General features: G+C 41.4%; 1 protein-coding gene across 1 annotated transcript; it reads left to right on the top strand.

Annotated features, from left to right (window-relative positions):
• The first annotated feature begins 110339 nt into the window (after positions 1-110339).
• TOX3 (TOX high mobility group box family member 3) lies at positions 110340-218122 on the top strand. The gene is made up of 7 exons (XM_032611779.1): positions 110340-110555; positions 185478-185543; positions 190076-190330; positions 205687-205956; positions 210048-210275; positions 211947-212027; positions 216178-218122. Exons 1-7 carry the CDS (start codon positions 110469-110471, stop codon positions 216883-216885), a joined length of 1695 nt encoding a protein of 564 aa, XP_032467670.1. The 5' UTR covers positions 110340-110468; the 3' UTR covers positions 216886-218122.
• Positions 218123-288358: the final 70236 nt, after the last annotated feature.

The raw sequence follows: 288358 nt of genomic DNA, 5'->3' as shown, positions 1-288358 counted from the left end.
CAATCTGACACTTCAGTAGTTTTTCCTCATCTTTCAGATTTAAAAGAGAAAACACATTTTACAGCCCTGGTTGGTAGCCTAGCCCCTTTGAAAAAGTACTGTCAGCATCACACTGCAAAACCAAAGTTCTTCTATTACCCTGCACAAATTAACTTCATATTAGTCTTTGCACAGGGCCACCACATAAGCCCAGACTCCTTTAGTCATTGGCCCCAAGCCAGTCTCCCACTAAACAGAACCATTATTGGGCCTGTTTATAACAGTGCCATTAAAAATGAAGAGCTGTCAAGAATCCCTTAGAATGATATTGGAAACTGTAATCACAAAGATTTTTTTTTAATGACTGGATGGTTTTTAAAAAGGCAATGAAACACTGTTAAGGAATTATAATGTAATAAATCAATCGTGGTCCCTCTGACTCGACTACGCTGTCTTCATATTTATTGCAGTATATGGAAAACCACACTTAATTCTTTCCTACATTCCCCACCCCTGACCCTGGCCAAACTTAAGGAGGCATCTTAGTAGAGCATATTTATATTTTAAGAGACCTATATTTGCTTTCGGTATTATTTTTTAATTTAGTTTTTATTTTATATTGGAGTCTAGTTGATTTACATGTTGCGTTAGTCTTAGGTGTACAGCAAAGTGGTTCAGTTATATATATAATATGTCCATTCTTTTTCAGATTCTTTTCCCACATAGGTTACTACAGAATATTGAGTAGGTCCTTGCTGATTTTCTATTTTACATATAGTAGTGTGTATACGTTAATCCCAAACTCCCACCAAATCTACACTTCAAAGTATTTACTGGAACATGGGCTCTTTTAAATTTTATTTTCAGAGTTTCTTCTTTTGAGGGGATGGTTTTAGTTAGGGTTCCTTGACTGTAGGCAACAGAAGCTGACTCCAATTAACTGAAGAAGAGGAAATTTATTGGAAGGATATCAGGAGCTCGCAGAATTGTTGAGAGCCTTGAGTTTGAAGGAGAATGGGCAGGAGCCAGGGCAACTCTGAAGGGCTGGAAAATAGGACTTAGAGTAAGTCTCTTGTAGCAGAAGAGTGTGGCCAGAGTGCTGCCACCACCTCCAACCGTGAAAGTACCTCTCCCTTTATTTCACTCTCTCCAAGGACAGGACATCTGACTAACTGAGCTTAAGCCATGTCTCTGTTCCCTGGCTGTACTGAGGAGGAGACAGAAAAGGTAATCTCTTCAGACTTTCCATAGTGGGGAACGGACACCCGATTTGCTGTGCCATCCAGGTGACACACAATGGAAGAAGTAATTTCCCGAAAGGAAATCATTAAGCTGTTCGAAAGTGATATTCATTGGGATAATGCCAGCTGCTATAACAGGTAATATTCCTACTTCTGTTCGTTGGCTTAACACAGTAAAAGTTTATTTCTCCATTACATAAGAGTCCACTTTAGTTTTCCTAATTGGATTTTTCTTTTTTAAGGTATTTTATTGAAGTATGATTGACATTTAAAAAGCTGTACATATTTAATGTATACAACTCGACTTTGGACATAATATACACCCATGAAGACATCACTACCATCAACATCATAAACATATCCATCACCTCCCAAAGTTTCCTCTTCCTCTTATTATTATTATTAGTAGTAGTAGTAGTAGTAAATACACAACATAAGATCTACCCTCTTAGCAGCTCTGAAGTGTACAACACAGAATCATTAACTATAATCATTAATCATTAACTATAACCATAATCATTGACTGTATAGTAAATCTACAGAACTTATTTTCCTTGCATTACTGAACTATGTGTCCTTTAACCATCACCTCTCTATTTCTCCCTCCTCCTAGTCTCTGGTAACCACTATTCCACTCTCTGCTTCTATGAGTTCAACTTTTTCAGATTCCTCATATAAGTGAGATCATACGGTATTTATCTTTCTGTGTTTGGCTTATTTCACTTAGCATAACACCCTCTAGGTTTATCCATGTTATTGTAAATGACAGGATTTCCTTTTTTAAGGCTGAATGATATTCCTTTGTATGTCTATACCACATTTTCTTTATCCATTCATCCATCAACAAACACCTGGGTTGTTTCCAACTTTTTTTTTCTTCCCAGTTTTATTGAGAAACAATTGACATACATCACTGAATAAGTTTAAAGTGTATAACACGATGATCTGATTTACATATATTGTGTAATGATTATCGTAATAGGTTCAAATAACATCATCTCACACAGGTACAATATAAAGAAAAGAAAGAAGAAAAGAGAAAAAAAGAAAAAATAATTTATCCTTGTGATGAGAACTCTTAGGATTTACTTTCTTAACAACTTTCCTGTGTAGCATACAGCAGTGTTAACTATAGTCACTATGTTGTACATTTACAGCCCTAGTACTTATTTATCTCATAACTGGAAGTTTGTACCTTTTGACCACATTCCTCCACTTCCCCCTTCCCCAGCACTTCAAATATGGTAACCACATGTTTTATCTCTTTTTCTATGAGGGTTTTTTTTTTTTTTTAGATTCCACATGTAAGTGTCTGACTTATTTCACTTAGCATGATGCCTTCAAGGTCCATCCATGTTGCTGCATATAGTAGGATTTCCTCATTTTTAAAAGATCGAATAATATTCCATTGTATAAATGTATACAACTTCTTTATCCATTTATCCATCAGTGAACACTTAGTTTCTATGTCTTAGCTATGACAAATAATACTGCAATGAACATGAGGGTGCAGATATCTTTTTGAGTTAGTGCTTTCATTTCCTTTGGATATATTTCCAGAAGTGGAATTGCTGGATCATATGGTAGTTCTATTTTTAATTTTTTGAGGAATCACCATTTGCTGTTTGCCATAGTGACTATGCCAATTTAAAATCCCATCAGCAGTTCATAAAGGGTTCCCTTTTTTCCCACAGCCACACCAACATCTGTTATCTCTTGTCTTTTTATCATGGCCATTCTAACAGCACTAGGTGATATTTAATTTATTTTATTTTATTTTAATTTATTTTTGGCCATGTTGGGTCTTTGTTGCTGTGCGTGGGCTTTCTCCAGTTGTGGCCAGCGGGGGCTACTCTTTGTTGCGATGCGTGGGCTTCTCATTGTGGTGGCTTCTCTTGTTGAGCTCTACGCGTGCAGGCTTCAGTATTTGTGGCACGTGGGCTCAGTAGTTGTGGCTCATGGGCTCTAGAGCACAAGCTCAGTAGTTGCAGTGCATGGGTTTAGTTGCTCCGCAGCATGTGGAATCTTCCTGGACCAGGGATGGAACCCGTGTCCCCTGCATTGGCAGGTGGATTCTTAACCACTGCTCCACCAGGGAAGCCCCCTCATTGTGGTTTTAGTTTATATTTCTTTAATGATTAGTGATGTTGAGCATTTTTTCATGTACCTGTTGGCCTTTCAAACATCTTTAGAAATTTTGGATGGTAACCCCTTATCAGATAAGGGGCTGCAAATATTTTTTAGTTTGATGTTTGTCAAGTTGTCCCACTAGTTTACTTTTTATTTTGTTGCTTGTGTTTTAGGTGTCATATCCAAAAAAAAAAAAAAAAAAATCATTTCCAAGACCCATGTGAAAGAGCTTTATTCCTATGTTTTCTTCTAGAAGTTTCATGGTTTCAGGTCTTACATTTACTTCTTTAATCCAGTTTGAGTTATGTGAGTGGTGTAAGATAGGGGTCCAGTTTCATTCTTTTACATGTGAATATCCAATTATTCTGGCACCACTTATTGAAGAGACTTGTCTTTTCTCCACTGGGTATTCCTGGCTCCCTTGTCAAATATTATTTGGTCACATATGCTTGGGTTTATTTCCAGGCATTTGGATTCTGTTCTATTGGTCTACTTGTCTATGTTTATTCTAGTACCATACTGTATTGATTACCACAGCTTTATAGTATAGGTTGAAATCAGGGAATGTGATGTATCCTGTTTTGTTCCTTTTTCTCAGGATTTCTTTGACTATTTGGTGTCTCTGTGGTTCCATGTAAATTTTAGGAGTGTTTTTTCTACTTCTGTAAAAACTGCATTGGATTTTTGATAGGGATTTCACAGAATCTATAGATGGCTTTTGGTACTATTGACATTCAACAATATTAATTCTTCCAATCCCTAGACATGGGATACCTTTCCATTTATTTATGTCTTCTCCAATATCTTTCATTGTTAGTGTATACAAATGCTAATGATTTTTGTATATGAAGTTTCTATCTTGCTACTTTACTCAATTCATTGATTAGATCTCACAGTTTTCTTGTTGAGTCTTTAGGATTTTCTATGTAGGAAATCATGTCATCTGCAAATAGAGACAATTTTACTTCTTCCTTTACAATTCTGACAACTTTTATTTCTTTTTCTTGCCTGATTGCTCTAGCTAGGACTTCCAGTACTATGCTGAATGGGAGGGCTGAGAGTAGGCACACTTGTCTTGTTCCTGATCTTAGAGGAAAATCTTTCAACCTCTCACCTTTGAGTATGATGTTATTTATGGGCTTGTCATATATAGTCTTTATTATGTTGACATACGTTCCTTTTATGCCTAATTTGTTAACAGTTTTATGTTTTGTTTTTTTTTTTTGGCAGTACGCGGGCCTCTCACTGTGGCCTCTCCCGTTGTGGAGCACAGGTTCTGGACGCACAAGCTCAGTGGCCACGGCTCATGGGCCCAGCTGCTCCGCGGCATGTGGGATCCTCCCGGACCGGGGCACGAACCAGTGTCCCCTGCATCGGCAGGCGGACTGTCAACCACTGTGCCACCAGGGAAGCCCATGTTAATAGTTTTTAATCATGAATTGATGCTAACTTTTGTCAAATGCTTTTTCTGTATCTATTAAGATGATCACATGATTCTTTTCTTTCACTCTATTAATACGATGTATTACACTGATTGATTTGTGTATGTTGAACCATCCTTGCAACTCAGGGATAAATCCCACTTGATCATGGTGAATGATCCTTTTAATGTGCTGCTGAATTCAGTTTGTTAGTATTTTATTGAGAATTTTTGCATCTATATTCAACAGGGATACAGGCCTGTAGTTTCCTTTTTAAGCAGTGTCCTTTTCTGGTATTGGGATCAGGATAATGCTAGTTAGCCTTGTCAAAAGAGCTTGGGAGTGTTCCCTCTGCTTTGAATTTTTGGAAGAGTTTGAGAAGGATTGGTGTTAATTCTTTAAATATTTGGTAAAATTCACCAGTGAAGCCATCTGGTCCTGGGCTTTTCTTCATTAGGAGATTTTTGATACTGATGCAATCTCCTTACTAGTAATTGGTCTATTCAGATTTTCTATTCTTCCTGATTCAGTCTTGGTAACCTGTAAGTTTCTAAGAATTTTTCCATTCCTTCTAGGTTGTTCAGTTTGTTGGTATATAGTTGTTCATAATGGTCTCTTATGATCCTCTATATTTCTGTGGTATCAGATGTAATGTCTTCTATTTTGTTTATAATGAATGATATCTCTGTGGTGTCTAGAGGAGTTTGCATGTATGCATTCTTCAGGGGAGCATGGTGCACTGGCCACAAGGTGAGTGGACAGTGGGAACTGCTGGGAGCATGAATTGGCTAGCTGTGGGAGTTCCCTAGCTGGTTAGTAGGGCCTATGGTCAGTTGTTGAGATCCACATTCTGGTTGCTCTGAACCATCACCTCTTTTCTCTGTTCCTAGTTGTCCCCGGACTACTCAGCCATGCGAATCCCCTTAATGTTCTGGGTAGGGCAAGAGAGAAATAGGCCTCTTGGGCATGTTCTGCAAGGCTGGGGAAGCCAGGTGCTCACTTCACTCTCACTTTCCCTGGTGGGAGAAATTGTGGACCTGGAGGGTCTCTTTGGCTCTTTCCCCCCATCTTGGGAGAGGAACAACAAGGGTAAAGTGAAACTGGTCTTAACTGCTTCAATGCATCTATTCTTGGATTTTTTGCTACATCAAGGTGCTGGAACCTCTTAGCTATACTCCTGGACTCCCATAAAGGTATTCTTCTTCACAGATGATCGTTAAAATCAATGTTTCTGTTGGGGTATGAGGGCTAGAATCTCCTATTTGGCCATCTGATTTATATCCTCTGGTTGTTCCTAACTGGGAGGCTCACTTCTAAGGAGAGATTCAGGGATCTAGGTTCCTTCCATCTTGTAGCCCTGCATCTTCAATATGTGGTCCCTAAACTCTGTAGGTGTTTCTATATTTCAGAGAAAAAGAGTATGGAAGATTGCCCTACCCCTTTTTAATGGGCCACATCTGGGAGTAGTGGACATCATTTCTGCTCAGATTCCATTGGCTAGAAGTCAGTCTTATGGTCCCACTGAATTTCTAAGGGGAGTTGGAAAATATAAATCCCAGCAGGGTAATTACTTCCCAGAAGTGCTCTGCACCATGGAAGGAAAGCATAAACCTTTGCAGGATAGAGAGAAGCCTTTGCCATGGAAGGGGAAATGAGGGACAGCCTCCTCCAATAGATAAAGATCCACTCTTGAGTTTGGGCAGGTGTTAGATTTCTTTAATTTGAGCATGACTGATTGCAGAAGTGAGACTTTTTCTATTTTTGCCACTATACCTTTTCCCCCCATAATTGGTTTCTGATCTAAAAGTTCCTAGTGAGACTGGAAAGGTATTGCTATCCCAATTTTGCACCTGGGAAATTTGAGAATTAAGGAAAATAAGAGCTTGCATTTAGCGCTTTTTGACTCCTCAGAAAATGATCCTTTCACTGCACAACCTTGTATCCATTGTATGTTGACATCTTGTTGTTTCCTTGAGCAAAACAGGAAGTTCCATACTAGCATTGGAACCAAAACTAAACCCTGTTCTCCACTCTGATGGAAAAGGTTGCTGTGTACTTTTCATATCTTAAAGTAAAACAAACCCTCCCTCATTTTCCTCTCCACTTAGACCCAATTTAACCCAACTGCCCAAATCAATTCTCTGTTTGGGCTTGTTTCACAGGTTTATTTTTTCCCAGAGATGAAAGTTTCTTACAACAACCCCAAGTATTTTAAAACAAAGATCTTAGTTGTTATGCAAACACAGTCTCATTTCCACAAAAAAGCATTTCAAAAAAGAAAAATAAATGCACATTTCAAATTGTCAGTTAAGGAAATGGAAAAAAATGAAAAAGAATGTAAACCTACCAGGGAAAAGATGCAATATAATGCCAAGCTCCCTGAAGAGTTTTTCCGTGTCATTAAGGTAAGTCAAAGTGACTGGCTTAGGAACAGGAATTTTTTGACAATTTTAGAAGTGTGTGTATGCGAGTGTATAATATAATATAATATAATAATATATATAATTTAAACCAATGCAGTATATTGGTTAAAAGAGTAGGCTGGCATCAGTAAACACAGCTTTACCACCTTAATTTCTTGTTTCTGTATCATGGGTCTGTAGCATTAAATTCACATTAAATACACTTTTAAGCAAAGTAATAAGCTAGAGATGTAATTCTGGTCAATGCTGTGTCATTTCATGGTGGGGTGGGGAAGGTCATTCATCTTGAGGCTACATTGTACTAGAGTGGATTCTGCCTTAGGTTTAAGGTTGGAAGAGCTGGGTTCAAGCCAGAGCTTTGCTTGGGACTGTGGGCACTGATCTTCCCATGTGCTCTTGAACCCCTCTAGTGAATTTTTCAAGTTAGTTATTGTATTCTTTGCTCCCTAATTTCTGTTTGGTACTTTCTTTTTTGCAGTACGCGGGCCTCTCACTCTTGTGGCCTCTCCCGTTGCGGAGCAACAGGCTCCGGACGCGCAGGCTCAGCGGCCATGGCTCACGGGCGCAGCCGCTCCGCGGCATGTGGGATCTTCCCGGACCGGGGCACAAACCCGTGTCCCCTGCATCGGCAGGCGGACTCTCAACCACTGTGCCACCAGGGAAGCCCTGTTTGGTACTTTCTTATATTTCTATTTCTTTGTTGAAATTCTCACTTTGCTCATGTATTGTTTCTGGTGAGCATCTTTATTATGGTTATTTTGAATTCTCTTTCAAGTAAATCATCTAACTACATTTCATTAGGAGGATTTATCTTGTTTTTTATTTGGAACATATTTCCCTGCTTCTTCATTTTCTTTGACTCTCTGTGTTGGTGTCTGTGTCCTAGACAACAAACAGCCATCCCTGTATGACAGCAGATTCTGGGGTCTTCTCTAAATTTGGTGCTAGTCTAATCTGTTTCTTCGTTCTTAGCTGCCCCCAGACATCTGGAGTATACTAGATCTTGTCAGCTCTCCAAGACAAATGAGACTAAAGCCCATTCCTCAGGCAGCCCCCAGAAAAGTTGGATCATTAGATGCTCTTTTCACCTCTTTATCTCCCCAAGAAGAAGCTGGGGTCTGGAGTTACTCACCTATTTGCACCATGCTTAACCAGGGAAGAGGCTATGGTAACTAGTTGTGTTCTAGTACCATATCTGTTCTCACTGGCCCCCAGGTGGCTAGATTATTCTGGGCTCTGTCAACACCTCAAGAGAGGCTTGATGGAAGCAAGTCCTCTGAGTAGCCCCTGGAAAAGTTGGGGGTGTTGGATGTGTCTACCTCTTTCCCTCCCCAGGGAGAAGCTGAGAACTGAAGAGTTTTCTCTCAATACTGTAACACTGGGCTGGAGGTAAGGATTATGGCCAGAGGGCGTCTTGAATTTCCCTACCAGCCTCTATGTGGATAGTTTCATGCCCTCCCAGGGTGCAGGAGCCTCCAACTGACTTCTGGATTTCTCACAAGGGAATTTGGCTGTAAATTGCTATTGACTTGGTGTGTGTGTAGTGGGGAGGAGGGTCCAGGGCTTCTTAGTCCCCTGTCACCCCTCCTTTCATTAAATGAAGGGGTTAAAAGAGATGATTTTGGCAGCCCCTTCCAGTTACAAACTATGGAAAAGCAAGTATACTGTCCTTCCAAATCATAACTTTCCACATAAACTTACATCTCTCTTCATTTCCTCTTGCCATGAGTCTTCCTATTAACTCAATGATATCAGGTGGACTATCATTGACGTTAGTGCAGCAACAAATTGATGCACCTCATTAGATTTGCTTGGCCCCACCTGCCCATCTGGTCCAAGAACCTCATCATGAGAAGGGATCTCCAGCACGACCTGTATGGTTTCTCACTCTCCGAAAGAAGGAACAGACGTGAAGCATCTGTTCAGATCCACAGAACTTCAGCATACAGTGGGGTCTCCTGCATTGCTTACCTCAACTTGTCACTATAGAGAAAAAGAAGTAGAGATGTCTCAGCCACCACCATCCCCTTATCTCTTAATGTTGGTGACCTCATGCTCCCCTGAGAATGAAGCTGCCTTTCAGCGTGGCCTCCATCGTGCTCACTCTAGTAGATGCAGTGCCCAGGTCTAACCAGATGGGACCCACAGCGTCCAAAGATGCAGCCCAAACCAGAAGGGTTGATGAGTTTGTGAAGCAAACTCCATCCAATGAGAGAAAAAGGATAGCAGAGAATCTGTAGATAAATTCCTCATCCTTCCTTCTTCCAATAGATAGTTCCGAGTTGCAATGATTTCATCGTTTCTCCAGGGATGTCCGTCATGACCGAGAAATTGTGTTTCTTTTGAGGCTGTGGCCAGCTCAGTGATGCACCCACTTGTATTTGCTTCTCCTTCATCACTGCCTTGCATCTTTTTTCCTTCACTCTTGATGTCCTGGTATTGTACATTCTCATAAAGCCCTGGTGGGCAAACTTTGCCTCAGGCTGTGCTCTAAGGAACTGTGCTAAGACAACATCTTTCCACAGCATTTCCCCCAATACCGGACAATCAGCACTTGGATTTGGGAGATTATTTTAGGGTCCGCCACAGATACAACACTGAATCCTTTGATGAGAAAGTTCCTTCTTTATCAATTTGCTTTCAGTCCTTTTAATTACCCCATGGAGAAAATTTCTATTTGGAGTGACTTTTCTTAAATAACTCTCTCCCCAATTCAATACATTCCCTCTCAGCAGAGACCAGATTGAAGGCACAAAATCTTCAGCAGAAATTGTAATCACATCATTTCATATCCAGTGTATTTATTCTGTTTAGTTTCTCTTTATGGTAAATGACACTCATTTTCCAATTACACTAGTGATATACATTTCCCTTTTAAATAAAACGAACAGAAGAAGTCGATTAAAAGTAAATAAGCAGATAAAACAAGGAGGTGATCTGAGATAGAGGAGAAGCACACACATGGTACATAGCACAGGGATGTGGCCCAGATGATGAAAATGGAACATGGTCAGCTGAAATTTGGGGAACTGCCTGTAGCAAAGGCTTTTGCTTGGTACTGTGGGGGCAACGAAAACCTGTCTCAACCTCAATTTCAAAATCCTCTTTGTTCCTTGTTAGCATTTCCCTGAGATCCTTTTATGCTCTATGGCCCCCTTCTTCCCCAGGGTATAGAGGTCTCCTAGTCTTCAGGTGGATTTTGGCAACTGTGTTTGATTCAGTGCAGCAATAAGATTCCTACTTCCTGCTGTCTATAACTAAAGGCACTGACATGAATAACAAGAAGGCCAAAGAAAAAAGAACCCCCCATATCCACCCATGAGACCCATCCTTTCATCCCCCCAACCACAGTGAGGTCTCTAAACCTGGTCTGGTTGCTGCTGTGACCCCAGCCTTATCATCTTTCGGCTCAAACTGCAAGAGCTTCTGGAGGCCACTCATCATCTTCTTTCCAGTTTAATACACCTAGTCTTGGCACCAAAGAATGCCATTATGTTCCCATAATCTCCATTGCCCCCCATTGTTTGAAATGGCGATGGTATACCTATTACCTATATAACTATACTATACCTATCTAACTTCAAGATCGCCTTTCTGGGGCTTCCCTGGTGGCGCAGTGGTTGGGAGTCGGCCTGCCGATGCAGGGGACGCGGGTTCGTGCCCTGGTCCGGGAAGATCCCACATGCCGCGGAGCGGCTGGGGCCGTGAACCATGGCCGCTGAGCCTGTGCGTCCGGAGCCTGTGCTCCGCAACGGGAGAGGCCACAACAGTGAGAGGCCCGCGTACCGCCAAAAAAATAAAAAAGATTGCCTTCCTGCCAGCTTGCTTCTACTACTCCCTTCCTGTCTAGAAATTCTTGCTGTTTCCACGGAATTCTTCCCTCCCTCCTTTGTAGCTTAGCTGCTGTAGCTCATCTTCACTGCCTGCCATTTCTTGTTTCTTTCTCTTCCCTCCCTCTCCCATTACAGGCTTCTATCACTTGGTTTTCTTCTTTTATGTTCTCTGGGCCTCCTTTCAGGCTTACTTACTGAAAACGCAGCGTTTAAATGTCACCCTTCTTCCATAATTCATGGAGAGAAGTTTCTCAAGGTTTAGGAAATGCCATTGCAAGACACCAAGTCCCCTCTCTAGAACCCATCACCCTCTTCTCCTGGCACTCATACATTGAACCAGAAACAGAGTTCCTCTTTGCAATTTGGTATTCATTTCTAGGACAAAGGGCCCAGGAGCACAGGACCTTTACCCTCAAGTAATTCTCTCTATGTCAGAACCAGGAGAGGTCTCTGGTCAGGATGGCAGTGCAGTCTCGTTTTCTGCTCCTGTGCTCTCAGAACTGAGGCCTCCCTAGATCCGAGGTCCAGCCAGGTCTCAACACAGAAGGAGTTAAGGTGATCCACAGTGGGGATGCCCAGCTAAGACACACAGGCCTTGTTCCTTCATTTGGAGGAGGTTCCCAGGAGAGTCCTGAGGACATACAGCACCCATCCTGTGCCCCCGTCTCCCAACCTCCTTTTGTGAAAAATAAGTCAAGAGAGAAAAGAAAGGAAAGGAAAAGAGAGAAAAGAAGGGAAGCAGGAAGGGAGGGTGGGAGGGGAAGAAAGAACAGAAAAAGTAAAGGAGGCTTTGAGCTTGGTGCTGAGTATGTGAAAGGCAGGTCTTGGATCTAACGTGAACAAAGTAGAGCTCTGTCTCTACCCCCACTGCCTCTAGGGATTGAGGGAACATGGCATCAAGTTCTACCCTAAACTCAAGCGGAAATGACCTTGGTGGAAATTTGCTGAGGCCTCTGTGGAAATTAGAACAGCAACCTTGAACTCCAGGTTTGGAAAGAATCAAGACTTCCTGTCCTGGGAGGGGCTCCTCAAAGAGATGAGGGCAAGAGTTGGGGACAACGCCCCCTCTCCTCCATACTTATACACCCAGCAGTCTCAAAGGAATGGAGCTATTTTTCTGTATCTCCTTGTGATGCAGCCCTAGCCCCACCACCTCCTGGAAGCCTTCCTGGATTACTATCCTGTCTTTCTGTTAGGGACATTGCCTTGTTTTCCTTCCCTTCTTGTTTTTCAACCCTGACCTCCAAATGGTGTCTCACAGAGATGCACATAGGAGGTGCTCAGTAATTACTATTTGTTGAGTGAATAAGTGAGTGATGTACTGTGGTCCAGGTAGGAAAGAATGCAGGAATCTTTGGAATTCTGAATCCATTTCCAGCTGCACCATTAATTTATCTGTATGGCTCTGGGCAAGTCTCTCCAATTCTCTGACCCAGAGTTTTCTCATGTGTAAAATGGGGATAATAATACCTACCTTCCAAAGAACGTCAACATTTACAGGTTGTGGTAGGCAGAATTATGTCTCCCCCCACAAAGATGTCTACATTCTAACCACTGGAACTTGTGAATATATTATGTTATACAACGAAGGGGAATCAAACCTGCAGATGGAATTAAGGATGTTAATCAACTGATCTTAAAATAAGGAGATTATCCTGGATTATCTGGATGGGCCCAATGTAATCATAAGGGTCTTTAATAATGGAAGAGGGATGCAGACGTAAACCAAAGAGATGGTGCTGAAAGAAATACTCAGCCTCAGGTCGCAGGCTTTGGAGATGGAGGAAGAGGCTAAGAGCTCGGGAATGCAGGCAACCACTAGAAACTGTAACAAGCAAGGAAATGGATTCTCCTTCCCCTAGAGCACCCAGAAGGAACACAACCTTGTGGATGTCTTGCTTTTAAGCCAGCGAGACCCATTTCAGATTGCCGATCTCCAGCACTGTAAGAGAATATGTTGCTTTAAGCCACTGTGTGGTAATTTGTTACAGCAGCAAGAGGAAACTAATGCACAGGTGTTGTGTGTAAAGTCCCTGGCACACAGTGGGTACTTTAATGGTTGACATCAGAGAATGACTGACTGAATGAATGAATATTAGTGTTTCCCACTAGACTATCAGGAAAGTGAGGTTAGTATTTCTTCTCTTATATACCACCCAGCATCTAACAGAGTATTGCTCACACACCAACGCTCAAAAAGACTTCTAGACTCAGCCTGAATTTCACCTTTGGGGATTGAGCTATGCCAGAAGAAGAGACGGGATAGAGACTCAGCATAGAAGAGGATGTAGGAGCTTATAAAAGGCAAACTGACTTCTTGCCTGAAGTGTCAGGGCGGTGAGTGCAGGTTACCTCCAAGAACACATAACACAGAAGCCAGGTTTTAACGCCACCTTGCTGGGAGGCTCCAGGCGAAGATGCTGGAGAAGATGGGAGAGAGGACTCTTGACTCATCTCCAAGACACAGAAGAGGCTGTTTCTCTGGATGAGAGATGCTATTCATCGGGGGAAATGTTCAAGCCCGTTTCTATTTACAACTGTTTGCTGAGGCGTGAGGCTGAATTCACCCAGGGTATCCAAAGAACCAAGCCCTGGTGCAGGCAAAGACAGGGAAGGCCATTGCAGAGCCGGATTTGGCAAATTTCCTTCACGCACTTGGGCTCTCCTGGAAGTGCAGTTTCCAAACAGGATATCTTGCTTATAGGGACCCTGCTGATCGATTATCAGTCTGACGCTGCTGCAAATCACTGAATGTCTTCCTGCCTTTAAAAGAAAGGAAAAAATTTGGTTTCAGTTATGAAAGCACAGGGTAAGAAACCCAGAGGTCACTTTCTCTTTCTTTCGAGCTCTCTCTCACTCTCTTAAATAAGAAGAAAGGCTATATTTTTCCGTGGATTAAGTCCAACACAGAGAAGAGTGTCACTGTGAAAACAATAGAATATATCTCCACTGATATAGCTTGACACTGGGACAAGTGCCTGAATTGTTGCCATAGCAATAAATGTGTCGGACTTATGCATGCGTTTTCTACTATAGGATTTTGATTAATGGCATTGACTAAATGGTGTAAAGGGGGAGAGACCATGCAGAAGGCCCGAGGAGAGAGAGCCAGGCTGCAGAGGGTCTGCCACAGCCCACTACAGTTGGGTGGCAAGTGGAGTTGACCAGAAACCAGTTAAACGGGAGTTGAATCTCTTCAATGGAGCAGCATCTGCATGGCCGGCCGCAGCGCCTTGTAGCAGGGGTCTGAGAGCGGGAGGGGAGGAGGCATGACAGCGAAGCCAGAGCTCCATCCGGGCCAGAGAGCTAATGACATCTCACTTCCACTGAGTACTTCCTATGTGCCTGTGTCCTTGAGATTTTATGTGTCTCCGTTTATTAATTCCTTACATGAACTCTATGAGGCAGCTATTTTTTTTTTCTGATAAAGAAACTGAGGCACAGAGAAGTTAATTAACTTGCAAAAGTCACACAGCTAGTAAGTGGCAGAATTGGGATTCAGACCCTCAGGCTGTCTGGCTTTGGACGCTGAGCTTTACTACTGCATTGTGCTTTGCTCCAGGAACAGGTACCATCCTCCTGATTTTGCCTATCAATACTGGCAATGAGCGTGGAAGAGGGGGGATGGCGGGGGAGAGAGGGGATGTCTCAGTGAAAGACATCCCCACCTCTGGAAAATCAAGGCAAAGTCCTCAGAGCTCTCTGCAGGAAGGGGGCACATCTTACTCGTTGCTAACCTCATAGGTACCAGTAAGTGGCCTTTGGCGTGCTACCCATCAGTATGTACTGAGCACTTCACATTCACCAAAAGACAGGGTGGGACAATTGAATGAGGCCTGGAAGCCAGAAAGGTTTGACTCCTGACAGTGTCAATGTGACCTCAGACTGCTCACGGGATCTCTCCAGGCCTCCGTTTCCTCATCTGTGAAATGCATATAATACAAGTAGCACCTCGTCTGTGGTTGTAAGGATTCAATGAGAGGGTGTATTGTAAACACTGAACAGAGTGATTGGCATACTCACTCAACTAACTCCTCAAATTAAGTTAATTTTTCAAAAGACTCATTTTTCTAACTTGCCTGGTATTCAGAAAACCCTTTCTGTTTTCAGATTTGTTCTTGCCTTTAGGTCAGACAAGTTTTCTACTGTCATTTTCCTTGACTTTTGCTTCTGCTCCTCTTATTCTTTCCTCTTTGATATATTTTTTTTGACTTGTAAACTGGGTCTCCTGCATATGCCTGCCCACTTTCCTTCCCTCCTTTTTTCATTTCTAAGGTCTATTGTCCTTTGACATCAGGCTGCAATAATCAAGTTTGTCTTCCACCTCACTCATTTGATATTTTTCTTCAGTATTCATTCTATTGTACACTCCTCTGAAATGGCTCCTACTTTTAAATTATTCCTTTATGACAATCTAGTCTAATTCTACAGATGCAATGTTATATTAAATATTTTTGAAATCACTATTCAGAATTCTTTTAATTTTTTTTTTTTCAGTTTTCAGCAATAAATCTATGTGAGAAAGGCTGTTTCTCCAAGGAGTCCCTCTTCTGCTGGACCACGGTGTTATTGGTCTGAGTCATTCATTCATTCACTCAAGAGTTATTGAGTGTCTACTATATACCTATATCATTCATCACATCAGATGGTCATAGGAAAGGAAAATATAGCAGGGTGTTGGGGAACTGAGTGTGGCAGGGGTAGCTATTGTTTATAGCATTGTCAGGGAAGGCCTCTCCACAAAGACAATATTTGAGCAGAGTCCTGAAGAAATTAAGGGAGCAAGAGATGTGGCTATCTAGGGGAAGAACATTCTAGCAGAAGGAATAGCCAGTGCAAAGGCTCTATTCCATTTGCAGAAACAAGCCTGTTTTCTGTAGAAGACAGCTTAAGTGGGAAACTCCACAGAGATGGCTGTCACCAGGGTACCTCTTTCTGCCTCAAGCCTAGCCTATGCCATAGGATAATTTTTGTAGGGTTTTCTCTAATTCCCAGAAATAGAGGGTTTTTTTCCCAAAGGAGGGGAAATTTTGAGTTGGTCCATGGTGTCTCCATCAATAAGATGCTGCTTGCATTCTAGCAGAAATACTTTGAGTTTTGAGAGGTGGCTGACACTTATCCTAGTTTCAGGGATTGCTGATGAAGGCTTGTAAGGAATGAGGTACCCCATACTCCACTGCAGGAGACTAAGGATAACAAATATATACCACAAGTGCCCAGATCCCATGGCAGGTAGCACTTGTTGATCATGGTGCTCTTTCTTGCTGAGATTAGATGCCACTTCAGAATCCTTCTTAACACTCCAAGTTAGTCATAATAGCACCCAAAATGAAACCTTTTGATCATCTTTTATGATGGTTTCTGATAATATACATATAAATGGAATTTTTGTATTAGGTCAAACCATATGAAATTGCTATTAGGTAACTTTTTTTTAAAAATGACAATTTCATGTGGTTCAATCTAGTCCATTGAATTAAATACAGCTCTGTTCAGTGGACGTTTGTTGAGAAATCTTTTGCTAAGCAAAGATTTCTTGTTCTCTGTGAACACTTCAACCTGAATATACCTGCAACTTTTCATACATTAAACATTCTTAAAGCGGGACCCAGCTGTATTGATTAATATCCTAACACAACTACCTTGGAACCAGCTTCATTCCCAGCCTTTGTCTAATTTTTTTTCACCTTCTGGGACGATGAGGTGGCTGAACCTAACATAAAGAGCCCCCCAAAGACATGCCAATAAGCCATCATTTTCCCTCTAACCTCTATGTGGTAGCTTGTGTTATTGTTCTCATTCATTCACTCCCTCCCTGTAAGAGGTTTATAGTTTCCTCATGCATTGCCAACTTGCAGTGCTTCCCTGTGAGAGACGTGTACTTCCTTCCCCCTTGACTTCAGACTTGGTCAGGTTACTTGTTTTGGCCAATGGAATGTGATGTACGGTACTTTAGGCAGAAGCTTTCAAAGACACTGCATGATTCAGTCATGGTGCTTCTTTTCCTTCTGCTATGAGTCCTAGATATCTGGTTTGGAAGACACATGGAGCAGAAGTGTTAAGCCTCAGCTTTGCTGTAGCAACATATAGAGTGAGTGAGAAATAAACCTTTGAAAGCCACTGAAATGTTGGGGGTTGTTTGTTATTGTAGCTGTACCTGGCCAAGGCTGACTAATACACTTTGTCAGCATTAAATACCATGTTAAGAAATAACTTTCCCAGGGCTTGCCCAGAGTTAGTGTCATGTAGCTATAGAGCTTTTGGTTTACATAAGCTGTTGGTATCAATGGTGTGGAGGGTGTAAGACCATCCAACCTTTCTAGACACAACCTATGATAGATGTGCCAGAAACTTTGGAAGAATGTGTCCAAACCACATGATCATAGGTGTTTTGTGGAAAAAAAAAGAGACTTGGACTTCAAATATGTTTGGAAACACTGGGTTAAATGAAGTTAAACAGGATTCTTTCCAGCAAGACTTCTCAGAGTTTTTAATATGCTGAGGTACATTGTGAGTCTCCTAGGGAAGAGGGTGATACAGAATTCACTGTTTTCCAAAGTTGTTTGATAATGGGATTTCTTTTTCATAGACTATTACATGGGCTTAACGCTCTGCAAAAAAACTCAGCAAATGCTGCCTTTGGTGGCAACAGAATTTGCATATTTCTCCGAAATTTCCCATCTCTTCCAGCCATCGATCTATTTCACTGTTTGTCTTCACTCTCGCCTTTGTTTTGTCTTGTCTTCTTTTGTGACCTGCTCCTCCATCTCCTTTCATCATTCTACCTTTGCTTCCTATTTCTCCTTCTTCCCGTCCTCCTTCTCTTCTTTCTTCTTTCCTCTCCCATCCCCTTCCAACCCCCATTGTCTCCTCTTCTCCTCCCCTCTCCTGTTCACTCTCTTCACCCTCTTTTTCTCACTCTCTCTGGCTTTTCAAGAAGCCCAGAGAGTTTTCTCTGACTGGATGACCCAGGAGAATGTCTTCCTTGATTGTCAAGTACCATTCCTGAAAATAAAGCCAGCGATGGCGCTGCCTGCTCTTCCCAGGTGTGGTGTTAATTTTAAAGCAATGGGCTTTAACACTGCATCAGCCTCCTTAAGGAGAGATCCTTTGTTCTAGACTCAGACAAAGCAGCCCAGTCGGCCTTAAAAGAGAAAAAAAAAAGCTGTTTCATTTTATATTGGAAAAATACAATGTGACATCTGGAGAACAAATTGTTCAGTCAGCCAGAAATACGCCTTGTAAAAATTGCTTAGGTTTCTGTAACAAGATTATTTACTGAGAGTGTTCACCTATAATACAGCACACTTCTGAAATGGACCTTTTATGAAACACATCAAGAACTGTAGAAATGTATTCAGTGCATTAATCTACAACACTGCACACTCTACCACACTTTCAGAGTAGATTTCAAAACTCAGACCATCTAATGAGATAGAAGTTATTCTTGTCCTATATTCATTCTGGTCATGTTCTATACGGAGCCCTTGGGATATTTAACATAATGCAGTAAGTTTTTCAACACACACAGACACTCCCTCTCACACACAATCATACACACTGTTACATACGCTCTCACACACAAACAAAATATATGACTCTTCAGACAAGTATCCAGTTTAGAATGCAGTAAGCCCATATTTCAACAGCCTGTGTGCAAGGCAAGGGCTGGCTATTTTAGAAACCAGAACTTTATAAATATTTAAAGATCCTGATTTAATTCCGATGAGAGATCTCTCAGGTGCTGTCAGTTACTTTCCATGACTCCTTCATTTCTGATCAGGGGGTGACAGTTTGGAGAGCAATCTCCTGGCAATTTGAGGAGCTGCCTCAGTTAGAACCTGGCAGCTGGGACCGGGCCTGAGGGGGCTGAAGCAGTTGGATCGTGGAGAAGTGGGTCAGGTGGGGCAGGCAGGGAAAAGCATGCCCTACGCTTGCCTGCTTTGCTGGCCTTGACTTTTCTTTGCCACTCTGACTACAGAAATGGGTTCTTCCAGCTGGGCGGCTCCACGTGAGGTGGTCCAAACCCTTCTGCCTCAAGGTCAAGTCGACTGCTCCATTGGTTCAATGGATATTTGCTCTAGAACATACAGAGCAGAGAGGAGACTTGCAGGATGGTTCCTCCACCAACCCAGTGGATGGTTCCTCCACCAACCCAATGGATGGTTCCTCCACCAACCCAATGAAAGGCCCAGGCTCTCAAATTTCACCTTGGCCTGGAGAGTTTAGCGTGTTGCTGGGAGAGCTAACTTGGCCAGAATGGAAATTCAGGAGAGGAGAAAAAGAGCGTGCTAGAATTCTCTCTCCAGTGCCAAAGATCAACTCATCTCTCAGCCGTCACTGCCCGTCCTCTCGGCATCTCCACACAGCAAAGTCTGCGTGAAAGTGAAGGCAGAGCTGGTGGAAGTTGTGCATTATCTACATCCTGGAGGATGGAGTTCTGGAAGACCTGCCAAGCTCTGCATTCGGAGGGTCTCTCCTCTCAGAGACTGGAGCTCTGGAAGAAGCCTGCAAGAGGGCCTGGCTGTTCTTCGTATAGAGCAAGCAAGCCCCTTTGTTTCACTGCTTCTCATTTACTTGGATGAATTTCAGACCTCTCTTCTGGCTCTCAGGCTCTCTCTCTCCTGCCCTTCTGATTTGGCAAAGAATGAAGAATGACATTTTTCTACTGTCTCTGCTCAGTTTTCTTGGACTTTTTTTTTAAAAAATGGGTTTCACAGTTTTCAACTCCAAACTCTCTGTTACAGAGAGTTATATCATAGTTTCTTGTTGAAGAGGACAAAGGCTTAACTGCATGGGAACTAACATGCAAATTAAAAGTAAAAACATTCTTCCAAAAATCTGAAGAGGTCAAAAAAAAAAAAAAATCCGTATTTTTTTAAACATCCAGATTTCATTAAGATATTTTGATGGAAAGAGCTAGAAAATCTTGGGAACCAATTGGACAGGCTAGATCTCAGTTGGCATATATGTAAAATGAAGTTATGGTCTTCACTGGCCTTATATTGTTTGCTTATGATGAAATATGGTCTTAGCCCATTAAGTTACATGCATAATTGAAGCTAGAAATCAAGTACGGGGATAGATTTGAGATCAATTTCTATTCTAATAACAAAAATAAAAACATATTTATTCTCCCAAAAAATGGGCTTTAGCATTTTTCAGTTTTGTTTTCTTCTAAGTCTCACACTCTGGGGATCTACCAGTCTCCTTGAGGAATCTTCTTCTACTCACAGGCTCCATTCCTTTCATGGGAATGTTGTCTTTCTTCTTGATGGTCCCACCCAAGACACATGTCCTCCCTGAAGCCTCCCATAACCCTTTGGTTCACACCAATCTTTCCCTCCTTATCCTCTCGGGCAATCTATGGAACCATGTAGTTTAACACTCAATCACACATGGCCTTGCCTTGCTTCACCCCCTTGCCTTCCCCTGTACGTTAAGTGGAGGCACGGGGGGATGGACAGACCAATGCACTAAGGTAAGTAAACAAGGGGCTCTCATCTCCACAGCATCATGTCTTCATCATGTGAACATCGGGCAAGCATCTCAACCATTTGAAACCTCAGTTTCCTTGTGTATCAAATGGAGGTGTTACGTTGCTTGTCACATAAAAAAGTTGTAATACTAACTGTAATAGTAAGTGAACTAATGAAGCAAAAATACTTCATAAACTGAAAATCCTGGAACATTTAAGGAGTATCAATAATATTGAACTTCTTGTCTTCCATTTGCTTCTAACCTTCCCACATCGGCTAGAAGAGTGTTGAACACACAGTAGGAAACCAACAAACATTGATTGCATAATGTCTCTTTTTGCCACAGGGTAACCTTTACAGGTTCCAGCTTCTGGAAGGTCTACTACAAAGCACGAAGCAAGACTTAATGAGGATGAAAATGATTTGCGGGCCCTGTCTGTTCTTTACACAAGGATTTGAAAAGCTAAGTTTAGATTCTTCTCTACAATTTTCTAGGAAGCTGGCTTGAGAGTTTTGTTGTAGAGGATTTTCTGGGAAGATGATGGCGGAAGCCTGAAAGTTTAGCACACACTGTGAGATGATGTTTTTCCTTCTTTCAGGAACAGAATACTAACAAATTAGGATCATTATTTAATAGGTCAGAGGTCACTATATTATTTCCTGTAAAATAGATTCATGCTTATACTAAGGGAAAGAGAGAAATACCTATGCTCTTGGTGAGAGCCCATTTGATTAAGAATTTGGTTAGCTTGCTCCTTGGTATTTCTCCGCAGATAAACTTTCCCTTGAATTCTGAAGACGGTGATAGACTTGACTGAGGACCAGAATGAGAACACTCTTTTCTTTTGTCGCACTAGTGGCCTGGGGGTGGAGGGGGACTTGGTTTTAGCCCTGAGGCTCCGAGCCACTCAGATACTTGAAGAATTCACCTTCAGGTTGAGGCTGAAAGGAATGTGTGCATATGATTTGGCTATTAAGATAGTGGGTAAGATCAACTATTCTTCAATAAAAAAATAAAAATGAATAAAGAAAAAGATAGTGAGTAAAGAGCAGGTGAATCCTTTTGGTCAGCCTCTCCTTCTAGGAGTTCTACAATCTCTATCTCACAGTGATGGAATAAAAACTAAGTGTGGACTGTTCCAAATAGGGGAGACAGCGTCAGGATTTACAGCACCCAACAGAGATCCTGGGTTCTGCACCCTGACTGAAGCAACCCTGTCCCTCTTCCCCTGTTCCAATGGACACGTATCTAAATATCAAACTGGTGTGGGGAGAGCTGCAGGCTCCAAACTGAGGCCCCGTCCATCAAAAGCACTCTATTCTCCTTCAAATGCTGTTTGGAGGGGATTGAGGAAACCATATCTCAGTGTGCACCTCATTCACTGATGAAAATTTCCCTTTAAAGGCATTTTAAAGGCATTTTAAAGGCATTCATCTAAAGGCTTGTCGGTTCAAGATTTTGTGAGAAAACTGTGGAATAAATGGAAATAAGTAAGATATGATCCTCTTCGCGATAACTCTCTATCTGCTGGGGGAGCCAGAGCTGTACAGAGGCAATGATGGCACTAGACTATTGTTACGTGTTGTAATACACGTGCAAGAATTCATTGAAAGAGCCGGGAGGAAGCCATCTGTGTGGGCTGAGGGAGTAAAGCAAGCTCCTTGGAGGAGGAAGACAATCTAGCAAGGGCTATCCGTGGGGATCAAACCAATATCTTCAGTCACTACACTCTCGCTTCACAAGGCTTCAGCACCAGGTTGATCAAAGAGGGCTTTGAGGAGTATTTGACATGCCATGTTGGAGAAAAGGTCCTAGAAATCATGTTCAGTCTTTAGATACGGGACTTGGTTCAGCACTATTGGCCTTTGAGATTTTTCTCATCTCCTTCTGTATATCTTTTTGGTCTTTATGATTCTTGTTGGCCACTAGCGTGCGGGGGCTCTGATCTAGGTACTGTCAAAACTATTTGAGTTTCAAGTAACATAAGCCAACTCAAGAGCGCTCCAGCAAAAAAAAAATGAATTTGCTAAAAATGTGAATGCCTTATGAAACCCAAGTGGAGGAATATAGTTGAGTCTCAGAACAGAATTGCTATCAGAAACTGGAAAAGCTGCTAGGGATCCAGGCATATCTCCCCCACTCTCATTTCTGCTTCTCTCTGAGCATCTTTTTTCATTCTTCTCTTTATATATCTGTTCATACTGCTTCTCAGTCCATATAAAAAAGAGACGGCTGCCCCAGATGTCAAGTTTTTAATGTGTCTGTCATATTCTATCATTCACATGAATTAACTGGTTATCTCTGAATTCCTATTTCACATTCCATGTAAAGAGAACCTATTTATTATTTTTTTTCAGGTTTTATTTTTAATTTTATTGAAGTGTAGTTGATTTACAATATTGTATTAATTTCTGCTGTATAGCAAAGGGATTCAATTATACATATATATATTATACACATATATATACATATATGTGTATAATATATATATATTTTTTCATATTCTTTTCCATTATGGTTTAATCACAGGATATTGACTATAGTTCCCTGTGCTATACAGTAGGACCTTATTGTTTTTCCATCCTATATATATCATACTTTGCATCTGCTAATCCCAAACTCCCAATCCTTCCTTTCCCCACCTCCCCTGCCCCTTGGCAACCACAAGTCTATTCTCTATGTCTGTGAGTCTGTTTCTTTTTCGTAGATATGTTCATCTGTGTCACATTTTAGATTCCACATATAAGTGATATCATATGGTATTTGTCTTTGTCTTTCTGACTTATTTCACTTAGTATGATAATCTCTAGGTCCATCCATGTTCCTGCAAATGGCATTATTTCATTCTTTTTTATGATCGAGTAGTATTCCATTGTATATACATACCACATCTTCTTTATCCATTCAACTCTCAATGGACATTTAGGTGTTTCCATTTTTGGCTATTGTAAACACTGCTGCTATGAACATAGGGGTGCATGTATCTTTTCGAATTATAGTTTTGTCTAGGCGAACCTGTTTAAACTAACTTGAGCCATGTGTCTCCCTTCGGTCCAGTTAAGCGTCTAACACCCATTTCTAACTGCAGTGGGTGTTGGGTTCCCAACACATTCAAGCTATTCTCTGACAGCAGCTGGGTGTCCCACAATTCAACCCAGTTCTGACACTATTTACCTGGAGAGAGCATCAGATCCCACAGGCTCAGGGCTCAGTCCCACAAGACTGACCTCCACTTCAGATGCCAATCTCAAGCCCAGGTTGTTACCTGTGCTGCATGGCCGACTGGCTATAGGTTGTAGGTCCCAGTGACCTCCTCCTTGGGTTATAGGTTAAGGGCTCAGTGCTATGAGACTGCCCCCCTCCTTCAGACCACAAGTCCAGGTAGTCGCCTAGGCTTCTGACCAGCTGACTACAAATCGAAGGTTCCCACGATCTCCTCTTTGGATTTGATTAATTTGCAGGAGTGGCTCACAGAACTCAGAGAAACATTTTACTTACTAGATTACTGGTTTATTATTACCATTATCATTATTTTTAGCAAGGAATGGAAATATCTGGAAAGTTTCGTTTAATATGATCATAAAATGAGTTATCATTTTGTGTTGCTTGATATATTGTTTCTTGATATATAAGTGCTCCTTTACAGCAGAGAGATACCTGTGCCTGGAGCCTCTTGCGGAGCCCCCAGCCCAGGGTCAGGAAGGGTGGACATCTCTTCCTGGGATGCACAGAGACTAAGGCGGTGGGTGGGGACGGCAAAGCGCCCAAGGCCTTGCCCTTACAGTGATGTGGTAGCCATTCGTCCCCCCGATGGTCTCCAGGGAGTCCTCCAAGTACTGGCTGTCCTCCTGTAGGATGAGGGGCCTCAGCCCCAGCTGCTGGAACTCATGGCTGTCCGCATAGAGCTGCCGCATGTGGACGGCGAGCGCGTGGCCTGAGGTCCTTTGCGGTACTGGCGCCCCACGGTGGCCGACTGCTGGATCTTCTGCGAGGAGGGCTGGGTGCGCGGGGTCAGCCCGGAGGCCGCCAGCAGCTCAGGGTCCCGGGTCTCGGAGCGCCCTCACTGGTGGTCTGGGCTCTCCGCGACATCTGCGCGCAGCAGGCCAGGCCAGGTGCCCCCAGCGCGCGCTCACACAGGGAGTAAGGTGCCCGCTTCGGGCTCCCGGGGTCCCTTAAGGTACTTTCCTGGAAGAGCCAGTCACTTCTCGTGAAGGTACAGGTGGTGGAGGGTGTCGAGGCCCCCTTCCAATATTGCTCTGCCCCGAAAACCCAGGGTGGACTCCGCCTAGAGAATCTGGGAAACTCCAGCCGAGCGGGGAACCGGGATCACCAGGCAGCTGCCTCTGCAGGCCCCACTCGACTCGGACACGGAGCCTGCCTCGAGGCCTCTGGAACTTTCCACAGACAGACTCGGGCTGGAGAAATGCCGAGGTCCTGGGCTCTTCAGGCCCACCAGGTACAAGGGGTCATCCTGGAGGTGGGAGACAGAGGCAGTGTCACAGATGGGACCTGAGATGGGGTCGTTGCCAGGCCAGCCTGACATTGTAGGTGGACAGGATTGGTCCCAGCCTTGTGCTGCAGGGGTCACGTGTCGGGGGGCTGGTGGACGCTTTGCACCATCAGTGAAGTGCAGGATTTCCTTCCTACGGAAGGCAGTCGGGGATCCAGGTATGCATGCTATTTTAACTGACCTCAGCGCTTCACTTCCTTTGTTTCTTACTTGCTCAGCAATCTGTGGGCGGTGCGCTCAGGCAGGGACAGCATCAGTGTTCAGACGAAGTCTCTCTGTCGCCTTCTCCTAGGCTTTCTTTTCTTTTTAAAAATTTTATATTGGAGTAGAGTTGATTTACAATGTTGTGTTAGTTTCCGGTGTACAGCAAAGTGATTCAGTTATACATAGATTACTGGTTTATTATAAAAGAATATAACTCAGGAACAGCCAGATGGAAGAGATACATGAGGCAAGGTATGGGGAAAGGGGGCGGAGCTCCCATGCCCTCTCCAGGACTGCCACCGTCCTTGAATCTCCACCCGTCCATCCACCTGGAAGCTCTCTAAACCTAGTCCTTTTGGGTTTCATGGAGGTTCCATTCTATAGGCACGGTTGATTAAATCATTGACCATTGGTGTTTGACCTCAAACTCCAGCCCCTCTCCTCTCCCCAGAAGTCGGAGGTGGGGCTGAAAATTCCAACCCTCTAATCACAAAGTTGGTTCTCCTGGCAACCAGCCCCCATCCTTAGGTATGGTCCAACAGTCACCTCATTAACATAACAAGAGACACCTTTATTGCTCTTAGCAGCAGAAATTCCAAGGGTTTTAGGAGCTCTGTGACAGAAATGGGGATGAAAACCAAATATACATTTGACTCTTGAAGTACTCAGGGCTTATGGGTGCCAATCCCTGTGGAGTCAAAAATCTGAGAGTACAGCTCTCTCTGCCTCAGAAACAAAGGAATTGTTAAATGACTTACCCAAGGACAGGAAGTTGAAACAGTTTGGATAGAATCAGGACTCAATTTTGATTCCACCTATTTTGACCTCTAATTGAACACAAACTCTTCTCCACATTTAGTTAAAGACATGTAAAATGAAAATACAGGCATTATATGTATCGGAAAAAAATATCACATATAATTAGACCCACGCTGTTCAAACCAATGTCGTTCAAGGGTCAACTGTGTATTTCTTTTAACAAATCACAATATCACACCGATCGCCTTTGTCCATAGGCTGGGTCAAAGAGTATAAACGCAACTGTCAGTGTCCCATTCCTGTGATAGAAAGAAATTCTTTAAAAAAGAAGTATTGCTCAGACACTGGGCAGATCACTCCCTCCCACCTCATCTCTAAAAAGTACATACGATCTATCCCTTTCCAAGTGCCTTTGCTGCAGGAGAATCACAAATGACCAGGTTAGGGAAAGCTCGTGTATAGGGAGAAATCAGAAAAAAGAGCATTACTAACTTTAGATGCCATCCTTCAGAATAACAGTGATGTGAACCTAATCTTTGTGAACTCAAGCTTTGGCCATATCAAGGTTGTATTTCTGAATATTCCTACCGTGCATACAATAACTTCATTTTCCACCAGGTACATCATTCTGCCTTACAGATGTGTATATGATGCTCCCAAACAAGGCAGGGTCATGAAGGCCCTAGCAAGTCCAAACTCTTTGGTCTGAAACACAAGCCCTTTTAGACTCTCAAGGCCTTTGCTCCTTCTCCAGTCTCAACTATGATCGCTCCTGATCTTGCAATTTATGTTGCAGACATTTAGGACTGCATGTAATTCCTGAAACAATGCATACTGTTTGTGACTCCATGCCTCTGGACATCCTATTCCCTCTTTCTGGAACCTCCTTCTCATCGCCTGTCCATATCACAAACTCCTAATCACCTGTTAAAGCTGATTCAAATATATTCCCCTCCAGGAAGCTCTCCTTGAGACTTACACACACACACACACACACACACACACACACACACACACACCACTGAATGGGATGACAAAGTGGCCGAACCCAGCACAAAGTGGCACTCTGAGGCTGGGGGCCTCCATGCAAAGCGCCACCTCTAACCCTTCACCTTTTCTTCATTCATGAATTAGTCACATATACTAGATGTGACCTTAAACTCCTTAGGACCGCTTTGTTTTATTTATCTTCGTGTTTATTCCCCTGTAAACACCTCTTTGGACAGGAAAGTAGTGTAGCTTGGAGATTAAGCACAAAAACTCTGGACAGATGGACCCATCTTTGTTCAAATCGTAGCTTTTCCAACTCTTAGCTGTAACCCTGTGCAAGGTATCTCAATCTCTAAGTCTGTGTTCACACCTATAAAATAGGAATAATCTTAAGACTTACCTGTAAGGGTTATAATGCGGCGATTTAATGAGATAATATGCGTAATCTAGAAAGCCTTCAACAAATGTTAGATATTATTATAAAAAATCTTCTGAACAGAATTTCTCTGTGGTTTGATGACTTGGAAGGGACTCTATTTCAACAACGACAACAAATCTTGTGTGCCTTGGGGATCCTTCCTAAAAACAATGATAAACCATTGTCCATTAGATGGGCTAAAGTGCTGGTTACCAAGAGGTTCTGGTCAATAAATTCAGTTTCATATCCTGTGTGCTTTTTAGCTTTGATTCATTTTCCCTTTTCCTAGATGGGTAAGAATTGGAAATACAGGCTGAGCTTTGATTTTGCACCTAGGGATTCTCTTCCACAGCCACGAGACTACTGGGATGAAATGTCCTTCCAGAGCTCTCTCATCCTTCTCCCTGCTTACCAGCCAAGCCTGTGTTCAATTCATCCCAGAAAAATGTCCAACTTGAAACATCAGAGGAGTTTCTGTAAAGTTCTAGAACTCAGACCTTCTCAACCAGAACTCCAGGGGGAATAACCTCTTATTCTGCAAGAGAAATCAGAGACTGGGGGGAAAGAGCAAAGGAAAAGAAAAAAAAATCTCTCTCTCTCTCTCTCTCTTATACATACAAACCCTGCTCTGTATGTGAGCTATAGGATTTTTGAATTTATAAGAAAATACAGCTTTTTGTTAAGTCTGCTGGGGACAGCGCTTCTTTCTGGATCTCACTGGAGGGTGATCCATCTTGAAGTGTGCCCACATCCTCAAAGGCACAAGGACCAAAGGTTTGGAGCATCTCTGCACACTCACCCACCTTGGCATGCTTTCTCCAGGCCACTTATATACTGGCTCATTGTTTCGTCCATTCTTTCATCTCTTTTTCTCTCTGTATTTCTCCCCTCTCCCCTCTCCTGTCTCTTCCTCCTCCTCCTACTTCTCTCTCCCCCGCCATCATTGGAGGAGGCTATACATTCCTGGTCATAATTCTGTTCTCGACACTAAAAGATGGGACCCATTTCCACCTCCACAAAATCAGCCGCAGGACTGTGTTCATCACGCCTGAGCACAGCTTTTGTGGGCAGACACACGCCCGGAGGGATTCTAGCCCCCGAACACTGCCCGGCAGCCTCTTGCCTCGCGCTACAGAATGCGGATAATGTTGTCCCATCCAGAAAAGCCTGCACTTCCAGAGCTGCTGCTTTTGGGCCCCAGCCAAGCTCCTCTTTGAGCTGTTTATTTTGAAACCATTTCTTGTTGGATTCTGCAACAATCAGTCTCAAAATTTTAAAAACATAAAAATAAATGGCCTGATCGCCACACACTGATTAACTGGCCCGGGAACGTGATAGATCTCTGGCATGATGCAAATAACCATTTAAAATCTGCTGCCACGTTTCTAAATATTAACATTAGGATTAAAAAGAAATGTCTCCTACCCCAAATAAAAGAACATGAGGTTTAGGGCTGAAGGGAGTTGATTCTGACATTGGTCATGATGTTTTTAAAAAAATATTTCAATTTGGAGAAAACGAGATAGGGGATAACTGGGTACCGAAGAGAGTTGGGGTTTTTTCTTTCTCTTTTTCTTTCTTTCTTCCTTTCTCTTTTTTTGAGAGGGGGTTGGGTCTGAAGCCGTGCATGTCAGAGAATTTACCCAGGAGGATGGCAAACCTGTGGCAGAGTCAATTTAGTTACAAGATCAAAATCTCTTGACTCACAGGAGACCGTGTTAAAATGTTGGGAACAGCTACAGATCTTTAAAAATCATGCTTCTGCAGCAAAACCAGATTCTGAATTGCTTTACAGGCTCTTCAGTTATAAAGCCCCTTTCAATCTGGCAGTTTTGGGTCCAAGCCGTCAGGATGTTTAGGAAGCTGTGAAACCAAGGCATTGAATTTATGCAACCCGCCTCCCCCGACCTCCGCCCCAAATCCCAGCCCCGACCTAGGTCAGGTCCAGTTGCTAGAAGGACAAGAAGAAAAAGCAAAGTCCCAGACTAGGGCTGATTTCCAGGTGTTTGTGGAATGATGGGTTGCAGGACTAGGAAGCCACTCTCTGATGCTAGCTTGCTAATATGAATAACAAACGTGTTAACATCAGCTACTGGGCACGCACTATATGCTACGCATTGTGCCAAATATTTATGGGCAGGGATCAGCAAACTATGGCCCATGGACCGTGTCCATTCCATTGCTTCTTTTTGTATAGCCGCTGAGTTCGGAATGGTTTTGACATTTTTTAAATGGTTAAAAGCAATCAGGGCTTCCCTGGTGGCACAGTGGTTGAGAGTCCGCCTGCCGATGCAGGGGACACGGGTTCGTGCCCCAGTCTGGGAAGATCCCACGTGCCGCGGAGCGGCTGGGCCCATGAGCCATGGCCACTGAGCCTGCGCATCCGGAGCCTGTGCTCCGCAACAGGAGAGGCCACAGTGGTGAGAGGCCCGCGTACCGCAAAAAAAAAAAAAAAAAAAAAAAAAAAAAGATCCAAGGACGAACATCTATTTCATTGCAAAGCCACTCATGCTCTGCCATCCCCTGCCTAACTTCACTCCACGCCACCCTCTTCTTGCCTTTTGCCTGTAAGCCACCCTCATTTTCTTTCAGGTTTACTTCAGAGTTCTTGCCTATGAGGTTCCCATGAAGAAGTACACTCTTCATGTACCTGGCTCCTTTACATCTCTCAGATGAGGTGACCTTAACAAAAAATAGGTCCTGCCCTCTCACAAAGACATCTCCAAATAGCAGTATTTATTTCTTGCTCAAGCAAAAGTGTGTGCAGACATTAAAGGCTGGTAGGCAGCTCCATAATCATGAAGGACCAGGCTCCTTCTTCAACATGCCTTCTGTCTTGGAGTCCAAAAACATTGCTTTAGCTCCTGCCATCACATATGACTTCCAGTCAGCCAGAAGGAGGAAGAGAAAGTAGAACAGCTTGTCTCTTTTGCTCACCTTGCATTGGCCAGGATTTGGTCAGATGGCCACAGCTAGCTGCAAGGGAGTTTGGGGCAACTAATCTTTTTTCTAGAAGGCTTTATGCCCAGCTAAAAAGTAGAGAGTTCTGGTGATGAGTGAGAAGGGGGGAATGGGTGTGAAAAGACTACTACCATAGAACCTTGTACTTTTCCTTCTCCAACTTGTAGTTAGATCTTTATTTGTTAGTATTTTTGAATGTCTTTTTCTCTCACTAGGCTAAAACTAAGACCTTCTGACCTGTTTCTGCTATGTCCCCAGCGCTGAGCAGAGAGCCTGGCCTGTTGTTGCTAGTTGCTCAGTATTTTTTGAATGGATGACAAGCAGAGTCAGGCATGGAACTCAGGACGCCAAGCTCTTAGCCAGTTTCCCCAGCTCTAAGCCAAGGTGTAGGTAGAGGTCACCTTATCCTTGTTAAGCTACAAGATAAGAGAATTCCAGGCAGAGACTATACAGGTGGGTGATCTATTCCTGACCCTCTGGGTAAAGTTATATTGTCTGATCAATGATTGCCCACCTGATGAGAAAGACACCCAGTGAGAATGTGATATGATGAACACATGCATAGGTCAACAGCAAAGGCTTAGCTCAGTAGCAAGAGGGCTGGTCTCCTGTGTGCAGCCCTCTGCCCAAGTCATGCTTAGCGGTGTCATTTCATGAGCCCCAGATAAGAGGGATGTCACCATGGGTCCATTATTTGAGCACAGTTAGCACCAAGCCTCATACTCTTGAGTGAGATCTCTACTAGCCAAGATCATTTTTATAGCTTTCTCATAGAGAAATATCTTTTGTAGTCACTTAGATTTTTCATTTTGCAGAGTGCTAAGTAGAGACATCATTTCTCAACTGCCTACTATGTGCCTGGAACATCCAGTCTCTGGAACGTACACCGTCAGTCAAAGCACTCAACTGCTATGAGAGATTGTCAGTATAACCAGTGGAAGAAACAATGTTCTGCGTTCACCAAACCATTTCTTTTTCCTCTTGAGCTCGCAGGAAGGTTACATTTCTTGTCTCCTCTTTGATGGGAGGGCGGGTGGCAGGGAAGGGTATGTAATCAGATCTGGTCAGTGGAATGTGGGCAGAAACAACATATGCTATCTCCAGGCCAGGCTCCTTCTTTTCTTCTGTCTTCCCCTTCCGTGTTGTGGTGGCCGTGTGTGAAGATGGTCAAGCTACAATATGGAAGAAGCCTATGCCCCTTAATCCTTGAGTCTCTGTGTGTGACATCCCAGGAGCACCTCTTCAGATTCCCCTGTACGTTATTCAAGTCATGCTCTGATTACCAGCTCGCCAAAGGTTCAAGCCTGCAAGTCTTATTTACACCGAAGCTTCATTGTTGATGGTGAATATATAGATAATTCTAAAGTGTGGAGGTGTGAAGCCTCCACTGGGTAAAATTTTTTGCTTGTTTATTTGTTTTTCCAGTTTTATTGAGAAATAATTGTCTACATCATTGTATAAGTTTGAGGCATACAGTGTGATGATTTGACTTCCATATACTACTGTAGAATGAGTATCACAATAGGTCCAGCTAACATCCATCATTTCATACAGATACAATATAAAGAAAAGAAAAGAGAAAAACTAAATAATAAAAAAACGAAATAATTTTTCTCCTTGTGATGAGAACTCTTAAGGTTAACCCTCTTAACAACGTTTCTATATATTACACAGCATTCATGTTGTACATTACATCCCTAGTACTTATTTATCTTATAACTGAATATTTGTACCTTTTGACCACCTTCTGCAAATTTCCCCTCCCCCACCCCTTCATCTCTGGTAACCAAATGTCTGATCTCTTTTTCTGAGTTTGTGTTTTTTTTGTTTGTGGTTTTTAGATTCCACATGTAAGTGAGATCCTACATTATTTGTCTTTCTCTCTCTGACTTATTTCACTCAGCATAAGGCCTTCAATGCCCACCTATGTTGTTGCAAACGAGAGGATTGTCTCATTTTTTATAGCTGAATAATATTCCATTTGTGTGTGTGTGTGTGTGTATATATATATATATATATATATATATCCAGCTTCTTTATCCATTTATCCTTTGATGGACACTTGGGTTGTTTCTACTTCTTGGCTATGGTAAATAATGCTGCTATGAACGTGGCAGAACAGGTATCTTTTCGAGTTGGTGTTTTCATTTCCTTTGGATATAGTCCCAGAAGTGGAATTGCTGGATTATATGGTAGTTATACTTCTTTTTCTTGAGGCTCTTCCATACTGTTTTCCTTAGTGACTGTACCAATTTACAATCCCACCAACAGTGCACAAGGGTTCCCTTTTTTCCATATCCGCACCAGCATTTGTTATCTCTTTGGATGAGGACCATTCTAACAGGTGTGAGGTGATATCTCATTGTGGTTTGAGCATCTTTTCATGCACCTGTTGTCCTTTCATATATCTTCTTTGCAAAATGTCTGTTTAGGTTCTCGGAGTAAACTTTTGATCCATGGGGGTGGGAGCCAGTGGATAAATGCTTCACCCTTTTTCTATCAGATACATAGTTATAAGGCCCATTTCATGCACTTTCTCAGAGTCTGTGGCATCACACACCCCATCATTCTCAGTGGCCAACAACTTGGTGAGGCGTCCTTGTATTCACTCTTCCTTCTAACCTGCTTCACACTCGTTCTCACTCCTGCTGCCTGGTATCATGCTCCCCAATAAAGTGCAGGCACATAAATCCTTTCCCCAGGCTCTGCTTTCTGTGGGACCCCATTTAAGACACCCAGCTGCATGGAGAGCTTTCTGGGAGAGCCACTCAACCAGGAACATCAATGTCGAATTTCGTGTGAACAAGAAGTAAATTGTGATTGTAGTAAGCTATTGAAACTGGGTTTGTTTATGACAGCAGCTAACGCTAATTACCCTCACTAACATGTTACTCTCTTTTTACAGATCTGAGGACTGAGTTCAAGGACGTGAAATAACTTTCTGTTAGTCACACAGTTTGTGTTAGGTTCAACCAAGGTTCACATAACTTGCACTGACACGCTTCTGTAGAAGTTTTGCTTAGCACTGAACGTGTTTGATTTGCTCTGCAGAGTTCTGTTTATTTCCTATATGTGTGGTGGTGATTTAAGCACTTGAAGCTGGCCAAGAGTGGTGTTTCCTGAATTTCTCTTGGTCAAGTGCTAACGAGGTCTTTGGGTGCCAGACTGTTCCTCCAGAAATCTCCAAATGAAGCTTTCCCCGAGGATGCTCCCCACTATGTAAAAGGTTTTAACAATGAAAGGGAAGAGCAACTTGAAAAAAACCCGACTCTGGGCTCTGAACAGTTTTTTGGTTCAAGAATTAAACCATAAGATCCAGCAATCCCACTTCGGGGAAAACCATAATTTGAAAAGATTCATGCACTCCAATGTTCATTGCAGCACTATTTACAATAGCCAAGACATGGAAGCAACCTAAATGTCCATTGACAAAGGAATGGATAAAGAAGATGTGATACATATATACAACGAAATATTGCTCAGCCATTAAAAAGAATGAAATAATGCCACTTGCAGCAACATGGATAGACCTAGAGATTGTCATACTGAGTGAAGTAAGCCAGAGAGAGAAAGAGAAATATCATATGATATCCATTATATGCAGAATCTAAAAAGAAATTATACAAATGAACTTCTTTACAAAACAGAAACAGACTCACAGACTTACAGAACGAACTTGTGGTTACCAGGGGAGAAGCATGGCAGGAAGGGATTGTTAGGGAGTTTGGGATTAACATGTACACACTGCTATATTTAAAATGGATAACCGACAAGGACCTACTGTATAGTGCAGGGAACTCTGCTCTATGTTATGTGGCAGCCTGGATGGGAGGAGAGTTTGGAGGGAGAATAGAAACATGTGTAGGTATGGCTAACCCCTTTGCTGTACACCTGAAACTATCACAACATTGTTAATCAGCTATACTCCAATATAAAATAAAGAGTTTAAAAAAAAAGAAGTACCAAATTTCACTTAACTAATTACCCATAGGTAGGCATTCTAGATTGTTTCAATTTGATTTGTTGTTATAAAAATTACTGTAATGAACATTCTTGAATATATATCTTTACATACTCATGCTGTTATTTCTGTGAAATAGAAGCCTGGAAATAGAATTATTAGGTCACATCTAACATTTTAATAGATACTGTTAATTTTCCATCCAAAATATTGTACCAATATTTAGGTAGAGTCTGGATCTGCTCTATTCTCTTTACCCTCTCCTGCACTTAATGTTCTCAAGGTCGTTTTTTTCCCCCATTTTATAAAGTGAAAATAATATCTCATTGTTGCTTTTACGCATTTCTTTAGCGTGTGGCAAGGCTGAGCATCATTTCACGTTTGTTGACTGAATGTGTTTCTTCTGTGAATGGCTGCTCATATCACGTATCACTTGTCTATTGTGTTTTTTGGTTGTTGTTATTTCTTCTCATTAATTACTATTGAACCCCTACTGTTGTGAACCTGTCAGATAGATTGCCCTCATGGAGCTTCCAGTCCAGCAGGGAAGAGAGACCTTGAACAAAGGTAAAAAGAAGCAAATGCAGCCTATGAAAATGTTGTATCCGGTTCTGTGGGAGCACCTAACAGTCTTGGGTGGGATGAGCAGGGAAGGCTTCCAGGTCGATGAGCTATTGAATAGTAGGAGGAATTGGCCACGTGAAGGCAGACAAGGGGATTAAATTCGAGGATAAGGAAGAGGCAAGCATGAAGGCAATTAGGAGCCTCTGGTCTGGCTTTATTACTTACTTACATATCTATAGAAATATAACCGCTTGTATCCACAGACTGATGAGACCAGGTGATATTGATTGTAATGTAATCGGTCCTTTATATTATTAATAACAGTAATAATAATAGCTAACATTATTGATCACTTAGTATGCTCCAGATAATTCTTTGAGTACCTTATATGTATTATCTCATCTAATTCTACACTAGATACTATTTTATTATTCCCATTTACTGATGAGGAAACTGAGGCGCAGCCAGGAAGTAGTGAAGCCTGTTGTTTGCACCTGTGTAGTAAGTGCTCCCTGTGTCAGGAAATTTCTATTTCTGTTGTGTTCCCCTTAGTATCCACTTTAAGAACAGGGGCGTCATTGCGCTTCCATCACATCATTGCTGTGTCATGTTGGGACCAGGACTCTGAGCATTAGATTCTTCTTCTGTAAAACAAAAATAAGGATGATAATGATACTTAGCATTGCTAGATCACTTTGGTAAGTAGGATTATATTTCAGTTAAAAAAAATTAACCTTATAATCACAAAGTGTTATTTCTCACTCATGCTCCATTGTGAGTTGTCTTGGAGCTCTGCTCCACATCTCCTTTCTCCAGGACTTCAGCTCTCAGGGGCTCCATCGTGGCGTGGGCTTCTGCTGTCCCTGTAGCAGGGGATGGGTGCACCATAGCGTCTCGCACTAGCAGCCATTCGGCAGTGATGCATATTCTTCCACTTTCATTTCATCGGCCGAAGGTGGACATGTGGGCACACCTGAGGTCCAGCATAGGAAAAGGCAGTCCTTCCACGTGTGTGGAGGAAGAGGACCGAGACCACTGGTGAACTACCATAATCCACGTGCCAACTCGGTTCTGCATTTTACTGTAACAACTCTGCGTAGTAATTATGATTGCTGTGCCCATTTTAAAGATGAGGAAATTGAGGCCCAGAAAGGTTGAGTAACCTGCCCAACGTCACTTGGGTAGTAAGTGGGAAAGCCAAGTTGCAATCCCATCAGTCAGTGCCCAGATCCCATACTCTTAAGCCACCCTCCACGTTTACCTTACAGGGTTATTGTGAGAACAATAGATAGGAAGAGATTTGAAAAATGTAAATTACCATAAGGAGATCTGCACTGTTGGTGTTGCTACTGCTGCTTCCTCAATGTGCAGGTCTCAGGAAGTCCTTAGGTGAGGAAATTGATTTGATTCAGCCCCCACCAGTGGCCTCCTCCCTCTCCACTCCCCAGCCACAAAGACATAGATTTTTCAGAAGGTGTTGCTGTCTTTATCATGAATGAGTCCCACGTGAACAACCCTGCACACAATCTTTTTCCAGTCCGGGTCCCATTAACCTAAAAATCTCAGGCAAGTACGGTGATTAGAATGAATAAACATCAGTCACCAGAGGGCCAGCTCTGTGAATAAGTCAGGTAGCACAACGTAAAGTGGGATGACACGTCGTAAATTAATGTGGTTAAAATGCATACTTGATAGTGATCCCAAGGAAGGCTATTTACCATCAGCACTTGACGCGACAGGAGCAGTGTGGAAGCCAAAGCAATTTGCATCGCATGGAAATACTCAGGTTTGCCACTGCTGACAAATTATCAGACACTTTGGCTGTCCTCCACGCGCAGTGCTGTTTAATGTTTACCTAAAAAGCAATGGGGCAGGGATGTGCTCTGTGTGCCTTGCAAATGGGGAATGATAGAGGTCAGTAGTGATGCACAAAGCAAAGCAAAGGAAATCTATTTCAGTAGCCATTCCCCTCCCTGGGCTAACACACCTGGCTTTTATCCTCTCTGGAATTTGATGGGACCATTCCATCCCGGAACTGGGTGAAAAGAGACACACAGTCAAGACATCAGCAGTCATCTGCACTCTCTATCCCAGCCTCCCTGTCCTGGTCTGTGTCCTCCAGTGAGCAGCCTCCATTTTTTTTGGTGCTAAGATTTCTTTATCCCTAATCAGACAGCTAAGGAATGGTACCTTCCATTGGTGCGAGTCTTGGGTAAAAATTATGTGTCTCTTTCTAAAAATATCCAGCCCAGAGCCCCAGGGTCCTCACCTCACCTTGAATGCCTTGGGTGCCACATAGAGAATAACACATAGCATCATTGCCCTTCTCTCCTTCATCAAAAGCTAACATTCCCCTGTGCCTTATTCTTAATGTTCTAATGATGTGTACATAGCGTATCTACACTATAGGCACTTTTATCTTAGGAGAATTCAACTAGAAAGCAGGCAACCAAAAGGAGGAGGAAAAGAAAAGATGTAAAGAATGCTGAAGACTTCATCGGAGGTTGAGAAGGGGAAGGAGAGTCTGATGGTCTCAGTACCTGCTGACCTCTCAATAACCTGAATGGCTCTCTACACCGAATGCAAGGGTTAGGTTTACAGATATGCAGTTTTCGTGGAACATGGCCCTTGACTTCTTCTTAAGGGGGTGTGAGGATAGTAACTTGCTTTTCATCCTAAAAGGTAGAACCTATACCCACTGTAATGGGGGAATACAATAATAAGTTAATAGCATTGAAGCTCGTTCTTTAAACTGAACTTTCAGTAGATTTTGCACCTTTGGGGAGTTGTACCAGGAAGGACAGAGGATTGCTATGTCTGGTACTCCTTTTCTCTCATGCCAAAAAATGTCTTGTAGTCTAGAATAGGGCAGACCGTTGCTTAATTTTCATTTGGTTGAGAACAGGATTTCTCAAACTTGAGTCATAGGTAGACTCTTTTTAGAGGAAAGTAATCTTCATAGATCCCAATGAGAGCATAAAGTATTTTTATTAAAGGTTAATATATATGTTGGGTGCTTTTTTTTTTTTTTTTTTTTTTGCGGTACACGGGCCTCTCACTGTTGTGGCCTCTCCCGTTGCCGAGCACAGGCTCCGGACGCACAGGCCCAGCCACTCCACGCCATGTGGGATCTTCCCGGACCGGGGCACGAACCCGTGTCCTCTGCATCGGCAGGCGGACTCTCAACCACTGCGCCACCAGGGAAGCCCAAAGGTTAATATATATGAATGTAAAATCAAATACAATCTCCTTGTGCTTATTGTTTTAGTCAGTTGTGAAGCCAAAACAAATTCGATATTAAATATAAACATCATTGCAGATTCAAACTAAAACTATTCAATAAATAGGATGGAACATGTTGTTTGGCCGAAATGGATTCCCATCTTTGAATACGGTTGTCATACTTTGGGCTTTTGTGCAGGCTCTCCTGGGGTAGGAGACCTAAGCTACCAACAATACTATCTGTCTTCTCTTTCTCATCTCTTGGCTTGAATTTACCGTCTCATATGAAAATGTATGCACTGAGTTCTCCTGTATTCTTTTCTACAGAGAGAAAAGGTAGTAAGTAGTACTTGGAGCCTGCATGATGGTCAATAAAAAATGCAAAGGTCTTTTCTGAAATAGTGTGGTTGAACTCCATTAGAAGGTGGCCATCCAAATGATCCACAGTCTGTTCCTATTGATTACTTTTCGCTTGTCATTGAGGTTGCATGTGACAATGAAAATTTTTTTGGAGAGAATAATGTGTGTGGACACTCAGGGGCTGTGGACTCTGGTGTGAGCACAGTGTTCTAGATGAATTCTCCTAACAACCTTTCCATTTCTCTTGCCAATCTTCTCCCTTTGCCCTGTGCACCAGCAGAGCATAGTCAATTTAGCAGATCCAGTTGGACACTCTGGAGACCTGGCCTCTAGCTCTGGTTGTAGCCCTAGCTGTCTCTGATTCTGGCCAAGTCTCCTCCGAGGTTTCTATCAGCCCAAAATAAGCCACCATCATCTCCTGCCCCAACTGAAAAGGCATCTCAACCAGCCAATCTGCTTCCACTCTTGGACCCCTTCCCCATTCATTCTTCACCCTGCCACAGACGGTGATCTTCTTAAATTGTAAATTAATCATGTCACTTCCTTGTTTAACACCCTTCCACTGGGGTTCCAATTTTACTTAAAATAAAACCCATGATGACCAACCAAGCTGTGTGTGACCCAGCTTCAACCTAAATCTCAAGCTCTATCCCCACCTCACTTCCTCTCCTTCCCCATGATCCAGGCCCTGAGTTTCACTTTTGTTCTTCAAACTGCCCCAACCCTTCTCTACATCAGGCTTTTGAATGGGCTTTTTCTCTACCTGGAACACTCTTGCTGCTGTTTCCACCAGTCAACTCTTCTCTCTCTGTTTTCTTATAATCCTTTAGATCTCAGCGTAAATCCCTAATTTTCAGGTAGACCATCTCTGATTACCCCTAAACATCGCTCTCTGTCTCCATCTTTTGTTAAACTTCATCACACCGCGATGTAGTTGTGTGATGTGGGTGGACTTTCCTCTTGGGGTCTGTCTTCCTCCCCTGGGAGGGCAGAGTCCCTGTCTGCCCTGTTTATCGTGCTGTCCCACACACCTAGGACAGTGCTGGCATAGAGTAGATGCTAAATTGTTTAATTAATATTGGGGAAGGAATGAAGTCTTTCCACTGGGCTCATTTTCTTGGTTTCATTTTCCTTAGCTGTAAAGTGGAGCTAACAACACCTGCTTTATTAGACATCCTCCACTTAACACAGAAAAGCTGCTTGCTAAGTACCAGGGACACGCATTATCTTGAAAACATTCAAGGGGTCTTGAGGAGGGTCAAGTGCTGGACGCTTGGTGTCAGGGGCTGGGTAGAGGGTGTGTGACTTGGGACTGACTCACTCTGCCCCTCCAGAGCTCTGCCCTTCGGGCACCACCAGCCCAGCACCCCAGGGGCCTTCTCTTCCCCACTCCTGTTGGCCTGGCTGCCCTTGATTCAGAACAGAGTGTACTTTAGGTGTGCTCATTGAATGACCATGGTCATGTACTTAGGAAACTCTGAGGTCTTTCTACCGTCTTCCCACTCTGCACCTTATTTAACATAGCTTCTTGCGTACCCTCTTCCCACTTCCATTCTGGAGATCCTGATAGAGCGAATGTAGCTTGGGGTCCTCAGTGCAGCCATTCAGTGAACACGGAATGAGCACCTGCTACCTTCTGAGCAGTGTTCTAGGTGTTTCTAAGCCATTGAGCACTTTGTTTCTGCTGCCTCTGAGACAACTCAGTTCTTGTTTTTTTTTTTTTTTTTTTTTTTTTTTTTTTTTTGCAGTATGCGGGCCAGACGTGCAGGCTCAGCGGCCAAGGCTCACGGGCCCAGCCGCTCCGTGACATGTGGGATCTTCCCGGACCGGGGCACGAACCTGTGTCCCCTGCATCGGCAGGCGGACTCAGTTCTTGTTTTTTTAATTGAAGTATAGGTGATGTACAACATTGTGTTAGTTTCAGGGGTACAGCAAAGTGATTGATTTTTTTGGCAGATTATATTGCATTATAGGTTATTACATGATATTGGATATAATTCCCTGTGCTATACAGTAAATCCTAGTTGCTCCTCTATTTTATGTATAGTAGTTTTTATCTGTTAATCCCATACCCCTAATTTCTTCCTCTACCCCCCTTCCTTGGTAACCATAAATTTGTTTTCTATATGAGACAATGCAGTTCTGGCCCTCACATAGGCTTGGGGTGTGGTGTGCTAGTTGTTTTTTTCTGAAGCACATGTCCCTTACAGGACGCTGGGGCACAGTGACCACATGGGGAGGTACAGGGAACGTTGGAGGAGGACTTAGGAGCCTCGCCTTCTTACCTCATTCTACATTAACCATATGACATTGGGTGGGTCTCTTTACCTTGCTGAATCAAGGGCTTTCGCTCAGGTAAAACAGGGCTATCAATTCCTGCTCCACCTACTTTTTTGGGTTCTTTTCAGACTTGAATAAGGTAATGAGTAATTATAAGGGAGCTTAGATGAATATTATGAGCAAAATGAAAATATAATGGACTCAATGGCTGTACAATGCTAAGCAGAGGGAAAGATAAAGAAACTAATGTTGATTATGTATTTCCTGGGTGCCTGTGCTGAACACTGAGTGTACAACGCCCGAACCCTCCCCCAAACCATTTTATGAAGAGGAAACTAGGACCAAGAATGTTTAGGTCACTTGTTCACGATTGTGCAGGCAGTAAGCAAAGAAGTCAGTTTTCACACCAGATCTGGGTGGCTTTTAAGGCTAAGATTCTCATTTCTCCAGGGAGTTCAGAATAACCAAACACCGTGTGCCATTCTAGATTACATTCCAGAGTACGTTATAGAGTACATTCCAGAGTACCATTCAGCCCCTAGTTAAATGTTTCCGTGTGTTCATTGTCTGATTTCTTTGAGGTCTTGACCCTGAGGACAGGTAGGATGGACCCAAGGTCAGAGCATCTCTCCACTGGTAACATTAGATCTTCAATCTTCCCTCAGTCCAACTGGAAGTACCCTTCTAGAAGTCCCAGATTTGCAGGCAACGGGGAAATGTCTTGAAAAATCAGTTTCAGGCAATACAAGTTCCTCCAAGTCACTATTGTGGGCTGTCAGCCTTCCAGTTCCAGGAATGCCTCCCTCTCTGCTGGAAACTCCATCACACTGACAGCTGCTTTCTGAATTCTGAGAAGGGCTCCCCATTCCACTGGTAATGGAATAATAGGGTCGCGGCTGCATCCAGAGAGATGAAGCCTGTAGCAATTTGGTAACAGCTAACACCCCAAATACCCCGAGCCTCATCTGTATTCATTCTCCCCTGGTGCCGTGGATGGCTCCCATGGACTCGAGTTTATCTCAGCCTCAAAGCTAATAGAGTTAAACCAGCTGGTCAATTTAAACAGGAGCAGAACCAGTGAGATGTTACTGTATTCTGAGACGGTGCTAATAAACTTTAATAGATTTCAGCTAACAATTTGGTATAAATTAGACATTGCACTGCAGCTGAGGTAATAACTTTTGGCACTAAATAACAGAAAATCAAGCTCTGAGATGTGCTTCAAAATCACCTTCATTGAGCCTCCGAGATTCGGGCAGATTTCACTATTGATTACCGCTTACTCTTCTCCAAGCTTTAAGAAAACAGCAAACTGCTCCAAAACGCACCCCCAAAGGAGCTCAGACTTTTTCTCCCGCTGGCTCAATAGCTCAGTTACATGAAGGACTTTGGAACCAAAATGGGAGACATGATGGCTGGAGGGCCTCTAACAGGTGAGTCAGGAATGCCGTGGTTAGATGATTCTTTCAAGGGCACACAAACGCATGTTCATACTTTTCTGGAATCTTCCAGAATGTTCATCGGCTGAATTCATTTCAATTCAATTCTGTTGAATACTAGAATTTGTAGTTAGCAAGCTCTGTAGTTAGCTTGAGTTAGGCACTAGAGTCAATTGGGTGTCTCGACACGGCATTAGGAGAATTTGTTCAGGTCCTGGCTATGGCACTAATTATCCGTGTGACCTTGAGTGAGTCATTTAACCTCAGTTCCCTTACCTGCCTTAAAGGGTTGTTGTGAGGTGGAAGGAAATGTGGGAATCCTTGTGAAAGTGTGTTGTAGGCTGGGAAGTGCTATCAAACATAAGTTGTGAAATTCAAGAGGCCACACGACCTTATGCTGGGATTCTGAAGTTCAGGGATGTCGTCATGAGCTTTGGAAGTGGCCAGAAGTTCCCTTGTTACAGACACATTGGTCCCTACCCACAGGTCCTAGCACCCATCCTGCTCTCCCCCTCCGCTCTGCATGTGTGGGACCTTCATAGCCTTGGGACCACACCCAGGGTCAGCACAGTAACTTGTGTGGGTCTTCACGGGGGTCAAGAGATTTCTCCAATTGCTATTGAAGTCATTGTTATTGAAACATTTACCGTATGTCTTTGCATCCAAGACATGAATTTTTTCCCCCCGTAATGTAACATCTCTGGGTTGGGATGTGCCTCTCAGTCATTGTCTGGCCAGAGTTTCATTAGCAGCATCTTCTTCTTTCTTAGAGGCACACAATAACGATGCATCTTGCAATCGAGGTCATCTTAGATGTGATGGATTATGGGATCGTGTGCCTGTTACAAACCAGGTTCTACTCTGGGTGCTGCAGAGAGTGGGGCCCAAGGCAATCCGTTCCCTCTCTCGACGTATTCACATCCTGCCGCAGTGGAGTGGGGCAAGCCAAATAGGCAAGGAATTGCATACAGTATAGTGTTTTGAAATGACTCAACAGAAAAAAATGATAAAGAATGCCAAGAGGCTTGGGTTACTGTAGTGTGGATGGTCCATGAAAGCCTCTCTGAGGAAGAAAAGCTGAGTGCAAGAAGAGAGGTTACATGGTAAGATCTGGGACAAAAGATTTCCAGGGTGAGGACAGCAAGATGGACCCTGAAATGAGAATGAGATTAGTGGGACACCGGTGACATAATCCTTCCAGGCATAATTATCTCAATATGTTCAAATGAGGATAGTTATATATGTTTCCTGTCCTTCCTTGATTTTTTTCCCCAAACCTCCAACTTGACCATAATCAGACTATATTAGTTTCCCAGGGCTGCTGTATCAAAATACCACAAACTTGGATGGCTTAACCAAGAAAAATTTGTTCTCTCCACAGTTCTAAGGGCCAAAGTCTGAAAGCAAGGCACTGATGGAGCCACACTCTCTCTGAAGAATCTAGGTGAAAGTATGTCCATGCCTTCCTCTTAACTTCTGGTGTTTGCCAGCAATCCTTGGCATTCTTTGGCTCGAAGACATATCACTCTAATCTTTGCCTCCATAAGCACATGACATTCTCCTTGTGTGTCTGTGTCTTTTTTCTTCTCATAAGGATACCAGTTATATTGGATGAGGGCCCACCCCAAGTCAGTATGACCTCATCCTAACCAGATTACATGTCCATTTCCAAATAAGATCGTAGTCACAGGTACTGAGGGTGAGGATTTCAACATATCTTTTGGGGGGACGCATTTCAACTCATAGCAGAGGCACTGATGACATATCTCAGGGAAATTTCTTAAGGGAGGTCTAGTACTACTTTGATAACACGGGGACCACACCCTCCTACCACCAGACAGATCTTCCATATTTTGCCTACTTAGGACAAAAGCCATGACCCCATCTTCAGCATGAAAGACTCCAATGCCTGGCTTCCCTATGGACATTTTCTTATTTCTCTTTTAGCCTAAGTGATTTTGAAGCTTTATTTTGGTGGAAGCAGGTTACTACCATCGATGTCTCTAAACTGAATCATTGACTTACAATGAATGTTACTACCGTTGGAGGGCATGGGTGGCAGCAGTAGCAAACTGAGAAGTTTCAAATTACTTAGTAACTGCTTGTCTTCAGTAGTATTGGCATATAAATAGGTAGTTAGTTCCTCAGTCTACTCCCTTTACTATCTACGGCTACCTTTGAAAGTCATCATAAAGTAATAATAGTGAACATTTATTGAGTGTGTACCATGTGTTATGCATTATGCCCCACAGTTTAAGTGGATTGGAAGCCCATTTAATTCTCGTAATAACCCCAGGAGGGAGGTACAATTATTATCCTCCCTTTACTTAGGAGAACACGAAGGTTAGGAGAGCTTATGTGCCTCACACAGGGTCACAAGGCTGGTGAGTGCTAGAGACGAGATTCCCACCTAGAAGGCCTGGATCTAAAGTCCATGGATGCAACCACCCTGCTCCTTCTCTTCAACAGGGCAGCCCCCTCATTTTATACCAGAAGTGGGAAGTGGCACCCCCAAGGTCCCACAACTAAGAGATACCAGAATGGGAAGAAGAGCCTCGATTCTTCTGATTCCCAGGCCAGTGCTTGCTCTTCTCTCCCTTGCTTTCTCAAGGCTTTGTCAACATCCACAGCCCAGTGAAATGTTCCAGCTTGGCATCCGACCCTCATCCACAGGAGAAGGACTCAGTCCATGAGAAGGTCTATTCAGCAAAGACTTGCCCAGCGGTATTGATCCTGCACTGGGGGTCTCAGCCTCTGGGAAGCCCAGACTTTCCTCGGGGTATTGTGGACACAGAAGTGCCCAAAATTGTTATCATAGATTTAATCATTGCCCCGAAGCCAAGTCTTCTCTGTCCCAGCTGACCACTGGGGGACAGAGACTAAAGCTAGGAATACTTTTCTGGGCCACTTTTCTGAAATCAAAAGACTAGATTCTGAATGGGAAATCAGTATCACCTCCTGTGCCACATCCCCTCAAAGCTGTCAGTTGCCTTGAATGTTGTCTCACAAAAGATTCTGAGCCTGAGCACCCTGGTCCCAGTCTGGGGAAGGGAACTGGGTAGCTGGGGATCCGGGGTGGGAGGGAGATTTCTCAAGTATATATACTTCTGTGTTTTCCCTCTGTGAATGTACTGGAGAATACATTTTAAAAGATCTGAAGCCCTACCTTGGGATCATGAGAAAATACTAAATACGTTGTAATCAATTCGTGGGGTCTCCCATGACACAAGATAAGGCAGTGTCTGCACATGAGCTGTGCATTTCTTATGTCTGGACACTAGTCATGATTTCCATATCTTGTACCTCGTGAAGATAGAGCTTCTTATTTCCCAGGGAGAAGATCCTACAGCAGTTGCCAATGTTTTGCACGTTTCCCATTCTTCCTCAAAAACCCATCATGGCTACCTGAGTGTCGTAAGTGGGTTTTCGCAATTTCTCAGCTATAAGAGGAAAAGTATAGACAAACCCGTGGGGATCTTCTTTGTGTCCAACCTCACCCCTCCCTTCATTGAGAATAGGAGTTGGCATCATTTTGCCCCCTGGGGGCATCCTTCCCTGTGCTCCCTGGAGCCACCCCTTTCTCTCTCCCGCAGGAATTAGATAACGGTGGTGGAGGCCCCTGCCCAGTGTTTGGGATCTCAGCCTCTATTAGATTTTTCAAACAGAAGAGGAGCCCAGGCGTGGAGACTCAGGGGGAGCCTCTTTTGATGCTCCTGCCTGGGAAAACTGCCCTCAACAAACACATTTGTTGCTCACACATTATCTGTTGGCTATCTACCCACGTGCCCATCTGTTGAAATGGCAGTGTGCCCCAAAGCCAGCTCCATTAAACCTAGGTGCCAATCACTCACGAGCCGGCTGCAGGAGGCTTCACCCTCTGGGGACCCTTCTCCGCCCCCCCCCTTGAGAACACTGAGACCCCCCCACCCCCCTACCCCAGCATGCTTCTGACTTTCTCACCTGGTACCTGGCTGGATGTATAGTCCCCTTTGGAGAGCTCAGCTCGGGATGAGAAAGGCTCGTTCTCTGGAGGACAAGGTTCTGTGTAAGCCGAGACTCCGTGCTGCGGAAGGGGAGAGGCGGTGACATTGAGATGTGTGTATGAGTTGGGTGGGATCCTGCCTGCCTGCCCTGGGGGCACAGGGGAGCATTCATGTAGAATAGTTAGAACTACATCCTTTCCACTGAATCTCATATGTGTGTGAGTGAGTGTGTGTGTGTGTGTGTGTGTGTGTGTGTGTGTGTGTGTTGCAGGAGGACTAAATTCATCCACAATGTAATACGTCAAATGTCTTTATTCCCTTCTTTTGTTCCAAAATGGGTTTGAAGGGACAGATGACATGTTAGGTATCTGTGCAACCTGCTAACGACGGCACGTTCTCATCTCCTGGGATACATTTAGGGCCCAAAAGTGTACCTGGCAGGGACGAGGAAGTTGATTAACTATGGCTTGTGGCTGACATGATGTCAGGCACACAGTAGACACTCAGGCAAAATTGTTGGATGACTGAATGAATAACAGAGGTCCCCTCGCAGCGTAGTTGTGTGAAATGTGATGATGTATTGGTTTACATTAACTTTTGAGCACCTTCTATATGCCGGGCACCACTCTAGGCTACTGGGAGTTAGTGGCAAGCAAGATAGACAAGATCCTGGCTCCCATAGAGCTTATCTTCCATCAGGAAATAGACAAAAACAAACAAACAAATGCACAATGAAAGCTGCAGAGCTCAATTACTTTAGATCTCTTTCTTTTGCTCCTATGGAAAGTAGCAAAAAGGAGGAGACTTGCAAGCGCATATATGATCAGGCTCTTTCACCTGTATTTGCTGGGTGGTTTCCAAAGAACTTCCCCCTCCATGGACACATACTCATATATATAAATATACACATGAACACAGACACACACCATCTTCTTGGACTTGTAATGCTCCTGAAATATACATTATTTTTTCTTGTAAAATCTGCAAGAGACAGATACATGTGATCTTACTGAGAATATAGTCAAGAATCCAGAGAGATCTTAGTTTGTTTGGAGCCATTGTCGGGTCATGGTCCCTCAGATCAGAACATCTGGGCATTTCTTTTTTTTTTTTAATTAAAAATATTTTATAAATATAATTTTTAAAAGTTACTTTCCATTTTCAGTTATTACAAAATATTGACTATATTCCCTGTATTGTACAGTACATCCCTTAGCCTATCTTACACCTAATAGTTTGTGTCTCCCACTCCCCCAGCCCCATATTGCCCCTCCGCCATGCCGGTAACCACTAGTTTGTTCTCTATATCTGTGAGTCTGCTTCTTTTCGTTGTTGTTGTTATATTCACTAGTTTGTTTATTTTTTAGATTCCACATATAAGTGATATCAGACACTATTTGGCTTTCTCTGTCTGACTTATTTCACTTAGCATATTTCTCTGCAGTTCCAAAACCTGTGTCTGGCTGCATCTGGGGAAGGATCATGGCTCCTAGGTCACGTCCCCTGTGTATCTATCCTAGAAAGCTACAGACCTGGAGGATGAGGGTATGTGAAAGATGGAGAGATTCCTAAATAGGAGGTGGGTTGTACTCTACTTTCTCTAAGATCTAATCTGCCTTAGAGATTCTGTGATTCCTGGAATATTCCAAAGCTCTGACCTCCTTGGGCTGGTTAGGTGCTCAGGAATGGAAGGGTGGTGGGACCTATGGCTTTTCCATATGGTCGAAGTCATTTGGATGTCAGAGAGAATACCACCTCCAGTTGAGAGACTGCACGCAGGAAAACTTAATCTTTTATGAGATTAAGACTGAGTCTCCTCTCTAGCGTATTTGGACCACTCCGACATGTCTAATATGCAAGTTACTCACGAGTTGCCCATTAGAGTGTTGTCATGGTGACCATCTCCAATTATGACCAGCAGGATTAAGAAGACAGTGTCTGTGAAGCTCTCCAAGGCTGGTGAGTGAGTACCTATGGGAGAGAGAGGAGGATCTGGGATCAGTCCTGCCTCTAGTGTGCTGAGATGGAAGCAGATGGCGAGCCCCAGGCAGTCTGCTATGTGAACGGTGGCAGGGACCATCTGCTCCCTGAAGACAGGGATCTGGCCAGTCTCATCCATCACTATTTCATCAGCACCTACATCAATGCTGGTACAAAGTGGGTACTCAATAATATTGGAGAAATGAATAAATGAAGGAACGGTTGCAACTTTTTTCTTCCTCCAAATGAAGTAAATGTGGTAGAAGTATAACTGGTGCTGGTACCCTTAGTGCAGAGAAATTGGTCATGTTGGTAGTGGTGATGGGGAGAGGAGAGTTATTATTAGACTAAGAGATAACGCACTTCCTTGGTTCTGGTTGCAAAAGCCCAGCATAAATTGAATGGTCAAAGATAAAAAATAATCATCACCAGTGTGTTGAGAGTGTCGATAAACAGACTTCTTGCAAGTTTTGTAGAAGCATACTTTGGTACTACCTCTCTGGAGAAGGATGTTGGCCAAAAGTTTCGAAAGTTTTAAATATGTTCAATAGTTTAGCTGCAGGCAGGTAAACTGGTGTACATAAAGTCATTTAGGAATTTATCCTAAAGAGATATCTGAGGATAAACATAGATGTTTAACTACCAGGGTGTTCATCAATGCCTTGTTTAACATAGTGAAATATTGGAAAGAGCTTAAACATTCTACAATAGTAAGTTGTGAGTAAACTGTGGTCTTTTCCTTTCCTGCTGCCATTTAAATGGTGCTGTAGACATATATTTGTCAACACAGAAGGTTGTGTATTCATGAGGATTAGGTTAGGCTCAGGTAACAGAGAAGAAAAAAGGTGTTGCTTTAGTGTCTTATGTGAAAGTTTAGAGCTGTGATGGGGCTCCTCGGTCTTCTAGAATTGAGCTTCTAGATTGTTGCTCTGTCAGGAATGGTAAAAACCCATACCACTGAGTAGCCATCAGAGAGTGGTAAAAAGCACATGGCTTTCCTCTGCACTGTTCCTTCTTTGTAAAGATGTCCTTATTCTTCTCGACAAAGTTTGGAGCTTTCTTGTTTGTGTGGCTTGCGTGAACTTAGGCAGGGCTGATGAAGACTCTAGACAATGGGGTTGGGAATATGGGACTCCAGATGGTCATGACTCTGTCTCCCTGATTAAGCTGCTTTTAATTTTTGTTGGCTCTTTCACTTCCATGATACTCTAAATTAATAAACAAAGTTAGGAGAAACATTGTTTTTTCACCTTTGATGCTACAATAATAAAAGGCATTTGTGGAGGGTAAATCAGGTTTCTTTTAGTCTTTTCCAGCATAGCCCCACATGTAATTGTGTTGGGTGATCTCTGAGACACCAAGAAGCGTTTGTAAAGATTTTCTTTACAAGCCCATATTTGTGGGCTTCTATGAAAAGGAGGCAGCATTTGTTCATTAGGATGGACCCTGAAGCACGGAAAACTTCACCAGCCTTACTGGAACACTCGATTCAATCAAATTAGATAGGAGAGCATCACTTCAATTCCAGCATCGCAAGCCCATAGCCCCAGACCAAAATAACTGGCACTAAGTGTTGACTGGGATTGCTTCTGGGAGGCAATAGATTTCTGGGAATCTGGGTGAGGTCTGAGAATTAGGGGGTTCCAAAGGAACCCTGAAGTCAGTGGTGAAATGGTGACATGTTCATGGCAGGCAGAGCCCTGATTTCCTGGGTAGGAAAGAGATAGACACAGCATCGGTCCTGATTGGGGAGCAGTGTATCAGCTTATACATTTCCCCCAGTTTTATTGAGATACTATTAACATAACAGAATTTTAGTTATTTAAGGTGTATAATGTAATGATTTGATATACGTATATATTGCAAAATGATTACCACAGTAAGTTTAGTTAACCTCCATCACCTCACATACAACTTTTTTTTCTTGGGATGTGAACTTTTAAGATCCACTCCCTTAGCAACTTTCAAATATTCAGTACAGTATCATTAACTATAGTCATCATGCTGTACACTATATCCCCAGGACTCATTTGTCTTATAACTGGAAGTTTGTTTTTGACCACCTTCACCCATTTCTCCTACCCCCACCCCCTGCCCCTACCAAGCATCAATCTGTTTTCAGTTTATATATTTTTGATAGCATCTTCCATTTTACTGATGTTTCGTAGGTCCCTTAAATGTGCATTTTCACCAGAGGCATTTAAAACTAAAATGGAGAGAAGTCAATGGTGAGAGTGCTTTACTCTATGAGGGGCTCATTGGATTGCAGGAAATGGCAACAAACTTGAGTGAGTTTCTGTACAAGGAAACTTTTGTGAAAGAATCAGAGGTATCCTATAAGCTCCCAAGTAAGAAGTATGACTAGGGGAAAAAAAGTCTGGGATCAGGAATTGTAAAGCTTTCAGGGGTCTGGTAAGCTTGACTGACCAGGTGTCTCTGATTTCTGGTGGGAGTACAAGGTTCAAGATGGCTTCTACAGATACAAAATACTATATATAAAATAGAGAAACAACAAGGTCCTACTGTATAGCACAGGGAACTATATTCAGTGTCCTGTAATAAATCATAGTGGAAAAGAATATGTATACATATATATATATATATATATATATATATATATATATATATATAACTGAATCACTTTGCTGTACAGCAGAAACTAACACAACATTGTAAATCAACTACACTTCAATTAAAAAAAGAAAAAAACAAAGATGGCTACTACAAAATGGCTGCCCTGGCCACCTCCAAGTCTACATAATCCTACAGTTTCATCATCCAAAATTAACTGATACTGTTTCTTCATGTTCCAAAAATCTGATAAAATAGAATGTGATTGGTTCACCTTAGGTTATATGTTTATTCATTGTCCAGTCAGCTGTGGTTGAGGGGTAAGACAGAGTCTTTGAGAAAATATAAAGGGCAGATCTTCTAAGAAGGAATATGGAGCAGGTAGAAATGATTGGCAGAGAAATGATTTGCATCTCTAATATATTGATATTAAACCCAGAAGGAGAAGAAAAAGTGTTGAGCTCAAAGGCTAGAGGGTAGATTCCTGGGAGAAAGGAATGCATGCTGTGTTTTTCCTTCTTGTGGCTTCTCCATTTACTTCTCTACCATTTTTCTAATTACTACCAGCAGAGCAATCAATACAAGGTTATCAACAATATGGACAAGTTAATTAAGATGAGCAAATTAATCAGGTAATTAAGTGGCCTTCCCTGAGAAGGTGAGCCTGTTGAGGTGTTAGTGACATTAGGTCACATCAGATTGTCTTTATGCAGACTCTTAGGAATCATGGTAACTGTGGATCACGTCAGACAGAACTAAAAGTTTATCCTATTCATGGATGGGCACACGATTTCTCGTGGTCTTATCCATAATAAGTCCATATTCTAATACACTCCTAGAGCCTTGGTCTCATTCTCACTGTATGAGCCCTTTGTTTCAGTGGCAGACATGGGTAGTTAATAACCCAATACTTATTCTTTCCTTTTACTCAATAAACAAAACTCCAATCTATTCCTGGTGGCCCTGCTTAAAGACGACATTTTCCAACCTCCCTGGTAGCTAGAAAGCAGCCAATGAGATTAAGTGGAAATCATTGAGTGGTTCTTCTGGGGTTCATTGAAGAGGCTGACCTAGCTGGGAGATATACTCTTTGTATTTCTGTTATTATATTTTTCAGTCTATAATTTCCTTTTGGTTCTTTTTTAAAAACACTTCTATCTCTTTGCTGAGATTTTTTATTTTTTCATTTGTTTCAGGAGAACTGTGGTTGACTGTTGGGGCATTTTTGTGATGGCTGCCGCAAAGTCCTTGTCAGACGATCCAGCATCTGATTCATCTCAGTCCTGGTGTCAGTTGATTATCTCTTCTCATTCAGATTGTGATTCTCCTGGTTCTTGGTATGGTGGTTTTCAATTGTATCCTGGACATTTGGGCTATCATTGGTAGGAGACTGTGGGTCCTATTTAAATCTCTTATTTTAGCAAGTGAACTAGGCTCAGTCCCTGGCATGCTTTCGTGGGCTGGTGAGAGGGGGAGCTGATATGAGTCTAGGATGAACATGTCCAATGGCCGTTTAATTTTCAGAGCCTTTGTGGTATGATTTTGGTCAGCTTGGTACTGCTGGGGCTCCCATTGGCCTCTAGTAGAGCCTCCTTAGGGGATAGAGGGGTTTCCCCAGGCCAGCAGAAGAGTGGCACTTGGTGGGGTAGGAGAGTCTCAAATCTTCAAGACAAAGAGGGTTTCTGGGCTGGGCTGCTTCTTGAGGCTGGATATCTCTCAGTGGTGCTGGGAAGTTTCTGGCCCTGTGAGGAAGGGGAACACTTCTTCCAACTGCTCATTTTGGGGGGCGGAAAGTTAGAAGAAACCTGATTCTGCTGATTGAAACCCACCATACCAGCTTTAGATAAAATATCTCTGTTCTTAAGTAAGAGGAAAAAGGTGCTATCATATTTTAGCCACTGTTATTTGTATTGTCTGTAATATGCTACAGAACTTAATCTTAATTGACATAGTATCTAAAGGAGGGAAGGACTGAACTAGTAGTCCCCAAAGTTGGCTAACCACTGGACTGAACAGTCTGACAACCCCAATCCTGTAACTTATTCTCTCCTCCTTGGCCACAGGCATCCTCTCCTCTACACCAGAAAACACCTTCTTGGGTGAAGGGACAGAATGACTGTTTTGAAAGAGCTTAGAGGCTGATAAGCTTGAGCCTGAATCCCAGTTTCATCACTTACTAGACTCATGACCTCATGCAGTTACTTCAGTTACAGCTATAAAACAGTGATGAAATGACAGTGATTCAAATCTGTGTTGTAAAGATTAAAAAATACGATGCATATAAGGCAGCTAGTCTGATAGTTATTTTATCATCATCACCATTACCATTATCTTCTAACCATAGCAAACATTAAGAGTAATTTTATGAGATGAGTCGCATAAAATAATGCATATACTATACACCTGAAGCTAACCCAACATTGTTAATGAACTATGCTCCAATATAAAATAGAATTTTTTAAAGTACTACATATGAATAATCAGAGACAACGTTTTCAGAGCACTTACTATGAGCCAGGCAATGGGTTACTGTGTTCCCTCATTTAATCCCATACAAACCAGTAAGGTGATTATTGTAACTATAACCATCATTCTCCTTAGGTAAGTTGAAGAGACCGAGGCTCAAGAGCTGAGAACGTCGAGTAACTCAAGGACAAGAGTTGGAGCTGAGACATGATCCTGGGTCGGTCCAACTTCAGAGTGAAAGCTTTTATCAAGTAGAGTATAGAACAGGAAGAGGTATCTTAGAAGTTGGGATAGTATCCATCGAGCTCTTATTCTGTGCCAGTTCACATATACAAAGATGGACAAAACATGGCCATGCCCTCAAGGGGCTTCCTGTGTGATTGCAGGGGATAGACATGTAAAGAAATATGCACCCTAAAAACTTTGCATTGTGTGAGATATGTGTGCTTGGGTTTCATGTGGGGCAAGCAGCAGAAAGCAGGCACTTCTAGAGGAGCAGAGGGATGAATTAGCCCTACAGCTCAGAAAGCCCAATTCTGCATTTCCTGAAAGGTCTAGTTTTTAATAGAATTTTGAAGGATCTCTGTTTTCTAGTTCTGCTTTTGGGAAAGCAGCATGACAGCACTTAACAAATCATACCTTTAAAAAAATGTGATGGTTGTGAACAAAGGAACTGTTTGCTGTCAGTTTAAAGCCAGAAAGTACTAGAATGTGCTTCAGGAGACATGGTACTTCCCTTCCTAGAGGTCAGAAGAAGCACCAGGACAGGTTATGCTTTGCTTTTGTTTTTGTTGTGGCTTCCCTGACACCTCATTTGCCTTTTCTGCTAGCAGCTTCCACCAGTAGGCGCCAGTTGGTTGGATTAATGAGGAAAAGCCCACGTGGAAAAAGAGATAGAAATCAAGTAAGAAAACCAGAGGCTCAGCTGAGATCGAAAAGCAGATGCTCTTGAATTCACATGAGGTACCACTGGTCATTTCTTTTTCTCAGAAGCCAAATAAATTAAAAACCTCTGCTCTTTGAAAAATACCAGAAAGAAAGTATAAAGAAGAGACACAGAGAAGAACTAAACAGACATTTTTCCAAGGAGGAAATGCAGATGGCCAACAGGTGCATGGAAAGATGCTCAACATTGCTAATCACCAGGGAAGTACAAATCAAAACCACAATGAGATATCACCTTACCCCTGTCAGAATGGCTATCATCAAAAAGACCACAAATAACAAATGTTGTCAAGGATGTGGAGAAAAGGGAACACTCGTACACTGTTTGTGGGAATGTAAATTGGTGCAGCCACTGTGGAAAACAGTATGGAGGTTCCTCAAAAAAACTAAATTTAGAACTACAGTAGGATCCAGCAATTCCATGCCTGGGTATATATCCAAAAAAACCCAAAACCACTAATTCAAAAAGATACATGCACCCCAATGTTCATAGCAGCATTATTTACAATTGCCAAGATATGGATGCAACCTAAGTGTCCATCAACAACAGATGAATGGATAAAGATGTGGCGCATATATACACACACACACACACACACACACACACACACACACACACACACATATATGTATATTACTCAGCCATGAAAAAGAACAAAATTTTGCCATTTGCAGCAACATGGATGGACTTGGAAGACATTACACAGAGTGAAATAAGTCAGAAAGAGAAAGAAAAACACTGTATGATATCACTTGCATGTGGCACCTAAAAAATACAATGAACTAGTGAATATAACAACAACAAAAAAAGAAGCAGACTCACAGATATAGAGAAAAACTAGTGGTTACCAGTGGGGGGGAAGGGAGGGGCAATATAGGGGCCGGGGAGTGGGAGGTACAAACTACTGGGTGTAAGATAGGCTACAAGGATGTACTGTACAATACAGGGAATATAGTTAATATTTTGTAATAACTGTAAATTAATGTAACCTTTAAAAAGTGTATTAAAAAAAATTTTAATGTAAAAAGGGAGAAAAAAAAAAAAGAAAGAAAAGCCACAGCCTGGGAGAAAATATTGCCATACATGTAACTGACAAAGACTTGTATCTAGAATATATAAAGAACTCCTAGTAAAGGACAAATTACCCAAGAGAAAATGGACAAAAGGTTTGAACAGAAAGTTCACAAAATAACATATACAAATGACCAATAAGCACATAAAAAATGCTCACATTCTTAGTCATTAGGAAAATGTAAGAACTACAATGACACACACTGCATGTCCACTAGAATGGCTAACATTGAGAGACAGGCATGGACATATATACACTACCAAATGTAAGGTAGATAGCTAGTGGGAAGCAGCCGCATAGCACAGGGAGATCAGCTCGGTGCTTTGTGACCACCTAGAGGGGCGGGATAGGGAGGGTGGGAGGGAGGGAGACGCAAGAGGGAGGGGATATGGGGATATATGTATACGTATAGCTGATTCACTTTCTTATAAAGCAGAAACTAACACACCATTGTAAAGCAATTATACTCCAATAAAGATGTAAAAAATAAATTTTAAAAAAGACTGGGAAACCAAGTTTGGGGAAGGATGTGGAGCAACCAGAATTTTCATACATTGCTGGCAGGGCTGTAAAATGGTATAACCACCTTGGAAGCCAGCTTGGTAGTTTCTTAAAGTTAACCATTCCCTTCCCTTATGATCCAGCTATTCTGCTTATGAATATTTACGTGAGATAAATGAAAACATATGTCTATGAAAAAAACTTGCTCAAGAATTTCACAGTAGCTTTATTCATAATAGTTCAAAACTGGAAACAGCCTAAATGTCCATTATCTGGTGAATGAATAAACAAAAATGTGGTATCGCCAAACAATGAAATACTACTCAACAGTAAAAAGGAATCATCAAGTGGTTAAATAATCTACCGATCTCAAGATAACACACAACAAGAAGGATGGATCTCAAAAACATCCAGGCTGAATCTGAGCCACAGAAATCAGGCACATATACTGTACAATTCCATCATATGAAACAAACAAACAAAATCATAGTGACTTTATTAGTTTGCTAGGGCTGCCATACAAATACTACGGACCGGGTGGCTTAAACAACAGAAATTTATTTTCTCATGATTCTAGGAACTAGAAGTCCAAGTTCAAAGTGCCGGCAGAGTTGGTATCTTCTGAAGGCCTCTCTCCTTGACTTGTAGTTGGCTGTCTTCTCCCTGTGTCCCCATGCTCTTCCCTCTGTGCACGTCTGTGTCCTAATCTCCTCTTCTTAAAATGACAACAGTCATATTGGAGTAGGACTCACCCATGTGACCTCATTTTAGCTTAATTACCTCTTTAAAAAGTCTTATGTCCAAATACAGTCACATTCTCAGGTACTGAAGGTTAGGACTTCAACATATAAATTTTGGGAAGGACACAATTTAGCTCATAACAGTGACAGAAAGTTGCTTTGAAGCCAGAGGTGAGAAGGAGTTTGGCTACAAAGGGGCATGAAGAAACTTTTTAGGGTAGTAGAAATTATATGATTATTCTATAATTTAATTGTTCTGTATCTTAATTTGCTGGTGATATGAAGCACATACATTTGTCAAAACTCACTGAAATGAATACTTAAAAATGAGTGCATTTTACTGTATGTAAATTATACTTTTATACAATTGATTTAAAATCAAAAGCTTCACAATATTTTCAGAATTTTTGGTAATAAAAGTAATACTTGTTCACTATAGAACACTTAATTATAAAAATTAGCAAAAACAAACTATATGCATAATTGTACCACTGTCATAATTTTTTGTACATCATTAAGATATATTCATATTACATATTTGTACATGCATATCTTTTAATGGCAAGATGCAATACATGGGTTTTTTTTTTTCTATCTCCTTTTTGTCCCCCCCAGTAATATAGTACAAGCACCATTCACTGTCATTGAATTTTATTCTATTACATCATTTTGAATAATTTTATAAATTGTGGACCATCATTTAATTAGCTGGTCTCAATTGTTTGACACTTAGGTCATTTGTAATATTTCTTTTCTTATCATAAGCAAAGCCGTACATTCTCATAGTTAAATCTGTGCACAAATCTCTAATTATTTTCTTAAGATGCATTCTAAAAGTAGAATTTCTGCGTCAAAGTTTAGACAAATTTTAAGGCTTTTGATAACTATATTTCATACATATATAATTGTTATGCATATCATGTCTAATTGAGGAAATCTGAACTATGACAAAGGGGGTATTTAGAAATATATTTGCCAATGGAGAGGAGGAAAATGGTATGTCATTGCTGTTTTAGTTTGCATTTCTTTGGTTGCTTTCACCAACCTATTCTTCCTATCTCGGCTGTGATGCGATTGGACCCAGAAGTTTAACGCGACGAAGTTCAAAGGATGGAGTGGGAGCGAAGATGGATGACTTCTGATTCTCTAAGTCCCCCCATGCCAGGGTCAACCGGCTAATATTGGCCCTGACACAAAACAGATCCCTAGGCAAAGGGATTTTCTGAAGTAGATCCCTAGTTTAATTACAGCCCTGGCCAGTGGGTAGAAAAAAATATCTCTGTGCCCAACAATTCTGGTTCAATTTTAGGCAGTTAACACCTACAGAAAGTGAACTAATTCACATTCAAGGGATGTGAGCTATTAGGGCCAACACCCATTCTGTTACCATCTCCTTCACAAGCTCAGAAATCTATTAACACTTTGATCCAATTACTGAGCTCTCCCTTGGGGAATCATCATCAACAACAATAACAAAAAGAAAAATGTTGAGGGCTTCCCTGGTGGCGCAGTGGTTGAGAGTCCGCCTGCCATTGCAGGGGACACGGGTTCGTGCCCTGGTCCGGGAAGATCCCACATGCCGTGGAGCGGCTGGGCCCGTGAGCCATGGTAGCTGAGTCTGTGCGTCCGGAGCCTGTGTTCCACAATGGGAGAGGCCACAGCAGTGAGAGGCCCGCGTGCCGCAAAAAAAAAAAAAAAAGGAAAAGAAAAACGTCGATATGCAAAGAGGACCACTATTTCTACCATCTCCTTCTAAAACGAAGGGAGAATGAGACCAAATAAATGCTTTGTAGTAATTATGGAAAAACAAAGCGCTTCCTGTTGGTAGAGGGGCAAATTTTTCTTTTCTACAACATTCTGAGCTCTGGCTCATGCCCCTGACTTTTGCTCGACTTCCCTGATGAGGGAGAAAGTCTGTTCGTCCTTCAGTCTTAAAAAAAACCTTGAGACTGGAATGTTCCATAAAGGCAGAGCTGTTGGTGCCGGTAAAAGAACAATGTTGTGTATTGTGAACAGGGGAATTGATGAGGTCAGACCCACCCCAGGGACATGAAAATATATATTTATATAAGAGGCAGTAAAATTTGTCTGCAATTAAGTTTTACCCCAACCCTCAAATCTGTTGTTTGGTTTTAAGCAGATGTTGAAAAGGTTTATCCTGGATTCTGTCTTTATTGATAGGATGTCTTTTGATCTGCAGCCAAATAAAAAATCTGGTTGTTATTTTGGATTTGGAAATTTCCTTTAAATAAACATATTAGTTAAGTATGTAAATCTGCTTATCATCACCTTGGGCATATTGCCAGAGTGGGAAACATCTGGGGCCTAGTGTCAGCCGACTTATTAATTCACACTTAGAGTATGTTTCACCCAGGTTATTGCTGAATAATATTATCTTGATTGCTTAAGTCAGCTGTCTCTTGACAACAGTTTGTTACGAGTTTGTGGTTTAAATTTTGACTCATGAGAAATCCACCATCTAAGGTCTGTCTGGGCCTAGGGATTTGGGCTTCCAGCCCCCTTCAGGATTGATTTCGAAAATTAATTGTTAACGTCTTGGATTATGAACGGTGGCGATCTGTGTTATTTATCTGAACTGGCCAGCATGTAATTCCGGGAAGGGATTATATGACCTCCTCCTGATAAGCACGGAAGTGGGGTCATTAATACAACTTTTTGCCATAAACCTCTCTCCACTTTATGGAAGAGCCTCTCCCTCCAATTAAGATGATACTCAGTTGACTTCAACCTTTAAGTCTAGAGTGAATCATTTTGGCCTGGCCGATGATGGATGGCCGCAGCCTGGTGTTCTCACTAATACAGGTAATAGAGAGTAAAAATCTAGGGAGTCTTCTGCCCCTCACATTCTTATAGGCAAGGAAACCAGCACCAAGGGATCAATGTGTTTGGAGGGCACCCAATGAATGAAGACTTTGTGCTCAACAGAGAAAACGGTGCTAGCCGTTGGTCGATGGAGCAGCTGGAACCCATGTTCCAAGGCCCAGGAGACATAAATCATGGGAAAGAGGAACTTCAGAGAAGCTGTGTTTATGTGGGTCTTCTTACAACACATCTGCAGGACTTTGTTGGCATAACAGCTAAGGTAAGTAGCACTAGCTGCTATAACAAAGACCCCTAATTGCCACAACAGAAGAGAATGGAAGTGTATTCCTAGTTCACATATCTGTGCAATGTGAGTTCCCGGGGTGGGAATGGGAACTCTGCTCCACAAATCATTCATGGATCAGGCTCTTTCCATCTAGTGGCCTGGCATCCCTAGGACTTTGGAGATCTCCATCAGGCTGGAAGGTGAGAGAAATGAGAGCATGGAGGGAGATTTTATAAGCCAGGCCGGGAAGTGGTCCTTGTCCAGAACCCAGTCACATAGTTGCATCTAACTATAAGGTAAGCCAGAAAATATAGTCGAGCCATGAGCCCAGGGGGGAAACATTTGATGCACACTTAGTTTTGCAATAGGCATCTTGGCTATAATAATAACAGCAACAAAAATAATAGTAATAATAGCTAACATTTTCATTTAACATGTGCCGAGCCCTGAGCTAAATGCCTTGTGTGTGTGACCTTATTTAATGTTATTCCCATTTTATAGATGAGTAAGCTGAGGCTCAGGGGGCTGAAGTAATTTCCTTAGAGTCACATGACTTGTAAATAGTGTGGCTGAGATCCAAACCCAGCATACGTCTGACTTTAGGTCATGTGATCTCAGTTTTTCTATTCTCTGCCTTCACATTTTCAAATTCCTCTGGCTGGTGTTGGGCCAACCCTCCCCTCCCACCCCGTTTTTTGTCTTGGGCTTAAATAGTGCCCACTACTGACTGAGACGTACAAACTTAGCATCTTCATTAAATCCCCTGTCATTTCCATAAATACACAGTAAACCCCAGGAGGGGAAAGACACTGTTGGATTTTTAGCCATAACCAACACATAGTCCATACTCTGGGATGAGAAATGGGAAGGCCGGTACCATAGATGTTTTTGTCCCAAATAGCACTTCGGTTATAATTTTCTCCTTTGCAAGCAGTGAAGTTTTTTTTTGCTCGTTTGTTTTGGCGGCGCTGTGCAGCTTGTGGGATCTTAGTTCCCTGACCAGAGGTTGAACCCATGCCCCCTGCAGTGGAAGTACGGAGTCTTAACCACTGGACCACCAGAGAAGTCCCTTAACAAACATTTAAATGACCCCTCAAGCCCGTAATGATTCTAAGAATATGGGCCACTTAATTTTTTTGTTTTATCCCAAACTTATGCCTTCTGGGTAAGTAATGTCTTCTTCTATGACCGCTTATACTCTCTTTACCCCCAGTCTTAGCACTTGTCCTTCAGGACCAGCTTAAGTCCTTCCCTCTTTACCTACCTCACCCCTGCTCCCTCTTTCCTTTCCCCAAGCTCCCTCCCTCTCTCCATCCTTCCTCCCACCCTCCTCTTCCATCCTCCCCTCCATCTTTCTCTTCCTCAGTCTCTATCTTCTTTTCATTTAATAAATATCTTCTAAGCACCTACTTGGTACAAGACATACGATAGTAACAAAGAGAGTCAAGAATTCTCCCTTCAAGGGGCTTATGTTTAGTTTTCCACAACGAATTAAAATTTAAATTTCTGTAAAGATGGACACTTAGGTTGCTTCCATATCTTGGCAATTGTAAACAATGCTGCATTGAACTTTGGGGTGCATGTATCTTTTTGAATTTTTTTTAAATTTCTTTTGGATATGTGACCAGTAGTGGAATTGTTGGAACATATGGTAGTTCTATTTTTAGGTTTTTGAAAAATCTCCATACTGTTTTCCACAGTGGCTGCACCAACTTACATTCTCACCAACAATGTACAAAGGTTTCCATTTCTCTGCATCCTTGCCAACATTTGGTATTTGTGTTCTTTTTGGTGATAACCATTCTGACAAGTGTGAGGTGATATCTCCTTGTGGTTTTGATAAAGAGGATGTGGTATATAAATACAATGGAATACTGCTCAGCCATAAAAAGAAGGAAATTTTGCCATTTGCAACTACATGGATGGACTTGGAGAATATTATGCTAAGTGAAATAAGCCAGACAGAGAAAGACAAATACTGTAATATATGGACTCTAAAAAATAAAACGAACTAGTGAATATAAAAAAGAAAAAGAACTGGACTCATAGATATAGAGAACAAATTAGTGGTTACTGGGGGGGAGGGACAACATGGGAGTAGGCAGTTAAGAGGTACAAGCTATTATGCATGAAATAAATTAGAAGGCTCTATTGTACAACATGGGGAATATAGCCAATATTCTATAATAGCTATAAATGGAGTATAACCCTTAAAAATTGTGAATTACTATATTTTACACCTGCAACTTACATAATATTGTACATCAACTATACTTAAATTGAAAAAAAAACAACTGTGACAGAACATTAATATTTACCATTAAAAAATAATTAAAAAATAAATTTCTGTAAGGATTTTTTCATGTGAAGAGAGGTGAGAATCACAAAGTAGCTTTATAATATGGGTGTGAGGAAATTCCACTAAGCTCTCCAGCAAAGTGACTTGTTCCCAGACACCAAGTATGAGGATTCAAATCCAAACCATACACAAAATATAAACTGCTACATGTCTTGGAACATTTGGGACTTCTCTGCGATAATTGAACCCAAGAATTTTAAATCCATGAATGCCTGGGAATTACTGCAGTGGCGACAAAACACAGCCCAAATGCTGTCCCTCTCCCTTTCTAAGCGTACGGCAGGCATTGCTAATTGACCTCAGCATTCTTTGCCACTGAACTCAGATGCAACCTCAGAAACTTTCTCAACACAATGCTGTAGTCAGCCCCTACTAATCAATTAGAATTGACATAGGAATGAACTTATTTGCCACCCTTAGAATGCTGTCTACACAACAAAAGACCTCAACTAGCCAAAGCAATCTTGAGAAAGAAAAACGGAGCTGGAGGAATCAGGCTCCCTGACTTCAGACTATACAACAAAGCTACAGTATGGGGCTTCCCTGGTGGCGCAGTGGTTGAGAGTCCACCTGCCGACGCAGGGGACACAGGTTCGAGCCCCAGTCTGGGAAGATCCACATGTGGTGAAGCGGCTAGGCCCGTGAGCCATGGCCGCTGAGTCTGCGCGTCCGGAGCCTGCGCTCCACAACGGAAGAGGTCACAACAGTGAGAGGTCTGTGTACTGCAAAAAAAAAAAAGCTACAGTAATCAAGACAGTATGGTACTGGCACAAAAACAGAAATATAGATCAATGGAAAAGGATAGAAAGCCCAGAGATAAACCCACACACATATGGTCACCTTATCTTTGATAAAGGAGACAAGAATATACAGTGGAGAAAAGACAGTCTCTTCAATAAGTGGTGCTGGGCTAACTGGACAGCTGCATGTAAAAGAATGAAATTAGAACACTCCCTAACACCATACACAAAAATAAACTCAAAATGGATTAAAGACCTAAATGTAAGACCAGGCACCATCAAACTCCTAGAGGAAAACATAGGCAGAACACTCTATGACATAAATCACAGCAAGATACTTTTTGACCTACCTCCTAGAGAAATGGAAATAACAACAAAAATAAACAAATGGGACCTAATGAAACTTAAAAGCTTTTGCACAGCAAAGGAAACCATAAACAAGATGAAAAGACAGCCCTCAGAATGGGAGAAAATATTTGCAAATGAAGCAACTGACAAAAGATTAATCTCCAAAACATACAAGCAACTCATGCAGCTCAATATCAAAAAAACAAACAACCTAATCCAGAAATGGGCAGAAGACCTAAACAGACATTTCTCCAAAGAAGAGATACAGATTCCCAACAGACACATGAAAGAATGCTCAACATTATTAATCATTAGAGAAATGCAAATCAAAACTACAATGAGGTATCACCTCACAGCAGTCAGAATGGCCATCATCAAAAAATCTACAAACAATAAATGTTGAAGAGTGTGTGGAGAAAAGGGAACCCTCTTGCACTGTTGGTGGGAATGTAAATTGATTCAGCCACTATGGAGAACAGTATGGAGGTTCCTTAAAAAACTAAAAATAGAACTACCATACGACCCAGCAATCCCACTAACTGGGCATATACCCTGAGAAAACCATAATTCAAAAAGAGTCATGTACCACAATGTGCATTGCAGCTCTATTTGCAATAGCCAGGACGTGGAAGCAACATAAGTGTCCATCGACAGATGAATAGGTAAAAAAAAGTGTGGCACATATATACAATGGAATATTGCTCAGCCATAAAAAGGAACGAAATTGAGTTATTTGTAGTGAGGTGGATGGACCTAGAGACACTCATACAGAGTGAAGTAAGTCAGAAAGAGAAAAACAAATACCATATGCTAACACATATATATGGAATCTCAAAAAAAAAAAAAAAAAAAAGAAAGAAAATGATCGGAAGAACCTAGGGGCAAGATGGGAATAAAGATGCAGACCTACTAGAGAATGGACTTGAGGATACGGGGAGGGGGAAGGGTAAGCTGTGACAAAGTGAGAGAGTGGCATGGACATATATACACTACCAAACATAAAATAGATAGCTAGTGGGAAGCAGCTGCATAGCACAGGGAGATCAGTTCGGTGCTTTGTGACCACCTAGAGGGGTGGGATAGGGAGGGAGGGAGGGAGGGAGGGAGATGCAAGAGGGAAGAGATATGGGGACATATGTATGTGTATAACTGACTCACTTTGTTATAAAGCAGAAACTGACACACGATTGTAAAGCAATTATACTCTAATAAAGATGTTTTAAAAAAATGAACACACAAAGGTATTTAACATACTTTTCTCTGGGGCATGTTTTTTTGTGAACAAAGCAACATATTTTTGAAGTAAAAAGTAATAATACAGATCCACCAGAGGGCAGACAGCAGAAGCAAGAAGAACTACAGTCCTGTAGCCTGTGGAACAAAAACCACATTCACAGAAAGATAGACAAGATGAAAAGGCAGAGGGCTATGTACCAGATGAAGGAACAAGATAAAACCCCAGAGAAACAACTAAATGAAGTGCAGCTAGGAAACATTCCAGGAAAAGAATTCAGAATAATGATAGTGAAGATGATCCAGGACCTCGGAAAAAGAATGGAGGCAAAGATCGAGAAGATGCAAGAAATGTTTAACAAAGACCTAGAAGAATTAAAGAACAAACACCTAGAAGAATTAAAGAATAAACAAACAGAGATGAACTATACAATAACTGAAATGAAAAATACACTCGAAGGAAGCAATAGCAGAATAACTGAGGCAGAAGAACGGATAAGTGACCTGGAAGACAGAATGGTGGAACTTACTGCCACAGAACAGAATGAAGAAAAAAGAATGAAAAGAAGTGAAGACAGCCTGAGAGACCTCTGGGACAACATTAAACACAACAACATTCGCATTATATGGGTCCCAGAAGGAGAAGAGAGAGAGAAAGGACTCAAGAAAATATTCGAAGAGATTATAGTCGAAAACTTCCCTAACGTGGGAAGGGAAATAGCCACCCAAGTCCAGGAAGCACAGAGAGTCCCAGGCAGGATAAACCCAAGGAGAAACACACCAAGACATATAGAAATCAAACTGAAAAATATTAAAGACAAAGAAAAATTACTGAAAGCAACAAGGGAAAAACAACGAATAACATACAAGGGAACTCCCATAAGGTTAACAGCTGATTTCTCAGCAGAAACTACAAGGCAGAAGGGAGTGGCATGATATATTTAAAGTGATAAAAGGGAAGAAACTACAACCAAGATTACTCTACCCGGCAAGGACCTCATTCAGATTTAACAGAGAAGTCAAAAGCTTTACAGACAAGCAAAAGCTAAGAGAATTCAGCACCACCAAAGCAGCTCTACAACAAATGCTAAAGGAACTTCTCTAACTGGGAAACACAAGAGAAGAAAAGGACCTACAAAAACAAACCCCAAACAATTAAGAAGATGGTAATAGGAACATACATATCGATAATTACCTTAAAAGTGAGTGGATTAAATGCTCCAACCAAAAGACACAGGCTTGCTGAATGGATACAAAAACAAGACCCATATATATGCTGTCTACAAAAGACCCACTTCAGATCTAGGGACACATACAGACTGAAAGTGAGGGGATGGAAAAAGATAGTCCATGCAAATGGAAATCAAAAGAAAGCTGGAGTAGCAATATTCATATCAGATAAAATAGACTTTGAAATAAAGTATGTTACAAGAGACAAGGAAGGACATGACATAATGATCAAGGGATCTATCCAAGAAGAAGATATAACAATTATAAATATATATTCACCCAACATAGGATCACCTCAATACATAAGGCAACTGCTAACAGCTATAAAAGAGGAAATTGACAGTAACACAATAGTAGTGTGGGACTTTAACACCTCACTTACACCAATGGACAGATCATCCAAACAGAAAATTAATAAGGAAACACAAGCTTTAAATGACACAATAGACCAGATAGATTTAATTGGTATTTATAGGACATTCCATCCAAAACCAGCAGATACATTTTCTTCTCAAGTGCACATGGAACATTCTCCAGGATAGATCACATCTTGGGTCACAAACCAAGCCTCAGTAAATTTAAGAAAATTGAAATCATATCAAGCATCTTTTCTGACCACAACGCTATGAGATTAGAAATCAATTACAGGGGAAAAAATGTAAAAAACACAAACACATGGAGGCTAAACAATACATTAGTAAACAACCAAGAGATCACTGAAGAAGTCAAAGACGAAATAAAAAAATACCTAGAGAGAGATGACAACGAAAACACAATGATCCAAAATCTTTCGGATGCAGCAAAAGCAGTTCTAAGAGGGGAGTTTATACCAATACAAGCCTACCTCAAGAAACAAGAAAAATCTCAAATAAAGAGTCTATCCTTACACCTAAAGGAACTAGAGAAAGAAGAACAAACAAAACTCAAAGTTAGTAGAAGGAAAGAAATCATGAAGATCAGAGCAGAAATAATTGAAATAGAAACAAAGAAAACAATAGCAAAGATCAATAAAACTAAAAGCTGGTTCTTTGAGAAGATAAACAAAATTGATAAACCATTAGCCAGACTCATAAAGAAAAAGAGGGAGAGGACTCAAATCAATAAAATTAGAAATCAAAAAGGAGAAGTTACAACAGACACTGCAGAAATACAAAGTGTCCTAAGAGACTACTACAAGTAACTCTATGCCAATTAAATGGGCAACCAGGAAGAAATGGACAGATTCTTAGAAAGGTATAACCTTCCAAGACAGAACCAGGAAGAAATAAAAAATATGAACAGACCAATCACAAGCACTGAAATTGAAATTCTGATTAAAAATCTTGAAACAAACAAAAGTCCAGGACCAGATGGCTTCACAGGTGAATTCTATCAAATATTTAGAGAAGAGGTAACACCCATCCTTCTCAAACTTTTCCAAAAAATTGCAGAGGAAGGAACACTTCCAAACTCATTCTATGAGACCACCATCACCCTGATACCAAAACAAGACAAAGATACTACAAAAAAAGAAAATTACACACCAATATCACTGATGAATATAGATGCAAAAACCCTCAACAAAATATGAGCAAACAGAATCCAACAACACATTAAAAGGATCATACACCATGATCGAGTGGGATTTATCTCAGAGATGCAAGGATTCTTCAATATATGCAAATCAATCAATGTGATACACCATATTAACATGCTGAACAATAAAAACCATATGATCATCTCAACAGATGCAGAAAAATCTTTTGACAAAATTCAATACCCATTTATGATAAAAACTCTGTAGAAAGTGGGCATAGAGGGAAACTACCTCAACATAATAAAGGCCATATACGACAAACCCACAGCAAACATCATTCTCAGTGGTGAAAAACTGAAAGCATTTCCTCTAAGATCAGGAACAAGACAAGGATGTCCACTCTCGCGACTATTATTCAACAAAGTTTTGGAAGTCCTAGCCACAGCACTCAGAAGAAAAAGAAAACAAAGGAATATAAATTGGAAAAGAAGAAGTAAAACTGTTACTGTTTGCAGATGACATGATACTTATACATGAAGAATCCTAAAGATGCCACCAGAAAACTACTAGAGGTGATCAGTGAACTTGGCCAAGTTGCAGGATACAAAATTAATGCACAGAAATCTCTTGCATTCCTACACACTAATGATGAAAAATCTGAAAGAGAAATTAAGGAAACATTCCCACTGCAACAGAAACGATAAAATACCTAGGAATAAACCTACCTAGGGAGACAAAAGACCTGTATGCAGAAAACTATAAGACACTGAAGAAAGAAATTAAAGATGAAACAAACAGATGGAAACATATACTATGTTCTTGGATTGGAAGAATCAATATCATGAAAACGACTATACTACCCAAAGCAATCTACGGATTCAATGCAATCCCTATCAAATTACCAATGGCATTTTTTACAGAACTAGAACAAAAACTCTTAAAATTTGTATGGAGACACAAAAGACCCCGAATAGCCAAGCAGTCTTGAGGGAAAAAAATGTAGCTGGAGGAATCAGACTCCCTGACTTCAGACTATACTACGAAGCTACAGTAATCAAGACAATATGGTCCTGGCACAAAAACAGAAATATAGATCGATGGAACAGGATGGAAATACCAGAGATAAACCCACGCACCTATGGTCAACTAATCTATGACAAAGGAGGCAAGAGTATACACTGGAGAAAAGACAGTCTCTTCAATAAGTGGTGCTGGGAAAACTGGACAGCTACATGTAAAAGAATGAAATTACACCATACACAAAAATAAGGATTCTTCAATATATGCAAATCATACACAAAAATAAACTCAAAAATGGATTAGAGACTAAATGTAGGACCGGAAACTATAAAACTCTTAGAGGAAAACATAGGAAGAACACTTTTTGACATAAATCACAGCAAGATCTTTTTTGATCCACCTCCTTGAGTAATGGAAATAAAAACAAAAATAAACAAATGGGACCTAATGAAACTTAAAAGCTTTTTCAAAGCAAAGGAAACTACAAACAAGACTAAAAGACAACCCTCAGAATGGGAGAAAATATTTGCAAACGAATAAACGGACAAAGGATTCATCTCCAAAATATATAAACAGCTCATGCAGCTCAATATTAAAAAAACAGACAACCCAATCCAAAAATGAGCCGAAGACCTAAATAGACATTTCTCCAAAGAAGACATACAGATGGCCAAGAAGCACATGAAAAGCTGCTCAACATCACTAATTATTAGAGAAATGCAAATCAAAACTACAATGAGGTATCACCTCACACCAGTTATAATGGGCATTATCAGAAAATCTGCAAACAACAAATGCTGGAGAGGGTGTGGAGAAAAGGGATTCTTCTTGCACTGTTGGTGGGAATGTAAATTGATACAGCCACTATGGAGAACAGTATGGAGGTTCCTTATAAAACTAAAAATAGAATTACCATATGACCCAGCAATCTCACTACTGGGCATAGACAAAGAGAAAACCATAATTCAAAAAGACACCTGCACACCAATGTTCATTGCAGCACTATTTACAATAGCCAGGACATGGAAACAACCTAAATGCCCATCGACAGATGAATGGATAAAGAAGATGTGTTACATGTACACAATGCAATATTACTCAGCCATAAAAAGGAATGAAATTGGATCATTTGTAGAAACATGGATAGACCTAGAGACTCTTATACAGAGTGAAGTAAGTCAGAAAGAGAAAAACAGATATCATATATTAATGGATATATGTGGAACCTAGAAAAATGGTACAGATGAACCGGTTTGCAGGGCAGAAATAGAGACACTGATGTAGAGAACAAACGTATGGACACAAAGGGGGGAAAGTGGCAGGGGTGGTGGTGGTGGTGTGATGAATTGGGAGATTGGGATTGATATATATACTCTAGTATGTATAAAATGGATAACTAATAAGAACCTGCTGTATAAAAAGATAAATAAAATAAAATTCAAAAATTCCAAAAAAAAAGTAATAATACAAAATTGCTAATTGGGATAAAAGAAGAAGCAAGATCAAGAAAGGAATCAAGAAGGAGATAGCACATAGAGTAGATATTTGTTGTGACCAAGGCACCCTACTGGGGTTGTGGCATGGAGTGTCCAGCGGCAAGAAGCTAGGATGGCAGGTCACTCAGCCCAGCACTGTTCATGTCCTGATAGCCATAGTTTACTGAATGTGGAAAGCGCCAGAATAGAGATGAGAAATAAGCATCACTAAACGTAGGTCTCTTGCCATCACGCCATTCCTATTGCCAGAACAGACCAGCTCTCCTCCTCCCCACACCCCACTCCATTTGCATCTTTGTCCATGTGGCCCTAATGGAGAAGAGGGGGCCGTGAGCCATCGGTTAGCACGGCTCATGGACTTGGTTAAACAGAGCTCTTCCTGCTCTCCAGAGAGGGGCTGGAATGAGAGATGAAGTTTCTGCCAGGGCAACAGGAGATGGAGTTAGTGGGCAAAAATCTATTATCAAGGGCTTCCCTGGTGGCGCAGTGGTTGAGAGTCCGTCTGCCAATGCAGGGGACACGGGTTCGTGCCCCGGTCCGGGAAGATCCTACATGCCGCGGAGCGGCTGGGCCCGTGAGCCATGGCCGCTGAGCCTGCGCGTCCAGAGCCTGTGCTCCGCAATGGGAGAGGCCACAACAGTGAGAGGCCCGCGTACCGCAAAAAAAAAAAAAAAAAAATCTATTATCAAGGTGCTTTTAGTAGCCTGAGAGCAAGGATGCCCCGTAGCCAAGGTAAAGATTCTCATTTTTACCATGTTCACTTATATGTGTGTTTGTGAGAACATCTATGCTGTCGTGGACCTGGCTTTCCAGGGTGATTTCAAGGACACCTGCTCTCTCAATAAACGTGCTCAGACAAGAACAGAGAAAAAACAAGTGATGTGCTAAGGTAGGAACAGGTGAAGGTAGGAACAGTCCACCCAGGGTCCAGGCAATGAAGGGTGCATAGTCTGTAGAGAATTTAAAACAATGATAAAACTGACTAACAGTTGTTTTGCTTTTCATTGTCACCATACTCCAGCAATTCTAAACGGCTGTCCCCATCCCTAATGCTGTGCCTTGAACAGCACCTTTGGAGCCTGCAGGGACCATCGGGGTAGTTAAGCCCCATGGTTGAGGTTGGTTTCCTGTCCCACTTTTCCACACTGCCCACTCCTGTCCTCACCCATTACCAGCCCTTTGGGATGTGAAGATTCATGAGGCACAAACTCCAAAGACTAAGTAAGGACACATTTGTTGTAAAGACAATTAATATTTTGTTTTATTAAATCATTATCGAATGGTTGTTTTCTTGGAATAAGGGGAAGCCTTTATAGGGAAGAGACTGAAGAGATGGGGGAGGGTCAATCATGTAGGGTCATATGACTATGATATGGAGTTTGCACTTTATAATTCAATAAAGGGGGCGAGTGATGAGAATTAAAGCTCTTCACTGCTTTTCCCACCCCCCCACCACCACCCTGCTTATCTCCCTAATTTGCATTATTGCTTCTTTTGCTTTGTCACTTTTCTGTTTCTAGTTTCAACTGACTATTCTCCATCACATGTCCGTTTCCCTGTCTCCTGAGAGTTTACCTATCCCACCTCCACTCTGATCAGTGATTTACCTTCTGAATTTCTTCTCACTGGCATCCAGTTTCCCAATGTGGTGTTCTCTCTAGTCTGTATACTTGCAATCTGTTGAGGAAGGAAAATCTGAATGGCTCTGGACCTCCTTATGGTCATTGGCAATTGTCAGACACATCAGTTGCTTAGGTTGGAAGAGATCAATCAGATGAACGTATATCTTCCTTTTCTCATGAATGAAATTTATTACCTTGGACTTTTCTTTGAGCCTTTTGGAAAAAAAAAGATGAGCCTATAAGTGAGGAGGATTGAGAAGGAAGGAAAGGAGCTGTTGAGGCCTGAGAGAGTTTAGAGAGAAGGGTGAATGTGAGCCAGTGATTCCCTTGCCTGACCTCTGGGCTGAGAGAAGTTATCTCTGTCTTCAGAGTGTATTTCTCTTTTCAGTCTTCAACAAGACCTTCTTTCTTCTGACCTTTGGCTGTGGATTTGAGAAAAAAACAACCATTTAAGAACTTAAAATGTAAACTAACTTAGGGTGGAGAAAGTCTGGTTATCCTCTGACTGAAGAAAAAAAATAATGGTATTTTTTTTTTCTCTCTCCCCTGCTCCCACACATACACTCGCAATTTGTCAACAGTTGGTGAGAACTTGCTGCTAGATTCCACCCTGACATAGGTCAGGCGGATTCTATCTTTTACTAGGGTGGAATATGATACCTACGGAGTCCTTGCTTTAGTTTCTTTCTTTTTTAAAACAAAGGAAAATTATAGGAAAAATGCAGCAAGTTATAGCAATGAATGGCTGAAGTCCTAGAGGAGAGGAAGGGCAGGTGGATCGGGGCTTCTTGTCTAAAAAGAGTACCTGCCTTTTATTTTAGAAAGAAAAAGATGACACTTAACTTCAGGTTTCTATAAGAAGGAGGGTAGAATTGAGCCCTGGATTTGGGGGGATTCCCTTGAGGAAGATGGCTCAGTGGTGTTCCTTAGATATTCAAGCTTACCTGTTTTCACCTATTGTGATGGTTGGAGAAGCCCCTTATATCTTCCAAATTCCTGTTGAGGAGTTAGGCCCAGGAAAGTATGATCCCTGTAGAGATTACTTTGGAGATTCAAGAGCAAATATATCCAAATGTGATTTGAGGACCTGCCAAATATTATGTAATCATTAAGAATTTCTTGATCAATCACTCACCCATGGATCCCAATGAGACAAACCTTGGATCCAGATCAGAGATAGGATCCCCATCAGGATGGGGAATGAAGACACACCTTCATTATATTAGGATTCTTTTCATTTCAAGTGACATAAAACTTGATCCTAACTGGCTCAAACAAAAAGATAAATTATTGGTTCATATAAGTGCAAAATTGTGGGGTGTCGTTGTGTGTTTGAGTTAGTTATTGATGAGTAATAGATCCCCTCAACATATAGTAGCTTAAAACAGCTATTTATTTAGCTCAAAACCTGTGGATCAGCAGTGTAAGCTGGGCTCAGTTGGAAGGTTCTGCTGCTCTCCACTGGCTTCCCTCATTCATCTGCAGTTAGCAGTGGATGGGGTAGGTAGCACTGCTTCTGGCAGTTGGCTAGGATGCTTGGCTCTCCTCTACCTCATCTCTCCTCCTTCAGCAGGCTAGCCCAGGCTTTACTGCATCCTGACCAGATTCTAAGGGAAAGAGTAAGTGCAGACCATGACCTCCACTGTCATTGCACTGGCCAAAGCAAGTCACAAGACCAGTTCGTATTTATGGGGTAGGAAATTCTCCGTCTCTTAATGTTCTCAGTGAGAGAATCTACAGACACATTCCAAAGGGTTTGGACGCAGGGAAGTGTAAAAACTTCTTTACTTTTTTCTCCAATTGATCTCCTTAAGGTTGGCTTTAGGCAAGGCTATACCGGAGGCTTGAACAATGTCATCATTCTACTCTGTTGACTTCAGCCTCCAGCTCCACACATTGGCACAATGGCTGCAGCAGTTCCAGCCCTCACATTCAAGTCTAGTGGGAAAGGACAGCCCGTCTGATTGCTTACTGCTTTCAGTCTCATTGGCTAACTGGGTCTTGTGTGCCTATAACTAAATCAATCTTTATGGCCAGGTGATGCAGTACATTGATCAGCCCAGGTCTGGCTACATGTTTCACCCATGCACTGGAGACGAAGCCCCACTAGAAGCATAAAGGTTGAGTAGGGGAGTGATCGAACCTCAAATAAAAATTGTTGGCTCTTGCCAAGAGGAGTAATGGATGCTGCTGGTGACAGTAATAGTGGCAGAATGACAACAGACATCCATAACATACCCATAACAGAACGCAGCACATTTGCTGGTTACTTAGACTAACACAGTAGGTTAGGAGAAGTGCAATGCATCCAAGATCTGAGCCCAGATATTCAGATCTCAAATTCTACATTTCAGCTTGAATTATTTTCCTCCTCAAGACTGAGCATAATTCTTACATGATATGAGGTATATATGGTCCTGCCTGGAGGGACTTTTACTTTGTAATAGAAATATCACCCTGATGGCAGTTGTAGTTTTTCAGGATCATCTTCTACGTGTTGTGGGATCAATACACTTTCAAATACTTGCCCATTCACCAAGGCATTATCGCCCCAAACTTCTTTGTCCCTGCTTATATTTGTCAACTTTACAATCCTTTTATTACCAGCAAAAGCTTTGGGAAGCAACAAATAAAAGCAGGGATTATAAAAGGATTCTTATTAAAGCATGCTTTCTTTGAGCACAGAGTACAATGCCTTCCGTTCTCCCCTTGTGAAAAGATGTTTTCTTGTTTAATTAGAACAGACCTCCATTCCATTAGAAGAGGACAAGTAGGGCAGCAGGATTGAGACTCCAGGCCCCAAGGAAAAAAAAGATTTATTTATTTCAGCTCCAGCCAACTTTAAGAGCATATTGCAACTCTGTGAAATATTCCATCATATTCCGAGATGGATGAATACATGTAAAGCACTCTGTCCCCACTGCACGGTAATTGGTCAGAGTTTCCATTTTTGTTGTTAGTTTTGTTGTTGTTGCTGTTACTTTGCAATTAAAGTCTGTGATGGAGAATGCAAAGCCAAGTGCATCAATTAGGGTCTTAGCAGGAAACAGATGGCACACTCAATTTGGATAATTCGAGGGAAGCTTAGAAAAGGATTGTTTGCAAAGATGTGAGCAGGGTTAAAGGAAACCCCAAGGGACAGTGTTGTACCCTAGAGGTAGCAGCCATGGGCGATTGTCTCACATAGAGCAGGGGTTGGCTCTGTATAAGACATGGTCCATGGGCCAAATATGACTCGCTACCTGTTTATGAAAATAAAGTTTTATTTAAACATAGATGTGACCGTTTGTTTACATATTGCCTGTGACTGCTGTCACATTTCAAAGGTGGAATTCAATAGTTACATCAGAGGCTGTATGGTCTGCAGTACCTAAAGTATTTACTATCTGACACTTTACAGAAAAAATTTACATCAGTGCCAGGACAAGGCAAGGGTCTTAGAGTCAGTAGTTCCTTAAATTTTGCATGCTAGCCACCGCACTAGTCTCGGCTTGATTTGCTGACTCCCAGCTTCCTGATAGGAGCTGTGGCTTTCTGGACAGAGATTCAATCAGTGCATGGCAGCTCTGCAGATATGGAGTTGGGGAACACACGCCACAGTCTCCTCCTGGCTTCCAAGCCCTCATATGGCCTCATCCACTTGGAAGGCGCAGGGCCGGGGGGCCAGTTAATAGGGTTCATAACGATCAGCCTCCTGGGGAACACAGTAGGGTGCAGAAGGGTGAAGACAGGTGGAGAGAGAGTCCATAGGGCAAACCAGAGGACAGTTGTTATGCGAGATTTGCTCCTCCATCCAGGAAAGGCACCGTGGTACCCAGTAGCCCCTGCCGGCGCTTCTCAAACTTCTACATGTATCTGAATCACCAGGGGATCTTGTAAAATGTAGATTCTGATTCTTTAGGTCTAGGGTGGGGCCCAAGATTCTGTACTTCTGACAAGCTCTGAGATGATGCCAAAGATACCGGTCCCTGGACTGTATAACGGGGTTCCAGGGGCAAGACATGAGGATATAGCAGTGGTTATTCTAAGTTAGAATCCTGGATCTGGCATTGGTGAACTTCGAGGTTTGGGCAAGGCATTTCCTTATTTCAAAACTCGTGTCCTCACCTTTAAAGCAAGCAACAATAATCATACCACCTCAGGGTGGTGTTGTGAGGCTTACATGAGCTTGTACATGTGAGAACTGTTGTCGCTCAGAAAGCACTGTGAAGTGTGAGCTCTTAGTATCTCCTCAGGCTTAAAGGACTGGGCTCTCTCTCAACCTGAGTGACTCTGTCCTCTCTCTGGCTCTGCAATGCCTTACACAGCAGATGTGCAGGATACCTCTTCCCCGTATGCTGTGGTAAGCACATGTCAGCTTCCAGAGAGCTTTACCTTGGACAACTGACAAGTGTCAGGAAACTGTGAATGAGGAAGTTTCAATCTAGACCATGTACATGTCCCTATAGGCATGGAGCTTGACAGGAGGGGTGGCCCCCAAGCTAAGGAAAGTTGGTATAAACGGTCCACGCGAAGGCATCTTCACCAAATAGGACCTGTTAAACCAGGCCACAAGCAGTAAGACCCTACTTTTTCTTATGGGATGCAGTGATAAAGAAATTACATAGTTATTTGAGAGGAACATAAATAAAGATTAATAGGTTAATGAGTTATTTTCCTTTCATTACTACACTATTGTACTTTATTATAATTGCTTTGCACTCATTTAATTAAATTTGAACTGGGGCCAACACAAGATAATTTGTTTTCCCTGTACTGAACAATGAGTATGCAGATTGGGTGTACTGAAGCAGTAATCAGCCCTCTGTTTGCAACACTTTTCTACTCTGGGTAGACATCATAATTGATAATCTGATTGTTGCAGCACTCTGTGCAATATGTTTTAAAGCAACATTAACATAATGGAAATTATGTTGTGAGCTTAATCTCAGCTTTTCGCTGAGAGGCTATCTGGCTCCTCAGTGTAAACCAGTGAGGGGCTGACAGCCACAGATCTCACTCTGTCTCTCTATCTCTTCGTCGCTATCTCTCTCCCTCCCTCCGCTCTTCATTCCCTTCCTTCCTGTTCCTTCCTCCATCCCTCTCCATCCCTCTCTTTTCTGTAATTTTTCCTTCCTCCCTCCTTTCCTTTTTCCCATCTTTCTTCTCTGTCTCTCCCTCCCTCCCTCCTTCCATCCTTTTCTCATTCTCTGTCCTTTCTTCCCTCCTGCCATGACCATATTCACTTTCTTGTCTTGCCTGTTTTCTCCAGGTCCATCAAAGAAAGCAAAAGGATACATGAGGAGTGTGGACAGCAACCCCTCCCAGCTGCATTTCCTAATTTTGAGACCCATTCACGTCCCTGGGACATTTGGGAAAAGCCAACGAAGGCCTTTCCTGTAAACAACCAAATGAGATATTATTCAAGGTGGTCAGCACGACAGCCAGAACTACATTTTGTGCTGTTGATGATCGTAATGGATTGATTTGCAAGGCGGTCATGCGCTCTATTTTTTTTAATAAATTTTATTTATTTATGTATGTATTTATTTATTTTTGGCTGTGTTGGGTCTTTGTTGCTGCATGCGGGCTTTCTCTAGCTGCGGCAAGCGTGGGCTACTTTTGTTGCAGCACGTGGGCTTCTCATTGTGGTGGCTTCTCTTGTTGCGGAGCACGGACTCTAGGCGCGCGGGCTTCAGTAGTTGTGGCTCACAGGATCTAGAGCGCAGGCTCAGTAGTTGTGGCGCACAGGCTTAGTTGCTCTGCGGCATGTGGGATATTCCCGGACTAGGGCTCGAACCCATGACCCCTGCATTGGCAGGCGGATTCTTAACCACTGCGACGCCAGGGAAGCCCTGTCACGCGCTCTTTGAGGGCATTTCTGCAAATGTTGGCAGATGAAGAGAAAGCCATTGGTATCGCCTTTCTTCCCCTGGAGCTGCAAACACTTTCTTGAAAAGATGTGCTGCTTTTCTTTATGAATACATTCTGGAAACGAATTCTCTTTGGCCCAAGCGTTTCCTGTCCCACAATGGAAACTCGTTGTGAGGTTCTGTTTAATGATCCCAGGCCAGAGATCTTGGGCACAGGTGGGAAACCTAGTGCCCAGGTGACTTCTGTTGAATTTTCATAACTCTGTAAATATTTGTTTCCGTATTTGTTTTGGGAGGAAGACCACCTGTGAGTGGTTGGAAATTACTGTGTTTGTTTTGGAAGAGCCTGTGGAGGGGATTTTCTGAGTGTCCTTTGTCCTCCTCTAAACTGTCGGGACCCTGATTTTTTGCAAAAATCTAATTTCTTTGAAGAAAAGCCTGTCCTTTAATCTCTTTGCTCTTTCTGAGGCCTGGGCACCCACACTCGAGTCTCCTGTTAGATTTTCAAATGATCTGTCAGTGTGGAGAATGTCCCAACAAACTGCACATGCCTCCGGAGCAGGCAACTTTGGGGGGAAGGCAGATTTATCTCGTAAATGTGCTAAGTTTCTCCTGTGAACACTTGAGTGTCAGAGCTGGCTCTGAGTGTCTTGTTTCATTTTGGTTTTTTCTCTTCTCTTTTATGCTTTTATTTTTCATAGAAAATTGAGCCAGAACTTGACTTATTCTTTTTTATTTATTTATTTTTGGCTGTATTGGGTCTTCATTGCTGTGCGTGGGCTTTCTCTAGTTGCAGCGAGCAGGGGCTAACTCTTCGTTGCGGTGCACAGGCTTCTCGTTGCGGTGGCTTCTCTTGTTGCGGAGCACAGGTTCTAGGCACGCGGGCTTCAGTAGTTGCAGCACATGGGCTCGGTAGTTGCGGCATACTGGCTTAGTTGCTCTGCGGCCTGTGGGATCTTCCCGGACCAGGGCTCGAACCCGCGTCCCCTGTATTGGCAGGCAGATTCTTAACCACTGCGCCACCAGGGAAGCCAGAACTTGACTTATTTACACACCAATTACCCAGCTGAGAAGCAGCACTTCTGAGTTTTACTTTTTCCCTCACTGTCTCCCTTTTTGTTTAGGGAACACATCTTTTGGTCTCATTGGCATGAGATAGACTCCTCTCAGCTGGATTTACTGCTCTAATTCTTTATTTTTATTTTTTACAGAAAAATGGCCAAGAGACTTAAGTATTTTTATATTTTACCCCCTGTTAAAAAAAAAAAGAAAACCAATGAAGAGAGAACTCCAGTTTGCCCAGCTGGAATGTGCTGCTTCTTGTCGACAGGGGCTGTGTTAGAGTTGAGAAGCCCACAGTTGGGATGTGGTCCCAGCCTAGAGACACAATCCCAGCTTCTTGCATCAGTCTACCCATGGCTCCAGGGACATTGCTAAGGAAGCCTGCTCCCGAACAAGGACCCGAGGGTGGATTCGTGGAGCGCAGGTTTCAGGTCTTCAGGTGGTCAGCGGTTTCCCACCAAGGGAAACCACAGCAAAGAACCTCTCTCCAGGTCCCAACCGTGGATTCCTGGCACCTGCAGCCTATACAAACATCATAGCACTTTGGGATATTCAGCTTGGCTCTGCAGTTTGTATCTATCATAATATGGTTCCTAAGACAAGGATTCAAGTGCAAGTAACTTATTTGGAGATGATCCCAGGAAGCACCAGGAGAGGAAGCAGGGAATGGGACAAGGCAGGAAGACAGCCAATAAATGATGTGTCATCAAGCCAGTGGGCAACTGGGGCTCAATCCTGTCAGGGGAACTCGGAGAGCCAACACAGAATGTGCATGCAGTTATCTCGCTGAGGCATGAGGGACCCGGAGTATTTTTATAGCAGCCCCTGTCAACCATTGCTTGAGGACTTCTCCTTGGGTTGTGGTGGGTCCGGGGGGCATTAATTCTGAGGGATTTCTGCCCTGCTGAACACGTGGGCAGAGCAGGCTCTGGATGCCAGAGAAGGATCTCAGGTGAGTTGCAGAGGCTGGCAGTTGGAAGGTGGGTCCCTGCAATACACGTGAACCACAAGGCTAAGACCTGAGAGGACATGGGTGGGTGTCAGCAGCTTCACTCTAAACTATCTCATGTGTGTCTATACTGTCTCCTCCCAGACGGTGAGCTCCATAATGACAAGGGCTGAGCTCATGCATCTGTCTGTGTTCCATATTGCCCACCTGGGTAAACATATGTCTCATCCATTAGGCACTCATGGTGGGTGTAATGCTAAGCACATCCCAGGGTTGGCTCTACCAATCCTCAAAACAGCCCCATGAGGCTGTTATTACTTCCATCTCAGGTGAGGCTGTAGGAGTACAGTGAGTTAAAGTAACTCACTAAGGTGGTAGTCAGGGTAGCCAAACTTGGGCAGCTCGGCCCCAGAGCGTACCCTTTGGGATGCTGTGCTAGACTGCTCCTCCAGCTTTCTGGTTGGGATCTGAGTCTAGAAGCTCTAGAGACCACTGCTCCCCCAGCTATAGCTGTCATTTGTTGACTACTTCTCACGTGTCTCATCCTAAAGGAAATGCTTTACATTCATTCTTTTGTTTTAATTTTCTCATTCCCATTTTGGAGCTAAGGACGGCAAGGTTCAGAGAGAGGTTAAATCACACAGCTGGTGAGTGGAAGAGTCTGGCTTCAGACAGAGACACCTGCACAACAGATACCAAAGCCGTGACTTCAGGATGCTGACTGTCCTACCTGGGCCCCTGCGGTGGGGAGTGGGCAAGGGATGAAGGAGATCAAGAAAGCAAGTTACATCCCCTGATTTGCCCCAGAGAAAGCAGGTGGGTCAAGGGTCAGACAAGAAAAGAGGGTCATTAAGAACATCAAAGACCCCCTCCCTCTCTCTGCTTCCTATCAGGAACGTGGCACAATCAGGTTGGGCGGTTGCTGCTTTCTTTTAATAACCTGTGATAATATCCAGAGTGTTTCACAATCTACTTCCCCTTCACCTGGTGTAGTGGCAGGGCTCCGGGAATGGAGCCAACCCTGCCAAGCCATCAGAAGCTATGCCTCCAAAACTCTTGGTCAGTACTTGAGACTAACGACACAGCAGTACCAAGCCCCACAAGGTGGACTTTGGCGGTTGCATGCGTTCTGCTCCTTGCGTGGGGGCAGCAGCCAAACCTGACCAGGGTGCACTGTCATTTTGGGGTTGCTGGAGCCCGCCCGAGGAAGGGGGTACCCGCCTGTGCTCCTCTGAAGGGCATGCTGAGCACTTGCTAGGGCGTGCCAGGCAGGTTCTTCCTCTCTCTTTTCTACAATAGCTCCTTCTCCCCTTTTCTTCTTCATTTGTCTCTCGCTTCTGCCATAGCCTTTCCAGAAAAGGAAGCCCATGTGGTCGAACAAGACCTGCCCAGGAAATCAGGAGACCTGGTTGTAACTAGCGAAGAACGAGGGATGCTGATCTGAGCTACGAGGTCCCAGCTCAGTGCTTTGACTGCCCACCGGCCAAGCAGCCTTCTTCCACTCTTTAGATTTCAGCCCCCAATCTGCAACACAGGACACATGCACCAGATTATGGTTTGCAGCCCTTTTAAAAAGACAAGAGAACTTTTCTTATGCTGTTTACTGTTATTTTTGAGCCTGTTTTTTTTTTTTTTTTAGAGTCAGTGACCTATGCTTAGTTTTATTTTTTTTTAAATTTAAAGTTTTTATACAATTTATTTTTAAATGGTAGATTTTACATTTAAGAAAATTCAAGATCATTGTCATTCCTTGAAAAATCAAATCTGGCCACCCTGGACCTCTACTCATGCATGCCAACTGTCTGTTGGCCCTGAGTTCTGCTGTCCCTTCTAGGTGAGGCGTGTACTCCCCACCCAGAGCCCACTCTGTCTTACCATCACCCTACTTCTAGGTTTGTCAGAGGCTGGGGAAAGGTAGAACCCCAAAGAGACATCAGATTCTCCTAAAAATGCGCAAGGATAGGGAGTTTCCATGTCTGTGCTTTTACTGTGTGAGAAAAGATTGAAAACAAATTGAAAACACAGTTTTCAAGGTGTCCCCACACGTGAGAGCTCATGGGTCCTCCAAGCCGGAGAGGCACAGCAGCCAGGCTGTGCTCTGCTTCATTGCGTGAGGCCCAAAGAGGTGAAGTGACTTGCCCAAAGTCACAAAGCTGCTGACTGTCAACATGAGAGTTCCAACTCAGATTTGCTCATTCCTGGCCCACTGCTCCTTCTCTACCAGGAAGTCTCTCACCTCAATTTGAATACTACCTTACATTTCCTCACACCCTTATCCGTTGGGCTCCTCTGATGACTCGGCAGGTGTGCAGGGCAGCTGTTACTAAACACATTTCAATAGATGAGGAAACTGAGGCAGTGAGGTCAATTGGCATAAAAGCAGAGTAAGCAGTTTTCTTGGTGGCATAATTTGAAGGATAACGGGAAGGGTGTGTGTGTGTCTGTCTGTCTCTCTCTCTCTGCATGGGGGAATCCTAATATACTCCCCCCACCCTTTTTAATGGAGGAAAAAGGGGCAGGGAAAGGAGAGATCCAAAAGTACCAAACACCAATCTCACTCACTTTGCAAATTCGGAAACATCACTTTTGGATTCTGTCTCCTTTTCTCCCTTCCTTTCCTTCCTTTCTTTTTACTGTGTGAACAAAAGAGTGATCTAATAGTATTTTAGATTTTCAAAATGCTGCATGGACTTCTCAGTTATCCTTGTCAAAATCCATAAAAGGCAGACTGGGATGATGAGATCTATTTCCTGAGCAGGATATTGAGTCAGCAATGGGATGAACAAGTCCAGGTTCACTCAGCAGCTTAGAGATCAGGCTGAGCGTAAACCCTGGGTCACATGGGACTTCAGAGTGAGGCAAGCTTAGTCTCTCAGAATTATTGCTTCAGTTTTGGGAGCATCTACAATGTGCCAGGTATGTGCTGGGTACTTTATAGACAAAAATCTCATAAACCCACGGGATGTTCCTAGGACAGCCTATGGCCATCTCCATTTCAAGGAAGCCGAGGAGGGCCAAAATGCCCAGAATGCTGCCCAAGGTCATCCCACAGGCCTGGGTCTGAAAGCCCACGTTCCCTCCACGACGTTGCTTTTTGCAATAGAAAAAGAATTGTCCACAATTCTCTTCCCTCCACCAACAATCCTATGTCAGGGTCTTTCCTTAATCCCTGCATCCCCAGTGACCCCTCCTGGGTGTTTTGGGGTGTCCTCCAGGTCCTCTGGGATTGTCTGAAGGTTAAGTAATGTTTGGGTCATTTTGCTACTAAAGAAGCTTCAACAATGTAAAAGGGAAAACAAAACCCTACATCGTAGCTAATCGTGCATGGGTTCTCAATTCAGCTTAGGGGTGTCAATTTTAATGTCTCTTTGGAAAGGAGTAGGGCTGGTTTAAACTGAGTAACAAACATTTATTCAGGAAGCAGAAAGCCCATGCCACACCCTTGACGTGCTACTAGGAAAGAGGGACTAAACATTAACCAGAAGGCAAATACAGAAACATCAGAGGGTTGGTGCATGGAGCAAAAAGCAAGGGGCACTGGATAACAGTCGTGAAGCTCGTGGCCTTGGAAATCAGCCAAAGCCTGGGTTCAAATCCCTCCTTTGATACTCACTAGCTTCATGGTTTTGGGCAAATGACTGAACCCTTTTTAGCCTTCATTTTTTTGGTAAATCTGGGGTGAAAATAATGTATTCCTCTGTGACTTGTGATATAGATTAAATGATATAATGTATAGAACATGTTTGGGAGACTGCCCTGGCATTCTTATGGGCTCCATCAATGAGAGCTCTTGTTATATACAATTAAACTGCAATTAACCTATTTTCAGGCTGTCTCCTCTCAAGTTTTTTTTTTTTTTTTTTGGTTTTTTTGCGGTACGCGGGCCTCTCTCTGCTGCGACCTCTCCCATTGCGGAGCACAGGGTCCGGACGCGCAGGCTCAGCGGCCATGGCTCACGGGCCCAGCCGCTCTGCGGCATGTGGGATCTTCCAGGACCGGGACACGAACCCGTGTCCCCTGCATCAGCAGGCAGACTCTCAACCACTGTGCCACCAGGGAAACCCTCCTCTCAAGTTTTTTGCTATATTCATATTTCAAGAAAAGGTCACAGCAGGGTTTTTTATTATATTGTTCTTTTAAATTTTCTAGAGCATATTTTGTGGCCCCAACAGATTCAGGCTAAATCGCCATTGTAGGATATCTATCAGCTCTCGCAATAAGAATGGCTGCCTTATGATGAGCAGGTGAGGCTATGCAAGAAGCAAAGAAAGAGAATGATGTGTCCACTACACTCTACTTATGGAGGAAAGATGGTAAACAGGAGAGCAACAGGTTTTTCGAAATCTATGCAGAACAGACTTTGGGGAGAATGCCAAGTGTTGATTAACCCAGGTCCCGGTCCTGGGTAGGGGCATCCCGGTCAACTGATGTCATGCAGAAATGGAAACTGGCAGAGATTGGAAAACAACAGTCACAAGACTTTGAGAAAATAAGCTCCTGGTTCGTAAGAGGCAGGATGAAAGCTGACACCAGCCATTCCTGAAAAGAGAAAATGAGGGTATTCGTTGGATCAGTGCGTGGTATCTGTGATAAATGCGGTGATTCTGGCTGTGTACAAAAGTCTACTGTGCCATTTTGGATACCTTCTGATGAAAAGGATATTGTACCATTCGTGAGGCCCAGTGCAATACAGCTGAAGTGATCAGGGCCCACACAGAGCCGTGGATAGTTTAAAAGGGGAGTGAAATCAGGCTGGCGTTCTCCAGGAAAAGGCAGATTGAGAGGAGGGTATCACAGAATGACACAGCATTCTGAAATGAGAACAGAGAATAAAAGCTACAAAGGCTATTGGAGTTCATGGGCCTTTCTCCCTGCCTCCCTTCCACTTCTCCCTAATCCAAACGAGGCAGGGCAGTCTAAAAGAATTGTATATTAGCAAGGACGTTTAATATACGGGCATTTAAAAAATACTAAACATTTACCTGGGAACCAAGCAGAGAAAAGAGAAAAAGGGAATGATGATGCATTATAGAATTAAGGCAAAGATTGCCTACAGCAACCACATGGAGGATTCTGGAATAGCATCAAATAACTGAAGAAAAGGAAAAAGGAAACCAAGAAATACTGAGCAATTGATATGCTCCAGAACGGGCTTTCAAGTCAAATACCTGGGTTCAACCCTCACGCATGAGCTGTGTGACTTTGGGTAAGTTCCTTAACTTCTCTGAGCCTCAGAAGCAATGCAATCCCCTACCTCATCACCCTTTTGTGAAGATTAAAAGTAATAGTGTATGTAAAATACCTAGAATGGGGCCAGCTGTGGACTGGGCCCTCATAGTGATAGCTATTATCATTGCAGTTTTTACCAGCATTGGTCCACAGAGCATCCCTGGGAGAAGGTTCATGTTTTACATGTGAGGAAACTAAGGCTCAGAGAGGTTAAATATTTTGCCCAAGGTCACATAGGCAGTAAATGTTGGAGCTTGTATTTGATCCCAGGTTTGTCTGACACATTTACTTCCCATCCTGCCTCATGGCAGGTGATAGGTAGACAAAATCTTACATACTAACTATGCTTAATCCATGCTTCCTTCATAGATATACATTTTTCTAGGAATCTAAACCATTAGCACATATTTATATGCTTTCTACACCTATGAGGGCTCTGTAGCCCTCAGTGAAAACCTGACATATTTGGAGATCCTAGGGAAATAAACATCCTCAGAAGTCAAAATAAGTGGGGCACACGACTGCATGCATTACAATAGGATAAAAATAGCATTCAAGACACAATGGCTGGGAGGGAGAGGGTTCAGTTATGTAGCAAGGGACTATGGAGCATCTCTGAAGATTCATAAAGCTTCTGTGTGCCCATACGTTCCTGCCCTCAGCAAGCTTACTGTCCCATGGGACATCTGTGGATACAAGCTGCTCTTCTTGTTTGCCATCCTCCCCTCTTTGTAGCTTTCAGTTCAGTCTGGATTTTGTTCAGGACTGTCTGGGCTGGGCTGGGGGTTGGGTGGTTGTTCAATGCCGTTGCTAAGGACTTGGTGCCTGACACTGAGCTAGTGGCTATAGACAGTGCAAGAGAAGTTTAAGATCCAGCCTGTACCACTGAAATTCTTCCAAAGCAATTGGGAAGATAAGGAATACTCATGTGAAACCCTCAGGGACACAAAAAAGCCATATATAATTAAACTTCCCAGGGGATGGCTTGGGGAGTAATAGCCTCAGGATGTCAGAGTCTGGAGAGAAGCATGTGAGGTAGAACAGAATCATGGAATTGTAGGATGTTAGAGGTGGAAAGCTACCAGCTGGCTCAGCGTCTCACTTCCTAAATGATACTGGATTTCCATTTATGATGTTCTCAGAAAACGGACCACTGGACTCTAACTTCATCTGGGACAAGGATTTTGCTAGTTTACATCTGTCATTGGACAGTTTCAATGATCATTCAGTTTTTTATTACATTATACCAGAATCAATGTTCTTTAGCCCACTGAATTTAGTTTTGCCCTACTAGTCTGAGGTCGGATAAGTTGAACTACTGGTTTTACTACTTTGTAATACTAATACATCCAGTTCCCTTCCCATGGCCTCGTTGTAATTTCTTGACCCTTGACTTTGGGATGGCTTGATTTGGGCAACTGGAATATTGTTGGATGTGATGCCCAGAGAGGCTTTGATTTTTGTGTGCCTTTTTGTGCTTCTTCCATCACTATGAGAAAAATATTCCTACTGATTCTCAAAGACAAAGAAACATGGAGAATAAAACTGAACCCAAGCCATGACCTGAAGCAGAGCCCAGCCAAGCCTACATCAGATCAGACAAACTCCAGCTCACCTGCAGATACCTATGAGGCAAACAGATGTGGTAATAAGCCACAGCATTAATGTGGCAATAGTGTGCTAAAACATACAGCCACAAAGATTAGGTTTACTCCCTTTTACACCTGAATGCTCTTCAAATAGATGGACGTCATTATTATTCCCCGAAAATATTATCATTTTGTTCTCATTTGTCCTCAGTGCTGATAACCATTTCTGTGTGACATGCATTCTGAATCCCTGCTGCATATAATCGCTCACTCTTTCACCCAGAACTGAGCAAATGATACTCCAGATGTAATATGCCCCTCACGGATTCTATTAGGATCGTCATTGCCCTTCAACTGAAAATAATACTTTATTACTGCTTAAAATTGCATTAAATAAAAAAAGCAGTTCTGTTGTTGGAGCATGTTGAGCTTTGGGTTAATTAAAACCCTCCGATTTTTTCTGAGTCAATTGCTGTCAATCCAGCTCTCTGACCCTGTATTTACATAGTTGACTTTTTTTGATGTTAAAGACGGATTCTATTACACTTAAATTGTGTATGGTTGATTTTGACCTAGCAACCTGAACTGTCAGTACAATTTAAATCCTTATTCTGCCATCAAACATACCAACTATTCCTCCCCTATTTATGCCATCCATAAATTGGGTGAGTATGCCTGCTATGTCTTTATCCAAATTACCGAAGAAAGAATATTGAGCATAGCAGATATAAAGACAATAACCTTATGGCATATCTCTAGAGACTTCTAGGTTGAATATAAGTATGGTGGGTTGAAGTCAGCAACAAATCCCTATTTTTTTTTTTTGTGGTACGCAGGCCTCTCACTGTTGTAGCCTCTCCTGTTGCAGAACACAGGCTCCAGACGCGCAGGCTCAGCGGCCATGGCTCACGGACCCAGCCGCTCCACGGCATGTGGGATCTTCCCGGACCGGGGCATGAACCCATGTCCCCTGCATCGTCAGGTGGACTCTCAACCACTGTGCCACCAGGGAAGCCCCAACAAATCCCTTTTTATTTATTTATCTACTTATTATTTATTATTTTTTTATTTTTATTTTTTGGCCACACTGCATGGCTTGTGGGATCTTAGTTCCTGCACTGGGGATTGAATCCGGGCCCTTGGCAGTGAAAGCATGCAGTCCTAACTATTGGACCTCCAGGGAATTCCCAACAAATCCCTTTTTAACTGTACAGTCATCCTACCTGTGTTTTAGCATGTTGTCCACAAGAGCATTATGAGTGACATGTTCAAAAGCCTTGCTTAGATCAATGTTTATCAGAGGAATAATTTTATCAAAAATGGAAATTGGTTGGTACAGTATGATCTGCTCTTGGAGAACCAATATTGGGTCTTAGTAATTACTTCTTTCTTTTCTATGTGCTTATCACCATTGTTTAATAACTTCTACCATATAACTATCAGGAAGCAATATTGAAATAATGTCTCTAGTCTTGAGAATCTATCTTTAAAATTTTTAAGGAAATTTCTCATTCACGTAGTAGCATAATTTGGTACAATGCACTCCAAGACTATGCGTCTTAGGGCACATCCCCTGCACTTGGTTCAGTCTCCCACATTGTCTCCTGGACCAGAGGCATTTGTGCACCATCCCAGATCCATCCTGACCTCATGAGCAGTTAGGCGGCCCCAACATGGGAACGCATTGCTCCCATAGTTATGAAGCTGGATTGCTACAGCATCTGGATCACTACAGCTGGATCACCTGTTACAGGTGGAAGGGCTCACTGAGGTGCTCAGATCCTGCCCCAGGACTTGCCTACTGCCACTGAAGTGCAAAACGCTATGACATCCACTAGGCACCTTCACGCCTACGACCCAGAAGTGCAGAGGAGCTGAAGTCTCTTGGACATCCTTCTTCCTTCTTCCTCACAGACACATAGGATGGAGAAGAGGTGGTTTCCTATGGACTTCAAAAAGACATCCAGGGGCTTCCCTGGTGGCGCAGTGGTTGAGAATCTGCCTGCCAATGCAGGAGACACGGGTTCGAACCCTGGTCTGGGAGGATCCCACATGCCGCGGAGCAACTGGGCCCGTTGAGCCACAACTGCTGAACCTGCGCATCTGGAGCCTGTGCTCCACAACAAGAGAGGCCGTGATAGTGAGAGGCCCGCGCACCACGATGAAGAGTGGCCCCCACTTGCCGCAACTAGAGAAAGCCCTCACACAGAAACGAAGACCCAAAACAGCCAAATATAAATAAATAAATAAATTTCAAAACAAAACAAAACAAATCTAGAATTTGTAATTGGGTAACCTTCCCTTTAAAAAAAAAAAAAAAAGAAGACATCCAGTAAAACTAAGCAATCAGCGTGTCATCGAGCAATGCACTTCCCTATGTGGCTCTCTCTCCTTCCCCGCTCCCTAGGCACAAAGGCTCTTGCCACAAGCTTTGCCTCTGGGTAAGCCGATGCTCATGGTGCCCTGCCCCTACCCCCTTGGCACTCGCGTCCTCTGCTCGTGGATGACTTCCTACCACCAACATTTTCTCAGCCTGCACGTAGGGTAGGCTGGACATGCTGGAGAATTGATGCCACCAGGAGCAGAGGATAAATACCTCATATTCCTCCTTCTATGGGTGGGACAACTCAACAAGTTCTACCCTGGCTCTTGGAGGTCCCCAGAGGGATTGAGTCCCAGCTGCCCACAGCGCCAACCATTGCCGCACTCCTTATTGACCCTCTTGCCTTTCTTGTTTCGCTTTCCCACTCATGTTTTGGTGCTTCTTGGGATCACCTCCCAAATAAATTACTTGCACTAAAATCCTTGACTCTGGACCTGCTTCTTGGAAAACTGAACCGAAAGCACTAGAGAACTTGAGACCTCTCCCGTGATAAGAACTCCCTCCTCACTAGCATCTCCCATTCTGATGGAAAGAGTGACAAGGGTATTTGTTGACCAGATAGATTTTTAATTATTTCCTCTATTTTTGTATACTATTTCTGAGCAAAATTTAGTCAAAGCCCTCAGTCATCAAGGTTAGTATCATAGAGCGTTACCGTAATGTTGAAGCTTGTCATCTGCAACATTGTGTTAGCAGAGCTCACTTTTTTGTTTTTGTCAAAATGTTATTTCTATAATTTGAATGGGTAATAAATGGGAACATGGTAAAAATATGTGCACAGTGATAGATAATGAAAGTAAGCACCGCCCCCCCATCCTAAGTCTACCATTCTGTTACTAGTGCCTTTCCAGAAATACTCTGTGCTTTAACAGTCACACACACACACACATAAACACACAGCACACACAGGCCCACAGGCCTATGTCCCTGTAGTACTGGTAGAATCCTGCACTATACTCTCCAGACTCATGAATCTTGCCTTCTCATATGAGAGTAAATCTTGGTGATCACTTCACACCAGTAAACCTAGACTTGCCTTCTCCTTTTAACAGTTGTGAAGTTCTCCATTATAAGGATCAGTTTTGCGTTGATGGCTATTTAGGTAATCTCGCTTCTTTAACATGATCTAAGCTGTAACAATCTAAAACCTTAAAACACCAGCCATTTTGGGCTTCCCTGGGGGCGCAGTGGTTGAGAGTCCGCCTGCCGATGCAGGGGACACGGGTTCGTGCCCCGGTCCGGGAAGATCCCACATGCCGCGGAGCGGCTTGGCCCGTGAGCCATGGCCGCTGAGCCTGTGCGTCCGGAGCCTGTGCTCTGCAATGGGAGAGGCCACAACAGTGAGAGGCCCGCGTACCGCAAAAAAAACAAAAGCACCAGCTGTTTTATTTGCTCACAGTTCTGCAATCTGAACTGGGCTTGGTGGGGCAATTCTGCTGGTCTTGACTGCGGTCATTCCTGGAGGTGCATTCGGCTGGCAGGTGGGTTGGGGGCTGGCACACTGGGATGGCTAGGTCTCTTGCTGTCACTCTGTTAAGTCTCAGGGCCACTATCTTTCCCCATGAACCCTCCATTGCCTCTCTATGTGGTCTCCCCAGCAGGGTAACTGGACTGGTTATGCAGTGACTCAGAGTTCTGGAAGCTTCCAAGCCTTCTTAGAGTTAGGCCAGAAACTGGCCTAACTTTACCTCTGCTGTCTTCTATTGGTTGAACCAGGTCATGGGCTCAGCCCAGATTCAAAGGGAAGGGACTTCACAGGGGTGTGGATCTAGGGAGATGGAGTTCATTGGAGGTCACCAATCTGATAGACCATTACAGGGGACTTCAGGGGAAACTAACTAGTTAGGGGATCAGGGCTCCCAACAGATGTATATCCCCTTTTATCGGATTTGTGATATTTTGTTTGAAAAGATAATTATGCTTTTTAATAATGGCTGAAAATCACTAATTTACATCATGGAGTTATAAGAGGATTTAGAGAGATCACCCAACCCTTCCCCTTCATTTGACCGATGAGAGATCTGAAAATCTCAAAGGATGATTAATGGTCAAAAAATGACAACCTTCCCCTGACTCATGGTCAGCACCCCAATTCTTTATCCCCCTTCTTATGCTTTCCTGTTTCCCACTGATTTTCCATGTATGGGCTTCAACCCATTCAGTTGGTGGTTTAACAAACATTTGTTGAGCACCTGTTATGTTCCAGGCACTGTTCCAGAAGGTCGGTATTTCAGTAATTCTAGCCTCACATGCAGGAGTGGTGAGCTTGGGCCCTTTCAGGAGCCCTGATGGGGCTCATGTTCAAATTCACATTGAGTGACATCATGTCAGTGGCTTGAAATTGGCCATGGTGGGAATATTCACAGCATTAAAAACTGGCAAACGTTACAAATCAGGCCTCCTTTATTTCCCCCAAAGAGTTGGTTGTTAAACATTTACCAGCACACCCTGGACTTAGTCTTAAATCACATTCTCTTTCAGGCTGAGAGGGGTTCCTTTACCACAGGCCCTGCTGACCCATAGGTCTCTGTATTTTCATTCATTTATTCACTCGTTCAGTAAAGGTTTATTGATCAACTACCATGTGATAGGCCCTGTCTGAAGGAAACAGCCTCCATTCTTTTCCAGAAAATTATTTTCAGGAATGTGTGTCTAATTTTTGCTAGATCTGATTTATTTTGCTAGATTTTTGTGTAGAATGACCCAGTTTTTCAATGTAAGCAACAAATTTTTAAAAGGATTAAACTACTGCCTGGGCCACACTGAACACATCTTTAAGTTATATTTGTCATGGAGGTCACCAGTTTGTAACCTTTGCTTTAACCCTAACAAAAGTGTATGACATCAAGGCCCTGGCCTCTCCAATCTTCCATTCCCACCAGTCATGCTGTGGTTAAATCACCTGGAAATCCAGGCCCAGCTTCTATACTATGTCTCTTATGATGAGTTTGAGATGTATGTTCAAAATAATGTCCTTTGCTGAAAGACCCTTGGGGGCTCCCCAGTAATGCCCACTTCTCCAGCCTGACATTCCACTCATCACTAAACTGTACTGGCCTTCTTTTGGTTTCTTGACCAGCCCATGCTTTCTGCCACAGGGCCTTTATACTTGCTGTTCCTTCTCCCTGGAACACTGAACTTTCACCTCATTTACGCAACACAAAGGTAATTTGCTCAGGGAATCTCCATCCTCCTAGACCAGATCAAGTTTCACTTTATCCTATGTTATTGCTATATTCTGCTCCTTTGTAGTTTTATGGCAGCCACGAAAATGCACTTCTTAGATCTCTCACTGAGGGGAGTGTGATTGACATCCCAAACTGCTGACTGTGGATCCACCACCACCACCCCTCTGCCGAGGCCACACTTCCCATGGGCCGCTCCCAGCCCGTGACTGAGCACAACAGGAATACAAAGGCAGGTTCATTCTTGAGACCTTAAGACTCTTTTGATGGGTAACTTTGGCCTTGCCAGGTCTTCCTTAGAACTACACTGCAGCCCAAGACTACCTATCTCTCTCCTTCCCAGAGCTGCATCACTGCCTGATGGCTCGCCCAGGCAGAGCCCCTCCCTTCTCCATCCCCCTCCCTAGTCTCACTCACAAATAAACCTCCTTCATGTTTATTCCTGTCTTAGCATCTGCTTCTTGGAGTCCATGAAATAACACAAGCATCTATTACAATGGTAAAAATTTATATTTATATATGTAATTATCTGATGAATGCTTACCTCCCAGACTAGACCATGAAGGCAGGGTCAGTTTGGGGATATGTTTATCTTTGGCCTACATTAAATCCCAGCCTCTCCTACAGGGCCTGGCGCACAGTGGGTACTCAGTAAACACCTGCTGATTTAACATATGAAGGAAACAATGGATAATACATGGCATTATGAAAATGAAAGGTGTAGTTAAATGTAATGTAGGCTTGTCCTGACTGTAGGCTGTGCTAATTTCAACATGGGAAACTGAAATTGAGTAGCATCCCTTGGAGAAAAGGTACATAAAGATAAGACGAATTCAGCCAGTCCAAGTAGTCCATGTGGTAATTTAGGCTTAGAATTGGATTACATTTCAGTGTACTTGGAGGGTACCTCTGGTTTCTCCCTAAGTCACGATAGTTTGGTAACAGAGAACGCACTGAGCTAACAGGAAGAGTCTATTCAAATACCGTCCGAGATAACCTCAGAAGGAGTAGGTAATGAAAGCACAGTTGGCAAAGGAGTAGTGAGACTGGACTAGCTTGAAACCTGCAATGACCCAGCTCAGCATCTTGGGCAAGTCCTTTTTCCTCCTCAGATTTTGATATTCTCATCTGTACCATGAGAGGGTTGGCCTGGGGTCTCTGAGGCACTTGTAGCTTGGACAACCCTGGAGTCTAAGTGCAGTGGACAGAGGTCCAGGGAGGAATGTCCTCTTTCTTGTTCCATACTATATCCCAAGTATCTACCACGGTGCCTGGTACTTAGGAGGTGCTTCATAAATCTTGCTTGAATGAATTAACAAAAACATGAATGGAGGATACCTCTTCTTTCCCCTGGGTACACAATGTTCCGGGGCCCCAATCTGTGCTAGCAGGGAAGGCAGGAAGCAGCTATTTACCTTTGAGGGAGCGGCCGGGCGATGTGCTTGTGTAAACAGCCATTTACCCAGGTGTCAAGAGGAGCCGCTGAGAGAGAACACACATTTATTCCTTTCCTCACGGTAATGACCCAGAAATCCCAGCTTGCCGCTCTGCATTTTTCCAGGCACTACTGGAGTGGAGGCCTGGTGTGTTTTTCTGACCCAGCCTGATCAAGACTCCCACCCTCACTCCCCCACTTTTACTCCAAGTCACTCCTCTCTAGTGACCCTTCAGCGCAAGTATCAGCATCGGAAGTTATCCTATTATTGAACGTTTTTGTCCTCTTGGTCTCTGTATCCTTCCACTAGAATGGAAACGCCTTGAGATCCATCTGTCTTGTTCATTGCCCTATTCCCACACCTGGAGGAGTGTCTTAGACTGGGTGGGGCTGCTCAATCAATAGATACTGACCGACTGATAGATAAGTAAGATTTGTTCCAAGCCTTAGGTCTAGTGCAATCACTAGCCTGAAGTGGTGCTTGAAATTCCCACCACTAAACTCACCTCTTTGGGGTAAGTCAGCATTCTTCACTCAATCATGATACAGCACTTTCACAGTTTTGGTCATATCTCTTCCTCTAATTTATTTAATATATCTCTCTAATTCATCTCTCCTCTTTTAATAACTTTCAAACATACACTGTATGTCATGACTGTAAATGGAAACCAGTATCACTTTCCATACAGAGAAAGTAACCATAAAAATAAATACAGTGATCCAAACCTTAGTGCCAAAGGGATGGTGGATAGAACTCTACTTCAGTATATTTTTTTCTTTGTGATACTAGGCATTTTGCTGTGGGCATTTACAAACGTTATTTTGATATATGGTCCATAGGCTTCACCAGATTTCCAAAGGAGCCGTGGCATCTTCCCTAAGAACCCCAGAGAAGAGATACCAGGATATAATCTGCGAGTGGTCCAAGCTTGAGGACTGTCCTTTGTTAAAAAGGAAAATCAAATAGTGTTAGGATAGTGTGTAAGACATGTTAGCATCAACCTGGAATATATTTTTTGGTGCACAAAAATATGTTGGGCATATATCTTTGAGTGGAATTCCTGGACCACAGGGTATGTGCATGTTCAATTTTACATATACTGTCAAAGAGTCTCTAAAGTGGTTTCTACCAGTTTATAATCCCCACCAGAGGTATGAGAATCCTTACTCTACATCCTTACCTCATTTACTATTAACAGTCTTTTTCATTTCAGCTGTTCTAGTGGGCATGCAGCGGTAAATCCTTGTAGCTTTACTTTACATTTTCCCTGTGACTAAGATTAAATACCTTTCCATGTGCTTATTGGCCATTTGCATGCCCCTTTGAAAGATAACTGTTTAAATCGTTTGTCTATTATTTTTCTACATTTTTCTTATCTAGTTGTAGGAGTTTTTATATATTCTGGATATGTCTCTTTTAGTTTCAGTATTCCAGTTTTTTTCTCACTCTATAATTGGCTTTTCTCACTCTATAATTCCACTCTCTTAATAATGCCTTTTACTGAAGAGAAATTCTTAATTTTAATGAAGCCCAAATTACTGATCTTTTCCTTTGTAGTGTTTATTATATTCTGTTAAGAAATCTTAGCTAATCCCAAGATCCTGAAGCTATTCTTCTATATTGTTTTCTGGAAACGCTATTGTTTCACCTTTCATATGTACATCTATAATCCACTTTGGGTATATGAGCTGAAGTATGAATGAAGACTCTTGTTTTTTTTTCATTTCGTATGGATTTTTAAGAATTCAGAACCAGTTTCTGAAAAGACCATGCTTTCTCACTGCTCTGCAGTGACCCCTTTTTCATAAAAAGCGTGTCCATATGTGTGTGGCTCTCCTTCTGGACCCTCAATTATCTCCTTTGGTCAATTTGTCTATCCTCACACCAATACCACACTGTCTTAATTACTATGGCTTTATAATAAATATTGTGCTCTGGTAGTGTAACTCCTTCAACCTCTTCTTTTTCAAGATGGTCTTGCTATTCTTGGACATTTTTAAGTCAACTTCTCAGTTTCCAAGAAGTATCTACTGAGATTTTCATTGGTACTGCATTTATTCTACATAAATATTTGGGAAGAGCTGATACCTTTACATACTGTGCCTTCGTTTTTGAAGCTTTCTTTTTAAAATGTTAGGTTGGCAGTTATTTTCTTTCTGCACTTTGAATATGTTATTCCACTGTCTTATGACATTTCATTTTGAAGTCACCTGTAAGTCTAATTGTTACTCCTTTAAAGGAAGTACGTTTCTTTCTTTTAAGATTTTTCTGTTCGTCCTAGTTTTTAGTACTTTTATTATAATGTGCTAAGTATTCATTTCTTTATATTTATCTTAGTTGAGGTCCAAAGTCCTTCTTTAATCTGTAGACTGGCATCTTTTATTTGTTTTGAAAAAAATTTAGCCATTGTTTCTTCATGTGTTATTTCTGCTCCATTTGCTCTTTTCTCATCTTTTGAGACTATACTTAAATATCTTTTTAGAAAAACCACGTCCATGTGTCTACTAGCTTCTCAACTGCATTCATCTTTTTTCTTTCCTTTCTTGGCTTTAGTTCAGCTATTTTAGTCTCACATAGCATCCAGTTCACTAATCTTCCCTTTCTCTGTGCCTAAACTACTGTTGAATCTATCTGATTTATTAATTTCAGCTATTTTATTTTTAAATTACAGTTTTTATTTCCTTTTTTGTAATTTCCAGTTTTCTGCTGAAATTCTGATTCTTTAAAGTATAATTCTTGAAAGTCTAATTTCATTTAGGTATTAATCATGATTATTTTAAGATTCATGTCTAATAACCCTAGTATCTGTACACTCTATCACCTGTTTATTCAGCCATGTGGCTTTGCCTCCTGAAATGACTGGTAGATTCAAATTAGATACCAGATGTTGTATTTTTTTATTTATTTTATTTAGTTATCTTTTTTTTTGATGTGGACCATTTTAAAGTCTTTGTTGAGTTTGTTACAATGTTTCTTCTGTTTTATGTTTTGGTTTTTTGGCCCCCAGGCATGTGGGATCTTAGCTCCCCGACCCCCTGCATTGGAAGGCAAAGACTTAACCACTGGACTGCCAGGTGTTGTTTATTTTTTAAAAATTAAGATAATTTGAGACTCTGGGTAACTTTATTTTCTTACAAAGAAGATTTGCTTTTATTTCTAGCAAACTGAGTAGAAACAAGTCACCTAATCCAATCAGGGACTGAGTTTATTAAAACTGGAGTTCACTCTTTGTGAGGGCTGGTTTATTTCTGGTTCACCTCTATTTCTATGATATAGCCTTTTGATGATGCCAACTGAAAACATGGGATGCTTTTCCTTATTTGGAAAAACTCCCATTTCCCTCCTCAGTATTGTAAGACTGCCAGAGGTATTGTTCAGCTTCTCGGATCCAGACACTGCTTGTGAATCAGATAAAGGCCTTGAGAGGGAAAGCAGACTGAATATTGAACTCACATCTTTGCTCTTGCCTTTTCTCAAGGATCTTAGCACCTCAAATCCTTGCAGGCTTGGTAGCTCTTTGATGCCTTCAACCCAAATCAATCAAATATTTTGTCTGGCTTTTCTAATTGTCCTTGGGTGATGGATTAGTGTACAGCAAACAAGACTACCATTACAGGCTTCAAGATATATTGTTACATGGGGAAAGGAAGTTATAAAAGAACATGTGTAGTATGAGCCTATACTCAATAAAATAAAAATATTAATAATTTGTTAGAATATTCACAGAAATATAATCTGGAAATGGAGTCACCTAACCATTTACATTGGTTACCCATTATGCACTATTTCTTTTCTTCTTTTTCTCATTCTTTCTTTTTTTTTTTTTGGTGGCTGTGCTGTGCAGCATGCGGGATCTTAGCTCCCCAACTAGGAATCAAACCCCTGTCCCCTGCAGTGGAAGCACGGAGTCTTAACCACTGGACTGCCAGGGAAGTCCCCATTTCATTTTTTTATGCTAGGTATTTTTGTAATGTTTGGGCTTCACTTTTCAATGAGGGTATATTCATATATAAGGGGAAATTATAAGGTCATTTAAAAATTTAAAGAAACAAAAATGGCATAAAAGACAAAGCACCTGGAAAGTGGGCTTGTCTTTATCTCTGTTTCTTAATTTAAGAAAGCCAAGATTACAGAATATCAAGTTGTATGTGGAGAGAGCATATTATGGTTACAGTAGCTTCTCCTTACAAAGCTACATTAGGGAGGCACCTCTTAGTTCAGTGATTTTCTATGTTGGTGCATTACTTGTGGGGACACAAACGTACTTACTGCTTCTTGTTATCTACTTGGTAACAGGGGCAACCAAAATTATAGGACTCTTCCAATTCTCGGAAAACATTGACTTTTCCAAACTAACTTTGGCATGCAACTAAATTAAAAAGAACTTCCTTCTTAGAGAGAGAGAGATACAGACCCATATAGGGTGCTACAATTTTTATAAAGGCTCAATCTGAAAACTCCATTTCATTGCTCTTCAAGTGAATACTGAAATCCATATTTGGAAGTGAATACTCATCTGAGATAATTTTCATCTTATTCATTCTACCCAGGTTTCTAATCCTTTATGATTATTTTGAGTCCGAATTTTGTCTCCAACTATATTAACTAATGCTTCCATCATTTTGTCAACTGAAAATTCAGTAGCCATGTGTTCTATGTCCTCATCTAAGTTATTTATGAAAATGTTGGAAAAAAATTTTTTTAATCAGAATCAGGGACAGAATAAAGTGAGACTTTACTAACGGGTACTTCAGGTTGTCAATAATAAATCAACATCCTTTGTGTATGATCATTCGATCTATTTAAAATCCACCTGACTAGAGAATAAACCTGTCCACATTTTCTTTGTTCCACTAGAGCTACCAAATATTTCATTCCCATTCAGATCTTCTCCTTGGTGAACTAACTTAGTCACAGACCATAACACCCAACCCTCATGTACCTGGCCACATTAGATTGGACTAAGGATGAGCAACCTGGGCCAATCAGATTTTCTATCTCAAGGGTTTGGTAAAGAATTGATAAGACAGTAGATCTTAAAAGTTCTCATCAAAAGAAAAAAAATTGTAACTACGTAAGGTGAAGGATGTTAAGTAAATATATTGTGGTAATTATTTCACAATGTATGACCCCTGAAAACAGCTTGGGTTTGAACTGCACAGGTCCATTTATACGCAGATTTTTTTCAACAAATATAGTACCTGTAATTTCATTTTACAGTTCTTTAAGTTAACTAAGTGTGGGGAAAAGTTTGAGTTTGATTAGAGATCACAACACGTGGCATCGAAAGAACTAGGGTTTGAGTCCTGATTCTATCCAAACTGTTTCAGCTTCCTGCCTTCGGGTGGGTGAGTCATTTATCAATTCCTTTGCTTTGGAGGCAGAGATAGCAGTATGCAGATTTTTGACTGGGGGAGGGGTGCAGGAGAGTAGAGCCCTAGCACACACATTGTTCAAGAGTCAACTATATATATACATATATATGCACATATACACACACAGAGACACACACACACATATAATCATTATGTTGTACACCTTAAACTTATACAATGCTATATGTCAATTGTATCTCAATAAAACTAAAAGATTTTCAAAAGAGGCATGGAGCCTGAGTCTGTTAGCTCTAAGGAGGGTCATGTGACTTGGGGCCTGAGGCCACTCTTGTGGACCATCTATGATGGGCCAAGCAGAAGAGTGGGGGGCTGATGTTTAGGGAGAAAAAAAAAGAACCAAAGCATGCATGCTGAGAGAAATAGAAGTTTGAGAACAGAAAGCAGGAAAAAGATGAAAAGAATAGCTGTCTGTTGGCTTCTCAGTTCCCATGAGGTCTAACTTTATAACCTGCACTTTGATTCTGTGAATTTTTCTATAGTTTGAAAATAAACTCCTGTTTGGCTTGAGCAAATCTTATAGCTGTGCTTCCCCCCAAAATCCGTATGTTGAAACCCCGACTCTCAGTACCTCAGAATGTGATTGTATTTGGAGATAGGGCCTTTAAAGAGGTGACTAAGTTCAAATGAGGCCTTTAGGGTGGTCTGTAACACATCTGACTTTAGGTTGGTCTGTAACACATCTGACTTTTGCCCTTGTAAGGAGAGATTAGGACATACAGGGAGATAGCAGCGATGCACTAGCAAAGAGCGATGACCGTGAGAAGAGGCAGCGTGAGGCTGGCCATCCGCAAGCCAAGGACAGAGGTCTCAGGAGAAACCAAACCTGCCAACACCTTGATCTGGTGCTTCCAGCCTCCAGAACTGTGAGAAAATACACTTCTGTTGTTTAAGCCACCCAGTTTTTGGTATTTTATACAGCAATCCTGACAAACTAATACAGCAAGTTAGGTGGGTGTCCCTGCTTTCAGTAACAGGAGACTTAGACTTAATTGGCTCAAAGGATGGAATATACATTATTTCACATAACTAGAAAGCGGGAGGAAAAAGAGCTCCAGGGTTGGTTAATTCAGTGACTCATGACATTGTCAAGAATCTATGTTCTTTGCATGTTTCTGCTTCACCATTCTTATCTCAGTATGTCAGCTCTGACCTTAGGCTAGATCCCTTCACGTTGACAAGATGGTTGCAACATTTCCAGACATGACACAGTCCAGAAGAAGAAATTATTATAGCTTTTTGAGTGTTTCCTTTTAAGAGCAAAGAAACGCTTCTTAGAAGCCCTCCTGCACTCTTTTGCACATCTCATCAAACAGAAATGCGTACTAGCCAATGACTAAACTAATCACTAGCAGTGAAAAATGGGGACATCGTGATAGGATCAACCCTGAATGATTCTGGCTCCATGGAGGAGGAAAGGGCCTACATAAAATGGAGGCAGGATTAAGCAAAAAGAAGGGGAAGTGAATTTGGAGTAGGTAACCGACAGTGTCTTTCTGGTTCCTTTTACCAATGTTCCCTAGATCACAACTGTATGTACAAGATTATTACAGAAAAATTTGACAGATACGTTGCTGAAATAGAAAGACTTCTTTAATATCTCTCCTCTAATCTATTAATCTTGTTAATGTGTACAAACAAAAACAAATAAAAATAAGTTTGGATGTTCGTATTTTCATAATCTTGCCTAATTTAAAAATTTTGTCTGCGTTCTCTCATCTGCTACATTTTACAAGAATGAGAAACTGAGAGGCTCAGAGACTTCAAATAATTTCCTCAAGAACATATTTACTCCTGGAACAATGGAAAAATGTCTAGTGGGCACATGTCAGTGAGTAATGATAGACTAGATTAGAGATATAAAATCAGAGATGTAAAGTCATAGGAATCTAGGTCACATTATGAGGGCCTTGCATGTTGGGGAGAGGAGTTTAAAACTGATTAACTACATAGTAAGATCTTAATCTGAGGAGTGACAAGATGCAATGGTATTTCAGGAAGACTGATCAACAGCTCGTTTCCGAAAACAGTTCACAGGTGGCTTAAATAAATAGCATATAGGGACCATACTCAATTTGGGATTCATTCATTATCCTTCACCAATGTTTATTGAGCACATACCATGTAGCAGGCAGGCCCTGTATTCAGCAGTAGGGATCAGGGAATAATCGAGACAGATACGGTGCCTTTCCTTGTGTCACTTAAAAGTCAGGGGGATCTGTATTGATCAGGATAGGCTAGGCTATGCTGCAGTAACAAACACTGATTTGGCTCAAAACCATAAAGATGTGTTTTTGTTCATGTAAATTCTGAGGCGTGAATGGCCCTCCTCTAGCTTCCACCTAGGACATTTGAAACACCTGGTCTCCAATGACAACACAGCAGGGCAAGAGAAATAGGGAGGATGCATGTCAGTTCTTAATTGTCTCAGCCTGGAAGTGACACATGTCTGCTCACGGTCCATTGGCCAGAAATGATCACATGACCCCTTGCTTAATGACAAAAAGGGTTGGGAAATATTTGGTTGGGGGAGGGGCAGCACATGAACACTTTGAAAACGGTAACTGTCTCTGCCATAGGATTTTATAATAAATAAACTCAAGTAAAGATTTGTTTCTTCTTTAGTCACTTATAAAGTTGTTCTATGCAAGGAGTGGTTATATACACAGCATTTTAATGACAGCTTCTGCTTGAGGAGAAAAAGTATCGTGTTAACCTTGCTTTCAGACTGTGGGTTTAAGGAGAAAATAAAGAATAACAAGTCAATACTAAAGAAAGGTGGCATTTTTATTTCTTTGCCCTGCAGTGATGCAGTAGAAAGAAAAGACCTCAATTTGCATCATGGCTCTCCTACGTGCTCCTTCTGTGTCCTTAAGCAAGTCATTTAACCTCTGGGAGCTTACTTCTTTAACTTAAAAAAAAAAAAAAGGAATAATACTATCTATTTCAGAGAGATGTCATGAGGATTAAAATTTTAAATATACATATGCAAATGTCTACATCGCACCACAACTGGCACACAGGATAAACTCATTAAATGTTAAACGAGGCTGCTGTATATGAGTCAAAGCAAATTTTAGATCAGAGCACCCAGCCATGTTTTCATGTCATCCTCCACGTAGACTCTTGCATGAAATCTAACTCAGCTGCCTGGGCTTCAAAACTCCATTACCGGGCTTCCCTGGTGGCGCAGTGGTTGAGAGTCCGCCTGCCGATGCAGGGGACGCAGGTTCGTGCCCCGGTCCGGGAAGATCCCGCATCCCGTGGAGCGGCTGGGCCCGTGAGCCATGGCCGCTGAGCCTGCGCATCCGGAGCCTGTGCTCTGCAACGGGAGAGGCCACAACAGTGAGAGGCCTGCGTACTGCAAAAAAAACCAACCTCCATTACATTCTCATCCTGCCTCTTCCCCCGTACAACTTCCCAGCTCCTTATCTCACCAAGTTCTTCAGTATTCACTCACCGCTCTGGCTAAACAATCTTAACTTGCTGCCTGAGACGTTTGATAAAAGCCTCTTTAAACTCTTCCCTTGTCACTGATTGCATTTTTTCAAAATATTGGGGGCCCCTCCGTATCAGACCATTCCCTATGGGAGTACCGTACTTTCTGTCCCGTTGACATCAGGCTTGGCCATCTGACTATCTGACTTGCTTTGACCAGTAAAAAGTGACTGGAAGTGATGTGAGCAGAAGCTTCGACAGGCATAGCATGCTTCCACTACCTCTTTTTTCTCTGCCACAAGACCAGATACAAGTTTCTGTGTCAGCTTTGGCCCTGAAGTGAAAATGTGGCTGCTGGTAGACAAAAATGTGGGTGAGAAACAGTCTTTTGTAGTGGTTATCCACTAAGATATTAGGGGTTATTTGTTACTGGAGCATCATCTATCCAAGAGGTGGCTGACACAACCCCATGTCCCCACCACACACACGAGCTCTTCTTTTTAATGACTGTGTGTTCAAAAGCTCCCTCCCCAGGACACTTTTTCCTCCCTCTTGCCTCCCCCCAAAGCTTCCTGCTTTCAAATGTTTTCTCCATGAAGCTTCCCCTGATGATCCTGATCTCAAACAATCTCTCCCTTCTCTAAGCAACACCCCAACATGTTATCTGCAATCGTATCTGTGAATAAACGTTTGTTGGCTACATTAGGGAGGGAATGCTTCTCCTCTGACCCTGATGACAATATTTGATCACTGGGACTTCCCTGGCTGTCCAGTGGTTAAGACTCCACGCTTCCACTGCAAGGGGCACAGATTTGATCCCTGGTCGGGGAATTAAGATCCCACATGCCATTGCACAGCACGGCCAAAAAAACAGTAAGAAAAAATTTTTTCATCATTATAATACTTTCCCTGTGTCTTATAATCTTCACTGTGTGAACAGGGATCACATTTGTTTCCATTTCTGGAAATTTAGCACCAGGTATGTAGAAAGGCATAGTAAAAATCTGAACAAGAAATGATGTGAGTTTCAGTTCTGGGTAAGATGGAGTAATAACGTTCTACCCTATCTCTCCCACTAAACGCAGCTACTTGGTACTTCAGGCTCACAGTGGGAACTCATTTGGTGATGTTCCTAGATTAAGAGAGTCTTTCAGTTAAACAAGAGCTGACATGTGGCTCTGGACAGCGGAATGGGTTTCTTTAGACCAGTTAAATGCAAAAACTTCCTGAAGCTCTTTTCCCTGGGACTGAGCATTGGCTAGTCCCACAGATGTTAGCCAGAAAGTTGGACCATTTATGGCTATAATTTTTTTGTTGCTTTGTGGGTATGTGAGAAAACAAAAAGGGGTTGTAGGGCTCTCTCTGGATTTATGAAGGTAGCATCCCCAGTGAAAGGTGCTGAACCACCCCTTGGGGTCAAAAAAGAAAAAAGGGGGAGGAGGGATGGCCTGTAATACTTGGGGTAGTGTCTGCATGGTGATCTGTGTAGCTTGTGAAACTGGCTTCATTTTATAGTGAAAAAGATATTTGAGGAACAGTAGAGAATCCTTAAAAAAACCAGCTATTTGCTCCTGGGGAAAAATAAAACAGTTAAAGGCATAGTAGCACTGGACAGATAGAGCAATAAATAAGCAATAGGAGGTGAAAAATGAAATTTGGATTTTGTGATTTAAGGTCTAGAAGAATCCAAGACACTCATGGGATGTGTTGTAGGTGAACGAGGGAAGGAACTAAAAGCAGGAAGGAAGGCAGTGGGTGGTGGCAGAGGCCAGCCTTAGGACCAGCTACACAAGGTAGGAGGGTGTCATTTTTACTAGAGATTCTGCTTCAAGATGTTTCAAGCAGGCATCAGTTCTGAAGAGCCTTCATTTCCTGCCTGCCCTGGGTTTCTGGGGTGTGGGCTGAGGTAAGTGGAAGAAGGGAAAGGCGGTGCTATTTCACTGAACAACTCTAGGGGACACCATCCACACTGCATTTATGTAACTGAAGGAAGTTGCATTCTCCTTTCCCACTGAGAGTCGTAAAAGGAGGAAACATGATGTTTTCCCTGAACCACTTGCCAAGCCCATCTTTCTATTTGATTTCTATTATATACGTAACCGTCCTTCAATTCTCAGAGTTCTGGTTCGAAACTTTTAATATTTTCCTTTTCTTCAACATGTTGTTGATACAGGACACACTGAGTAGATAAAACAAAATGATTTTACCTGCTCACCTTAAACAGAAAAGCTCTTTTGCTAACTAGCTTTGCTTCTTTAAACATGTTCTTTTTTTTAAAAAAACCAAAACAAAACAAAAGGCAAATCCTGTAATCTAACTTGTAAAACATTTAATATTTTGGATATATGGCTTTCATGACCATCCAAAAGTCAGCCTAGCTGGACAATGGGAGCTGCCGGACTATTGTTCATTGGCCACAAAGCCATGAGGTGGCTCTTTCTCCCAGGTCAAGAGGTCAAGCTCCAGGGCATTAATTTTGCTGAGTTTCTTTGTTATAAATAACAAACAAGGTCATTTATTTTCATTTTCTTGTTTCTAACTCCATGCATCTACTCCCCAGGATGAACTCCATAAACAGGTGGCTGGAATGCTGGGGAGAAAGCTTGAAACAGTTCCAGAAAAGAGGGCATGTCCCACTCTGGTGAAACAGTTTGATGAGTTAGAGATTTCGTTACTGCAGGATACGCACCTGCACTATTACTTGAAAAGCAAACACTCGTCTGTTTGGCGCGCACAGATCTATGTAAATTAGTCCTTGGCTGTTCTGTGATCAAAATGCAATGGTTTCCCAATTCGTAAGAAACAGAATCTTTATTAGACTCAGTTCTTTTCTCGGTTTTTTTTTTTTTTTACAATTTTATTGCTCTATGGTTATTAAAAATAACATGCCCTATAAATTAAACCTAGAAACATGGGTGCTTATCAAAGAAAGGATGTCATCAGAGGCTCCAACTATGGGAGATATTTATGTACAATGGTATATAGATCTGTCATGGAAGGAGTTAATTAATATCTGTCTGATGATTTTTCTCTCCTTAAGGCCCCAATAGCTGTCCTTTGGTGAAGAATTAAAAAATGTACTGACCCCCACCCATCGCTAAGAGAGTTCTGGGTCCTCAGCTTTCATTGTTCAGCCAGTGGGCTTTGTGGGCGACACTGCAGGGCCCCTCTTGCTGGAAATCCTCTGAGCTTCCTGATTTCCACTCCTGCATAAACCTCCTCCCCCATCACTACCTTTGTCTCTTTGGGGGAAAAAAAACCTTTTTCACTGGAGCAAAATAAAAACTACCCAGTATTTGTTTCTGGAGTGTAATTATAAACTTCATTGTACATTCTTCCTGGCTTTGATGCTTATCTTGAAGAGTTCAGTGAAAATAAATTGTTTTTATGAAAGCAGAGAAACCATTCGATAAACACGCTGTCTCTGAAAATTGTTCCTGCAAAAGAGGTCATTCTTTCACTTTAGAAGAAATAGAATACATTTCAGAAAACAGGCAGGACAACAGTTTAGGATTTCTGTGAACACAGGATATATTTTTTTAAGGCAGGGTGTAAACACACCGAAAATTGCACACCTCCTGATTGTGTGGAGTGTATTGGTTTTTAAAATAGCTTTATTGAAGAGCTACTTAGGTCGCAAGCAAATACTTGCTACATTTCTGGGAATGAATTCTCAGCTCAGTACTTTTTTTGCTACTAAGGTTTTGGGGGTTACCATTCTATAATTACTATATATCTGTCAGAACCTATGGGTGTGTCTATTCTTAGTTAAAGTCATACTCAGCTGGGAAAATGATTTGTTTTCTAGAGCTCTTCTTGCGCCTGGTAGCACAGAAACCAATATGGCCAAACTTGGTTGTAATACGAGAAACAACCTCATATACATAACAATATATTTATTACCATGAATGAAAAGTTTGCTTATTTTTTTCCCCATTTGCTCATGTGTCTGTATTTCTTGACCTAAGTAAAACTATAAAAATAATTCACATTTCCAGACCAGAAAAGTTTGGATTCACTGAAAACTGAAACTAACAATGACAGTGCTTGGGGATTATTTTCACACTATAATTCCTGTGTGAAACTCTCTCCTGGTGATTAGTTTTCAAGCCTGCGCTGGAGACGTGTAATGAGGGCCCCAAGGTCAGAATGCTTCCTCTATACCATGTGTACATTCACTATTGTGAGAGCCTTGGTAGGTCCTGACTTGATTTTATCTGCATGTGATTTAGACTATGAACGTGAAGTGTTGATTCTCGGCATGAAACTCTCTTAAATTTCATGGAGATGAGTTAATACAGACACTAAGAACCCATGCGAGATAGAAATGCTATGCTTTATGACACGAAGTCCAATTCAGATATAAAACCAAGTATAAGGCATTTTATGAATATAATGCATTAGCTGTTATTATGGGAAAAGAAAAGAAACTCGAGTAGCTCTGGCCCTGCTAATTTCCACTTGGAGCTGCTGTTAATTTGGCTGCATTACACATTGCAAACAAGGATTATAATATTTGGGTAGAACTTTTCATGACCAAAACTCAAGAAAATTAAACTCTATGTAATGTTTAATACAATCCTCATCTCAACTGAGGAAGCAGAACACAGGTTAAATTACTGTTCATAGATCCCTAAAAGTGGGAGTCTCAGATCTTTAGTTATAAAACTCAGTAAGTTTAAATGCAGTCCTCATGGGGACTTTCTTGCTTAATTTTGGAGCCAGATAAAGTAGAGAAATAAAGTTTTTGAGTTCTGTCAAGATGTAAAAATGGTGTTCCTATTACATAAAGTTTGTGTATTTCCGCCCCCCCCCCCATTTTTTAGAGATTCTTGGATGACACCAACTATCCAGTTACAAACATCAAGCTAATAAGACAGACGTTTTTGACCCAAATCATATAAAAACCTTACAGGAATTTTCTTATGCCCAGAAGTTGTATTTTGGGTTCAAAACTGATTCTTGTACTGCCCTCTTCTAAATCAATGACCGTTAGCGCCATGCAGCATAAATTCAAAGCATATTTAAGATATGTTCTTGGAGGTTTCTTCAAATTCAAGGCTAACATAGTACAAAGGAAGCCTTTGTCTGTGGCATTTCAGAAACAAAACGCTGACAGCCTGAAAAAGGTGACACTCTTACGATGACAAATAGCATGACAGTTACAATTGCATTAAATTTTTAAAAGCATCATTCTAAAGTTTTTAATGGATGGGCTTCAAATCCACTGGCACCCTTAAAATTGGGGGGGCATTCTGAATGCAATGCTTAATCAGAACAGCTCTAAATGAAACAACATATAATTCTAGTTTTAATGTATACAAAAGATCTAAAACAGCAGGGTGCAAAAGGCTCTCTTCTCCCAACCCTCAGGTAGTTTGTTCTTCTCCAAATCAGAAGTGTTGGGTTCACTCTTTCCAAATCTTACCTTGACCCGGTTCCCTGGGAGGGATATTCCACTACAAAAACATCCGTGTTTCTTCCCTCCCTCTCTCTCCCTCCCCCCCACCCCCGTTCTTCCTTCTCACTTTCCTTTCTTAAATGAATATTTATTTATTGCAAACCACCTAAGTACCAAGCGTGGTCCAACGTTCTTGGGATACAGCAGTGATCCTGCTTGGGCTCTTGAGCAGAGTGTCTGGCCCCCTCCCTGGAGCTTTCTTTTACAAATACCATGATGCAAATTTGCTTGTCAGATTGCTTCTCCCCATAGCAGCAGTAGCCATGTCATGACAGGATCTCCAGGTACCTGGATGGGACAGGGCATGTGTACATGCATGCGGGTGACTATGTATGTGTGTGTGTGTGTGTGTGTGTGTGTGTGTGTGTATAGGAGTGTGATGGGTCCAATTCTCCTTTGAGGGCTTCCATGTGTGTCACTTTGGGCTCCTCTTTATCATTCACAAGTGCCTAAAACAGTGTCCAGCACAGAGGAAGCATGTAAAAAGTATCTGTGGAGTGCACGGAGACGGACTGTGGGCAAAATCACGTGGTCGGTATGCAGCCTTCCCAAATGACTGTTTCTGTTCTAGTGATTTTTTTCATTCAAAGTGCCTCAACATATGTATTTTCAGACTCTTCCGTTTCTTTTTTCCTCTCTCCTTAATCAAGATCTACACTCAGAACTTTCGCTTACATTACTTCCTAAATCATCATCATCTTAAAATATTGACTGACCGAATATTGCTTCCTTCCCCAAGACATTTGCATTGTGACAGGGAGGGGATTTTAAGAGCAAGCCTTTCCCACAACAATGGCCGGGAGGTGGTATCCCTAGCACCGGGCATTTCAGCCTCCTGGGAGAAGGTTGTCCCCTCCGTTTCTAGTCTCCACAGCTCAACGTTCAGTGCCACGCAGGCGCCCACATGCAATTCCCCGTCTCGCAGCTAGTGGGGTTTCCAGTGCGAATATTTGTATTCCTGATCCTCGAGGTCTGATTACAACTTCAGGTTCCGTCTCTATGTAACTTTGATTATACTTTGCTTCATCCTCTGTAATCAAGCTCAGATTGCTCCAGATGCACGACAGAATGAGCAGAAGGTGAGGAATGTGAGTGTGCAAAGAAAAACTCCGCTTCCCAGCCTTTTGGGGGCTCCTTTTAACAACTATCTGGAAAAAATATATAATTTCCTTTTTGGTACCTCAGATCGGCAGGCTGCTCCTCTCCTGTGGCCAGATGCTGCACTCCACGCCATTGTTAAATACTAATAGTGAAACTTAAAAGATGTACTCTTGCGAGACAACAGGTGGCCACTGCAACCACCAGCTCTGATTGGTGGAAAGGCCACAGGCGCCCAGTGGCCCGGAGAAAGGGCCTCCACTTCTGCGTTTCAAGAACCTGCTCAATGGGGTGTTGCCCTGATAATATCTCAGCTCACTGCCAATTTGTGCAACCCGCTGGGCCATTAGGGAGCGCCGCTGGGTTGTCAACGTTAAATGGAGACTCGGGAGAGGAGACCAAAGCTTTTTCAGGAGGGGGGGATTGGAGTCAACCCAGCGACAACGTAAGCAGTTGTTCCTTTCCTGAATACACAACGCTCTCTCACGCAGTCTCCAAACACCCGACTCTCCTAAGAGAAGAGCAAATACACAAACTTTCGCCTAATTGAAGTTTATTTTTCCTGCTTGGTTCCAGAACGATAATATTGGGCAAAGGTACATACACAAGGTGTCACCAAGCCAGGGTGCCTATTTTGGAGAACAGACGAAATGAAGAGAAAGTCCTGTGATGCTTGTCTGAAAAACTTCAGGCCGTGGGCCAGCAAAGTGTGATCAGGGACGAAAGTGTGAGTGAGTGTCAGCTAAAATATTTGTAAATTTCTCCCTTCCTGTTAAAGTAGTTACCAGACAACCATATTGGGGAGGGGGGCAAATCTCACAGCCTCTCCTTAACGTTCTCATCTGGTAGCAAATCCCTTCCCTTCGCCAAGGCTGAGGGCCAAACTGTCAGATGAACCCAAAGCAAGGAGGGGCGGGGGGAAGATGTAGCTTAAAGAAAGAGAAAGAAATCAAGAGGGGGGTGGGTGAGTGCACTGTGAAGAAGTTAATCACCCAGAACCTTTTAGGAAAATAGGGACATTTTCTCTCAGAGAGCGGTGAGTGATCCGCCTAGATCCAGTTACTCAAATGCCTTTCGAATACAAACAAGAGCAAAGAAAATACGAAGAGAAGCGACATGAGGCTTAACCCGGGGAGCTTCAAGTCTGCCTACCTGTGAAAGGTCAGGCCCCCATACCCCTCCTGGAAAACACCACAGGTGTACACGGGGCTCCCAGCTCCCGGCTCTTCGGAGGCAATCGTGCAGATTACCTGCTGGGTTAGGTGCCTCCAAGAAGGGGACACTCGTGGGGGAAGGCGGAGTGGGGTAGAGGGATCGGGGGACCCACGAGGAAGGAATGGGGACGAGGAGTGGAAACCGAGGGAAAGAGGAGTGGTGGGAAGGGAGCGGACGGCGCGTGGATGCTGCTGGCAGGAGCCGGGGGCCCAGGGCAGCGGTGGTCCGAAAGGGGGCGGGGGTCCACACCGGGCACGGGACTGGCCGAAGCGGCCGAGGGAAGGAGGGGAGCGAGGAGCGCTCCGAGGCAGCGGGGACAAAGAGGACCGGAGAGGGAAGGGGGGCGCGGTGGGAAGAAGAGGGGCCCCGGAGAGGGGGAGGCCGCGGCGCGGGCGACGGGGCGGTCGAGGGCTGCGCGAGGCGCGGGGTGAGCCGCGAGGGGCCGCGCGGGGCAGGGGCCGGCGGGGCGGGGTCCGCGCGCCCGGAGGCGGTCCGGGCCGAGAGCGCACCGGCGGGGCGGGCGGCGCGCCAGCTGCCCGCGGTGGGAGGGGCGGAGCGGCGGCGGCGCGGGGAGGGGACCGGCGGCGGAGGGAGGCAGGAGGGGGAGAAGGAGGGGAGGGGCTGGGCCCCTTGTCTCCGCGGCTCCTCTCCTCAGTCCGCCCGGGGAGGAGGAGGAGGAGCGGGGCCAGCCGCCGCCGCCGCCGCCGTCGTCGTCCCAGCCTCGCCCCGCGCACCTGAACTCGCCGCGCCGCCCCGGGCACCCGCGCCGCGCCCCGCGCCCCGGGCGCCCGGCCGGTGCGCAGCGCTGCCTTGGTGCCCCGGCGGGGCGCGTCCCCCGGGCCGCCTCCCGCTCTCCCGCGGCTCGCGTGGCCGCGCCTTTGTGTGAGGCGGCCGCGGCTCCCGGGCTCCTCTGGCTCCCGGTCGCGGCGCCCCTCCGGCCCAAGTCCCGCGCGCCGCCCCCGGACAACCCCGGCTGGGCGCCCCCGACGGTGGATCTAGCGGCTTCGAGGAGGCGGGCACCGGTCCCGGCGAGCCCCAGTCCCGGCCCCCGGCCCCGGGCCCGGCTCCGGCATGGATGTGAGATTCTACCCCGCGGCGGCCGGGGACCCCGCCGGCCTGGACTTCGCGCAGTGCCTGGGGTACTACGGCTACAGCAAGGTGACCGGGCCGGGCCAGGGCCGGGGGGCGGCGGGTCGGGGGCCACCTCCCCATCCCGGGCGCGCCCCGCGGTCCAGATCTCCGCCTGCTTCACTTTTCTCTCCCCTCTCCGCTCCTTTCCCTTTGCGCCTTCGTTTCTGTCCAACTCTCCCGCTCTACTCTTTCTGCCCCCTTCCCACCCCCCTTTTTGTCCCTCAGCCGGCGCTCCCCTCTCTCGTCCGCCTCTCCTCCCACTGTCTCTCCCCCCCCCCCATCCTGGCCGACGCTCTTTGGCTGCCCCAAAGAGCAGCCCAAGAACTGCAAGGGGGGACTCGCGTGTGATTCTTTGTTGTTGTTATTAGTAAACACGATCGCAGTTCCCCTGAGTTTGCGGGGGGAAGGGGGCAACGCAGGAGTCCCCCATCTCGTGGTCTGATGACTTCGCCGCCCCCCTCCCAGCCCATCTCACCTCCCCCACGCCCCCGAGAGCTGGACCCAGGGCCGCTTAGCGAAGGAAAGGAACTAACTTTTGAGCGTGCCCTGGATGGGGTCTTCGAAGAGGGGAGCCGCGAAGTGGTGGGACCCCCGCAGGTGGCCTTTCCTGCCCTCTCGCTAGGGCGCTCTGGACCATGCAATGGAGGTGCCCGCCCCTCCCTGGTTAGCACTAGTGGCTTCTTATCTTTCATTTTTGGGGGAGGGGTAAGTTTGGCATTTCGGGGAGATCAGGGTTAGAGACCTCCACACCACGCCCTGGGTCACCCCACCTCCTTCACCTCCCCCGGTTCCAACTTCGAGGACCCAGCGTTTCAGGTGGCCAAAGGTGGATCTCAGAAGGACAGCTGGCCGCAGCTCGGAGCGGCGAGTCGGTGCGAGAACCGCGGCCCTTGGGCCAGCGCAGCGCGTACTCCCGTTCTCAATCCTTTCCTGAAGCCCCCAAGGCCAAGCTTTAGAGGAAACATCACCCCGAGGGCGATATTCAGAGAAAGAGCTGTGCTCTGGCTGGCCTGTGCCTTTTGAATGTGGTTTTTCTTTCTCCTTCCCCCCTGCCCCTCCCTCCTCCCCTCCTTTTTCTTTCAAACCGCAGTTTGTTTATGATTGCTTGGATAACAGAGGAGGAAATAAGGAGCCTGCAGAAAGAAAGGTGCTATACAAAACTAATGAATACATAGCAGGAAGAGGAGGATTTGTATCTAAGAGTGAGGAACAGTTTGCTGTGCCCCGTGGCTGATGGAGGCTCGTGTTCCTTTCTGTTTGTTTATACTCCGTTCCCAACTCCAGTGCTGAAGTTTGTGAAACACCATTAGGGTCTCTCTTCCTCACCCCTCTGCCCTGTGTCATCATCACCCAGCTCTGCGCCTGGCACGGAGGGGCCTCCCAACAAGTATAGAAGGAAGGGACATCATTCAGTGTGTTTTAACCCTTTGGTGATGGTGGGCGTTCATGCTCTCAAAATTCCTAGAGTGATAACATTAAGCATTGAAAGAGAAGCAAGAAAAGGCCTATCCCTGTAGCCAGAGTTCAGGTTTAGTTTCAGGCCTCTGATTTTGGATTTACTCAAGTTATTAAATGCTTTCAAAAGTCTCCCATGTATGCTCAGTTAGGGACTTAGGCAGCCTAATTAAGTATGTAGTGTTTCTGAGAATCCACCTAATTGTTCCAGTGGGGTATTATTTATCTCCTTACAACTTAGCCTTGTGTATTCAAGCCTTGTATAGCTGGGCATGCTCTTATTTTTGGAAGCCATTACCTTGCCTAATGTAACTACTTCTTTCTCTGATTTAAGATCAGCAACACTCGAATGACACCAAAATAGAAACCTTTTGTACTAATCCAGTCACTGCAATGCGTGGCAAATCTCTCTGTTCACTAGGATCCCAAAGGGTACTTCAAGGGACCAGAGGAAATTGTGGGTGTTTTGTGTGTGTCTCTTTTTATTTTTTGAGAAAGGCTATTTCGAGTCAATTTAAACTCAGAACATTTACTTCTGGGAGTGCCTAGAAAGCTTGCAAACAGACAATATTTATTGAGATGCTTGTTCAGTTTCAGGAGTGAGGATGCAAGATGGATTGCTGTCATATTTTCCTAATGCAGCGATTCGCCTGAAATAACTCGGTTTCTTAGTTATTCAACAATCTGTCGTCTTAAGTGCTCTGTGTACCCAACTTATGAAAGTCAGTGCTTAATATTGGTAGAAATCAGATTGTACTTATTTTAAGGGATGTTTGCATTTCATTCCTTGCAGATAAAAATACAATAATCTTTAAATTGAGCCACGATACTGTATTTTCCTACTCTTAATTTCAGAAGTGAAAAAAACCAACCTTACTCCCCGTAATTTTTCCTTATGGGGAGAATGCAGTAGAAGAAGAAGTATTAACTTTATGGGTGTAAAACAGCAAGTGCTAGTTAAAGGTTTATAGCATTTCATTTCATAGCTAACTTGTGTGTCTGAAGTGACGTTATTCAATAGATTTATACTGAAAATGTAAAAACCAGCGTACAAAGACATGCATGTATCTTATTTGAAAACACCTGTAATCATTAATCTTTTAAGACTTAACTTTTGATCATGTGCGTTATCTTTCCGGATGGGAAGTGATGGCTTTCAAAGAAAGTCTGTTTCTGCCCTTTCTTGTTTTAACGACCATCTGGGAAACTTTAGAAGAAATACAGAACCCTCCGCTCCAGGCTTAACAAGGGAAAAGTTAGCGCTTATCGTTAAATTTATTTACAAACCGTGAATAATAGGGTTTCATTCATTTCTCTCTTTAACAAATGACCCGAGTCCTTTGTATAACTTATATGCATGTGTATTATCTTCCTGTTCTGTGAGTATATGGATCCTTTTTAAATGTCAGCGCTCATGAAAGTGTGTACTCTGTCTATGGAGAATGGATGAAAGAGTTTTGAGGGTTCAAAAGTCATTGCAAGTAGGAGAATAACTTCAAATAAAATATAGCCAGGATCATTAAAATCAGTTAATAATTCATGAACCAGCCACTGATGTATAAACTCAAAGTCATCTCTGTTTCCTCAGGGCTAATTTCCATTTTAATTTCAAGTGGAAAATCTACTGTTTGATCATTTCTTTTTCTGATGCAGCTAACAAATTAAACTAACACCTATACCTTTTTTTTTTAAAAAAAAGCTTTATGTTATTCAAGTGAATTAGTGACCCATTGTCTATATATCTGGAACTTTTCTTTCCCTGGGTTCAATTTGTCTTCACCAGTAAGAAGCTAATATGCAACGTATCAATCGGCATGTAGTGGTCAGAAGCCTGCTCTCCTCACCCACCCGCCCCCAAATACACTGTTACGTTTAATGTGGGTGTAAGCCAGGTAAAATCACGCATTGGGTTAATAATGAATTTGGACTAAACTCTAGTTACTAGCTTTTCTGCATATTCTTAGGGCTTCCCCACCCCCTTTCAAAATACGGCTATTGACGTCTTACCCTATGTAGAATAGTCCTATGCTGTTGTAACTCCATCTGGCCCAAACATTGCTTCCTAATTATTATATGTGTTATTGATCACTCTGCTTAATTAAGATGTTCTCATGTGAGCACTTTCCCTCCACCTCATGGGCCTCTACCTTGGCTAGCCTGAAGAGGACCTGAAGGGTGGTCTGTCATTGGTCTACCTTATTGAAGCCCGTGGTTCAAGTTGAGAACATATTGAGAGGGAAGGGGGATTTGATTGAAACTCTCCTTAAGTTGATATCTTGCGCTAGCATGAGAACTCATGGTTTTATTTCTAGGGTCTGGAGTATGGGGGTGTGGAATTTTGAGAGCAGATTTAGAGATTTCCATGTCAGGTGTTTAACCAAGATGTGGAAACCACATTGTGAAAGAAATAAAAGGTTCTTCTAGGGACCTTAGAGCAAGGGTCATAAACTCTGTCTGTAGGGACAGCCAGTTAACCTTCATGAAGCTAGAGGTTGTGGTCAAGTGGAGAACATGCCCCATTTAAAGGGGGAGCCTTGCTCAGCATTAGTAGATTGTTGCCATGCCAACATTTGACCCAGTATCTCCACATTCTGCAATTCTTTTTTTTCAAGAAAATGATATTCTGGGTTTTTATGGGAAATATCCTGAATTTTAAGTATTGGCTGCAAATTAACAAATACGTGAAACCATCATGTGGGACCCTCAAAGCGTGCCTGTGTACTGCTCCTTTGCAACTTTTGTCTTAACAAACTCATATTCAGGTGAGGATTCGGAAATCATTTTTAAATACATCATTTCTAGTTTACGTTCAACTCTGTGGGCAGTTCTACTACAGTGTTCGACTGTGTGGATAATTCAGTTGAGTGAGTGGAGGAGGTATAATTTAACCACTTTCACTGTAGTTCTAATCTAATAATTTGGAGTCTATCATTCGTTAGTTTTATGGTCTCAAACCAATGGAATAGTTATGCTAGGTCAGGAGCTGGCAGACTGCAGCCCACAGGTCATGGTCTGCAAGTTAAGGTTGGTTTTTGCGTTTTTCAACTGTTGAAAGAATTCAAAAGAAGAATAATATTTTGTGACTGTGAAAACTACATGAAATTGACTTTTGTGTCCATAAATAAACTTTTATTGGAACACAGCCCTACTCATTTGTTTACATCTTGTCTGGGGCTGCTTTCATGCCACAGTGGCGGAGTTGAGTCATTGTGACAGAGACTGCATGGCTTGCAAAGCCTAAAACATTTATTATTTATAGAAAAAGGTTGCCAACCCCTGTTCTAGATGATCAGTCCACTGATGGTACCGTGATCTTCCTTTGTTCCAAGCCAAGGCAGTAGAAAGAAAATCAAGATGGCCTAACTGGAAAGATGACTCTCTCAGAGAATGTTTCTGGAAATGCTTCTAGAACAGTGGGGTCTCAGCCCTGGCTTCAGCCATGGTCGGGTAGGAGGAGGCTTGTAGAAGATACTCAAGCTCAGCCTTACCTCAGACTAGTTCAGTAAGAATCTCTGGGGATGGGATCCAGGCAGCAGTGTGTTTGAAAGCTCCCCAGGTGATTCCAACACACAGCTATGGTTGGAAACTTTGTTTTGGGCTGAGGATCCTGAAGTGAGCAATGGCCAGGGGCAGTAAAACTGGGTACGAAGTTTGTGATTGCTATAAAGAAGACAAGACCTAGGACAGAATGGTTGGTTCCTGGTCGGCACTCAGGGCCTTTTGAGGCCCTTGGCAATTCCTAAGCCCTATTGATTTGGGCTCCCCTCCACATCCTGCATTTAATACAATATGACATGATACCATATCTGAGTTGATGTTGATTAGGTGGCTTATGTTTGTATTTTGTAGGCATTTAATTGAGCATCTACTAGTTTTAATTTTGTAGCGTGTGTGTGTGCGTGCACGCACGCTTACTTCTGTGCTGTGTGGCCAATTACTTTTTTCTACATTTTAAACATTTCTGTAGGCTCCTGAGAAGCTTATCGTTCTAGGTGTCCAGTCTATGGTGACTACTGGATAAAGCAGTCCTGCTGACACAAGCTTGAGGTCCAGAAACTCCCCATTTTTCCACGTCAACCAGTGGAATATTGATGAGAACCATGTGCTCAGTGAAGCCTAACATACAGTTAGCCAAAGAATGTTAATTTTAGTCATTTCAGGTGAAGTCAATGGTTGTACGTGGCCACAGCCTTCAAAGTATGTGTGGTTATTTCAAGAACTGTCTACTCCAGGTCACAAACTGTCAGGGAGACACTGAATCCACTTGAGGACTTGTTTTGTTTACTTTGCACCAGTATTTAAACAAATAAATTAGTTGTCTGTTTCTAAAAATCTTTGCATATAAATCTGGATTTCCAGTTTTTCTTTCATCGTAAATACTGGACCTGTACCCTGGCGTGACATCGTCTGCTAGTTGCCCTGATTCAGATGGCTGTGTGTGTACTCCACAGTTCACCGTGGTCCTGTCCACTCCCGCCACCTCACACTTAGCCTTCTGTATACCTCTCAGGTCCCAGGAGGCTTCGAGTTTGAAAACTTTGATTAGAAAGAGATGAAATTAAGCGAGCATCAAATGATGCTCAGACCTAGTGAAATGAGGTCACTGTCATCGGAGAACTACAGACCCAGTGTTCCTTGCGGTATGTAGGATAGTAGATGAAATGGAAAAGAGTAATTTGTGATCATATTATAGAGCCGTGCTCCTCAAACTTTAGCATACACGAGTAATACCCAGAGTGCTTTCTGTAACACAGACCACTGGACTTTACCTCTAGAGTTTCTGAATCATAGGTCTGGGGTGGGGCTCTCAGGTGATGATGTCATACTGTGAGTAGCATGGCACAGAGGGCCTTCAGTGGTAAGGGAAGTAGTTTGTAAGTTTATCAACTAGAATGCTTTGGGCTGCAGGTAACAGAATAAACAACAAACAGTGCATAAACCCTAAAGACATTTGTTTACTAGTAGGTCTTTAGGTGGGCCATTTCAGGCTGTTTTGGATGGTTCAATCATGTCTTCAAGGACCCCCTTTACTTTTCTCTTCATTCCGCCATCCTTGGAATTTCAACATTCTCCTCTTGGTCACAGGTTGGCTGCTGTAGCTCTAGGCGTCACATCCTCACATGATAGCTTGCGAAGTGAGAAGCAGGGCAGTGGTGTGGGTGGCAGTGGTAGTAAAGGAGCACTTTCTCTTTCTACACATCTCTTATTAAGAAAGAATAGCTTTCTTGGAAACAGTTCCACTAGACCCTTTCATCTTACTGTTCAGAAATGGATCACATGCCCACCCTAGGACAGTCATCGGCAAAGAAGAAGGGGACTGCTGTGATCAGCATAGACCAATCCCATGTCATCCCCTGGGGCTGGACACTTGTCATATGAGCATAATTGATGTTACACTCTGTTAGCAAGGAAGGGGGCTGTTGGAAGGACACCCGTGTCTGCTGCTGAGCACGTTTGAAGAATTTTGAGTGGGCTGGCGTGTGGTAGGGGTTGAATTTTGTGAAGATGGGTCTGACTTTTTGACTAGATTAGTGTGGGGCCCGACAGGAAGTGGTGGACGGGGGGGACCAGGGAGGACGCCACTAGCCAGTCGAGATAAAGGTGCGAGAAGGATTTGAACTAAGGAGATGTGAATATGGACGTGAAGGAGAGGAGGGCACCAAACAGAGCACCTCTGTAGCTTAGGAAGGAGAAAGAGGAAGTGGAGATGACTCAGGGTGTTTGAACTGGGGACCTGAATGAATGTTAAGACTTCGAACAGAAGCAGAGAGGCCAGAGGAGAAGCTGGGGTTGAAGGAAAGATAATGCTGATATGGGATATTTGGGTGGAACATTCCCACAGAGATGTCAAGTAGGTGCCCTGGAACCTACCCGTGCCTTGGAACTCAGAGAGCTCAGGGTTGGAGAACCAAAGTCGGGGGCTTCCTGTAAATGATAAAGCGATGGAAACAGAAGTGACTTCTCTAAGAGTAAGGAGACGGGGTGACAAGGACGCATCCTTGGTCTTGAGGGTAGGCTGGTGCGATGTTTGGTAATCCAACTTCCCAGTTAGGGAGGCAGTATTTTAGGACGTAACACGTGAAACTCCGAAAATTTGGAAATCTTACTGTACCATGACAAGGATGGTATAAAAAAGGAGTGTGTGTGTGTGTGTGTGTGTGTGTGTGTGTGTGAGTGTGATGATATATCTTTTCTAGATTAACAGTTATTTGGAAAGAAACAGTCTTAAATGGCTATCATCAAGTGGGAATAATGCAAAATTTGCAATACCATACTTTACAACCACATCAGCCATTTATGAATTAAAACATTTCATGTGTTTTTCTTTGTGTAAGAGATGCAACTTCAAACTGGATTTTGTAACATGTTCATGATGTCATAAGTATCTTGGGGAATCTGTTTTGAGTGTGGTTAATAAAGAAGGACAGGATTTCTGCTAAGTATGCTTATAAATTCAGTGTATTTTAAAGGTGGATTCAGCACTCTTTTAAAAAAAACCCTATCAAAATAAAAGGAGTAGAGGCTTTCATTCAAGGTCTGCATGAGCTTCTGACAGGTTTTATCTTCTCTCTTTGTGGTAGGTCATTTTATTTTCTTTGTTTCCTAGGTTTGTATCCTAATCCCTTCCTTTGGGAGGCCATGTTCTTTTAGATATGTTCCACTCTTGTATAAAACACATTAGCCATTGGAAAATGGCCCTTCTTGTATGACTAACATTCTATCTTTAATCTTAATTTAATTTTACTCTGTTTATAAAAGAATACTTGTCATGTCTTGATAATCCATAAGTTAAAGAAATTGGCCAATATCAAGAAGTGTTTGGATTTCACTCTAAATACACATTTGAATGATATAGATTCGTTCTTTTGGAGGAGATAGATTTTAAGGTGGGCCCTTCTATTCCATATCTTGCGAGTTTAATGTGGCCTTTCCTACATTGACTGTAAGTTGTATATATAGAAGAATTATATTAAATATTGTAATGGAAGTGAGTTTTCAAAACATTTTAAATTGATGTAGTGTAACTACTGTAATGTGAGATTTTTTCCAGCAATTTCTACAGCTAGTTTATAATGAGCAGGGGATTTTGGTGTGCTGCAGAATTTTTCCACTTTCTTTTAAAAATCTTCTAGATATAGGAAGGAGAAGTCTCAAATGCTGACCTGGCTAGAACACTTTTGTGAAATATGTATGTTTGGTTGGAAGTTGGTTTTTCTCGAAAAAAGGCTGAGTTAAATTTAGAACTATTGAGTACTCATAAAGCGTACTAGTAGACTGTTTTGCTACTCCTTTATGCCTGTCTCCAGGGAGAAACTCAACTCATTATTTGGCTTACTCAAAGAATTCTAACAACAATGTTTAATGGAGAAGTGGTTAAACTGTTGTATAAGTAAAAAATTCTTTGGACTCCAAGTGGGGGAAAAGTCCTCAAAATGAGTTAAATAGAAAATGGGTTGTAAGTTTTGCTTCAGGCGTAGCTGGATCCAGGTATTACAAAGGGATGCTGTCAAGACTCCTTTATATTAGTTCTGTTTTCATCTGTTCGGCTTCTTTCTCAGTCAGGTTATACTTGGGTGGTGGGAAGATGTTCAGTAGCAGCTCCAAGTCACACCTGCACAGCTCAGCTTCCCCAAGAAGGGGAGATTCTCTTCCCTGCTTGTTTCTGTACCTCCTCTGCACTGAGTCTCATTGGACAGACTTGGGTCACGTGCCCAGGCCCAACATCACATACCCATCTCAGGATCAGGGGCGCATGCTGGCAGCCCCATGGAAACCACATAGGCCAAGAGTCGGGAGCAATGGATCCTCAGAGGGAGAGCAAAACGCTGATGTTACAGCAAAGGGAAGTGGGCGTGAGGTAGTTAAAAAAAAAAAAAAAAGTCCATTTAAACTGCTAAATGAAGTGGAGCTTGACGATTTTGACGATTTTTGAGGATTTGAGTTGTCCATGTTTCTTATCCTTTGTGGAAACCAGAAATAGCCTGTGCTTATTTAATGCAAATGTCATCATTGTTATTTACCAAGCATTTATTAGGAATGCACTTCTTGAGAGGGGCTGACATTAGATGTGGTCTGCCTTCAAGAGACCTCTAGTTTGGTAGGAGAGCAGGTGTGCATATGTGAGTGTTCATGAAATTCGTGTGTGTGTGTGTGTGTGTGAATATGTGTACATAGGGAGATGTTCTAGGCAGAAGCCAATGGTTGGTTTGGTGAAAGTGTTCCAGAAATGGTCAAGGAAGGGGAAACTTCAATGCAGGCAAAGAAGGGTATGTTAGTTAGGGTTCACCTGCAAGTAACAGAAAAAAAAACTTGAGGGAATTCCCTGGTGGTCCAGTGGTTAGGGCTCCGCACTCTCACTGCCGAGGGCCCGGGTTCCATCCCTGGTTGGGGAACTGAAATCCCACAAGCTGTGCAGTGCGGCCAAATAAAAACAAAACAAACCAAAAAACCCCCCAAACAAACAGTAACACCCCCCAAACCACTTGAGAAGCAGTGGCTTAAATGAGATAGATTTTCTCTTGTCCCTAATGAAGACCAGAGGTAAGTAGTTCTGGGCTGTTATGCGGGCTTCATAGACATCTGGGACCCAAGCTGTCTCTAACTTTCATGTGACCCTTGTCCTTATGGTCCAAGGTAGAGTGCCAGTCATCATCGTGGTCCAACCGGCAGGAAGGAAATGTCAAGGGAGGTCTCCAGAGGCTGCCACAGGACACTTGCTTATTTCTCACTGGCCAGAACTGAGACACATGGCCACACCTGTGACTGCCAGGTTGTGGCTGGCCGTGTGCCCAGGGAACACTCAGTTACTGCAGAAGCAGGGGTGAGTGCCTATGAGTGAGTGATGGGTGAGGTCCAAGGAACGCTTTGGGGTATCTCCAAGTTGGAGATTTTGTGAACAAACTGTAATATTGTATTTTGCTAAACTTCGTTCAATATTTTCGGTTTTATTTGCTCCTGGAGGGTCCTCTTTTGGTGAAAGAGATACACTGTGCTAACTTTTCAATCCTTTCTTCAGCTTTGGGGTTTTATTTTGGGCATGCTTAAAATACCCGATGATTGATCTGTGTCTTTGTAGGAACTGCAAATCCGATGTCCTAATATTAATTCATTATCTTATGTTTTAGGCCCAAATTTTTCTTCTTTTCAAAATACCTCTTGAATTTTTACACTGCCATTTCTCAGGTCCTAACTCTGGGTAATAGAGTTTTGCGCACAAGTCAATCTTCAGTTGCGTTTTTTAAAACTAGATTGTTTTTCAACTAATGGGTTTCCTTTTTGATCAAACCCAGCTTACCTGTGACTCATCGTATCCACACATTCACCAAATCTTCTTCCCCAGAAACCTGCAGTTCTTTACTCCCTTTCTCCTCACTTAACCCTCTGGCCCCCTTCTTTTACCCTTGACCGTGCAACCTCGACGGCAAAGACACGGCAGCTTCCTCAGCCCCCTCTCCTTTTGCTGTGTAGGCTGTGTCAGCCCTTGGTCAGCCTCATTTCTCAACGTTAGGGTAACTGAACACTGTGTCCGTTTTCCTTTCTAAAAACGAAAGCTCTCTGAGTGTACTTGGGTCCTTCTGTTTATCTGTTTATTCTCTTGGACATTCTCCAAACGAAGAGTCCAAGTCGTCTCCACTCTTTTTAAGTCACAGTCAGACCAGCTCTCCCCTCACTCTTAGGAGGGAACTCTCATCTTTCACTTCATGAGGAACGTTGATATTATCTGCTAGGAATTGCTCATGTGTCATCCTCACTCGTGTAGGGACCGCTTCTCTCTTTTATCCAGACCCAGAGGAGAGCAGTTTCTACTCTTTGGGAGAAATTCCCCCAACAGCGTCGTTCCCTTTCTGATTGTTGAATATCGGTTCTGCGGACAGCTCCCATCTTTCCCGTCTTAGTCCTTTTTCTACTTTCAAATGTGCCCAGATGTCCTCTGACGTCCACTACAGATTTTCCAATCTACAGTTTGTTGAGGGCCACCTCACTTGTCACGGCTTTGGCTGTCTCCTCATTCTATCCACATTATAGTACATGTCATGGTTTTGTTTAAGTCACTTTTTTCCCTTACATAAATTAATGTGAAATGAAGACCATCTCAAATGGAAAACCCTATCACTTCCCAGACATAGAAGAAAATCCTAAAGATAAATACCAGGGGAGTAAACAGTATTCTGGAGAGCTCACTGGAGACCTTGCTGGCCTCAGGCTCTGCTCTCTGTTTGTTGAAAAGGGGGATTTGCAAGTGTTAGGGAGGTGTGGAAGATGTGTTAGCACCAGACTGAGACTCTGGCTTTGATTTTATCTGGAGGCTTGAAAGGAGTTCAAAACAGAATGACTTTCTCAAGATGTAATTAAACATTCTTTCTTCCTTGTCTCTGGACCTCGTAGAGCAGTGCTTCTGCGAGGGATATGCATGCAGGTCAGCTGGGGGTCAGGATAAAATGCGGATCAGCGGGTCTGGGTGGGCCGGAAGGTTGGCATCGCTAACCCATTCCCAGGTGATGCTGTTGCTGTTGGTCCTGGCTATGCTGGTAGTTGTGAGTCCTAGAGAAAGGACCATCCACATCGACTCTTCTGTCTGACTCTGTGGACCCCCTTTTTAACATCTCTCTGAACAATAGCGCAAACAAGAAGTCTCTCCCTGGGCTTCCATGTCTTTCCCATTCAGGCCCACCTCAACACCCTGCAGTCTGCTTCTGTTCCTCCTTGCATTACTGACACTACCTTTTTCCTCTTCTCCTGTGAGCTCTGCCTTGCCGGATCAAACTTCATTCATTCCTGCAAGAATGTGAAGTGCCTACTTAAGCTAGATCCTGCTCTGAGCCCTGGGGCTATGCTTTTCTGATGACTATCCTTCTGTGTCCTGTGATCGCCCATGTCTCTGGTTCCCAAATATTGTATTGACATATTTGGGTACTCCTGCTCTGTTGTCTTGTCTGCGGCTTTCCCTCCTCTTCCCAGGCGGTGGGAATGTCCTCCCAAAGCTTGGCTTCTTGCTCTTTTGCCCCTGTATTATTTTCACTTTGTATGTGGATCTTGCTTTCTGCCTTTAGCTGTTCCCTCTCTGATGTTGTTTGTATCGGCTATCTATTGCTGCGTAACAAAGTAAACCTTGTGGCTTAAAACAGAAAACATGTTTTACTTGTGATTCTGCAAATCAGTAATTTAGTCTGGGCCCAGTGGGGCAGTTATTCTCATCTTGGCTGGATTCTCTAATGTGTTTGTGGGCAGTGGCAGGTTGGCTGTGAGGCTTTGTTTCTGGAGATTGGCTGACTGTCCACTGGGGCCCCTTGCTTCTCCTGCACATACATGTAGTCTCTCCCCTCCAGCATGCCAAGATGTACACAAGTGCCTGCATGGTAGTAGCATTCTGAGAAGTGCAGAGGGGAGCTCAGGCTCAGAAATTCTGTTCCTTCTACCACGTTCTACTGCCCAAAGCCAGATTCAAGGGGAGGGGAGGTAGATTCCATTTCTTGAAAGGAGCTGCTGCAAAATCACATGACAAAGGGGCGTGGATACAGGGAGGTGGAAGAACTGGGGCCTTTTTCGCAGTCTTCCCCAAGGCCTCAAATCTTCATCTCTGGCTTGATCTACATTTCTCATCCCCTATATGGCAGCTCTCTATAGGATATCACCACTTCCCTGCCTGCCATCAGTTTAAATCAAACATAAGCCATATGGCAACCTGCATCCCTCTGCCCCAGAACTCCCCTTCAAGTTTTTACCACTTCTCTCAATGCCCTCATCATTTTCGGATACAAAAAATTAATTGTGATTACTTGGCCCCTTTCATTCTCTTAAGGCAATAACTCTTCATGCCGTCTTCATTTTTCTTCTCATGACCTCTTTTGCGTCTGTCTTCTCTGTTTCCACTGCCAGTGTCCTAGGTTTGGTCCCTCAAAAGGATGTTAGTCTAAGCATCATTCTCCTTCTAAAAGCACTCGTCTTTGTTTATACCAGTGCTTTCTCAGATTTGCCACCTCCTTTTGGCCGTACCTACATACCACCAGTATTATTTATTAAAAATTTTTTTACATTGACTCACCTCTTAACTTATATCACTGTTGCATAAGGAAACCTTGTATTGCCGGCAACATGTAAAAATCACCCATACAATAAATGCAAAACTATTAAAATTTAAAAATGTGTGTATATATGAATTAAATTAATCCAGTATGCATAATAGATATGGGAGTACTGGCCTACAAGAAAAATTGCTTTGTCCTCAACTTGACATTGAAGACCCTCCGTATCTAGTATCAAAGTTAACCACCTTAAGCAAAAACAAAATTCCTTAGAAAAAGATTGTTGAATTTTATTAAACACTAGAGTTCTGCTCGGGGTCATTTCAGTGGTTATAGATCAGCACCACAAAGTAGGATTGCCTGTCTTAATATTTTCGTGCGTGGCTTAGACATATCAGTTGTTTTGAAAATATTAATTTGAAATAGCTCTTTTTGCTGGCCCTCAAAGCCCAGTTGTTCACAGTAAATAACTTTCGTGGTAGCATAATAGCCTTGCTCTGTCTGCATTAATAATGTTTCAAATACTGTTTCTAATTCTGGCTTTGGCTTAACAGGTTTTTAACTGCCAGTGGGCTAAGTTTTATACTACACATGCCCTTTTTTTATGGCTTGTCTTAATCCTAGATTCCTAGGAAACACTGTCGTTGTGATATATACCATTTTGATCATCTGAACATCTCTTCATGGTTAGACACTTTGAAAACACTGGCACTCGAGCAGGTGCAAGATGGCAGGTTGTAGTTGGCATCCATCCCGCTTCCCTACGATTCTTGAGCCTGTGTGTTTATTAAGGTGAAACTTGTGGAAGTTCAGGGCAGAAACCAAGTGAAGGAAAACCAAGTCAGGTTAAAGAATTCTGATAGACTAATACGAAAAGTAGGAAGAGTGACAAAAGAAGACAAGAAGAGTGACAATAGTTGAGAGTGATCGAGAAGATTCTTATCTAGAAAGAGAGACAAAAAACAGTGTCCAGTTGTGGAGAGGAAAAGGAAAAGGGTATTTTTTTTTTTTTAAGGAGGCCAGTTCAACCCTAGGTTAACAGATAACTTTTGGACAATAGACGACACCTCATTGCTTGACTACTAAAATTTCCCAGTGTAGCATAACCCATATATGAGAATTTAACTTTCTGGGAAATTTTTTTCTGATGATGTTTGGCCATCATACTTGATGGTTGATGCAGAATTCTTGTCCTTTAGCTTCTTATCAGAAATGATGGTCCTTTCTTTAAAAAAATTATTTATTTATTTATTTTTGGCTGTGTTGGGTCTTTGTTGCTGCGCACGGGCTTTTCTCTAGCTGCGTCGAGCAGGGGCTACTCTTCGTTGTGGTGCGCAGGCTTCTCATTCCTGTGGCTTCTCTTGTTGGGGAGCATGGGCTCTGGTCACGCAGGCTTCAGTAGTTATGGTGCGCAGGCTCAGTAGTTGTGGCTCCCGATCTCTAGAGCTCAGGCTCAGTAGTTGTGGAGCATGGGGTTAGTTGCTCCGCGGCATGTGGGATCTTCCCGGACCAGGGATCGAACCCGTGTCCCCTGCATTGGCAGGCAGATTCTTAAACACTGTGCCACCAGGGAAGTCCCTTAAATCTGGTGCTCAGTCCCTATTAAAAACTGTTTTAAGAAATAATATATTTATGGAGAATGGCCTGAAGAAGGTGCAGTGCATCCATTCATCCAGATAACCTAACTTAATGTGAGGCTTCTGCCAGCCTGAGAGCTGAATGCTTAGGATGACACACTGTTGTACACCCCACTCCACATTTGCCTTCACTGGATCTCTCTCAGGTGTTGATTACACACTCCTAGGACTTCGCATTGAGCGGAATTATGAATAATAGTTTCATGAACATCCTTTTTGGGGGGTTCTGTTTAATTATAGTCCATTACATATTCATAGTGTCTTTTTCTTTTAGGATGACTTACCAGAGGATCTTTTTAGGTTACTGTATCAGGAAGAGCTGGAAAAAACATCACTTGGTTTTATCTAATGGGTATTATTAATCTTGTTATACTCATTTCTTTGCATTGGCTGTCAGGAAGCTTGGAGTCCAGCATGAAACTTATTTAGTAACTATCCAGAAGAATAGGATGTGCATTCCTGGGTGCTAGTCATCTTGGCTTTATTATTTTAATTTTTTTTTGCCTTGATTCTTAGAAATATTACCTCTCTCTTTAGAATCAATTGTACTTTTAAAAGTCACCCAGGGGCTTCCCTGGTGGTGCAGTGGTTGAGAGTCCGCCCGCCGATGCAGGGGACACGGGTTCGTGCTCCGGTCTGGGAGGATCCCACGTGCCGCCGAGCGGCTGGGCCCGTGAGCCATGGCCGCTGAGCCTGCGCGTCCGGAGCCTGTGCTCCGCAACGGGAGAGGCCACAACAGTGAGAGACCCGAGTACCGCAGAAAAAACCAAAAAACAAATAAAAGTCACCCAATTCTTTTGTGGAGAAAAGCAGCTTATGAATAAATACTTAAAATACTTCTAAGTACAATGAGCATGTTTGCACAGTGTCAAGAATACTTGGAGTATCTTTCTACAAGAGAAATTTCCACTTAGGAAATTAAAGTCTACTGGTTGTGTCAATATTGTAAAAATAAAAAACAAACGTATCCCTTCCCTTTTTGGTCTTTTTATAAGGACGAGTATAACTCTCAATTTATAGCGCTTGCCAGAGTTCATCTCCTTTAGGATATTTCCCCCAGAGTTAGGGAATCTATTGAAATGATGAAAACAGGGAAATTGGGATAGCCCCTGAGCCTTCAAATCAGTGTTTGAGCTCTCTTATCATTCAAAAAGTACTCATTCCTAAATGTTCACATCCTGCCATCATTAGCATCTATCTTAATTGAGTAGATGTAGTTTTAATTTTACCTGAAGACTGCTAAGATGACCCCAGCATTAGGGGTCTGTTGGACCAGTTGTCAAGTGGAGACTGGTCCACACATGCATCCTAGGATCCACGAATTGGCTCCCTAGGGGTTGGAAAGCGTTTCTGCGCATACCCAGGGCATTTGATCTTTGAGAAAGCCCTGCTGTCTTGGCTCAGGGAAGCCTTCCTGATGCCACGTGAGCCCTGCCCAAATTAAGAGAAGCAGTTAACCTCTCATAAAACCAGCCACCCGCTTAAATTGCTTTAACGTGACTCATGGCAATGCAGATGTACTTTACCATTGTCTTGGTGCCACTGTTTTGTTTAATCAGCTTCCTGAAAAGTGGGAAACTTTATTTTGGTAACTTTGGAAAGCAGCCTGACTCATTCCTCCTTAGGTTGTTTATCTAAGGTTGGCCCAAGAGGTCTAATGGATTTTAATGACTCCAAATATCGAGCAGTTGGCAGGCTGGCAGGGTGTGTGGGCAGAGGCCAGGTCTGAGCCACTTTCCACCACGTATGGGCTTTGTGATCTCCAGCTCGCTCCTGAGCCTTTCATTGTCCGCATCTCGAAAATGGGGATTCTACTCTGCTGGGTGGTGGATAGACATGGGTGAACGAAACAGAAAATCCTGCCCCGTAGCACTAACATTTTAGAGGCTTACAAACCCAGCTGCTCTGTGGGATCATTGTATGCAATAAATAAGCTTACTTTGTAGAGAATAATGGTAGACCATCTATAACATAGGGTTGTTGTAAATATTGACTGTAACTGTCTATATACTAAGCACTTCATTAATATTACATATTATCATCGTTATTATTCTAGGATATTATTTTTAGCCGAAGATCAGGTAAATTTCTTAAGATACGGATAGATTGTGGAACATAGACGGTGGGGAAAGAATCTTGCCCCAGAATATCCCGACATATGAACAGAACTATTTGGAGGACTTTACACCTTAAATATTTATATGTGGACCCTCTGTTCTTTGCTTAATATATAACTAGGTCAGGATTTCTCAACCTCAGCACTATTGATGTTTGGGGTCAGATAATTCTTTGTTTTGGGGCTTTTTGTGCAGTTTTGGATGTTTAGCAGCAGCCCTGGCCTCTACCCACTAGATGCCTGTGGCACCTCCAGTAAAACAGCCAAAACCATCTCATTGCCGAATATCCTTTGGGGGGCAAAATCGCCCCTGGTTGGGAACCACTGAGCTAGAGGAATATTTTGGAAAACTCTGTGCCTTTGTCATTTAGAAAGTGCTAACTGGGATGAATCATTCCTTCGTTACAAAGGGCATTTATCTAAATATAGGGCAGTTATTTCTCTAGGGCCTGATGGAGCTAAAAGGAGGCTCCCTCACTGTGTGTGCCTCGGAATAGCTAAGAAGGCCAGTGTCCATTTGGGGGGAGTCACCAGGGAAGGAAGTCCCTGGACCAGGTAAAAGAATCAACACTTGTCTTGACATCTGGCAACTGTTTTCTTTCTTTTTCCTCCTCTCTCTTTTGTTTGGGGCTCTCTCTGGGTTAATAGAAATAACTTTTGAATTTGCAAAGCTGTGTGATATAGCAGATTGAGAAGAGAAGGTCTGTGTTCACTAGAGGGAATAATTGGAATAATTGTTCATGAACTTGGGACTTGGCTCAGTTAGGGTTCACCTGTGTCTCTAGATACTCGAAGTAAGTCAGTCACAAAGCTATTTGGAGTGAATTGTTAAAACACCACCGATGACTGGTTCTATGCAGTGATTGCATGAAATAACAGATAGGATCTGGATGTCAGGGTTATTTCTCTTTCTCGTCCCATTTCTTCTAACTTGGGGGCCACACTCCAGTTGATTATTTCATATATTTGGTCATTCCCAGTCTACCTGCTAGTTGTTATTATTATTTTTTAGTCTTGAGCCACGTGAACCCCAAGCTCAGAAGTCTTTTCTTCATTCATCCCTCCCATATTTTGCAGGGGTTACTCTGTATGGTGTGGCGCGCCTAGAAGCTTAAGAAATAGCGTCGGCCTTCTAAACTGTGAGCTTCTGAGAGCAGTGACCATGTCTGTCTCATTGGATGCTCTGTCCTCAGAACCCAGCACTGTGTCTGGTGTACAGAAAAATCTCCAGTCATAACTAGTTGGGAGGTTTTTTGCTAATAGTCGGTGGCCCTCTGCTTAAAGTTTTTATAGGCTGATTACTTTACACATTCCTTAAACAACTGACAGGATATCTTAAGGAACCCGTAGCAATGTGTTTAAAAGAACGAATGTTTTGTGGTGGTCCAGCGTTTCGCAAGCAGTAAATCGCAAAGCCTACCTGGCTGATCCTTCCCAGAGCAGTTGTCACCATGACCCTCCCCTCTCCACCATGCTTGGAATTCCCAAAGGAGAGGGGGAGCGCTGCAGACAACAATGTCCCCTCTCTTGCCCTGATCAGGAGGGTTTTATTGTCAGGAAATCCCCCTTTTCAGGGACTTCATTGTCTGCATCCTCGAAACAGCCCTCCCTCAACCGCAGCTCCACCCCCATCCCCTACCAGCCAACGAGTTCAAGGCTTTATGGAAATGAAAAGTTGCTCTTCTTCACAAAAAAAGATCGGGGGAGATAAAGTGATTAACACTTATTTTGTTCGGGAATCCATCCGAGCTACCATCCTTGAACACTCGTTTGGCTTGTTGGAAGGGTAATCTCTTTCAGAAACATTGGACAGAATTGACCAATTCATTATGTATGTAAGTCTGCTTAAGAATGTTTAATTCAGTGAGTCCTCATCGCTTGGCTTTGTAATCTCCTGCCTTGGCTATTCTGTTCTCTTTGAGTTTCTGCAACTCATTTCTACCCTGATTATTGAATCTTTCCCTGGACATTCCAGGCTTGGTGGAATCTCAATGAATAGATTTATGGGGGAAGAAAAACTCCACACTCTTTCAGTTAGCTGTCGATGACTGGATTGTTCTGGGGTAATTAAACTTGGGCAGCTACAAATTTGAGAAAAGTACGAGAATACTTAAGCCAATGGGAATGTGGGAGAATGTCTTAGAGGCAGCAGTAGCTTATAAAAAGTAGCTACTTTGGCCAATATGGGCAGTTCCTGGAGAGCCAATCCTGGAAGATCTAAATGAAAACAAATGAACATTTAGTTCTTTATGGGCAGACCAAAATTTTTGCAATTTAAAGAGAGGCACAGATAATTCAGTTGTGGGTATCTTTCAATGGGATGTATCGTACATTTTTTCATTTTCTGTTCCTTTTGGATTTACCTGGCAGGTTTGTGTTATAAATTAATATAGTCTTAATACTCATAACAGGGAAGGGAGGGAGTGGGGAAAATGCAAAAATATTGGGAAATGTTGGAAGGGTGTGTGTGTGTCTGTGTGCGCGCGCACGCATGGGTACTACACTCCATGGGACTCGGATGGACTTCCCAGTGGTGGAAAGCAGCAGAGGCGTGAGAAGAGGCCCTCCCTTTAGTTACTGCCTTTGTAACCTACCAGTCCACTGTCACTGATCACAAAGAAGCAATGAAATACATTCATACATGCTTGACAATAGCCACTGATTTGAAATTAATGTTTGCCCCTCTAGGTGTAGCTGGTAAAGTTGCTGATGGCAAGCTGCATGCTTCTTAGCAAGCGGCCAGATGCCTGAAGTAGAATTTTAAATTATTTTATTTATTTATTTATTTATGGCTGTATTGGGTCTTCGTTTCTGTGGTGAGGGCTTTCTCTAGTTGCAGCAAGTGAGGGCCACTCTTCATTGCAGTGTGCGGGCCTCTCATTGTCGCGGCCTCTCTTGTTGCGGAGCACAGGCTCAGTAATTGTGGCTCACGGGCCTAGTTGCTCCGCGGCATGTGGGATCTTCCCAGACCAGGACTCGAACCCGTGTCCCCTGCATTGGCAGGCAGATTCTCAACCACTGCGCCACCAGGGAAGCCCTGAAGTAGAATTTGATTTATTATTTTATTTTGTATGTGTTCTACTGTCTTAGTAATTTAGGTAGGTGCTCTGGACTCCAGATAAGTTTTTTTTTTTTTTTTTTTTTTTTCCCATTTCCTTTCCAGTAGGAGGGCTTCAGGGAAAAGGGCAGAAGTAAAAGAGAAAACAACCCCACAAACTTCTTCAAGTGGATCGTTACACTTTAACAAATACATGGATAGCCCTCCTCCTCCAGTCATCAACCTTTGGGTTCATCAGAAAGATTCCCCAGTCATTTTATTTACTGTAGCTGATTAGGTGCGGTGAGTTCAGCACATACAGTGGCCGTCAGGTCCTGCATATTTCTTTCTCAAAAGCCGCCCCACCCAGACCTTGTTTTTTTCTCAAATATAATGCCTTTTAGACTTTTGAAACCAGAATAGAACAAAGTAAAATTTTTTCTTTTATAATGATCATTCCAGGTAAGGAAACTGTTTTGGGAATTTTACCTTAACAGAACTTCAGGGTGGGTATCCGGGGGGAGGAGGCAGCATCTCGCAAAGTCATGGAGCCTTGATGAGGCAGAGGACGGGGGTTCTTGTGGACACCTGTAGGGGAAGACAGAGGCTGGATTTCGAAAGGTCTCTCCCTGCACGCTTCAGAGTTTGAGCTTTATCTTTCAGGCACTTTGCTTCAGGGGTTGTGCTTAGATTTCTGTTTTGGAGGGTGGGTGGACCTGGCATGAGGAGTGGCCTGGGGGGAGGGGAGGGTAACAGGGCAGCAGGTGTGTGTGTGTGTGTGTGTGTGTGTGTGTGTGTGTGTGTGTGCGTGGCTGTGTTCTTGTCACAAGACTTGGGTCCCTTTTAGCCTCTGTTGGAAGAGGTGGACCTGGGGGTGTTCATTTCCTTTATGTCTTGTTCAGAAATGCTGAAGTCTTCTGAAATCTCATTAAGAGACTTTGTCATCGTGAACACGTACCGGTGGTGATCTGACATCATTTGCATTTTACTGCCCCATACGTGTAAATTATAGTCATTTTAGGAAGAAGGAATCACAAACATCTAAAAAATTCATTATAATTCATTTCTCAAATTCCACCTCTAATATATCCTTTTCTTTCAGGTGATCAAATGTCATATCATAATGATTTTTAAAAACTGAAATAGACTACTCTTAGGACCTATTGGATTCAGCAAGTTATTAAATTTCACATCTTCCAGGGTGTATTTTTTCTGATGCCATAGTTCAAGATAATGTTTTTTTAATACTACATGCAGAATTCCAGAGATTCATAATAGCTTATGACATCTTAATGTCCACAGTGACATTCCACTGGTCATATCCAACTGTGATAAACAGCTCTGTACTCTGTAAAGACGACAGCCACTAAGTAAAATGCAGGAAGATGCAAACACTCCCTTGGTCTTATGAATAATGTTACAGATCCTGAATGTTAATTTTGAAGAAAACACATGCTTAAATTTAAAGTTTATGCCTTCAATTCGTAATCCTTTTATTCTTCCAGGGGGAAAAAAAATCAAGCAGCTATACTTTAAATGAATTTAATGAACTGCAAAGACTGACATTTTCACTATAAAAGTCACACTTCATTTAATGAGTAGTTAAATATTGATGCTATATTAAAATACAGGCAGAATAAAAATGGCACAATGGATTTCAAAATAGGAATTCTGGGTTCTTTTATGTTGAAAATTTCATGAACGGGAAAAAAAAGTACCATTCATCAGAATGTCTTCATAAACACAAATATTCCTGTGCAAAAGCATATTAGCCTGCAGTCCATAAATCCCAGTAGATGAACTGAGGTAAGTCTTTCTTTTCACTGTCTGGTTCTACATCAGTCTTTGTTGCCCAAGGACCCCATGATGTTAAACGGGGTTCCTGTCTTTAACAGGAAAGACGCTGAAATTACAGGAGTTTCCTTGAACTGACTTACTTGGATATGAAGAAAAAACAACTGTTATATTGATGGCTATTCTAGAAAAATAATTGAGCTAGGTCCTATTACTCCTATTACTCCCCTGCTCAGAGCTCCCCAGTGGCCCTCTGACTCACTCAGACTAAAAGCCAAGGTCCACATAAAGGCCTAAACAGTCTTAGCTGGGTGGCCGCCATGATCTCCTTTGACCTCATCTCCTAGGTGAGGCTCCCTCTGCTCCCGCCACAGTCGGAAACTCCAGACACACTCCCATCTCAGGGCCTTTCTCAAATGTCCTTTACTCAGGGAACCCTTTTATGAACCCCCTTCCCTTTCCATGATATTCTCCATCCCCCTTCCCCTCTTCATTTGTCTCCACGCATCTGGTCTTAGAACATACACCGCATTTCTTTTACTGATTGCTCATCTCCCCTGTGCTAGGACATAACCTTGTAAGGGCAGAGATTTCTACCTCTTCATTGCTTTATCCCCATTGCCCAGAGCTGTGCCTGCTCTAGAGGGAACGTTCAAGAAGTATTTGTGGAATGCACAAATGAGTGAAGAAAGTGTTTTTTCAGGTAAAAGTGGAGTTTGCAGGGGAAATACTTTCCATGGTAGTGGGGAATGGGAACCAGAATATCAGGAAAGACTCCTGGCCTGTGGATTTGGGAGTGATCAGCACGGATAGGGTGACCAACTCGTTGTGGGTTTCCTGGGGCTGTCCCAGTTTTAGCACAAAAGACCCATGTCCTGGGAACCCCCTCAGTCTCAGGTAGATTGGGACGGTTGGTTACTCTGTGCACAGAGAACATACTAGAAGCTTTTGGAGTTTGCAGGAGGACAGGGCTCACAAACCCACCTGTCATAGACACCAGGAAGATGATACATGACTGCAGCTGACTTGCCTGTGTGTGGCTGGGGACCGTATGAGAAGAACACGGGCCCCTCTAAAGGGCAAGGTTGCAACTCCACTCTGACCAACCATAGCTCTAGGGAGTTAGAGGCCAGTGTTGTCTGAGCTCCAAAGTTTTCACGGGGATCCAGAAATTTTGATTCTGTGATATTTTTCAATTTTTAAATGTTGGCAACTAATTTGAAACCATCTAAGGATTGTGTATGGCCTGTGGGCCGTCATTTGGCTACCTCGGCTGAAGTAGACTTGAGCTCCCAATTCTTTAGGAGACAAGGCCTGTGAACCTTAATTTTAAGCACAAAATGAAAACATAGTTATTAAATGTCTTTATTGTTTGGAGAAAGGCAATATCATTGTTAGTTGTAAGTAAAGGTTTTATGTGGTAATTTGGAATATGAATATTTGTGGAACATTTCCAAAGCCTATTCTGAGCACTTTACATCTTTTAATAAATTTAATCCTCAACTCATAAGGTAAGTACTATTAAGGTCCCAATTTATAGATGAGGAAATAGAGCATGGCTAGATTAAATAACTTATTCAAGGTCACAGGCTAGGAGCGGGTGGATCTGGGGTTCAAACTCAGCAGGCTGGTTCAGAGCCTGTGCTCCTTTCCCCCATGCTTCTCGAATTTTAATGAACATCACAATCACCTAGAGGGCTTGTTAGAATCCACATTGCTGGGTCTCACATCCAGAGTTCATGATTCAGTTGGTCTGGGCTGGGGCCAAAGAATTTGCCTGTCTAACAAGTTCCCAGGTGATGCTAATGCTGCTGTCATAGGATCTCAGTCTGAGCAACCACTGCTCTGAACCATCCCGAGGCCTCTGAAGGGACCAGGGACCATCGAGGAGAATATACTCGCAGCCACCGGAATTGTGTACACACAGTTGGTCTCTCCAGTCATGCTTGCCTACTCTGGTAATTAGTGTCTTCCACACAGGCAGCCATAGACAAAGGCAAAACACATCTAACAGGTATAAAGTGGGTTTCACGTAAAATGAAGCGCTTCGTGGACCCTTGTGGTCTTACACAACTTAAGTTTCTTTGCAGCTGCGTACTGAAGACCTCCGTGTGTTTCCAAACATCTGACAAGAGAAGGTAGGGCTGGCTGGGGACGGGAGCAAACACTGGGATGAGTTTGTGTAAGACTAAAGCGAGGTAGGTGGTGGTGAGCTTCTGCCATTGGTGGGACGTGATATGATTCTCAGCTAAGAGGATATGTCATTAAACCACACTGAATTACGTAGGAAGGGTTTCTTTTCCATTTCCCTTTCAGTCTTCCTTATTACATCAATGAGAAAAGTCTCAGTGTGGTGCCACTATGTTTTTAACACCTAATACTTGTTACTCTCTCTCTCTCTGTCTTTTTTTTTTTTTTTCTAACAGAGATTGAAAGAGGGAGAGGTGAAAGCAGAGGGAGGGAGGGAGAGAAGGAGGGATAAAGGAGAGAGAGAGAGAGGCAGAGAGAAAGGAGGCAGGGAGGAAACACAGGACTTGGTCACAAACCTTCTGTAGCTAATGGCTTGCTAGAATGAAATTCATCATTGTTCTTTTATTGTATTACTTTTGGTGGTTATGTTCTATTTATGGCAAATACTGGTTTTCCACTTATGATATAAATTTTCCTTTTGTTCACAAAAAAGCACAATTATTCTTATTCAGATGGCTGAGTTAAAGAGAAATAAAGGCTCACAATGCTGTATCCATAATTCCCAAATTCTGAAAGCTCTGAAAAACAAAGTGTTTTTAAAAAAATTTATGGCAACACATTTGCAACAAAATCTGAACCGAACTTAGGGGAGGCTGTTTTTATTCTCTATTCATCTCCCTTTGTGTGAATATTCAGACATTTTGCTGCAGAAATATTTGTCTATTTGATTATGGGATGCTGCCCCAGACCACTAGAGGTATTAGGTCATAGATGGAATATGCATTGTATTACTTTTCTAAATCTTAAAAACGTTCAACTGTAAAACCCATCTGGCCCCAAGATTTTGGAGAAGGAAGAATGTGGACCTGCTTTAAAGGGAAAAGTTCATAAAGGTGGTATACAAATAATTGAAATTTGACAGACACTGATCTAGGGTGAAGAACTGTGATTTGAGGTGAGTGTATTAGCACCAGCAGAAGAAACATAAGACTTAATGGAGTTTCTCAGCTTTGGCTTGTTATTAACAGTTGGTAGTGGTTGCATCTCTATTTGTTGTAACTGTATTTCACGTAAGATAAGGTGCTAGTTCAGCTGCTAATAAGCCTGATCTTTGAGAATAAAAGCTCTTCAGGAAAGTTGTAATAAATGACATCATGTTCATTGGCAAACTGAAGACATTCAACCAAGAGCCAGGTTTTTAATGGATTTAGAGATACTATCTCAGGATTTTTTTAATGTGCTAATTACTCCCATGGATTTGCTTTTTATGTTTGGATCTTATATACCAGTGCTTCGTAAAACTGGGCATATCTGTCATGCGATATCTAGACCCATATTCCAGTTTCCATCGGCCATTAGGCCATGGTATTCGTAGGTCATTTTACCACTTCTTGTAAGAAGTGATATCTGGTGTTTAAGCTTGTCTTCTCAGCGTGAAAAATGGCCGATTGCCCACCCATCACATCCTTTTATTTTGCTCAGCTAGGATTCACTTCTTTCATGCAGCCCAATCCAGCAGAGAAGAGACAACAGTGGTAGAGAAGGAAGACTCAGGGGCTCACAGAGGATACAGTGAGAAGCAATTGGGGGCAGCCTGGCTCAGGAGCAGGCCACATTGCCTTGGTTACCTGATAACCACCTGTCCCATTGAGAGACCTAATCTTCTGGTACTGTTGGCTAATGGATCTTGGTGGCCTAATCGACAGGGTATTTTCTCACTTTGCATGATGAGTGAACTGATCCTTGCATTTCTAGTTTAAATAAGTTGAAAAGTGTTTGGGAATAAGGAAGTGTAGATTTCAATATAACAGGCATGAGCTGATGTAGATTTCATGGGCTTTAAACAATTTGTAACCTCCAAACTGTTTGTAGATGACTCAAGACAGTTTAGTCCATCCATCTGCCAAGGACATTTAATGCTAGAAAAGGTTGGTTTTACGTGCCTTGAGTGACACTGCTTCTCTTTGATCTTCTTGGCAATAGTTGTCTCTTAATCGTCCTCACTGCCAGGAAGGATTTCCTGATAACTGACATTTAGCCCTTCTCTGACTTCTTCCAGGTTCTAAATCCAGGCTCATTAGTCATTGTCCTTGGTGTTTACACTCAAGTGTAAATTTGGGTAGAACAAAGAATTGATTTACTTAACCGCAGAATATTAATGACCATTGAAATATGATTCAGATCAGAAACATCCCATCCTACCATAGAAGAGAATGTTTGGAAAAGCAGTGCATTGTTCGTCAAGCTTGAAATCTGTGAGAAATATATCAAGTAACGCAGTTGTTCTTTTTATTTATATTCTTCAGAGGGACATTAAATCCCCCCATTCTAAGTTACTATAAGGTACTTTCCATCTCTGCCACATAGTATTGTGTTTTATAAAAGTAAATGTAGATATTTAAGAAATATGTTGCTGGCAATTCTTGTAAATATTAGAATTCTGTACGGGAATATTGATATTAAAGCTGTATTAGGACTGATACCGTTAGCAGCAATATAGAGAAGATGTTTTATTAAATACTAATTTCATATGTTATTTAACAAGTAGCCGGCTTTAAGCACATTAATCTCTCTTTTTAATTCAAGGTTGATGGTCTGGGTCTTACATATTGTATCCCTGAATAGGCCATTCAATAACTATGCAAAATATCTATTTCTCCCATGGGTATTTGTGCTTTGATATATTCTGATCCTTATTAAATTTAAACAGGATCAAATTTATACAGCTCTGGGAGAGATTTATTAAAATACACTGAATGGACAGCTTGTGGGAGCGTAGTGTACCGTAATAACATATGGCTTTTACCAGAGAATAGTAATTATTGAGAATCAAATAAATCTGTAGGAGGTTAAATATATATGGAAAAGATATCAATTGCAGTTCTTCCAAATGAGACTGAAATATTATTTGAAGATGCGTTACTGTGCAAAATAACGAACTTCATCCTTTTAGACTCTAAATATTTGGTAATATTTGACCTGCAGGTTTTTAGGGATGTTTTAAATTCCAAAGGGAGGGTGGGATTCAGCATTATCAGAGGTGTTACATGTGTTTAGCATACTCCATCTGTAGAGGCACCTGTTTTTTACTTTGCCCTACTTTTTATTAAATAAAATTGAAAGCATATGTATTATATGGTTTGCAAGAAATCATTTTTTGGAAGCAGAAATCTGCGTCTCCTTTGCTTAGGGGTTTGGGAGAAGGATCACAGGTGGAATAAATAGAAACTTTTTTCATACTCTTCATAGTTTATATTTTTAAATGTCATTTTTCTTCTTAATTGTATGTTTTCCTATATATTTCCAAAGCGGTCTTGGTGTGTTTAATCTGATGGAAAAGATTGGGTGGTTCCCAAATTTTTTTTTTTTTTTTTTTTTGGTGTGACAGCAGAGGACAGTTAGAACTTAAATACTGAACTTGCAGATAAGATACATGTAGCCTATCTTCCTTCACAGCTCCCGTGGCTCCAATATTTTATCCTTCATAAATTATTTAATTATGTAACATTCATCATTATTAGTGCTTTTCTCTTCTCCTGCATATTTATAGACACTCTCTAGGGCACCGCCAAGGTGAAGGGAGCTCTCAGCGTGACAAGAGGAGAAGATTTTGCCACAGCAAACCACCCTAGCTTGCCACTACATCCTTTTGCAGGATTTGAGTCTCTTTCTCTGATTCTTTCAGTGTAGGGGCAGAGGCATAGCTGGAGGTGGGCCACTCTTCTTTCCTGGTCAAAATAATGATGATTGTCAATGAGACTAGACTGAAGTGTCCAAGGGAAGCTTTGAGTGGTGGTGTCTAGAGGAAATGAGTTAAGACACTCCTGGAAGTTCCCCCAGCTCTATCCTAAATTAGACTGAGCACTGGTAAGGAAGAGTTAGGGCAGGGGGTAGGAAATCCATTTTCTGCTCTGTGTTAACAGTGTCTAACCTAATTTTTGTACTTACCATTCCTTAACATATAATGTGTGTGTGTGTGTGTGTGTGTGTGTGTTTAATAGGAGAATCACTATTAATGCATTCTTGGTATTATGTTGGGTCATCATTAATATTTGTCTGTACATGGCAGGTACTCGATAGAAATTTTTCTTTAGGCGTCATGGTACATTTAGGGTTTGGGGTCTTATTTTGTCAGATTTATTGAGATATAATTTACATACAATAAAATATGCTAATTTTAAGTGCACAGTTTAAATTTTGACGAATATTTGCAGTTGTGAACAACCATCACCGTGATTATAGAACATTTACATCACCAGAAAGGTTTCTTCGTGCCCTTTAGCACAACGTACCCCCAACCACTGGTCCACTCTCTGTCCGCATGTTGTTTATGATACGCATTTATGTTTAAGAGAACTAGGTTAAATCAGTAAGTGTGTAAATGTTTAGATATATCCATATTGGCAAACCTTTATGGTTAGCATAAATGTTCTGTTTTTTCAATCTTTTGCTACATTTTGGTAATGTTGAGTCATTACCAGAAAGAGGAAATGTCAGAATTTGAGTAAAAATTTTATATCAATTATAGGAGAAAGGATTTTTAAAAGCCCCAAATTATATGTTACTTAGAAAATAATATAATTGACTCTGTTGCCAACTTTTCTGCTTCATTCTTGCTGATGAATGAGACAGATTTTTCTAAAAACATGTAAGTGATGCATCCAGGTCCCTTTCTCCAGCAATTAAATTTTTTCACTTGTGTGTCTATTTCTACATGGGAAAAATATCGTAATTTTTCTTTGATAATGTTAGTTAGATCCACAGGGCTATATAGACCTCCTTCCTGAAATTTGAGAATTAATTAAAAATATTAAATGAGGTGACTTTCAAATCTAAGTGCATTGATGTTCATCTTTGGTTGATTTTCTTAGGTATCATATCCATGACCGTGTTGGATATCTGTGTGGAATTTGAAAGTTATTTGAGGTCATCTGCAGTACCAAGGCTTTAATCAGATGAGCTCAAATGACTTTTCAGTTCTGAAATATATGACTCTTTGAGCTTTTTTTTACATATATATGTGTACATGTTTGATTTATGTGTGTGTGTATAGGTGTATCTGTATAAGTGTGTGTATACAGATTCACACACACATGGATTATAAACGGAAAGAAAAGAGAAGAACCGAAGTGATTGAGCTGTAGCTAGAGCTATCATGTTCAGAAGATTGTAAAGATCATTAAAATAAACATCCTATATGTTGATTATACCAATGGGAACAGTGATGAAGTAAAGCTGAGTAACTTTTTTTTTAATTGGAGTATAGTTGATTTACAAGAGTAACATTTTGCTATAGGTACCCTTACTATCAAGAAAAAGGAAGTTAAAAGCGCAAAAAGAAAAAATAAATCAGCTTATTCTGTTCTTCTGTTTCACCTCCTTCAAATTTAGAGTAACATGATCACTAGCTTCATAAACGCCAAGCTCTCAAATCCTTTGCAGTAACAAGGGCATGTTTTAGTGTTGTCAGAAATTTTGTTTGCACCTGGTGTTACACTTGATCACTGAATAATTGAGTGATAATGACTGTTATTTTTAAACTAAAGTATAACATCAGGGGAGGATGAGAAACACATAACGCTTAACTTCCCAGTGGGAGTAGGGAAAATATAAGTGTCAAACATGGTAGAACTGTCGAAAGTACACGCAGTCAGCTATGCCAACTCCGAACAGAAGTCATGAAATGATTTGTTCTGCAGCTCAAAAAACAGACTTTTTAAAAAATTTAATAAAGTTGAGAATTCAAACAAAGAAACATGAGTAGAATTTGGACACCAGTGAAGTGGGTTCAGGATACTGTCATACCTAGCCAAACACAGTTATTCAGCACCAAGGACAGGGACACAGGCATGCCTCTTCTCTCTTGAAACTTTTTTTTTTTTGTAAACTCTTCATAGCTGTGCTTTTAAGTTATCCATTTGCTTCGTTTACTCATTCAGCAGTTACCTATTGAGTATCTACTATGTGACAAAACAAGACAGAGCAGAGCCCCAGTCTCATGGAACTTGTATTCTCTTGGGTCCTTTTATAAAGTTAGCTCTTCTATTAAAGTTATATGCCCCTTCTCTTCTTCTGGGGCTTAGCTCGTCCTCCAAGGTAATTCCTATCTTCCATATAAATACCCCGTCTTAGATTCTCAACTCACTGGTCTTCATCCACTATACTCACCCTCCCCTAGTTTTCGCAAGCCTTCTGTTTCTGGCGTAATTGAACTTGTGAGTACTGTTCTTATCTCAGCTTTTACAACCGTTTTGAGAAAACAGTACCTATTTTCCTTGTTTTTAAATGGCTCTTCTAAAGATGAATGAAGGGTGCTCTGAGCAGTTTAGTGGTTAAGTACCAGTTGGGATCTTGCTTAAAACCAGTCATGTGGAGTTAAATTTGTAAGCATTGGCTCTTGAATTATGGCTGAAATGACACCCAGAAACAGAAGACGTACAATGTTTAATTAAAAAGGTATCTAAGTTGGGCTTCCCTGGTGGCACAGTGGTTGAGAGTCCGCCTGCCGATGCAGGGGACACGGGTTCGTGCCCCGGTCCGGGAGGATCCCACTTGCCGCGGAGCGGCTGGGCCCGTGAGCCATGGCCGCTGGGCCTGCGCGTCCGGAGCCTGTGCTCTGCAACGGGAGAGGCCACAGCAGTGAGAGGCCCACGTACCGCAAAAAAAAAAAAAAAAAAAAAGGTATCTATTTAGGCCTCAGTAATTTGGAATTTGCTAAACTTGTATTATATTTGAGAAACAGTCTGATATAGTGGAAAAACATAGATTTGGAGCCTAATAGCCCTCGGTTTGACTCCCATGATTACCATTTATTAGCTTGGTTCCTTTGTTTATATCATTTATATCTCTGAACCATGATTTCTTCAGAAATAAGGGGATAGTAATACCTACCTCAGGACCATTGTAAGTCTTAATGAATGTAAAGCGTGTAGAAAAAAATATGTAAATTCCCTGCCCTCCTTTTAAGTATTTTATGAGTAGTGAACTTCCCCTTATTGTAAAAGTTCTACATTTTAGATTTTTCAATTTTAGATTGGCCTTTCCATCCCAATTCTAGGTCACTCTGCTTTTACTCAGTAGAATTTTAGTTTTAGAACTAGAATAGAAGAAACACAGAAAAATCATGTCACTTTTATTTTGGAGAGGAAACCAACATTTACTGAGCCCTTATAGGACCCTAGGTACTCTGCTAGGACCTTGGCATTTCTTATCCCATTTTAATGATGAAAGAAATAGTTTTCAGTATGTTTCCAATTTCTCTCTCATCTAGGCTTCTGTAATTTTAACTCATGCCTTTACCCTTGTAACAGTTCTAATTATGTGAATGTTTGTGAAGTGTGAGCCTGGTCTTAGCTATTTCTGTACATTGAATATACAAAGAGGAAATGGTTATTTATCATCTCTTTGTGATAACTATATCATACATCACCAGGTATCATAACACAAAATGTTTCTGGAGCACAGGTAACATTGTATTTCCAGTTGTTTGGAAGATGGTGCTACCGGTAGTGATGGCTCTCAGTGGGCAGGAATGAAAATGGAGATCCAGTTGCCTTTTCTACAGCGTACAGCCTTAATATTGTGCTTTGGGAAAAGCTGTGATTTACTCAGCCTTTTGTGTTGGTATGTCCACTTCATTTTTCTTAAGCCCCCCAAAGAATCAGTTGCTGTCTGTTTGCATTATAGCTATTCTTTCCTTGTGATCCACTGCTGTGGTGCACAGTATGGCGTTATGTACGTATATAGTTTTCGGAATTGCAGAAAGAGAATTGATCTACTGTTGACTGTTATGAGGGGTACTATTCACTCTTTTTGCTTACCTCGCTCACACCATTTTCTATAGTCCTTTCCATCCTGTCCAGGCTCATGTCATAATCCTCCCTAGCATTCCCTTTGCTTAAGGCATCTTACCTTTCTTTTTTTTCTTATCTCTTTTTCTCTTTCTTTTCTTCCTTTTTCTCTTCTCTTCTCTCCTTCCTTCCAGCCTCATGCCAGGCACATTCCTAATTCAAGGCTTTTCTGCTTGTTCTTTCTTCTGCAAGGGATCTTTTTCCAGCTCTTGGTAAGGCTGGCTCCTTCTCATTGTTGATGTCTTAGCCCAAAATGTCACCTCCTCCCAGAAGCCTTTCCTCTTCCCCCTCTCAAAAGTATCCTTCCCACAAGGCCCTTTTAGTAACATAATCTTATTTTATTTTCTTCCTGAAATTCTTACTTATTGTCACCTATCTTTGTCTGTAGCCCCTCATCAGGGACAGGGACCTTGGTCTCTTTCACTGCTAGCTGCATCTTAAGCACGTAGCATAGTGATAATAAATATGGCATTTGACGCATAAATAGATGTACTGAGCAGTAACTATGCTCTGGGTAAATAGGAAACAGAGGCTCATGTTGGGTGGAATATCCCTGGAGTAAAGTTCTGGGTTATAGAGCATTGGGGGTTGGGATCGTTTTTGAGAGGGTTGAACACAATCCATCAGCTTTTTGTAGTTTTTCCTTCAAAAACCTTCACGGTGTTTTGGCAACTATTTCTGAGGCAAATTTTTATTCCCTTGACTCAGTTGAAAGAAAATCAGTTGGAGCCCATATTTCTGTGTCTTTTCCAGAATGTGTCCTGATTTCTGGGGTATAGTAATAAAAAATATCTTACTCTTTTCATAGTCAAACTGTCTTAAAGATGAACCACCAAATACAGATGGTTCTGTATATATGAACAAACAAATACAAGATACAGGGATGGTCACTTTGCATATATTATCTTACATTTGATCCTCATGTTTACCCTGGAGGGAGGTCTGACAAGTATTAACGTTTGAAAACAATGGAAAATAGGCGAAGTGGTACTTGAACCTGGACTCTCCGATTCCACGTTCACTTCTCTGTGTGTTCTGCTGCCTTCCTCAGGAGTCCTGAATGTATCCAGTTAGGCCTTAACTATCTTGCTTGGTTTTAAGCATTCTTTGAAATTATACAGTCAAACACAGTTTTACACTGAAGAGGTTTTTTTTTCAAGTACACTCTATTTTTGAGTCTTTGGAGTATGGGCTAATAGTTCTCGAACTTCCTCTTTTTTGTTGTTTTTGGGGGGGTGCTTCCCTGGTGGCGCAGTGGTTGAGAGTCCGCCTGCCGATGCAGGGGACGCGGGTTCGTGCCCCGGTCCGGGAAGATCCCACATGCCGCGGAGCGGCTGGGCCCGTGAGCCATGGCCGCTGAGCCTGCGCGTCCGGAGCGTGTGCTCCGCAACGGGAGAGGCCACAACAGTGAGAGGCCCGCGTACCGCAAAAAAAAAAAAAAAATGTCTCGAACTTCTTCAGACCTTAAGACTCACTCTCCCAACTGTTGCTGGGATTCATCATGTTTCCTTGGAATAGTTCGTACTTTTCTGGGTTACTCAGAGTTCCCGTATTCATTCTTTCCTACAAACACACATAATGAAAAATGCAGACCCGTACTTTATACGGAAGCACATGCCTAGTAGGAGAAACAGAACATTCAAATCTGCGAACACTTCACCACCTATTACAATTGATTTTAAGATATCTTCACATACTCTTGTTTTGTATTACAAATATCTTTCTTTTGGGTATACTTTACATTAACTTTTCTATTCTAGCATCCTGAACTCAGAGCTTTTTATAGGCTGTACTTGTTCTAATTAATTATGATTCGTATTCTCAGGTTGATGCTCAGATGGTCGCAGCATGAACTGTGGGAGTCTTCTTAAGCTTCCTTCTTGGTCCTGTCAGCATCACCCCAGGCATTCCTGAAAGCACTTTTATTTTCTGAGAGCCACGAGTTCCAGTTGACCTTGATTTTTTTTCCTATCCCAACACATGGAATCAGCTATTCTCCAAGGAGCTCTGAATCCTTTTAGTCGAGAATAGTATTAGAGTCTAAAATTTGTATGCTGTGCCATTCAAGTGCCTCTGGAAAGAAGAAATGACTCCCCTGTTAGGTCATTTTAGGGTGAGTGCTGAAAAGGTCAAGGTCAGGAGTTCAAATAGCTATTTCCAGTTTAAATCCAGCATTACTAAATCCATCTTTATTTTGTTCTAATATACAATTTTTGTATATATTTCTGCTCAACAGACCTAGTCTAGATTTTTAAGGCCCTTGTCCTCTAAGTATTATGTAATTTTATTCCTTTCTCTTCTTTAATCTTTAATGTCTTGCCATCACTTTATTGTAATCAGTTTATTGACACAAATATTTTGAGATTATCCATGCTTGTCATAAGAGAAAAGGGAAAGACACGTGAAAAAGAGCCTCGCATTTTATCTAGTAAGTGGCATCATTTTTACCAAGGCTTATGTCTTTGTTGTTTCTCTTGGAAACGCAACAGATATTTTTTTGAGTATAAGGGGGGGATGGATTTCGAGGGATCGGAGGAATATAGCTGACTTTGTACTTAGATGCTCCCTCCTCACCATTATCAGCAGGAAACAGCTCTGGTTTCTGGGGGTGGAGGTGGGACTGGGGATCCTTTTAGATGCATCTCGCAAATATCATGACTGGGCTGTTATAGCACCAGCTTGAGAACTACTGCTATGGATCATAGACTTTGAACTTGCCAATTCCTGTTTAAAAGTTAATTATATTAGTAGAACTGCTAACATCAACCATTATGTTCAATATATAATAAGGTGATAGGCTAAAATCTGTTTTAACCAATCCCTAGCAGTTAATGTGTTTATACGTATTTAAGCATTGTGTGTTTGTGTGTGTACACATACACACACATACATGTTAGGCCACATTGCATCATCTAGAGGAATTGTGAGTGGGTGTGTGTGATTGGCAAGTGTGAAATTGAATTTAATATGAGATTCTCTGTCTTAAGTAAAATATTTGAAAGAACGTTGATAGCGAAAAGCTGTCTAGCTTCGGAAAAAATGGCTTATGTGTTTTGGGAGCAAGAAGTCGGAATGGTAAAATTTCATTTAAATGGCAAAACACTTTTAGAACTACACTGAAGAATTTGGCTTTAGTGGGAAATCTTTAATTTGCCTATAACGTGAGGTACAAGTTATTCATTGCACCAAAGACAACATACTAATTAAAAGGTTCGTGTATAGCTGTCAGAGGTTAACAGTGCACACTGACGGACTTGGAATAGAAACTAATTATGTTATGTTCTCTAAAAGGAGTATTTTTACCCACAAATGTATGATACCTTATTATAGTACTGTTTTTTTCTTAGCTTGGAAAGAAGTCTATTAGATGTTCTTTATAATAAAACTGCAGCGATAAGCATTCAGACCAATGACGAGGCTATATAAATAGCTTTACGTGCAACGTTAGCTTCAAGCATAGTTATAGAGATAACTCCAAGTAAACATTTATTCATATTTTCAGCTTATAAGAAAGATACACAAAGTGGAACTTTCCTAAACTTTATTATCTTGGGTTGAAAGAACATCACAAGAACCAGCATTTCTGGAAATACTCTAAGGCTTCCTTTTGAATTACTTCCTCAATAACAATCATCTTTTGATTGTCAGTGTGCAAAAGATTTGGGCTTATTCGCTCTTTTAGTGCATTGTAAGCCTCTTAATTGTTTTATATATATATATATATATATATATATATGATATATGTGTGTATATATGACTATATGTGTGAATTTAAGTTAATATATTTCACATACAAGAGTATAATTAATGAGTATGTTTCAAGAAGAATAATAAAGCCATCACCTACCTGCCCAACACCCAACGTCATGGAAAGTTATCAATAACATTGAAGCCTCTTCCATGTCATTCTCAGTTGCAACTCCCTCCATCCCCACCCCCAGAGACAGTCACTTTCCTGAGTTTTACATTTATCATTCCCTTGTTTTTTCTTTACAATTTTACCACACATCTAGTTATCTCTCAACAACATATTGTTTAATTTTGCATCTTTCTAAATCAATGGAATTATACTGTGCATTATACTATGCGTCACCTAAGTTGATGCCTGTGGCTGTACTTTTTTGGTATTCACTGCTGTACACTATTCCATTGTATGGATATACCATTTCTGTCGGTGGACACGACTTTATTACCAACATTTTGCTATTACGAACAGTATCACTGCACACATCTTGTATCTGTACCGAAGTGCAGCATACAAGAGTTTCTCCCATGTGTTTGCTTAGAAGTGGAACTCATGGGCTTTAGGGTCGGGTTTGTGCTTGACTAGATGATGTTGCACTGTTTTCCGGAGTGATTGTACTAATTTACACTCCCACCCAAGATGTTAGACGTCTCCTCCAAAACGGCCTTTGTATTAATGTCATCAGATACTTGTATGATTAATTAATTATCTAATTAGATCAAAGGGAAACTTTTCCTATATAATGGAAACTTACAGGAGTTCTGCTATGTTAGCATAATTCTTTGATTATAGCGCTTAGTCGAAAGTGCTCAGTAGTTTTGATCAAATATTAAATATGTTCAGAAACAAGCCTGAAACTCATTCATAATATTGTTATAGTTATGCAAACTCCATAGCTTAGTTGTGATAGAGTTGAGTCCTCTGATTTACTTTCACTCCTTCCTGGGCTTTCTTCTACCACCTAACATGATTGAAAGTCACTATTTTCAAGTAGTATAATCTAGATACCAAAAAGAAAGGAAAAAAGATAGTATTAGCCCTAGTAAAACGTAATTAAGATCTTAGATAAACTGTAAAAATGATCTAATGTATAAATCAAATCCTCAGTATGTAACTTCTGGACTTTAGTACCAGTTCTGGATGAACTGATACTTTGGGTCACCTATGGCATTTCTTTGCTCTATTAATATGGAAATAATTGTATACATCATTTTCTATTTTTGACATAACGTTTTCCTAAATAGTTCTTTTCTTATTTGTGGCTTCTTTTGCTTACTGAATTGTGTGCAAACAATTAAGCATAAATGTTGAAATGAAGACTTCATGACTCCTATAAGGTTCACCTTCCTAACACTTTATCACAGAAGCCCCCCGATGGCAAAGAAGGCAGAGAACTCACATTCTTCAAGGTCACTTAGCTGCCAGCAATTCTTTAAAGTCTCTTGTTTTATTTTTAACACAGTTGTTGCAATTTTTTAACGTAGTTTCTCCACGTTTGCTATAATGCAAAAGTCATGACTCCCCCCTCCACCACAGTCTTTGAGTGAAATCGGTTATCTGGAAGGCTGTCAACTTCATTCTGTAACTCTGAAAACATTATTATGTATATCCTACATGTCTGCTGTGTACCCCAGTTAAACAGTGGGGTGCCACACATTTTAGCATTAAATATGAACCATGTGAATCTCATCATCTTGAGAGCCAATGACCACTTTGTTGGAAGTCTTTGAACAGTGTGAGGAAAATTCAGATCTCTGTGGAGGACTCTAATCACAGGTTCCAACCACTTAAATCCATTAGTCTCCATGATGACCTCTTTGAGAACTTGACACAAACAATTCTACATTATAAATGGTAGCACTTCTTAGATGAAGTAGATTTAGAAGGACATCCTAAGGGAAGTCAGAGTTCTAAGGAGGAGAATGTTAACATGTGATTTAATCATGTTTTTGAATCTTTTAAATGATTATAAGTGGTATCTCATCATTGGAGGCCTCCACAATAATTACATCCCCCTTACCCCCCATGAAAGTTCTCTTACCTGCACCTTGCCTTCAGTCTCTGATTACTTTATGAACCTGACCGATATGTTTGTGGTAAACAACTTATGGTAGGGGCTGGCTACCATGACCCTGTGAGCTTCAAAAGAAAGGCCAAGAATCCACGAGACCCTTGAGTCATGCACTTGTAGCCCTTTCATAATGCCTCTAATCTGTCTACCATTCAGTCTGATGCATCCCTTGGTGAGTTGGGTTGAGATGAAGTCTCTGATGACTATGTGTTTTGAATTCTTACCTATGGGAGGTTGTTTACCTTCTTGTTGTTTCCTCTTTTCTCGCCTTGGACCTGGCTTCTAGCAGTTGGAGAAAATGCTCCTCTTTATCTGTTGTATTTGTTCATGTCTTTCGGTAGTTAGACCTTTGGGCACATGGGTAATGAAGCTTGAGCAGTTTGTGTGTTTCAGGCATGTGCCTGCTAAGACTTGAAACCAAGAGGCACTTGGTGCATTGTTTTTAGCATGAGAAGAGTTTTAATTGCATTGTTCCCATAATTCTTGGATGTAGCTAAAATAGACTTGGAATTTAATATTGAGACCCTTCTCCTCTGGTGATTGTAATTCTGACTGGCAGTGTCAATTCAGGGCTAAGTTAATAAAATTCATCATTGAGGTCTCAAATAGATTTAGATAAAAATTGAGATTCTCCTAGAGATTCTTAATTCTTCTTGTGATATAAAATTATTAGCTAGTTGATTGTGATTCTGACTGTTTTGCATTCTCCAGAAGGAACTTGGGGCTTATCCATGAGGCCGTTCTCTGGACGCCAAAGCAGTTGGTGATTTTTGTGGCAAAATCCAGTCATCAGCTTTATGAAAACTCAATTTAGTTACATTGTCTGACATAATCTGTAATTATTCCTGTGCTTCCAAATTGTCAATCAGTTTGTTTAATGTTTAGTTTGGAGACCCTGGCATTCAGAATTTATTATAGCTAAAGAAACAAGCAAACAAGTAATCCCTCTGAAAAAAATGGATTAGCCAGTTGTTGTTATTTGAATGAGAATTTAATAAATCAGAACTATTGGTGGCATAAATTAATCATTACGTCTTAACTGCATTGATGACTAAAATGAGAGTAGCGAAAAAGTAAGATTCAAGGATTACTAGCCAGGCTCTTTCTTTCCCATGTATTGGTCTCCTTACCTGATCTTCATTATCCTGCTTCTTTAAAAGTTTCTCTCCTTTTAATATATCACTGCTGTTCTGTCGGACTTCTTTCATCTCCACTGTCCATTTCCCTAGATCAAGTCCCTTGCTTTGCCTTTCTGTCTCTCATGCTTGATCCTCTACTTGTCCATCCCAATAGGTCTTTAAGAGGCTCCTTTATCCCAACAGTGTAACAAACAACATCCCTTCCATCCTTTGAATCTCACCTGTGCTTTGCAGTGTTGTCATGTGAGCGGGAAAGAACGTAGCCATGACTATGCCTTCCAACCAGTGTGTGTGTGCGTGTGTGTGTGCATGTGTGCGTATGTGCGTGTGCGTGCGTGTGTGTAGCCCTGTGTACACACAGACATTTCTCATTCTCTTCATTTTAGAACATGAGCATCTTAAGGGAATACGCCGGGCCTTTTCGTCCTTTCCCAACCACAAAAATTGTTGCACAGCTAGGAATCGTTGGCATACGCTGCCCTGATGTTCAATTTTGCTAAAAAAAACTACTTAATCCCTGGACTTTCAAGACCTATTATTTATTAAATATCTCATCTCACACTGTAGTGAATATGAAGTAGTGGTTCTGTAGTAGAGAACAAATACCAGAATATGACTACTTGATTTCAAGAACAACAATAAATCAGGCTTTGGAGTGATGTGCAATCACTTATCTCACACTTTTGTCCTTGGAGTATTGTTTTGTAGTGTTGAAACTGGTTAATTTACAATATGTGTGTTGTTCCCATAAATGCATCCCTTGGTTCAAGTAATGTTGTAAAATAACAGCTCTTTTCATTTACTTTTTGTTTCTTATTCTTTGAAAGTTGGAGAGAAACAAATTATATAGAATTTGCTCTGGAAAATTATCAATAGAGTTGAAATATTAACTATTATTTTCTGTTGCCTTTCTCTCTTGTAAAACATTAGAAGATCCAGGTTATACTTTGATTTGGAAACTAAGGTAACATTTTGCCATCTCCTTCCCTTTCATTTGTTTCATTTGCTCGTGCATTCAATATGAGTAACTAGGTTTGTTGGCATTGTGCTGGGTTTTTAATATCATTAGAGATAAGCTGGAAGGAAGTTGATAGCAACAGTTGTGATAGGGTGGGCAGAAGGAATATGCTTTACATATATTCATTTTCTGGTCCTCGCAAGGAATGACAGTATGAGGTCAGGGCTGTCATCATCTCCATTTTACAGGTGAGGAAACTGACACCTCGTTATGGTGGGTCACTTGCCCAGAGTCATACAGCTGTCCTGGAACCCAACCCTGTTTGATGTCATAGCCCAAGGCTCTTTCTTCATTCTGCATTTTTATACTTTCTAAATTTCTTTAAGGAGCAAACATAATTCTTATGGTGGAATGATCCCAATAAACATCAAGCTTAAAAAAATTAAGTAGATACAAGTAATAATTTAAAACCAGAGGTAAGCAAACTGTGGCCTGTGGGCTGGTCACCTGCTTTTGTAAATAAAGTTTTATTGGAACACAGCCACACTCATTCATTTATGTTAAGTCTGTCTTCTGTGGCTGCTTTCATGCTCCATCAGGCAGAGCTGAGTAGTTGCAATACAGACCAGATAGCTCATAGAGCCTAAAATATTTACTATCTGGTCCTTTAAGAAAAGTTTGCTGATCTCTGTAACATGTAAAAATGCATTGTTACTGTTATTATTCATATTAATATTATACCAGCAAGCCAATGTTATACTTAAAGCAAGAAGCAGTACTGTTTGATAATATTTTGAAATTCCCAGAAACTGAGTTACCAAGGTTCATTCTTCATTAGGATACTATGGAATTCTTATCTTAGTCTCTCCAGAAAATTTTGTAATAATTGTGAAATACTTCCTCTGCTTTTAGTTTTGTTAAGAGTGATATTTAAGATCTCATTCTGGAATTCTTCATTTTGACTACGGCACAATCAATTTATGTGGTTGAACTTCACTACTAAAGATTACCCTTAAAAACCTTAGTGTGTTCGTTAGATGTGGCAGCCAGGATCAATAGTAATTTTCCTTCTTTGCTACTGAAATAGTTTCTCAGTCTGTCCTTTTTGTTGAGAATAGGCTTCTATATTTTAACTGAAAATTATTTTCTTTTCTTGAAGACCCATTCTTGTAGGTTTGATCTGCATAATATTTACTACTGCTTATCCTGTGGGAAACTGGCCTGGCCAATATACAAGAGAAGACATTTTAGAAGTAAGAGTTAAACTTGAAGCATGAAAGAGTGTAGCTTTTTCTAGACATGTTAGATTCTCTTCCTGTTTTTTATGGCTGCAGCTTGTGTGTGTGTGTTCCTGGTACTGCACACGGGCTGGCAAACAGTAGGCGCTCAGGAAATGCTTGACTATTTGTCTTATTGTTGGGTTAGAAGGAACTTTCAGGAAAAAGTGGAGTTGCAGTGTCCCAGAAAACCATGCATTGATAAGCCACCTGGGAAGATGTGGCCACTTTACTGACAGGACTCACTGACATACCCACGTTTTGTTTGGTGGGTATTCAAATTACAGGAAACTGATATCTTCCTTCCCTTTTCTGTTGCTTCCTTCCCTCAAGTAATTGCAGGATGGTGAGACGAGTCCGTGCCACCCCAGGAAGGAAGGCAGAGGGAGCCTTAGTTGGTGGTGTGGTTGTCTCTTATAGATCATTCTAGATAAGGAGGGTTGTCAAAAGGAATTTTTTGCAGGAGTTTCCCCAGTATGGTCTCACGTAGCTCAGGGAGTGACTTTAGGATTGGAGAAGAAAATATTAGTAATTCTGTGTTTCTCATCCTTTTTAATTACAATTTTTGATATGTTTTTAAATATGCATAATATGTCAGAATGGTGGTAATTAGGTGTATACATTATAAATAAATAAACCTGCTTATGTTGTCAGTGGATGCCAGTGGTTTTAGGGAGACAGTTCAGTGACTCAAGAGTGTGGAGCCCGCTTTCTGCATCACCAGGTTGCCTTGGTCAAGGTCCTCAGTTCGTAGGATGGGTATAGTCATGGTGCCTTTCTCAGAGGTTGTTGTGAGGAAGTAATGAATTAACATATGGAAAGGGCTTTGAACTGTGCCTGGTAACTTGGTAAGTAAATGAAAGGGTTAGTTATTATTGTTTATGAGAATATTTTTAGTAGAGGTGTGTAATAAAAAATAATTGGAGACTACTTAATTAGAATTTAAGGTTTCAGAATCAGACTGTTCTTAGTTTGAGTCCAGGTTTTCTTGCTGTGCAATTGTGGACAAGTTACTTAACCTCTCTGAGCTTTGCCTCCTTAGCTATAAATGGGGATAGTAATAATAAAAATACCGTATTTCATTGACTAAGGCACACATTTATTCACATTTTAACATGCCTGTAGTTGGATTGTGTTTTACAATCAGTGGTGTCCTAGATTTTATAAAATATGATCGTTTTTTTTACCTCGTAAAGATGTTGTGAAGGATGAATTAGATAATTAATGGGAAGTGATTAGCAGAATACATAACATACAGAAGGTGCTCAATAAATATTAACTGTTGTTATTAAGACACATTGGCATATGGATTCTTCTAAAAGGGAGGTGAGAAAGCAAAATGCAATGACAGTCGTTGGAAGGTTTTTAGAGATCAGCTCTTGATACCTAGTGGGAGTATAGATTTCAGCCTTCACACACTTGGAAATGCTTCTATGGCACCCAGCTTGAGAAGTGTGGCAGCATTTTAATGTTCTCCAGAGATCTTTGTGAAACATCCTGTGTGATACTATTGGTTCATGTGATCAAATGCTGATGAGGTAGTACCAGTACTGGTCAGTTAGCTGGGTATTTGTTGAATATAAGGCTGTGTCAGGAGTTACGGCCTATGCTGAGCAGCTGATATGCACGGGATGTACACGTTTTATTTACATACTCTTTGGTGTTTGTTCGTGTCATATTGCCACCTCCTCCAGTAACTGAGATGTTTAAACACAAGAAGGACACGTGCAGGTACAGGGTACAATTTGACACAATGTGACTTTCTAGGCCAACTAGTGAGTTACTTATTTTAAATCTCTTAAATATAGCATACTCTCTTTTATTTGGAGAGGAAAACCATGGTCTGCAAACCCTTTTCCAGTTCTAGAATGCCCTGTCTTTGCAAAGATGGAAAACTTCTGGCCTACATTATAGTATCTATTCTTACATGGAGCCAGAGCAGAAATTCATAGTTATCACTTTGAAACCAGTGACTTTTATGGTTAAACCAAAGATTGATGCCTCCCATGGTTTTCTGTTTGTCCCAGACATCTTATACACTCTTAGAAACTGACAGAGAACTGACTTGGAAAAAGCTTTTGTGAAGGGCCATGCATCCTTACCTCGTACCTAGGGTGATGCTAGAGTTGCTGTTCAGTGCTTCTCTGCTCACCCTCTACCTGTCTGGGCAGGTATATATTTGAGACCATAGGGAAAGCACATTTTCAGCTCGCTAGAACCACTAGTCCAGGTGTGCGCTCTGCCATACACCAAGAGTATCCTGAGGTGGGTCTTAGATCCTTCCAGACTGCTAGAGAGGAGATTGGTTTAGAAATAAATAATCCAGCGAAGTTTACATCCTTTTTATTTGGGCTGGGGGACAGGGAGAAAAGAGGGCCTTTGACCGAAAGCCTTCAGGCAGTTTTACTTCATCATTTTGTTTATCATGGATTTTTAGAATCACCCTGGTCTTAAAAAATCTGATTCCAGAAGTGATGGATTCTTCATCCTTTGTTTAGAATCCTCTCTTTTATGGTTTTTAATTTTTAAAAATTTTATTGAAGTATAGTCAATTTGCCATATCGTGTTAGTTACAGCACAGTGATTCAGTTATACATATATACATCTATTCTTTTTCAGCTTCTTTTCCCTTATAGGTTATTACAAAATATTGAGTATAGTTCTTGTGATGTACAGTAGGTCCCTTGTTGGTTATCTTATGGTTTTTTTTTTTTTCTTGAATCAGAAACCTTATATCAATAGTATAGGTGAACACAGCTTTAGTTAGCATCGTGAGTATTTGGAACACACACCATGAAGAAAGACGAAGGAATACCTTTCAAATAATTCACAAGGATGGGGTGTGCGTGTCGTTCCCACGTAAATGCCGCCTGGCTTCCTTTGAGCCCCTCTCTGCACCGCTAAGACTGGTGTGGGAGCACCTAATTCCCTTCTTGCGTACTGGCTTTCTAATTTTTCCCCTGTGATCATAGTTATAAAACCTAATTTCCAGGGGGTCTTGTGAATCATATTAGTAGCTTTGTGTTATAATAGCAATTTTATATTGCATTGGTATTCATTTTCACTATTACGGAATAATCAAATCAGCACCTCTCTTGTTATGCTGTTGAAATAGAAAATAATGGGCTGTAATGTAAAACCGCGAATGTGATGAAACTCGCTCATTGTATTAGGGTAAGAATGTCCTCCTTTCTTGTTCCAGCTCACTTGAAACTGTGATTGAGGAAGGAAATGGAAAGCATTTCTACATCTGTGATAAGGTCCCACATATAATCTTCATTTGAATACATAATTGTCTTTTTATGGCTCAGGGAGTGCTGGTCTGCACACTTGGAGGCCTTCCTGCCACCAGGGTGATGCTCCGGCTGGCGAGCCAGAGGCTGCATGACCAGTTTTGTACCGCGGCTTCCCTTTTAATCATGAGTGACATTTGATGTCTCTTTGCTTCCAGAGGAATTGTTTGCGCCCTCTTTCATGCTCATCCAGGCCTTCCTCTGGCTTAAAAAAAAAAAAAAGCCAACTTGAAGAACACTTTTAGGCTACATTGTTAGAAAGTACAACAAGCCCCCCAAAGGTTCTGATTTGACAGGGATGTTGGGAGGCAGGTCAAGTGACTGCCTAATGAAGATGAATGAAGAAAAGTGCCAGTACCAGGATCACGCGGGGGCTCCCAGCCCAGGTTGTTGAAAGTGTGATGGAATCTCATCGCTTCATTTATCAGTGTCATATTTGGGCTCAAAGTGAGCAGTATTGTTCTCATTTCTCCCAGATGGATAGGTCACCGTTAATATTTATTGCTCTTGTAGAACATTTGTTTGATGTATTTCCATTAGCTAGGCAATAATAGAAAAGCAGTGGAGAGAAACATAAAACAGTTCCCTTCCTATTCAGTTGAAATACAGCGTACACTAATGTATAACTACAGCTTGAAGTGCCATTGATTTCCCCCCTTTCGGTTGATGACATGATTGTATATATTAGAGATTCCCATGAAAATAATGGGGAAGCGGCATGAATGTAATATATATTGAGAGCAGCTGGCGGGGTATAAATTGGGTTGTCTTTTGATTTTCCTGATTTGGTCATATAATTGGTGAATTTCTCTTGGCTATATATTAAATTCTTAGCCCAATATCATATTTTAGAATTGGGAATAATGTGTAATAGATCGCATCATCCCCTGGGTTCTACGGCGAATCTCAATAAAGCTAGAATTTTCGTCACATTATAGAGCAAATTGTTTTCAGTCACTGAATAATGTTGATTTTTTTTCCCTTTCTATCTTTGTGGGAGAAAAGTACCTTGTTACACAAATTATTTTCTCATATGTTTTGAATATATTAAAGATAAAACCCTAAACAGTCGAAAAGATTGGCTCTGCAAGGACATCCTGATTTATTAGCTGATACATTTTGCAGGAATCTGAACATTGGGATATTATTTTATCCTATGGAACAAACCTAGCTCTTTGTGAGGTTGATGTTGTCTTAAGTGCAAAGCAAACATCCTAGCCATATGTTTCTATAATTTAAATTAATTTGGTACAGTCGTACTGTTAATCTTTAGTGACTTGTTGATTGGCATTTTGCAGACATATTTCTGGAAGGCTCCCAATACCATTTTCTGCAGCCTTTCTGGCAGTAGCAAAGAGCAACATTTCCACAAATTGGAATCTTGTACAGCACTGGGAAGCGAGCCAAGATTTAAATTAGACAATAACCTCTGCTCTGTATATAGCTTCTATTCTTCAGCTGTAGGCAGAGTGATTTGTTTAAAACAGTCAGCCCTGTAGCATATAATAGACTGATATATGAGTCACTCCTTGGCAATGTGTGTTTCTTAAATTTATATAGATCGAACAACTGGTTGGTAATGTACTTAGTTACAGTTGTACAAACAATAACTATTAGCAGGGCTGAAACAGGCCTGGAAAAGCTACTCTGGGCGGGTGTTTGTGAGGATCCTGAAGTATTGCCGAATTTTAGAATAATTCCCCTTTGGAGGCTGAGGGAGACTCTATTTCATAAACATGAGTGTGCTTTTTTAGCAAAGTAGCAATAAAAGTTTTATGTTATAGTTTTCTGTTTCTCGTTTTCTATTTGTTTAAAATTGAATTGGGGAACCTAATTTGTTTCAAAAATTAAACTTAACATCAGTCTACATTGGGGGCAGGATAATTTGGTTGCAGGGTTTTTGTGTGTGTGTTTTTAAACGTTTGCTATTTCTTTTAAAAGAACAGGGGTATAAATACGTGTTTTCCTTTTTTTTTCCCAGGTTAGATTGTCACTGGCATTAACCGTTCATAGGTTGAAAGAGATCTTTCTGGACAACAAAGATCTTTTCTTAAGAGAAAAGCTTGTGCTCCAAGTTCAGTTCATGTTTATTTAAAAGATTAAAATCATTAGACCAGATCTCACTTTTTTTTTGTCCAAAAGAAAATTGATTTTGCTTCCCATAAAAGTGGGATCTGAAAGAGGATATTCAGGAATACGCAAATAGAGGCGATAGAGAAATCTGTTTGTGCAGCTAGACAAGGCAATTCTGTTTTTACTGCTGAACATTTACTTAGCCTTGGTGTGAAAATTTCTGAACAGAATTGTCACCTGTCTTTAGAAAGTACTTCTTTTGTAAGGCGAAGGGGATCGTTTTGATCTGAAATGTTTTAATGCCTTTTTTTTTTTTTTTTTTTGCTTATGCCAACTCGAACATTTATAAAATAACGCACCCTGTAAATATTGAACAATACAAAGACATCTCTCATAACAGTTTATGGTATGTTGCGTGTGCTCCGTGGAAGCCAAGCAGTAGTTAGTGGCAAATGATATGCCAATCAAAAATTATTATTGCGAGTATATAACCTGGTATAATGCAGTATCTTATCTGGAATTGTCAACTTGATATAAGCCAAGCCTTTGTCTTTTAAAGTTAAGCTCTTGTTTGCCCTCAGTTAATTCTGTCTCCCAAAGGCTCATTTGAATTGCATAAAGGATAATATACTTGACAGTTTTATACATTTAAACAATCTTGATTATATGGTATTTTACAGGTTTTTTTTTTTTTTTAAAGCTCCCAGTTACTATTTTGTGCAGGCTTTTTAGTCTTTAGTTAGAAAAGAATGCAAGAATCTCACGAGTAGAATTCCATACTCTTCTGTGAACAGCGTTTAGTAAAACTGGATATAGCACCTCTTTCTACAGCCTGCGGTTCGTGGTGACAAGGTTTGATTGTTGTGGTGGAGGTCGTTTTCAAAGTTTCTCAGACCAAACTTCTAGTGAGACTAACTGGAAGGAAATGTAATACTCGGGTATCACTCTACTCAAATAGACGTTTATAGATCCTCTTTTACCCTCCCTCCATGGTCAGTTCGAGCATTTCTGGATGAATTTGGGGTGGGGGATTTCAGGATCAAGTACCTTGCTGCAAGAATTTGGAGATTATCAACGGGCCAGCGTGTAGTGGAAGGACAGGGGTGTGTATAAGCACTGTGGTGGTCGCTGAGAGCACGCCATCTGGCAGGATCCAGCCTGGCTTCAAATCGTGTGTCCACCACACGTGCACGCACCGTGTGACTTTTGAACAAGATGCTTAACTCCTCTGAGCATCAGCTTCTGCATCTGCAAGCAGAGGAGACAATAGTACTTCCTTCATTTAGGGTTGTGATCCACGTGAAATGTACGGCAATGCCAAGAAATGTGACTGTTAGTGTGGTCTACCTGTGCGATGTTTTAGAACTAGTGAGATTTGGGAAAGCGGGTCCAGAGTGGTTACTACTTACTTTCATTTCACCAGCCAAGTATTTCATAATTATTTGATCATTATTAGGAAGGTCACATGGCGATTCTTCATATCTTCTCAAGAAGTGTGTTTGGAAGACAAAAATTAGGTATCAGGGAATTGCATTTTGAGGAGATAGGAAGATCTCTGTTTCCAAAAGTACTTTCTGAACTCCTGACTTCTTTGAAGGTAATGTAAAGGTAAAGGTGTCTTAAAGGAAAATAGATAACTAATAACCTGCTGTATAGCACAGGGAACTCTACTCAATACTTCTGTAATGGCCTCTATGGGAAAAGAATCTTAAAAAAAAAAAAGTGGATATATGTATAACTGATTCACTTCACTGTACACCTGAAACTAACACAACATTGTAAAACAACTCTATACTCCAATAAAAATTTTTAAAAATCACAATATATATTAAAGTCTTAAAGGTAAAAGGGGTTTCTTCACATCTCTTATCAGCAGATGGTCGACAGTCCTGCAAGGTCTGGGGTCATTGTTATCTCTGTCCTCTGGATGAGGAAACGGGAGCTTAGAGGATTTAAGGAACTTATAAGGAGCTTATATCACCCCAGCTGGTGGGTCGGTGCTGCGGGCTGCAAACCCATGCCCTCTTCAGCTACAGCAGGCAGTCATCCTATTGTTAGGAGAAAAACTTCTTTGTGGGAGATCTATTAACCAGCCCTCCCTGTATGGTGTTGAGGAGGGTGTTGTCGTCAATGAGCTAATGACACCCTGTTGGCCATTTGACGTAAACTCTTGAACCTGCTGGTGTATTACACAGGTAAACGGTTTGTCACAGGAAAGCAAGCAAACTTAAAAAAACTTCCTCTCTCCTCCAGTATGATATCATCAGGTTGACAAACAACTTTGCATCTGATGTAAGAGTACTAAATAAATATTTATTGATGGAGGGACTGGAAGAGTCATTTGACCAGATGCCAGTGAGTGTAATACAAACAATATACAAGTGTTGAGAGGGTGGTCTTTGGTGGAACTTTTTATTAGACAGATGGATTTGATCAGAGCTTTGAAGGTCAAGATGGACACTGAATGAGTCACGGAGGACCATTGAGATGGCCTCAAAAGTTACGAGATTAGAAATGAGCAAATAGGAGATGGTGATACAGTCAGAATAGCCTAACAGCTCTAACAAATAGCCCCAACTATGTAACGAGGTGCACATAATAGAGGTGTAGTTCTTGTTCACCCATGCAGTTCAAGTTTGGTCCCGTTGGCAGGGAAGCTAGGCTGGTGGAGATTCTGTCATCTTCTTTTGAGTGCCAGCAACCAGCTGGGATAGAAAGGAAAGTAGGTGGAGAAGCCACACACTTACTTCTCAACTGTTTTCTTCCAGAAGTGACACACATTCATTCCTTCTGCATTGGTGAGAGCGAGTTGCACGGCCCGGCCAAAAGGGGTTTAGAAACAGCCAGTAATTCTATACCATGGAGAGAGGAGCCTGACTTTCAGAAAATAATTAGCTGGAGCTGCCACACATGACAAGCAGATTTGTTTGCTAGTATTAGAGGATTCTTTGGGGAGTTGGAAGAAGAGATTATAAAATTATTCTTAAAATTGTGGGTGGAAGGGTTGTAGGGGAGTTTTGGATTATCAGTCAGAAAATAAATATCTGTTCTCCTAAGGTATAAAATTCAAGCCTTTCAATATTGGTGAAGATAAATGTTTAAAGAGCATTTAAACACAGGGAGAGTTATAAACACTGAAAAAGCATCTGAAGTATTGACATTGAAGATAGGAAGTGTGGCAATGACAGAAGAGCTGTCTGGATGATTGTGGGCTTAAATGGCTAGGACTTTGGGAAATGATTACCATCTTTCTTCCGTATGAAGGGGGACACTTTGTAGGAAAGGTGGGTTTTCAAGAGATAGAAGCAAAGGTGCTGAGTATTTGGATGAAAAGGCATCTTCTCTAAACAAGACACAGTTTTTAAGAAGATTCTGAAATGGACTGGGGTGAAAATAAAGAAATTGAGGAAGTTTTCTCTTGAGAAAAAGAGAGGTTGGGAAGGGCAAAAGAGGCTCTTCAGGGTGGTCAAATATTTATAACCGATTGCCTCTCTTCTTGCCAGTAAGTAATTCTCTTGAGATGATATTTGGTATAAAATGGGCTTTATGGCTTCTCATCACCCTGTAGTTTATTTGTGCATTTATTTTTTAACCTCTCCTGAGAACTCACCGTTACTACTTTTATGTTATGGTCCAATTTATGAATATGCGTAACTTGAATAAAGACTGTAGCTCTCACTTTTCCAGAGAGCTAGCTACTGAGAAAAAGAGGGTGGATGTGCATGTGGGCGTATAAGTGTGTGGTTTTTTCTGGGGGGGGGGGCGCAGTGGGAGGGGACTGTGTGTCCAAGTTTAAATATTTCTTAACATTACCTCACATTTATTTCTCCGCTGTACATTATTCTTCACATGTTGTCTGGAATACTGCACTGAGATCCTGTTTCCTTTGCTCCAGTTTTAAGTCACTAGTTTCACATGCCTCTGCCTTTTGCAGGAAAGGAGTCCTTTGCAGGTGCGAGTATTAACGAAGCAGAGGGAAGCTTGCTTCTGTCCACTTGTTCTGTGTTCAGTGAAAGTACAAAGTACATGTTTGTTTCACTTGTAAGTATAAAGGGGAAAAATCCACCTGTTTTGCCTTTAGAAAAATTCTTTTCATCTGACTGTTCTCAGAAAGAAAGCTGGGGTGAACTTTTTTTTTTTAGTTGGGTTGTCTGATCTACCTTGTGCCTCTCATGAAAACAAAATTGGGAGTTGAAAGAGTCTACTCCTGAGGAAAAAAATAAAGACGCTTTTCATCATTCTGCAAATCAGAAGCAAAGATACGGCCTTTCATTTTTCTCGTCATATCCGATAACACCTGGTAACGTTTGGAGCCCTGACTCAATAGGGAAGAGGAAGAGTGACTTTATTTTGATTGGCCATCTGTCTTAGGTCCCAGATACAGTGTGTGAAAATTCGGTTGCTCACGAATGTTCTACAGAAGAGGAAAATTAAGGGATTTTTGTGTAGATTTAAAAGTGACTGACAACAGCAGCGCCATTAAAAAGTTTTAAAAATATTGCCAAAGTAATCTGATACCAAGGTTCATCATACAGATCCATTTTGAGAAAGAGATGTAATTTATAAAGCCTGGAACAACTGAGGGAATAATATTTCAAAGTCAGCCTTTGTCGTGTCAAGAGGGCCCAGCAGAACTGGTCAGATTGGAGCCCTTCAAAAGCCAGACTTCCTCTTGCACCCAGCAACGTGGCATGTAGCCCTGAAAGCAGCTTGGCACATGGCTGAAAGTGCCTTCTTTCACAAGAAACAAGAAACCTTCCGAAAAATTATTATGGGACACTCAAGCATACTGATGTGTCATCTAATGATTTTTTATATGAAACCTCAATTAAAGTGTCTGTACTTCAGTTTCCACTCTCTAAGGATGGCGATCACACTGTCAGGGACCTCATGGAGTCATTTATTCATTTTTTCAGGAAATATTTATTTAGCAGCTGTCTAGTCCCACACAGTGTATCCAGTACTCAAAACAAAATAGCAAAAAAGGGATGCAGTTCCTTTGTGACATTTACAGTCAATGGGCGGGTGAAGCACATCCATCAAATAATTATCCGAATACATATACAATTGCAACTCTGAAGCTCAAACAACAGCTGACATGGCACATACTCAGCATTCAGTAAATTGAGCTCTTATTATAAATACTACATACTAAGTCCTACACTGGTGACGTACCCCCATGAAAAGCCTTTGTCCCCACGTATTTAACACAAACTCGAGGGGCTGCTCTAAGTCTTTAGCTGTGCGATAAGATGATATGTCTTCTGGAGGGCTTTAAAGCCTAATTAGGGAGAAGTTGAAGGAAGCAGTCATACTTAGTGTGAAAGACAGCCCGGGCATGGATGGGATAGTTGGATGGTAAGAGGAAAGGGCACTTCTAGGAGAGAGACTGGCAGAACCAAAGGAGTGAAAGATCATAGAAATAAAGAGGGTGAGGTAGCCAGCAGAGAAGAGAAGCAGAAGGGAATGAGGCTGTATAGATAAGGTGGTGTGGACTTGTGAATGGCCTCTTTTCCTTACTGATGAAAGTTTGTAATCAGTAAGCTGTGGGCAGCCTTGAAGGATTTTAAGCCCCACAGGGGCATGCGTGATCAGAGTTCCATTCTGGAAGGCTAACCCCACTGAGAATTGATGAAGTAAATGATGCTGAAGCCATGACTTGGCATCCAGCGTGGCTGTGAAAAATCACCTCCTAGATGGTAACAGTGAGGAAAATGGTTGTGGAATATCTTTAAGTTTAAAAAGTGTATTAAATATACACCTTGATCCTGATCTTGTTTTAAAGATTATGTATATTGTGGAATGGAAAACCAGAAAAGATTGGGAAAGTATTACACCAAAAGATTGAATGATCATGTTGTTAGGAGAAAGGCTTTTTCTGTTTGTCATGCTTTTCAGTATCTTCCATTTTTTTAAAAATAATGTAATGAAAATGCTGTTTAGAAGATAAATTGAGGGGCTTCCCTGGTGGCGCAGTGGTTGAGAGTCCGCCTGCCGATGCAGGGGACACGGGTTCGTGCCCCGGTCCGGGAAGATCCCACATGCCGCGGAGTGGCTGGGCCCGTGAGCCATGGCCGCTGAGCCTGCGCGTCCGGAGCCCGTGCTCCGCAACGGGAGAGGCCACAGCAGTGAGAGGCCCGCGTACCACAAAAAAAAGAAGGAGGAGAAGAAGAGGAAGATAAATTGAGAGAAAGGTAACTCTAGATGTCATGTGGAGGATGGATTAGAAAGAGAGAAACTGGAGTCTGAGGGTGGTGAGGATTAGCAGTGCCATTAGAAGAAGCGATGTGAAAGATGTTGGCAGAGCTGCAGACCTTATGTGGAAGATGAGAGAGAAGATCAAAGGTGTTGTTTGGGATGGTTACTTGAGAGAAATATGGCTGAGATTGGTCAAGATTAGTTCTGCACTGCATGTGTTGAATTTGAGTTGATAAGACATCCATTGCAATATTCAGTAGGAATTGGAAAATTGCAACTCAGTACAATGATAGATATTTAGCTTGGAGAGTGTTGGTGGTGGCTGATGCATTGGACGTGATGAATTATCAGAGCATGTGTTAAGAAACTGAGAAATCTTCGGGGGGATAAGAAAACTGGCGGAGAGTCACAGTTTCCAAATGAGAAATACTCTTTCATAAAGGGAATGGTTGAAAGTGTCAGAGGAGGGAAAGTGATTGTTTGAGACAGAGATACTACAGGGAAGTGGCCGTGGGATTTGGTAATTAGGAGTCCATGGTAGTAGACTCAACAACAGCAGTTCATTAAATAAAAGAAGACAGATTGAAGCCTTAGGAGTGAATGAAAGATCAAAGTGTGGAGGTGGAATCTGGGTTGGTGGGGATGGCGGGGAGGGGAGGAGATTAATTTGAGAGGGGCTCAGTGGTCTCAGTGGTCTTTGGTTCCCCTTCCCCCCAAGGAATTTGAATATTTTTATAAGTCTAGGGAGGAAGCAGTGAAGTGGGAAAAGTTAAGAATCAAACGAGAGGTAAATTGATAGAGTCAGTCTAGATGGGAATGGGACGTAGAGTAGAGGCAGAAGAACACGTTCTCCTTGGCAAAGAAAGGAAAAGGATGATTTGAGGTGCTGGTTTGGCGTAGACAGTTGAAGAATTCAGTTGAGGACCTCTGCTTTCTTTGGTAAGGGACAGAGTTCTCTAGTGGAGGAGTAGGTGAGGATTGGCTGAGAGCTGGAGGGGAGGGGAGAGGTTCAGCAGAAATGCTCTGGGAAATGGATCAGCAGTTACAAGGGATTGCTGAGTGTTTGCAGGGGCTCTGCTGAGATCAGAAACCGAATAATATAGAGGTCATGCCTATTGGGAGATACATATTTTTGGTGCTCGTGTTTCCATAGTCCTTTGTGTGTGTGTGTGTGTATTCTGTAATGAAGGCTCTGTACACATTTGTTGAATAAATGAGTCAGTCTTTGTAGATCTGCAGACAATTTGGGGGAGTCTGTTTCTTGGGACCCAAGTAATATGTCAAGATTTGAATCCCTTTTCCTTGTTATGCTTTACTTTTGTGACCCTGGTTTTCTTTGTCTTCAGTTGATATTTTCCCTTCCACTAAAAAAAAAAAAAAAAAAAAAAACAGTTCACGTCAGAGTGAAAAAGTAAATCCAAATACTTATTGTGTCTCTTCTATGGATAACGCATTGTAGGTAGCTTGTCTTGCAAAAGAGTCAGAGGGCACAAGATGGTCCTTACCCTTAAGGACCTTCCAGTGTGGTAGGAGATGTGGGCGGTGGGATAAAGCATAGGAAGTATTCGTCATTATCAGCACATGCTGAGCATCATAAAAGAGATGGGAAGGAAGGGCTTTGAAGATTCCAAAGAAAGAGACAGCAACTCTGGTAGCCTGAGCTGGGAAGAATCCTGCAGGAGAGAAGGTGTTTGCACTGCATCTTGATGAAAGCATGGAATTTCAACAGGAGGCCATTAGCTGGGGGCAGGGTTATGTTGGGATGGGGGTGGAGAGAAGCAGCGTTTCACATGGAGGAGGTGGCCTGAAGCTGGGAAAGAGTGGGATGTATTCAAGAAAGAAAATATATACCAGGAGGCTACAGATGGAGAAAGTACAGCTAGTTACTCATTTTCAAGTTCGGGGACCTGGAAGTTTGTCTTTTGCTTACTTAATAGAGCTCACAGGACCTCAGATGAAGGGCGGAAGATTCAAGGTGGATGAATTTCATTCTTTTTAATTATTGGAGTATAGTGTTAGTTTCAGGTGTATAGCAAAGTGATTCAGTTACACACATACATGTATATATCTACATTTTTTTCGATTCTTTTCCATTATAGTTTATTACAAGATAGTGAATATAGTTCCCTGTGCTTTATAGTAAACCCTTACCGTTTATCTGTTTTATATATGGTAGTGTACATCTGTTAATCCCATACTCCCAATTTATCCCTCCCCCACTCCTTCCCCTTTGGTGACCATAAGTTTGTTTTCTATGTCTGTGAGGGTGTTTCTGTTTTGTAAATAAGTTCCTTTGTACTATTTTTAGATTCCACATATATGATATCCTATAATATTTGTCTTCCTCTGTCTGACTTACTTCACTTGATATGATAATCTCTAGGTCCATCCATGTTGCTACAAATGGCATTCTTTCTGAATTTCACTATACATATCAGAATCTGGAGGAAATTTTACTTTCCTCTATTAGTCGCTAAGTTTTTGATTCCAAAAATTACAGACTTGTAAGAATTCATATTGATGGCTTCATAGACAAACTGTGAGTTGTAAAGGGCCCCAACATCAACATTTATCACAACCAAATTGCTTTGTGAGAAGTGGCTTCAAATTTCTTAGAAATTTCCTCCAATTTCCAGTTAATATTTCATTCATTAACTTTAACTACAAAATCTGGTCTGATTCTCTTGTTTTTAAAACAATATTGAGAAGATGTGACAGTGGCAGTTTCAGGCTTCCAGATTCGTTGTCCTAGAGATAGAAGCAATCCTTTTAACCCTGTGTCTTCTAGATGTCCTTTCCTTCTGAACACATCTGGATAATTCCTCATATTTAAAGGGTGTGGGTGAATAAAATTGGAGAGGGGAAGTATTTCTTGCTCCATTACATGTATGTTTAATTTTGAGCTACCCCTATTTTAGAATTAAGTACTGTGGTGAAATCAATCTACAATACCTTTTAACATATGACATTTCGTAGCTGTGAAAGGGTATTGGGAAAGCTCATTTCTCTCCCTTTTGGCACCACTCGTGATGAAGCGGATGTCTTCCTTTTTCCTTTTCTTTCATCTATGACTCAGCTGCTCCGGTGGGGAGGGATGTGAGGTGGAGAGGTAAGGCATGGCACTGCCGTGTGCTTATCATGGCCCGAAACCAGCAGTTTCTGGGCCATACAGCTCTTCCAGCTCATTGGCAAACAAGGCTTTTTCACTAATCCCAGAAAATGCATCTTCTGCTTTATTATAAGAAAATCTCTTTTGTCCCTTTGTTCTACGGGTTTTTCCTTTAAAGATGTTTTTGGACTCTGTTTATCTATTGAGGGATAATTTATATGCTAAGAGCATAATGCTTATTATTTTTTCTCCCATAATAAATCAAGATTGCAGGGTAGGCATTCGTCACATTTATTTACTTATTTGTTCATTTGTTTATTACAACATTGATTTAAAACATTAAATAAGTTTCATCACATTTTCTTTATATAAGTAAAATCTTCTGTAGCCACAACCTTCCCTCTTGCTTCTTCACTTTTCTCTTCTCCCACCAAAGCTGGAGTTGAGTATTAGAGTTTCTTTTGGACGTGGTTCCGTGTCATTGCCTGTGTGTCTATATTGTCTTCACAACCCCTTGAGGGCAGCTGGTACTACCCCTCCCTTATCTTTCTGCTAAGTGCCTTTTGTGAACAGCAAAGTCTTGGTGTCACTAAGTCCAATAGACGTTGAAATACTTCATCGTACTTTAAGTTTTCGCAGTATTTAACAGGGCCAATTCCTCTCTTCTTACTGTCGTTTCTCTTGACGTTGGGAATGCCACTCTCTCTAGGCTGCGCTTCTACACCCCTCGCCACGCTTTCACAGGCTCCTTTGCTGAGTCAACATCCTGGACTTTAAATATCGGAGTTGCTCAAGGTTCTGTTCTAGGCCTCTTCTCTTCCCAGTGCCATTCATGTTCATGGCTTCACTGAACATCTGCACCCGTGAGTCTTACAAAGATTCTCACAAAAAATTCTCTCTATTCCAGACCTTTCCCATAAACTACAGATGTTTCTTGGTCCCTCAGTCCCAGTTGTTACCAAACACAAGTTCGTGTGCCCAATGCACAGTGAGGCCACACGATACGTAAACTTCGGAGTTTAGAGCAGGAAAAGGTTTATTGCAGGGCCACGCAAGGAGACAGGTGGCTTGTGCCCAGAAACCTTGCACTCCTCTAAGGTTTCAGCAAAGCACTTTTAAAGGCAAGGTGAGGGAGAGGTGTGATTAGTTGTTGCGGACTTCTTGGTTTCGGAATCCTTTGTTCTTGTAGCTGTCCATACAGGTCAGGTCACATGTTCCTGTAAACCTCCAACAGACCAAATGCTATTCTCTGTTCTGCAACTTTTTATCTCTATATGAATGGGCTCTTAAAGGTCAGAGCCCTGAGACTAGGCTATCCTGTATATTGCAGGCTGTAGGCAACATTTTTTTTTTTTACAAAAGGTGCAGAGCCAGCATGACTTAAGCACAGGCAGTAGAACAGATCTAATATGGAGTCGCTTGTTCTTGCCTATTATAAAACTACAGATGTTTCTTGGTCCCTCAATCTCAACACATTTAAAATGCACCCATGATTCAGCCCACCCCCCAACCCCAAGTCTGATTCTGTTCCCGCTTCCTCTGTTTGGATGAATGGCACTGCCACCCTCCAGTTACACGAGCCCCAAACCTAGCCATCTTCCTTGATAGCAGCCCCTTCTCCCTTACCCCTCTCAACTCATTATGGAGTCCAGGCGAAATCCCTGGATTCCATCCACTCCTCAACTTTCCCCATCTTCACTTCCCTACCCCCACCATTCCCACCTTAGTTAATGCTACTATCACCTCTCATCTCGTCTGTTGCAATATCTTCCTTCTGGTCTACCAGCATCTATTGTAATCCATTCCGTACCCTCTGTCCTTCTTCAAGGCATACTTCCCAGGTGAAGTCTCACCAAATATTTCTATAATCATTTAATTGCTATCTTATCTCTCTTCTCCGGACTATATGTTCCACGGAGTCAGGAACCATCATTTTTGGCTCATGTCATATTCTCGGTATTTAAGCAAACTCCCTGGCACATAGATGTTCTCAGAATATATTTGTTGCAAGAATGAGTAAATGAATGAACAGTAAAAATTGATTATTGCTGTTTCTTTTTTTCAATATTTTGATTTATTATGTGCTTTGTGCTGATAGAGATTAAAGAAATCCTTCTTGGGAGCAGTTCCATTGAAAATATATAGTTTCTCTGATTACAGAACTAGTAGGTGCTAACTTTAGAAAGCATAAAAAAAAGAAAAAATTATTTCACACTGTATATGGTTTTGAATCATGGTTTTCTATTAAACCAGGACCATTTTCCTACGACATTAAAACCACTTTAGAATTGTTTAAATAAAGTCCACGACATACAGCCTTTCTAGAATGTTTATATTTGATGCAGTATCATTCTTGGGAAGACCTTGTTTAGCTCATGGAGTTATGAACTGTTGGAGTTCGTAAGGTTTAATGACTGTTAGGCTCCATTTAAAATATGTGACGTTGTGCTTATTGTCAAAGATATGTTTTCTACTTCAGTACAACTGCTACTTTGTAAAACTCCATGTTGTTATCTGGACCTTCCATCATTCAGATTTCTCAAGACCAGGGTGAGCATTCCGTGGTTAATATCTGTCCCAAATCAACACTTGATATAGTTCCAGATGGCCATCTACAGCATCCACTTCAGGTTCTGCCATTAGAAATTAAATCTTGTCTCTTTGGTAAAGTTACTTTCCTTGTATTAAAGAGTGCCCTGACTAGTAGGGAAAGCAACTTTAAAAACTTTTGCCCAACAGTGGAGAGAAAGCAGGTGAGGGTTTCCTTGTAGCTCTTGTTTTCGAAAGGCACGTGCAGGGAGTTGATAGTTGTGCAATGCCAGAATGAGATGAACACTTGGTGTTTTGTCAGCCCTTCTTTTCTGGTCAATGCAAGGGTCAAGAACTTTGACTTGATAGAATACATTTCCTGTTATCTCTGGAGGGTTTATTTTCCCATGTAGAAGCATGATCTTTTATGTTGAGAGTTTCCCTTTTATATGGACCTTTTCCCCCCTAGTTGTGCATTAGGATATTCAGCTTCACCTCTTTATAATCTGATGAAAGTCATTAAAACATGATGAAAGTGAAACAGTTTGGGCGGTAGGTGTAGTTTTGGGGGGCCTGGTCCTTCTGTGAGCACTTATTTTGGGTATGGAGTGTTTAGACAGCACAGTGAAGGGAACAGCTCGTGGCCAGTGCCAGATGGACATCCCTCACGGAATCTGTTCCTTATCCCAGGGGCCCTATTATACAGGGTTTATTTTCAATATTAACCTTTTTTTTTTTTTTTTTGCGGCACGCGGGCCTCTCGCTGTTGTGGCCTCTCCCGTTGCGGAGCACAGGCTCCGGACACTCAGGCTCAGCGGCCATGGCTCACGTGCCCAGCCGCTCTGCGGCATGTGGGATCTTCCCGGACCGGGCCACGAACCCGCGTCCCCTGCATCGGCAGGCAGACTCTCAACCACTGCGCCACCAGGGAAGCCCCCTAGCTTGTCTTTTTTTAAGAAGTTTCTGAGCAAAAATTTCCTCCCCTAATAGGTTGCATTTTAACTGTGGCTAGCAGGAGAATGAGTACATTTTTAGATAGGGTGCACATACTGTTTTTAGTTTAACGTGCAGCCTAGCTAATATCCCTTTGTGATGGTTTTAAGATTTTTACATGTCTTACCGCCTTTGGGGTAACTTTTGCCTTTACAACTTGATATAATTTGCCTTCATATAGTTGAGTCACTCTTCTGGAATAGAATTTGGATTTTGCTGAAGTGAGTAAAATTTGATATATGATTTAAGAATAGCTGCTTATAAATTGCTGTATAATCACATCTTTTTAAATTCATGCAAAGAAATGTTAAGGTAATCTTGAATGTACTGGTATACAACGACTGTTTGGGATTCCAAGAATAAAATGCTTCCCTTATTTAGGGATACTTAAATTCATGGTTATTTTATGTAAAATGCTAAAATAAGTTTGAGCTATACACCAGATTAACACTGACATCTTGACTGAATTCCATTATTTGTCTTCAAGATGAAAGCCAACAGTTCCTACTTTGAAGGGATTTTATTTTATGATTATGTTTAAAAATCCATTAGCCTCATACTCAAACAAATTGAAATATAGGCCTAGAAGTGGGGGGGAACCTCCTTTAAAAATAAATATAAGGTATAAAATCTTAAGTTACGGATTTCGGGATAGCTGTTTGGGAGGAATGTAATTTCCCTCCCTCCTGCCCCAAGACCTTATCAGAAGTGGGATTTAGAGTCTCGTGTGAGCCCTTTCCTAGTAAAAGGTTTTAGATAAATAAGCAAACATAACTGGTAAGATACAGAGAACTAATGAAAGCTATACGATCTCCCATCTGGTAAAAAGTTGTCCCTGCAGAATTCAGGCAATCATAAAATCACAGAAAAATGTATGTAATCAAGATATTCTTGCAGTGTTAGCAAAAACTCCCAACCCTACACTGTAAAGCACTAGCCTTGACATGCTTCCATAGCCAGAACAGAAACAGGGTTCTCGTACACTCTTATAATTTCTTATCAAGTATCTGAGACTTGTTCTTAAGCTTTTGGAAATGATAGATGTGAATTAATAGACATTTATAGACATCATATGTAATCCTGTTTGATTTAAATGATTCTGTATTATGTGTGCTGGCCAACTCTTACCATTGATGATTTTTGAGTTAAGCGGGCTTCCAGTATTTGGTGTAACAAATATGACTGAGACTGGAAAATAAACACATTAAGTCACTTATCATTCTTCGGGAAGAATTTATAGGTTTATTGCTCTTTTTAAAATGTTAGCCTTAGAATAACGTCTTAAACTATTTCTACTTCTTGACTTATTCAAAACAGGGAAGAAACACGCAACTGAGTATTTATATAAATGGAAAGCTTCAGAGTTGACAACCAACTAGTTGATACATATTTGAAACACATTTAAGATAATCCTTAATTGCAGTCAATAATCTTATAAGTAGATATATCCAAAATCAGCATAATGCCCACTTGAAGAAAGAACACTGATTGTGTTTGGAGAGTGTAGAAGCAATAATCCTGTAATATGTATTTTAAAATACTTTAAATAGCTTTTGTTTATGCTTAACGTATGAACTGATCTATATCAGGATTTCTCAGTCTTGGCACTATTAGCGTTTTGGATGGGATAATTTTTTGATGCAGGAGCTGCTCAGTGCATTGCAGGATGTTTAGCAACATCCCTGGCTTTTACCCACTAGATGCCAGAACACTCTCTGGTCATGACAATAAAAACTCTCTCCAGTCAGGATCAAATATCCCCTGGGGGGCAAAATTGCCCCTGGTTGGGAACCACTGATCCGTATATCTGTGTATTTGTATCTGTATATCTATAGCTTTATCTGCATCTCTATATGAGCATATTTGTTTTAGGCACCCAAACATGATATGACACAGTTCAGGAGCATTAAATTTTATACTTTAGCGATCAAAGAGTGGAAGACAATGTAGAAAATCATTGATGTTTTGACGGAATTCATACTAACTCATAATTAGAGGGATTGATTGAAATTAGAGAACACGTTGTTTTACCTTTGGTTGGTAGAGTTTGGTTACTGAACTAGAGAAATGCTGTAATTAGTTGAAATGTTTTCATTTGAAAATACTGAGGAACATTTTGCTTAATGTGTGGTTCCGTTTTTACATTTGAAATTTCATAGGGTTGTGTGAGAAGCAAGGCCCGGGAGACTGATTGAAGTTATTCAGTATAAATATGTCGTGTCATTAGAGACCTGAAAGTTTGCTTTCAGTGGAAAGTCTCTGAGGTCCTTAGTCTTTTGATTGCAGCGTGAACTACAAAGTCTGGCAGTACAAGGAAAATACTCAGATTTTATCTTAGATGACTTTCCATTTCTATTTTGTTTTAAGACTTGGCAGTGCTTTGGCAAACCCTCACAGTGGTTCACCTGAATTTGAAGTGGACTGAGTCATGTGCCCAAAAATATAATGGCTTAGCTACACACCGAAGTTGCCAATTGCAAGGACCCCTGAGTTGATACTGAGGCCATATCAGTTGAGTATTTCCTGTGGGCCAGGCCATGGTGCTGCAATGGCCAGTGGGTCACATACAGCCTCTGCCCTCGAGGGAGATATGAAAATGGATCATTTTAGCACAGTGATGTACAGGTTGCCTCAGAGCTTGGAAGAAGAGAATCCAGTGCAGCCAGGGGTGGGCAAGGTGGTGCCAAGGAAGGCTTTTCCAAGGTGTTGTTTTCTTTTTTTTTTCTTGCTGTTTTATTGAGATATAATTGACGTACAGCATGGTATAAGTTTAAGGTGTGCAGTATAATGATTTGACTTGCATTATGAAATGATTACCACAATAAGTTTCGGGAACATTCATCATCTCATTCAGATACAAAATTAAAGAAATAGAAAAAAATTTTTTCCAAGCGATGAGAACTCTTAGGATTTATTCTCTTAATGAGTTTCATATATAACGTGCAGCAGTGTTAATTATCATGTTGTATGCTACATCCCTAGTACTTATTTATCTTATACTGGAATTTTGTACCTTTTGACTACCTTTATTCAATTCCTTCTCCCCCTCCCCCCCCCGCCCCCGTAACCACAAATCTGATCTCTTTCTCTATAAATTTGTTTGTATTTGAAGTATGATTGACCTACAGCACTATGTTATTTCCTGTTACACAGCATAGTGATTCGACATTTCTATGCATTTCAAAATGATCACTACGATATGTCACCATACAAAGATGCTACATAGTTATTGACTATGTTCCCCACACTGTACATTTCGTATCTGTGACTCATTTACTTTGTTTTGCAACTGGAAGTTTGTACCTTTTACTCTCAGAAACCTATTTCTATCCTCCCCCCACCACCTCCCCTCTAGCAGCCATCTGTTCTCTGTATCTGTGAGTCTGTTTCTGTTCTGTTCTGTTTGTTCTTTTTTGTTGTTTGTTTTTTAGATTCACATATAAATGAAATCATATGGTATTTGTCTTTCCCTGTTTGACTTACTACACTTATCACAGTACCCTCTAGGTCCACCCATGTTGTCGCAAAAGGCAAGACTTCTTTCTTTTTTATGGCTGAGTAGTATTCCATTGTATACTACTACATACGCATCTTCTTTATCCATTCACCTATTGATGGACATTTAGCTTGTTTCCATATCTTGGCTATTGTGAATAATGCTGCAATGAACATCAGGGTGCATATATTTCTTCAAATTAGTGTTTTTGTTTTCTTCAGATAAATATCCAGGAGTGGAATTACTGGATCTTATGGTAGTTCTATTTTTAATTTTTTGAGGAATCTCCATACTGTTTTCCATAGTGGCTGCACCAACTTACATTCCCATCAACAGTGCAGAAGGGTTCCCTTCCTTTTCTCCGCATTCCAAGGTGTTGTTTCCTGAGCATCCTTGTAGATGATACCTACTGTGTGCATCAGTGGATCTACTTATTATAAACGAATCCACACTAAAGTGCCCGTGACAGATGAGAACTAAGTTGTTCTTCCTCCCAGGGATATTAGAATTTATTACGAGACACAGCCCTTTCTAAACCCAGCCGATGCACTACCGGTAACAGAAATTTGCATATGAATGTCAGATCTTTTGGGGGCAGGGCAGGGATCTTTCTGGTTCTTACAGTGACATCAAAGAAAGTAGCCACTTTTTCTCTCCGGATTAATGGCTATTCTTAGCTCTCATTTCAGTACTTTTCAAGAAACCAAAACAGACCAAGCACGTCTAATTTACAAGTTGCTATCATTATATAAAAGATGCCCACAGTTTGTCAAATACAATGGAAGACACACAGAAAAAGCATTATTCTTACCTTCTGCAGGTTACACTCTGAAACTTTTCTTCTGCTTATTGTCGGCTGATATTCCTTCTCCTCTGTCTTCAGTCTTTCCTCTACTTGCAAACATCTGCAAGTGGCCTTTTATCCATACAGCATGTCTGAGCTAAACCTCTCCAAAGAGCAGTCTGTACTTACTGGTTCCCATATCTACTCTCCCTCTGTCCTCTCTGCCAAGAATGCACGCATCCCCGTTTCTTTGTCTGCCAGTCCAACTTTATGACAAGTAGTTTTCTCTACCAGAATGCTCTTGTCTCATAGGCAAGTTCCTACACATCCTTCAAGACCCCCATTTAAATGGCTCCTCTTATTTGAAAATGTCTGCTGACTTTCCAGGGGGGGAGTGCTTTGCTTATATCTCTAGTGCAGCACCTGTCATGTGGCGTCCTACCTATCTTTTCCATTAAAGCTTTTCTTGGGTAGAAACTGAGTCTTATTCACATATTTTTTACCCAATATCTACTGTCTTTTATATTGTAGGCACTTAATAAATATTGCACGAAATGTTTCAATGATCCATTTATTTTTCCCACATTACCAAATTCCTACCTTCCCAGGCTCTTCACTCTCAACTTTTTTGTGTGTGTTTTTTTTTTTAAATCATGTGTCTCTTCCATATAAGACCCTTTGCTGGGGGCTTTGTCTTATGTTACTTCTCCTTACGTAGCCCAGTCCCACAAAGTTCTATCCTTTCCTCCTTAGAAATGAGGAAACGGGGCTTCCCTGGTGGCGCAGTGGTTGAGAGTCCACCTGCCGATGCAGGGGACACGGGTTCGTGCCCGGTCCGGGAAGATCCCACATGCCGCGGAGCAGCTGGGGCTGTGAGCCATGGCCGCTGAGCCTGCGCGTCCAGAGCCTGTGCTCCGCAACGGGAGAGGCCACAACAGTGAGAGGCCCGCGTACTGCAAAAAAAAAAAAAAAAAAAAATGAGGAAACAGAAGCTCAGAGAGGTAACATGAAGCAACATACCTGATGATACCCGGCATGTAAGTGGTAAAGCTGGGACTTGAACTTGGATCTTTCTGGCTTATTCATTCACTCACGCATTCCACTGATAATACTGATACATACTTACTGGGGGCAGCCATACTTACACTGGGACCAGAGGAAACCACATGGAACCAGACGAATTCCTTGTCACCACGGACTCCGTTCTAGTAAGATGAGAGACAGACAACCAAATAGTGAAGTCAGGCAGTGAAGTGAAGTCCTGTGAAGGGACATAAAGCAAGGGAATAGACAAAAGACCGAGGATGGGGGTGTATGTGCCATTGTAGCTAAACTGACCTGGGGAGGGACATTAAGCAGAAACCTACATAAAATAATGACAGAGGGGAGAGCAGTCCAGGCAGGAAGGGCAGCAGGGCGCTGGCCTGGAGAAGGGAGTGAGGAACAGCTGGGGCAGAGCGCCTGGAGCTGAGCGGGCGAGAGTGACCCTCTTAGGCGGGAGTTTGGAGAAGAAACCAGCAGCCAGATCATGTGGGAACTTGTAGCCCATGGACAGGAGGAGTAAGGATTTTACTCTGAATATCACTGTGAAGCCATTGGAGTTCTTTAGGTAGTAACACCCTCCTGTGCTGTCATATAAGCCACAGCAGTTTGTAAAACAGCTATGCTTGGTCTGTTTTGGTTTCTGCAAGACTCTTTGAAATGTCACCTTAGCCATGAGTACAGATAGAAAAGGTGGCTTTTTGTGCTTTAACCCATTTAGTTCTCAAAACCCCCCGGATGAGGCAAATGGTATTCTTATCCCAGCAGTAGAGATGGAAAAACGGAAGGCCACAGAGGCTAACTAGCTTGTGCACAATTACATGGCTAGCAAGTAGCCCAGCTGGGGTTTGAACTTGTCCTTAAGATGAGCTCGGTAACTTGCCTACCATCCCATAACTAGCTCGGCAGGATTGGAGCACAAAGCCGGTTAGTCTGACTCGTGATCTCAAAGTGCTGTCTGTATTTCATTCTTCCTTCTATTGCCTCTGCCCAGTCTTGGCATCTGCAACTTTGCACCAGGCTTGCCGTGTTAACTGCTCTCCCAGCTTCTGTCTTTCCTGATACCAATCTTGCATACCTCCCACTAGCTGTGTGCTCAGGGGCGGGCTTTACATCTCTCTCGCTCCCTCTTCCCTCCAACAAAATCCTTCCTGGACCTTCCTGTTCAGTGCATTTCAACATACTTAGACTGTCCTTCAGGGCCCTCCAGAGCCTGGCTGCAGACCGTCTCTCCCAGCTGACCCCACCTTCCCTCCATACCTACCCCTCCCCTGCAGCCAGATAGGTCTCTGTTTGTTCCTGGAAAGAAGCCAGTACACACTGAGGTCTGCAGCTTCGCTCACCCCATCCTCTCTGCCTGGGACACTCCCTCCTAATGCCTTCTTCCTTGGTTCAAGACGTGTTCCTCGGAAAGGCCATTCCCTTTTGATTCCGTCTTCTAAACTTGCAGACCATTTGTCCGTGTCACTCACTGACCTGGCCCTTCGGTTGATAACTGTTTTTGTCGTATCACCCTAACTGAATTGTCATCGCTTAAAACCAACAAACATGCCTTCTACTTCTACTTCTTGAAGTCTTCAGAAAGGTAGATATAGCCCCAACCATATCCTTTTAATTAGCATCTAATAGGTACTCACTGAAGTGTTGGTAAGGCTTTTGGGAGGAAGTGAGATAAACTATAATTACACAAAAGGCATGGTCACTCCACAGCATATTTGGCCCCTTTTGGTGTGTATTTAAGGAAAATCAGCCCTTTTCCTATTTTCTGAACGTTGGTGATGCTCGGTTGCTGGGCCAGTCCCAAAGATTGCTCCATATTTGCTAAAAAGAAAACTTGATTGGAGACGCTTAGTACCCTCTCCCCTACTTATATTTGTTTTTCTGATATTAAACAAGTGCAGTTGGGTTTCACAAGTTGTTGGGACTTTTTTTTCTTTTTCTTTTTTTTCTTGCTACTTCTAATTAGTCCAGATGGCTATGTAATTCACAGACTCAAATGTGTCCAGATCATGAAAATCCAAAGGCCTCCCTGTTTGGGTAGAGTCCATATGTTTAGGCATTGTTGTTTCTTGTGTGGGTCCACAGAACGTGTTGAAAAATCTAACAGTGGAACTTGCATTTCCTACTTGGTCCAAGTTAGGATGTTTCAGTCCTTCTGGTCATGAGGGGAGGGGAGGGGGGCGGTCACCTCACAAGTGATTACTTTTTCCTCTAAGCAAGAAAGGTAATAAGAGATTGTAAATAATTGAACGAAGCCTTTATTACTCTAAACACTACAGCCCGTGCTATATCAGCATTTCGGGAAGATCAACATCCAGTATATGGAAAGGTTTTTTTAAAAAAAGAAATTTCTACCCATTAGCCTAAAATTAATCAGGCTCATCGTTTTCAAGTATGAGTGTATTTTAGAGTTCCTGAGAAGCCCGTAAAAAAAAATACAGATTTTTAGGTTCCTGCTGCCTAGAGATTCTGATATAGTAAATCCACGGTGGGGATCAGGTCATCTGCACCATTACCAGGCATCTGCTTATCCCGTGGTCCCTAGCAGCACACTTTGAGAAACTCTGACCTAGACTACAAAGCAAAAATTTCAAAAACCAGGATTTTTTTCAATGAGAAAAAAATCAACTATCAAATTTAATGCTCAAATTCTTGCCCCAGTGATGTTAGATTGTTGGCTTTCTCTTTTCTTTTTGCCCCTTTTTTCACTGCAGCTTGTTTTTGGCCACTGAAGGCATCCATCCTTACCACTCCAAGGCCTCTTTATCTTTTCTAGAAAAGTGTAAGTGCATTTGCTAGAATAAAGCATTTTTTTTTCAAGCTATCTCTAGTGTTTCAAATATTCATTTTATTAGAATGTATAATTCTTCCTATTACCACTTTTCCCCATAAGCGTGGTTTTTGGAGGGACCTGTGGTAACAGATGCTTGGTTTATCCTCTTTATTTGAATTTCAAGTGCTTATTCTGTGCCCTGCTTGGTTTGGAGGACAATTCTACATACCATCGCTTCACATCTAGAAATTAATTCACCTGTTTGTTCATTAAATTGAGATTTATTGAACACCTACTATTTATCAAACACTCTTCTTGGCACTGGGACATCAGTGTAAACAACAGATAACACATTTTTATTAAGTTTACAATCTAGTGGGGGAGAAAGACAAGAAATATGTTGAAAAGTGTTATGGAAAAAATCAAGTAGGGAAAGAAGGGTAGAGTTCTAGAGGTGGAGGAGGGCTGCAAAGAAATTTTATACAGTGGTCAGAGAGAAGGTGACATTTGAGAAAAGACTCAAAAGGAGGGAAGTGAGCAAGCCATGGGGACACTTGGAAGGACAACAGTCTGGGCACAGGAAACAGCCAGTGCAAAGGCCCTGAGACAGGAATGTGTCCGGGTCTTGAAGCAACAGCAAGGAGGCTGGCAGGGCTAGGGTAGGATAATCAAGGGGGGAGAACACTGGCAAAGGTCAGAGAAGAAATGGGGCCATTGTACAGACTTGGGCTTCTTCCCTTGGGTGAATGAGAAGCCATTGCCCAGTTTTGAGCAGAGGAGCGATGTGATCTGCCTTGGATTTTCAAAGGATTTCTTTGGCTCTGTGCTGAGAATAGACTGTGGTGGGAGCATGGCAGAGCCAGCGGGACCTGCCAGGAGGCTGCAGCAGGGATGCAGGAGGGAACGACGGCTGGGGCCCTGCCTGAATCCTGCGGAGGGGTGGCAAGCGGTCAGCTTTGGATATAATTGGAAAGATGAGCCAACAGAGTCCTTTGATGACTTGATGAGGGAAGGGAGAGAGAAAGACTAGATTCAAGGATGATTTTTGGCCTGAATCACCGGAACTGAGTCACTTCCCCATCAAAGGAGATGAGGAGAGGCTGCGGGTGGAGTGGTTGGGGGAGAGGATGAGGAATTCAGTTTTGCTCACATGATTGAGTTGCCTATTGACAACCAAGGGGAAGTGCTGTGGGCAATTGTATATATGAGTCCGGTGCTTGGGAGATAATTATCTAGGAGTTTTTAGTGTATGCAAAGGTAAATAATGTTTTTGAAAGTTTATTTCTTTAAAAAAAAAATCTTGCTTTGTACTTGAACCTGTTATTGTGTGTGCATATGTATATATGTAAGTGTGTATAATTGTATATATGTGTGTGCATAATTCTCTCAATATATAATTGTATAATTAGCAGAATTGTGTGTGTATATGTATGTCTGTTCTTCTGCTAATTATACCTCATAGTCCATTGTTTGCAGTTTTTTGTTTCTAGCCTATTGTTGACCCCCTAACCTTTGGTACAGACTGACTTTATTGACCAAGTCATTCTCTGTTTCCTGGTATGGCACTCCAAATTTACCTCTGATCATCATCAGTATTATTATCATTCACCATTTGGGGCTTGTGTTCACTCTTTTGGGCTTTCTATCTTGAAACAGATTACCACTGCTGAAAATGGTTAAAACTTGATTATCTCTGGTAAGTTCTTTTCCGCGGGGCAGTTAACAGAGGCTTCGAGAGTGTGTGAACTTAGTAGTGCAGCCTTCTCTACCATGTGACCATGCTTGGCACACTTGATCCATGATGGCACAGTTCATTTGTGTAAGCAACTTGACAGATGTCCTTACTGAGGCATCAAATTGGATGGTGTCTGCTAACAAATCTAATGGGAAAAAAGAAAAGAGAATTCAAAGGATTATCTTTTTTTTTTTTTTTTTTAGGATTAAATTTGTGCCGTTTAGCTGTTTGATACCCTGTAGTTAATGCTGCTTTATTAGAAGGCCATACAATTCTTCACATGGGTGTCAAAATAATTTCAGTGAAAATGATGTTGTGTGGACTCATCAGGCTGAAGTCTTCGTCTTGTGATTACAGATGGGTTATTGTCTGCTGTTTCACTGTCTTCCAAGCCTTTTGCTGGACGAGCTAGACTTAACAATCTCCATTAATTCACTTTGGCATTTCACATGGCTCGTCAGGCCACAAACACGATGGTCTTTAATAATTTTTTTTTTAATCCTGCAATGCTCCTTTTTAATTGATGTACTTCATAAATTGTATTTGCCAAAGCTATAATTACTCATCAAGCAGTGAAAGCAAACCTACCTCCAAGTACAATGAAGATGTTCTTTTGTGAAATTATTAAGATACAGAAGTTCGACACGCAGAGTAATTGTTTTAGCACTGCTTTATAATTATATCTTTTGGGAATGTATCTTTGGGGATCACACCTATTAGAGCCTATCAAATTGGAAAGGACCGATCATCACCAGCACACCTCATAAATGCCCCTGCCTCACAGTGACCATTTCCCAATATATATGAGGTCTTTAAAACACTTGGAATTGGCCTATTTCTTTCATAATGTTTTTAAATGCTCTTTAGAGTGGTTAACTCTCTGTTTCACCTGAGTTTCATTTAATTTATTTGAAATATTTTGTTCTGACTCTTGAAATCCCATAGAAGAACCTTATATCATTGGGTAGGGGATCCTGCAAGGAACATCAGTGGAGAGTTACCATCGAAAAAGTTTGGAAATAGGCCAAATTAAGGTGACTTAGAATCGCGTAGAAGAACCTTATATCATTGGGTAGGGGATCCTGGAAGGAACATCAGTGGAGAGCTACCATCGAAAAAGTTTGGAAATAGGCCAAATTAAGGTGACTTAGAATCACATAATGTAGAAATTCGCATTTAGTTGATTCGCAAAATGTGTAAATTTTACCATGGTGCAAAATTACGATATTAGCTTTTATAAGAAGGATCCAGGGAGAGTAAGAAAGTACTGTCAATAAAGGATTTGGAACAAGGTTTCCCAGAGTGTGTTCCCACAAGGTGTCGTGGGGGAAACGAAAAGGAAGTGCTCCACAGCGAACCTGGGAGGGAAGTTTACTGTCTCCCACTTAAAGAAGAGTCAGGTGTGTCCAAGTAGGAACCTTGCTGTCTTTTGTGTCATTTTGTCTCCAGTGTCTTGCATGTTGTAGGCATAGAAATACTTGCTGAAGAGTGAACTGCAGGACTTCTCAGAGCCTTTAACTTTACAGTGAGCACTGTGACTCATCCAAGAGAGGGTGGTGATTCGCAGCCTTTCCCAAACTTATTGGACTTTGGAACCCTTTTCTTGAGGAACGTTTTACTAGACTTAGTAAACGAGATACCCTCTGGGAAATTCAAGATTTGAGTAAGATCGTTAAAAATAAAGTTTTGAAATTGATCACTGAGTGAAATATTCAAGTTTTTTTGCTGCGATTGGAACCTAAGTGATACAGATTATGCAGCAGGAGGGATGTCAGACTTCATTGCTTGTATCTGCGATTTGGGGCAAGTTGCATGACCCCGAAAAGCCTCAGTGTGTTCGTCTGTAAAATAGGGATAGTAATTATATTTCTCTAACTGGTTCTTGGGAAAATAAGTTACATTTGGTCCCACTCTGGAAAGTTAAATGAAACTATGTAGAGGACTTCACTGGGTAAACCCTTATTATCATTATCATCATAAAAAACTAAGGGATAGGCCTTCCCTGGTGGCGCAATGGTTGAGAGTCCGCCTGCCGATGCAGGGGACACGGGTTCGTGCCCCGGTCCGGGAAGATCCCACATGCCGCGGAGCGACTGGGCCTGTGAGCCATGGCCGCTGGGCCTGCGCATCCAGAGCCTGTGCTCCGCAACGGGAGAGGCCACAACAGTGAGAGGCCCGCGTACCGCAAAAAAAAAAAAAAGTAAGGGATAAAATTGCTCCATTTAGTTGGTTATGATAGTTAGTTGGCTATGATACACTGAAGTTAAAATGCGATCGACCTTTCTCCCTCTCTCCCTTCCTTCAACAAATAGTGGAGGGCTTCTCATATGCCAGGCGTAGTTGTTAGTTCTGAGGGAGACAGCAGTGAACGCAATTAAGGCCCCTTCCCTCGTGGACCTAGGGTTTTTGTAATATAATGTGTTTACCGATGTCATGGTCTCTTAGAACATAAATTTAATTGTACACAATTCAGTTAAAGTTAACTGTTAGAGATCTGCCCCAAAGCATCACTTCTTCTCTCAGAATTGGACCTGTTCTCACATGAAACAAGCAACACAAGATTCAGAGGTCATGTTTTAAAAGAAAATAAATAAAATTAAGCTACCATTACTCGATAAGGTAAAGCCAGGGAAACGTGGGATCCCTTTCTTCCCGATCAGGTCCACCATGGCAGTCGGGTGGCCAGATTTAGCAAATAAAAACATACAACATGCAGTTATATTTGAATCCCCCATAAATAAAGAATAATTTTTTTTCTATAAGTAAATCCCAAATACTGCAAGGGACATACTTATACTAAAATAAAAAGTGGTATATTTAAAAATGAAATTTAACTGGGCATCCTGTATTTTTTTTTTTTTTTCTGAACACCCTTCCTCTCTAAACCAGGGGCGCAGCCCACTGCACAGAAGAAAGATGATTGCAACAAGTCAACGTTTGAATCCATGTGTGCAGAGGAGATATTTTACCCCAAACAGAATAGGAACTTTTGCTTCCATTTGAAATGATTTATAGCTGTTCCCGCCTGATCGCCGAGTGTTTCCAAATTAAAAGCCATTAATTAAGGCCTTATATAGATACAAAAGATATTCGAGGAGTGCTTTGTAATTCCAGCTCAGTACTTCAGGTGAGAGCTTTTCAAATTACGTGGACCACTGGAGCCACCTGCTTGAGGAACCACGGTGGGAGCCGTCTCGTGGCTCATCAGTGCGCCACAGTGCCAGCGTTGTTACTGATTTTTCTCATTTCTCCAGGGCAAATACTAATTAATGGATACAATTCACAGCTGATTAGCTGTGGTTTCTTCAGTAATTACATTCGCATACTAACTGTTCAGAAGAGGATTTCTAACCCAGTTCTTATTTCACTCTAAGCTTAATTTGTTTTTTGAATTGTTTAGGCCCTTCGTTAAATAGCCATTTTATTTTTCTTTGTTGTTTTAGGTGCTATTAGATAATAAGTGAGTTAATCTTTAAAAAATGCTCGCTGATAATGAGCTGTTTGCCTTAAATGGATTTCTAATTCCCCAACAAAACCTACATTTAAATAACAGTAAAGTTGTGATACAGGCTTTCGCGAGGTTTGAGTCAGGAATTGGTACGCGGAATATACATCGCGGCCCAAGTTCTCATAAATCTCCAAAAAGAACATTCTAAATGGAGTCCCGAGATCTTAATTCTAAAATCATTCATTCATCAAAAATTCCAAGATCGGGCTTCCCTGGTGGCGCAGTGGTTGAGAGTCCGCCTGCCGATGCAGAGGACACGGGTTCGTGTCCCTGTCCGGGAACATCCCACGTGCCGCGGAGCGGCTGGGCCCATGAGCCATGGCCACTGAGCCTGCGCTTCCGGAGCCTGTGCTCTGCAACGGAAGAGGCCCGCGTACTGCAAAAAAAAAAAAAAAAAAATGGGGGAAAACTGTGTGTGTGTGTGTTCATGCTCCTGCTCACGTGTTTCTTTTTACTTTTAAAATGATTTTTAAAACACTTTGTTGAGGTATCATGGACCTACAAAAGAACGGTACATATTTCATGTATACAACTTGATGAGTTTGGAGATAAGTATACATTTGTGAAGCCATCACCATGTGTTTTTGATGTCACATGCCTTCAGAGAAACTAGATAAAGGGCTTTCTTAAGTGCCACAAATACATCTTTCATAAATCCTTATAAAGATACTTATCCAAATGAATCTGAGGGCTCATTGTGTGAGGATGTATTTAGGTGTGATTTTACAGGGTGGGATTTTGCTTCTGTAGACCATAACAGCGTTCTGAAACCCTTAGAGCCTTCCGTATAAATCCTGCTTGGTTCTTGGATCGCTGACATGAGAAAGTGCAGCGTGTCAGTCCCGCTTCTGTGAACGAATCCTACAGGTTCAGAGTCAGAGGATGAGAGCCTCCCAGAAATAAGTGCTTGTGGGTTTATTGGGAGGAGGACTATGTGGGTCTTTCATATCTATGTGTCTGTATCTATATTTATTCTCTGTATTTATCTGTGTGTTTGTATCTATCTGTGTACCCATCTCTTTGGGAAAATTGTGCCTTTTACTTTAAATAATTACTAGCTCTATTTATAATAGAGAATGGATATACATTTCACCCTGTGGAGACCAAACCTATGTGTTATTTGATGCATGAAAGGAAGGAAATAATACACTTTATAAAAAGAAGGGCATTCTTTTACCATTTAAAAATCATGAAAATAATATAGCTCCGGATAATTATGCTCACAGAGCCTTTCCACATTGCCAGACTGATAAGAGAATGTTTAAAGCAACAAAACGTTCCTACTTAGACCATCTGAACCTGAAAATACGTTTCTGCCAAAATCCAAGTTTTATATTTTGATAACAGGTCTCTAGAAGGAAAGAGCTTATGTCTGAAATGCTGATACAGTCTTATTTGTGATGGCCTGAATGGGCTATTGTGTTAGGGAATTAAATAAAAATTGCTGTGTTCATAGGATCCCGCTTATATGTTAAACCTCTTTGCACTTAACGTTACATTGAGAGATTAAATACCACTGTTTTCAACAGCTCTGATGGATATAGATATCGTTTTAAACTCTGGAGATTTAAAAAATACTCTTTAGTCTTATTATTTATTCATATTCATGCCACACCCCATTCACGGGAAAATAGAATTTGAGTCCTGGGAATTGAATTCTATTCACTTTAATTCACATTTTAACCTACCCACACTTGTGACATCTGTTCTTGAAAAGTAAGCTATGAAATCCCAACATGCTTTAAAAATGTGTCAGGGTGATTTTCTTGGAAACTCTTTTCCTGCTAACCTGACAAATGCCAGTTCGATAAACAACACCCACTAGTGACCAGTTGGCCAAATGTTTACAATTGTCTCCCTTTGCTATTAGTCTCGATGAGAAACAACACTATTTTCTAGAATTATCGCGTTAGCTTAACTCGGTGCTTTATTTTCTGAGGGAACCAGCCGACAGCATATAGCATAGTGCTCTGAAATCTGTCACAGTTCACATTTGGTCCGAGTGAAACCACCCTTTTATCTCACAACACCAACATTCTTTCCAAATCCCATCTAAGCAGTAAGTAAACCCCCAGAATTCTTTATGATGCTGCATATTAACATAAAATGATCTGTTTTCTTTCAGTTTGGAAATAACAATAACTACATGAATATGGCTGAAGCAAACAACGCTTTCTTTGCAGCCAGCGAGGTAGGTGTCTGCCTTAATGTATCTGTTCATGTTTTGTGTGTTATTTAGATCATTTAACAGGCTTGAAGGGAAAAGCCGAGTATTGAATTTATCTTGTTATTATGTGGCACGAGGTAACGACTTTGGAGGAAAAACGAGAAAAACCTATTGGAAGAGAAAATAACCTGACAAGTCTTTATCACTCGTCCATAGGCTGTTAGGAACGTTAGTAATTCACATACACATCTCTTGATGAAAAGAGTATAGATGCAAGCAAAAGTAAGTATATAAGAAAGGATAGAATATCTATCCAAACTATATTTGGAAACTAGGATGGAAGGGACTCCTAATAGAAAATATTTAAACTTCACACAGCTCTGGGGATAATTTCATTAAGTTGACATGGTTTGGGAACAGTGTGGCAGAACAGTATTACAATTTCTGGGGTCTTCAGTGAGAGTGGTGTAAAATGAGTGTTTTTGTTAGATTCCCACACCCGAGTACGGTGCCTGGCACATAGTAGTTGCTCAATAAATATGTATTGAATGAATGAATGAATGGGCATGCTCCAAGACTCGGCTATAGCTAGGAAAATCAGGCGATGGATTTGAAATGCAACACCATGGTGGCTCTGAGTTTGTCTGCAGTTTACCAGTGCCCATGGAACAAACATATTTTTGTTGCTGTTTTCACTGCCCTTCCCTACTTAGTGACTTAAGGCTGCTGTCTTGGTCTCATTGGCCTGCCCTCCAGAACAACCTCCATCTTGATTAGATCAAGAAAGAGCGGACATATGTATATGTATAACTGCCTCACTTTGCTGTAGAGCAGAAAGTAACGCAACATTGTGAATCAGCTATACTCCAATACAAATTTTAAAAAAAAGAAATGGTTTCTTAAAAATGGTAGACTGTGTGAGATTTAAGATTTTAAAACAAGGACAAGCAGAAGTGAAATTGGTCCAGATGGAACATTTCCTCTTGTGATTCCTGTAATAAAAAGTCTTCATTTTCCAAATACATTCAAATACAGGAAACTGGACCAGCTTGACCCCAGAGAATGAAAATCATAATGGCTTCGTAAATGATCTCAGTTACAGGGAAGCAAGTGGTATGGAAGAAATTAACTTGGAGAAATTAGTAGAAAAAGTTGGGGAATCGAGAACTAAGGGTATCCGTAGATTAATCATTTTTGCAGTGACCATCATCTCTCTAACCAAGGATACTGCCTAGATAAGGGAATATTGTTTGGCACTGGCTGCTGTGGTGTTTGTGATAATGAGCACAAACCCCATCTGTAAGGACAACATGATGTTTCATTCTGTAGGATTTTTTTCCCTACATTTGAATCAAACATTGATGAAAGCTCTACTGCCAGCAGCTGTTCAGAGACAATTTAATTCCAGCTGTGATAATTCACCGTGTCAGACATTGGCTGTTATATGTTGATACAACAGTTCTCCAGATTTGCATTTTTATCAAAAGGAACAAATGTTTTGAACATTTCAGTACAGATGGTATTTAATCATGTACATACTACTTTAACATGTACAAGGTAAACACTGGGAAGTCAATATCTGCAAAAAGTAATCATATAAACTCTAACTGATTAACCTGATATTGGTCATATGGCATAGTTGCAAAAGTCAATGTCTTTTTCTTTGGTTGCTGCCATACTTGGTTATTTTTATTATCTCAGATAACCAGTGTTGTGATTACTCTTTTCTCTAAGGAACGTTTAACTTTATATTTAATGGATTACCCCTCTTTAAAAGTCATTTAAGATTTTAGCATTTTCTTAGTTATATAATATATTATGGTATTATTTTATTAGGTTGTGAAATAGTAATATATTAAATTCTAGCTCAAAATTAATTTGTCTTTTAAAAAATATACTGGAGGAACACATAATATGTAAGATCTCTCTTTATTCCTTAACAGAAATAAAAATGACAACCTCCTTAACTTTAACTGCCTCACTTAAGACATGTTAGAATTTAAGAAGTAATCTTATATAATTATTTCACTGTACATCTTTTCTTGAACAAAAAATAAAGCCCAAGTAAATGTTAATGCACTATGTTATAGTATGTGCCTAATTTCCCAATCACTGCATTACAAGTAAATTTATTTGTTTTTTTAACATTTTAACGAGTACAGACTAATTCAGGAAGACTTTAGGTTTGATGCTGTAAAGTCGAAATTGTGCCTGAAACCGATCCCCTTCCCACAGGTATCGCCCTGTAGATAACACTACGGGGACCAGGATGCTCTGAGTTTGAAATTCACACATTTGCTTTATGTTTTCTGTCTGTGTCATGATTACCCTGACCATTTTTAAAGTACTTTAAATATTTATTGAAATAATATTTCAAGTGTTAATTACAGTGGTAATGAAAACAGCCAAATGCCACATATCAAGAATGAGTGTTTATCCGTATTGTTAATGTGATATGTTAGATTTCATTAAGCAGTAATGGGGTAGCAAATGAGTCACAAATTACAGTTGCATCTGTTACTAGACCACATTAGTGCCAAAATAACGGCAAATGCAGCCATAGGGTTACATTCATTAGCCAACCACGCTTGTGGCCAATTCATCCCTTTGTGTTTGAGAACTCGGGGTACCACAGTCAGAAATTGACATCCTTGGGGGGGTCATTATTGGAATAAATATGTCAGAAAATCTAATATTTCATTCTAGCTTTCAAATGTGTTATTATGCTCTAATGTTTTGCATCTATTGAATCTGCTAAGGACCTCAAGATGTTCAATTGTCCTGCCATAGACTCCCATAGCTTGTGACCTCTTTATTTCTGGTAAGATACAAATAGTAGTTGACAGGTTCTATAGGCAAGAAATGTGTTTTTGTTTTTGTTTTTGTTTTTTGTGGGCCTCTCACTGTTGTGGCCTCTCCCGTTGCGGAGCACAGGCTCCGGACGCGCAGGCTCAGCGGCCATGGCTCACGGGCCCAGCCGCTCCGCGGCATGTGGGATCCTCCCGGAGCGGGGCACGAACCCACGTCCCCTGCATCGGCAGGCGGACTCTCAACCACTGCGCCACCAGGGAAGCCCAAGAAATGTTTTTTTTGTTTGTTTGTTTGTTTGTTTTCCCCTTGCGTTTGTTTCTATTTTCTCTCAAATGGTTCTTAAGTTACATCATCATTGATAGCTTGAAGAAGGATGATTTTCAGCCCTTAATTAGTCCTTTTAACCACTTACAACAGATTCAAATTATGTGGCACCAATTCATTCTTCAAAAAATGCTATTAGTAATAAATGAACTATAATGTTGACCCTCTGAGCTAGGAATAAAAAGTATCTGAGCTGTCCCTGAACCCCTTCACCCTACCAAAAAAATATTCTAGACCTTGACCCTCCTCCCCACAAAATCCAAGTTCTATTTTAAGAAAGACAATTCATGGGGTTCAGCAAGGCAGCCCTGATTTGCATCTCAAGGCCCTATGTGAAAACACTATCTTTGAGAATCTAAGTAGCCATGAAGAAAACAATGCATTATTTACCTAGGTCTTGAGAAGTAACACTTGTCTAGGTAATTGAGCAACATCCATGGAATTAGAACATTTCTATCAGTATATCTCTATGCTCATTCAGTGGTCTTTAAAAGCTGAAGACTGGGGCTTCCCTGGTGGCGCAGTGGTTGGGAGTCCACCTGCCGATGCAGGGGACACGGGTTCGTGCCCCGGTCCGGGAAAATCCCACATGACGTGGAGCGGCTGGGCCCGTGAGCCATGGCCGCTGAGCCTGCGCGTCCGGAGCCTGTGCTCTGCAACGGGAGAGGCCACAACAGTGAGAGGCCTGCGTACCGCAAAAAAAAAAAAAAAAAAAAAAAAAAAAGCTGAAGACTGGAAGAAAAGTGTTCTGATAAATACATATCAAAATCTTCCTGTAAAAGAAAATAACTCTCCTTACAATTTAAATAAAAGCCGCGGATATATGTACTCTGATAATCCTTATATGAAATGCTTTATTACAAATAGTAACAATTTCCATGGAAGCATTCATTGCACTTGAGGATATACCAATAAGGAAATTTAAAAAGCAAACCATACATTCAATATCACTTGTTTTATATATTGTGGCAGAAAGTAAATATGTGTAATGTTCACTTCTGGATTAATGTCGTGTGTGTGCTCCACAAAATCGTCAGCATTTGATGAAGCATGTGGATAATGTAAGCGTTTGAGTCGTTTCACTAACATATCAATAAAGTGGTAATTTGTTATATAGCCAAATCTAATGTCGCTGGTGCTCCAACTAACAACAAAGACAGATGTTGCTAATTAAGTACGCATTAAAAAACTGTTAATACTGATACTCCATTAAAATCATATGATAATGAGACTCAAATCTTTAATCAGAATGATCAGCAAAACTTTATGTATGGAAATCTGTGTTTAAGGTATTTTCATTTGAGAAATCAATATTTGGCCTAGCTCTGTAGTACTTTCATGCGAAATCTTTCGTTTTCCCTCCAAGGAGAAATAAGATATAGGAAGAGAATATGAATATATCTGTATTTTGTTTCCTTTAGCAGACGTTCCATACACCAAGCCTCGGAGATGAGGAGTTTGAAATACCCCCGATCACGCCACCTCCAGAGTCGGACCCCGCTCTGGGCATGCCTGATGTACTTCTACCTTTTCAAGGCCTCAGCGATCCGTTGCCTTCCCAGGGAAGTGAATTCACGCCCCAGTTTCCCCCTCAAAGCCTGGATCTTCCTTCCATTACAATCTCAAGAAATCTCGTGGAACAAGATGGCGTGCTTCATAGCAGTGGGTTGCATATGGTAGGCAGCAAATTTACTGCTTGAAAGTGTTTTAGTTATTGTTTGTCCTTCAAAGGGTAAAGATCTGAGAGCCCATGTGCTAAAACATGCTCGTGCCTATCCACCGGAGGACGTGTGGATTGTTCCTCCCAATGCCGTTTAAATGCAGGTAGTGGATTAATCCCTGGTGTGGGACAAGAGCGCGCTGGGTTGGTTGACTTGAAAGAGGAGGACCCAACAAGTTCCTTCTGGTTTGAAATGAGTTTCTGAGAAGTCTGATTCATTGGTTTGAAAGCAAAGGCGTCTCCCCTTGCCTTTGGTTTGACAAAGAGGTGTACTTGAGTTGAAAGTTTGCCCAGGAGAGTTTTTAGAAATGGAAGCCCTTATCAAGTGCCCGGGTCTTTTGCATTTGTTGGATTAAAGCATCACGTTTATGATACATGATTTGCTCCTATCTGAGATGAAATATCAAACTGTGGTACAGAGAAAGGGAGAAAGAATAATTGCTTATAACCAGCAGAGAAAAATATAGAGCGGGTTATTGTGTGAAGTATACCTAATTGTGGTATTTATTGTCGTAAACATCAAGTAAGGCCCTCCAGAGAGCCAAGGTTACTAATGCAATAATTTTGGTTCTGTTTTTCTTAGTGTGCAATTATAGTTAGCAATCACCAGAGTAAATCTGCTGAAGTATTTTAAGCTCATCTGCTGGGATTGTTTGTTTTTTTTTTTCTCTACCATAGTATATAATGCATCTGTGTCTATCTAGGTGAGGTACTAGGCAGACATTTTCAAACAAGATTAATAGTTTATAGGGCTTTTTTTTTAACCCTGATAAAATGAAACAGATGTGTTGGTATAACAAAAAACAATTCCTGTTGCTTGTTTACATATTTCTGTGCACATTGTGACCATGCCAGCGATGTTTATTGGTTTCATTGTTAATTCCCCAGATAACAACAGATGATTGCCAAATATGTAGTGGATTAGCAGTGCAAAGATTCCGTGTGCTCTCTGAAATATAAGATTACTTTCCCAAATAGGATTGCGGCAACATAATTTTCTTTGCCTGTGATCTTTTGTGTCTGAGCTGAACATCAGGGTTTTTATTTTTACTTTTTTGTTAGAAAAGAATGCAGGGAACAGTCGGGAAATGGTCATTAAGTATTCATAAACGTTCTTCGCCATCACAAATAATTGTTTCCTGTGAACTTTCTTACATTTTTGTCCCTTTGACACTGGAAGGGAGGGTTCTGTCCTCTGTTCCTCTATAATGAGGATTGCAACGTTGTGCCTGGAAAATAATAAAAATAAAAAGGGTGTTTAGTCACCAAGAGAGTTTGCCTAGGGTTCACCATTATTCATAGATGCTCAGCGAGGCTCATTTAAGTTAGGGAAATAGTTAAAAGACCATATAATGCATGCTAAAATGTGTGCTTTATTAAATTGGTAAATATTTATTAATAATATAAGAATCTGCCTTTAAATTAAACATCTGATGAATTACCTTGCCTTAAAGCTATAAAACTGTTATTGCTGCTATAAAAAAAAGTGTAAAGGAGGCATTTTGACTATGAAATTTCATTTCATGGTCAATTGAATTTACTATATGGGAAAGAACTAAAGATGGAATCATAAAATAATTATGATATTCACATACACTTAAAGAACAATGCTTTCACGGACTGGCATTGGAAGAGAGGACTCAATTTTTAATGCTTCTTTCGTAATGTATTGCTAATCACTCAAGCCGTTGACTTATTTCATTGATTTTTAAAAGTATGAGTACTTTAGCCAAGTGCAAGATGTCATGGTATTTACATGGACCTCATCACATTTATTGGAGCCTTTCTGAAGTTTTGCTGAACCCAAATGATATTTATTTTGGCTGGAAACAAACTAATCTTGTTGAAAATTCTAGTAGAATTTCACCTTGAAGAAATGTCATGGGATTTTAAATCACAAATGTTGGAAAAAATAAAATGTACCAGGACAGAATTATGATGAATACAATGTGTCGTTGGCTTTGTTCTATGTACTACCTGACATGTTCACCTATAAACTTGAATTCAGAATCGCCAGAGGCATGGTTAAAAATAGGTTATGTCAAGGTTCTTCTATATTTCCCTCCGGGTACCGAGGTGGCTGGCGACATCGTAATGCTCCACAGCAGCTCCTCGGAGATTTCCCTTAGGAAGGTCACCAGAAAAATAATAAATAATACCTTATGCATCACGCACTCGGCTTCCCAGTGTGCACCGGTTATCATACCTTATGCAAGTAAGAAGTTTTATTATCCAAATGAATATGGCTGTCTGTTAAGGATTGCTATGGTGAATTAAGACTTTCATATAAGAAGAAAAGCCAGCTTGTTTATGGGGTATTGAACCAGCTTTTCTTCAGAGCTTCACTGGTTTTCCTTCAGAAAGAGTGACAGTTTGTCACATTACTGATTAGCTGCATTTTTGTTGGCAACCAGCACAACATGTTTATCTTCCTTAAGTTTCTGCCATTATATTTAAAAAACAGAAAGCAGGAACAGAAAAGAAAAGGGGGGATTAAAAAGAGTCTTAATGATTAGCATTCCCATTTCAAAATATGCAAATAATGCCCTGGTATTCAAAAGAGAATTGTTGAAAAAATTGAAAGTCGATGCATTTGTGACTTCAAAGAACAACCTTGATTTGCTTGTTGTGGATATGTGTATTTTCACACAGGGTGTCGCTGGCAAGTTGAAATCAACAGTCATAGTTTGGTTACCTCTAAGCATTATTGTCAGTTTAGATGATCAACTGGAAATTATTTTAATCTACAAAAGATTGCAATCCTAAAAATCTACAACGTGTGCTCCAAAAGGTTTCTTTCTTTTTTTTTTTTAACACCTCTCTATAATCTGCCCAGCCTGCTGAGTAGCATTGACATCAGTAGTACATCAATTTCAGAAAGTGGATTATTTTTACTAGACAGCTATTGTGACATATTGGGTCAGTCATAAATGAAAGATATTCATGCAAGCATGCAATACTTGTAATGAAGTCTCACTCTGACCTTCTGTATGATTGATTCTGTAATTTAGTTTTCTCAGGCAGTGCCTGAAATGAAATGAAATCATGTTGAACAAGTTTTGAATACCCACAGTGCACCAGGAGAAGAAAAATCTGCAGCCCTAGAGGCTTGAGAGAGCAGCTGAACGATTTATCTCTATGCTATTATAGCCTTTGCCAGCATTCAACATTTCTTTTTTTTTTTTCTTATTTGGCTTAAGTACTTAATTCTGCAGGTAGCAGTAAATGGGAAAATAAAATGCTGTTCAGATTTAAAATGACAGGACAGGAGTATGTGCAGGGGACTGATAAAATATCTTGAATAGAACTGACCTTTCATGTAGCTGAAAGTTACTGGGGGATTCATCCTCATAATTACCATATAGATTATTTTTATTTCTTTCCTGCAATGAAACATTTCAGAGAGCAGTAGTGCTGATTGAATGAAAATTGAACTTGTTAACATTCTTTTCAGCTTAGCCTGTTGTACATAACAGAAGGTTAGCTTTGATGAATTTCAAAATTCTCTTTGATATCCAAGAAACAGACAGTAACATAATTGTCTCTAGTCTGATATTTTGTATGCCCCCCAAAAGAGAATTTATAAAACACACTGATAATTCACATATTTTTTCTTCGTGCATTATGTTTCATGTTTGGAAGAGCGACGTTTTCTGTTTGATGTTGCTTTGGACTTAATTGTGATAGCACATATTTATAGAGAACACTACTGGTGCTCTGATAATATCAAACATAGTACTAGAAAATTGACAAAGATGGAAGTAAGGGAGCTAAATTTGGGTATGGCAGTCTCTGTACCCGTTAAGGAAAGAGAATGAGAGAGAAAAAAGTCTTACAGAAGGTATGCACACAGAGAAGAAAAGTACCAGCTTTTAAAATATTCACAAAGCTCTTATGTCATAATCCAGACAGACATCATTTTTGATCAGAAAAATAAGAATGTATCAAAATAATACTCCTAAAATTACCAGGCTTATTTTAGAAGTTTTGATTTTCTCGTACAGTCATTTAGTAGGGGTCTAATTCTGAATTATTTTTATTTTCACAAAATAACTTCCATGCCATTTTTGTACTATCCAAAGTCTTACGTTAAGAGAAATCGCAGACTTTTCAATTAATACATCGTTTTAGCAATGTAGCTTAATGTGTTACAGATAAAACAGTTATTTCATGGGTCATTAATGTGTTTAATGCATGGAACGTTCTATTAGAACAAGCCCTTATTATTGTTATGGACAGGTTCATTGCCATTGTCAATAGAGGCGGCAGAGCTAAATTCCACAGGACGATTACCATTTAGCCATTGGGGGGACCAACAAGTTCTCATACAAATTGAATGATTAACTCAGTAATGTTTATTTTTGGTCAGGTCATGGTCCAAACGTATTCTTATTGTAAATTAACAATAGAAAAGGCACATCTTACATAAGCAAAATAACTCACTTTGAGTGGAATGGGACCTATCTGTGCCAAGCCCAAAGTTTATAATTAAAACCATATTAACTCTAGCAGACGTTTGCTGAGCACTTACTAGGTGCTATGTATTGTTCTTAATCATTAGAGACCGATCATTTATCAAACTGAGTTCTCGGTCAGCAGTGTCTCTTCCATGTAATACAAAACTTCGGAGTCTGATGACTGCTTCAAAGAGGCATGCTGTCCAAGGGCCACTTTAATTAACTGTTGCTACACCTGGACAATCGTCTACCCAAAATACCCAAGCCACAGACATTTTACGAGCTGCCTTTTTTGGTAGAGCAAATAACCTTGTACCATACACGGCTTAAAAGAAATATTCTTTATTCTCTGCCTGGAAAGGCCTACTGACCCCGAACGTATGAGTGTTGTCTTTAAGGTTGAGTTAACTTTAGGATCATGTATTAAAGGAGGGGCATGTTCCAAACTTCTACAAAACCCAATTAGCTCTTGTGAAGGGCAACATGTGATTACTTGGTTGATTTATCCCATTCAAGGAAACATGTTATTAAAAAGTTAGGCTATGGTTTATTTCCCTGTATCTTGTTTTTAACATATATACGCTACAGTTGTAACCTTCTATAGCGCTGGCAGTATTTCCCTGTGGCTTAGGGACAGAAGACACACCATTCTACGTCACTCAGATTCCCAAATAAAACTGGCTTGATGGGTCAAACAGTTTTTAGAGGGATGAGAGTTACTCCTGTACTGTGGCCTCACTTGTCACCCTTAGAAACGGTCTCCTTTGCTTGTTTACGGCCTGTCCTGTCCCCTCATCTGTCTTGCTTGCTACTGTCATCCTCAGGCCTGGAACAGTGTCTGGGCTGGAATACACGAGGCTCTCAATAAATATTATATTTGTGGAATATATGAATGAATGAAAGGATAATGAAAGAATATTTATTTGTTATTAAGAATGTACCTTAATACTAAATAAAAATGGAGGTGGGAGGAGGTTTAAAGTATCAACAGCTGTACAAATGGAATTCCTCTTTAAAATTTTAATTTAGGATTGAATAAAATCAACACAGAGCTGACTCCTTGGTAAAACAAAGGAGTTAGAGGGTACAAAAGAAAATACCATTGTTTTATGATAAACTCTTGAAATTTTTATTTTGCTAAGAAACTATTAACTTTGGGGAAGACTGGTTTTCACAAAACTTTCATGTGTAGGTATGTTTGATTATAACCCTGAGAGTAGTTATTAAGTAAAAAGTATCTATTTCGGTGCAGATATTTTGATAAATATAACCTTTAGGGTATGTAGGTCTGTAATTATCATTGATGTATTTGGCACGACTGTGTTTGTTTCAGTTTCTGTTTGGGTTAGGAATGCACTCGCTATGCGTAAATGTTGATTGATTGTTTATTTGGAAATAAAATTTTAACCTCGCTATAGGACATAACTAAATAATTGAGCATAAAATTACTGGATTTCCTATTTGTAGTTCTCTGATATTTATTAATACAAAGCAGTTTTTATTACTGATAATTAATTACTCCATTTCTCAAGAAATATTAATTAAAAAACCACATAGTGAAAATGTATTTAGTCGCACTTTCTAATATATTTGGGTTATTTGCTTCTTAATTAGATGTTACCCTTTATTATAAAAATCTGATATTACATTGTTACAGAGAATATTTACTTGTAAATGTAGATGGAAGGTACATTAAATACATTTGCATGTTAGATTTTTAAAAATCCTTTGTGATAAAATCAACTCAGATGGAAGTAAGCATCACTGAACTGAGTTAAAGTATCAATAGATAAAATAGAATAAGGTGTGGTACTTAAAATTGTAAAATCTATTCTAAAGCTTATATCTTACATTTGTAAAAGAAACAAAAACGCAAAACAGGAGGATGTGTGATTATGTATCACCAAGTATGCATCACAAAGATAAATTCCAGGCATGGGAAGGAAAGGGAAATTCATTCTGAGAGGACTTCATGGAGGGACAGGCCTGGAAAGTAGGAGTGAAAAAGATTTGAATATGTAGAGGAGGGAGAGTTTTCTTGGCTAAAGAAATAAGAGCAAACCATTCCCGTCCCCCCAAACCCCACATATTTTATATGAAGTATGGACATGGTAATATAACACGGTGATTTACACAGTAGGGACGTTTTTTCACCTTTCCGTTCTGTTTCAATCTTAAGTCAAGAAGGAAGTCTCAGTTTGGGGCTAATGAGTCTTTCACATCTCTCTTTCATCCTTTTTAAAGAAGAGAGCAGGGGCTTCCCTGGTGGCGCAGAGGTTAAGAGTCCGCCTGCCGATGCAGGGGACATGGGTTCGTGCCCTGATCTGGGAAGATCCCACATGCCGCGGAGCGGCTGGGCCCGTGAGCCATGGCCACTGAGCCTGCGCATCCGGAGCCTGTGCTCCGCAACGGGAGAGGCCACAGCAGTGAAAGGCCCACATACCGCAAAAAAAAGAGAGCAGAACTCTGGCTCAGAACCTTAGGCAGGTCTGCATATTTAGATGGACTGTAATAGAATTATTCAGTATTTCCTTTACTTAGTATTTATCTGGCATTCCATTGATTATGGTGATTCCAGTTTTTAATTTATGCTAGTGATGTAAAATTTCCTTTTTAATATAAAATTATTCAGATTTAACGATTCACTCAAATGATTAACGTTCAATAATAGACTGGATTTCAGGCAATTTAAGAAAACGGGGGACCTCTACCCCAAATTCACTGTTCCTTGGTTTCCTGTTTTAAAAAAACAAAGGACAAAGAGGCTCTTTCATCAGGTAGAGAGAGAAGCAAGCCTCAGCTGAGCACTCCCCCTACCAAGACATGGACAAACCATCAAGGCATTGTTGCGCAAAGGCTTCGTTGAATTGTACTTATAGATAGAAGGCAATGTGCTTCCTGTTAGAAGTCCACGGCCTGCCCATTCTGAATGACCTTTCTGACTGCAAAAACTAATCCTTGAGTACTCTTCAAAACATAAGTTGAGGTGTTAGGCTATATATTTATACTATTTATAATTAAACCCAAGTTGTCCACAATTGATGGATGCCCATGAAGTATGATCAGTTAATACTTTCTTTTTTGAATTTTATTTTATTTATTTATACAGCAGGTTCTTATTAGTTATCTATTTTATACATATTAGTGTATACATGTCAATCCCAATCGCCCAATTCATCACACCACAACCCCCAGCCCCTGCCACTTTCCCCCCTTGGTGTCCGTACGTTTGTTCTCTACATCTGTGTCTCTATTTCTGCCCTGCAAACCAGTTCATCTGTATCATTTTTCTAGGTTCCACATATATGCGTTAATATACGATATCTGTTTTTCTTTTTCTGACATACTTCACTCTGTATGACAGTCTCTAGGTCCATCCGCATCTCTACAAATGACCCAATTTCGTTCCTTTTTATGGCTGAGAAATATTCCATTGTATATATGTACCACATCTTCTTTATCCATTCATCTGTCGATGGGCATTTAGGTTGCTTCCATGACCTGGCTATTGTAAATAGTGCTGCAGTGAACATTGGGGTGCGTGTGTCTTTTTGAATTATGGTTTCCCCTGGGTATATGCCCAGTAGTGGGATTGCTGGGTCATATGGTAATTCTATTTTTAGTTTTTTAAGGAACCTCCATACTGTTCTGCATAGTGGCTGTATCAATTTACATTCCCACCAACAGTGCCAGAGGGTTCCCTTTTCTCCACACCCTCTCCAGCATTTGTTGTTTGTAGATTTTCTGATGATGCCCGTTCTAACTGCTGTGAGGTGATACCTCATGGTAGTTTTCATTTACATTTCTCTAATAATTAGTGATATTGAGCAGCTTTTCATGTGCTTCTTGGCCACCTGCATGTCTTCTTTGGCGAAATGTCTGTTTAGGTCTTCTGCCCATTTTTGGATTGGGTTGTTTGTTTTTTTAATATTGAGCTGAATGAGCTGTTTATATAATTTGGAGATTAATCCTTTGTCCGTTGATAGTATTTTTTAAGATTTTTTTTGATGTGGACCATTTTTAAAGTTTTAATTGAATTTGTTACAATATTGCTTCTGTTTTATGTTTTGGTGTTTTGGCTGCAAAGCATCTGGGATCTTAGCTCCCCGACCAGGGATGGAACCCGCACCCCCTGTACTGGAAGGCAGAGTCGTAACCACTGGACCACCAGGGAAGTCCCCTGATCAGTCAATACTTATTGGAATGAGTAACATCGCTGGATAGGTACCAAGCCTTTAAACTTTGAGTGGCATCCTTCTACATCGTGAATAAAATCTAGGATGGATTACAAGGCCTGTTACTTTTGGCCATTACTTGCCTCTCCAGCTTCACAGCGAGCCTCGCTTTCCCTGGCCAGTAACGCTGACCTCTCCCTTACTTATCCGTGATGCGCTTCCTTATGCTACGTGACTTTGTACAAGTTCTTCTTCTCTGCATACGATGCTCTTCCCTCTTTTCTAGCTCAGTTAGCTTCTTCTCTTCCTTTACACCTCAGCCCAGTGGGTCACCTCTGCAAGGAAGCATCCCCTGATTTCCCCACCTTGCATGATCTGGCCCATTCCCATCTCTCCGATCCCATTGCATTTCGCTGTTTACCTTGCCTACCCGGCTCCCACCTCTGCGGGTCTCCTTTCCATTTATCAAGAGTGCCAAGCCCTCTCCCACCTCAGACTTTGCATATGCTCTTCCCTCTGCCGGGAACATACTTTCTCCTCGTTTCCTGATTAGCTTCTCCTCATTCTTCAGGTATCAGCTCAAAAGTCATCTTGGAGAGGCCTTTCTTGCTGACTTAATCAAATGTAGCTACCCTCCCCAGAATAATTTTTTTTGGTCTAGCTTATTTTTTTCACAGTATCACAGTTTGAATCTTGTTTTATGCACATGTGTTCTGTTTTCACAGACAGAACCTAATCTTTGGACACTCCCTCCTCCTCCCCCTCAAGAAGATGAGTTCCATTATATTTGTCTAATAAAGTCATTCTCAAACAGGAAAGGGGGGGATTTTGCCCATCAGGGGACATTTGCCAATGTCTGGAGACATATGGCTGCCACAACCTGTGGGACAGGGGAGGCTACTGGCACCTAGTGGGTAGAGACCAGAGATGCTGTTAAGCATTTACAATGCTCAAGGTGCATTGTAAACAAAGAATATGATGCGTTCTCCCAACAAAGAATTACCCAGACCAAAATGTCAATACCGCAGAGGTTGAGAAACTCTTATCTAATATTATCAATTAGAAGACAGAGTGAGATAAGAAGAGAGAATGAGTTGTTTCCAAATGATGAACAGTTTAGGAAGTGATACAAGTAAACTCTCCACATGAAACATAATTGTGAAAGGAGTTGAAGAAGCTACCAGCATTCAGTCCTTATTGTTGGATGCGCTAATAGCAATCTCTTATAACCCACTAGTTGCTTTGCCTTTCAGTGATCATTGGTAAATATTTCAAGCCTTAATTTTAATAAGTGAAACGTAATGATTTACAAAAATGCATTAAATTTCTTTTTTTAATGTACAGTGTGGGGAAATACAGTCTGTATCTGTGTAATATCTTTTTTAAAATTTTATTTATTTATTTTTGGCTGCGTTGGGGCGTTGCCACGCGGGCGTTCTCTAGTTGCGGCGAGTGGGGGCTACTCTTCGTTGGGGTGCACGGGCTTCTCATTGCGGTGGCTTTTCCTGTTGTGGAGCACGGACTCTAGGCACATGGGCTTCAGTGGTTGTGGCACGTGGGCTCAGTAGTTGTGGCTCGCGGGCTCTAGAGTACAGGCTCAGTAGTTGTGGCACATGGGCTTAGTTGCTTCGCAGCATGTGGGATCTTCCCAGACCAGGGCTTGAACCCGTGTCCCCTGCATTGGTAGGCGGATTCTTAACCACTGTACCACCAGGGAAGTCTCAAAAATGCATTAAATTTCTTAGAGCTATATCCATGGTTATACATTTTCTTCTCATGTCAGTACTGCTAGGAAAAATGGTGAGCTATTTTGGAGGAGTATATATGAATTATTCTTGCTTACACTTTGTTATAGTAAATTCATCAGTCCCTTCTAAATTAGAGTCATGTTTAAAAGAATCATATGGTAATTTTCTAGTTTTCAAAGATATCTGGCCTGGCACATAGTAAGTGCTCAATAAACACTTTTCAACTGAGCTGACATCTTTTTCTTTTTAGGTAGAAATCCTAAGATCCAAGGAAGTGTCTTTTAAAGGTTACCTTTTTTTTTAAATAGAAAATGATTGGAGATTTTCAGGATCGTCAGCTTCCCCAAGGAAGTTGTTAATAATTGGTGGCCCTAAAGGAACTTGACTCTCTAAAGAGATAATTTTCACCATTAATCTTATACTGTAATCCTTACATATAGGAAGTTATTATTGGAGAGCTGTGTACCGTGGTAAATGCTAGCACAATTTGATGCATTGATTATGTTGTTCAGAGGTTACTTGACAATATTTTAACGGTCCTTGGTGTATGGTCCTGTGGGAGATTAGAAAAGGTGCGCCAGCATTTTTTGGATCTGAAGACCATGTAGATGGCTCTAAGTTTTGGCAAGACCTTAGCCCCACCACCAGTATGGTTCAGGAGTGGTTTTCACACTGTCCCTGCTTCAGGAAAACCCATTTTTTCTTGGTGAAATGTTGTGAGGAATCTCAATTTATAAAGCAAACGAAAACTGAGTTGCTTTTGTTAAAGGGGGATGGATGGTGGCAGTGCAGAACTCAGATCCCCATTCTTCTCTCTTTCCGTCAGTACGTGCTTCCACTGTAGTGGCACCATGGCTCCCTAGAGCACAGTTTCTCCATCAAGCAGTCACCAGCTAGCTCAGTAGCCTAGGGAATCACTCTTAGCCAAGAATAGGTATAATAGTATCTAATTCAGAAAGTTAGAGGATTGAATTGGAAAATGCATATTAAGCTTAGCACAAATCCTGGCCCCAAGTAAATATACAGTCAATGTTCCTTGTTTGTGAACCTTGGCTGTTTGTCAACAGGAACTCTCAGGCAACCAGATCCATCATAAAGGCATAAATTGCAGGTGGAATTCAGGAAGAGCTGATAAAGCCAAGAAAACTAACTCCTTGGCCTTCTATGTGACCATGAGATTCCTCTGAAATACTGTAGGTCTGGGATGCATCAGTCAAGTACCTATACGTGCTGATGTTCGTGGGCATAGAAGTAAAGAAAACAAAGTGACTCCTCAGTTAATGAGAAAACTGTGTAAGTCGTATCCTCCTATTTCATGGCCATGCCAGTTAACTAATTTATTATTATTCAGTCAGAATTAAAATACTCTAGAGTGGCCTGTAGATATTTTAAAATACTTAGATTTAAAGAAGTCTGAAAGGACTTTTAAAAAGCCTTCTGAAAGATGTATTTAGAGACTAAAATTAAGAATAAGATAGCTTAAGCTCCTGCAGCTCAATATCAAAAATAACCCAAAAACCCAATCCAAAGATGGGCAGAAGACCTAAATAGACACTTCTCCAAAGAAGACATGCAGACTGCCAACAAACACATGAAAGAATGCTCAACATCATTAATCATTAGAGAAATGCAAATCAAAGCTACAATGAGGTATCACCTCACACCGGTCAGAATGGCCATCATCAAAAAAAATCTACAAACAATAAATGCTGGAGAGGGTGTGGAGAAAAGAGAACCCTCTTGCACTGTTGGTGGGAATGTAAATTGATATAGCCACTATGGAGAACAATATGGAGGTTCCTTAAAAAACTACAAATAGAACTGCCATACGACCCAGCAATCCCACTACTGGGCATATACCCTGAGAAAACCATAATTCAAAAAGAGTCATGTACCACAATGTTCATTACAGCACTACTTACAATAGCCAGGACGTGGAAGCAACCTAAGTGTCCATTGACAGATGAGTGGATAAAGAAGATGTGGCACGTATATACAATGGAATATTACTCAGCCATAAAAAGAAACAAAATTGAATTATTTGTAGTGAAGTGGATGGACCTAGAGTCTGTCATACAGAGTGAAGTCAGAAAGAGAAAAACAAATACCATATGGTAACACATATACACGGAATCTAAAAAAGAAAAAAAATGGTTCTGAAGAACCTAGGGACAGGTCAGGAATAAAGACGCAGACGTAGAGAATGGACTTGAGGATACAGGGAGGGGGAAGGGTAAGCTGGGATGAAGTGAGAGAGTGCCATGGACATATATACACTACCAAATGTAAAATAGATAGCTAGTGGGAAGCAGCCGCATAGCACAGGGAGATCAGCTCGGTGCTTTGTGACCACCTAGAGGGGTGGGATAGGGAGGGTGGGAGGGAGATGCAAGAGGGAGGGGATATGGGGATATAGGTATACGTATAGCTGATTCACTTTGTTATACAGCAGTAACTAACACACCCTTGTAAAGCAATTATAATCCAATAAAGATGTTAAAAAACAATAAAAAGAAAAGAATAAGATAGCTTAAATCCCAGGAGTCGGGGGCTGGAAGTGACGTAAGCAAGAAATGGTGGAACTTTAAAAGAATGACGAAGAGTGGACAGTCAGCTCAGACCTTTGAAGAGAAATAGCTAAATGTGTGAAGAATGCTAATAAAAAGAAATTAGGACAAACTGATAGCGTAAAATCCACTTTTGCCATACAAGTCTGCAGAAGGATGCCTGCCCGGAGAAGGTAATATTTTAGGAGTAGTGGAAGAGGATATTGTCAGTGAGACAAAGAAGAGTTGGGGTTCTTCTGATATGAGTGACACATTTCTCCAGGATTCCACAGGAATTTGATAACTCAGAAATCATTAAGAAGTGGAAAATTTATATGTTTAATATTAAACCCTAGCAATTAGCTACAGACTTTTTTAACTACTTGTGTCTCTTCTTTTTAGTTTTTCCTAACTAGAGTGTTTTAGTTTTTGCTTCTTTTGTTTTGTTAAATGGAAAAAGTTAAGATGCTTCCCTCCTTGCCCCTCCAATCCAATCCGATATAATGTAACCATTGTTTATACACTTTTTTTTTTTAAACAAAAAGGGTCTGTACTCTGTTTTGCAACTTGCTTTTTCACTTGCTATATCTTGCATATCACTCTAGATTAGTGATTTTCTAGAACTGGGAGCAGTTTTGCCCTCCAGGGGGCAATGTCTGGAGACATTTTTGATTGTCATGACTGTTGAGGGGAGGGAGGTTGCTACTGGCATCTAGTAGGTGGAGGCCAAGGTTACTGTTAACATCCTGCAATGCAAAGGACAGCTCCCACAGCAAAGAATTATCTGGTCCAAAACGTCATTAGAGCCAAAATTGAGAATCACTTCTCTAGGTCAATACACATAAATCTAATTCATTATTTTAAAAAGCTTCATAATACTTTGTAGTATGGTCGATCATGATTGATTCAACTAGTTTCCTACTGATAGCTCTGGCTTCTTATTTAGTGGCATTATAATATTTAATATCAAGAAATCAAACGCTCCAAGTTACAGTTCATTTGTTTCTTTAAAGAGCAAAATAAGCCTTATCAGAAAGATTCAAAAGAGGAATACATAGGCTTGCGTATAAAATTAGATTCTGGGTCACTGTGAGTCAGGAGAGTTTCAAGAAAATCACAGACTCACTCTAAATGACAAGTCTTAAAGTAAGTCATTTGAAAAGCATGTCTTCATTTTTTGATTCTTTGGAATTAAAAGAAGAAGAAGAAGCAACTCTAAAGCCTTTTACGTGACTGCCCAATACAGAGAAGGCTACATTTGAAGTGACGGCAGTAACCTTCAGAGAAGCTAATTCTGATTGTCTTTACCTCCTCCTTATACATATTTTTAAAAATTCATTAGTACGTTAAATCAGATGGGTTGAACAGAAGAAAACAAAGCAGGTTTAAGATGAAAAACGTGATATCCAATCCTGAGGACATGGAATGACTTCCAAATGTCATTGACAATGTAATTCAGAATCGGAATGACCCTCTGGTTAACCACAGAGGGTTTTACACAGAGGGTGCCCTGAAGCAAACAGATGCTTGCTTGGTGCTTCTCTAGCCCATCCTCTCTATATGGCATATGCATGCCTGGGAGGATAAAATAGAGAACTGATTCTCCCCTTTTGCAGAGCTGGGGAAAGGGTAGTAGAACCAGAACTGTGCAGGAGAAGGATGGCAAACCAACTGGTGAGCCTGAAGGGGTTAGACCTCTGTTTCCACCCTTTCCTTGTCATCAGTTTCCTCAGCACGAAGCAAGGGGTGGCTGTTTCTCTTCCCTTTCCTGGTAGTGTTTTGTTATCACTTAGTTAAGTCATCCAGTGATAGTTCTCTGGTGCAGTAGACTAGGCTGGATAATTTGGGCTTTGTGCTTTTGACCTTTCAGCTTTCTGGCATGAGTCCTTCTAATTAATAAATTAATAACTAGACAGTTAATAGCTATCCTGAGATAAGTCAGATCTATCAAAATTACAAGTCAAACCTATCTAAGGAACTGCTGACATTATTAGTTCATTGTTTTTTTTTAATTGAGGTATAATTGACATCTAATATTATATTAGTTTCAGGTGTACAATGTAATGATCGGATATTTGTATATATTGCGAAATTATCACCACAGTAAGTCTAGTTAACATTTGTCATCATACAGTTACCAAAAAGGTGTTTTTTTTTTATCGTGAAGAGGACTTTTATGATCTGCTCTCTTAGCAGCTTTCCAATATGCAATACAGTCCCGTGACCTACAGCCACCACGCTGTGTATTACATCCTTATGATGGACTTAGTTTGTAACTGACAGTTGGTACCTTTTGATCCCCTTTCCCCATTTCGTTCCCAACCCCTGTAAGCTCATTGATGTTTGGGAAAACTAAGAATTCCCCCCCTTGCTGTTGCCCCTTTAGGATCAGAGCCACACCCAAGTTTCACAATACCGTCAGGATCCCTCCCTGATCATGAGGTCCATCATCCACATGACGGATGCTGCTCGCTCTGGGATCATGCCTCCTGCCCAGCTCACCACCATCAACCAGTCTCAGCTCAGCGCCCAGTTGGGGTTGAATTTGGGAGGTGCCAGTGTGCCCCACACGTCTCCTTCACCTCCAGCGAGCAAATCGGCGACTCCCTCCCCTTCTAGCTCCATCAATGAAGAGGATGCTGATGAATCCAACAGAGTGAGTTAATTGCCTTTAGTATATAACCTACCAGAGAATTGGGAATCACCCCATGCGCATGTCTTTGAATTTCATTCACAGTAGTACCTTCTTTTGCTTCATGGATTTGGAGTAGCATTTGAATTTATGGTGGTTTAATTTTTTTCTTCACTCTTTTATATTTACTTATTTTCTGTGGAAAGTGTATTCAACTGAAAATTGGAAGATCTGGCTTCTCCTGTTAGTTGTAAGGCATTGAGTAAGTCGCTTAACTCTTAGGCTTAATTTTCCTAAATCGGCAAAAGGGAAGGCTTGCACTAGACTTTCCAGAAATTCTGAACTGCTCTGGTTCTAAGTTAATGTCCAGGTAGGCAAGTTTCATCTGGTTGGTTGGCTGAACTGCTGGCCCATTGGACAGTCTTGCACCTTTGATGAGGTTTATCACGTAGTGAGTTCCAATCGTTTTACATCTTTGCTTTTGTCAGGGAAATGACACGTGATTCAAATACGCACAGTGTGAAGTAAAAACTTAGTTGCAGGTACAACTTTTCTGAATGCCTAGAAAAGTATTCTGTTTCACTGAACTTACTTGTAGGTACAAAATCACTCGTTCCTCATTTATTAATTATGTGTGGTACACTTACTCTGTGCTTGGCGTTTTACTGTGTTCTGGTGATACAAAGATTTCTAAGAGAATTATTGCCCCTGGGACTTCCCGCTGGGAACAAATAGCAATGTTTAAAACTAGCCCCAGATGTGATTAGAGGTATAATTGATGTATTTGGTGTGCTGAGATGGTCATCGATTCTGCCCAGGGGAGTGATTTGAGGAAGCCTTTATTGAGAAGGTGATGTTTGAATTAGCTCTAAGAGGATACATAAAAGTTTGTGAGGCAGAAGACAGAGGCCAGCATTCTGGTAGAAAGAGAAATGATATTACATGTCCATTTATGGGTATCGTGAGCAGTGTGACATGGGGGAAGAAAGAAATGAGTTGAAGAAAGAAATGGCTGAAATGTGGTAGCCTTTCCCCTGTTGGTAGTTGAGAGCTGATTAATTATTTGCATAGAGGAATGGCATAAGCAAATTTATGCTTTAGAAAGATAACTTGGGCTGTCTATAGAATGTGTTATAAAGAGAGGGACCAGAGAGAAGGAACTCAATTAAAACGTCCTTTTGTTATGAAGTGTTTGCTTTTTATTTTAGCAAAGGAAGGCATGGACAGGAGGTACCGGTTTAGTGAGACATTCAAGAGAAAGAATCATCTATTAAGGTTTGGTGATCCCCTGGAATTGGAAGGAATAAAAGATACACTGGGTTTTAGCTTGAGAGCCAGCGTAGCTACCAGTGAATGGAGAGGCTCAACCTAGGAAGAGAGGAGTGTTATTTTTTTTCCCCACGGGGAAGATGAGAGTTTGACATGGTAGGGGTTGAATTTGAGTTGCTTCCATGTGAGTCTAGAACTCAGTCTGTTGGAGATGGAGCTATAGATTTGGGGACCATCTGCACGTAGATGTGAGCACATAGAAGTAATCAGGATTTCTCAGAGTGCGCAAGGAGCGAGACAAGGCCAGAACATTGAACATCACTTATTTTTACCTTGAGCATCATTTACGTTTAAATAGAAATGGAAGAAGAGGAGCTAGAAAAGATTGTGGGTGATGAAAAGAGGAGGGAGGTTAGCTGAAAAGAGGAGAAATGTTGCAGGGATTTTAAGAAAGAGGACTTGGTCTATCCCATTATGTTAACTCCCCACTGGACACAAGGTGGGGAAATGCACTTAGCAGTCTGTGTTCACACTCACAAGGACTTCAGTGGGATGAAGTGGAAAGTAATAAAGAAACTCGAGGGATGTGTATAAGATACAGCTGAGTTATAACTGGCTATTACACAATTCAAATGGAGTCCTTTCATTTGTCTCACATTTCTACTGATCTTAATAATTACCTCTGTATCAATCTGAAATTGTCACCTCTAAAGAGAACCTTTTATGTGACTCTTAGCTTGTTCCATTTTAAGCCAGGGTCTAGGTTTTGTGTAAAGACAAGGAATCCAGTATATCTCTTAAGCAACTTAGCTGAAAAAGGAAGATTAACGTTATTGTTGATTATGTCTTTTGGGTAAAGCTATTTCTCCATTTTTTCACAGCCCTTTGAGTCAACTATGCAGAAGTTTCTTTAGGAGAATTAATTCTGAGCTTTTATTTACACTGTGAGGTTCTTCATTTTGGGTTTATTCTTAAAAGCTAATGATGATTAAGGCAAGTTATGGTTGTCCAAGAAAGACGTCAAAGGTTGTCAACACTTGAATGTTGTTTCACAAAGAATGAAATAGAACTCTTCTTATTTAGAAAAAGCTTTACTGGAAATAACTTTCATCTTGCCATTGGTCAGGGTATTGTTGGCGGAAACAGTGCCAAATTCTCTTCCAAGAAAAGAATAGAGTTGTTTGACTCAGAAAAATCTGTGTATATATATTTTTTCATGTGGCTTACATAATATTTTTTCATTGAAGGAAAACTTGGCTCCAATTGAAGCTCTAACTGAACAGACATCTGACTCCCTTGCAAGTTCAGATTCATTAACTAGATTAAACAAGTTGCACTTATTCTGAGGATTTAGAAAAAAGACTATGAGGTCTACAGAATTTTATTGAATTAATTGTGTGAGTTATGAAAGATGGCATTTTGGAGGAGAGGTGAGATCTAGCTTAACACCTACTGAAGTGCATAAACTACTGGTATAAAGTATGGGTGTGGTTATTACTCAGTACAAACAACAGGCCCACCTACAAGTAGGTTCTTGGTTTCCTAACACCTTGAGGGTTCAGAGCTCTCAAAGAAAAGTTACTTATCCGTTTCCTCCCTAAGAACGCTAGTAATTGGATTAAGTTCCCAATGACCCTCTTTCAGAAAGTAATGATACTCTTGGAAAATTTGAATTAAGATTCAAGACTCAAGGCCATTAAAAGCCAATCTGTTACTACTTGAATCTATCTCTGTTGATCTTGCCCAAGGCTGGCTTTTAAAACAGATTCTGTCAAACACTTCAGCATTCTTGATGAAGTTAACGGCAAAATTATCTCCAGTATAGTCATATCATAATCTAGGGGGAGATAAAACAAGGTTGATAAATCATTTCCCCTGCTTCTCTGATGAGTATGTTATATGACTGTTGAAATTAGATGATGGTAGCAGGTGAGTACTAGAGCTCAGTGGTATATAAATGTGGGGAACGGTACCCAGATCATCTCTGTGGTTTCAGTTTCAGAGTTCATTGTGAATATGTGTGAGCGTCTCTAGGCCAGTATTCTTGTGGGCAGGGTTACTTACTATATGTAATAATAAACATCGCCTTATTAGTCTTCTTTTTAGCCTTGGTGATTTTAAGTATCTACTGTTGCTGCTCTTTCACAGGTTTTTAATTTTATGAAAAGTATCCATTTCCTTTCTAGCTCTACTTAGAGTTTTGACATTTTTACATTTCTTGTTATCCTATTCTTTAGGAAGTTTTTATTGTTTTAGAAAATAAAAGTGACCTTTCCCTTATTGTGCTAGCTTAGGGATTAGAGCTAATTTCCATTTGAGTTTCCGGAGACCATTAGCAAAGTAATATTCTGGTAAAATAAAAGACCAAGCCTCAAAAAAATCAATTCAGACCGATCATACATATGGTATGCCTCTATGGCTAAGGGAACTGATATAAAATATCTGAATATGATCAACATCCTGAATAGTATTTAGGTTTACTTCTAAAACCTTTGAAAATGTAAAATACTTTGTTTATGGGTACATGTGTAGCCCATACATATATATATATATATGGCATTACTCGGTACAGAGCGTTCTGTTTTTCATTATTCATAATTGCTATTTAGAACATATGTTGCGAATGTATTGAAGATACTTCTGGGTCTCATTAATCAATGTTCTAAATGCTAATCTCTGCTGTCCAGTTAACTCTAAGCAAACTTACCCCTCCCCCACACTTGGTGGTGATTCATCTGTTGATGATGTTTAACAAAACTTTAAAAGAACGACTGGGGACCTGAGTAAGTCTTTCTGCATTCTCTGCAAGTACATTCTAGGCAGTGAATTTTCTTCCTGCTTTGCAGGCCATTGGAGAGAAAAGAGCTGCTCCAGATTCTGGCAAGAAGCCCAAGACTCCAAAGAAAAAGAAAAAGAAAGATCCCAATGAGCCACAGAAGCCAGTGTCAGCATATGCCCTGTTTTTCAGAGACACACAGGCTGCAATTAAAGGTCAAAACCCTAATGCAACCTTTGGAGAGGTCTCAAAAATCGTAGCATCTATGTGGGACAGCCTTGGAGAAGAACAAAAGCAGGTGAGGCAAAGATCCATCATGGTCATTGCAAGATTATTCTTTACACCTTTTCTGAGTGAATACATCCACTTAATATGATTGCTTCTCATGAAAGCCTTTCTAAGCTATGGAATTAAAAAACACAAACACGTAAATCCAAACCACTCTGCAGTTATATGGATTTCTCAGTTCCCTTAAGGGTGTGTGTTCAGAACCCATTCAGAAGAGAGTTGGAGGAGATCCAGGCAGTATCCTGCAAGCATAAACTTTTGATGATAATCTTTTCATTTTAAATAATGTGGAATTTTTCCCCCCTTTGTTAAAAAAAGGCACTACAAAGGGATTAGGTCCATCCTGCTTGCCTTTTTTTTGATCATCTTTCTGAACTCTTGTGCTCTCCTGGGGGGTTTCCAAACTTTGAAGCTGACTCTGCGTGTCTCATTATTGTCATCGGGCATTTGAAATTTTATTCCAAGTTCATTTGAAAGCGTGGCTGTATGAGAGGCATTGAGAGATTAGCCATGCTGGTGGGAGACACTTCCTTAAGGTCCAGCTTCCCATCTTCCCCCGTGCAAGTCCTCCACACAAATGGAGAGAAGAATGGTTTTCTTGGGGCTCAATCCTCCCCTGGCTCCTTGCATGAAGCTCCAGTGACCATTCGTGGGCGTTGATTTTCCATATCCTCACAAGAATAGACCCCTATTAGTAATAAACCAGAATAATTGTTTCAGGAATAAGGAGTGGAAAACCCTTGATTTTCTTTTTCTTTCTTTCTTTCTTTCTTCCTTCCTTCCTTCCTTCCTTCCCCCCCCCCTCCCTTCCTCCCTCCCTCCCTCTCTCTCTCTCTCTCTCTCTCTCTCTCTTTCTTTCTTCCTTCCTCCTCATTCCTACCAACTGGTTACCTTGGGATGGTGCAGCTGTAGAATCTGCCTGTTTGTTGGCACTGAGCTTCATGCTCTATGCGGCAGACTGATTTTCTACCCTAGAAATGTAATCCTAAGGGGGCTGGCAAACTGCTGCATCTAACTTTTAAATTCTGGAGAAAACGATAGTTGCACTTTGGTATAACAGCCAGCCATCAGACACCACAGTTTAAGAAAAGGAAGCCCAAATGAGGTTTAATATACTGGAATATATTTATGTAACTCACTGGTCTCAGTAATGGAAATCTTTCATCTTTCACTATCTCTGATTTTTCTTGTTTTTTCTCCAAAAGAAAACCCAGGTTGAAAGGCCTCCATCTTATCTCTTCTGTCTTCACACACTTTCCCTATTATTGTTGGTTTTTCATCCTCTGGTTTGTTTCAGCTTAGAAATGGGTGTGAGGGAAAGAAGACATGGATGGAGAAGTTCCTTAACTTTCTATAATTTAAACCATTTGCCGCAAATTTCATCCTTGTTACCTTATTTACTGCCCGAAGAGAAGGCCCTTAGCTGTTACTCTCATGAATTCTATGCCGCAACCGGAAATCTTTTTCTGTTTGCCGTAGTAAACGTCAGAGTTGTGCCCCAGTGGGTGTGGCAGGGTTTCATTTTGTTTTAATATCTGTGTGTGTGTTTCTACATTTAAAAATCAAAGCCAGGGAGACCAACTTTTTATGTGAGTTCTGTTGCGACGTAATTTGCCCAGCAGTTATTTTATGGCTGAGAATGTGTGTGCTAAAGGTGGTGCTAATTGTGGTCTTTTAATAGGTCTATAAAAGGAAAACGGAAGCCGCCAAAAAAGAATACCTGAAGGCCCTGGCTGCATATAGGGCCAGCCTCGTTTCTAAGGTAAACCCAGACAGGGGCGGCCAGTCTCTGAGAGAGTTAGGAGCCCTGGAGCATTGAAATCATAAATGCAACTCCTCTTCGAGTTGATTAAAAAAAAACAAAACATCTCGAACAACTCATAAACTTATTTGTTCCCATTAGAGATCACCCCAAGGATGGCATGGAAAATAAGTGTTCATTCAAGCTGATGAATCCAAATTGTTTCCAGGAGTCACTGATCTCTATATATGTATGTTGAAGCTATTTAGACAGATTTCAAACAGCCCCTTTCTTCCCATCGGGGACTGAGATCTGTGTCAATGTCCTCTATTTAAACTGAGAAGTATGTTAGGCATTTTTGGACATCAGATCATAAATTCTTCAATGGTTGCATTGTAGAGGATATAATATGGTAGAGGATGTTGCGTTTTTGACCAAACTGTTCCACATCATATAAATACATAAGCCTCATGATTATTTAAAATAAAATTATGCTCCAAGTACTTTAAAAAAGACATGTATACATGTATTATACATAGAATATACACTGGGCCCTGATGTATTATAAAATGCAACAGTAGTCCAAAGCAAATGTCACTCTGGATTACTATTACCTTGATCCAAAAGAAGCATGAGCTGTTACCTTATATTTTTAACATTTAATTAACTTTGTCCTTAGCCTTTCTAGAATTTAGAGAGGCTTTGGGGAGGATAATGTGAACTAATGTTTTTGCTCGTGATGTATTTCCCCTGGCAAGCAGAGATTCCATTTCATTGTCATTGTTGTTGCCTCAGAGTACCACATAGGGCCTCAGGGCATGGTCAGTGTTGCCGGCAGAGCCATTTAAAAAGGGTTTAGCCCTCTTTTCTCGTCTTCACCGGAATTGTAAGATCCACCGTTGGCAGCTGCTCAGAACCAGATCAAGAGAGGTACTCCCATACCTCGTAGGTATAGCTCTTAGGACTCTTCCCACCTCATTAGAAAGAGAAAACATTCATCAGGTCCATAGCAAAAGTTTTTTCTGAGACTCTGGAAGGTGCACATTGAGAGATATACCTATTCTGGATGGGGATTTGCACATTGGTAGAATGTGTGGGCCACAGATGTTAAGAATTGAGGTGTACTTGATGGCTAATTAGACAGAGTGACATGACTAGAGTAACAATGTGCATGTACTTCTTGCGTGGATCGTTTATTCATTCATTTACCTAGAAGCAGGTGTAGGTGATCTTTGTGCATTAGAGCATGAATAATTGATCATACATGGATTTAAGCCAAGAGCCAGTAACTCAAAAGGCGTTCTGGAAATAGCATCCATGATTGGGCTGATCAGGTCTGTGACCGACTTAGAAGGGATAACGTAAACGTTTTACATTGGATACTAAAATCCGATTCGGAAATGTTTCCAAATGGATTGATTGATTACATTGATTCTAAAAAGCTATTCAATAGGATGGAATTTAAAAAGGATAAATCCAAACTGGGGGAGGGGTGTTTTTGTTTTGTTTTTTTCATTAGGTAAGTGCAGTTGAGAGCACCCTAAATTTATAGTCAGAGACATGACAGGCAACTAAACTAGTCCTTGAGGTCTAAATTTAGAATAATTTCAACCTGAACCCAAAGTGTGAAATAGCTGCTAATCTGGTGACCTCACAGGAAGCAGCAACTGACTGTACAGCTTGCTGATTAGATCACATGTAAGGAATTGGTTCCCAGTGGTTGACCAATTGAAGGCCCTCCAGCAGGTTGCCTCCATGATGGTAAGGACCGAAAATCCAATAATACTTAAATAATTGAAAGAATCATGGAAGCAAAGATTTGGGGGAGTATGATTTTGGTCCTCAAATATAAGAGCCATCATGGAAGGGAAGCCTAAGCTTGATCTCTGTGCCCTGGATGGAAGAACTCATCCAAGCAGTGAGGTTACAAGTGAGCGAGATTTCAGCCTCAGCATTAGAAATGATAAACATCACATGTGCATTTAACTTAAGTCTCTACAATCAGAGCCTGGGACTTTCGCTTAAGATGTGACTCTACTCTCACTTTTTTTTTTTTTTTGCGGTACACGGGCCTCTCACTGTTGTGGCCTCTCCCGTTGCGGAGCACAGGCTCCGGACGCGCAGGCTCAGCGGCCATGGCTCACGGGCCCAGCCGCTCCGTGGCATGTGGGATCCTCCCGGACCGGGGCACAAACCCGTGTACCCTGCATCGGCAGGCGGACTCTCAACCACTGCGCCACCAGGGAAGCCCTACTCTCACTTTTAATCTTCACAACAACCAACAAAATTAATAGAAGCTTAATATTCAACCATGAGGGAGTAGACCCGGCGGACGAGCAGGAGCTCTTCACAGCCATCCACCCTTTTCCATTCTGCACTAGGGGAGCATCTCATAGGCATAATGGTGTGATTGCCAGGTGTTTAAACATAGACTTTTCTTGTAGTTTCTTCCTTAAGACTGGCTTGGCAATTTTTTCATATTAGAGTATATAAAAATAATGTTCATGTTTATATGTAGAAGACTGTGTGTATTCTACTTTGTGGGTGATTTAATGGTTGTTTTTAAAGATAATTATGAGTATTTGCAGGTTTCTTCTTACCCAAAGGCTTCAGAACACGACCCTCCAGTAATATGCAGCGCCCCCTGAGCTTTTGTACAAAACCAGAGAACTGTCCACCGATGGACGGAGCTTTACACTGATCAGGTGTTCAAACAGAAGCCATCGGCCATGGCTTTTCCTACCTTGAGTGATTCTCCATGTAAGGTCACTCCTCAGGTTTCTTCTAATAGTAGATTTTATAAATGTGAGTAGTAAAAATCTAGAAATAAATATTCAGAATCATTAAAGAGAGTGGATGGCAGCTTGATGCCGCCAAGGTTCCCCCTATACACAACTCCCTACAAAAAAACCAAATTTTATGAAGAATAAGAGGAAAAAATAGTCTTTAAGAGGAATTATTCCAATCCCAGTTGCATTTAAAATAATTTATTTTTGTGGAGGTAATTATGTGTTTTTAGTACAAAATATATTAGGCAGTTTCTCTCCATGTTGAGCCCCAGGTCATTTGTTTATCTTATAACAGGTTACGCAGTCACATGAGTGCTGAACTTTCTCCCTTTATGTATGACTCCTTTGCTAAATTTTGGAAATCTCTGAAAATATTTGGTAAACTAAAAATATTTCTAAAGTTGTAAAGTACTTCAATTTAGTGTCTCTAAAGAATTCAGTTATGTTTTTCTTATACTCAAGTGAGCACTGTTATAAATAATCATGGCTTTGATTATTATATACAGGGCTTTGAAGTTTTCTGGTAACAGTTGTTTCCTGGTAGTAGTAATTGTTAATTAATGAAAATAGCTAACATTTACAAAGTGCTTTTTGTAGGCCGGGCACTGTTCTAAATGCTTAATAAATATGAGTTAGTTTAATTCTCACAACCTCTATACAAGGTGAATACCATATAACACTATTTTATAGATGAGGAAACTGAGGAACAGATGAGTGAATTAACTTGCCCCAAGCCACAAAGTTGTTGAGTAGTAGAGCTAGATTTGAACTCAGGCAGTCTATACTCTGTTGTCTTTCAAAATGGTTCTTGCTGGTGACATTAGTTCAGACTTAAATGCTAAAGAATTGTTACTCTTAAATATATGTATCAGTCATCTTTTACTACAATAGTGCTGTGTAACAACCAGCCCCAAGCCCAATGACTTGAAAAGATAAGCATTTATCCCAGAAAGTGCCAGTTAACTAGCTGGGTCTTTAAATCTCAACCAAGACTCGGCAGGATCAGCTAGTCCTGCTCGTCTGTGTGCAGTCAGCCTCAGGGGGTTGGTGCTGGACTCATACACCTATGTGGCAGTTGGCTGGCAGTGAGCTGGCTCTTGAGTGGGTAACTGGGCCACATGGCTGTCATCACGAGGTGGTAGGTTCTGACAGACACAGACAGGCAGACTTTGAAGCCTCACTTCCATCACATTCTGTTGACCAGAGCAAAGGTGCCAGGCCAGCCCAGATTCAAAGGGTGGGGGGTGTCACTCCACCTCTGGAAGGAGCTTTAAAGTCACATGACAAAGTGCTTGGGTTCAGGGAAGCATGAATCATGGTGGCCATTTCTGACATCAATTTACAATACTAAAAATACCCCAACCTTCTCCCCCAAAATGCAGGCTGCTGCCGAATCAGCAGAAGCCCAGACCATTCGTTCTGTTCAGCAGACCCTGGCGTCCACCAATTTGACCTCCTCCCTCCTTCTCAGCCCTCCACTGTCTCAGCACGGAACAGTGTCGGCCTCCCCTCAGACTCTCCAACAATCGCTCCCTAGGTCAATCGCTCCCAAACCCTTAACCATGAGACTCCCCATGAACCAGATCGTCACTTCGGTCACCATTGCAGCCAACATGCCATCGAACATTGGGGCTCCACTGATCAGCTCCATGGTGGGCTCGGCGTCCTCCACCCAAGTGAGCCCTTCAGTGCAGACCCAGCAGCACCAGATGCAGCTGCAGCAGCAGCAGCAGCAGCAGCAGCAACAGATGCAACAGATGCAGCAGCAGCAGCTCCAGCAGCACCAGATGCATCAGCAGCTCCAGCAGCAGATGCAGCAGCAGCATTTTCAGCACCACATGCAGCAGCACCTGCAGCAGCAAATCAACCAGCAGCAGCTGCAGCAGCTGCAGCAGCATCTCCAGCTGCAGCAGCTGCAGCACATGCAGCACCAGTCCCAGCCTTCTCCCCGGCAGCACTCCCCCGTCGCCTCCCAGATGACGTCCCCCGTCCCCGCCATCGGGAGCCCCCAGCCAGCCTCTCAGCAGCACCAGTCACAGATACAGTCTCAGACACAGACTCAAGTATTATCGCAGGTCAGTATTTTCTGAAGACGCACGTGGCAGGCGGATCTGCGAGTCTGGAGGAGAGTGGCGTCCGAGAGTAAACCATGTGCGGCTGCAACTCGTGAGTCGGTGTTGGTTATGCAGAAATGTGTAAAAGATCACGCGGTCCTCTCAAGTGTCTATTAGATAGGCAATAAGAACTACAGTGTAGCTGAAAATCATCTTCTAGCTGACTCTAAACCACTTTGTTTTTAAACAGGAAAAGCTGTGCTCTTTTATGTGATGCCTTTTTTTATTTATTCAGGCTCTACCTACAATATGTGAATCAAACCGTTTAATGAATCCTGGGACATACTGATGATTATAATAAACTGGCCTCTCTGAGTCATAGCAAATGGCCTTATTTCTCCCGAAGTGAAGAAACCACACTTCAAGGCGATTGGAACTTCCGAAGCCCTAAAAATAAAAAGCACAGTCGTAACTACCTGAAATACGAAAATCCAGTTTCATACAAACATTTGTATGACGTCAATCGTTGATGGCATTTTTTTTGTCATGAAAAACATAATGTAAATCACAGACTTTTGCCAAAGCTCTTATTTTTTTTCCTTAAATCTCTCCAGAAAAAAAAAAAAATGCAAGTGATTAGTTTCAATTATTGACTCCTTTTCACTTTTTACCCATGACTTCTCCAAATCAAACCACAGTATATGTTGTAACAATATCTATGACCACTGTTAGCCCATTCTATTCATTCCAATTAGAAGAAAAGAATGTGAATATTATATTCTGTGTTTTGAGTGACAAGTTTCGAAAATGAAAAACACTGTATTTTTAAAAGGGAAATGCACTTAAATGGAGACAGTTATTACAAAAGTTAAGATTTAAAAAAAAAAAGAGCAAGAGTCTTTATTATGATGTAATACCGGTAGAATATTTAAAAGGCGCACCACATCTGAATAATCAATGTAAATATTTTCTTTCAAAGTTGTAAGTTTTCATACCATGTGTTGTAAAGTTTTCATAAACAAGGCTTTAACGTAAACACTGGTGACATAAACCATTCATTGCTACGTTGCTTATTGTGTTTTTATGCTGTTTTATACTTTTTTATGAGTTATGATAGCAGCAATTAAGTTGTTTGTATTTTGCTTAACTAAAACAAAAATGCTTTTATCTTGCTATAGAATAAACACATTTCAGTAAAAACTGCAGACTGTATTTTGATGCAACAACCAGGCAACTACTGTTCACTTTTCAAAATAAAATATGTCAAATTTCACTTTGGGTTCCTTGAATATGTAGAAGGTGGGGGGAATAGGTCCCATACCAACCTGTGTTTGAGCCCAAGCATCTTCTTCCATTTTCAACTGGAAATAAGAGATTCATAGCCAAGAATGTGGATTGCATGGCCCCAAACCAGAGCCTGTAAAAAAATAAATTAACCGTTAGAAATGGAACCATTAGTGGAATTCCCCGGCGGCCCAGTGGTTAGGACTCCTCGCTTTCACTGCCGAGGGCACAGGTTCGATCCCTCGTCGGGGAACTAAGATCCCGCAAGCTGCGCAGTGCGGCCAAAAAAGGGAAAAAAAGGAAAAGAAATAGAACCATTAGAAATTTTTTATGATTATCATTTTGTTAAGATGCAAGTGCAAGGTAAGTATAGAGGAAGAAGCACTTGTCTTCTGTTTGGGGCTTGGGCTAGCTGGCACTGTGTTTTTATTGCTGTTAAAATAGATGGTGAATGCTAATTCTTAAGCCAAAATAATTATTTCAGTGCCCATTTCTTCCCCCCTTTTCCTGCTCTGTAGTGACTCCTCTTTGAGAACAGTGTGACCACTATCCCCAGTTGTCCTGCATGATTAATTACAGCATCTGTCCTGTCAGAAGCTATAATGAAGAGATCTTGATAAAAATTGCAAATTACCACTGGCAACAGTCTTCAACCGCTTATGATAAAATGAAAATTAAAAACAGCAAGTGTTAACCCTGACCAGAATCCTAATCTGGAAAAAATTAGGGTGTGAGTAGTGGTATCCGTGGTTACTGTGTGCAAGACATTCAAAAAATAATGGAATATGGATTCCTCGAAGTTGTTGTATTTCAAAGAATATTTACTGTATGTTGTGGGCTATGAATAATGAATTCGGCTTTCAATATTTCATAATCTTCTCATCCCCTGCATTATGTACAAATATTGAACAGCAAGAGATTCTAATTATAAATTTATAGATTTCTGGCTGTAGGAAAATTTATGTCTAAATTGAAGCTTTTCATAAGATGTATTAGTTGACAGGTATCAGTGTTCAAACAGTCTAAGAATGGTGCCTAATCGCATCTACAAGGGAGCAATTGTATTCCACAAAGAAATGAGCTGCTTGCATCAAACCCATCAGAAGCAGAGCCGATGGTAAAAGATTTTCTGTGAATTGAAACTAACATTACATAACAATAAGAACCATTTTATATTCTGTTGTGAAGCCTTTAGACAAATGTCTTCAAAATTAATTGCTAAACTACATGTGACAGTAATTGTGTATTAGTTCTGTAATTGTCATTTTGAAAACCCATGAAGTATTGCTCGGAAAAAAAATGTCACTAGTGATAAGACTGAATTGCAAATGAAGTCTGTTTTCAACTGTTTGCAGTTAGAAGCAGGTGTTGTATCATCTATTAAATGATTTTTATAAATCTTGGGTTTTATCACATCTGATTAAATACTGCTAAGCCATTGATGGTCAATTTCAAGAAAAAAAAAAACAGCTTAATTACTACAGTTTAAAGCATTAATCACCAGGCAAAACTATGTCTTGAAAACGTCAAAAAGCTTGAATCGTGAAAAGAATTCCCCAACCTTGTTACCATATTATTCTCAGGATCCGATAAAGCTCATTATGAGTCGACTTGGATTTCACTTTGTACACAGGATTGGTTCCTATTTCTGAGACATAAGTAAGTACGTGGTGTACTTTTACGGGTCAGAAATGAATCAGGGTAATGAAAAATAGGCAAGAGCAATGTGGTATCTGATTAGCGGGACACCTAAACGGCCTAACCGCTTTCCCTCTTAACTGGTCCACAGACATTAACGAGGCTCCCCCCCTCACCCGGTCCTCCACCACACACCTTTTCTCTCCCCTGCCATGTGCACACTATTTTATTACTCTGGCTAAACAGACTCTCTTTTTTGCATTAACCTGTCCTGCCTTATGATGAAAGAAGATAAGGAGTTTTCGTTTTTAGCTGACACGGGGTCATTAGCTCCCGACTCAAAGAACAGAAGCTTAAATGCCTTCGTGCAGCATAATTTCTGCAATATATTACCACCCGACGGAGGGTTGAAAGCGTTCTAGACAGATGGATTAATATCTCAAGTTTAAGTAGCAGTCCTCTGCTGTGTCCATTCAGACATCTGAATGGTTTCTTTTCCATTTCTCACTTCATGGAGCATTTTTCAGCGCTGGACTTCCATCTAACCTTTCCTTCGCCCCCGTCCCCACCCCCTTTGTCTGGCTTTTGTTTTGCAACAGCTGTTATTATCGTTCTTGGTCAGCTGTGATTGCTAAAGGCAAAATAGGACCAGATGGTGTTTTGCTATGCATGAATGCGCGGTACAGGACTCGGGATTGAATAGGCCAAGCTTGAGTGGTGTCCCCGCACCACCTGCCTGCCTGAGCTGTGGCACACACATCGCGGGAGCATGATCCGCCTCAGACCTACTCGCATCGGATGGGAAAGTGGGGGAGCTGGGCTGGAGTTTCCCCGTATTTATTGATCTTCCATGCACTCACAGAAGAGCAAAGCGTACAGTCAGTTTGAGTTAACTGGAGATGACACAGCATGGGCATGTAAGCTATCACTCTAGAATTCTGGTTTGCTTGAAGGATTTCATTGCTCCCCCAAACACACACACACACACACACACACACACACGCACAGTAATAGCAAAACAATGGGCTAAGTAGGCACAAAATTTCTTTAAAAGTCTGTCTCAAAGAGTAGAATTAAGGGTCTGAGGTGAGGGTTTGGAAGAGGGAGGCTTCTTCAAAATGATATTTTGTGTCAGTTAATAATGCAAGGTGAAGAAAGGCTAAGACTCTGGTATGTGGAGAGAGCCCTAACACTTGTAGGTTATCGGTCAAATATTTCACATTTACAAGAAATGTGCCTCACCTGGAAAGTCACACGGATACACAACCAGATTAGAATTCTCTTAGAAAATGTTCTTAATATTAATGAGTTTTTCTCCTCATCCTCTCAGACACAGTTCGCTTTGCCGACTCTCTGACGTAACCCTGAGAATTCTCAAAGCACTTTCCCTGAATTTTGAAAGTTGGTGAATGGGTTTAACCCATGTTGACTGTGATCCTACAGGTGTGTGGGTTGTATGTGCTGCTGTGTGGAAAGGAAAAGCTTAACCATCCAGCAAGCATGGAGTCAGATATGCAGACAGACAGCTCTATTTGCCTAAGGCCCTAATTACTTAAATTTACTTCTGCTACATGCAAAACACTATGATAGGTCCCAAAGGAGATGCAAAAATAAACAGGGCCTTCTGTTGACTTTGTATATGTTTGAAATTTTTCATAATACACGTTAAAAAAATAAAATAAAAGCCATCCTTAACTTTAGGAGCTTTTATTTTTTCAGTGTTGTGAGGGAAAGCACCCAGTAGTCGATGATCAGTGTGCCAACATAGAAGGCATGTGGGTTGTAGTGTGTGCGTGTGGTGGTTTTTTTTTTTTTTTTTTTTTTGTAATCTGAGAAAAATCACAATTTATTTAGAAAGGGAAGAGATTGCAATTGGTTAGGGGTATTAGGGAAAGCTGCGTGGGATTCCTGGCCTTTAAGATGTGCCTTAAAAGGTTAGGTAGAATTTCACCAGGCCGAGACGGAAGTCCTACCCTGGTAGAAGAAGGAGGCATCTCCAGACAAGGGGGAACAGGAGAAGAGCCACCTGGGTTGAAAGCACAGGCGCCATTAAAACAGCAGTAGAGAATATAGCAAATAGGGACTTCCCGGGCGGTCCAGTGGTTAGGACTCTGCGCTTCCACTGCAGGGGCTCGTTGGAAAATTAAGGTCCCGCAAGCCACACGGTGAGGCCAAAAAAACAAAAGAGAGAGAGAATATAGCAACTTGGACACACAGTGGTTTGGGGGTAGGTGAGCGGGAGAAAGTGCTAGAAAGGAGGTTTGGGATTAGATTTGTAGAAGTTCTTGTACGCCCAGCCGGGGACTTGTGCTCAATTCAAAAAGCACTGAAAGTGTCTGAGTAAGGAACAGCAGGATCAGAGTTGATTGAATACATGAAGGATTTTTATCTTAACTCACTTTTGAGAAAGATGTATCCGGTTGGCACTAAAAGCCAAATGAAAAATGGAACAAGGTTCCCACTTGAAAATGTATCTCAATATTTTAATTATTCACATAAATAAATAAAATGATGGCTTCACGTGCTCTCTCACACCACTCCCAAATTCCTGGTGGCGGAACACACCATCGACAAATCCGAATCAAGGCATCTTTGGTGACAACTGCAGAATAAGCCTCATCCTTATATTAGCATCCAGAGGGAGATCCTTTTCTGTGTTTCTGCTGTGAAAAGAAAGCTATTTTCACCACTTTTAAAAAGTACCTCTCGGTGCTTGAACTCAAATGCGATGAATGATAAAAAGAAGGCCTTGCTTTTTCGCTTGAGTAAAACCTCAGGCAGCACTGGGAGGGATGTTGGTTATGGTCTCAATTTAATTTCAAAGAAGAACGTTCACAGATAGAAAACGTGAATGTGGATGTACACTTCTTAGCAGAGGAATAATGCTCTTTTGTAAAACATCTCATTATATCCCCAGCATTTATATAGTACTGTGTACTTTTCAAAGCAGTTTTCTGTGTATTCTGTCATTTAGTTCCCTCTCTAGATAGGACAGGAGTGAACCCCATGTCACAAAAGGAAACTGAGGCACAGAGAGGGTTGTGACTTGTTCCAGTATCTCTTTGCTTATAAGAGACACAGTCAGAACTGGAATGGAAATCTTCTCCTTCTAGACCTGTTATTTCATCTGCCTTCTAATATTTGTATAGGTATGGCATATATATTTGACATGTATTTATAACTGTTGTATATTTGTATGTAGGAGGTGTAAATAAATATGTGTGTGTGAATAGACGGGTGATAGATAAATATAAATAGATAATAAATAGATAGATAGATGGCAGAAATCCATCACAGCACCAAAGAGAATAATTAATCCATGTTTTCCTCATGGCTAGTCAGGCAGTAAACCAAAGTGAATGCCCCCTAGCCCGTGTTCTCAATGGGGCATAATGCCACATGGCACTTTTTTCAGTGTGAATACCTTCCAGTCTGATTGTTTTCCCTACCAAGATCTCTCTGCAATTATTTTGTATTCGGGCAAACAGCTTTGACTTGTGGGCTTCGAACGTTGGGGCTGGAGGTGCCACAAAAGTGCCAAAGCATAATATTTCTCTATGTGTTTATAAAGGGAGAAAAAGCAGGTTTCAGGGAACATTGAGATGGGTAAACACCAGGTAGGTGTGCATTGTTACACATTATTTAAGGAATCTGGTGAATCAATATTGAACACGGGAAATCAATGACAGGATAGGGAACGCGTCTTCCTAGGGATTATGGGTAGTGACCTTGCGCCCTACTACATAAGTTACTTCATTTCCAAGGCCCCTTGCTAAGTAGGGTGTGTTTTACTACAGGCCGCCACTTGTCAAAGGAAATATAGGAGTAAGGACCTCCAATCCTATGTCCCCTGTCCACAAGATTTTATTACTGTCTTAACTTTAGATGAACAGAGTTCTAAAGATACCTTGAAAACAATCACTTGCTAAGGTTAAATAAAATTGAATGACGTTCTAACATATTCATCCATAATACCAGGTACCAGCATTCTGGTGAACGAATATTTTGAGGCTTTTCATTCACAAGGTGTTTGAGTGACTTACACAGAGTCAACAGGATCATGGTTATTTTGAGATCCAGGTCTTATGTTTATTTTCAGATTTTTGGCCTACTTTTTCTTTCTGGTCAGTCTGCCTTGCCTCCAAGGATCTATTGTTACCAAGTAAGAGTCTTTTGATAACATTCCTTGTTTGTTTGGTTGTTTTTTAACATCTTTTTTGGAGTATAATTGCTTTACAATGGTGTGTTAGTTTCTGCCTTATAACAAAGTGAATCAGTTATACATATACATATGTTCCCATATCTCTTCCCTCTTGCGTCTCCCTCCCTCCCACCCTCCCTATCCCACCCCTCTAGGTGGTCACAAACCACCTAGCTGATCTCCCTGTGTTAAGCAGCGACATTCCTTGTTAAATGTCATCCCTCTGACATGCAGAGGGAGCCTTAATTTCCAGTTTGTCACAATGAGCGAAAATGATGCCATGCTGTAAAGCTGTCTTCATTGGTAATTTGCAAATCTGATACAAGATCTTTGCCCAAATCATTCAGTCCTGCTGTTCCACCCTCACCCTTTCTGCCCACTCTTAATCCTCTCCTCTGTAATTCATATTGAGTGTGTGGAATCCCGGGGGACAAATAACAGCGTCTGAGGAAATTACCTACATACAGTCTGACCTCTAGTGTGCTTTTTTGGATGCCAAATTAAGATATCCATCTTTGGCCGTTTGGACAGTTACCTGGGAGGACTTGCACCATTTTCATAAATTGTGTCCAAAGGCTGGCATACCTAGCATGGAACTTTTTAATGATATTCAGAATATTTTGGCCAAGGAATGTGAGTACAACTACAGTTCTTTCCAAAGCAGAACCTAATTCCCTGGGGGAAATGCACTATCCTTTTTCATGTAGAGAATAATATCATCATTGTTTATGCTAACTGGAGAAAACTTCTTACCAAAAAATTATTACATTTTCTTGCAGCACAAATTCTAAAATCTTAGCAAGAAGATCAGGACTTTCTATCAGGGAAAATTTGCAAGAGGTTAATATGTTTAAAAAATGGCAATATTATTTGCTTCTAGATCTTCAAGAGCCCAGAAATGTGTATCTGGGGCTCATTTAACTGCTGGACACAAGTTACCAGTCAAAGCAGAATGACTTTTTAGAGTGGGAACAAATGATCTTTTTGGGATTGGGCTTAATTACTGTGAAGAAATTTCTGTTTATTTGTTGGTCATGTCTGAAGTTTGTTTATTGACAAATAACAACTTATTTTTCCGTTGGGGACAAAATATGTACATTGTTCATATTTTGGACAAAATATGAAGGTCAGATTCTTGAGGTGGCTAGGTAATTGTCTATAGAGGTTTAAATTCTTTTTTTCTTTAATTTTTTAATTGAAGTATACTTGATTTACAAGAGGTTTAAAACTTTTTAATTTTTATTTTATACTGGTGTATAGTTGATTTACAATGTTGTGTTAGTTTCAGGTGTACAGCAAAGTGATTCAGTTATACATATACATATATCCATTATTTTTCAGGTTCTTTTCCCATATAGGTTATCACAGAATATTGACTAGCACTCCCTGTGCTATACAGTAGGTCCTTGTTGATTATCTATTTTATATATAGTAGTGTGTATATGTTAATCCCAAACTCCTAATTTATCCCTCCCTCTACCCCACGTTTCCCCTTCGGTAACCATAAGTTTGTTTCTGAAGTCTGTGAGTCTGTTTCTGTTTTGCAAATAGGTTTATTTGTATCAATTTTTTTTAGATTCCGCATATAAGTGATGTCATATGATATTTGTCTTTCTCTGTCTGACTTAGTTCACTTAGTATGATAATCTCTAGGTGGATCCATGTTGCTGCAAATGACATTATTTCATTCTTTTTTACAGCTGAGTAATATTCCATTGTATATGTATACAACTTCTTTATCCATTCCTCTGTCAATGGACATTTAGATTGCTTCCATGTCTTGGCTATTGTAAACATTGCTGCAATGAACATTGGGGTGCACATTATTTTTTCTCTTTTTTTTAATTTAGTATTTTATTTTATTTATTTTTAAAAATTGGAGTATAGTTGATTTACAATGTTGTGTTAGTTTCAGGTATACAGCAAAGTGAATCAGTTATACTTATATCCACTTTCTTTTTTAGTTTCTTTTCCCATAGAGGTCGTTACAGAGTATTGAGTAGAGTTCCCTGTGCTATACAGTAGTTCCTTATTCGTTATCTATTTTATATATAGCAGTGTGTATATGTCAGTCCCAATCTCCCAATTTATCCCTCCCCCTCCTTCCACCTCTGGCAACCATAGGTTTGTTTTCTACATCTGTGACTCTCTTGCTGTTTTGTAAATAAGTTCATTTGTACCATTTTTTTAGATTCCACATATAAGTGATATGATGTTTGTCTTTCTCTGTCTGACTTACTTCACTCAGTATGACACTCTCTAGGCCCATCTGTGCTGCTGCAAATGGCATTATTTCACTCTTTTTTATGGCTGAGTAATATTCCATTGTGTATATATACCGCATCTTGTTTATCCATTCATCCGTCGATGGACATTTAGGTTGTTTCCGTGTCTTGGCTATTGTAAACAGTGCTGCAATGAACACTGGGGTACATGTATCTTTTTGAATTATAATTTTCTCCAGATATATGCCCACGAGTGGGATTGCTGGATCTTACGGTTTAAATTCTTGAACCAAAAACTGTTCAGAGCCCAGAGTCATGTTTTTTCAAGTTGCTCTTCCCTTTCATTGTTAAAAACTTTTCACATAGTGAGGACCATCTTCAGGGGAAAGCTTCATTTGAAGATTTCTGGAGGAACAGTCTGGCACCCAAAGACCTCGATACCACTTGACCAAGAGAAATTCAGGAAGCACTGCTCTTGACCAACTTCAAGTGCTTAGATCACCACCTCATATACAGAAAATGAACAGAACTCTGCAGAGCAAAGTAAGCACATTCAATGATAAGCAAAACCTCTGCGGAAGCGGGTCAGTGGTCTGGGCATGTGGGCCACGATTCCCACAAGGATCCTGAGCGCATAGGTAACTAAGCTCCGAGTGAAAAAAACAGAACGGAGCCCGAGAAGAAGGAGATCATTGGATTCATGGGGTTTGTGGGCACCCGGGCGATAGCCATGTAACTACTTGGCTCCAGAACTAATAAGCTACGTTTTGTGAGCCTGTGTTCTTAGAACAACTAAGAGTTTTATGTTTGATACAGATGGTGTTTATATAGAGTATACGAGCTCAGCATGAGAAGTAGTCATAAAACAGACTGGGGTTTGGTATAATTATTCACAATTACTATTGTATAATTGGATGCCATAACTATTATATAAAAAATATTTTAAGAAGTAGACTCTGCTCCTACTTTCACAATAGTTCTTAACAATAAGAGACATATGCTATAAACATTGTAACATATTTTATGATGTTTACAAACTTATACAAGGTTTGGCAAAATTGCAAATATAAAAGGCCAGGTTCTCTTTTTTGCATCCTTGGGAGACCCACTTACCCTAACTCACCTCCAGCAGTAAGTTCACTTTCTAGTCACCCACGGGGCTTCAGGAGCTTACCCAGATGAATGGGTGAACGCAAATAACTATTTTAGCAGGTAAAAGAAGAGAAGAAAAAAATGGGTCTATTCTGTGGAAAGTACTAATTTCTTCAGCTTTCTCCAAAGCAGCAAAAGAAAGTTCTGTTGGACCAAACTGTGGCCATTGCACATCAGCCCAATGCTTATTTTAATGTTTCTGGATGGAATTAGTGAATCTACAGACATCCCATCATTATATACATAAATACCCGTGTCTTCTAAAACGAAAAAAAAATGATGAGCCTAGGTCCCTATCACCCCTAAGCAAAGCAACCAAAAAGAAAATTCATTAGGGTTTTAAGAGAAACTTCATTTCCTCTTAACTGCATTTACAAAGCAGGCCTGCATTTACGAAGAACTCGGCGGCTCTTCTTGCGCGGAACAGTAGAACATGGAAAGTAAATCACAGAACAAAAGACTTTGGTTAGAGACTTGTTTTCCAACACACATGTATTGGGCATGAAAATGAATACAGCTCTCCTGTTGCCCCTCTCTCTGACTCATGGGTGGGCAGCCACTGCTGAATTTTTGCCTGAGACTCTCAAAGGTAACTGCTACGCTTTGATGACTGGAGTCTTTATTACAGTAGGATCACAGGTTTCCAAGGTGCACCGTGTTATCATTGAGAAGTGAGAAGCATCTTTCCTGTCTGGACACCTCTCTAGTTTCCATGATTCCTAAGGCAGAGGAGTGGGTGCCAGGCGGGAGACCATTATTCGTGCACATCCACCGCCTGTTGCCCTAATGATGGTGCCCTTGAATATTTATCCACCAGGTACCAACAAGCGTGACGTCTGTGCCTTAGCGGCCAGGGAGAGTAAGGGTTACCTCTCTTGTTATATCGGCAGCCAATACTTAATGCTCCAAGTCTGGATTGAAACAGCCTGTTTTAAGTATGGTTTCCAAAGGGACTGCTTCCAATCGTCCTCCTTGGCCCTAGGAGAGGAAGGTAGTGAAGTATGGCTTTAGTACTGTATTATGGCTGTGTGCAGCCCCAGCCTTTCAGAGATTCTCAACCATCTTGCTGTTTCCTACACCTGGCAGATGGCCAGGCATGCTCCTGATTCCATGAGAGCAGCAGCCGGTACGATGAGCCCTGAGATCAGGTTCTCCTGCAAAAGAGAATATGAATGCTTAGTGAGCAAGGATGCTGGGGTTTTGCCTACTTGGACCTGGTCTTGCACACTCCATTATTTCTATGTAGAACGTATAACAACACGTGCATATGTACTGCTAAGCTTGACCGACATATCGCAACTGTTTTTTGTGTTTTTTTTTTTTTTTTTTTTGGCTGCATGGCATGTGGGATCTGGGTTCCCTGACCAGGGATCAAACTCGTGATCCCTGCAGTGGAAGTGTGGAGTCTTAACCACTGGACAGCCAGGGAAGTCCCAACTGTTTCTTTATGATTGTCTTGTGTGGTGTCCCTTTTTACCAACCTGGCTAAATTCTCTGGTACAAGCAGCCCAAGGGACTGTTAATAAAAGAGAACAGCTGTCCTTTCTGATGTTAACCTCAGAGCTTAGGATTTTATTTCCAACACCCTACCTTCCAGTAATAGCTCTCTGTGAATGCATTAATTATTAATCAGTCTTACCTTTTCATGTTTACAAATTGTATGGGTTTTCTCTAATCTTTATGAAATAGAGTATTTATTTTACTTCTTACCTTTTATCCCACCATCTCATTGGTTCACAGGTAGGCATGATATTACCCAATTGAGTCATTCACTCGTGCATTTGTTCAGCAAATACTTACATGGTGACTTCTCTCATGGAATTATATTGTGTTGGGGATACGGTTTTATTAATTCAATAAGAATTGGGGTATCAAATGCAGTGGATGAAGAGAAGCAGGGAAGGGGGATAGGGAGGGTATCAAGGGATGAGCGGAGGATGGACTGCAGTCATGAATAGAGTAGTCAAAGAAAGCCTCACAGAGAGAGTGATGATGGGCAAGGGAAAAAATGGATGTCCATCTGGGGGAAAAGCATCCAGGCAGGGAGAATGGCAAGTGCAAGGGCTCTAGAGAGTTAGTGTGTTTCGGATGCTGGAAGGTGGCCAGTTTGGCTGCAGGGGAGTGAGTGTGGAAGAAAGCAGATGAACTCCAAGTGGGAAGCAGGGAGTCAGGCCATGTAGGGTGGTGGTTCTCAGTCCTTACAGGGGATCACAATGGCTGTTAATTTCTTTCCGGATCACACAATATCAGGTGAGATCGTGATATTGTGCTTATGTTGGAAAAAAATGAGTCCCTGGCTTTTCATGCTGCTTACTGAAATACTTATAGATAGAATGAGATGATGTCTGGGATTTGCTCCATAATAATGCAAGATGGGGGAAATGGTTGGGATGGGGAAAGAACACATTTGGCCATGGGTTGCGAGATGTGGGAACTGAGTTGTGGATGTCAGTATACTTTCTTTCTAATTTGGTGTATGTTCAAAATTCACCGTAATAATAACAAAAAAATAAACCACCTGGGGAACCTTTAAAAACAGATAACAGCTCCAGTGATTGGTGTAAGTGGTTTGGGGTACAGCTTAGATGTTGTTTTTGTTTGTTTATTTTAAGCCTCCATAGGTTTTCTTAATTTCCTATTCCCCTGAGAATAACTGGTCTAGGATCTTCTAGGCCATTATTAGGACTTGGGTTTTTCCTCTGAGTGAAAAAAAGAGTGAGAATTTTGAGCAGTAGAATGACACAATCTGACTTATGTTTGAAACAGATCATTCTGGGTTGAGAATAAACTATAGGGCAGCAAGGGCAGAAGCAAGGAGATCTAGGCAATTATAGATGAAAGTAATTATAAAACAGTTTGGTGAGGGCTGTAATAGAATGTTGAACACATAGAAAGGTAGGCTGAACACACATATTCTCACTCTACCCAACCACTCCTGGACAATGGGGGACATTCCAAAATATGCTAGGATGATTTACTGTGAAGGGGTAATGGTAACCCAGGCATTGGCTAGAATACAGTACGCAAGTGTAAGATGACCCAGGGAAATTCCCACAGCAGGAGAAATTCACTTGTCCTTTAAGACTTCTGACTTCCTTTACTTGAGGCAATTATGTCCCAGTTACTTTTCCAATCTTTGCCCTATTTCTGATCTTTAATGAGAAGGGCACAGTTCAAGGTTAGAAAGAAGAAATGCTTTTGGAGTCCAAAATGGAGAAACTTAGCATCTCATAAACCATCTTTCACTCACTTGTGAATGTACAGAATGGTCTGGAGTTCAGCCAAGCCAATCAGTCTTTCAGTGACAGTCTAGCATATTTTCCCATATGACGGAATCTCACAAGTAGAAGTGGAGCATTTCCCATCGTCCTGGCTTGTATCTTCCAAATATTACTCTCAGCAAACCTTCAATAAACCTTGTTCAATCCACATCCATCCACTGAGTGTGCCTTCTGTAAGGCCATGAATTATACTTAGTGGGAATAAGTTGCCTAAGATGCAAACCCTCTCTTTAGGGAGCTTACATTTTGACCTCTCTCTCCTTGAACCAACCTCTGCTCTTTCGTAATACCAAATAAGCACCTAAAGATTCTTTTAATTTGATGTGTGGGTCACCAGTGATTTTATGTTGCAGGGAATACACGGGCCATGTCTTACACATGACCATTTGTATTCCCTCACCACCAAGGAAAGTGATAGGTCCACAAAAAACGCTTAAAGATGTTGGTTGACTGATTTCTAGATAATTTCATGAGTAATCAATAGTAAGACATTTAAGAATAGTTCATTCCCTAACAGTTATTGCAGAGGGATGACAAGATGACTTTGGCTGATCTGAACCAACCTCTGGAGCGTTGGAAAAGTTCTCCAAATCCAGCTTACCAAAGAGCACCTGAGAAGGGGAAGCTGAATTCGTTAGATTTCTCAGTGGCACCAAAGAGGATTACAGAGTTGAGCAAAACACTTAATGCTGTGTCAAACTTAGGCCCTTTCCGCCAGGTCCATAAGGGGGAAGAAACACAGCTTACCTCACTTCCAAGAAAACCTCCTTTTACCTTCCATGTTGATCCTTCTCTTTGTAGCACCTCAACCCCTTGGTATATCATTTGATATACTGACCCTCTTCATCGCTTTAAGTAGAAGTGACCCCATACCTTGTGCACGCATGAACATTGTCTTTTCCTTCAGGGACGAAGCAAATTTTGGTGGAAGGACGATGCCTTCTACTTCTTTAGAAGCCCAGAACAGGTGCTCAGTAGATAGTTTTTTGGTTATTTTTCCTTCAATAGATTGTTTTTAAAGAAACAGGATTGACGAAGTGCATTATTCTCTTCATTCCTGTTTTAATTGGACTCTCAGTTGCAAGAGATAAAAACCCAAAATCAAATTGGCCAAGGGAAAATAAGGGAATTTATTTGCTTGAGTAAATGAAAAGTCCAGGGACAGGACTGACTTCAGGCTCAGCTGGTGCCAAGAGCACAAACAAGTCATAGACTAGTCAGGGCTCATTTTCTCTGTGCCTTTGCTCTGCTGTCTACTGTGCCATCTGCATCCTCAGGTTCCACTCACTGACTCTTGGAAGTACCGGCTCACGATATCCTTACTGCTGGCATTCTCAACGGAACAAAGGATGTACTCCCTCACCATCCCAGGAAAATCTCACTGCATTAATTTGGTTCTGATTGGGTCTTGTGCCCGAGCATAAACCCATCACTGTGGACTACCGCAACGTCCTGCTCTGAATGGTTAAGCTCAAGTCACCTGTTCATCCCTGGAGAGGATAGATTCAACTCCCCTAGAAGTATCAATACATGGACCGAGAACAGGGAGAGGTAGTTCCCCTATGAAAATCAGAGTACTGTTGCCAGAAGGAGAGAGTGCACACTGGACGGCATGAACAGTGCGCGTAAAATACTTTCTGCAAAGGAAATTCTTCTCAGAGAGTTGGCTGATACAATGCATCTAGCAGGAGTCCAGGGAAAGGGTACACTTGCTTTTGCTGTGTGCCAAAATTAGTTTTCTGGCTTTGGGAATATGCCCTCAGCCTACCTTTTAAGTGAGGACTTTGCCTAGAGTCTATTCCAGTAGTCTGTCCCTCAAAGTGAGGCCATGTAACCTGCAGGTCGTTCAGATTCCCTGTCCTTGGTTTTACATATAAAATAAGGAGAGAAATTCTTCCCTGCAACATCCACTGAAACATCCAGGCCTCACTTGCCTCCTCCCGTTAGGTTCCCTGTTTGGCTGTCGAATAAATGATTGAACATGGGACAGCACTTAATCTTCCAAACAATGGCTCTCCAAACACCCAACATCGTCAGATGCTTTTCTGGCATTTGAAATTACGCCTGCAGCAAAGCCATCTATTGAATGTTCACTGTGACTAAGACCTTGTGGACAAAGAAGACTGTAAAGCTGCTATTACTGGCAAAATCAGTCTTTGTGGGGCCTCCTGGGGGAAGAGCAGAAGACATGGAAGGTAACATCCCTGAAGCCAGCTAAGAGTGGGGTGTTGGGTCTGTCCCAAGCTTGTCCACTGACTTGATGCTTTCCATACAGCGCAATAGGCAAGCATTCCTATTTGGGAACACTTCAGGGTGTGGGCCTGGGGATTGGGGAGAGGGGTTGGACCTACATAACATAAATGATGTCCCCAATGTTGCATTTTTCACTGTAAGGCTCTATGTTTTGACTTCTTTCCACTTGCTCTATCCAAACACCAATTCCAGATTGGATTTGCAAATGGGACATTTCCTCCAGCTTTCCAGCACAGTTATGTTTCATGATTTTTAAAAATTGTTAATATGGTATTTCAGAACTCTGGATGCGTTGTAAAGACCTGATAATGAATTTCTGCACACTTTGGCTTATTTTATTGGTGGTAGAATGACTTAGTGGTGGTTTCCCTGCTGTTCATGATTTCTCCTTCTTTGGAACTGCCTCTTGATGCATAGGACAGAGTCCTCTGACACAGCCCTTCTGGTTATAGCTGATGGATCAGGGACACCTGGCCCCAGGTGAGCCAATCAGATTGGAACTGCCAATTGGAACAGAGCCAGAAGGCCAATGGAGTGGAATTCATATTGCCACTTTTCAGTGTTTCTTAGTCTTTTCTGTTAAGTATGCAGATTTCAGGCTACTCCCTGAAAAATTCTGATATAGTAGGTCCAGATTGGACCCAAGAATCATAGTTTTAACAAGGAATCTTAGGTGATTCCTATCATCACGTTGATTTAGAAAACACTTGTTAAGAGAAGGTCTTGGAACTTCCTCTATGGGATCTCCATAGTAGGCTTGGTTCTTCCTTCCCAAATTCTTGTGAATGTTCAACACTTCATTCCATAAATAAGCCTAATGCATTCTCCTTTGTCTTTTAATGGATCAAAGTTAGTTTTTACTACTTACAGTGAAAGGCTGCTAACATGGAAATATACAGTGTCTTGAGGGACCAGCCAAAAGGTATTACATGCTGAAGTTAGAGGAGGAAAGACGTTACCGATGAATATGAAGTAGATGGGCTAATGGAATAAACCCACTAGCTGGTTAAAGAAGATTCCGTTCTATAGTACGCCCTCCATTCATTTGCCCTAGAAAGGAGAAAAACATAATAAACGAGGGACTTTGACCCTTTAAGCAAATGAACAAACTGTAGTTATTGTTTTGCACACCTATGTGAACTATTATTATGCGTCTGTTGCCTTATTTTGCTTCCTATCATTTTATTTTCAGAAAGTTGCCAATGCCCCAGGCTCTCCTGGTCAATATCCCCTTTGTGTGAGAATGAACGTTCATCTTTGGAAGTAACACTGAAGTATGAGATAAACGTGTGGCTGGAAAAAAGCACCATGATCCCCTGTGTGACAGCTGGGTCAAGAAAGGCCAGCAGGCCGAATGCCTTGACGTGAGCACATAGTCAGTGGTTTGTTCTGTTTTCACTCAAAGTTTCTTAATTCCCAGGCACTGGGAGGTAGCTTATGCCTACTTAAGTGAGGTGAGTCTACTAAATGCACATGGATGTTCTTGCCAAAGGTCAAACTCTACTGGTCATGTTACGTGGCTAGTATTTTTTACTTAACCAGAAATCTCTAGCTAAACTTCAGTCCTAAACACTAGAAGATTTGCAACTCAGTGAGCTTCAAATTAATAGCAATGCAACAAGCAGAGGTTTCCCAAACGGACATTATTTTTGTAAGAAGGAATCGCTTTATACCAGGAATGTAACGTATGCATATTTTAGGATCCCAGAGTACAGAATATCTACAAAAAGATATGTTTCTTGAATTGAGCTCAACAGCACTAGTATACTTTCTCTTTTCTCTGTTCCTGAAAGCCAAACTTTAAAGTAGCTTTCATCGCCCCCTCTCCAATATTTGGTATGTGGATGGGATGCTAAGTCACTCTAGATTTCCCTAAAAATACTAGCTTGGACTTGCCTGACAGTGTGACTCTTGGCAAACCAAGATTATTTGATATAAAGTAACAGTGTCCACTGTAATATATCAACCCTTTCTTCTTATTCCTCAACCCTGAACTGCCTTTTTGTCCCCTCTCACAATGACAGCCTGCTATCAATTCCAGCCAGGAGAGCGCAGCCTGGCTATGTGGCAGGTAATTAGTTGGCTCTATATCAGCAAGAGTTGGTCATTTTATTAAGCGTGTTCACATCTTGTTAGCAGATCCTCACCAGGGCCTATCAGCATTGTGGCAGCTTTAGTTTGTTAATCTAATATTAAGGCTCCTGGGTAATGAGGAATTGGGGCAATATTTGCTGTCCTTATTTTTGTATTGCCCCTGAATGTCTAATATCAGCTTTATGAACCCACTGTCAGGAAGCAGTATCACCTTGTCTTACTTTTAGTCCCTATCATCCTCCCCATAAAAGTGTCATCAGTCAAAGTTGCTCAAAAAAATACCAGAGTGGAATTAACCCCATGACTTCTGAAAAGCTTCAAATCTCGATGTCTCTTCTGCTGTCGTGAAACTCTCTTTAATCTACGTTTATGGATTCCCCCACCTCCCACCCCCAGTTTTGCTGATAGTTTCAGAAAGTTGATGTGTGCCTTAGAGTGAATTATGACTTTTCTATTTTTCACGTGTTAAATCATGATTTCACGTATGGACAAGACTCGCCTTAATTTTGGGGTCATCAGTCTCAATATCAAATTTAGCATCATTTCATCTATTCTTTCCTATATTTGTAGTGAAGTACAATCTGTAAGGTTTTTTGCTTGCTTAGTAGCTATTCCTCTTCTTTTGGTAACTGAATCCTGGTTCTCCCTTTTCTGTGTGGTATGGGTGTTAGTGACTCCATTCTTGCCCCAAAGATGGACATGTGAAGCAGGCCTGGCCAAACAGAGCATCACACGCTCCTGGTCACAGGGTTAGATTTAGAGATGGGCGTGTGACTCAGTCACAGTCTAGATCTCTAGGGTTGGAAAAATCTCTCTGTTAACTCAGGTTGCCTAGGAACATACATAAGTTTATTGCAGCTAACTCTAGGAGAGACACTCCAGGGGTGAAAATGATGTCCAGCCAAGGAAAGTAAAGCCAAGAGAAGGGAGAGTCAACCTGAGTCTGGTGACATGATGTAGGTCTCTGGATCCAGGCGCCTGCATCATAGATTGGACTTCTCAAGTCTTCATGCCAATAAATTCCCTTTTCTCCTGAAGCCACTGAGTTGGGTTTTGTCATTTGTAGCATAAGAGTCCTGACTAATGCTTATACGTCTTTTCATCCTGTTTCATATGTCAGCTTTTCCTTCCCTTTCCCAATCCATTGTATGCATCTCTGTCAAAATCTGCTCATCCTCTGTTACTGAATTCACATATCCCTGCTTCCAAGAAGCATGCTTTCCTGATATTTCCTCTAGTCAAGATGAATTGCTCACTCCTCTATTTTTCCACCGAAAATTCTCTATGGCATTTTTCACATTCACCTTTCCCATTTCCATCTCCATTTATTGTTAAGCTTTCTGTATCCTGAACATTTTAGATATTCAATAATGTATTAAATTGAAATTAATACCTTTGGAGGCTGTGAGCACTTTTAGCTTCTTAGGAAACATTAATTAGATTAGTGATGAGTCCCCAAAGCAGCATTTCTGAAACTGAATTGTGGGATACCGTGCACTTTAAGGTACTTAAGTAACAAGTATTCAGCTATTAAAAAGGTCTCGTGGTCAAATAAACCTGGGAAGGTTATTAATAGTTAAACAAAATTGAGCTGGTACTTTTTAGAGCCTTTATCACACCAGTGAACAATATGACACTGCAGGCAGGATGGGGGATGTGGCTATGAATGGTGTGGGTATTAGTCAGGGTGCAGTCAGGAGACAGAAGCCATAGAGGAATTTGAACTGGGAAGGTTTAATGTAAAGAATTATTAACTAGTTCCAGGGGATACAGAGAACTCTATCCACTGTCAATAAACATTCTTCTATATTAATTAAGGGCAACAATATGGTATATGTGTGTTATTAGTTCCTTAATACTTCTGTGAAAATAAGAAAATACAGATGATGGGACTCAGTGTGGGGTATAGTGGGCAGCGTTTGACTCTGGAACTAGATGGATTGAAGTTTGAATATGAATCTTGCCTTCGTTTCTTACTAGCTCTGTGATCTTACTCAGAGCTTATTTCCTTATCTTTAAAAGGCAATGATAACCCTTTCTTTGCAAGGAGCTAATACAATAATGGAAGTGTAGTGTTATCTGGCACAATGCCTTGCACATAAAGGTCCAATGGTTTATAGATATTATTTTAATAGGATTGAGTCTTCCTTCCACTTTATTAAAAACTCACATAGCCTAACACCCCAAATCCTTATAATGACCTAAAAGGCTTTATATAATCTGAACCCTGACCACCTCTCCATCCTGAGTTACTACCATTCTCATCTTACTCACTAAAGGAGCCATGCTGGCTTCCTTTCTAGTCTTCCCAAGTACTAAGCTTGTCTGTGCCTCAGGGCCTTTGCACTTGCTACTCCCTCCGCATAATATGCTCTTTGAAAAACCTGGCTCCTATTCAGCCAAAATCCCACATCACTTTCTGTTAAATCACTCTATTTTCTTTATGCAACTTAGCACTCTGAAATGATCTCATTTATTTATTTGTTTACTTGGATATTGCCTGTCTCTTTCCACTAAAATGTGAGCTCCCAAAGAACTAAAACTGTATCCTTCTCAGTGACTCCTGAATCCCTAGTATATAGAATAGTCCCAGGAAATATTTGTTGAGTGGATGAATTTTTATTAGTCATTATCTTTCCTTCCTATTTCAACAAACATATCTAAATCAGTCACAGTATCTCACTGAGATTTGAGTTGTAATATGGATCATTTGGCAATGCGCAAATGATGAAATTGAAAATTAAAGAGGTAGAGATGCTAAGAAAGAGGAAAAGTCGTGAAGAAAATCCCCAAACTTTTTTCCCCCAAAGTAGTATAACTGATTTTCAGTGTTTACTTCAGGGTTCCTTTTCTGCATTTGTTTCTTTCCTCTATCATCAATCACTGCCAATTTGAAAAAGTACAATACTTAGGGTCATTTATCTAGACCTATTGGAGTCTAAAATTATGCAGCTTCAGTTAAATATATGTGAATAAAGACTGTCATTTCTGATTAATGACATGGGACTTGGATGTCTGACAAACTCATGTGTGCCATCCAAGCTTTACAGAAAGGTTTTTATGTAAGGTCTTCCCCTAATGTTTCTGCTTTTCCCTCTAAGAATCCTAGAGGATCTGATTTTTCCATAGGAAAAAAAGTGAATGTTTAATGATGTCAGTTGTAATTGTTACTCAGGTCCTTGGTTTGCTGGACCAAGAGCGCTTTTCAAGTTGAAATTCTCTTCCACTGGATGGTTAGGCAAGCTTATGATGTTGCTGTTTTGCAATTTTTGTTGCCAACATAGCCTTCCCTATTATTGGAAAAATAATCCATGTAAGACAGTAATCTTATTCAGCTGATGCAGAAAAAAGAAGAGTGAAAAACATGCCAATTCTTTGTCAATTACACTTTCCATGATTCATCAAGTCTCTTCTTGAAGCATAAAATTCCACTTCAGCATAGTCCCAGAAACATGGAAAAGAAAGATTTAGAAAGCAAACCCTGAAGGAGAAAAAGCCAGGAAATAATGAAAGAGGAGAACTTTTTCATATGAAGTGACACTGTGTCTACTTCTCCTCATTGGTATCACCCGGTCTCTTAGACTAGTTCCACAAAATCACTTGGAGAACCTTTTTCACCCACTAAGAATATAAGAGGAGGCATTAGCAACCATCAGTCACGTGCCCCTAAGGTTTGAGCAAGGTAAGTGGCTAGGAGCACATTTGGGGGCTGGGAATGCTTCTTCCCTTCCCTTGATGTTTCCTTCAAGGTGGAGGGAACACTTCAGATGTGGCACCTCTGGTTTTCTCCTCTCCATCCCTTCCTTGGGGAGGGCGAGTGACATATTTGATTGTAAATATGAAGGGAATAACTGGCTATGGTAGGCTCAAATCTGACTTTATTCCTCTAGGGGGGGGTGAGCTGTCCGCAGGGAGCATGATTTCTCTGCTTCTCCTTTCACTCCAAGGGAAGCTCCTCTGGCCCAGTGCTGCCAAGACTAGATAGTTAACTCTTTCTGATATGGGCTTTAGGATTAGTAAACTCATGGGACTGTCATTCCTGATGGCTCATCTTCCACCTTGGTCTCCATTAATTTCATAAGAGGGATGTTTCGGCCTTCATCTTTTTTCTTTGTCTCTTCAACTTACGTAGATGCCAGCTGTGGTTGGGGGGCTCTATTTTCAAGGACCTCCCTCTGAGATTGAAACAGGTGTGTCCTCTTGGGTCATAGCAGGAAACTCACATTATATTTGAAAAGTCCGATAACATCTTGGTCCCTTCTCAAGTACCCTATGCTTAGTAAGCATCTTTAGCTTATTAAAAAAAAAATGTCATACAGTAAATCAGGGAGTCTCTACTATGTGCTAAGCTCTATTTCAAGTCTTGATATGCATACAAAAGCTCAGTGAAACATGGCTTTTGCCTGCAATATTTTACTTAGGGTTAAAACTCATTTTTTAATAAAAGACACAATAGGCCACAAGTAGCTGAAACTGTTTCTGGGTTGGGTGCTATGCGTTCAGAAGAGAGAAAAGTGAAGCTTAGAATGGATGGAGGAGAATTCTTGGAGGAGATGGCACTGTACTTGAACTAAAGCTTTAAGGATGAACAGAATTAGAATGATGAAGAAGGGGCCATATTAGCCATGGTTGTCTTGTTTGCAAGTGGTGGAATCAAATTCAAACTGGGGTAAGTGAAAAAGGGAATGCTTTGATTCACAGCTGAAAGCCCAGAGGTGTTAGGTGTGTTAGGCATAGCTGGATCCTGGATGTTCAGTGCTATTCTTTTTTTTTTTTTTGGCCCTGCCATGCCGCATGCAGGATCTTCGTTCCCCAACCAGGGATCAAACCCATGGCCCCCTGCAGTGGAAAACACAGAGTCTTAACCACTGGACTGCCAGGGAAGTGCCTCATCTTCTCTATCTCTTGATTTACATCTGCTTTGCCTTCGTTCTCAGACAGGCTGTCTCTTTGGTAACAAGATATCTGCCGAGATTTCCAGATTTAAATCACATAAGCAATCCCAACAGAAAGCAAATTCTCTCTTCTAAACAGTTCTAAAATCTCTGGGATTCAGCCCAATGGACCCTGATTGGGTCATGTGTCCCTCTTTAAAGTAGTCTTTGGGGCTGCCTGGTCCTTATTCTCTGTTGAGCAGAGATTAGGGTCACATGGATTGACCGTTGGGTAGGGGTATTCCTCCATGGCAATTTAGGGTGCCATCAGCGAGACACACGGGAGAGTAGATATGGGATAGAAAAATGTAAGACATGGCTGTAGGAGGTAAATCAACAAATGTACAGGACGGGGGCATTGCTGTTTAACTAAGAGGTGCTCTATAAATATGAGTAAGTATAAATGGCTGGTTATGGAGTGGCAGTTGAAGTAAAACTTGATTAGGACATCATTGGGGAAGAAAATGCTGTGTTCACGGAACAAGGGAGAATAAACATTGATTAGAATGTAAAAATATCTTGGAAATGGTGAGTAAATAAAGCCACAGATACAGAGTGGACCAAAGCAGAGAGGGACTCAAAGTTATCTAGAGGCTAGTTAAATTTTATGCCCTTTGCAAAAGCAATTAGCCATTGAGAGGTTAAATATCTCCTTTAAACATTGCACCACACTATTTGCTATGTCAATATGCTAAAAAGACCTCCCTACCTGTTTTCCTTTTTTGAAGGGAATGGCAGCTGATTCACCAAAATACATTCTGCCCAAGAAGCTTGGCGTGAGCCAATCAGGGTATGCCCTTTTCCTTGACCAGGGAGTGACTGAGTCAAAAGTGGGCATGAAATCCAACTCCATTTCATGAGAAGTGAGAAGTCTATTGGAGGAATTTCTGCAGAAAGTTTTCTTTTTCCTAAGAAAGGTCTAAAGGGAGAGATTGTTTTCTTCTTCCATGGAAAGCTGGCCTTGATACCTAGAACTGTTGAACCTTTTTACTACAAGTCTGAGGATGGAACCCATGCTTGGAAGACATAAGAACCTGGGTACTTGATGTCAAAGTCCTGCAGTCTGCTCTACTTTGGGCTTTCTGTTATGTGACCTGATAAACGTCTTTATTGTTTTAGCCAATTTGAGATAGGTTTTCTGTTATTTGTAGCCCAAAGCAAAGCTAAGAGATATACTTTATATACAGAAAATGTAGACATAGAAACCCTTATTATAAAGTCATTTATTTATTCTTTTATTATTCACACAATACAATCCTCATTAAAATAGAAAAGAAAAAGTTACACTATCATGCACAGAATTATATGTATATTGGTACTACAATCCCATGGAGAAAAAAAAGACTAGAAGGAAATTGACCAAAATCTTAATAGTCCCTTTTAGGGACATCTGTACTTATATAGATGATGTGATACTTTTCTTCTTTCTGTTTTTTTCCAAGTTCTATATTGAAAAACTTGTAGCTTTTATAAAAATTAGCAAACGTAAGTTTTTTCTTCAAGACCAACACAAGTTCAATTAATCTGAATTTGGAGAAATTGACTGTTGTTGATATTTTAATTTTTGGGGTAATCCAGAACCCTTTTGATTTCAAATGTTGTGATTAGAAATGGTTCTGGGGCTTCCCTGGTGGCGCAGTGGTTGAGAGTCTGCTTGCCGATGCAGGGGACATGGGTTCATGCCCCGGTCCGGGAGGATCCCACAGGCCGCGGAGCGGCTGGGCCCGTGAGCCATGACCGCTGAGCCTGCGCGTCGGGAGCCTGTGCTCCGCAACGGGAGAGGCCACAACAGTGAGAGGCCCACGTACCACAAAAAAAAAAGAAATGGTTCTGAAATATGTGAGTCACTTTTCTACTTTAGTAATTTGTGTAGTAACCAGAGTGGAATTTTTCTTTACTGATGGCAAATGTCTCAGGCTTTAGGTCACCTTTCTAAAGGTCAAGGCCTGGAGATACAGGCTGAGCTGGTGTTGGAAATTAGGCTTAATCTCTACTGATGGAGTACAGCCCTGGAAATTGCCTGCCCTCCCTGTCCTATAAGTGAGTTCTTGAGAGTCATTTGTACTCTATTATTTAAATGATTTACTTAGTATTTCTTTTTAAATTCGTTTACTCTCCTTTCAGAAAAAATAATTGAAAGGGAAATTTATATCACAATAAAAACTGGTATCATTTGAGGTAAATAGAAAGCAACCTATACAGATAACCCAAATAAAATATAATGATATTAATCATATTCTCTCTTGATACTATTGAATGCTAAACGTTCTGAGGCTGAGTCCTGGTACATCTTTATTTAAAAGAGAGATTATCAAGTGTTAGAGAGATATTAGAGAGCCTACTAGTACCAAACTGAGTCTTCTTGAGTAGTGAGAAGGCTTGAAAAGGATTAACTTTTTGCTAAGAGATTCAATATTATTTAAAATTGCATTCCAGTGTCATTTGAAATCACATATTCCAGACCACCCAAAGCGTCTTATCTTTAATATTTGTGTGTCACCAGTCGTACCTGCTGCATTCCACATTTTAGGAACCAGTGAACTACATCAGTGGCTGCATATTAAAAGCACTTGAAGGGTTAAAACACACACACACGGAGTCCTCAGACAATAGTGTGCATCAAAATCACCGGCAGCGGGACTTCCCTGGTGGCGCAGTGGTTGAGAATCCACCTGCCAGTGCAGGGGACACGGGTTCAATCCCTGGTCCGGGAAGATCCCACATGCCACGGAGCAACTAAGCCAGTATGCCGCAGCTACTGAAGCCTGCGCGCCTAAAGCCCGTGCTCCGCAACAAGAGATCCACCGCAATGAGAAGCCCGCGCACCGCAACAACAACCGTTCGCTGCAACTAGAGAGAGCCCGGGCACAAAAAAATGAAGAGCCAACGCAGCCATAAAGAAATAATAAAGAAATAAATAAATAAAAATTAATTTAAAAAAAAATCACCGGCAGTGCCTGTGGAATTAGAGTTTCTGACTCAATAGGTTTGGCATAAGGCCTCAAAATTTGCATTTCTGACAAGATCCCAGGTAACACTAACGCTGCCTCTGAAGACACCTCTTTGAGAACCACTGCACACAATAATAGAAGAACCAGAGGAAGACTAAGTTCAAAACAATTTTGCGTGCTCAGTTTCATTGAAGCCAATCCATGCTGGTCTACAAGGTAAGCAGAAGACTAGAGCAGAGTTGAAATCCAGATGAATTAAGATGCACACATTTCTTAACCTTTACTCCAGCTAGGAGTACATCAGTTCCTACAAGTGGAGCTGCAGCACAAAGTAAATAGATCTGCTCTGAGAAAAGGTCAGTACACATGTCCTGCTACAATCTAATTTCAGTCTATTGCCCTGTGCCCTATTACTCGCTCTGGTGCAAGAGATGCAATGGTGAAAAGCTTGAATTTAATTGTCTCTTCTATACTAAAAGCTTCTTGGTGCACAGAATATTCATGAAACTGAAGAGAAGGGCTAAGGAAGGCAGGCTTGTCCAGCCACAGTATCACACGCATCACTTCAGCTCTGTCTCTGAGACTGCTGCTTTTCTGGTTTCCATCAGTGTCTGGGACAAGGCTCCTTTTAAATCTTCAAGCAGTCCTCAACTCTATGTTTTCCTGCCTCTTCATTCACTGCATGTCATTGTCGAGAACCAGATACTAGGAGTTATTGCAGAAAGAGGCCTTGAACACTTCTTACTGTGGCGTGCTAGCTATTTGCCAGCCCTGCCGCCGATTGTGGAATTGTATTTAGTTTCTATGACTTAATAATTACTTTAATTTCACTTCACACTGTTCTGAAGAACTCTTTTTGAATGAAGGGCACTTACCACACTCCTAGTGCTCGCCTGGAACCGACACAGCTAATCAGAATGTGTAGAATTAAATAAAAGAGTAATTATGGGAGGCTGTGATGTGTTATAACAGATGTACCAAACAAGGCTGGATCAACTCATTGCTCGGAAGAGATATAATTTATTAAGGCAGTTCCAGCACAGATCTTACAAGCACAAGTGGAAGCATTTAACAGGGTAGAGGAGGAGAAAAAAATGGAAGTTTTTGAAGCATTGAATTTAATAAAAAGAGTCCAATTATTTTATTTATTCTGTGCACCATTCAGGTGCATCTTCCCATAGCCCCTGGTGCTCAAATCTGTTTGAATTTGCTGTCCATGGGAAATAGGTCCCTTTTTGATTCAAATGACCATGAAGGAGAGGTGTCTAAGGGTAGGGTGGGGACCACCGAGATTAAACATATGTCCCCACCCCAAGGGTCTAGAGTATGCCTCTCGTCAACCAAGCTACTCATCATCTCTCCCTTTCTTTTAAGGTAATCTACGGTATGCTAGGTGGAAAATTCAAGGTGAGACCAAATGAGAGTCAGGCTACTGGAAGTACCTGAATTGATGGTGTGCTTCCCATTGAGCTCTGAGCTCTGCCAGCCTCTCAGAGAATGTTTTCCCTGAACACTGCATGGTTAAAGCAGCCGTGTACTTTTAGCTTTTGCTGTGGATACAGACTCTTTCTGGGCATGGTGAGGAGGGAAGAAAAAGGTAGAAAACAAGGTTTAGGTCTTCTCGAGGCTTATGACTAACTAATAAAGACAAGCCCGTGCACTTCCAAATTTGAGAACAGTTTCAGTTCATCATTAACTCATTGCTTAAAATGCAATGTCTAATTGTTCATAAACAGCCTAAAGGATAGGGTTTGCGATACTTTTAGGAGGACCCAAGTCTTGAGCTGGTCTTGGGGGAAACCCTGAACTTCAAGCAATTTGCTGTCATTTAACAGGTTTGATTTGGCAAGAAGGGTCTTTAAAGGGTGAGTTTTTTAGATACCATTTTTTCTTTGAACCCGTTTTTCATTTGTCCTCTGTACAGTTTGTGTAGACATTTTATTGTGAGTTGTGTAGGGCCATCTTTTCACTTATTTTTTTCTCAAACTTTTTTACCTGTCCGTATCTATCTATCTATCTATCTATCTATCTATCTATCTATTTATCTATCATCTATCTAAATTTTTATAAAATTTACAAAAACATGTATAAAGGTTTCTCAAGTTTGTCTTGTGTCCACAACTAGGCATCAAGCTTTCTGAGGGTAAGTAATATTTCTTATTCATCTGTGTATCCTACCAGAGTGTTTAGGACAGTGTTCTGTTTTTTTTTTCCATAAAAACAATAAATTGCTGATTGATTAAAATGAAATATAATGATGACCTTGGCTGTCTACATCTGAAGTAGCACAAATCCCAAGTGTGGAAAATGAGAAAGTGTTTCTCTCACTTATTCCTTCTTTTTAATATTGTACTGGTGACGAATGAGGACAGAGGGTATGTGAGTGGTGTTACAAGGCACAGCAGACTACACCAGAACAAACATGGTTTTCAGTCGGGAGAACTGGGCTCCAAACAGCACATGCCTGGCACCAAGTTGAGTTCTGGAAACCCTTCATCACTTAGGTTGCCAGTGTCCCCCTTGGTCAAGCAGGCCTGACAATGATACTTACCCACACATGGATTTGGTGCAGATCAAATGAAATAATATGTGAAAAACATAAAGAGAAGTTCTGGTCCTACGTAAATAAATAGAAATTGTTGTTTATGATAATAAAATGGAGAGAATGGAGCACACACTGAAACCAGCATAAACCAGTTTGATCAAGTCCAGACAGTTTGGCAGTTTCAATAAATCTCATGGCTTTATGAAGTTTCTACTGTTTACTTGAAAAATCATAACATTTTCCAAAAGAACAAATACAGGCCTCTTTAATTGGGGCTGCCTTGTGGACAGATGGTTACCAAATGGGCTGGTGGATTACTGGGAGGCAGCTGGATTAATCATCCTTTTCATCAGGTTGGGCGATCTTGGCTGGAGAAAAACAGGATTGTTTTGTCGTTGCCCCGTACCTGCTTGTGCCTGTTGAATGAACTTCAGGCTCTAAACTGAACCCTAATGAAAACTTGGAAAGGATGAAGCATAATTGTCGGTGCTTACAGAGCCATCTGCTGATTTTTGCCTTCATGCTTTCCTTTACCAGTCAGGGCACCTTATTTACCTTGAGAAACCACCCTTCTGTCAGCCCCAGGAAAGGTTATGTGACCCAAACCTGGCCAATCAGAATACTGTATTGTCCTGGTTCTTATGGGCACCTGACCAAAGCCAGGCCATCCAGGGCCAAAGAGACTCAGTTCTAGAGCTTGAGTTTAAACTAGGAGAAAAAGGAAGCCTTCTTTCTCTTTTTTCTTTTTCTTTCCTTTTTTTTTAATTGAAGTGTAGTTGATTTACAATACTGTGTTAAGGCTAATTTCAGGTGTACAGCATAGTGATTCTTGCTTGTTTGTTTGTTTGTTTTGTTTTTTTGCAGATTATACTTCATTATAGAAATTCCATTACAAGATATTGGGTATAATTCCCTGTGCTCTACAGTAAATCCTTGTTGCTTCTCTATTTTATGTATAGCAGTTTGTATATGTTACTCCCATACTCCTCATTTGTCCTTCCCTACCTCCCTCTCCCCTTTGGTAACCATAAGTTTGTTTTCTATATCTGTGAGTCTCTTTCTGCTTTGTATATAGATTAATTTGTATTATTTTTTAGATTCCACATATAAATGATGTCATATAGTATTTGTCTTTCTCGGCCTGACATTTCACTAAGCATAATGTTCTCTAGATCCATCCAGGTTGCTGCAAATAGCAATATTTCATTCTTTTTTATAGCTGAGTAATATTCCATTATATATACCACATTATATATATGTATGTATACCATATATATATCACATTATGTATATGTGTGTGTGTATATATATATATCTCACATCTTAAACCAATCTTCTGTTGATGGGCACTTGGGTTGCTTTGAAGTCTTCTTTGATGCTAGAAGGATGTAAGTTTGGAACTCCTCGTTAGCCAATCACATGGGAGCGTGTGTCTGAGAATGGAGCCAGTGCTGAGGAAAGCAAAGCTGAAAGATAAGGACACCACACTGGCCATATTGTTTGAGCATCTGGACATAGTGATCCATCAGCAAGTCCTTCCTTGGAGTCTATAATGGGAGTACAACCAACACACATTTCTCAGAGGTGAGTGGGACAAAAGTAAAATAAAGGAGGCATCGATAATAAGGTCTCATATATTGGAGCGTGCTTTGTCCTCCTCTGAGAAGATACCGTCCTCTACTCCACATTGTCCATCCTTCCTAACAGGAAACACACAGTTACATATTTACTATTTGCTCTTGAAGTCATGTCATGCCCTAGTTTTGACTCCCTGGTAGATTGATTTATCCTCAAGGGCAGGGTTTTGTCCTGTTTTTGGCTCCTACCTGGCATACAGAGCTGCTTAGGCTGTACAGGCTCAAAATTTATCTCTGCCTTGGCAATTGAGGAAATGGGGATATTTGTTCAGCTCTCAGAGGACACTGCTTCTCCACTGGGCCCGTGTGTACCCAGCGTGCTTTGCCTTAGCTAAGATTCTTACCAGCCACAGCAGTTATAATAAGGGAAATATTAGGTTTGGGGGGTTGGGTGGCAGAGAAGGCTATGTGTACTGAAGAGCCAGTCTCCTCATTTCCTTCTGCCTTTGCCATCTTGTCAAGGCTTGCATCACCACCTGTGTTTCCTGACATGTAACGGCATCTGACTGCTGACGCTGCACTGTGTGTGTGGAGAAGTGGGTCAGAGACGAGACCCCTCAACAGCTTTGTTATCCAGACCCTGGATCAGGACGTTCACGCAAGTCTCATGGAGCCATGGCTCTTTTAGTTTCTCCCTGTCTGTCTTTCCGTGGGGCCCTCAATCAGATTGTTCGGCTGACGAGGGGCCAGAGGTTCTGTCATCACTCCATTGCCAAGGCCTTCTTTCTTCCCTTCTCATCCCACTGCTACACCGGAATAACTTCCTCCTCTATAGCCAAAAAGCAAGAGCTCTGTACATAGTCAATGATCCTCCACTAGAAGCAGCCAAGTCCCAGGTCCACCCCAGCCAAGGTCTTGTTATCTCAACAACCATTGTAAAATGGGCTTTGATTACTACTTACAAAGTGCTTTCACACACATACCTTGTTAACGCTTTCTAACGCCGTGGTGAGTCAGGACACTCAGCCCGTGAATGGTGCCCATGATCACATAGTTTGTAAAGGGCAAGGCCACATTCAGAAAATATGTCTCCTAACTTCTTATTTTTTATCAAGCTATTTTTCTTCCATAATATCAGCTTCTGGGCCAAAAGATTGAGACCAAGCTCGTGCTTCCCCAGTCCTAGGCATAGCTTCTCTGGATGAAAATAGAGCACCCTTCCACCTGGTTCCATTTGTGAAACATCAAGCCAGTTGGGCTGGAAATTCAACACAGTCTCTCCAACATACATGAACAGGGCCCCTGGCATCTCTTTCAGTGCTAAGCAACCCTGAGGGTTCCAAGGACTCAAGGAGAGGGTTATAGTGGGATGGTATTCTAGACCCTTGGAGCAGAATTCCTCCCTCACCAGATGAGTTGTGATTATTATGAATGATAAAGAGGTTCATTGCTTTATTATTCTTACTTTTAAAAATTCTGAAGCAAATGTTTCTCTCAGCACCCTAACTGATCATTTCAATTTCCTTGCTTTTTCTATAATAAAAATTGATGTTAAAGGATGCCTGAGGCAGTGTAATGAGAAAATGAAATTAGTTTTTCAGTTGACTGATCAAAAGCATTTTATATGTGATAATAAACAGTTTATTTTACTCTTTTGCTTATGACATAATTAATGGCCAAAATATTTTCCTGAAGTTCATATTGTCTGCCGAACTCTCCTTCCAAGTTCCAGGAAAATAATATTTTTGTAATTCCCCGGGCTGGACAAAAAATAAACTTTACCATTCCCTGCAGAAGAGAATTCATTATCTTTGTTTAACCCTTCATGATTTGTGGCTACTATTAGACCAATCAGGTTGGGGGAAATGCTTGTCTACATTTCCTTCCCGGGACACAGCAATATTTCTCTGTTGAAACTGAAGCCAACCTTCCCAATGGTCTTTCTTGTTGGAACGCTCTTCCTGACAAGAAAGGTTTGCTGTGAGGATTAAACAGCACATGTTTTTAAAAATGTAGACTGGTTGAAACCCAGCAAACTGAATTCAAACTTTTTTGATCTTTGACTTTGAAATTTGTGTTGCTTTTTCTCCACTTAGCAAGATAAGACGATGATGGGTTTAAATGAATGTTGAATTGGATTTAAAGACCTGGCTACTAATCCCAAATATCTCCTTCCCCATGTATGAGTTGGGTATTTCAGTTTACTTTAGCTCTATCTCAGTTTCTTCATCTGTGCAGCTCCCTAATTTATCTAAATAACAGTAATAGTACCAATTACTAGGGGCTTGCTATGTGCCAGGTGTACCAAGATGTATATGCAAAGACATTTCTTAAAGCCCTGCTGGTCAGAACAGAAAACTGCAGTCAACCTGCATCAGTTAGCTTTTACTGCCTAACAACTACTCTAAAATATAATGGCTTAAAATAATAACCATTTTATTTAGTTCATGATTCTGTGAGTTAGCTGGGTCGTTCTTCTGGTCTCAGTTGACTTGGCTTTTGACTCTCTTTTGACTTTCTTATGTCTAAGGTCAGCTGGCATTTTGCAGCTGGATGGCCTAGGATGGCCTCCCTCATGTGTCTGAAGGTTGGCAGGCTGGATGGTCAGCTGAGATAGCTACTCTTTCCTCCATGCAGTCTCTTAACTTCCAATAGCTTGTTTGAATGGTGGTCTCAGGGTTCTAAGTGAAACAAGAGAGACAAAGCCCCAACGTACCACATTTTTTTCTTTTGCTGTATGCGGGCCTCTCACTGTTGTGGCCTCTCCCGCTGCGGAGCACAGGCTCCAGACGCGCAGGCCCAGCGGCCATGGCTCACGGGCCCAGCCGCTCCACGGCATGTGGGATCTTCCCGGACCGGGGCACGAACCCATGTCCCCTGCATCGGCAGGCGGACTCTCAACCACTGCGCCACCAGGGAAGCCCCGTACCACATTTTTTAAGTCTCCACTTGCATCAGCGTTTGCTATCATCCCATTGACCAAAGCAAGGCGCGTGGCGTAGCCCAGAGCCCATATAATAGAGTACTACCCAAGGGAGGGGAATCTTTGCAGTCTCTTTGGCAGTCTACCACATGACCTAAATAACCATCAATACCAAGAATGGTTGATTCAATTATGGTTCGTATTTGTTCTTTGCACAAAGTTTTTGCACATGCTGCTCCTTTTGTTTGGAATATTCTTTTCTCTTCACTCATTTAACTTATTTTCTTCCTTTAGAGCTCAGCTTGAGAATTCTTCCCTAGTTCTTTGATTGGGGCAGATCTCTGAAGCTCTCATAAACACCTTGCACCTTCCTCTGTTGCCCTTCCCACATTTGCAAAATGACAAATTTAGTTTGCATGGTTATCTAATGGTTACTGGTTATCCCACCAGACTGCAAGCTCAAGAGCATAAGGACCTGTCTAATTTTCACTTAGCACTGTATCCTCAGTCTACCAGAGTGTCCAGCATACAACATCAAAGTACTCATTAAGTCATTGTTTTTAGATTATCTTTACTATTTCTCAATGTCATGTAGTTGTCACCACAGGAGTCTTACATATCTTTTATTAGATGTATTCTTAAGTCCTGAAGTTTTCAGTCAATTTTTTAAAATTTATTTTCTTTTTCTTTGTTGCTTGTAGCTTTTAATACAGTTGAATTTTGTGTATCAACCTTGTGACCGGAGATCTTGCTAAACTCACTAATTAATTCTAATGTTTTGTCAATTAAAAAAAAATCTCCCTTATGTGAAATTAAATCATCTATAAATAGTGTCTATTTTATTTCTTCCTTCTAACTTCCTATCCTTTTTTTTCTTGCCTTATTACAGTACCCAGGCGCTTCATTACAATTTTGAGTAGAAGTAGTGATATCAGGCATCCTTATTTTATTTGTGATCTTAGAGGAAAGTATTCTGTAAGTCACCATTACTGCAAGGTTTCCTAAAGATTTCTTACATTTCTGCCTTATTTTCAAAACTACAAAATCCAGAAAAGGGCAGGTGACCACACTGAAACTGGATGTGTCCTCAATGCCAAATGCGAGGTACTACCTTGTCTTTATGCATCTCAGGAGGTTATTTGGTATAAGACACTGAAATAATAACTAACTATGAGTGGACACAGCAAGCAGGCAAATAGCATTAGGACTCCTAATCACGGAGAAACCTAAATGAGCGGGTCTAACACCAACAAGGGATATTTATAGAGGGAAAGGATTAAGTTGCTTTACTCTCAAGGGTCCTGCTGGTCTGGAGTCTGAAGGCAGTGGCACAGCAGAGAGGAAAATCCAGGAAACTTGGGTCAGAGACTTGCTGTGTGATCTTGGGTCAGTCACTTCCCCTCTCTGAGGGTACTGTCCTTGTCTATGGAATGAGAAGAGTGATCCAGATAAATACAATATAAGATTTCTCCAGAAACTTAGGTTTTACTGGAAATGACTCTGGGGCCACCTCCGGGGACAAGAAGAAAACTAACTAGAGATCTATGACTCCCTACTCCCATCAGAGTCTACCAGGGTCCAATCTGCTATATATTAGTGAGATTTCTATCAATATTTTGTCTGGAAAAAAAGTTCCCATTTTTCAAAAAAAATATAAACTAAACTTAAACCAAATTCCCTGACCTAAGTAATGAGAGCTAATATATATTGAGGACTGGCCACTCTTCTTAGTTAATAATGTGTGGTGTATCATCTAATTCTTACAACAGTCCTGTAATGTACCTATATTTATTATCCCATTTCACAGATGAGGAAACTGAGTCTTAGAGAAGTTTAGTCACTCACTCAGAGTCAACATTTTTACATGTGGAGTGGTCATCTGATTCCAGAGGCTGGTTATGATGCCGCATTTGCCTCCAAAGGGAAGGCAGGAAACTAGACAATTTCTAAGTGTCTTCAGATTTGAAAGTTTGTGTCTCTATGTGCCATTCTAAACAAGTAACATTAGTGTCGCTCGAGATTCATTCATTCAGCCATTCAATAAATAGTTTTTGAGCACTTGCTATGGGCCAGGCTTTGGAAGCACTGAAGCAGAATGGGCCCTTGCCCTCATGGAGCATCCACCACCAAGTCACCTGTGGGCACTGCCCAGAAAGCTTGGACAGCTGTGAACAGAGCCAGTGGGTGTCCTATGGTCTTTGCCTTCTTTAAGGAGATTTTTTTTTTTTTTTTTTTTTTTTTGCTGTACGCTGGCCTCTCACTGTTGTGGCCTCTCCCGTTGTGGAGCACAGGCTCCGGACGCGCAGGCTCAGCGGCCATGGCTCACGGGCCCAGCCGCTCCGCGGCATGTGGGATCTTCCCGTACCGGGGCACGAACCCACGTCCCCTGCATCGGCAGGCGGACTCTCAACCACTGCACCACCAGGGAAGCCCTGGTCTTTGCCTTTTAAGGGTCTGCTTCTCATCCTTCAGGGACCACATTGCACACTTCCTGAAAGCACAATTAATTTTTACTCACTTCCTGACTGCAGTAAGTGTCATCTGTCATTTAGACCACCAGACCCCTTTGATGGGCTGCAGGAGCTCTGGGGCAGCTCTGGGGAGGTCAAAGTTCCCTGTTAGGTCATAGTTTCTGCTTGGAGGCAAAGATAAAGTGATTTGTAACTCCCTCAGGAAAAGTAAAATGGATGGGGACTAGTGGTCAGGGAAGAGGGACTGGAATTTAAAATCTTTGGAAACGTCAACAGATCCATTAAAGTTTCCTTGGCCCAGAGCTCTTTGAGACTCACCTGGAGGGAAATAATCAATTCCAGAAACATCAGGGATCCCCAGGTACTCAACACAGTTAAATACAGGTTAATGAGGCACATTTAGATAGATGATTTTGTAAGCAGCTCTATCGATGGGAAAAAAATCATAGTTAAGCTCAGGTTGAAGAGAATTCACCCTCAGCATGTGTGCTCAAGCTTTATTCAGTAGTTCGTGGAAAAAAATCTGATGAGATGTAAAATCACTCTATTTAATCCAAGTTTCTCATGCAGCGTGTGTTAATATTTGTCTTCTTTCTTACTTAAGTGGCTTAATGGTTAAGTTTTCAATCACATAACCACTGAATATGCAAGATATAAACCACAGGCAATTAAATGGTAACTAAGGTAGTAGGGCTGACTTGATTTAGCTGGTGTGTTATTAAGATTATAAACACAACCCAGTCCAGCCACTGAGTGGAATATTTTGTCTGGCTGAGGGTCCCTTTTCCAAGAGACAGCTAGTGCCCTGGATGCTGTGAAGGAGCTTGAGAGGCAGCCCCCCAGTACCTCCCTGCCATTTCTCCTTTGGCACTCAACATTTTGTTTCTTGGAGACACCAATTAAGATACAACTTTGTTGTGGGGGAAAGAGGAAGAATCACAAGAACAATTGTCTGACCCTTGAATGCTGGGGCTCCTCAATTTGGATTCTTAATTCTTCCCGTTTTGCTCAGCAGTGGGAAGTTGACACTCAAGCTCTACTCAGAAAATAGAAGCACTACCAGATAGTGCAACAGAAGGAAAGTTAATAAGGGCAACTGGTTATAAAAGGGTTGGGAGAACAGCAAAGCTGAATGGGGGAGCTGAGGCAACCCAGAGAGTTGCAACAATGGAAAACCGGCATCGCTCCTAGGACCGGAGGCATAATGGGAGCAGGTGGCAATACCTACATCCCAGAGCCAGGGCTGCCTGTGGAAGCTGGAGCCACAGCAGAGGCTGCCCAGCTGGGAGCTAGAGCCACAGAGGGAGAGGCAACCACTGCGGAAGAAGTGACTATAAGCAGAGGCACCAATACACTGACTTTTCCCATCTCTGCCCTCCTTGTCTCCTCCAGGGTATCCCACTGGGTGAAGCCAGGCAGAAACTAGTAGTCCACAACACTCAGGAAATGTCCTACAACTAGAGGGTAAGGGGTGAAGAATGGACCTAAGAGTGAACAGGAAATAGCCAGGCAATAGTCTACCTCACTCACTCACCTACGTGGGCTGATAAGTTCCTATTTTCAGCCTGGACCTCTTTCCTGAGCTTCAGACACACATGCCCACAGTTTGTAGACATCTCCACCTGGATTTCCTGCAAGTATTTCAAAGTTAACATGCCCAGACTAATTCATTATTTCCCACATGTCATTTCTTACTTTATGTATTTGAATCCAACCCACCTCCTCCCACCAGCCTTTTCATCATGATTAGATTATCTAGTGGTTTGTGTATCAGTTTTTTTAAAAAGGAAATCATACTTGAGTTACTTATTGTTTTTCTGGGTTTTATCTCATTTATTATGCTATTCTGCTTTCTTTTCATTTTGTTTTTTGCTTTTTTGAGATGGGAATTTATTCATGGCATCATTTTAGTTGACATAAATATTTAAGGCTACAAATTTTTCTCTGATCACCACTTTAATTGTACCCTAGAGATTCTGACAGGTAGCATTTTCTGTAATTTAATTTTTTAAAGAGTCATGCCCTTTTGGGACTTCCCCAGTGGTCCAGTGGTTAAGACTCCACCTTCCAATGCAGGGGGGCATGGGTTCGATCCCTGGTTAGCAAACTAAGATCCCACATGCAGTGCAGTACGGCCAAAAAAAAAAAAAAAAAAAGTGAAGACTTATGCCCTTTTGGTTTATATTTCAACTTTCACCTGAGAATGTTAAATGGAGTGTTTTTTAATTTGAGAGAGGAGGACTTGTTTTTTATTTTTATTGTCAATTTCTTGTTTTATTGAAAGAAGTTCTGAGAATGTCATCTGTATTCCTTTTATCTTATGGAAACTATTATTTTTTTTTCCTGTGAAATAATGTATCTTCAATTTTCATAAATTATTCATTGTGTGCTTGAGGGGGAAGAAAAATTCTCTGTGGCTGGGGAGAACAGTTCAATGTTTATGCTTAAGATCTGATCTTCCTTACACTTATGCTTTTCAAGCCTTTTATATTGTTACTTATTTTAGGTCCAATTGGGCACTGTTAAAGTCATATATTATAAGTTCTAACTATTTCCACTTGCATCTCCAACACTGAAAACTTGAAAATGAACACTTGCTTAGTGTTGAGCTTTTAGGTTAAATAAATTATGACATCCATTCAGTAGGACATGGTATGGCCACTAAACATGACAATGAAGAAAATTATTTATTATGCAAGATATACTGTTGAGAGGGACAAACATACCATATGGTCTACATTTTGTTCGAAATCATCCTTCCAGACAATCCAAAAAATCTACATAGCTTAAATGTTCTGTAAGCAACATGTATTACTTATTTAATTGAAGAAAAGAAGATCTTGAAACAAAGGCTGAGTTCAGTTCCACAATATTTACTAAGTGACTAGAAAAAATGGGTCAGGTGTTGTGCTGCAAAAGTGAATGAGATGATCTCTTCCCTTAAGAAAGTCATAAGTTAATAAAGAAGACAAACATGTTTTTTTAAATGACTGTAGCATACAATAGAATAAATAAACAAATCGTTACCCAGAAAAGAGAGTGATTAATTTTCCATGGGTAATGTGGGGACCATTCCTAGAGAAGATACCTAATTAGGTAAGCCACAGTTGGGTAGATATACACTTTTCTATCTATGGCTACAAATATATATGCAAATACAAAGCAAGCTGATTATGGGGTGATCCCTTAATTTCCTAATGAGGAGATTTAAAAAATTTTATAGCTAACTTAAATGTATAAACTTTTAGAGATATTTAGAAATGGTCAAATATTTTATTTTGTTCCTTTGATTCGTTTAGACATACTTATTAAAAATCGTGAATTACGTAACTATTTAGAAGTATTGTTTTTGTACTCATAATTAAAGAAATATTTATTGTAACTCTTCCCTTAATCTTCAACTACAATGTTTTATCAGGACCATAGTTTGAGACATCTAAAATAATTTTAAGATCATCATATTCATGTCTGTCTAAATTGACTGAGATATAGCACTGTTTGGGCTCAAAATGTGTCCCCCCACTAACCTCGTGTGCTGAAGTCCCAACCCTCAGTACTTCAGAATATGACTTTATTTGGCCATGAGGTCTTCATAGAGGTTACTGAGTTAAATTAGGTCATTAGAGTGGGCCCTAATCCAATATGATCGGTATCCTTATAAAAGGGGAAATTTGGAGACAGACAGGTTTACTTGGAAGAAAGCATGTGAACATGAAGATGTCTACCTACAAACCAAGGAAAGAGGCCTGGAACGGATCCTTCCCTCACAGCCCCCAGAGGGAACCAGCTCTGCCTACACTTTGACTTCAGACTTCTAACTTCCAGAACTGTGAGACAATAAATTTCTGTTGTTTAAGCCACCCAGTTTGTGGTATCTTGTTATGGCATCCGTAACAAACTAATACAAGCACTTTTTTCCCTCCTGTAAAAAAATTGTATTTATATGTCAAATGCAGAGATTTGGTCTTTCTTATTCCTCAGTTCATTCCTCTGAACCTTTTGAAAACATTTTTTATTTTTATTTCATTTCTGATTATTCTCTGCATCGCCTTTTCTCTCCAGCCCCATGCCAATTTTCGCTATAGATGTCCATGCTAATATCTTAAATGCGCACCCTACTCGCAATCCACCTTATATACATTGATATATGTATAGAGACTGCAGCCTTGAGAAACACTAGTGTTGTCTTCCATGTGTTTATTTTAAATTTGCATTATGATATTATTTGATAACCTTACTGTACTTCTAACTTGGTTTACTCAGTGCGATGATTCTATTTCACTAGAGGTCATTATTTTTGACCACTGCATAGTATCCCATTGTCATATACCATACTTTACCTATCTCCCTACCAAATTATGGACATCAAAGGACATCCAGCGGGCTTCCCTGATGGCGCAGTGGTTGGGAGTCCGCCTGCCGATGTGGGGGGTGCGTGTTCGTGCCCCGGTCTGGGAGGATCCCGCGTGCCGCGGAGCGGCTGGGCCCGTGGGCCGTGGCCACTGGGCCTGCGCGTCCGGAGCTTATGCTCCGCAACAGGAGAGGCCACGGTGGTGAGAGGCCTGCGTACCGCAAAAAAAAAAAAAAAAGAGGACATCCAGCTCCTTGCTACCACTGACAATGTGACGCAGCGCTTTTGAACCTGGGCATGACCTTGCTGCTAAAAATGCTTTCTGTTTAGGAATCTTCCCAAAGAAAGTTTTAGTAAAATAGCTTGTTTCATGAGATGAGATATTATTTCTGCTCAAATGTCTTCATATTCATCATATCACTGGATACACTGATCAATCTGATAAGGTAAGGATGAAATTATTGACCCTATTCCACAGATAAATTAGCAGAGTCTTAGGGATCTGGAGATGTTTAAGGCTTACTTAACTGGTCAGTAGAAGATAGGAAATAGAATCCAGATCTTCTCTCTTCCAGATGGAGGTGATGGCAAAGGGGTCCATGGGGAGAGCAGGAGAATGGAGATGAAAACTGGAGAGTGTACGTGTGCATATGCTCATCATTAGGCTAAATTTTTTCAAGAATGGGGGAAAATAATCTTTTAAAATGCTTAGGCAAAGAAGAAAGTTTACTTAAATAATTTTTTTGTGAGTATGTCCCTTAAAACACTTCCTATTTTGATCACCTCATAATTTCGTCAAGGAAGTCAAGGCATGGACATGTTGGCCCCTGACATTATTGTAATACCACGTCTAGAGTGAGAACACTCACAGGTCAATGGGATATGCCGACCTCCAGGAATGACCCTCTTATTTTCTTTTTTTCTTTGCGGTACGCGGACCTCTCACTGTTGTGGCCTCTCCCGTTGCGGAGCACAGTGTCCGGACTTGCAGGCCCAGCGGCCATGGCTCACGGGCCCAGCCGCTCCACGGCACGTGGGATCTTCCCGGACCGGGGCACGAACCCGTGTCCCCTGCATCGGCAGGCAGACTCTCAACCACTGCGCCACCAGGGAAGACCCCTCCTATTTTCTGAAGGTGGAGACAGTGCCCTGGCTGCAGATCGTGTTATACTATCAGAATTGCCTGATACCAGTTGTGGAGATCATTACTTTTTGTTTTCATTGTTTCAACAAATGTATATTATGCATTTTCTTTGCGCCTGGCTGCATGCTCAGTTCAAGAGACAGTCTAGTGAAAAAGAAAGAGTTCCTCCCCTCAACGTGCTCCCTCTCGAGGTCCTTCAGATAGAGTGGTTAGTACTGGGATTGGAGAGCAAAGGATGTGATGGGTACCCATATGTGGGAACAAGGGTTTAGAGAGATCCCTGTTCCCCATTCCCGTGTAATCATACTTTCTTCTTCCCCCTAATATCTTGGAGTCTGAGGTAGCATAAGAAGATTAAGCCCACCCTGCCCTCAGCGACAGGGAAATCAATTTTTGTGTTCTGAATATTTTGTCTTTAGGTTTAAGGGACTAACAAAGCCTATTGTGAAAAGAACAAAAGGAAGGAATGTTTGGGGATGAGTAGAAAACTATGAGGACACAGGAGGGAGGGAGTGGAGATTCCCCTGGCTTTGGATAGGAGAAGAGGCCTGTGTATACACAGTGAGGCTTGACTCAACCACTGCTCTGGGCCAGCTCCCTGAAGAGATACACAGGCAGGCCTCAGAGGGTATGACTACATGGTCTAACTAGAGAGGAAAAAGTTCTGAGGCACTGTGCAGCTTTCACAGACCTCTCCGGGCATGAAAATGGGTAGCAACAAGGCTCCAAGAGAGTAATGGAAAAGCAGGCAAAGATTATAGGTAGAAAATATGGTGGGAGAAGGGGTCTAGAGGTCTCCCCCTCTTTTGGTCTTGCATTCTGAATTTTAGTACAACTCCAATAAAGACTGAGAAAGGATTTCCCACCAACCTCTTGCAAACTGAGACTTAAAAAAAAAAAATTAAGTTGATTAATGAAAAATAAAGAATTGTGTTATTGCCTGTCTGAATCTTACAACCGAGATTCATGTCTGTGCTGGGCGTATTCAGTTGGAGCACTATTGAGGAAGGGCCATGGCCTCTGGCCATATGCTCTACTATGCTGATTCTCTAGCTCATCCTTCTGGAAAGGTGCTGACTATTTACTTCGCAAGATAATTCCTGGCTCCTCTGCCTTTCCCACAGCCTGTCCAGGAATTCCAGGTGCTCCTCAGTGGTGGTTTCCAAGGAGAAAGGCAAATTTGGGAGCCGTAGGCTCTTGCGGGAGAAGTTCCTGCAGCAAAGTCTGACTCTCTGTCAGGAGTTACAATGTTACCATCCCATTAATGGGTAATATGCACAGGGATAAGTTAGATTGCTTCCATTATTCAAGGAGCTCCATGTGCCTGGTAGCAACAATTACCAAGACGCATAAATACAACAAAGTTAATTAAAATGTTAGTTGATATAAATAACCTAAGGTTATTGAACATTGTTCCATTTTAAATTAATAAATACGCAAAGGTAATGTTTATAATTAAAGCTATAATTTATCTTCATGCTCTGTTTGTTTAATAGCAGTGGTAATATAACGCTACATGCAGAAATGTAGTAATAGATTTGTTTAGCACTGACATTATAAACAAATGTCTCAGTCTATTTATTCTAAGTTATGATACAGATTCTTTTCACATGCATCTGATGGCCTTTAAACCATTTAAAAGGAACTGCATTAACGTAATCTAATCTTGATACTGAACATAACATTTCAGTTTGAATTATCCTGAATCCATGATCCATTTTATTACTCACAAAGCACTTTATACATTTATGATAATGGCAAACCTTGCTCTGTTATTTAAATCCCATTTCAAAAGGGACGTTATTTTCTTTAAAAAATAAATAAACCCCACACATTTGGGGTAGTAAAGTACAAATAAGGAAAAGTCAATGCCCAGCAAGCCCTTTAACAAAGCAAACAATTCAGATTTTTATGACATTAGCAAATAATAAAGGGAAGAACTGACATTTACAGTTGATGAAATTTTATGTTATAACAGATGATGAAAATGGAATGAAAATCACATGGAAAAATGTGTCCAGGAGGTTCAGCCATTCTGAGTCAATCTCTACCTGTGGACTGTCTTTAGGGACACTTTCCTAACTTCAACCTTTATTTCAACCCTCAGAAAGGTCCCAGGTCTACCCAGAGAGTAAGGCTTGCTCAGAAGCAGAGCAGGGCACACACCTTCAGTGTCTTTTTCATTCCCCCTCCTTTCAGCTTCCTTCTCTGCCCTTCCCACTTCCTCTTCTCTCCCTTTCATTCACCACCTCCAGCACTCAAGGGAATACTTATTCTCCACCCTCTCATTTAAATTATAATAAGCATAAGCAACCAGCCTGTTTTCTCCTAGGTTGCTGGAGGTATGGAGGAAAGAGAACAGAGTTTTGTGGTTTTTTCTTGTGTATTTCTAGTTTCTTCCCCTTAACACAGCTTGTTTCTCTCCCTCTTTAATCCCTTTTAAAATAAATGTTTCTTCTGGGTTGATTTGCAGTCACTGAAAAAACAAATCCCACTTTATTTTAGTAAGAATATTTCATTGGATGTCTTAGAAACAGTTGCCCCTGAAGTCAAATAAACAGCAAATTTAATTTTTTAAAAAGGCATTTCTTTCTTTCTTTTAAAGGAAGTTAAAAATGTAGCAAGCCTATTTTTGGAGAAAGAATGGGCCAGAGAGTTTTTTTAAAATTCTAAACAGATTACACCCTTTGAAAAATCCTAAAAGGATTTTGGTACCGGAACGTCTGAAATTCAGGAAGGATTTAAATTTAGGATTATAAACTATCCCACCGCAAAATCCTCCTGTGATCAAATATCACATTTTAGGAGATGAGTGTCTTTGTAGCTCCCACTCAGGCTGGTTCTTCTCGTTCTGTGCAGTATTAATAAAACAGGAGCACTGCGGGCTCAGGGCAAACTTTGCGGAGCTGGGCTGCCAGGCTGGCCTGCTATCAAAGGCTCAGCCTTCAGAAATAAGTCAGAGGGCTCCAGTCCTCCGCAGAGGCTCAGAAGGGCTGGGAGAGGCTGAGACGGTTGCCTGCACTGGTAGATCTCGGCTGCAAGCAAGCCCTGAGCAAAGAGGCAAGGGGTTGGGCAGGAGAAGGCGATGGTTGAGGAGAGAAGAGATGATTAAACCCCAACTTCTCCCCTTTGCTTTGCTACCATCTCACATGTCCTTTAAATTCAGGCTCTCCTGAATGTACTGTATCTTTGGTCCTTTCCCATGGCGGTTATGTGGTACCGGCGAAGCGAAGAAGGAACGGATTGACAGGGTTCAGAACATGCTACCCCAAGATATGGCACTGTGGCATAGCGAATATTTCAAGCTGAAGGAATTTGAGAAACAGCAGGTGCAGGAAGGACTTTCTGGCCTTCCCCGCAAGCAGATCGTAAGACCCTCAGTTGAGAGGTGCCCTCCTACAGAAGCATCCTTATCTCTTGAGGTGGAAGGACACCAACAGGAATCTGAACAAACAGGCCTTGCTAAGTTTCCCCCAGTTTGCCAGGATGACCTCATACCCTATTTTGTCCTATCACTTTTCGCCACTTTTCCATTCTTCATCAAACCTAATATAAAAATACTCCTCTGACTGTTTCTTCAGGTGATCATTTCCTTAGGAAAATTCCTGAGTCACATAAAACTTATATTCAGTAAATCTGTAGGCTTCTCTCTTATTAATCTGTCTTTTGTTCCAGGGGCCCAGGCCGAGAACTTAGAAGAGTAGAGGAAACCCCTACAGGGTCAAATTCTAGCTCTCCTTAAGTCGGGCTTCTAGTGGCCATTCAAGTATTTTTGTACACAAAATTATGTCTATGTTAAGGGTTTTTCTAGAATGCTAGAACGAGAATGGTTCATTGATATTATGTAGCCTAGAGATTTTAAAACTTTAATAACAATTATACACACTGATGAAGATTCTTTGCTTGATCAAACGTTAGTCAGGCTCCTGAAACTTCTCCTAGGCCTATCTGTGAGTTTTGGGGGTAAAATCCAGTCTTAGCAAGAATACTACTGATTCAGTTTAATCCGAATCCCCCATCCTCAATATCTGATCACCTCTGACATCTGATCAGGTTCCTCATTCTCTACCACACTGCCCCTCCAGGTGATGTCTGACCACCCTGGCCAGTTTTCAGCAAGAATCATGTTAGCTTGGTTTAGACAGAACCCCCTTTACCCTTAATGTTTTCTCTTAGTAATTTTCCGCCCACCGACCCCATGCACTTGCCCATAAATTCCCTCTTGTCCATGCCTTCAGAGTTGAGCGCAATCTTTCTCCCTCCTGCAAAATCCCACTAGTGTGGTTATAACTATTGAGATCGCCTCTCCCCCTTTGACTGAAGTCTTCTTTACCGTGCTTTAACAAGTGCCATTGAATTTTTTTCATTAAACACACATATGCGTGCGCAGTATGTTGAAACATTCTTTCTAGAAGGAAATTTAACCCAGAAGCCCAGTATGAAGAACAGATAAGAGGAAAATGGATCTTATTGATTCAACACTTGAGCAGCAGGTTGGCACCCCTCATCTCATTTTCTCTCGTCTCCCAGGGTGGTTCCTGCAATACCTTTATTAAACTTTAGAAATCCACACAACAGTTTGAAGATCCTTAATTGGGTCCATCCTCTTCTTTTTGTGCTCTTCTACTGAAAGAAAGTCAAACAAGGAAGCCAATGAGGGCAGGGGAGTCACCCAATGGCTCCCAGCTGACCTGGACCCCAAACCCACTTGTCCCAACTATAAGCTTAGATCCCTTTCTTTAAGGGTGTCATCAAGGATTGCTCTCAGTTTTGTTCTATGTACTCTAATCAGCCGAGAATCCCAGCTTGGGCTTAAACATTGTCTAATAAATTCAGCAATTAGATTTAGAGCCAGGAGATTTGATGGGCCAGTAGAAATGCAGTTTCCTGTTGACCCTCAGAAGACAGGTCAGTGATTTTGACAGACAATATCATTGTGTAGGTTTGGTAGGGGGTGCCAAGGAGACTAGAGGTAGGGAAAGGCATGATGAGTAAGTGAGCCTAAATTTAAATTCTACATTTCACTTTGCCCTACAGTTCATCACCTCTTCATGAACTCGTGTTAAGGTTAGTCTCATAGCACCCTGTGATGCCCTAGGATAGCTGTTCTCAACTGGGATGATTTTGCCACCCACGGGCTATTCGGCAACATCTGCAGACTTCTGATGCTGCTAAACATCCTACAAAGCATAGGACATTCCCCCCAAACAAAGAATTATCTGGCCCAAAATGTCAATAGTGCCCAGGTTGAGATAACCTGCTTGAGAATTTAGCAATCGCTCTCAAATACATGGTTTCATTATTATCCAGCTAAATCCTTATCTGCACTTTAATTCACAATATAATGAAAACTCAGCACTAAATTGGACAATAAGCCATAGGTAGGTACAGCAGACATCTTGAAGAGTTCCAGCCTTTTGAGGGGGCGTCTCATTTTGATGGGAGAGGTGGGCATACTGGGTACAAATGACTGTGTCGTTACAGGCAGAGGGAGAGAAGAGATTGCGGGGTGTGCGTGGGGGTGTCTGGATCTTTGGCTTGTGTGGGAGGAGTAGCAAGGGACTAGTGTGTGTTCCAAGTTTCTTTGTTGACTTTTGCTGGGGATCAGATGAGCTGGATAATTGCTCAGCTGCGATGTGGGGGAAAGAGAGAGGCAGGGAGGTAAAAGAGAAGGAACAAACCCATGTAGTTACCTAGGATCAGCATGGAATAAGAATGGCAGAACACCATGGAAAAGAGACGGTGATAAAGGGGTAACTTGGCCAGAGGAAGCAGGTTAAAAGCATGGGACCAGTTAGGTGCAGCCTTTCCTGCGGAACCATGGCCACCTAAATGCGGGCGCTTAAGGGACTTCCAGAATCAGCCCTCACCTTGGATCCTATTGTCTAAAAGCACTGCCCATTCCCTTGAAAAAAAGAGCTTTCTCCCCTGCCAGCCCAGGAGACAAAGAGCAATGCTTTGCAAAATCCATAAAACTAAAGACTCCAACAGTGTCAAGCCTCTTTAAACAATCACTTGTGCTGTGAGGCAAAACAACTGAGACATCCGGATAAGCACTGTGGTGGTATTTTTCATGTTGATTGCAATAACACCATCAAAGCCATGCACATTCTGTGTAAAATCAATGTCTGCTTGTTGGAGGAGGAGGGGGAGGGGAGAGGCCTGGGGATTTTATCTTGTAAGTCGAGATAATCGCATGCCTAGGGCTTGGAAAAAATTGATGGTGGATCAATGGTCAGGAACATGAACTGGACTCATTTGTGACTGTGCAGTGCCCAGTGTTAGCTGGGAGTCTTGGGATGTATAAGAGAGATGGGGGACTGAGGTGCTACCTTTTGAGTGGGCTGGTAAGGTCTTGGCATTATCTACAAGGTAATGAGAAAGACCACTCTGGGAGGGTTCAGATACTAGAGAAGATGAGCTATAGTGGGAGTGAATTTCCAGGGGCCGAAGGATACTCCTATCCAATAAGGGATGTGAGTGTGTGTGTGTGTGTGTGTGTGTGTGTGTGTGTGTGTACATGCACAAGCAGCTCTTATACCCATGGGGAAAGCAAACCTGAGTTTGTGTCAAGGAAACTTTTGTTACTGAACCAAACTTGGGTTCACTTCCCCATGAGCGGTGAAGCCAATGTACTAACACCAGGTTGTGGTGAAGGAAAGTGCAGCTTTATTGTAAGGCACCAATGAGAGGAGAACAGGTGGTTTGATACTTTGGGATGGGTTTCAGCAAAGCATTTTTAAAGGTAAAGTGAGGGAGGGGCGTCCCAGGGTATGTGATCAGCTCATGTACAATTCTGATTGGTTGATGGTGAGGTAACAAGGCAGTCTCACGGGGTTAACGTCATCAATCCATAGGTACCAGAAGGTCTGGGGGCTACTGCTCATGATCATCAAGTAGTAAATTTCTTCCATTTGGTGGTAGTTTTAGCATCTGAAAAACTCAGGAAATGAGCATCAGATACTATTATCTAGGTGCTTCAGAGAGGAGCTAAAGGAGAGGATGAGGAGGTGGGGTCTGTCTGGGAAGGCCTCATAGGGTCCTGCTCCTTTCCACTTTACAAGTTATTTTTGTCCTGATCAAGGGTATTTGCTGGTTCCTTTGTTTCATAAACTAGGAAAATACTCAGGCTCAGGGTGGGGCAGATGGGTTGAATTGTGAGTCTAACTTGGTGCCAGCCTCCCTATGTTTGGGCCATGGTTTCTGCAGTTCTTTATTGGTGGGGATGCTTGGGGGAGGTGATAAGGAAGGAATAACGAAGAGAGGGCAATCACCTTACTGTTTCTTCCTTTCCAGATGAGGTTCCTATAGGAGTGGACCCTTTTCCCCCCAAAGTGGTCTCAATTCCCTTTCACTGGTGGAGGAAGAGGGAGGGAGTTACCTCTTCTCTTTGTTGATCCCTGTGAGGATTAAACGAGTTATTTCACTTAAAGCACTTACCTTACTCAATAAAGATTTCAGCTAGTAGGGCACAAAAACCAACAGAGGTTCAGACAGCTCTTCACTTGGCATTTCTGGGGATACAAATCCAAATCATACAGAGTCAAGGTGGGATGGTGGAGGGGAGGGGAGAGAAGAGATAAAACTGCCCATGGCAGTGCACCATCTCTTTATGCCATCAGTTTGCATTCCCCAAGTGCACGGGGCCTTATCACCAGGAACTCAGACTAATGCGTCCCCTTTCAGAGTCCTCCCACTCCTCCTGCTCTGCCCTCATAATGCCTCTGGCCCTTTAACTCTCACTCTCCTCTAGAATGCTTCACTTTCTCCAACATCTCCTCCTTCCTGGTTTGCTGCCTTCCCCCCCAGATGTCATAAGCCCCAACCCTCCTCTGGTATCTATAACTCGTTTACACATTTCTACTTCTAGGTGGGGTGGGGGACACATTTTAAGCCACGACTGCTGTAGAAGAGGTAGATGGATGTTGGGGGGCATTTCCTATTCCTGATGTGCCGTTGACTTTCTTTTTCCTTCATCATCTTGAAGCATCTGAAAGAGAAATTCAACATACTTCTGAGTGTTTAATGCCCTACTTGAGTCTCTATGTAGCCTCACCTATTAGGGTATCCTTAGCCTTATAACCTATTTGTCCTTTGGATATACAACAAAGTCACTTTGAATTAACCTGATACTAGAAGACATCTTTTTTTTTTTTTTTTTTTGCAGTACGCGGGCCTCTCACTGCTGTGGCCTCTCCTGTTGCGAAGCACAGGCTCTGGACACGCAGGCTCAGTGGCCATGGCTCACGGGCCCAGCCGCTCTGCGGCATGTGGGATCTTCCCGGACCGGGGCACGAACCCGTGTCCCCTGCATCAGCAGGCAGACTCTCAACCACTGCGTCACCAGGGAAGCCCCTAGAAGACATCTTTTGACTGCACTAGAATGTCGAGATGCATGTGCTAGAGGGGAGCGGGTAAATACTTTCTACAGATTGTAGTTGGTGCTCACTTAATTGGAGGCCTTCCCTCCCCTTGCTATTTCTTTTTCTTTTTTTTTTTTATGTTTTGGCTGAGCTATGTGGCATGTGGGATCTTAGTTCCCCGACCGGGGGTTGAACCCTTGCCCACCGCATTGGAAGCGCAGTCTTAACCACTGTACCGCCAGGGAAGTCTCCCCTTTCTATTTCAACTCACACTGGCAGCTCTCTTCTCCAAAATCAAAATAATGGCACCCTGTTTACACCCTATCTTGCATTACTCATTGATTGGTTGCTATGTTTTATGCTTAGCTTCCCAGTTAGACTGTAAACTCCTTGAAGACAGTGGCTATTTTTTCCCTCTCCCTGGATCCCACAGGGTTCCCAGCCCAGTTTATGGCTCTCAGTGAGCACGAACACACAGCAGGCTGTTGTGTAAGGGACCTTCACTACTTTAAAATTGTTGGTGGAAACTCATTAGTGATTTAGCTTGATACCTTCTTTCTACCTTGTTGAGTCTTTTTCTTGAGGCCTGACACCCCATAAAGCTTATCTATCCAGCCCCGCCATCCTTAGCACCATTTCTCTTTGCTTCCCCTAATTTAATTATTGGAAAACCATGCTTTAAAGCCATTTTATTTCCAGATGGGATCATTTACCATCTCTGAGGCCAGGTCTCACGTGACCTCTCCAAAGCCAGATTCTCTTTATTTTTAAAGAATGGTCACCATTAAATATGTTTGTCTTTAGAGAGAAATTCTTTCAGAAACTAGGCCCTGAGAGAGAGGTCATAAGATTCTGGGGAGTGGTGCCGGTTACACAGTAGTTAATTCTGAATCCCAGACTAGAGGGTGTCCCTGGCTTAGTACAGAAGGTCACCACAAAATGTTCTCTTTTGTTTGTATTTGAAAGTAGATGCAAAAAAGTGGGCGTTTGAGGTTTGCGCCCCAGATGAGCTGGAGCCAGGATACATGTAGCATTAACTTCTGTGTATCAGGAACCTGGACCTCAGCAGAGTGTGCAGGTGCTGGCAGCCAGCCAAGTGACAGTCCTAGGCGTGCTCGTCCAACAAAAGCCAACTGCTCGGTGGAGAAAGGAGCTCAGGAGACAAGCTTTGGCTTTAACCCCTGGCCTGTGGTGACCCAGCTGTGGGTCAGGGGGACAAGGACAGGTCATACAATTTCTCTGAGCCTCACTGCTGTCAGCATATAAATAAAATGGGGTTCAGCTTGGGATTTGGGACTGGGTGACCTATAAAATTCTTTCACTGGGGACTGTTAAAAAATTATGCCCAACCAAGTTTCTGGAGAGGGACAATGTGATGTAAGGCTTCTGTTGGACCTTTGGTACCAATAACTGCATGCTATTTTCATGGAGCCTCTTTGATTGTGATAAAAATATAATTAATATATTGTGTCTGGATCACTTACTGTTAAGACTTCACATTAAAACTTTCTTGAGCTGTCATAAGGCAGTGGTTCTGAATTTTGGGGGGAATCATAGATCTTTTTGAGAATCTGATAACACCTATAGATCCTCTGTCCAGAACACACACGTATATACCCCCCCCCCCACAACTTTTCATATAACTTTGAGGGAGTTTGTGGCCCCTGTAAAGCCTGCTGACCCCCGTAGGCCCTTTGTTAAGAGTTCTTGCTCTCAGGTGAATAAAAAAGTGGGCTGCACATAATGTTACTGGAAGGGGGACCCCTTCCAGGGTCCAAGAGTGGGCTCTAGTCTAATACTCGGAAATGAATTGTCTGAGGAGACACACGTACTGACAAAAGCGAAAGACTTTATTGCAAAGGGGTGCCCGGGTGGAGAGCAGCAGGGTAAGGGAACCCAGGAGAACTGCTCTGCCGTGTGGCTCACAGTCTCAGGTTTTATAGTAATGGGGTTAGCTTTCTAGTTGTCTCTGGCCAATCAGCTTGCTTGTGCCCATATTTGGTCTGACTCAGGGCCCTTCCTGGTGGCATGTGCATCTCTCAGCCAAGACAGATTCTAGCATGAGTGTTTCTGGGAGGTTGGTGGGACATAACATGGGCTGGCATCTCCTCCCTCCTCTCAGCCCCTCCTGAATTCTCCCGGTTAGTTTTTCAGCAGCAGCACCATGTTCCTTATCGGGACCTCCTGTTGTGAGACAACTCATGCAACTGGTTATTATGATGACTGGTCAAGCCAGGTGGTTTCGGTCAATGGTTCCCTAACAATAAGGCCACTCTCCTTTCTGTTACGGTAAGTTGTTACGGCAGGTCTCTGCCTTTGGACTAGAACTCAATCTAATTCAGCTTCCTTATTCAATGATATGGTGTAGGATGAGTGAAGGGGAAGATAAAAGAAGTAACTTATTCTCCTCTCAGTGAGCTTTCAAGCCTGTCCAGAACATGACTTGGCCAAGTCATTGAGCTTTAGTTTTTCATCCCTAAAACGGAAATAATTGTACCTACCTCATAGGATAATTGAGAAAATTACACAGGGTGGGATTAGGATGAGTAGTTGAGGCATTCTCCTAGGGCACAGAATTTAAGAGAGCACTTAGAATACAGAATACTCAGCCACTGAGATAAATAATATTTTAATGGAATATTTTTTAAAAATTTATTTATTTGTTTATGGCTGCGTTGGGTCTTAGTTGCTGCGTGAGGGCTTTCTCTAGTCGTGGCGAGCGGGGGCTACTCTTCGTTGCAGTGCGTGGGCTTCTCGTGGTGGCTTCTCTTATGGAGCACGGGATCTAGGTGCGTGGGCTTCAGTAGTTGTGGCCTGCAGGCTCAGTTGTGGTGCACGGGCTTAGCTGCTCCGTGGCATGTAGGATCTTCCCGGACTAGGGCTCAAACCCGTGTCCTCTGCATTGGCAGATGGATTCTTAACCATTGCACCACCAGGGAAGTCCCTAATGGAATATTTTAAAAAATAAGAATGTAAGCAAACAATCCATGATGAGCAAAGCCTCAGGTCCCAATAGGAACAGTCTAGTACTCTTACTGATCCTAAGAATTTCATGGATGGCAAAAATATGGGTATGGCTTATCTAAATCCAACTTTTGTCTGGATCCTTAATCTTGTCTAAAACATGTCACAGGACATGTGTCAAGCCAAAAGGTTGTAAAGTTGGCTAGTGTTCACCCTCAAGGTGGACCCTAGAACTTAGCCCACTTTTGGTATTATCTGAGAAGGCCCAGGACAGATAATTGTGGGCGGAAAAATAGCAAGATGTCTTCTCATTCCTTACAAAGCTTAAAAGCTTGTTTAGAGAAGCCAAGACTTCAAGGCAGCGCAGTTTATAATTTTTTTCCATGCTACCTGCATGACATACCTAGACAGTCATATACAGGTAATTACGATCTGAAGTGAATGTGAATTATGATTCTCAATGATACTTCCTTGTGATTTGTTATAATATAAATAATGGTGATTTATTGTGGTTTCACCAACTGCTCTGTTGGTGATGGATCATAATAGTAGATCATGATAATTATGAAATCAGCACAGAGCTGTTTTCCCCTTGTAATTCAATTGTAACATGACCGCCAAGGCTGCTGAACATCACAGCCTGTCTGCTGGATGCTGGACTGTGTTCAAGAGGGGTACTTTGGTCTTTCATGTAATTCACAGCAGTTCATCTCTAATAACTGTCCAGGTGGTTGTAGTATTACAGGTTGATGGCATTTTACTTGTGGATTTTTATTCTAGACGCAAATTAAAATTTCAGAGTTTGTCATTCCTAGAGTGGAGGAATTAACAGGGAAATGCTGAAGGTCTGGGGAGGCCTGAGCAGGTGACAGAATCCAGATCCCTTTCCTCCCCTCTCTCCTGGACCCCCTTCCTCACTCAGGCCTGGGCTGTGTCTCAAAGACTGTGTCAGAGTGTTTATTAATTTTTCTGATTTACACGGAAAACTTCTTCTCCAAAGAACACAAGATACCTGTCATTTTGGACTCTGCTTTAAGCAACTCCAATCTATAAAAAAAATTTTGTTTTAGAACACTTACTTCCCAAACTGAACACAAAGATGTTCAGAGAACTCCAGGAGTTCTCTGAAAAAAGAGTACCTGTGTCAACTTACTTGCAAGACACTTGGGCTAATATAAATGAAAAATATGCACAGACATAAAGATACATTTTTTAAAGAGGTAAGTGAAATCATGTTCTTTACTGCAGGACTTCTTAGAGACTTTGCTTTGATGATGGGCACAGTGAATGATTATGAAAAAACATGGTAGACAGCAGTTCATTAACTGCAGTCAGTCCCTGCCTCTGCGTGGTGGACTAAAGACAGCAGTCAATTCTTCACCAATCCTCCCATCAAGAAGTAGAGCCAGGGGGACATGGATAAATTGGAAGTTTGGGATTAACATACACACTCCTACATAGAAAAGAGACAACCACAAGGACCTACGGTATAACACAGGGAACTCTACTCAATATTCTATAATAACCTGTAAAAGGAAAGAATCTGAGAAAAATAGATATATACGTACATATAAGTGAATCAGTTTTCTGTACACCTGAGACTAACACAACATTGTAAATCAACTGTACTTCAAGTTATAAAAAAAGTAAAACATTTAAAGAAAGTAAAAAAAAAAGACGTGAGGTCAGACCGACGTGGTGATTTCACACTTTCTTGGGCTGGGCCTGTGCCGCGTCAGACCAGAGACCGACATGCACGGCCAACCGGGCCGCTCTTCCCCTTCTGTCCGAGCCCCCAGCCTCTCCTCCCGACTCGTGGGTGGTGTGTAATGTGTGGAAAGTAGGGGTGCAGCATCCAGCCAGACGCCGGGCGTGGTCGGGGTGTCCCGCCCCCTCACGCGCGGCCCGCCCCCTCACGCGCGGCCTGCCCCTTCACGCGCGGCGTGCTCCGGGCGTCTCGCTGCAGCGCTGTGTGCCGGTCGCCGGGTGAACCCGCCTCGCAGGCCCTGGGCGGTGCTCCCGGAGCACTGGGGGCCCTCCCTGGAGGGCCCAAGGCCCAGCGGTGATGTCGTTTCTGGTTCTCAGAGAGCCCCTCGGTTCCCACTGCGGCGGTGCTTCCGGTGAGTAGCTGTGGTGGGGGTAGGGTCGAGACGGTAAGGGGGGCACGCCTGTTCCCCTCGTGGGGCCGGGTGCCGGCGCGTCGCGGTCGTCCTCATTGCGAGCGTGATGGAGGCGCGCGCAGTGTGTTCCCCCTTCGCTGGGGTTGCACGGCGGAGGGGCGGGGGGCGGGCATGGGAGCGATGGTGGCGGGCCAGGCGGTGGGAGGGGGCCGCCACAATTTAGACGAGACCCCTCGTGAGGCAGACCAGTGAGCCTGAAGGCAGCCCAGGCTTTGCCCTGGCCCTGACCGCCAATGCTCATATTTTGAAATTTTTCTAAGAAAAGTAAATTAAAAAAAAAAATAAAGTGGAGTCAAATTTCCCTACTCTTGAATCTGGAATCACCCCATGACGTGTTTCGACCAACAGAATGAGGCAGAAGTGACCCTGTTCCGAAGTTACCGTCTTTTCTACTCGGAACACTCCTTGAAACTCGGCCACCATGCGGATGAAGCTCTAGAAGTTTCGTGGAAAGGCCTATGTGGGTGAGAACCGAAGCTCCAGGCTGATAGCCCCAGTTGAGCTCCCCGCCAGCACCCACTGCGGCCACCTGGTGAGGCCGCTTTGGACCTTCCAGCCATCGCCGCACCCCAGGCAACACCATGGGAAGCAGAAGAACCTTCTAGTCAGTCATCAGAATCGTGAGAAATAGTAAGTTTATTGTTATTTTAAGATACTGAATTGTGGGTTGATATTTACACCCCACAGGTGATGGAAACACTCTGCCTCTTCCTTACTTTTTATCAGAACATACTGTTCATTTCTTACCCAGAATTTAGCACAGTTTGTTTACTTCTTTAGTTTTCTCCCATGCTGTGAACTCTCAGAGTGGAGGATCCATATTTATTTTGCCTATCTCTGTATACCTCCACGTAGCACAGTGACTGGCACCTAAACTAAATCTTTGTTGAATGAATGAACATCTTTTAGAAAACAGCTTCAAAACCCTAGTCTACTTTATAGACGGAATTAGGGGTTGGTGACCAGTTAAATAACAGAAGGATCTTTTGCTAAGGCAGAGATTATCAAAGGTTCCCTTAAATATTGAGGCTACATAGTACACCTAAAATAGAATTCAGTGTGGCAGACCCCAAATTACTGAAATTTTTCTAGAAACAGGAACTGGACCTCAAGGCAATCACGTAGTACTCATATCAGAAACACGGAAGTTTGTACTCACAGGCCTTGCCTTTCATCCCTCCGCAGAGGAAACAATATTCTGAGGTTGCTGAGTGTCACTCCCAAGTATATTTTTATTATTTAGTACATAGGCACGCAAACATAAAAATGTGGAATATACACCATATTGTGTATTCCATACCTCCCTTCCATTTGCATTTTACTTTACTCTTAGTTTTTGAAGTTTATTCACCTTAATATAGGCATATCTAATTTGTTCATTTTGACTGTGGTAAAGTATTCCATTTTATGACTAAACATCGGTCTCTTTGTTCACTTTCCTACTCATGGATAATCGGTTCTTTCCTATGTTTACTGTGGTAAACCAGGCTGTGATGAACATATTTGCACATGTCTCTGTGCATGTTAAGAGTTTATGGTTGCCCTTTTTCAGGTGAGGAGACTGATGCTCAGAGCACTCTAGGGAACTTATCTGATGTCAGAGAGTTAATCAGGTTAGGGCCAGAATTCAGATTCAGCCTATGTTCTGTCCTTTGCTGCATTTAGCCTCCCCCGAAGGCCAAAAGGTTCTCAGACAAAGGGTATACTGCTTGGAGGGGGATCTGAGGAAGGGAGCTTCATGGGTGCCTCATTGGATTGGCCTGAGATTTACTTCTCAGTTTCCTGATGCTGATCACTAAGCAAAGACATGACATGGAACCCAGTGGTGTGGAGGTGGTACAGGATCGATGATCATAAATTACAAGTCATGGGATCAAGGCCAAGCTTTGCCACTTCTGGGCTGTAGAACTTGGGGCCTGTGGCTTGGCTTTTCTGATGAGATAAATGTGGGTCCTTGTTTCTTAGTCTCAAGAAGAGGGGCTTAAAGAAAGTGATTGCATTTGCCGAAAATGGACTAGGCCTTGGGGTCTGGACTGTGAGAGAGGTGGGGTGGTCAGTTAAGACAGGGGGAGATGGGCTTCTTAGGAGTGCTGAAATGATGTGGGGAGCTTGGGGGCCTGAATGTCTCCAGAGCCTCAAGGTGGTTTTGATTCCTTTGAACTTAGGGATAAACGTCGTTTGGTGTGTGCCAGCCATCAAATGCCAACATGGTGACTTAAACACTTGTTTTTCTCCTATTATTTTCTTCAACATTCTTCAGTTTGATCCTGAAGCCCAGCTCTGCCCTCTTAGCTGGGTGTGAGAATGGTTTAGTGAGTCCCTTGGCATCTTCATTTTTCTAATTGGAGTAGACCTGACTTTGGGAGGCTCCATGTGCATCTAACACTGACAGCAGCATTGGAACATTAGACAGCCAGAGCTGGAAGGATCTCAGAGACTCTGAGCACACTACCTTCATTTAGCAGATGAAAGTCTAAGGACTAGAGAGAGAGAAGGAGACTCACTAAGGATCTCACAGCCACTGAATGGAATACAAAGAATCAGAACCAGGTACACCAAACCCTGCCCGTGTTCTGTTTTCTTTTTGTGATGGCCTCCTTGCTGTGTAGGAACTGTCCAATATGGCCCTTCATGAGGAGCTGGCTGTTTGTGGCTTTGCCTATGAGCAGTTCTTTGGTGTCTTCCTGGGCAGGGTGGGGTCAGTTAGACTCAGATTATGTCCTGAGTGCCCCTCTGAGGTCTTGCCAAGGGAGAAAAAGGTTTCTTAGCTACAGTTTCTTCCATCCCATTGTCCAGTCCCACAGCCTGGTTAGCAATGGAGAGTTGTTTACATGAGTTAGGAATATCAAAGCACTCACTTTGGCCAGCCCTTTCCTCCTACCAGGGATACCAACAGTTAGCAATCCCTACATGGAAGACTGTGCTGAAAATTTTTCAGAGACTGAAGTAGATATGTATGTGATCCATTATTGTTGTCTGCCATGAGCATGGAGTTGGAGAATGGTAGCATACATGGCATGTGTTTACATTCCTGCCTTCCTCCTTGTCTGATGTTAGCATTGTCTCCAGGACTCTTGTAAGAGTCTTGGACGTGCAAAAATGGGCATGTGAAACTTTGTGGTGGTTGTTACAAGAGCCACCACTCCAGTAAGGAATGTTTCTATCAATTTCTGGGTGCGCACTAAGCAAGCTGTGCAACTCTCCTGCCTTTTTCCTCCCCCAAGTAGAGCAGCTGATGCAGTTCCAGGCTACCGAAATCATGACTAATTGTCATCCCTTGCAAGCAGACCTTCACTGAACCTTAGAAGCAGAAAAATTCAGAAACAAAAGCAAGAAATAAAAGAGCTGTCAGAAAGAGTCTACATAGAACCCTGAAGTTATGCTTTCATAACTGAATAAATAACTCCTTGAGTAATAATTTGTTTGCAAGCTGTTGATTAGCAGCATAATTAATTTCTGCAGATTATAAATAACAGAGCACAAAGTGGCATTCCCAGTAGAGCCAATGAAAAATTACCTAAACCATTTTAAAAACCAAAAATAGTTCACAGTGTAACAGATTTAAACAGGCTCTAGAATCTGGGCGGTGCCATTTTCTTTTTCCTCTGAGTTAAAAAGAAAAAAAAAAAAAGAAAAAACATCCCCAGAAAACTCAACAGCTATGAGCTTGTATCTGAAGTCAGAAATTTATTGGCAAAAAGCAGAGTTTCATTAATCACTCTGTTCTCTCTTATGCCTGGCATGTCAAGAAGGGAAAAAAAAAATCTGTTTATCTCTGCTTCAAACAAACAGCCGCATAAGTGGATTATTCCCAACAGAAAGATTTTCCCTATACTCTAATCTCAGAGCAATCATTCACTACTCTAAATGAGCAGTTACTTAAAATGTTAAGAAGGGTTGCTAATTAGCTGAAGGAAAACCCTGCCAAGTATTTAATTTTCAGAAAATAAAGTGCAGATAAGAAAGGTCTCTCACCTTTTGCAACCTGAAGCCATTGTTTTATATCTCGTCTCTTGCCTTGAGTGCCTCCTTAGTTTTAGGGTCTCGACTGTGGGATGCTGGCTGAGTGGTACCAAATGATCTCTAGGTTCAGGAAATTGAGGGTAGGAGTATTCTTGAAATTTGAGGAGAAAGAGCCTTAACTTTATTTATAACCTGGAATCTTTTCCAAGAAGATTTAAGCAATTTACTAGAAGACAAAAAAAGTGAAAAAAAGAGTTTGAAAGACCACAGTGGATAAATGCTGGAAGGAAATAGACCTAAGAGGAATGGAGTAGATATTCCAATTATAACAGTAGATGTTGCAGATTGGCACCATCTAGCTCTGAGCTTCCCAGTAGCTGAGGTAAGGAGGACAACATGGTGCTAAAGGGCTCATGTTATCTGAAAGGAAAACAGATGAGAAACCAGGAGCATGGACTATACGCCATGGAATTGGTGGTTAAGACATGGGCTTTAGAACTGGAAGAAAATGGGTTCCACTTGATCTCTTCATATACAAACTTTGTGATCTGGGCAAGCTATCCCAGGATTCTTCTTTATTTAAAAAAAAAACTTTATATTTTGAAATAATTTTAGACCCATAAGTTGTAAGAATAGTTCAGAGAATTCACTTGCACTGTTCACCCAGTTTCCCTCAGTGATAGTATCTTAGCTTCGAAACAACGTGATCAATACCAGGAAGTTGACATTGATACAATACTATCGACCAAACTACAGGCCATATTCAGATTTAACCATTCCCAGGTTTGGCTTAAAAAAAAAAAAAAGGGGGGGAAACATTGGGAATTCCCTGGCGGTTCAGTGGTTAGGACTCTGCACTTTCATTGACAAGGGCACAGGTTCGGTCCCTAGGTGGGGAACTAAGATCCCACAAGCTGCACAGTGTGGCTAAAAAAAAAAAAAACATAAAGGGAAATGACAGCAACAGTAATAGTAATACCTAGCCATAGGGTTTTTATAAAGGCTACACAGCATAACACATGTGACTCACTTAACATATAATTGACCACGTAATATGCACTCAATGAAAGGTAGCCACTACCTTCCTCCTCATTAATATATGAGTTAATGAGAAGGTCATTAGCCACAGCAGCTACATGATGTTTCATAGACACAAAATGTGTCTAATCTTTTATCAGCCCAGACTTCTAGTGGGGAGAGATATATTTGGTCAGGTATTACAGGGCTTAGACTGGAAAGAGGGTCCATTTAAGAATGAGGAAATGCAGGCTGGCACATTTAATCAGGGTTCTGGTGATAAAACAGAAAGAATCGAAGCATCCTCATTTCTGTTTCAGACAGTGGTTTATTTTCTGCTTCCCCAGCCACCCAGAAAGTAAGAGCCCCTTTCTCATCCCTCTGATATAAAAAGAACAAAATGCCTAATTATAGATAGTGCTTTTCTAAGATCTGAGCCAGTGCTGCGGAGGAACCGGGTATGAGTTTGCAGTTTTATTGTTGCCTCTTGCGTGTGTTTGAACATTTCTGCAGACGCTTGTGCTATTCTATTCAATTCCATTTGACATAGCTAAGCTCTTATTATATGTGTGCATTTCATGGTGCTTGCTAGGCACTACGTGAAGCACAGGATGAAAAAGAGATGACTTTTACCTCCAAGGAGCTTATAATCTAGTGAGGATGTCAGAAGGACACACACTCTAATATTATTTCCCGTTGAATTTGTGTATTGCCAGTTATTTTACTCAACTCTTGAGTAATACTGTCCCAGACACAGTAAAGTGATTATGAAAGGAATATCTGCTCTAGAAGATATTGCCCTGATGCTTCTAATGTTATTGGAGGAAAAAGGAAAAATTATTGATTCATCTAGTAAATATTTATTGAGTACATACTATGTGCTAGGTAATTGTCTTTGTGTTGGGGTTCAGCGATGAACACAAGAGACAAAATTCCTGTTCTAATGGATTTTATCTTCTAACGGGAGGAATATGGAAATTGTGTAAACTGATGAAGAAAATAAATTGAAGAGTAACTGGTTGGGGTAGGATGCGACTAGAAAACAATGAAACCTGTTCTGCAGAGGCAATATTTGATTTGACACTTGTAAAATGGGGAGGATCAAATCGTGACGTTGTTGGGGAAATAAGAAAACATGACAGATGGAGGGACTAGCCAATGCAAAGACCCAAATGCAATACTATGTAATATGAGACAGTGTGATTAAAAGATCTTAGTACAGTGTAGGTGTTCTTTCAGTGTTGACTGAAAGAAGTGCCAAAGTGCATAGTTCAGAAGGTCAGAGACAAAGGATGTTTTTTAGGTAGTGAGAGTGAGCTTCCCAGAAGAAGGAGATATGTAACTTGACTCTGAAGATGAAACTTTTTTATAGATGGACAAGGGATGGCCTTTCCGTGGGAAGTGGAATGAACAAAAGCCCTCTGTAAGGGGTCTCATTTGGGAGAGAGTGAGAATGGGTTAAAAGAGCGGTGAGGTTGATTGTGGGGACTGCAGAGATAGTAATCCTCTATTAGTGAGATAGGCTGGGATCTGGGACCTTGTGCTGCAGTGCTTGCACCTGGACAAACATCTCCCCGAGCAACAAAATACAAAAACTATAAGGGACTAAAGATCACTGCGTGCGTGCGCAATTGGGGCAAATTCTGGACAAAAGATACAAAAAAGACCAAAAAACCCAGCTGCAACTTCTGAAGAGCCAGGAGCAACAGCAGGGCGTCAGGAGCAAAAGCAGGAATACTGTGCGTGCCTCTTGCACTCAACCAAAGGGTGGGCAAAACACCCCAGCCACCCCTCCAGCCCGACCCCTGGACACAACCCTACGCTCACCCCATATAAGGAACCAGCTCCTCCCTACCCCCCCACCCCACGCCTCAGGGAGCGAGCAAGGGAACATGCTACTTGTTCTCTCTCCCCCCTGCTGCAGCAGGGGCATCAGTAAAGCCTTGTCTGGCGTATAGTCAATTTGTATTGATTGGGGAAGGCCAAGAACCCTAGTTGGTATCATTATCATTATTATTATTACTCACATTATTATTAATATTAAAATATTTAATAACATTAAATATTTATTAAAAGTTTACTCTGTGCCAAGGACGGTGATATTTTATCTTCTATTTCATTATTATTCACATTCAGTTTTACAGTTGAAGAAACTGAGGCTCAGAGAAGTTAAGTAACTTGCCCAAGGTCGCATAATTGAGTGACAGAGGCAGGGCACAAACCCATGTGTGTCAGACTGCAAAGTTGGTGCCGCATTATATGAAAATGTAGTTTTTGAATATGTGCTGTTGAATGTATTTCCCCAAATCTTTTTCTCTGAAATCCCAGAGGATTTGGCAAATGCTAACTAAATTCTATGGAACAGTGAAATAGTGTCTTAATAGTTAGATAACTTTAACATCATCCTCACTGGCAAAGATGTCATCCTGTGTCTTTACCATAATCTTGCCCAGTGTCAGCAGTGGTGATGGTGGTAGTGTGTGTGTTGGGGAGGGCCTGAGTTTTTCATATTTTAACTTGGCTCCTTTCGTGAAAGAGGGTAACACTTGACTGTGGTGGGAAAGCACAGTGCTTCCCACTAATACAGCATGTGGTTCTGGAGCAAGTATTTTTCTGTGCCAAGCAAACTGGTTCTTGTACATATTAAGTACACAGCTGAGATTGTCGCCTGATAAGGCACGGCAGCTGCCTTTAAGAGTGCCATGCTTTCTGGGCATAGGTCCAAAGTCATAATGCTAAGGTGAAAATGTTTGATTAGAGCATAGAGGTAATGATAGCAAGGTCGTGGCTTTCATCACACTGCACCCATGACCTAGTTAACATCACTCAGCCCACTGCCCCATCTTAGAGCTGCCACATCTTGGAGCTGTCATCTTAGTACTCTGTCTTATATACCTGTGCTGTTGTCCATAAAGGACATCGATCAAGAGAGTAACTGATACAGTACACTCACAAGGCCTGAGTTGTGTTCTAAGATAATACGTGCAAAGCAGCAAGCACAATGCCTCAATTAGCATGGCACAAACACACTCAATAAATTAAATTTCTTTTCCTTTTCTAATCCTCTCTGCCTCATTCTCCTTGGCTCTGATGCTTACTTCTTTTGTGCTACCGGAAAACTCATTTCCCCCTCTGAATTTCTCCTTTATTATCTCTGGATAAAGGTTGGTCAGGGATGGCAAATTGTGTTAATCTCATGTTTCAATGTGGATCCTTTTTTTTTTTAATTTGAATTTTTGATATTTTTTTTACACAGCAGGTTCTTATTAGTTATCCATTTTATACATGTTAGTGTATATATGTCAATCCCAATCTCGCAATTCATCACACCACCACCCCATCAGTCCCCTGCCACTTTCCCCCCTTGGTGTCCATACGTTTGTTCTCTACACCTGTGTCTCAACTTCTGCCCTGTAAACCGGTTCATTTGTACCATTTTTCTAGGTTCCACATATATGCGTTAATATACAATATTTGTTTTTCTCTTTCTGATGTACTTGACTCAATATGACAGTCTCTAAATCCATCGATGTCTCTACGAATGACCCAGTTTTGTTCCTTTTTATGGCTGAGTAATACTCCATTGTATGTATGTACCATATTTTCTTTATCCATTTGTCTGTCAGTGGGCATTGCAGTTGCTCCCATGACCTGGCTATTGTAAATACTGCTGCAATGAACATTGGGGTGCATGTATCTTTTTGAATTATGATTTCCTCTGGGTATATGCCTAGTAGTGGGTTGCTGGGTCATATGATAATTGTATTTTTAGTTTTTTAAGGAGCCTGCATACTGTTCTCCATAGCAGCTGTATCAATTTACATTCCCACCAACAGTGCAAGAGGGTTCCCTTTTCTCCACACTCGCTCCAGCATTTGTTGTTTGTAGATTTTCTGATGATGCCCATTCTAACTGGTGTGAGGTGATACCTCATTGTAGTTTTGATTTGCATTTCTCTAATAATTAGTGATGTTGAGCAGCTTTTCATGTGCCTCTTGGCCATCTGTGTGTCTTCTTTGGAGAAATGTCTATTTAGGTCTTCTGCCCATTTTTGGATTTGTTTGTTTGTTTTTTTAATATAGAGCTGCATGAGCTGTTTATATATTTTGGAGGTTAATCCTTTGTCCATTGATTTGTTTGCAAATATTTTCTCCCATTCTGAGGGTTGTCTTTTCGTCTTGTTTGTAGTCTCCTTTGCTTTGCAAAAGCTTTTAAGTTTCATTAGGTCCCATTTGTTTATTTTTGTTTTTATTTCCATTACTCTAGGAGGTGGATCAAAAAAGATCTTGCTGTGATTTATGTCAAAGGGTGGTCTTCCTATGTTTTCCTCTAAGAGTTTTATAGTGTCCGGTCTTACATTTAGGTCTCGAATCCATTTTGAGTTCATTTTTGTGTATGATGTTAGGGAATGTTCTAATTTCATTCTTTTACATGTAGCTGTCCAGTTTTCCCAGCACCACTTATTGAAGAGACTGTCTTTTCTCCATTGTATATCCTTGCCTCCTTTGTGATAGATTAGTTGACCATAGGTGCGTGGGTTTATCTCTGGGTTTTCTATCCTGTTCCATTGATCTGTATTTCTGTTTTTGTGCCAGTACCATACTGTCTTGATTACTGCAGCTTTGTAGCATAGTTTGAAGTCAGGGAGTCTGATTCCTCCAGCTCCGTTTTTTCCCTTCAAGACTGCTTTGGCTCTTCGGGGTCTTTTGTGTTTCCATACAAATTTTAAGGGTTTTTGTTCTGGTTCTGTAAAAAATGCCATTGGTAATTTGATAGGGATTGCATTGAATCTGTAGATTGCTTTGGGTAATATAGTCATTTTCACAGTATTGATTCTTCCAATCTAAGAACACGGTATATCACTCCATCTCTTTGTATCCTCTTTAGTTTCTTTCATCAGTGTCTTCCAGTTTTCTGCATACAGGTCTTTTGTCTCCCTACGTAGGTTTATTCCTAGATATTTTATTCTTTTTGTTGATGTGGTAAATGGGAGTATTTCTTTAATTTCTCTTTAAGATTTTTCATCATTAGTGTATAGGAATGCAAGAGATTTCTGTGCATTAATTTTGTATCCTGCTACTTCACCAAATTCATTGATTAGCTCTAGTAGTTTTCTGGTGGCATATTTAGGATTCTCTATGTATAGTATCATGTCATCTGCAAACAGTGACAGTTTTACTTCTTCTTTTCCCATTTGTATTCTTTTTCTTTCTTTTTCTTCTCTGATTGCCGTGGCTAGGACTGCTAAAACTATGTTGAATAATAGTGGCGAGACTGGACATCCTTGTCTTGTTCCTGATCTTAGACGAAATGCTTTCAATTCTTCACCATTGAGAATGATGTTTGCTGTGGGTTTGTCATATATGGCCTTTATTATGTTGACGTAGGTTCCCTCTGTGCCTACTTTATGGAGAGTTTTTATCATAAATGGGTGCTGAATTTTATCAAAAGCTTTTTCTGCATCTATTGAGATGATCATGTGGTTTTTATTCTTCAGTTTGTTAATATGGTGTATGATACTGATTTGCATATATTGAAGAATCCTTGCATCCCTGGGATAAATCCCACTTGATCATGGTGTATGATCCTTTTAATGTGTTGCTGGATTCTGTTTGCTCGTATTTTGTTGAGGATTGTTGCATTTGTATTCATCAGTGATATGGTCTGTAATTTCCTTTTTTTTATTATCTTAGTCTGGTTTTGGTATCAGGGTGATGGTGGCCTCATAGAATGAGGTTGGGAGTGTTCCTTCCTCTGCAATTTTTTGGAAGAGTTTGAGAAGGATGGGTGTTAGCTCTTCTCTAAATGTTTGATAGAATTCACTTGTGAAGCCATCTGGTCCTGGACTTTTGTTTGTTGGAAGATTTTTAGTCATAGTTTCAATTTCTTTACTTGTGATTGGTATGTTCCTATTTTCTATTTCTTCCTGGTTCTGTCTGGGAAGGTTATACTTTACTAAGAATTTGTCCGTTTCTTCCAGGTTGTCCATTTTATTGGCATAGAGTTGCTGTAGTAGTCTCTTAGGATGCTTTGTATTTCTGTGGTGTCTGTTGTAACTTCTTTTTCATTTCTAATTTTGATTTGAGTCCTCTTCCTCTCTTTGTTGTTGAGTCTGGCTAATAGTTTATCAGTTTTGTTTATCTTCTCAAAGAACCAGCTTTCAGTTTTATTGATCTTTGCTATTGTTTTCTTTGTTTCTATTTCATTTATTTCTTCTCTAATCTTTATGATTTCTTTCCTTCTAACTTTGGGTTTTGTTTGTTGTTCTTTCTCTAGTTCCTTTAGGTGTAAGGTTAGATTGTTTAATTGAGATTTTTCTTGTTTCTTGAGGTAGGCTTGTATTGCTCTAAACTTCCCTCTTAGAACTGCTTTTGCTGTATCCCATAGGTTTTGGATCGTCGTGTTTTCATTGTCATCTGTCTCTAGGTATTTTTTGATTTCCTCAGTGATCTCTTGGTTATTTACTAACGTATTGTTTAACCTCCATGTGTTTGTGTTTTTTACATTTTTTCCCCTGTAATTGATTTCTAATCTCATAGCACTGTGGTCAGAAAAGATGCTTGATATGATTTCAATTTTCTTAAATTTACTGAGGCTTGATTTGTGACCCAAGATGTGGTCTATCCTGGAGAATGTTCCATGTGCACTTGAGAAGAAAGTATAATCTGTTTTTGGTTGGAATGTCCTATAAATATCAGTTAAATCTATCTGGTCCATTGTGTCATTTAAAGGTTTTGTTTCCTTATTAATTTTCTGTTTGGATGATCTGTCCATTGTTGTAAGTGAGGTGTTAAAGACCCCCACTACTACTGTGTTACTGTCAATTTCCTCTTTTATAGCTGTTAACAGTTGCCTTATGTATTGAGGTGATCCTATGTTGGGTGCATATATATTTATAATTGTTATATCTTCTTCTTGGATTGATCCATTGATCATTATGTAGTGTCCTTCCTTGTCTCTTGTAACACTTTATTTTAAAGTCTATTTTATCTGATATGAGTATTGCTACTCCAGCTTGCTTTCTTTCTTTTTTTTTTTTTTTTTTTGCGGTATGTGGGCCTCTCACTGTTGTGGCCTCTCCCGTTGCGGAGCACAGGCTCCGGACGTGCAGGCTCAGCGGCCCTGGCTTATGGGCCCAGCCATACTGTGGCATGTGGGATCTTCCCGGACCGGGCCACAATCCCGTGTCCCCTGCATTGGCAGGTGGACTCTCAACCACTGCGCCACCAGGGAAGCCCCAGCTTTCTTTTGATTTCCACTTGCGTGGAATATCTTTTTCCATCCCCTCACTTTCAGTCTGTATGTGTCCCTAGGTCTGAAGTGGGTCTCTTGTAGACAGCATACATATGGGTCTTGTTTTTGTATCCATTCAGTGAACCTGTGTCTTTTGGTTGGAGCATTTAATCCATTCACGTTTAAGGTAATTATCGATATGTATGTTTCTTTTGCCATTGTCTTAATTGTTATGGGTTTGTTTTTCTAGGTCCTTTTCTTCTCTTGTGTTTCCCACTTAGAGAAGTTGCTTTAGCATTTGTTGTAGAGCTGGTTTGGTGGTGCTGAATTCTCTTAGCTTTTGCTTGTCTGTAAAGCTTTTGATTTCTCCATCTAATCTGAACGAGATCCTTGCCAGGTAGAGTAATCTTGGTTGTAGGTTCTTCCCTTTCATCACTTTAAATATGTCATGCCATGGCCTTCTGGCTTATAGAGTTTCCGCTGAAAAATCAGCTGTTAGCCTTATGGGAGTTCCCTTGTATGTTGTTTGTCGTTTTTCCCTTGCTGCTTTTAATAATTTTTCTTTGTCTTTAATTTTTGCCATTTGTTTACTGTGTGTCTCGGCGTGTTTCTCCTCGGGTTTATCCTGTATGGGACTCTCTGCAGTTTCTGGACTTGGGTGGCTATTTCCTTTCCCATGTTAGGGAAGTTTTCGAGTATAATCTTTTCAAATATTTTCTTGGGTCCTTTCTCTCTCTCTCCTCCTTCTGGGACCCCTATAATGCGAATGTTGTTGCGTTTAATATTGTCCCAGAAGTCTCTCAGGCTGTCTTCATTTCTTGTCATTCTTTTTTCTTCTGTTCCGTGATAGTGAATTCCACCATTCTGTCTTCTAGGTCAGTTATCTGTTCTTCTGCCTCAGTTATTCAGCTATTGATTCCTTCTAGTGTATTTTTCATTTCAGTTATTGTATTGTTCATCTTTGTTTCTTTGTTCTATAATTCTCCTAGGTCTTTGTTAAACATTTCTTGCATATTCTCGATCTTTACCTCCATTCTTTCTCCGAGGTCCTGGATCATCTTCACTATCATTATTCTGAATTCTTCTTCTGGAAAGTTTCATATCTCCACTTCATTTAGTTGTTTTTCTGGAGTTTTATCTTGTTCCTTCATCTGGTACATAGCCCTCTGCCTTTTCGTATTGTCTGTCTTTCTGTGAATGTGGTTTTTGTTTCACAGGCTGTGGGATTGTAGTTCTTCTTGCTTCTGCTGTCTGCCCTGTGGTCGTGGATCCTTTTTTTTTTTTTTTTTTCTTGTGGTACGCGGGCCTCTCACTGTTGTGGCCTCTCCTGTTGCGGAGCACAGGCTCTGGATGCGCAGGCTCAGCGGCCATGGCTCACGGGCCTAGCTGCTCCGCGGCATGTGGGATCTTCCCGGACCAGGGCACGGACCCGTGTCCCCTGCATCAGTAGGCGTACTCTCAACCAGTGTGCCACCAGGGAAGCCCATGGATCCATTTCTAAGGAGCACTGAATGAAGGAGAATTTTGCAGCTATATTCAGGCTCAAAGTAAATGAGTTTTGTGATCGATTGGTGATGTCTGCCAAGGATGTAGGAAGAAAGAGTGTGTACATGAACATGCTATGTATTGACCTGGTTGGTTTCTATGTTTCTGCCATATTTAATGTTTTTTGATTATGTCTAAACAACTCATCATACATGAAGGAAGCAAATATAAACTGCCCTTTTGGGGTGGATCAGTAGGGTCACCTTTATATTTAAGAGTAGCACGTTGTTATGGCAGTTTGAACAATTCAAGAGCAATGCAAGGCTTGGCAGCCATGGGAAGGAGTGGGCCAGGCTGTCACTGCAAACCCTTTTCTCCTGTGACTCTGGTTTTCTTGCCAGCTGTGTGGACCACAAAGGCACTCTACGTTTTAGGTCTACTATGAGTGAAGATCTGGGCCTCTGCATGGTATGGGTGATGAGACACCCCTGCTCTGGTTAAAAGTGGTGAAAAGCATGGGAGGCACAGAAAAGGTGGGTGAAAGGTGACCTTTATCAGGCTCTGATTCATTCCCACCCTTCACTCTAAGCCTGGGCAGCACAGCCGTGCCTTGACTTATAATTATTTAAAGATACAGCCTCTTCTTTCCTCTTCATCATTTTTGGTTCACACTTTGCATTATGTTCTCCTATTTGGATTGAACAAAACTTTCTCTTCTCCACCGGGCATTTTGGGCATTCCAAATTCTTCTCAGGTATACTGTGAGGAGAGTTACAGACCTCTGAGCAAATCAGCCATCTTTTTCATTGTTCTCCATGCCATGTTTCATTGTCTGAGGGTGAAAGTTTGGAATCATAAAGACCTTCTTAACCATTTATTTGTCATGTGTATTTTTGTGTCATGTATATATCATATATATTTTATATATATGTTTTGCAGATTTTCTTTAAAAGTATCTTGTGATTTTGTAGATTGCATCTTGTATATCATCAAATTGATAATAAAAAGACAAATAACTCAGAGTTCTTTAGAGAAGAGAATCCAAATGGATAAGAAGCATATGAAAAGATGCTTAACCTCACTGCTAATCAACAGTGTTTCTAATTAAAGGTATAATGGAGACATTTCAAGTGCATTATCACCTTGTGTTGGTGATGTGCCAAGGAAAAGGTGGCACTCCCACATTGCTGATGGAGATGGAAATTGTTGCAGCCTGTTGGAAGGCAGTCTGGCAACATCCCTTAAACGTGAAACACATAGATATTTTGACCCTGCAATACCATTCCGGGGAATCTGGCTGCTAAAAAAAAAAAAGAAAGAAAAAAGACCCGTATACAGTATTTTCTTTATTCTAGCATTGTAGTGGGGTGAAGAAGAAGAGAAAAAGAAAATGAAATAAACTAAATATCAAGTAACGAAGGAATGGCTGAATGAAATGTGGCTCATTCATCCACAGTATGTGGATTGTAATGAATAAAAATAATGACTGAAATCTGTATCATTTAACTTGGATGGATTTCCTTAATGTATTGCTAAGTGAGAAAAGCTAGATGCAGAGGTAGGTATACAGTATGATACCATTTTTATAATAGCAAGAAACAACAATAACAATATAATTCTAAATACGTATATTAATGCATATATGTATTTGGTCAAGAAGCAACGTATGGAAGGAAAAACACTAGGCCTTTAACATTAGTTGCTGGGAGGTGGGGCAGAGGAATAAAAAGTGGGGAGAGAAGAAACGCAAAGGGAGATGTAAACAAAATTGCAGGATAAAAAAATGTTTATAGTAAAATGGTATATATAATATGATCTCATTTATGAAAAACTGTATGTGTTTTTTCTTGCTTAGTGATGTATGAAAGCATGGTCATAAAAATGTTAACTGAGATCATTTGTGGTGGGATTTCAGGTGATGTTTACATTTTCTTTGTACTTCTTGATTTTTTTGTTTTTCATGATGTGGTCAGATAATGTCATCAGAATTGATTGACCTCTGTTTCTCCATCTCTGAATGCTGCCTTCTACTGGTTTTATTCTGTTTCTTTTCAAGTGATACTAATATGGCAAGAAGTCCAGAACATATTCTGTCATGTCAGGGAGCCCAGTGCAAGAGCATCTTGTATGCAGTAGTTCCAACAAAAAGTTCATACTCTCATTGGTCCTGCTCTGCATCACAATCTACTCCTGAACCAATCACTGTTCCCAAGGCCAATGTTGATTGGCCAGTTTTGGGTTACATGCCAAAATATCCTGGACTGAGAGTGGGAGAAGGCAGTTTCCTAACGGAAACTCTGTGTACTCTTAGCAGAATGTGGGTAAATTACAGGGAGTTATTATCAGAATATGTCCCTTCTAAAGGAGGAGGGGGAAAGAGTTGAACAACAGTATCAAGTACAATGGTGAGGAAAATAAATAACTGTTAGAGATTATGGCAGGACCACCTAAAATTTGGCTAAGTGCAAAGGAGAGGAGGTAAGCTTTTCCGGAGAAAGGGACAGTTAAGCTAAAATCCTCTATTTGAATGTTTACCTTTCTCCATATATTGATCAGAGATTTAGTTACACGTAACAGATCTACTCTGATATATGGTACAGAGTAGTTTATTTAAGGTCTAGGAGAGTTGGGGAATCAAGCTTGGATGCTACATACTGGGAGAAATGCTCTACCCTATCAAGCTGGAACCATGGTTTCTGCCACTGGGCTAGGCTCCACACCCATGAAGCTAGGGAATGAACATAAGAAACATGGACACAACTACCACAGAAGAAAGAAACACCTGCAGTATGTGTGCCAGAAGAGTCAGGTGGCCTCAGCCTTGTGATATTTGCTTCATCTTTCTAATTTCAAACAAATAGGTCTGCTTGATGAAGGGAGGCTACTTGCAGAACCATAGGTGCAAGACAGTCTGGGAAATGCTATCTTTAGCTTTGTAGCTTCTACTGTGAAGAAGACATATAAGGAGTTTGGCATAGTAGCCGGTGAGCCATTCTTCATTTTCTATTATATTCTAGTCCACTGGTTATTCACCACCATACCTACTCTTCCTATTCCACTTAAACTTCCAGAAAATAAGAGTATCAGTAACATGCTCTTGCTTAATAAAATGAAACCTATCTCTTGAACAAACAAACAAAAAAGCTCATCCTCATTTCCAAAAGGGAAGGTCCAAATTCTTATCAGTCATTGCATCCATCTCTGAGTGATGTTACATTATTTTTCTGGTCATAATCTATCTTGACACTTGCAAGCTATAGTGTAATTTGTAAGGGTAACT

The sequence above is a fragment of the Phocoena sinus genome, chromosome 19 (assembly GCF_008692025.1).
Source record: "Phocoena sinus isolate mPhoSin1 chromosome 19, mPhoSin1.pri, whole genome shotgun sequence".
Lineage (NCBI taxonomy): Eukaryota > Metazoa > Chordata > Mammalia > Artiodactyla > Phocoenidae > Phocoena > Phocoena sinus.
Note: the sequence above shows the minus strand (reverse complement) of the source record. Positions and strands in the feature narration are given on the sequence as shown.

Excerpts from the sequence above, each read along its gene's own strand:
- TOX3 (XM_032611779.1), top strand. The coding sequence starts at position 110,469 with ATGGATGTGAGATTCTACCCCGCGGCGGCCGGGGACCCCGCCGGCCTG. Across the intron at positions 205,957-210,047 it reads ATGCTGATGAATCCAACAGA|GCCATTGGAGAGAAAAGAGC; the intron begins GTGAGTTAATTG and ends CCTGCTTTGCAG. Across the intron at positions 210,276-211,946 it reads TTGGAGAAGAACAAAAGCAG|GTCTATAAAAGGAAAACGGA; the intron begins GTGAGGCAAAGA and ends GTCTTTTAATAG.